The sequence below is a fragment of the Salminus brasiliensis genome, chromosome 10, assembly GCF_030463535.1.
Source record: "Salminus brasiliensis chromosome 10, fSalBra1.hap2, whole genome shotgun sequence".
Taxonomy (NCBI): domain Eukaryota; kingdom Metazoa; phylum Chordata; class Actinopteri; order Characiformes; family Bryconidae; genus Salminus; species Salminus brasiliensis.
The window spans coordinates 18,324,811-18,534,371 of record NC_132887.1 but is presented as its reverse complement, the minus strand read 5'-3'; the positions used below and the strand labels follow the sequence as shown (position 1 = coordinate 18,534,371).

Below are 209,561 nucleotides of genomic sequence, written 5' to 3'. Positions count from 1 at the left end.
AAAGTTGTTCTAAGTATTGTAAAGACAATTCTTAAAATATGTGTTTTTATTTTATTTTATCCCATTGGCACAACTCATCAAAGGTCATTGAGTTATCTTGTAAAGTTTGTTTTGGTTAACTTTCTTATAGTTTACAAGAATAACATTTACACGATTACAAGTAAAACTTTTTTTTTTTGCTACATTAATAAAATCAGAAAAATGTTAGTAATGAGAAACAAATGTGCATTATAAGCAGAACCGAATACTATGATAAATAGGAACCCAAAAATCTTAACTGATCTGCAGTGTATAATGATGACACTCAAATATTTATGGCTATGGTTTGTGGCTGTTTCGTGAGAATAACCCATTAGTTAGAGCCTATATCGACCCTCAAATGACCAACATCCTGCACTAAAGCTATCAGGTGATGCTGAGAGACTTTTAATAGTAAGGACAACTTTCCACACTATTCTCCTTTTTGTGATTGTTGTTAATTTGATGACATTTTCAGTATTTATGTTTTTTTCCCCTCTTGTCTCTTTAAAGAAATATGCAATGTGGTGTTATAAGCTTGCTTCCTACAAGGAAACTGTACCCTCAACAAAAAGTAAATCATAGCAAACCTTTCTGTTACATCTGGTAAACACTGTACTTTGAGTCGTAGCTATTCATGTTAGACACACTTTCCAAACAATAGCCTACAAGCCCAGGTTGCTCCAGAACAGCTTTATGCATTTGAACAGTGCAACTTGCTTTGGGCCACTACGTCAGCAAAATGACAAAAATGTAAATGTCAGTGGATATTGCACTTCTACTGAAATAGAAACAGCCCTGGGGGTTTAGAGGTTTTTTTTTCTTCCTTCAAAAACAAGACGGTTTGAAACTCCTAGTCAGAATGGAGCATGTCCAACTATGTTGCTGTATTTATTTGATTCATTGGCAGGAACTAAGTGACTTGTATTTGCTTCATTTTATTATAATAAAAGAGCTGATTCACCCTCAGTGGTCAGTATGCTCTTAGACTAGACAACTGACAGCTAGGCATTGTGGCTACAGTAATAGTACATGCACTACAGCTATGTAGGCTACAAAGCTTTTTATAGTTAAAGCCATGAATTACTCAATTACTAAGCTTGTTTTAAGCACTGTAGAATGGGACTAGTACAGTGGCTCTGTTTGGAGCCCAGAATGAAGGACCTGAAGCATTCTGCTTCCACTAAAACACAAAGACTATAGATATAGATTTCCTCTGTTATCTCTGTTGTCTGTTCCTCTGTTATGCCATGATATCTAATCCCTTCTATTTAAATGTAAAATAATATATATGTGTTATTGTTGTCTTTTCCTGTGGTTGGTTTAACTGCTTTTATACTTTTGTAGAAGGAAGAATCTTTCATTGACATTTAATTTATAAGCAAAAACAATATTTTCTTAAATATATTTGACATTTTCCAAACAACCTTTTCTTTGCCTGTTTTCTTTCGGGAGTTTCTCTATAGACACCTCAGCCTCAGTTTTGGTGTAGATGCCGTCTGTGTAAAACTGCTGTCTGCTTTACGACGTACTAACAACATTCAACATTCCCAAAGGGGTTTTTAAAACATTGTAACGTGCCCAGATACACTCTGGTTCAATGGATACCGGGTCATATTCTCATGTAAATGGTCATTTTAAACCTTAACAAAAAACGCCCTTTGTGCTGCATTTAAAAAAGAAAAAACTGAAAGCCAAAGAATATCAGCACCGGTTTGTAAAGAAGTCCCTGTAGTTACTGAGTAATACACCTCAGTGTGTAATAAGCCGAGCTGTGTTAAGGGGTAAAAGATGCTAAAGCAGGGATAGGCAACCAAGGGCCGGAGTCCAGCATAGATTGCTGACCTTCCTGCTCCAACACACCTGCTAACCCTGCTAATTAACAGGTGAGTTGAATCAGGTGTGCTTGAGCCGGAAACTCATGGTTTTTGTGCATTCTTCAGCCAAATTCTAACAAACTAATCTTGAAGTTTCAGATTTAATCAGTGATTTAGATTATGTTTGTAAAACGATCATCTGACCTTCAGTTTCCAGTATTTGGGTCATTTGGCCCATTCATAGAGATAATAACTGCCCCCAGTGGTGTTGCAAAGATGGCGACTGAGTGAACAGATTTTGGTCGTGGCCACAACTTAGTAAGGGGTGGGAACAAGATAACTATGTTGTGGCCACGACTTAATGATCTTGTTCCCACACCTTACTAAGTCGTGTCCACCAGCTGGGCTCCGTAGGTGGAAAACTTCACAGAAGGACTTACCGTAAAAATTAAGTATCTCATTTACATTTATGGCATTAAGCTGACGCTCTTATCCAGAGCGACTTACAAGGTTACTCGTATTACAGAGGTGGGTCAATGCAGTGTTAGGAGTCTTGCCCAAGGATTCTTATTGGTGTAGCACTGCAGGATTCGAACCCCAGTCTCCCACATGGTGTGGTAGCTCACTGGCAGGTAGTGGTGTTATCTGTTGCGCCACACCAACCACCCATCTCATCTCATTCTTAATGAACTTCAATTACTCAAGTTCTGCTAGTCAATCTCCCTTTTTACTGAACAAGCTATTTTAACTAATAAACTCAAATTGGCCCAACTAATTAGAACGTAGTTCACCATAATAAATCTAATTGGCAGAAGTAAGAAATGTATACTGGACTGAATTAGGCCAGCATTAAATTGCCTCTCTAATGCATCTTACCTGAAAAAAGGCTGAGAAATGTGTACTGCCTTAAACCCCTGAAAGAGACAGCAGGTTAGCTAGCATGCGACACAATTACCTAATATGTTGACAAGCTACAGATTATCTGCTTATTTCTGAGTACTGTTAAGAAATGCTTTTATTTAGGTATTGTTAATCTCAGAAAAACAACACCGCCTGGTCTAACAAGCAGCTCTCGGCCATGTATTTTTAAAAAGCCGTATTACTGAACATTTAAGAGTAAAGAGGGAATCTGCGTTTTTACAGTTCATCCTCTACAAGCTTGCTCTAGCTTGCCAGTGTTAGCTTGCTAGTTAGCAACTTGTTTAGATAGACATGCTGTGTTAGCAATATCTGTACATTACTAGCCACATGGTTACTTTACACTAATAAAATTATATTTATAAAAAAAATATGAAAGTGTCTTAAAGCAGCCTGTTCAAGATTAACTGCCCTCTGTTTATAAAGTGTATCTTCTGCTGGACTGGCTTAAACAAATGTGTTTCAAATGACCGATAAGGCCAATTTAACAAAATTGTGCTGTTATGTTTTGTAGAGTTTTCTTTCTAGTCTTATTCTAGCATGTATGGGAAAATGGTACTTGTATGAGGTACAGCATGTAAGGACAAGCCAAAACTATCAGTTTAATTTGGGGGTTAATTTTTTTTATGAGCTCCATTTCTTATGATTCTTGTGGAGCTGGTAATACATGAGATACAGCATGTAGGGACAAAACCCAAGCAGCAAAACCTGCCTAGAAAAAAAAATGTTTGTTTTTGACAATATTTGAGGCTCTTTTTGTCTAAATGCCTTAGTCTTAAGATTTAGCCCTCAAGAATCACTGGAGATGATTTGAACTGATCACAGCAGTTGCACTAGCACTGAGCAGAGACTATAGCTACGAGTCTCCCAACAACCGGACATCCAACAAGTCGGCCAAGGCCAGCAACAGCAGCTGATGACAGAAAAACAGTGAGAAGAAGATTTTTAAAAAGCAAGCTGAAATGAGTGAGAAGACTTTCTGGGAGACAGAGGGAGTTTGATTACAGCTGCTTATTTGTTCGTTTGTTTTGTTAGGTTTGGTTTACGTGCAGCTCAGCTCCCTGAGTAAATTCCTATTATTTAAAACGTTTATCTCCATTTTGGCTGTTTTCCACTTTTTTTGACATGATGTAAATCTGGCAGTTGGTTTTGACATTGTATCAGTATAAATAATTTCGTGTTGAATGGACTAATAGAAATGCTCCCCAGTTCGCGAGCATATCGGCCCGCTAGTTTGATGGCAAGTGACCCTCCCAGAAAACACTGAGCAAAGCGAGTGGCCCGCCAGCTGTGCCGTTAGTGGGCCAACAGTGGTCTGCTATTCTCTTGCAGTCCAAAATGACTTAAAATCGAATATTTGTACATTTACTGCTATTGAAAATTAAGGAGGTCTTTTCCTCCTCTCTCCAGCTGCTGTTTTGAAGATGAGGTTTTTGTAGGAGGATATGTAAATAATTAATTTGTTAAAAATAATTAGTTTTGTGTAGGAACTGTTTGTTTATATAATCTGTATATACATAGTCAAAGTGCAACTTCGTTAAAAATACAAATTTTATATGAACATTTAATATAATCAATTAAAAATGTCCAAAAATCGACATTCTGCACTGTCGATTTCTATATGCTATGCGTTTTGTAACACTGCGTGTTGGTGGTGAAGCATGTATCAACAAGTTTGTCAACATGTTACAGCACAAAGAGACGAAAAGAGTATTTAGTAGTCTGTATTTATATATGTACGTTTTTCTTTTGTGTTGCGCACCGTGCGTAAAAACGCGTAAATACGCACAAAACGCGTAAAAACGCAACTGATGCGTAAATACGCACGAGACGCGAAAAACGCGCGCCGTGCGTAAACACCCGGGAGAGAGTGCTCATACTAACTTCACAACAGCTGTAGACAAAATCAAGCAGGTGACGTCATCTCGGGTGTAGATTTATTACAGTATGAATCTGATTAAAGAATCTGGATCCTGTCACCCTGGTGATGCGGGTTCAGGGTGATGTGGGACTCTTTTTGCCACACATGAGAAAAGTCCACTAACACTGCTGATATTTTTTATTTAAAGAATCTTAATCTACAGATCTTGTAAGCGTAAAGAGCCTTCACCTGATGAAAAAGTTTTATACTAATTTAAAGGTTCTTCCTAGACACTGCAGTCACAATACTCACATCTAATATTCATTCCTTGCAACAAATAGGTTATTTGACTTATAATTATAGTGGAGTCTTTTTTTTTTTTAGAAGTTTTAAAAAGTTCCAGGTAGTGTACCGGTTGCTTTAGGATGTGCCAGTTGGCGTGCCAAATGATTTAATATGTGTTGGTGTGCCAGCTGCAGTGAAATGTGCCAGTTGGTGTGCTGGATGCTTTTAGGTTTGCCAGTTGGTGTAAGATGTGTAAAATATCTGGCTTTTTTAAAATGTATTGGTTGGTAGGCTGGCAGCTTCAGTATGTGCTGGTTGGTGTGCCGGCTACTTTAGGATGTGCTGGGTAGTGTGCTGACTGCATTAGGATGTGCCAGTTTGTGTGCCGGCTGGTGTGTCCTCTGCTTTAGGATGTGCTGGGATGTGTGCTGGCTGTTTTTTACGATGTGCTGCTGGTGTGCCGGTTGGTGTGCCAGCAACTTTAAGATGTACCGGTTGGTGTGCCGACTGCTGTAAGATGTGCTGGTTGGTATGCTGGCAACTTTACAATGGTGTGCTGGCTGCTTTAGGGTGTGCCGGTTTGTGTGCTGGGTGCTTTAGGGTGTGCCGGTTGGTGTGCTGGCTGCTTTAGGGTGTGCCGGTTTGTGTGCTGGGTGCTTTAAGATGTGCCGTGAGTATTGCCACCTGCTGTAAGATGTTGGTGTGCTGGATGTTGTAAGATGTTCCAGTTGATGTGGCAACTGCTTTAGGTTGTGCCAGGTGGTGTTTTGGCTGCTTTCGATGTGCAGAGGTATGTGTCATATGGTTTAACCTGTGCCAGTTGGTATGCAGGCAGCTTTAGCATGTGCTGGGTGCTGTGCCAGCTGCATTAAGATGTGCCAGATTGTGTGCCGGAAGCTACTGGAGGTTTTAGGAAGTGCCGGATAGTGTGCCAGCAGCTTCAAGATGTGCCAGTTGGTGTTAGATATGTAATATGTCCAGCTGCTTTAGGATGTGCTAGGTAGTGTGCCGGCTGCACTAGGATGTGCCGAGCAGTGTGCCGACTGCTTAGGATGTGCCAGTTGGTGTGCCAAATGGTTTAAGATGTGCCGGGAGGTGTGTTGACAGCATTAGGATGTGCAGAGTAGTGTGCCGAAAATTTTAAGATATGCTGGCTGGTGTGTCCTCTGCTTTAGGATGTGATGGGTTGTGTGCTGGCTGTTTTACGATGTACTGCTGGTGTGCCAGTTGGTGTGCCGGCTGCTGTTAGATATGCAATTTGGTGTGCCGGCTACTTTTAAGATGTGCCAGTTGGTGTGCCAACCACTGTAAAATGGTCTCTCTCTCTCTCTCTCTCTCTCTCTCTCTCTGTTTTGACTGCTGTAAGATGTGCAGAGGTATGTGTCACATGGTTTAACATGTGCCAGTTGGTGTGTCGGCTGCTTTAGAATGTGCTGGGTGGTGTGCCGGCTGCATGAGGATTTGCCAGTTGATGTGCCGGTTGGTGCTGTATGATGTGCCGGTTGGTGTCCGGCTGCTTTAGAATGTGCCAGTTGGTGAGCAGGCTGCTGTATGATGTGCCGGTTGGTGTCCGGCTGCTTTAGAATGTGCCAGTTGGTGAGCAGGCTGCTGTATGATGTGCCGGTTGGTGTCCGGCTGCTTTAGAATGTGCCAGTTGGTGAGCAGGCTGCTGTATGATGTGCCGGTTGGTGTCCGGCTGCTTTAGAATGTGCCAGTTGGTGAGCAGGCTGCTGTATGATGTGCCGGTTGGTGTCCGGCTGCTTTAGAATGTGCCAGTTGGTGAGCAGGCTGCTGTATGATGTGCCGGTTGGTGTCCGGCTGCTTTAGAATGTGCCGGTTGGTGTCCGGCTGTTTAAGAATGTATCAATGGGTCTGCCAGCGATTTGTGTGCTGGCTGCTGTAGGATGTACCAGTTGGTGTGCTAGCTGTTGTAAGATGTGCGGGTTGGCGTGTCGGCAGCTTTAAGATGTGCCGGGTTGGTGAGCTGCCAGCTTTAAGATTACTTCTTAAACTGTGTGTTTTTAAGGGTTTTAGTAATTATACATAATGTAATGTCTTAAAATATGGCATTCTAAAAACTTACCCACCTGCTTTTTTAGTGTGTTTCTGTCACTCTCTTTTATCCCTTCTCTCTCTCTCTCTCTCTCTCTCTCTCTCTCTCTCTCTTCCTGTTTGTCTCACTCTTTGTTTCTGCCTGTGTTTTTGCTCTCTCTCTCTCCCTCTCTCTCTCTCTCTCTCTCTCTCTCTCTCTCTCTCTCTCTCTATTAGAAAGTCACAGGTTGTTGAACTTTCTGCAGTACTGTCCTGCAGCAGCGTTTGTTGTGAGGGTGGGCTGCAGCAGGGCGAGCAGTGGCATTAACACACTCAGCGCACTTGTGGGTGGCTGGGTGTGTTGGGTGGGTGGGGGTTTTGGGGGGTGTATCGTTCTGAAGCGCGTATCTGCCATTTAAAGGCAGTGTCGCTGGACAGGAATGCGCGTCCTGTGCGCAGCAGCGAGGCAGCGCTCTCCGCGTCCGCTTTATTTTTAAACCCTCTGGGTGGGTCGAGCGGCGGCTCAACACGAGAATGAGCCGTTACGTGCCCAGAGGCTCCATGTTGCAGCAGCAGGTCCCCTCCCAGCCCCCTTCGCCACCACGACCCTGACCCGCACCCTAGCGACTCTCATGGGGCTCTAACGTTAATCAACGCAGAAATAACGGATTTCCCCCCCGAAACAGATCTACAGGACGAGGAGCCCAGCCCGCTGAAAGTTTTACAAACGGTGTTGGTGAGTGTTGATCTGGTGCACATTGATACTGACAAGTAGCTTTAACAAGCTTAAGTAATGAATAAGCTAATAAAGCTGAAGAGATGTGTTCGTCTATCTTTATCAATGTAAATGTTAATATTTATTAGAGTAGAGCTGATTTAATAATAATATCTAAAGTCATATATTTAGCCTTCGCTAAGCCACGTATTTAATGCTCAGTGGGTCTAACTGAAGGCATGTCTAACAACCTGTTGAGTGTTGCTCATTATGTGAGTGTACTTTTGCTCTGCACCCTTAAAAAGAGGCTCTTCGTGGGTTCCTTAGTAAAAGCACTGGTAAACTTAAAAAAACAAAACAACACTTGAAAAAATATTGTATTGCATATGTGTGGTTCCTTAAATAACATTTACAAATGGTTCTGTTCAGCACAATTATAATAAGTAAAATACACTTTCAGAACTCATAATAGTCTGAAAACATAATGGTCTGTGTGTGTTTGTGTTTGAGAGCATTTCTCTTCCAAGATAAGAGACAAACAAGAGCAGACAGGGGTTAATGTTTTCCCACTAAAGAAGCCCACACTTCATGACTGTCCCTATGTTGGAGATATTTGTGTAGTGTTAAGTGTTAAATGACCAGTTTAGAGAAAATCGATCAGACAAGACATGTTTGATATTGGACGTTTGCTTCTGTAGTTAAGAACGGGAGATGCTTGGCTAATGTTGCTAACAGACACTGGAATTGAACTGTCACCAAATCTTCATTTGTTTGCCTGGGAATTCCATTGAAAAGCTACATAATAATAAATACATAAAAAGTAAAAAAAAAAAAAACTACTCTATGTATATATAGATAGACATTATGTACATGTTTAATCTAAAATTCTAACAGGTGAAGTAGATAGATTTTGTTATTATAGATAATATATTTAATATTATAGTAAGTATATAATATAGCAAGCTAGATGGCTTGCTAGCTAACTAGCTAGATTGATAGATCGATGTATAGATCGGTAGATTCAGATTGTCATCACTCAGTGCAAGTACAGGGCAGTGAAATGCAGTTACCATTGGCCAGAAGTGCAAATAGTAGCGTGTAAGACAAAATATATAATAAATAAAGTAGGCTAATATGTTCTAATCTTGTCTGCGCAACACAGATAATGATCCAGATGTGTTTTGAGTTCACCGAGGGACATTTTACATTTACAGCAATGACATTGGTGACAGTCCAAGTTCAGTGTTTGTTAGCAGTGTTAGCCTAGCATCTCTTATAAATATCAAACATGTCTAGGCTGATCAACTGCATCTGAATTAAGTCATGAATAATGTTTCTTTGATTTTATACTGAACTATTCCTTTAAGATCAGTTTAACTCTTCGGTGATGCTCCCTTGACCCTTTAGGAATCATTGTTGTGCTTAGATGCCCACTTTAATGGTCTGAATGTGTAACTCGCTCCTGGAAGGACAGAAGGGCTCAAATAACAGGCAGTTCAATACCGCCTCCCATCACCGTGTCTCTCTCCCTGTCTGCTTCCCTCTCTCCCTTTCTCTCCCCATTAAATAAACAATGTGGCTTCACAATATCAGTGAAAAAAAACAGCTGTGTGCTGTCACCCAGCCTTTGAAACAACAGGGAAATTAGGTGGGCTGCCTAGGCCTCACCTTTTAAGGGAATTTGGCTGTACTTCTGCACACCGATGTTCACAACCTAAATCCGTGCTGAATTACAGTAAATATACTCCTGGAATAGTTTTCCATTGATCACTCCTCCTTTTCTGTTCTTTTGGCTTGGAACCTTCATGCGCTGTTAAATCCCCCTTCAGAAATAGCTGCAAGGCCAGGTTTTACAACAGCAGCAGCACAGGGTTTTGAATAACAGTGCAACACCCACTAAAACAATATGTACTCATTGCAGTCTCTGATAGTCACTTGCTGTTATTTTGGAAGTTTCGGATATTTAATTCAGGCTTTAACTCATCATGCTGTCTGAAAGCGTGTTAATCTGTGCATAAATAACATTGTCCAACCATTTCTGTACCAAGCTGTACCAATCTCTCAGTGCTATAGGGCCGGTTTTACAGTAGTACAGTCCACGATACACACCAAGTGTCAACAAGCCACACCTTTCTCCAGCCGCTCTTCTTTCATAGATGCCAAAAGTATCACTCAATGCTCTTCCACCTTCTAGATATTTTGTTAGCCAAAGGTTATGCTAAGCGTTTGTAACATCCATGCCCTCAAATGACACCTGTTTTGTGCTATGATCAGAACCTTAAGGAATTTGCAAATGCAAATTTATGTGAATTCAGACAAGATGCCAAAAGTATCCTCTCACTTTGCCCTCTGCTCTTGCACATTCTAGATATTATGGTAGCTGGAGGTTACAAAAAGCTGTTTTGCGCCATGATCAAACCCTACAGAAATTTGCAATCGCAAATTCATGCGAATTTTAAACAACTCTCACAATATTTGTGAGAGCTTGCAATTTTTTGATGTGTAAATCATTTAAGTGCTTTCACGAAAATGGTAAGCATTTATTACCTTGCCGTGCCATGTGCCATGAGGTGTGTTTTTTTTTCTTCTTTGCAGTGGGTTGTGATTTATTTAGGATGTGCCAATGGGAATTGCATACAACATCTGACATTTTCCATGTGCAAATCTGCTGATACCAAAACCACTACAGACACACACACACACACACACACAGTTATACGCCAGTTTTGAAGGATTGAAAGTGCAGAAAATGCAGAATGCAGAAAATTCAATTATTTTAGTGCAGTAATCCATATTTTGCAACATCTGCCAAATCTGAATATTGGTACCTTGCAGGACTGTGTGTATACATAACTACAGTTACTTTCTGACGTTTGGCATTGTTACTGTATATTGAAAAGGTTCCTCCCAATGCTCCTCCCATCTGCACAAAAAAGTGGATTAGGGCAGGTGTTGAAAGGACTTTGTTGGTAAAATATTGCTTTTTCTAACCTATGTTTTGCTTTGCTTTGTTTCGTTCAAAGAATCTGTGAGTTGAGTTGACTCAAATGAGTTCATTTGTTTGTTGTCATGTAAAGTACATTTTAGGTTAAACTGACAAACCACTTTTTACAGTGTAGTACACTTTTACAACCTCACGTGCCGTGTGTTGGAGCGCAAACGTATGTAGAGGCATAAAGACTGTGCTCTGTGCGTAATGATAAGGGAATTCCCGCCGAGGGAGGGCGCGTCATTCTCTGATAACATCCCTCCTGCAAGCTCCTGATACAGGACAGAGAAGAGAAGAAGCCGCACCAGGGCCTCTTCTCTGAACACAGAGTTTCTCTCTTTTGTCCATTCCTCCTTGTATTTCCCGGTAGCCACATGCTAATTGTAAAGGAGAGATCACTTGCAGATGACTGTGATCACCTGACTGTGTTCAACCCCTTAAACTACAGGTTTATTACTTGACTAAACTTCTAGAACTTCTATACATGATTCAGTAGCTACTATAAAACCACTATGTAGTTTTTTTTTATTAATTAGAGAATTAATAATGCAGAATTGAATGGACAGATCCTTCCAGTTAAAGCCAGTGCAGTTGGATTAGGCTACTGTTAGGACATATGAAGATTTGATGATTAACACCACTAGTTGTAGGTAGTAAGCTACGAATATTCACAGGACCTCTGGTGCATTAGTTCAGAAAGCATGAACGGGCCTGCTACTCATAACAACTGCAATATAGCTAATGTGGCCAGGAGGGTTCTAGGCACCAAAGTCATTTGAAAGCACTTGTTTCCCAGGCAGTCCTGATCTACACATGCCTGAATCACGGCTCAGTTCAAGGCTGTGTTTAAGCCCAAACCTTGCTGAATGACAACATGGGCCGACGTGTGTAAATTAGCTCTAAAGAACGTAGCATCTGACGAAGGTGCTTGTGGAGTTCTGCGTTATTTTACTCCGAGGGGTTGCCCAGCCCCTGTGTGGGGTGATAAGGCCAGTCAAAAGTGGCATGCCTCGCAAAGATATGAGCTATCTTAGCTGCTAACCTTCACCCGCCATTCCACAGAGGCACGCGCATACACACACACACCCTCATCCTAAGCCATTCAGGGGACATAGTATGCTGGAAATGGCGGCCTTTGCAATGTGACCGTTTAGTGCATGTGGTATTGCTTATGTGGTAGTCTGCCACGGAGGAGGCTGTGTTGTTGCTCAGTTTGCTACACCAATCGTAGAGACGTGGAGATGCCGTAATAGTATTGATGGGTATCTATATCAAGCCGATTTTGGCACATGCTGGATCAGATATCTGCGATCCTGTAGCAGATCTAGCCTGAAATAATACACCCTTACTTTGGGTGATGTGAAGATGTTAGCTGTGTGTTTCTGGCTGTGGCTCTGGTGGAGTGGTGGAGTATTTGAGTAGCTTGAGCATGATAGTATGCTTTAAATTGTCATCGTGTGCTTTAATTAAATAAAACTAATGAGCTGTCTCTACTTTAGCCATCTCTACTTGAACTATTTCTACTTTGGCCATTTCTACTTTGACCATCTTTACTTTTGCCATCTCTACTAGAGCTATCTCTACTTTGGCCATTTCTACTTTGGGCATCTCTACTTGAGCCGTCTCTACTTGAGCTATCTCTTCTTTGACCATCTCTATTTGAGCCATCTCTATTTGAACTATCTCTACTTTGGCCATCTCTGCTTGGGCTGTTTTTACTCCAAAATACCAAAGCATACTTGAGGCGCCAAACATGTCTTTGCCTATTGACTGCATTTGGGTAAAGGGGGAAATGGTGCAAGACTATTCCTTGAAGTGTCTAAAATTAGCATTGTTTGCTCATGTTCTAACAGCCTTGCAGTGAACAAAATGAACCCAACAAATGAGCAACATCTGTTCAGCAGATGAGTTGATTAAGAGTAAACAGTGTGTGCAGCATGACCTGCAACATACCAGAACTGCTCATGTTTGACTTGCTGAAAACAGTAGGTTTGGAGGCAGTGTTACCAACTGCTTTCAATGAAAAGTAGCTATAGGCTGCTTGAGAAGTTGCTAAATGCTGATAGATGATGCCAAGTGCAAATTAGCATTTTTGACATTATCATGTTGGTTGCTTATCTTCTACTCTCTGTGCTCACATATATTGTATTTTAATACAGCCGAATTTCCAATAAAGTCAGACAATGGGAGGAGTTTACCATAAGGCTACTCGTTAACCAGAAGTTGCTTTTACGCCAGTTCTAAGCTGCTGCTCTGCACGGCTAAAAATTCTGATTTAATGCATGCAATTTTGTCAGACAAAATCACTATACACAAAATTTAAAGACAATGGTTGTGCTGTGATTTTGGCTATATATTTACATATAGCAAAGATCCCTTTAGCAACATTTAAGGACACACCTCATAAAAAGAAAAGCTAACATGTCATGCTCTAAAATATACCCCCAAAAGTTGGTAACACTGGCAGACCTTTCTTGGCTGAGGGAATCTGACCTCAGCATCAAGATGCTTTGTGTTTTATGTCACTTGAAGGCCTATTTGAGGCTCCACATAAAAACAGGAAATAAATCACTGTCTCGTTTCTCCTCTCAGACCATCCCTTTGCCCCAGTTCAGCACCTCCTGAGGTCTCCTGGCCCTCTCTGCCTCCGGCAGTCATGACCTCCACTACCGACTTTGACAATGCTGACATCACTCAGCAATACAGCCGCATCAACACACGCTTCGAGTTGTCCGAAGAAGAGCTGGACAACGACAACAGCTCAGCCCGGCTGTTTGAGCGCTCACGCATCAAAGCTCTTGCCGGTAAGTTCTGAGTAACTTTTTTTCTTTTCGTGTAGAGGAACCTTGTCCTGTATGGTATTGTGAACAGTAACTGTAATATTCCTTCAGGAACTCATGTCATAATGAAATTCAGCGCTTCAAGGAATTCTCATCACACTTACATGCTACATGACTGCTCACTGCATTTCTGTTGAAGAGATTATTATGAAGAAATGACTATGAGAGAGCGGGATACAAAAACAAGGAGTGCACAAATGTTCACAATATTGTAGTACCTGGGGCAAATGGCTTGTGGGTGGGTCTAGACTGTTTCACTCTTAACTCCAGGTTGTTGTGGTATCTACAAACTGAAACACACGCAAGTGCATAAGTCTGGGCAACTGAACCCTTTAGCCCCCATTCTCTCTTCCTCCCCCTCCACTCACTGAGCTGACTGAAATCTCTGCTGCATGCCCAGCGTGCCTCAGTGTGATGGGGCTGGACAGCTGCCCTGCCTGTCCGCGCCCAGGGCTCAGTGCTGCGGGCACTGAGAGCCTGTCATTGCGGCCACACCTGTGGGGTGCTTGCTCTGAGACAGCGGCCTTAAAATAGCCCGATGTGAGGCTACAGACACATAGGTGTTATAGAAACCCAGCTACACTGACTGGGTTATCTCCAACAGAGACAAACGATACCTCTGGCTAAAATACTGTGGGTGTAATTGATCACAAAACCCACAATCCACACGTGAGATACACTAGGGCGGCAACTACCAGTTATTTCTGTAATGGATAGTAATTGATTTGTATAGTGATTCTCAATACTGGCGTACCACTGCCCCACACGTTTTAGAGTTTCCACTGAGCTCAATACAGATGATGCAACTATTGATCTCATTAACTAGCCCTTTCTGAGGTAAACTATATGTCCAAATATTTGTGGACACCCCTAATGAATTCCTTCAGCTTGTCTAGTCTCTGTAGAGAAGTATTGGCAATAGAATAGGACTCTCTGGAGTAGATAATATAAACCTATCGACACAGAGCCTAATGCAGGTGTGAGCTAAAGGGGGATAAAGCCCCCCAGCATTGCAACTATATTCTCTGGAATGATGATGCTCCAGCCAAAAGTTTTAGGATGAATTAGGGAGTTGGGGATGAGTTGGCGTGGTGATCACCCAACATCTTGACTCACTAATGCTCTTGTTGCTGAATGCATCAAATCCTAACAGAAATTATAAATAAATGGAACAAACTGTCAGTTTAGTTTTCCATTATATAAGACACCTATAATAACCCCAATACAATAGTAAAAAGGGGGTTCTTTAAGGTTAGGACAATTGTTCTGTACTGACCCATGACAGCTCAAAGAATCATTTGAATGATTAGTTGGTTCTTTGCCTGGTGAGATGGTTCTATATATAAAATAAAGCCTCTTGCAGATGGTTCTTTATGGAAACCTTTTCCTCCTGGGTGAATCTGTGTGATCTGTTTCTCCACACTATTACACCTTCTTCTGGCAATCTTTCACATTCATCTTCAAGCAATAGTTCAGTCAAAAAAAGTTACCCAAGGCCCAAATGTGTCTGCCAGTCAGAGTCGTTAGGCGCGTGAAATGTGTTTTACACTGGAGGCATGGGGCTAAAGTAAGTCTCACATAGACTCACTTATGTAATTTGTGGCACTATATGACACACTGTCATATGTATCTTTTTAAAGACACAAAAGGTACATGGAATAGCTCGAAACAATAATATTGGCCATTTCTTAGTCTGCATTTTGGATGTCTGTGACTTTAAGACAGGAACGTGATGCTGAGTGAGAGCTGGTGTTTGATGTGCTCTGTGAGTGCAGTGAGGTTTCTGTAATGCAATTAGAGCTTCCTGCCTGAGAAAAGCAGAACCTGAGTGAGGAAAAGGGCAAACATGGAGGGATTCTTTTGTGCTGGAAAATGGACAAACATCCTTCAGAGTACTATAAAAAAGACAGTACAGTTTTTTACATGCTGAAGACATGTACACATTCAGTGTCTTTGACTGTAGGCAAACATGTATGAGCATGTCCTTACACTGACACTTTTTTGATCACACACACGGTCAACACTCACAAACTGAGAAGAACAATTTCACACTTGGTTGTAAAGTGCATCAGTGAACCAGTCTAGAGGTGAAGATCCCACTGCATTGATTCCAAAATTCACCAAAACAGGGATACATGATGATATAGGAATCAAATTGGAATCAGTAGATTATTGCTTACAGGCCAACAATCTTCATCAGACAGATATTTAGTGGTGTGTTTTTAGTACTCTAGATGAACAGGATGTACAGCCTCCTTTTGCAGCCCCCTAGTGGACACTCCGAGCAGCAGAATAGAAATTTGGAAGTGGTTGGCTATGTTTTAATAGTCCGCTACCAAAGAAGTCACTCGACATACATGTTTACGTTGCATGTAGTAAAATGTAACTGCATGTAGAATCTGCATGAAGCGTTTTTATTGCTGTAAAAAATCTGCACAAGCCTTTCTTTGTTGTTACACTGTGTGAGATGCCTGTATGACTATTATTTATACAAACACAAAGATCAGATCAGTATCGGCTGATAATCCCGAAGTAAAATCCTTTACAAGCTATTTTATTGTCTATATTCCGTTACTGTGTGAATACAGTAAAAAGGCTTCAAGGGCTGTTTAGTAAAGGCATGACGAGACTTATTTGAGATTCTTTGCGTGGTTGAAACGTTGTTCAAATACAAGAAATATATTTGTACTACTTTTACTATATTTTTACCTTGAGTGTCAGTAGTTTTTGAATCAGATTTGCTTATTTGGTGTAATTGAATCAGTCATTCTGAATTTTTCCAAAAATTGTGGCAAGAATTAATCAAACCTGTTTCCTAATCAAATGTAGTAGAAGTGTTATGAGAGCAGAGCTTTACTACACTCATTAGTGGATCATGTTCTGAGCATACTGCCTCACACCTTGCAATTGGTGACATCACTGCTGTGTTTGTGTGGAGAGGAGGAAGCAAGCAGGGATATATTATATGCATGAGTGGGGCGCTGGAGAACCACTCTGTTCCTTGTGCTGCCTGGGAGAGGCAGAGGCGTGTCGCTCAGGAGCGAGAGAGAGAGAGAGAGAGAGAGAGAGGGAGAGGGAAAAGGAGGGAGGGAAAACATAGCAGGAGAGAGGGAGAAGCAGGAGAGGAAGGATCCGAGAGGGATCTGCGTCTGCCTAACTTTCTCGGATGAGGATGAGCAGCCCATGCCTGTGCCGCGCTGTACCGGTCAGCCAAAGTCGCCTGCGGGAAGTCAAGCTCAGCCTGAAGACCAGCAGAGAGGCCAGCACCATTCGGCCCAATGTGGTGGCCCGGGAAATCAGCACCCGGGCGTATTCTACCGGGAAAGAGGCGCCCGTCCGGGTCAGCCCGAACCCCAGCCGGAGCAGGAGCACCCCTCCGGTCTATAGAGCCCAGCGTCCCGACAGCAAGAAAGGTCCCAAGACAAACGGGCACAAACCCGAGCATCTGCCCGAGAGGAATGGAACCCTTCTGGACGTCCCGCCACCCGTAGCCCCCTTCACCTTATCTGCCTACTCCTCTTCCACCTCTTCATCCTCCTATACGCAGAGACTCACCCGACCTTCACCTTCACGCCCACCGCCTTCATCCTCGTCATCCTCTGCCTCGCAGGGCATGAGGCGCACCCGCTGGCTGAGCTACAGCACCTCAAATATCTGCTTCAACTCCATCCTAGATGGAAGGTTTAGACAACTTCAAGGTAGAGTTCTCCTGCTTTCTCTCCCTCCCTCTTTCTGTCCCTCCCTCAGTGGGCCAAAAGGCACGCCCCTCCTCCCTCTCTCCTGGGGATTGCGAGAGAGAGGAGGGAGGTTTACATGTTTTGAGTCTGCTGATGTGGTAACTGAAGATGGAGTAAATTGCTGTGCTTCCATGCTTGCAGCAGTTTTTAAAAATGTACTCCTCTCATTTATTTCATTCATTTCTGATGCTGAGCTTATGCCCCAATGGTTCACGGCCTTAGCTCTAAATATTTAATGACACAAATCTACAAATGTTGTTGAATAGCCTATATTTCTAATTAATCTGTAGTTCACAAAGCATTTTTAGAATGATAATTTTATTTGATTAGCTTTGACATGTGCCCACCTTTCGCCTCTCTCTAGATTAAGCTCATATCCCAGCCCGTAGTTCCGCTTACTCATGTTTATTTTTAGAGACAAGTTAAGAGACATCATTGTGCATTTGTGTAAGCCATTTCTGCTGTCTCTAGAGGCAGTAAGGCTTTAGTAAAGAGGGATGCACAAATTAAAGTATTTTAGTCTCGTTTCTACTGTTTTTTTAATAGTGCAAAAACTTCTCAGCATCGTCTCAGCATTTCCATGCTGGAAGAAAAAGATTGAGCAGCTGTCATTTTGGGGGCTGGTGTAAAGACGGGCCTTTTTTCCCCTGTTATGTTCATGAACTCTTTTCACCATTGCCAGCCATATTGAAATCTCACTCAGTCTTGGGCCCTGTCCTATAAGAGCCTAAGTCCAATGAAGGGGAATGATCTATTGAGATGTCAACAAGGTCTTTCAAGTGGTTTCATGTGAAACAGTTGATAGCAGAGAAACTACTATGATGGGATGATGGGAACCAGGGGATGCAGTGTCTACAACACAATGCCTACACACACACATTCTGAACTTTGTATGAAATATTAATGAAAACTCTGCATGACTGTATTTAAAAGCATGACTGTCTGAGGCCATAATGTGTGTGTTTGCTTTCTTTTGTAGAGGGAGCTTTTGGAGGCATTCATTAGTTTGGATGTCTGGTTCCTGTCCCCAGCACTGTGCATTTCCCATCGCTGTAGTTTCCCATCGCTGTATACACTTTTGTTAGACGAGCCCTCAACAATGCTGACTTGCTTTGTGAAACGCCACCCCTAATAATGCTGTTGAGACACACCCCCTACTGACAGATTTGAGACACACTTCAGCATGGTGAAGAGAGTATGTAAGCAGAGGCGGCCCAGTGAGGAGAAAGGTGCAGGGACTTTTTCAGAAAGGGCCTCAGTTGCAACGAATGGAACCGCAGCGAGTTGACTGTGGGAAAGGACAGAAGGCTTGCTTTGTACAGGGAAAGTCCATCAGTATGAATAATTCACAGGCCTGTCGCAAAAGCTTGAGAAGAGATCTGAGACCAGCCCAAGCCTTGTGAAGCTGAGGAGCGTTTAGTTTCCCGCTGATGCAGAGCAGATCTCACCTGATCTCAGCAGAGTTTACACTGCTTCCCACTCATGCTCAACCAGGTGAGAGCAACCATAGAGATCAGAGATACAGGAGCTGTAAGATGATAAAAAATGCAGCAGTCTTCTTGAACTGTGAGGGCTCTTTCCATGTTGTAGTAAATCTGTAGCATCATTGCCACTCAGAAAACATATGTGGCTTTACTTTCTATCCAGGAGCAAAATTAACATCTGGAGAGCAAAAGTTAGATTTGTAAAAAATTCAGTGAAAATCGGTCACACTGTTTTGCCCATAAAGGTGCCATAAATACTAATAAATAATAAGAAATGCACAAAAATACAAAAAAGTTATTATTTGACATAAATAGTATGTGACTCACTAGTTAGGGTGGAAAGTGTCATTTAACAAGCCTATTTAAAACCCTGTTATTTTGATGGGCTTGTGGGAAAAAAATAAAACAATAAGCTCTGCTTTAATTTTCTGGTTTACAGAACCAGCAAAGCTCACAGAACCAACATATTACAGCATAGATTCAACACTGTAACAAAAAACACTGTCATTATTCCCAAATCTAACCGGATAGTGTCGCTTTCTCCTTGTTGTGTCCTCTCAAAGCAATGTGATGTCAGCAAGCTGAGGAAATTATAGCCAGTTAGCTTTTACAAGCACTTGCTTCGCTGGGTTTGGCTTTTCAAGACCTTTTGGTAAGAAATGAACTGGTAATTTCTCCTCTGATGTGTGTTTACCTCCAGTTTGGTAATCAGTTGAGGTAGGCCAGTTTGTTTTTGAGGAAGCAGACATTGCCATCAGACTCCACAACCAGCACCACTCCCAGCAGATCACATACACACAAACTTAAACTACACACACATGTTCAGAGAACAGAGGTCCCTCAATGTAAAAATACAATGTGCAATACACACACATTTAAGAGTCAATTTGCAATTACCTGTAAATACTCTGTAAATAATATTGTTATTGCTTTTTTACTTCTATTATTTATATTGTGTATATATTGGTAATTTATCTATGTTTTGGCATCTGAGTGTCTTGCTATCCCTTTTCTGCTGTGACACTAATAATTTCTCCACTGTGGGAATAATAAAGGATTATCTTATCTTATCTTATCTTATCTTATCTTATCTTATTGGACAGAAGAGATAATAAAAGCCACTTGGTTAGTGTTAGCAGGTCCAAAGGCCTTGTTCACATAGGTCATATTCCCATAGCCAGTAGAGCCTGGAAGTCCTACTGTCCTACTCTCCAGTATCAACACCATATTCTCCTGAAGTCACTGTCATGTTTTGCTGTGTCTTCAGTTTTGACTAGGGCTTTTGCTAGTGGGATGGATTTATGTAAATGTTTAGGGACAAAAATATAAAAAGTCAAGTCTGTTAAGTTTTGGGGGTTTTGGAAATGGCCTGTTTTGGTTCTGTAGAATTTTCTTTTGACGGTGTTTAAGGTTCATGCATTCTAGGGCACCTTTAATCCAAATATAGTCAGTCAGCCAAGACATGTTCGGCATGCGATGTTTGCCTTAATAGTTCTATATGGAGCTAAGAGGCTAATGCTGCTAACAAGTAGTAGAAGCTTAATCTGCAGTCATGCTCCACTTAGCAACTGGCATCATGCAAACTGCATCACTGAAGCATCACACATTTATCTCAAACTGAGTAAGAGCATATCCCACCCGAGATCCAGCTCTGTTTACCACAGTTTACATTACATAGGACATGACTTAGCCTTTCTATTATGGAGCCAAAATTAACAGCCGGGCACATATTAGAAACTAGCCATGGTTAACAGTAACACCTGAGCCCATTCTTTTATAATCACTGGATCCAGGAGCAGGAGAGCAGTGATGTGAGTTGCTCTTATGCGTTCAGGCAGGACCAAGGATCTTAATGGAGCTCCAGCTCAAACCTCCTCAGCACACGAAGACATTTTCAAACATTATTTGCATGTTCTAATTGTCATGTCCTTTTCATGCATGGGTGGTACAGCGGGCTTAGCGTGCTGTAGTTTCCTTTCCTCTCTGTGGGAAAAGCAGAATTGAACATGATTTATTTAGAGGCCAGGACTTTCTTGTGGTGGTGTAAAAATCTGCTGTTTTTTCGGTGAAACCGGGCCATACATGACAGATATGGTCTGACTACACTCCTGCACTGTTTTCCTGTAGCTAAAGGTAAAAAGGGAGTAGGCTAATGCCTAGCTACTCTCAAGGGTCTCATGGAGCCAAGGCTTAAAAGCATGGGTCCTCAGTCTCTCTCTCAACATTTTAATGCTTTCCTTGCAAACAGTACCTTGCGATCTGCCCCCGCACTCTCTCTTTTCCTCTCACCATCGCATGAGGCCTGCATCATTTATAAAACACATCATAACGGATGCAATATTTTAAACTGTTGTTTGGAAAGAGGAGGAATAAGATTGGAAGAAAACTGATGCCCAGAAAGAAATCAGCACACGTATGAAAAACAGAAATGACTTTGCAATGTAAGGGTTTTTAATAAAACAATGGCAGTATGAAGCAATTTTTAAAAAGCTCTTTAAAGAAGCTTTTACATGATGTTTTGTGGTATAAAGTAAAACCAACTGACTGCACTATGAGGAACAAGACAGATCACCAGCTCTGAAACATCATCCAACTGATGCCTATGCTAGAGAGAGTAGCCAATTGTGCTCTTTTGGGCTCTGGCTGCTGATGGCAAAGCAGCTACTTTCACAGTTCTAAATAGAACCACTGCCATTACTTATAAACTCCTTGGACTCCAAGGGTCTAAGCATTGGCCTTAACATGGGTGGGAGTTCCAGAGAGCATAATTGGCTTCCAGTGATTTTGCAGTAGCAGCAGTCTGGAAAACTTCGATTGACTTGGATGGAGCACATACTAGCCTTCGTCCTGACAGCACTGGATGCATTGTATGATAAGAAAACCAAGAAAAAATACGGACAACATAGAAAAAGTCTTACAAGCTTAGATATGTATTTTGTGTGTGTATAATATAGTCTACAACATTGTGCGAGACTGAGATATTACATGGTCCTGGAGCATGCTACTATCCTTATGTTTAGCTGTTTATTTGTTTCATTCTGTTTGACATGCTGGGTTACACAAATCCTACTTCACCAAACCCACAGTCCCTTGTGTTGTGTATGCACAGCTTTAATTACAAGCTGTAGTTGCCTGCCCTGTTATGATGCTGCTCCCAAACTCATAAATCTATGTCACTAAATGAACATATGGACAAGGAAAAGCATCACATAAGCATATTTACTCCATATTAGTACAGCTTAACAGTTTCCCATCATTGTACCCACCAGATGAGCGAGAGGCTGTGCAAAAGAAGACCTTCACAAAATGGGTGAACTCCATCCTGGCCAGAGTCAGCTGCCGGATATCAGACCTCTATCTAGACTTGAGGGATGGGAGGATGCTCATCAAACTGCTGGAGGTTCTGTCAGGGGAGAGGCTGGTGAGTACCTGCTGTTTCAAGCATGCAGAAGTAAATAACAACCCAGTATTAACAATTTACAATTGGCCACTTGCCAAGCACCATCCTGTAGTCTCTTGTTTCATTTTCCAGCCCAAGCCCACCAAAGGCCGAATGAGGATTCACTGTCTGGAGAACGTAGACAAGGCGCTGCAGTTCCTGAAGGAGCAGAGGGTGCACTTGGAGAACATGGGATCACATGATATTGTAGACGGCAACCACCGCCTGATCCTGGGCCTCATCTGGACCATCATTCTTCGCTTCCAGGTATAACAATTGATTCACACATTCGATAATAGTAGCTCGACAGTTAATCCCTCACTGATGTTGTTTATGTTCAGCTCCAATTGCATGCTGTTACTAGTGAGAGATGGCATGTAGTACAATCCTCAAGACATCCACTCAGATGTCTGTTCCACCACTTACTGCAGTTTGTCCAGGCACCAGGCATCCTTATCTGGTGTTACAGTAAGACCTACAGCAGCGACAAGATTTGTGTTTTGTGTCGTCTGATGTTCGGCGTGGCTTGAATTTATTTTTAATCACTCGATTTGACAGCCGGTGTATTTTTAGCTTGGCTAGTTCAAACAATATGGTCTGCTGCATAATTCAGTCCCTCCGAAAGGGGAATGTGGAGGAGAGGAAAGCAAGTAGTTGACTATCCTTTCTTCTGCCCGTATCCCATACACAAACTAAAGAGAAAAAAGTGAGCATGTCTTTATTTAGCTTCCAATGTCTCTACATCTCCCACAGCTTAAGTATCACAGTCAATCAGACCTTCTAATTAATATGAAGCCGCGTGGGAAAATAACATTCTCAGTAAGGAGGAAGCCGTTGAATATTTTTTTAAAAAGCCGATCCGCACCAAGAGCCCTTCGAGCTTCAAGTACGGCTTGGCTCGACCCGCCATCCCTCAAAATCCACGGAAGACAAGCATCCAGGCTTTTTTCTGTCCTGGCACCAAAGTGGTGGAACGAGCTTCCCCTGGGTGTCCGAACGGCCGAGTCACTCGCTGTCTTCAAACGCAGACTCATAGACCCACCTCTTCCAAGAATACTTGGACGATTAGAGTACTTTGGTCACCTTATTGTCTTGTGTTTAGTAATGTCTAAAGCTTAGAGGTATCCTTTGAATTATTGGTCTATTCTAACTAGCTAAAGTTTTTCTTGGGTAAATAGCAAAGCACTTTGTAAGTCGCTCTGGATAAGAGCGTCTGCTAAATGCCGTAAATGTAAAATGTAAATTTCACCCTCAAAAGTCATTCTTGCAATCTTGGCCAGAGCTAAAGGCAGAATGGAGAATGATCAAACACTATGCTTGTATGGTGAAAACTCTACATTAGGAGTGTTTTATGATACAACATTTAAGTGTTGTTTGCTTGTTTTTTGGTTTTGACCTACAGATTCAAGACATTGTGGTCGAAACAGGAAAAGCGGACCAGACAGGAAAGCAGGAGACACGCTCAGCCAAAGACGCCCTGCTCCTTTGGTGCCAAATGAAGACTGCTGGGTAAATGTTGTTCTTCTACCCAGTACTACCTTCATTATTTGAAATATTGATGGTCAAAATAGTTTTGATGGTAATTGGTATTATTTTGTATTTTAGGTACCCAAATGTGAACATCACCAACTTCACCACAAGCTGGAAAGATGGCTTGGCTTTCAATGCTCTCATACACAAACACAGGTACTGGAAAACAACAAAACTGCTTTACAAAATGAAGTAGCAACTTCCTGTTCAGTACTCATAGAAAAATAAATAATTGGATTAATATTATATTTTTATTTCATTAGACCAGATCTGGTGGACTATGGCAACCTGCAGAGATCCAACCCAACCCACAATCTTCAGCAAGCTTTCAACGTGGCTGAACGACAGCTTGGAGTTACCAAGCTTCTGGACCCAGAAGGCAAGAAAAAGCTCACAAATCCATCAGAAACTCATGCAAAGTATACCTTTTTCAGTAGTTCCCTTTGAGATAACTGATACGTGTTTTGTTATTTGAAGATGTGTTTACCGAGAACCCAGATGAGAAGTCCATCATCACATATGTTGTTGCGTTCTACCACTACTTCTCCAAGATGAAAGCTCTGGCAGTCGAAGGCAAGCGAGTTGGGAAGGTAAGCAGAAGAAGATCGATTTTTGTAGATGTCTGTGTGTGTGTGAGAAAGAGAGATTCTTACAATTTAAACTTGTACTGACAAGACACCTCACTCTCCAGGTGCTGGACCATGCCATTGAGACAGAGAAGATGATTGATAAGTATGAGACCCTTTCTTCCGACCTGTTAACATGGATCGAACAGACCATCATAGTGCTAAACAACCGCAAACTTGCCAACTCCCTCACTGGGGTCCAGCAACAACTGCAAGCCTTCAACTCCTATCGTACTGTGGAGAAACCTCCCAAGTAAGAGCATCAACTTCCCACTTGTTGTATTTAATCTGAGCTTGACAACAATCTCTAATGACCCCACATGTTCAATGACTTCACATGTTTAATTTAAAGATTCCAGGAGAAGGGCAACCTGGAGGTTCTGCTGTTCACCATCCAGAGCAGGATGAGGGCCAACAATCAGAGGGTTTACACCCCTAAAGAAGGTGCTCTGGTATCAGACATCAACAGGGTGAGGTGCTATTGTGGAAGTAAAAAATGTCTGTAGCTTATGTCACAGCCCCTATGCTAACATTGGGGTTTCGAGTGGTCCAGCGGACTATTGCGCTGCCACTGTGACCTGAGGGCCCTGGGTCATGCCGCCTGCCATCAGCAGCTGGAGTCTGAGAGAGCACAATTGGCCTTGCTCTCGTCAGGGGGGTCTTCCCACATCACACATGATACTGGCTGGAATGGGCGCTTTCTTCAGACTGTGTTGGTTGCACTGACGGCAGTTCAAAAAGAGGCAGTAGCTGTTTGTGCATGTGGCAGTTGAGGCATGTGGCAGTCTTTACCCACTCAGTGTCGAGAGCATTACATGTGATAGTGGGAGAGTACTAACGAGTGGGTTAATCTAAAACTGAGGGTAAAAAATAAAAAGGTAACATTAGTCATACCTGTTATTGAGTGCATCATGTATCACTTGACCCAGGCATGGGAGAGACTGGAGCGCGCAGAGCATGACAGAGAGCGTGTACTGAGGGATGAGCTCATCAGACAGGAAAAGCTAGAGCAAATGGCTCGTCGCTTTGACAGAAAGGCCGCTATGAGAGAGACCTGGCTGCAGGAGAACCAGAGACTGGTAGCACAGGTAAGTCATGTGATCTCCTGCTAATTGTTTTAACTCCATAAATTAAAACTTAAGGACTTCAGGCAAATATTGCTGTGTGAATGTGAAGTGTATCAGCTGTATCAGGAGGCTGCAGTACACTGGCAAAATATGTTCATATGTCACAATCCAACGTTTTCTTTTGCAGGACAATTTTGGGTATGATCTGCCAGCAGTAGAAGCAGCAAAGAAGAAGCATGATGCCATAGAGACAGACATTGCTGCATATGAAGAACGTGTACGAGCTCTAGTGGCCTTATCTAAAGAGCTGGAGGCGGAGAAGTACCATGACGCTAAACGCATCGATGCAAGGAAAGACAACATACTGAGACTGTGGGACTACCTCCAGGAACTTTTGAGTGCTCGCAGGGGCCGCCTGGAGAAAAATCTCACCTTGCAGAGGATCTTCCAGGAGATGCTGTACATCATTAATTGGATGGACGAGATGAAGGTACACATACTAGAATGAAGGGAATAGATGAATGTTCTGCCAGGTTACTCTGGTAAAATCTTTTAGTGTCTCTGTTTTATTTGTGACTTAACTTCTACTTCTTTTCAGGCCCGTCTCCTGTCTCCTGACTTTGGGAAGCACTTGCTGGAGGTGGAGGACCTTCTGCAGAAGCATGCTTTAGTGGAGGCAGACATCGCTGTACAAGCTGAAAGAGTCCGCTCTGCAAATGCAGCTGCTCTGAAGTTTGCAAACGGAGACAGTGAGTAGAACAGACCTTTTAACTGCATTCTGTGAGTCTAGAATCACATGCTATTAGCATCAAAAAAGCTGTTGTACATGGAACTAAGTACTATGGTAGATATGTAGCTTGAGTATATTTTATTAGGATTATTAATATAGTGGCATAACTGTTCAATATTTACAAGCCATTCCATAATGTGTTCGACTAATTACTGCACCATGTCCCCTTAACCAGGCTACAAACCTTGTGACCCACAAGTGATTCGAGATAGGGTACAGCACTTGGAGCTTTGCTATGAAGAGCTGTGTGCGCTTGCCGCCCAGCGCAGGGCCCGCTTGGAGCAGTCCCGTCGTCTCTGGAACTTTTTCTGGGAGATTGCAGAACTGGAGAGCTGGATCCGGGAGAAGGAGCACATCTTTTCCTCCCTCGACTACGGCAAGGACCTGACCAGCGTGCTGGTGCTGCAGAGTAAGCACAGTGCCTTTGAAGATGAACTGGGGGCCCGTCGCGATAATCTAAAGCAAGTGATGGGTGAGGGTGAGAGTATGTTGAAGGCCAAACACTTTGGTGCCCCTAAGGTGCAGCAGCGCATGGATGACGTACAGAGACAATGGCAGCAGCTAGAGGAGCTGGCTGCTTTCCGCAAGCAGAACCTACAGGACACCCAACGTTTCTTCCAGTTTCAGGGTGATGCTGATGACCTTAAAGCCTGGTTGCTGGATGCTATGCGACAGATGAGCAGTGACGAGGTTGGGCATGACGAGTACACCACACAGAGGTTGCTGAAGAGACATCGTGCCCTCAGAGATGAGGCAGCTAAGAACGGGGCCACCATTGACGCTTTGAGCAAACAGGCCAATTCCCTGCCTGAGGAGCTGAAGAATACACCAGACATCCAGAGGCGTCTGAAGGACGTCAAGGATCTGTACATGGAGCTTCTGTCTCTCTCAGACCTACGACAGAAGAAGCTGGATGACACTATGGCGCTGTACACCATTTTCAGTGAGACAGATGCTTGCGAGCTCTGGATGGGTCAGAAAGAGACATGGTTGGTGGGGCTGGAGACACCAGAGAAGTTAGAAGATCTGGAAGTGGTTCAGAATAGGTATGTAGGTCTCCATGTTTAACATCCTAAACTCGAATTGGAGTGTGACAAGTATGCATTTGTGGGAGGGACATTTAACACTTCTTATTTTAAGAATATAGGATGTTGACGGTCATGCCATTCCACTGCAGATTCTAGTTAGCACATAGGATCATAGCCGAAGCTAAAATTATTTAATGATGCAGTTTCCTCACATGCATTTTTCTATTATGTTGTTAGGCTAAGCATTCTTGCTCAGGAAATGGGAAACATGCAAACAAGGGTAGACAATGTCAACAAAGCAGCCAAGCAACTAGAGGACAGTAGGCATCCACGATCAAAGGAGGTCAAGGACTGTCAGACTCGTCTCAATAAGCGGTAAGAACAATTTCCTAAGAATTGACTGTCAAGTATTGCTCAGTTTAGGTGCTCCTCAAACTAATTTTGATGCCCTATGTTCTCCACACAGGTGGGAAGCATTTAAGGCAATGGTAGAAGATAAAAAGCATAAGGTAGATTCAGCGCTCAGTCTGCACAACTATGGGCTTGAATGTGATGAGACCGGGGCATGGATCAAGGACAAGACACGAGTCATTGAATCCACACAAGACCTTGGAAATGACTTGGCCGCAGTGATGACTATCCAAAGGAAGCTTTTTGGAATGGAAAGAGACCTGGCTGCTATTCAGGATAAGCTAGACTTCTTGCGTGGTGAGGCCCAACAGCTTGTGAAGGATCATCCAGAGCATGCTGCCAGCATTCTGGCTCGACAAGCAGAGCTAGATACAGCTTGGGACACTTTGAAGCGAACCCTAAAAGACAGAGAGGACTCACTGGGTGAAGTCAGCAAGCTCCAAACCTTCTTGCAGGATATGGATGACTTTCAAGCATGGTTGTTCAAGACCCAGAAGGCCATTGCCTCTGAGGAGATGCCTACAAGTCTTCCAGAGGCAGAGGAGCTCCTGAGCCTCCATGACGCAGTAAAAGGAGACATGGATGGGCATGAAGAGGACTACCACCGTGTAAGAGACACTGGAGTAGCTGTAACTCAAGGCCAAGAAGACGATCCTCAGTACCAGCAGCTGGAGCAGAGGTTAAAGGGCCTGGACAAGGGCTGGGATGAGCTGCACAAAATATGGGACAGTCGTAAGAACTTTCTGGACCAGGGTCTAGGCTTCCAGCAATTCTCGAGAGATGCAAAGCAAGCAGAAACTATCCTAAACAACCAGGTAAAGAAATTGCCACCTTTTCCTTTACACAGCAAATGAAGTGTAGGTCAGAATGAGTCACAAACTCACCCACGTCTTACCTATGTTTACATTCACATTTATTAGGAGTACACTCTAGCCCACTTGGACCAGCCTGACACCTTGGATGGGGCAGAGAAGGCCTTGAAGAAGCATGAAGACTTTGTCACCACCATGGATGCTAATAAGGATAAGATACAGACTACACTAGAAGGAGGACAGAGGCTAGTGGACAGTGAAAACCTTTACTCAGGAAAGGTGAAGGACAGGATGAACTCCATCCAAGACAGGTCAGAACAGTTGAACTGTGCCCGCCAAGCATTACGCCAAACACTTGTGATACTTAAATGCATTCTATATGTAATAGGATTATTGTAATGTACATGAATATTTGTTGTGATGGGGATTCTAGAGACTAGAGACCATTGCAATGCTTTGGAAGTGTCTGGATCTTTCCTTCAGCCTCTATGGTCAGTGATATCACTTAGAGAATGCTGGCTCTGTTGACTGTTGCTGGGTCAGCACTGACACAGAAGCATTAAGCAGTAGAGGGAAAGCCTATATTTTCACTGTAAGTGGAAGGCGTCTGTAGTAAGAGATGGGCGCCTGCTCTGATGGCTATTGATCTAATAGTAAGAGTGCACCTCCGTGAGAGCAGATCCTTGCTCTGTAAACAGTGAAACCTCTCCACTGTTAGTCTGGAAGAGCATCTTAATCTCATGTCTATATGCCCTATTACATAAGATAAGAAAAAAAATCTCTGGTAAATAACCATCAACACATTTGTATGTGTGCATTTTTGCAGACATGAGAAGAACCAAGAAAAAGCAAAGGAAGTCTCTGGAAAACTCAAAGACAACAGAGACCTGCAGCACTTTCTTCAAAACACTCAGGATGTAGGTTAAAGCTTAGCTTTAGTTAAAAGTGTATGAATATTAATGTAAACAATCTATGCTTAATTTGTATATACTCTGTGCACCACTTCTAGCTTACTCTGTGGATAAATGAGAAGATGCTGACTGCTCAGGACACCTCCTATGATGAGGCTCGCAACCTCCATAGCAAGTGGCAGAAGCACCAGGCCTTTATGGCTGAGCTGGCCTCCAACAAGGACTGGCTCAACAAAATTGATCAGGTGTATAATTGAGCTTAATGTAAAATACCTTGCTACACAAACACAAATGCTACAAATCCCTTTCATTTCTTTTGCTATTCAAAGACAAAGAATGTCACTTCAGAAATTGACCTTTGACCTTGTCTACATGTTTAGGAGGGTGAAGATTTGATGGCTTCCAAGCCAGAATTTGAGCCCATTGTGAAGGAACGTCTGGCTAAACTTCACGAGTTGTGGGAGAAGCTGGAACAGACCACACAGGAGAAGGCCCGGCTCCTGTTTGATGCTAACCGCTCTGAGCTGTTTGATCAGAGCTTGGCTGATCTGAAGAAGTGGCTCGCTAACCTGCAGCAGCAGCTTCAGGGCGATGTGGATGAGGAGGTTAAAGATCTCACCAGTGCCAATATCTTGCTCAAAAAGCATCAGGTAGATATTTTTATGTTCTTTGAATCATTTACCTCATATTTATTTATTCCAGATTGGTGTCCGATGTTTTGATTGATTGTGGCAATAGGACTCTTACTGATATAGAAGTGGATGGAAAATCAGATTCTTGAGTTGTGTGTTATCCATTCATGTCAGAGCACTTCAACTCTGGCCCTTGAATCTAGTTGCCACCCTGGATTTTGTAACTGATTGTCCACTTGCTGATTTGTCCAGTCCTTGGCCAGTCTGCCATTTGTTTGTTTTACTTCACTCTCCTGACTCATGTTTCATGTCTGTCAATGTGACCTTGACTCATGACTTGTACTTGTGCAGATGACCGAGAATCAGGTGCGTGATCGGGCTCGCGAGCTGGAGGAGCTGCAGGAGGCCGTGGAGCAGCATGGGCCCCTCAGAGAAGACCAACCTGAGCTGGAGGCAGAGCAGCAGGCCCTCCAGAGTGACTTCCAGCAGCTTCTTACACCTTTGGCCCAACGCAAAGGCAAACTGGAGGCAGCCAAATCTGTGTACCAGTTCTACAGAGACCTGGCGGATGAAATAGTGAGTTAAAATTCACCTCCATGGCATCATCTGCTCATATGAATAGGCACTCGCCTAACCTTTTCTTTTGTTTTTCTACTTTTTAGCTTTGGGTTGAAGAGAGACTGCCAATGGCAATGTCACAGGAACATGGCAACAATCTTCAAACAGTCCAGCTTCTCCTGAAGAAAACCCAGGTGAACTACTACTTACGACTCTAACATTCAGTTTCAGTAGTTTCATTACAAAGATCTACATGAACAATCCTTGTCCCAGCGCAGACTCTCCAGAAGGAGATTGAAGGTCACCAGCCACGTATTGACGAGGTACTAGAGCGCGGCCGGCGTATGATGGCAGCTGCAGCGGGAAGTCCAGAAGAAGACCGCATGTCTGAAGAAATGAAAAAGTTGGAGGAAGTATGGGCACAGCTGCAGGATGAGATGGCAAAGCGACGGGATCGGCTCAATGGATCTAATGAAGCCCAGCAATACTACAATGATGCAGATGAAGCTGAAGCCTGGATTGGCGAGCAGGAACTGTACATGATTGCTGATGAGAAAGCAAAGGTAAGCCTTTTAAGGAAGCTCTCTGGTGGTTAGATCACAGTATATATGGCATTTTCTTGAACTTTTATTGAATTTATTGAAACGCTGTACAGTGGAGTGGTTGAGGCCAAACTCTTTAGAAATGGTTTTGTAACCTTTTTTCCAGCTTGGTGAGCTTTGATAACTTTTCTGAGGTCTTCAGGAATCCTCTTTATTCAGTCCATGACAGTCCATAAATATGTGTGGTGAATAGCAAACTTTATGCTCTTTAAACAAAAGATGGCCTTCTAAACTCATACTTGATTGTCATCCTCTTGGTTGAAACACCTGACCAGTCTAAGCTGATACTTATAGAGGCTCACATAGCTTTTCTGTAATATTCAAATCTGCATTGATTCAATTATTGTCAAATAAAATAACAAACATCATTAATATGACAAGTAGCTGCAGCTTATACCTCAAACATAATTTAAACTGTTTAGTTTCATTGTCACTGTGTGTAATCTCCTTTTCTCTGTAGGATGAGCAGAGTGCCATGATCATGCTAAAGCGGCACTTGATTCTAAAGCAAGCTGTGGATGACTACGCAGACTCCATCCAGAAACTGGCTGACCGTGCTCAGAAGATGCTGGCTGAGGAGCATCCAGAAGGGTATGCTGGGCTGATGGCAGTTTTAACTGTTAGCTGTTCCCTGACAAATCATTGTCTTGAGTTCTTGGTTCACATGGTTTCATGTCTTTCCCTACAGGGAGGCCATCATCCGGAGGCAGGGTCAGGTGGACAAGCAGTATGCAGGGCTGAAGGAGCTGGCAGAAGACCGCAGGAAGAAGCTCGACCACACCTTTCATCACTTCCTGCTAAGCCGGGAAGTGGAGGATCTGGAGCAGTGGATTGCTGAGCGTGATCTGGTGGCTTCATCACAGGAGATGGGCCAGGACCTTGACCATGTTACGGTACATGTCACTACTCACATAAATAGTGATCCAAGACCAAGACATACAGTAAATAGGAGATGAAGGAAACTGCTCAAGTTCATAAAAAATAAAGTTTATGAGGCAATATAAAATTATAAAATTATAATTATACTTTTATAAGTATTATAATTTATAATACTATACATTTATAATTTATTGACATTTTTGTTTGATGCTGAAAGTTATTAATGCTTAAAATAACTGCTTATTATTGATATGACAAACAGTTTCTATACTTTTAAACACCTACTGTCATTTTCTCATTTCTGCTTCATGTGACTGTTTGAATGTCCCTCAGATCCTGCGGGATAAATTCAGGGAGTTTGCCAGGGATACAGGAACTGTGGGACAGGAACGGGTGGATGCTGTGAATCAGACCATTGATGAGCTAATAGAGGCCGGCCACAGTGAATCAGTTACCATGGCTGAATGGAAGGATGGAGTCAACGAGAGCTGGGCAGATCTCCTTGAACTCATTGACACCCGCAACCAGCTCCTCACGTCTTCTTATGATCTTCTAAAGTGAGTTTTGGAAAAGCTGTGACTTACCTATGATTTCTGGCCTTTATCAGATCAAATAAACAGTGTGGTACATATGCATAGCCATTTTTGCCCAATGATCACACAGATAATAAAAGAATACTAACTATATATATATATATATATATATATATATATATATATATATATATATAAATAATAGAACACAGAACCTGTCTACTTGTTAAGGTACTTTTACGATGGGAAGGAGTTGGTGGCACAGATCAAAGAGAAACAGAATGAGCTTCCTGAAGATCTGGGAGAGGATTTCAGCAAGGCAGAGTCTTTCCATCGCATGCACGCTGCCTTTGAGAGAGACATCAGCACTCTGGGCAAACAGGTAGAGCCACAAGTCAATAATATATGGCACTTGGTTACTTTAGAATAGTGGTTGAATTGCATAAAAAGAAGAAATAATACAAATTATGAACTAGAGCACAGATACTTTATCTGTCTAACTGTGATTAGATTGTCTTATTGTCTTATTGACAGCAATAATGAGACTCTGGTAAATACTTTGGTATTAGATCCCATTGTAGGTTATCAGCTGCACGGCAGTTTGCTATAAATACATACAGATTGTGAGACTCTAACACTGATATTGCATGTTTCATAGAGATTGGGAAGCTTCATGAATCAAAAACAGTTTAATGTGTGAATCTCAATTAAATAAAATCAACAATGGACATATGAGGTGATAAAAGCATTTATTTAGGAGTAAGGATGACTAGGAAATAAGTATGGAAGAATAAGGGGTTTGGTTGCTTCATCTTCAGATTTAAAGGGACTTGTAGTGAGAAAATAGATGGATGAAAACACAAGAAGGACACAACCTGTGAATTCTAGCACATCCATGAGGTTGAGAGCTGCAGTTATGTAACATGACACATAACATATTCAGGACTAGTTTTAGTCCCGAATGCCTCTTTCAAAAGTGCAAAGACACATGCTGTGCTTGTGTAGAGTCTTCGTCTTTGGACAGCAACCAAAAATGCTCATCAAAAGGAGTAGTAAATGAAGTAGGGGTCATGTAGACTGAGCAGCTTCTTTTAGAGATTGGATATAAATCCTCTCTGACTATGTCTGTTAACTCCCCTAATAAATCTCTCTCTCTCTCTCTTCAGGTACAACAGTTCCAGGAGACAGCAGCTCGTCTGTTTGCCCAGTACGCTGGGGACCAGGCTGTTGCCATCCAGACAACAGAGAAGGACGTGGTAGATGCCTGGAAGGGTCTCCTTGCTGCCTGCGCGGGAAGACGACAACAGCTGGAGGAGACGGCCAGCAAGTTCCGCTTCTTCACCATGGTTAGGGACCTAATGGCCTGGATGGAGAGTATCATCCAGCAGATAGAAACCCAAGAGAAGCCCAGGTGAGAAGAGAGTTTGCAGGAGAGGAATAAAGTTACTAGGAGTTGTGTTATAAAGTGTCATCGGAATTCTTTCTAATTAAGCCTGTCCTGTGCACACCTCTAGGGATGTGTCATCAGTGGAGCTACTAATGAAGTATCATCAAGGGATCCGTGCAGAGATTGAGACACGTGAGCCAAAGTTCAGTGGTTGCGTGGAGCTGGGTCAAACCCTCCTGGTACGGAAACACAAGGACTCAGATGAGGTGAGAAGACAAAGAATAGCACAGGGTGTCCAGGCCTCATTTGCTAAATTTCTTCATTATGAGGATATGTCTCTTTAAGACATCATGTGCATTGTTCAAATATTTTCCTTCCCGTCCTTGAATAGATCAAAGAGAAGCTTTTGCAGCTGATAGAGAAGAGGAAAGAAATGATGCTGAAGTGGGATGACCGATGGGACTGGCTTAGACTATGTATGTGTTTATTGAGTGACTCACACATCCATCCTCATATACAGTAGTTTTACACTGCACTTGAGAAGCACACGAAGGTTCCACTAGTTACGGTTCTATACTGTCTCCCTCTAGTGTTGGAGGTGTGCCAGTTTGCTCGGGATGCGTCTGTGGCAGAGGCCTGGCTGATAGCTCAGGAGCCGTACGTGGCCAGCAAGGACCTGGGTCAGACTGTGGATGAGGTGGAGAAGCTCCTTAAGAGGCATGAGGCCTTTGAGAAGTCCACTGCCACCTGGGAAGAGCGCTTCTCTGCTCTGGAGCGCCTCACAACAGTAAGACAGCAGTGATACATGTACACTCGTGCTTTAGCTCTGCAAAACTGAAGACAGTACAACACTGGGAATAATGTGAATTATGTCCATGTTTTATGCCCTTGTTATGGTGTCAGCACTCTTGGCTCATAGTTAATATTGTTGAATATCAAGATAATAAGAGTAGATATTATGCAACAGATCATTTTTTTGTTAAGTGCAATGCACTTTGTGGTTTTACCTTTTATTAAAGTTTTATTAAACCTTTGCACAAGTCTAAGGCAAATCTATGGATAGTTGTGTGTGTATATATATATATATATATATATATATATATATATATATATATATATATATAAAAATCTAGAAATGACTGCACTTAATTACAGGCTACACTAATGGGCTATGGAAATAGAACATCAACTTCAATATTCAAACATACATTTTTGGTCTGGTAAAGAATACTGGAGATCATGCAAGTGAAACAAAGACTCCAGTACATGAGATCTACTCTCTGGATGAGAGTAAAATAGATATGCTTGTCCAGAGGAACAGTGCCAACGCGGCAGTTTCCAACCAAATACACATGCCATCTGTGCAGAATCCAGGTAGTCATTTTGTAGGACATAATTGTTAATAATTAATGAATAATTGTTAATAATATAGATGTAATTATAACAACAACTTTACATAGGTAATATTATTAAATATTCAGTTATACTAGGAGCTAGCCCATTTAGTAATCATATGGGGATTATGCTACCATTAGGGGAAAATACAAGCTATAGGATACTTTGTAACTCCGTTACACACCCCTGTATCGTTCATGATTATAATAATTTACACCCCATTTTACCAAATTTGTGGAGCGTGCATTACCATTTCTGCTAATATTTAAATTTGTGTTTTTAAATAATTATTTATGCCAAACCTACTTTAGGATCAATACATTTAATGAAATATCTCCAGAGTATTCATAAATAATATTAACCATGGTTCAGGAATGGTTCTTTTGTAACTTAAAAATTAACAGTACAAATTTCCATACTCAAATTTTCTTAGGAACACTTTGATGGGTTTGTGTGAGTGTCTGTACATGTAGTTACTGGCTGTTGTTTTGCTGTAGCTTGAGCTGCTTGAGATCAGAAAGCTGCAGCAAGAAATGCAGAAGTACACACAGCAAGAGGAGAAGGACAGCAGGTAAAAGAAAACACAGTACACACCTTCACAGTTCATGTGCCATGCCTCGCTTTTTTACCTCGCTGACTGCTTAATTCTGGCCCTCAGGAGGGAAGACACAGGCTTTGCCGAGGAGTCCTCACAGCTTTACACAATTGAGGAGCAGACTGTGGTGAGTGCATCTTTTTTGACCCAATTTCACACTATTATAATTGTAACTTCTGCATTTCCTCTGCACCTTTTCTCCCTTTGCTCTGTAATATATGTAATATATGTAATATGTAATACATGTAGTGACTTATAATGATTGATAAGAAAAACTTTCAATCTTATACATTTTTTCTATTATGACATATATAAAAAAAGTACTTATGGAAAATTCTGTAAAACAGCAGCAACACAGCTTGGCTGATGCAAGGGGTGAAATTATGCCCATATTTTAAGAAGCAATTTCAATTTTCCGTTGTAAAGTCAAGTTTCAATTTGATTTGATATATTTTATGCATCAAACATTCCACAGTTATAATTATTTACCAAACAGGTCATTTGGAACATAACTATAAACATTAACTATATGTATAAACATATTTACATAAACATCACTACTTAAACATGACTATAACATTTTTAAGTAACACATTGCAAATTAGCTTGTGCAAAGTAGCTATGCTGTGAACAACACCTTAAAAGAATAAAACAGTTTTAATAATTGATTGTTTACCCCAAAACATGGCAACTTTGAGATTGTAAGAAGAAACCAGGGGATAGTTTCAACTGTACAGTTTAAAATTCTGGACTATACACTAAGTCTAAGAATCATTGAGGAAATTAGGATTATAATTAGGATATTTACATCATTTTCCAGTAAAGTTACCATTTAAAAGACAAGATGTTTTCTAACAACAGTGCCATTATATTATAAACTGCTATCAGTTTACATTTAGTGGTAAGTGCATCTTTCTCAGGCTTTTTTTTTACTGTTCCTCTCTATTCCCTTTAATTTCTTTAGTCTGGCATGGCAGCAGTGGAGCCCAGCTCAGGTCATGGGGATGGCACTGCAGGGGATTCGACTGTTCCCATCATTTCTGAAATTCAGGACAGTGGCTCCATGGAACTGGATGCTTCAACGTCAGTCCAGGTCACCAAGGAAGCCGAGCGGGCTGCCACTCTCCCTGTGGAGCCTCCACGACCTCAGACAACCCTGCTGGAGGGAACGCTAGCCCGTAAACATGAGATGGAGGGACCTAACAAAAAGGCATCCAACAGGTGATGGATACCGGCATTAATCGCTGCTTCTCTAATCCTTTAACCTGACACCAATGTTGCTGGGTCATTGTTTGCATCCATTGTTTGTTATCTGGTGATTTTAATGAGGCACAAAGTTACATAAGTCAACTTAAAGAGCATTTTAATCATTAAAATGCAAACAAAGTCAATCTGATCTGATCTGGAACCATGTGCTGTAGAGATACATAATGAATCAGATTCCTTTACAATGGTGGTGATAGAAACCTGATGTCATGATGTCTCAAACACCCATTTATTATTCAAACCCAGTTTACTTTCTATCTAAAATGACCAGTGTAGCAGACGCTCTTATCCAGAGTGAATAACCAAGAATAACCTTAGCCAGTTTGAATAGACTAAAATTCAAAGATACCTCTAAGCCTAGACACTACTAAACACAAGTCAATATAGAGACCATAATACTCTACTTCGCCCAAGTATTCTTGGAAGAGGTAGGTTTTCAGTCTGCGTTTGAAGACAGCGAGCGGCTCTGCTGTTCGGACTCCCAGTGGAAGTTTGTTCCACCACTTCGGTGCCAGGACAGAAAAAAGCCTGGATGCTTGTCTTCCGTAGATTTTAAGGGATGGCGGGTCGAGCCGAGCCATACTTGAAGCTCGAAGGGCTCTAGGTGCAGATCGGCTTTTGACCATTGCCATCAAATACTGAGGGGCTGGTCCATTCTTGGCTTTGTAGTCCAGGGTCAAGGTTTTGCTTCAAACCTTAGCTTCAAAATGCTTCATACATATCATACATTAATAATGTGTCTCAGTAAGTTTCTCAAGAATGGCACATTTCACATGAAACCACTCTGAAGGACATAATTTACATCTTAACCACTAAATTTTGACAGTTGGAGAAATCAGCAGGATTTCTACAGTTTGTATTTGTCCTTCAGGTCAGTGCAGATTTTGTAACCTGTTCTTCCCTTGTTTTAGGTCCTGGAACAGCATCTTCTGCGTGTTAAAACCTGGGCAGCTCTGGGCCTACAAGGATGCCAAGAGCTTCGGTCACGGCGTCACATTCCATGGAGAAGACCCACTGTCGCTCAGCAACGCATCATGTGAGGCACTGACCAGTTACAAGAAGAAGAAACAGGTCTTTAAACTACGGTAAGGATCTCAATATCAGGATTATTTAAGGTGAAAGAATGCTAATCCCTGCGGTACTGTGGCCCTGTAGTCTGACCCCAGTATAAACTGACCATCTGCTGTTATCTGTGTTTCGCAGGCTTGGAGACGGCAGTGAGTACCTGTTCCAGTGTAAAGATGAGGTCAGTGTTTGTTCACCGAGCATGAAGTTACCAATTATCTTTCTGCTGCTTGAATGCAATTCACATTTACACATTTGTAATGTTCTCACCACAGGACGAGCTGCAGACGTGGACTCAGGCCATAGAGAAGGCAGGACAGCCTGAAGCAGAGGATCCAGTAGCAGGGCCTTCAGGGCCTCGAGCCCGGAGCCTACCCCCGCCATCCTCCTCCACCCTCCCAGAAGCCCCCTCAGCCAAGAAGGACAAGGAAAAGAGGTTCAGTTTATTCACCAAGAAGAAGTGAGGGGAGCCCCAAAAGTCCAGGACCTCACATAGGACACTCACACACACACACAAGACACAGAGGGCAGGTGGAGAAATTAGGAAATTTATATCACCATACTCCTTTTTGTTTTCTTTTTATACATTATATTCATTTGTAGGATTAAGAATGACACTCCTGCCTGTATGTAAGCCAGTGAACTGTTGCAAAGGTCCACCTGTTTTCTTTGTTTTTTACTTAATTTTTCCCTAAATTATAGCATATTCACAGTGTATCCAATAAAAGCCCCAGAAGGCTGTTTTCACACTTAACCAAAGATTGTAAATTTTTTGCCCCCCCCCCTTTACCTTTTTGTTTTCATGACTCTTCATGACTCTTCCTGGCATGCTTTCTTAATATTATGTAGCATATTTTAATCACAATGAGAAGCATTTTGTCAGTTTGCCTTACACTTCCCAATAATGGTTGCAGAATGTGATACTGTGCTCTTCGTGTTGGAACTTGTAGAGTTGACATAGACTTGGTTTAGTCATGAGGTTTGGTTTATACACTGTACACTACTGTGTAGAATTAGCACAAAGGCAGTAAGCACAGTGGTCAGCGTGCATTTTTGTTTTTTCAAGTCTAGTAATGGCTTTTTATCCATTATGGAATGAGTATCCAATTTCATTGGATTGAATTGGTGTAATGGAGTGGCATTAGGGATGCACTGATATGGGAATTATTATATTGGATATATGTTATGTACATATCTGCCAATGTTGATACGTAAGCAGTTAGAAACTGTTGAAAGTTGACTAAATACACCTCGATCAACGGAATATAGAGAACACTGATTTGTAGAGGCCTCCAAATGCAGTAAAATGAAGTAAAAGCAGGTACCGTAGTGCACTAGTCACCTAACCATCACCTGACCATTCTGCTGTTCTGCAGTTTAATAAAAAACATCATCAAATATCAGTTTATCAGAAATCTCTGTAATCTCTGTAAACATATGTCCCATGTCCCAGATTCCAATATTATCATGCATCCCTAAGTACAGAGGCACAGAGAGAGAAAAAATGTCCAAAAAGTGTACTGAACATTTCCCAAAAGCCTCCAATATGCCTAAACCTATGTTTTTCTATTGCATGAATGGATGTGTTTATTTAATATGGTGCTATGTTATTATTATACATACCATGTTTTACCCTCTTGAACCTCTCAGGCTCCTTGGTCTGTTCGGCCAGCATTCTCTAGAATTTAGAGCTGTTCGTTAGTTAGCTAGCATAGCACAAAACACATCTTAGCTAACATGTTAAGATGTGGAGCTAGCATGTTAGCTAGCATACTTTTTTTTTGTTTTGTTCGTTTTCATCGCAAACATAGTCATAATATATTATGGAAAGCCAAGTATAGCATTTGGTCTAGTGTCGGGCCGTTCATAGTACACACTTGTAGCCATTGAAGCATTCAGCAGTTACTCAGAATGTATCAGGAAAGAATGTGTGAAGTCAGTATGAATGTAACGTGAGAGGACGTGACGTCAGGATAGAATAAAGATGAACATAGCTAGCATATCTCTAGCTTAACCCACAACGAGAGTTCATCATTTTGTATAGATTACAGCTCATCACATAGATTGCAGTACATTACACACACATGTGCACACACATATATAAATAAATAGTGGGCAGAAATTTGTGAAGAAGGTATATAATTTTAAATCATGTATTATTAATACATGATCTGAGCTGGACTGGCTGAAACCTCTCTTCTTACATGCGTCTTTCAGGCAGCTCTCCTTTAGTTTACTCCATACCTGCTTGACACTCCATCACTCCCTCTAGGTCTGTCTAATGTAGCCGGCCCTGCCCAGTCAGTCACTCTTGATTTTTCTATCTTTCTAGAAAAGTTTCTATGGTATTACAACATGTTTTGTGAGTTACATGTCTGTAACACTCACTCGAGAGCTGACCTACCTTTTCTAGTATCTCCTCTCCTCTCCTGTCATATATGTGTACTCGCTGTAGAACCCATGTACAGTAAGCTGAAGGCCAACTAGGAAGAGGGGCAACATGCAAAATCAATAAAGTCTTTGTTTGCAGTTGAGCTTGTCATTTGTTTGGTGTTCAGGCATTCAGTTTACACCAACTGGCACATCTTAGGGCAGCCGGCACACCACCCGGCAAATCTTGCAGCAACTGGCACACCCTAAAACACTCGTCACACCATCTGGCACATCTTAGAGGAGCCGGCATGCCATTTGGCGCCTCATCTTAAGGTCATGTGTGTACTCACACAAGGTCGGGTGTGTAAGGTGTGTAATCACTACACTAATCACTAGTGTGTGTGTGTGTGTGTGTGTGTGTGGGTAAAATGTGGAGGCTGATCGGCTGCACATCCTAAAACAGCCGGCACTCCGACTGGCACATCTTAAAGCAGCTCACACCAACCAGTACAACTGAAAGCAGCCAGCACACCACCTGGTACTAGGTAGGAATGTCTAATAGAGTGGACAGCGAGTGGACACAGTGTTTAAAATCTCCAGCAATACTGCTGTGTTGTGCCAGGACAACATACACTAACACGCCACCACCAATTCAGTGTCCCTGCAGTGCTGAGAATGACCCACCGCCCAAATGTATAGTACCTATTTCAGCCTAAGCAGAATTAAATAAATATAAACAATAATACAATAATCTGCAACCAAACAAACACAGAACTGACTAGATGTGGGGCAGTGGTGGCTCAGCGGTTAGAGCGCCGGGATATCGATAACAGGGTTGTGGGTTTGATACTCGGGCTCAGCAAGCTGCCACTGTTGGGCCCTTGAGCAAGGCCCTTTACCCTCTCTGCTCCCCGGGCGCTGGAGTTGGCTGCCCACCGCTCTGGGTGTGTGTGTGTGTGTGTACTCACTGCCCCTAACACGTGTGTGTGTGAGTGTGTGTTCACTACCAGATGGGTTATATGCGGAGGACACATTTCGCTGTACAGTGACAAATACGTGCACCTTTACCTTATGTTGGTAAAATTTCACACTTAATTTATTCATTAAAAATACTGCCCCCCCTCCTCCTCTTCCTCTCCCCCCGCGACCTTTGGAGTCCCTTCATTGACTCGTTTATGACGTTCGAGGCTGATTGTGAGCGCGCTGTAAAGGAACTCGGGGGGGTTCGGTTCGGGACTCGGATCAGGAGGAAACCGTTCACACGTTAACCGGCCGCTCCTCCGTGAAGCTGCTTTCTCCTCATACGGAGACGAATTTGGTTTAGCTGACCGCCCCCAGGTGTGTGTCTCGAGCTGTGGCCAGGTGTGTCCATTTTCCAGGTGTGGCGGAAGGAAACAGAGAGTGTACAGGTGCGTAAACTCGCCTGAACCGATCTGTGAGGAGCCAATTTCTCCTAGTCCACCAAAGAAACATGACCAGAAACGCCAGAGGGCGCCGAGACCCGGTCCTTGAATAGACGCGAAGGGAGCTAAATTAATTAAACAGTTTATTAAATATATATTATATTTAGTTTTGCGCAACATTGTCTTTATTTTTGTAAAATTATCACATAAAAAATCATTGAGTGCCGATTGGCTGTTTGTGCTCCACTAGAGGAGCTGAAAATCGTTGTTGTTCTGAGAGCAGTTTTCTCTATTAAAATGATCACGCGCCTTTTAGCGCCTTAACAAAAAACAACCATAAAGATGCAGTAAACCTTTAATCCAGTACTCTTACTCTTCGGTCTTTCCAAGTGTCTGTTTTTTTACCTGACTGTATGTCCATCTTCCTGTCATTCTGCCTGTCTGTATTTCCATCTGCCATCTGTCTGCCATTATGCCTATCTGTCTGTCTTTCCATTTGTCTTTCTTTCTGCCTATCTGTCTTTTCTTCTCTTTGTCTTTCCACCTGACAGTCTTTCCAACTGTCTATCTTTGTGTCAGTCTATCTTTTTATCTGTCTATCTTTCCACCTGCCTGTCTTTCTATCGGTTTGTCTTTCCATCTGTTAGTCTTTCCACCTGACTTTCTTTCCATCTGTCTTTCTGTCTGCCTTTTCTGTCTTTCCATTTGTCAGTCTTTCTACCTGACTGTCTTTACCTCCTGACAGTCTTTCCACCTGTCTGGCGTTTCTTTCCACCTGCCTGTCTTTCTATCTGTCTGTATTTCCAAACTGTCTTTCCATCTGTATTTCTTTCTGCCTATATGACTGTCCATCTTTCTGTCTTTCCATCTGTCAGTCTTTCTACTTGACTGTCTTTTCCTCCTGACAGTATTTCCAAACTGTCATCTGTGTTTTCATCTTTCTGTCTTTCCATCTGACTGTCTTTCTGCCTGGCTGTGTTTCCATCTGTCTTTCCAAACTGTCTGTATTTTGGCCTGCCTATTTCTCCAGCTCCATCTGTTTTTCTGCCTGCCCGTGTTTCCAAATGTCTGTTATTTTGCCTGCCTGTACTCCTTACTGTCTTTTCATCTGTCTGTCTGTCCAAACAGTCTTTCCAGCTATCTGTTTCTGCACACCTGTTTTTCCAACTTTCTGCATATCTGTCTTTCCATCTTTCTGTCTTTATATCTGACTGTCTTTCTTTGTGCCAATTTTTTTTCTTTGTGCCTATTTTTTGCCTGCCTGTCCTGACTGTCTTTCCATCTGATTGTCTGTCTTTATATCTTCTTTTCTGCCTATCTGTGTTTCCATCTTTCTGTCTTTCTATCGGTCTGTCTTTGTTCCAAATCTTTCTTTTCGCCTGCCAGTTTTTCTACCTGCCTGTCTTTCTGTCTGTCTTTCACTTTCACTTGTCTTTGTGCTTTTCTTTCCTTCTGTTTGTCATTCCACCTGACTGTCTTTTAAACTGTCTTTCTGCCTGCCTGTCTTTCCATCTGACTGTCTTTCTGCCGGGCTGTGTTTCCATCTGTCTTTCCAAACTGTCTGTATTTTGGCCTGCCTATTTCTCCAGCTCCATCTGTTTTTCTGCCTGCCCATGTTTCCAAATGTCTGTCTCTTTGCCTGCCTGTACTCCTTACTGCCTTTTCATCTGTCTGTCTGTCCAAACAGTCTTTCCAGCTATCTGTTTCTGCATACCTGTTTTTCCAACTTTCTGTCTTTCTGCATATCTGTCTTTCCATCTTTCTGTCTTTATATCTGACTGTCTTTCCAACTGTCTTTTCATCTGTTTATCTGTCTGACTCTATTCTATCTCCATCTGTCAACCTGTCTGCTTTTCCATTTGTCTGTCTTTCCACCTGTCTTTCCACCTGTATTTCCACCTGTCTGCTTTTCCACCTGCCTGTCTTTCCATCTGTCTGTTTTTTCACCTGTCTTTCTGCCTGCCTGTCTTTCCACCTGACTGTCTTTCTGCCTGCCTACATTTCCATCTGTCTTTCCAAACTGTCTTTTCACCTGTCTTTCTATCTGCCTGTCTTTCCACCTGTCTGTATTTCTGCCTTCCTATTTTTCCATTTGTCTGCCTATGTTTCCAGCTTTCTGTCTGTCTTTCTGCCTGCCTGTTTTTCCAACTGTCTGTCTTTCAGCCTGCCTGTTTTTCCAACTGTCTGTCTTTCTGCCTGCCTCTCCACTTGCCAGTCCTTCTATCTGAATGTCTCTTTCCACCTGTCTTTTCATCTTCCTTTTCTCCCCTTTCTGTTTGTCTTTCCACCTGACTGTATTTTCATCTGTATTTCCAAACTGTCTTACCACCTGTCTGTATTTTTGCCTGCCTATTTTCCCAGCTATCTGCCGGCCTTTCTGCCTGTCTTTCCATCTGTCTGTCTTTCCAAACCGTCTTTCCACCTGTTTATTTTTTTTGCCTGCCTGTACTCCTGTCTGTCTTTCCATCTGTCTGTCTGTCCACCTGTATTTTCGGCTGCCAGTTTTTCTACATGCTTGTCTTTCCATCTGTTTGTCTTTCCACCTGACTGCTTTCCATCTGTTTATCTTTCCACTTGTCTTTCTGCTTTTCTGTCCGTCTGTCTGTCCTTCCTCCTGACTGTCCTTTAAACTGTCTTTCTGCCTGCCTGTCCTCCTTACGGTCTTTCCATCTGTTGTCTTCCTGCCTATCTGTCTTTCCATCTTTATGTCTTTCCACCTGCCAGTCCTTCTATTTGAATGTCTTTCCATCTGTCAGTCTATCCGCTTACTTGTCTTTCCACCTGATTGTCTTTTCAACTGTCTTTCTGTCTGCCTGTGTTTCTGTCTGCCTATCTTTCCATCTGTCAGTCTTTCCGCCTGACTGTCTTTACCTTTTGACAGTCTTTTCAACTGTCTGTCTTTCCATCTGTCCCTCTTTCCACCTGTCCTTCCGCCTGTCTGTCTTTCCACCTGTCTTTCTACCTGTCTTTTCATCCCCTTTCTGTTTGTCTTTCCACCTGACTGTATTTTCATCTGTATTTCCAAACTGTCTTACCACCTGTCTATATTTTTGCCTGCCTATTTTCCCAGCCATCTGCCGGCCTTCCTGCCTGTCTTTCCATCTGTCTGTCTTTCCAAACCGTCTTTCCACCTGTTTATTTTTTGCCTGCCTGTACTCCTGTCTGTTTTTCCATCTGTCTATCTGTCCACCTGTATTTTCGGCTGCCAGTTTTTCTACATGCTTGTCTTTCCATCTGTTTGTCTTTCCACCTGACTGCTTTCCATCTGTCTATCTTTCCAATTGTCTTTCTGCTTTTCTGTCCTTCTGTCTGTCCTTCCTCCTGACTGTCCTTTAAACTGTCTTTCTGCCTGCCTGTCCTCCGAACTGTCTTTCCATCTGTCTGTCTGTCCGAAAAGTCTTTCCTGCTGTCTTTCTGCATATCTTTCTTTCCTTTTGTCTGTCCTTCCATCTTTGTATCTTTCCTTCTGTCTGTCTTTCCACTTTATTGTCTTTTTAACTGTCTTTGTGTCTGCATGTGTTTTCACCTGACTGTTTTTCTGTCTGCCAGCTATCTTTCCATCTGTCTGTCTTTTTTATCTTTCTGTTTTTCCATCTGTCAGTCTTTCCGCCTGACTGTCTTTACCTTCTGACAGTCTTTCCAACTGTCTGTCTTTCCATCTGTTACTCTTTCCACCTGTCTGTCTTTCCACCTGTCTTTCCATCTTCCTTTCCTCCCCTTTCTATTTGTCTTTCCACCTGACTGTATTTTCATCTGTATTTCCAGACTGTCTTACCACCTGTCTGTATGTTTGCCTGTCTATTTTCCCAGCTATCTTGCTGGCCTTCCTGTCTGTCTTTCCATCTGTCTGTCTTTCTGCCTGCCTGTCCTCCTTACTGTCTTTCCAAACCATCTTTCCACCTGTTTATTTTTTGCCTGCCTGTACTCCTGTCTGTCTTTCCATCTGTCTGTCTGTCCACCTGTATTTTCGGCTGCCAGTTTTTCTACATGCTTGTCTTTCCATCTGTTTGTTTTTCCACCTGACTGCTTTCCATCTGTCTATCTTTCCAATTGTCTTTCTGCTTTTCTGTCCTCCTGTCTGTCCTTCCTCCTGACTGTCCTTTAAACTGTCTTTCTGCCTGCCTGTCCTCCTTACGGTCTTTCCATCTGTTGTCTTCCTGCCTATCTGTCTTTCCATCTTTATGTCTTTCCACCTGCCAGTCCTTCTATTTGAATGTCTTTCCATCTGTCAGTCTATCCGCTTACTTGTCTTTCCACCTGATTGTCTTTTCAACTGTCTTTCTGTCTGCCTGTGTTTCTGTCTGCCTATCTTTCCATCTGTCAGTCTTTCCGCCTGACTGTCTTTACCTTTTGACAGCCTCCGAACTGTCTTTCCATCTGTCTGTCTGTCCGAAAAGTCTTTCCTGCTGTCTTTCTGCATATCATAACATCTTTGTCTTTTTATCTGACTGTCTTTCCAACTGTCTTTTCATCTGTCTATATTTCAACTGTCTGCTTTTCCATTTGTCTGTCTTTTCACCTGTATTTCCATCTGTCAGTTTTTTCACCTGCCTGTCTTTTCCTCCTGACAGTCTTACTAACAGTCCTCTTACTACTTACCTGACAGTCTTTTCATGTCTATCTTTCCACCTGCCTGTCATTCAATTTGTGTGTTTTTTACCTGTCTTTCCACTTGTCTTTCTGCTTTTCTTTCCTTCTGTCTGACCTTCCAACTGGCTGTCTTTTTAAATGTCTTTCTGCCTGCCTATATTTCCATCTGTCTTTCCAAACTGTCTTTTTACCTGTCTGTATTTTTGCCTGCCTATTTCCCACCTGTCTGTATTTCTGCCTTCCTATTTTTCCATTTGTCTGCATATGTTTCCAGCTTTCTGTCTGTCTTTCTGCCTGCCTATTTTTCCAATTATCTGTCTTTCAGCCTGCCTGTTTTTCCAACTGTCTGTCTTTCAGCCTGCTCCTCCTCCTTACACCTCCTTAAAATTTCACACTTAATTTATTCATTAAAAATACTGCCCCCCCTCCTCCTCCTCTTCCTCTCCCCCCGCGACCTTTGGAGTCCCTTCATTGACTCGCTTATGACGTTCGAGGCTGATTGTGAGCGCGCTGTAAAGGAACTCGGGGGGGTTCGGTTCGGGACTCGGATCAGGAGGAAACCGTTCACACGTTAACCGGCCGCTCCTCCGTGAAGCTGCTTTCTCCTCATACGGAGACGAATTTGGTTTAGCTGACCGGCCCCAGGTGTGTGTCTCGAGCTGTGGCCAGGTGTGTCCATTTTCCAGGTGTGGCGGAAGGAAACAGAGAGTGTACAGGTGCGTAAACTCGTCTGAACCGATCTGTGAGGAGCCAATTTCTCCTAGTCCACCAAAGAAACATGACCAGAAACGCCAGAGGGCGCCGAGACCCGGTCCTTGAATAGACGCGAAGGGAGCTAAATTAATTAAACAGTTTATTAAATATATATTATATTTAGTTTTTGCGCAACATTGTCTTTATTTTTGTCAAATTATCACATAAAAAATCATTGAGTGCAGTAAACTTTTAATCCAGTACTCTTATCTGTAAGATTCAGAAATCTGTTTGTCTTTCTACCTGCCTGCCTGTCTTTTTGTGTGACTCTGTCTTTCCACCTGACTGTCTTTCCATCTGTCTGTCTTTCTGCCTGCCAATTATTCCATCTGTCTTTTCAACTGTGTCTTTCCAAACTCTCTTTCCATCTGTCTGTTTTTCTGCCCATCTGCTTTTCCATTTGCCTGTTTTTCTGAACTGTCTTTTCACCTGTCTGTATTTCCATCTCTCTGTCTTTCCAACATGTGTCTGTCTGTCTGCCTGTCTGGCCTTCGGTCTTTCCAAGTGTCTGTTTTTTTACCTGACTGTATGTCCATCTTCCTGTCATTCTTCCTGTCTGTATTTCCATCTGTCATCTGTCTGCCATTATGCCTATCTGTCTGTCTTTCCATTTGTCTTTCTTTCTGCCTATCTGTCTTTTCTTCTTTTTGTCTTTCCACCAGTCATTTCAGCTGTCTGTATTTTCAACTGACAGTCTTTCCAACTGTCTGTCTTTGTGTCAGTCTGTCTTTTTATCTGTCTATCTTTCCACCTCCCTGTCTTTCTATCGGTTTGTCTTTCAACCGGACTTTCTTTCCATTTGTCTTTCTGTCTGCCTTTCTGTCTTTCCATTTGTCAGTCTTTCCGCCTGACTGTCTTTACCTCCTGACATCCTTTCCAACTGTCAGTCTTTCCACCAGTCTTTCTGCCTGTCTGGCGTTTCTTTCTCCCTGCCTGTCTCTCTATTTGACTGTATTTCCATCTGTCTGTATTTCCAAACCGTCTTTCCAGCTGTCTTTTTTTTGTGCCAATCTGTCTTTCCATCGGTCTATCTTTCCAATCCGTTTTTCCACCTCTCTATTTTTTGCCTGCCTGTCCTCCTGACTGTCTTTCCATTTGACTGTCTGTCTTTTCATCTTCTTTTCTGCCTATCTGTGTTTCCATCTTTCTGTCGTTCTATCGGTCTGTCTTTGTGCCAATCTGTCTTTTCGCCTGCCAGTTTTTCTACCTGCCTGTCTTTCTGTCTGTCATTCCACCTGACTGTCTTTTCAACTGTCTTTGACCCTGTCTGTATTTTGGCCTGCCTATTTCTCCAGCTGTCTGTCTTTCTGCCTGCCCGTGTTTCCAAATGTCTGTCTCTTTGCCTGCCTGTACTCCTTACTGTCTTTTCATAGGTCTGTCTGTCCAAACAGTCTTTCCAGCTATCTGTTTCTGCATACCTGTCTTTCCATCTTTCTGTCTTTATATCTGACTGTCTTTCCAACTGTCTTTTCATCTGTCTATCTTTCAACCTGTCTGCTTTTCCATTTGTCTGTCTTTCCACCTGTATTTCCACCTGTCTGCTTTTCCATTTGTCTGTCTTTCCACCTGTATTTCCACCTGTCTATCTTTCCACCTGTCTGTCTTTCCATCTGTCTGTTTTTTTACCTGTCTTTCTATCTGCCTGTCTTTCTACCTGTCTGTATTTCTGCCTTCCTATTTTTTCCATTCGTAACTGCCTGTCTTTCTGCCAATCTGTCTTTTCTGTCTATTTTTTCACCTGTCTTTTTGTTTTTTTCTTCTGTCTGACTTTCCACCTGACTGCCTTTCTGCCTGCCTGTCTTTCCAACTGTCTATCTTTCTGCCTATATGTATTCCCATCTTTCTGTCTTTCCATCTGTCACTCTTTCCAGCTATCTTTCCGCCTGTCTGTCTTTCCACCTGTCTTTCTGCCGGTCTTTTCATCTTCCTTTCCTCCTCTTTCTGTTTGTCTTACCACCTGTCTGTATTTTGCCTGCCTATTTGCCTTCCTGCCTGTTTTTCCATCTGTCTTTCTGCCTGCCGGTTCTCCTTACTGTCTTCCCATCTGACTTTCTATCTGCCTGTCTTTCCATCTGTCTGTCTTTCTGCCTGCCTGTCCTTCTTACTGTCTTACCATCTGTCTGTCTTTCCAAACTGTCTTTCCCCCTGTTTATTTTTTGCCTGCCTGTACTCCTGTCTGTCTTTCCATCTGTTTGTCTTTCCGCCTGACTGCTTTCCATCTGTCTTTCCATCTGTCTGTCTTTCCACCTGACTGTCCTTTAAATTGTCTTTCTGCCTGCCTGTCCTCCGTACTGTGTTTCCATCTGTCTGTCTGTCTGAAATGTCTTTCCTGCTGTCTTTCAAACTGTCTGTCTTTTTGCCTATCTGTCTTTCCTTTTGTCTGTCTTTCCACTTGAGTGTCTTTCTGCCTGTCTGTCTTCCCATCTGACTGTCTTTCCCATTTGTTTGTATTTTCATTTGGCTTTTTTTTTGTGTGCATATTTTCTATATATCTTTCTGTCTTTTCCGTCTGACAATCCTTTCAACTGTCTGTGTTTGTGCCAATCTGTCTTTTCATCTGTCTATCTTTCAACCTGCCTGTTTTTCCATCTTTCTGACTTTATATTTTTTTATTTTTGCCTGCCTATTTTCCCAGCTCTATGTCTTTCTGCCTGCCTGTCTTTACATCTGTCTGTCTTTCCATCTGTCATTCTTTTCACTTGCCAGTTTTTCTAGCTGAATGTCTTTGCATCAGTCAGTCTTTCTGCCCGGCTGTCTTTTCCTCCTGGCAGTCTTAACAACGGCCAGTCTTTGTGCCAGTCTGTTTTCCCACCTTTATGTCTTTCTATCTGTCTTCCTATTTCTCAGTCTTTCCATCTGACAGTCTTTCCAACTGTCTGTGTTTGTGCCAATCTATCTCATGTCTATCTTTCAACCTGCCGTTTTTTCCATCTTTCAGACTTTATATTTGTCCATCTGTCTGTCTTTCCACCTGTATTTTTGTCTGTCCGTTTTTCCACCTTCTGGTCTTTCTATCTGACTGTCTTTCCATCTGTCAGTCTTTTCTTCCCGACAGTCTAACTAACTGCCTGTCTTTGTGCCAATCTGTCTTTTCTGTCTGACTTTCCACCTGACTGCCTTTCTGCCTGCCTGTCTTTCCACCTGACTGTCTTTCTGCTTGCCTGTATTTCCATCTGTCTTCCCAAACTGTCTTTTCACCTGTCTGTATTCTTGCCTGCCTATCTTGCTATTTATCCTATTTATCTTTCTGCCTGCCTGTAATTCCATCTGTCTTTCCAACCTATCTTTCCACCTGTCTGCCTATTTTCACAGCTATCTATCTTTCATCTGCCTCTCTTTCCATCTGCCTTTCTTTCCATCTGTCTGTCATTCCAAACCATCTTTCCACCTGTCTATTTTTTGACTGTCTTTCCAACTGTCTGTCTTTCTGCCTATATGTCTTTCCATCTGTCACTCTTTCCAGCTATCTTTCCGCCTGTTTGTCTTTCCACCTGTCTTTCTGCCGGTCTTTTCATCTTCCTTTCCTCCTCTTTCTGTTTGTCTTTCCATCTGACTGTATTTTCATCTGTATTTCCAAACTGTCTTACCACCTGTCTGTATTTTTGCCTGCCTATTTTCCCAGCTATCTGCCGGCCTTCCTGCCTGTTTTTCCATCTGTCTTTCTGCCTGCCTGTCTTTCCATCTGTCTGTCTTTCCACCTGTTTATTTTTTGCCTGCCTGGTCTGTCCAAAATGTCTTTCCTGCTGTCTTTCAAACTGTCTGTCTTTCCACCTGAGTGTCGTTCTGCCTGTCTGTCTTCCCACCTGACTGTCTTTCCCATTCGTTTGTATTTTCCTTTGGCTTTTTTTTCTATATATCTATGTCTTTCTATTTGTCAGTCTTTCTGTCTGACAGTCCTTCCAACTGTCTGTGTATGTGCCAATCTTTCTTTTCATCTGTCTATCTTTCAACCTGCCTGTTTTCCCATCTTTCTGACTTTATATTTCTTTATTTTTTCCTGCCTATCTTGCTTTCTGCCTGCCTGTCTTTCCAAATGTCTATCTTTCTGCCTGCCTGTCCTCCTTACTGTCTTTCCATCTGTCTGTTTCTGCCTGCCTGAGTTTCCATCTGTCTTTCCAAACTGTCTTTCCACCTGTCTGCCTATTTTCCCATTTATGTCTTTCTGCCTATATGTATTTCCATCTTTCTGTTTTTCCACCTTTCCACCTTGTCTTTCAACTGTCTTTCTCCCTGCCTGTTTTTCCACCTGACTATTTCCTTCTTTCTGTATTTTCACCTGCCTGTCTTTCCAAATGTCTATCTTTCTGCCTGCCTGTCCTCCTTACTGTCTTTCCATCTGTCTGTTTCTGCCTGCCTGAGTTTCCATCTGTCTTTCCAAACTGTCTTTCCACCTGTCTGCCTATTTTCCCATTTATGTCTTTCTGCCTATATGTATTTCCATCTTTCTGTTTTTCCACCTTTCCACCTTGTCTTTCAACTGTCTTTCCGCCTGCCTGTATTTCCACCTGACTGTCTTTCTGTCTGTTTTTCTTTCCACCTGTCGTTCTGGTTTCTTTCCTTCTGTCTGTCCTTCACCTGACTGTCTTTTTTGCCTGTCAGTCTTTCCAATGCTTTGTCTTTCTGCTTGCCTGTAATTCCATCTGTCTTTCCAAACTGTCTTTCCACATGTCTGCCTATTTTCCCATCTATCTGTCTTTCTGCCTGCTGTTCTTTCTGCCTGTCTGTCCTCCTTACTGTCTATCTGTCTGTCATTTCATCTGTCAGTCTTTCCACCTGAATGTCTTTACCTCCTGACAATCTTTCCAACTGTCCAACTTTTTACCTGTCTTTCTGCCTGTCTGGCGTATCTGACTGTATTTTCATCTGTCTGTATTTCCAAACCGTCTTTCCATCTGTATTTCTTTCCAAACCATCTTTCCACCTGTCTATTTTTTGCCTGCCTGTCCTCCTGCCTATCTGTATTTTCATTTTTATTTTCATGTCCTCCTTACTCTCTTTCCATCTGTCTGTCTGTCCAAACTGTATTTCTTGCTGTCTGTTTTTTGCCTGCCTGTCCTCCTGACTTTCTTTCCATCTGACTGTTCCCACTGTCTGTCTTTCCATCTTTCTTTCTTCCTATCTCTATTTCCATCTGTCTGTCTTTTTGCCAATCTGTCTTTCTAACTGTTTGTCTTTCCATCTAAATGCTTTCCCTCTGTCTTTCCATTTTCTGTCTTTCTATCTGTCAGTCTTTCTGTCTGACTGTCTTTTCCGTTTGACAATCCTTCCAACTGTCTGTGTTTGTGCCAATCTGTCATTTCATCTGTCTATCTTTTAACCTGCCTGTTTTTCCATCTTTCTGACTTTATAATTCTTTATTTTTGCCTGCCTATTTTCCCAGCTATCTTGCTTTCTGCCTGACTGTCTTTCCAAAGGTATCTGTCTTTCTGCCTGTCTGTCCTCCTTACTGTCTTTCTATTTGACTGTCTTTCCACCTGTCTGTATCTGCTTTTCTATTTTGCCATCTGTCTATCTGTCTTTCCAAACTGTATTTCCATCTGTCTGTCTTTCCAAACCGTCTTTCCACCAGTCTATTTTTGCCTGCCTGTACTCCTGTTTGTCTTTCCACCTGACTGCTTTCCATCTGTCTTTCCATCTGTCTGTCTTTCCACTTGTCTTTCTGATTTTCTGTCCTTCTGTCTGTCCTTCCACCTGACTGTCCTTTAAACTGTCTTTCTGCCTGCCTGTCCTCTGTACTGTCTTTCCATCTGTCTGTCTGTCCAAAATGTCTTTCCTGCTGTCTTTCAAACTGTCTTCCCACCTGACTGTCTTTTCCATTTGGCTTTTATTTGTTTTTTGGGGGGGTTTTTTTGTTTGTTTTTTTGCATATTTTCTTCCATCTTTCTATCTGTCAGTCTTTCTGTCTGACTGTCTTTTCCGTCTGACAGTCCTTCCAACTGTCTGTGTTTGTGCCAATCTTTCTTTCTCGCCTTTCCCCCCGCTTGTCTTTCTGTATGTATTTTTGCCTTCCTATTTTTCCAGCTGTCTTTCTGCCTACCTGTTTTTCCAACTGTCTGTCTTTCTGCCTGCCTATCCTCCTCACTGTCTTTCTGCCGCCTATCTTCTTCCTTCTGTTTGTCGTTCAATCTGATTGTCTTCTCAACTGTCTTTCTGCCTGCCTGTCTTTCCATCTGTCTATTTTTTGCCTGCCTGTCCTCCTGACTGTTTTTCCCATTGTCTGTCTTTCCATCTTCCTTTCTGCCTATCTGTATTTCCATCTTTCTGTCTTTCCATCTGTCTATCTGTCCACCTGTCTGTCTGCCTGCCAGTTTTTCTACCTGCTTGTCTTTCTGTCTGTTTTTCCATCTGTTTGTCTTTCCACCTGAATGCTTTCCATCTGTCTTTCCATTTGTGTATTCAATTTCTCTGTCTTTCCACTTGTCTTTCTGCTGCTTATCTTCTTACTGTCTTTCTGGCTGCCTATCCTCCTTACTGTCTTTCTGCCTGCCTATCTCGTCACTTCTGTTTGTCTTTCAACCCGAATGTCTTCTCAACTGTCTTTCCACCTGACTGTCTTTTCAACTGTCTTTCTGTCTGCCTGTACTTCCACCTGTGTATTTTTTTTGCCTGCCTGTCCACCTGACTGTCTTTCCATCTGACTGGTTTTCCATCTGTTTCTTTCTGCCTGTCTGCATTTTCATCTTTCTGTCTTTCAATCTGAAATCTTTCTGTATTTCTGCTTTCCTATTTTACCATCTGTCTGCCTATGTTTCCAGCTTTCTGCCTGCCTTTCCCCCTGCCTGTCTTTCTGCCTGAATGTGTTTCGATCTGTTTTTCCAATCTGTCTTGACCCTGTCTGTATTTTTGCCTTCCTATTTTTCCAGCTGTCTGTCTTTCTGCCTACCTGTTTTTCCAACTGTCTGTCTTTCTGCCTGCCTGTCCTCCTTACTGTCTTTCCATCTTTCCGTCTTCCCACTTTCCGGCCTTTCTATCTGAAAGCCTTTCCATCTGTTTGTTGTTCCAACCTCACTGCTTCTCATCTGTCTTTTCATATGTCTGTCTTTCCACCTGTCTGTTTTTCCACAGGTCTTTCTGCTTTTATTTTCTTATTTCCAAACCATCTTTCCATCTGTCTATTTTTTGCCTGCCTGTCCTCCTGACTGTCTTTCCAACTGTCTCTCCTTCTGCCTATATGTATTTTATTCCTTCTGTTTTACCATCTATCTCTCTTTCCTTCTGTTTGTCTTTCAACCTGAATGTCTTTTCAACTGTCTTGCTCCCTGACTGTCTTTCCATCATTTTTTTCTTCTGTCTGTCTTGCCACATGACTGTCTTTTCAACTGTCTTTCTGTCTGCCTGTATTTCCACCTGACTGCCTTTCTGTCTGTTTATCTCTCCAGCTGTCTGTTGTTCTGCTGCCTGTTGGAAATCTTTCTGTCCTTACACCTGACTGTCTTTTTAACTGTCTTTCTGCCTGTCAGTCTTTTCATTTTTTTGTATTTCTGCCTGCCTGTATTTCCATCTGTCTTTCCAAACTGCCTTACTGCCTATCTGTCATTCTGTGTATGTCTTTATGTATGCCTGGCTTTCTGTCTTTCTGTCATTCGATCTGTCTGTTTCTGCCTGCCTGTGTTTCCATCTGTCTTGACCCTGTCTGTATTCTTGCCTTCCTATTTTTCTTTGTCATCTGCCTGCCTGTCTTTCCAAAGGTATCTGTCTTTCTGCCTGCCTGTCCTCCTTACTGTCTTTCAGTCTTTTCACCTGTCTTTCTGCCTGCCTGGCGTATCTGACTGTGTTTGTGATTGGCACAAACTGTCTGTGTTTGTGCCAATCTGTCTTTTCATCTGTCTATCTTTCAACCTGCCTGTTTTTCCATCTTTATGACTTTATATTTCTTTATTTTTGCCTTCCTATTTCCCATCTATCTGGTTTTCTGCCTGCTTGTTTTTCCAAATGTCTATCTTTCTGCCTGCCTGTCCTCCTTACCTGTCTTTGCATCTATCTGTTTCTACCTGCCTGTTTCTTGACTCTGTCTGTATTTTTGCCTTCCTATTTTTCTCTGTCTTTCTGCCTGCCTGTCTTTCCAAAGGTATCTGTCTTTCAGTCTGCCTGTCCTCCTTACTGTCTTTCCACCTGCCTGTATTTCTGCCTTCCTGTAATTCCATCTGTCTTTCCATTTGTCTGTCTGTCCCAACTGTATTTCTTGCTGTCTGTTTTTTGCCTGCCTGTCCTCCTGACTTTCTTTCCATCTGACTGTTTCCCCACTGTCTGTCTTTCCATCTTCTCTTCTTCCTATCTGTATTTCCATCTGTCTGTCTTTGTGCCAATCTGTCTTTCCAAGTGTTTTTCCAGCAGTCTGTCTTTCCACTTGTCTTTCTGCTTTTCTGTCCTTCTGTCTGTCCTTCCACCTGACTGTCCTTTAAACTGTTTTCCTGCCTGCCTGTTCTCTGTACTGTCTTTCCATCTGTCTGTCCAAAATGTCTTTCCTGCTGTCTTTCCTTTTGTCTGTCTTTCTGCCTATCTGTCTTTCCTTTTGTCTGTCTTCCCACCTGACTGTCTTTCCCATTTGTTTGCATTTCCATTTGGCTTTTTTTTTTTTTTTTTGCATATTTTCTTCTTTCTTTCTTTCTATCTGTCAGTCTTTCTGTCTGACGGTTTTTTCTGTCTGACAATCCTTCTTACTGTCTGTGTTTGTGCCAATCTGTCTTTTCATCTGTCTATCTTTCAACCTGCCTGTTTTTCCATCTTTCTGACTATATTTCTTTATTTCTGCCTTCCTATTTCCCAGCTTTCTGGTCTTCTGCCTGCCTGTTTTTCCAAATGTCTATCTTTCTGCCTGCCTGTCCTCCTTACTGTCAGTCTTTTCACCTGTCTTTCTGCCTGTCTGGCATAGCTGACTGTATTTTTAAGGGTCTGTATTTCCAAACCGTCTTTCCATCTGTATTTCTTTTTTCTTATCTGTCTGTCCATCTTTGTCCTTCCAACTGTCTGTCTTTCTGCATGCCTGTCCTCCTTACTGTCTTTCCATCTGTCTTTCTTACCAAACCATCTTTCCACCTGTCTATTTTTTTGTATTTCCATCTGATGGGTTTTCCAACTGTCTGTCTTCCTTACTGCCTATCTGTATTTCCATCTTTCTGTCTTTCCAACTGTCTGTCTTTCCATCTTTCTGATTTTATATTTGTTTATTTTCTTGCCTGCCTATTTTCCCAGGTATCTGTCTTTCTGCCTGCCTGTCTTTCCAAATGTCTGTCTTTCTGCCTGCCTGTCCACCTGACTGTCTTTCCATCTGACTGGTTTTCCATCTGTTTCTTTCTGCCTGTCTGCATTTTCATCTTTCTGTCTTTCAATCTGAAATCTTTCTGTATTTCTGCTTTCCTATTTTACCATCTGTCTGCCTATGTTTCCAGCTTTCTGCCTGCCTTTCCCCCTGCCTGTCTTTCTGCCTGAATGTGTTTCGATCTGTTTTTCCAATCTGTCTTGACCCTGTCTGTATTTTTGCCTTCCTATTTTTCCAGCTGTCTGTCTTTCTGCCTGCCTGTTTTTCCAACTGTCCATCTTTCTGCCTGCCTGTCCTCCTTACTGTCTTTCCATCTTTCCGTCTTTCCACCTTCCGGTCTTTCTATCTGATATATCAGATAGAAAGCATAGCTGACTGTATTTTTAAGGGTCTGTATTTCCAAACCATCTTTCCATCTGTATTTCTTTTTTCTTATCTGTCTGTCCATCTTTGTCCTTCCAACTGTCTGTCTTTCTGCATGCCTGTCCTCCTTACTGTCTTTCCATCTGTCTTTCTTTCCAAACCATCTTTCCACCTGTCTATTTTTTTGTATTTCCATCTGATGGGTTTTCCAACTGTCTGTCTTCCTTACTGCCTATCTGTATTTCCATCTTTCTGTCTTTCCCACTGTCTGTCTTTCCATCTTCCTTTTCTTCCTATCTGTATTTCCATCTGTCTGCCTTTGTGCCAGTCTTTCCAAGTGTTTTTCCAGCAGTCTGTCTTTCCACTTGTCTTTCTGCTTTTCTGTCCTTCTGTCTGTCCTTCCATCTGACTGTCCTTTAAACTGTTTTCCTGCCTGCCTGTTCTCTGTACTGTCTTTCCATCTGTCTGTCCGAAATGTCTTTCCTGCTGTCTTTCAAACTGTCTTTCTGCTTATCTGTCTTTCCTTTTGTCTGTCTTCCCACCTGACTGTCTTTCCCATTTGTTTGTATTTTCATTTGGCTTTTTTTTTTTTTTTCCCCCGCATATTTTCTTCCTTCCTTCTTTCTTTCTTTCTTTCTATCTGTCCGTCTTTCTGTCTGACTGTCTTTTCCGTCTGACAGTCCTTCTAACTGTCTGTGTTTGTGCCAATCTGTCTTTTCATCTGTCTATCTTTCAACCTGCCTGTTTTTCCATCTTTCTGACTTCATATTTCTTTATTTCTGCCTTCCTATTTCCCAGCTATCTGGTCTTCTGCCTGCCTGTTTTTCCAAATGTCTATCTTTCTGCCTGCCTGTCCTCCTTACCTGTCTTTGCATCTATCTGTTTCTACCTGCCTGTGTTTCTTGACTCTGTCTGTATTTTTGCCTTCCTATTTTTCTCTGTCTTTCTGCCTGCCTGTCTTTCCAAAGGTATCTGTCTTTTAGTCTGCCTGTCCTCCTTAATGTCTTTCCACCTGTCTGTATTTCTGCCTACCTCTTTTGCCATCTGTCTGTCTTTCTGCCTTCCTGTAATTCCATCTGTCTTTCCAAACTGTCTTTCCATCTGTCAGTCTTTTCACCTGTCTTTCTGCCTGTCTGGCGTATCTGACTGTATTTTCATCTGTCTGTCTTTCCAAACTGTCTTTCCACCTGTCTATTTTTTGGCTGCCTGTACTCCTGTCGGTCTGTCCACCTGTATTTTTGTCAAGCAGTTTTTCTACCTGCTTGTCTTTCCATCTGTTTGTCTTTCCACCTGACTGTCCTTTAAACTGTCTTTCTGCCTGCCTGTCCTCCGTCTTTCCATCTGTCTGTCTGTCCGAAAAGTCTTTCCTGCTGTCTTTCAAACTGTCTGTCTTTCTGCCTATCTGTCTTTCCTTTTGTTTGTCTTCCCACCTGACTGCCTTTCCGATTTGTTTTTATTTCCATTTGGCCCTTACTGCCTATCTATATTTTCATCTTTCTGTCTTTCCAACGGTCTGTGTTTGTGCCAATCTGTCTTTTCATCTGTCTATTTTTCAACCTGCCTGTCTTTCCATCTTTCTGACTTTCCATCTGTCTTTCCAAACTGTCTTTTCACCTGTCTGTATTTTTTCTGCCTATTTCCGAAGCTATCTGTCTCTCTGCCTACCTGTCCTACTTACTGTCTTTCCATCCATCTGTCTGTCTAAACTGTCTGTCCAGCTGTCTGTCCAAACTGTCTGTCCACCCTGCCTGTCCTTCTTATTGTCTTTCCACCTGACTGTCTTTACATTTGACAGTTTTTTTTGCCCTTCTTGTCTTTCCACCTGACTGCCATTCTATCTGTGTGTCTCTCTGACTGTCTGCCTTTCCTCCTGTTTGTCTTTCTGCCTGCTTGTCTTTCTATCTGTCTGGTTTTAGAACTGTCTGTCTTTCCATCTGTCTTTCTTTCTGCCTATCTATATTTCCTTCTTTCTGTCTTTCCACCTATCTGCTTTTCCATCTGTCTTACCAACTGTCTTTTTTCTGTCTTTCCTTCTTTCTGTCTTTCCACCTGTCTTTTCGACTGTCTGCCTTTTCTCCTAAATGTCTTTGCATCTTTTTATCTTTCCACATGACTGTCTTTGTGTAAGCCTGCAGTCGCATCTTTCCATCTGTCTGTCTTTCTGCTTGCCGGTCTTCCCATCTGTCTTTCTTTCTGTTGTCCTTTTCATCTGTCTTTCCATCTTTATGTCTCTGTGTGCCTGTTTTTCCAAAATCTTAACTCTGTGTTTCTCTTTGTGCCGAGCTTAAACACTCTTCTGTCTGGGTGGATGGTGGTGTGAGATCATCGCTGACTGGGTGTTCCTGGTGCTGCTGCTGCTCTCCAGACTGACTTCACCATCATGGAGTTCCGTCTGAGCCAGAGAGAATCCCACCAGCAGCTCCGCTCATTCCCCTGACAGGACTGACCCCTCTATAGACTTATACTAAAAACACTATGAAGTTTCTTTCTATCCGGTGTCGACCAGAGGAGGATGGGTTCCTCTTTTGAGTCTTGGTTCCTCTCAAGGTTTCTTCCTTGTGACCTGAGGGAGTTTTTCCTTGCCACTGTCGCCATTGGCTTGCTCAAAAGAGGCTCGGACATGGATCACTGTAAAGCTGTTGTGTGAAAATGTTTGTGTTTTATAAATAAACTTGACTGACTATTCTCTTTACCCCTCACCTCCTCAACATCATTCTCTTCTCTCAACTCACTCAAACCTTACACTGTGATACTGTATTAAAGTTGTTATGAACAAACCCCAACATATCTAAAATGCAACAACAATGTAAACATATACATTGGCTTTTAAAAGGATTCATAGTAAAGTTAAAGCTTTTGTGCTTTAACAACAAAGAAAAGCTTAAAATCAAATCTAATAGAAGGCTACAAGAGCACAGACTAAACATTTTTTGGTATGTGTCAGCTGGAGCATTTTGAACAAGTTGCAGTAAGTCTTTTGGTTTTTAGTAATCTAAAAAGCACATCCTAAAGTAGCTGGCACATCCTAAAGCTGCCAGCACACAACTGTCACATCCTAAAGCAGCCAGCACACCAACCAGTACATCATAAAGCAGCTGGCACACCAACCAGTACATCATAAAGCAGCCGGCACACCAACGGCACATCCTAAAGCAGCCGGCACACCAACCAGTACATCATAAAGCAGCCGGCACACCAACGGCACATCCTAAAGCAGCTGGCACACCAACCAGTACATCATAAAACAGCCGGCACACCAACGGCACATCCTAAAGCAGCTGGCACACCAACCAGTACATCATAAAGCAGCCGGCACACCAACGGCACATCCTAAAGCAGCCGGCACACCAACCAGTACATCATAAAGCAGCCTGCACACCAACGGCACATCCTAAAGCAGCTGGCACACCAACCAGTACATCATAAAGCAGCCGGCACACCAACGGCACATCCTAAAGCAGCCGGCACACCAACCAGTACATCATAAAGCAGCCGGCACACCAACGGCACATCCTAAAGCAGCCGGCACACCAACCAGTACATCATAAAGCAGCCTGCACACCAACGGCACATCCTAAAGCAGCCGGCACACCAACCAGTACATCATAAAGCAGCCGGCACACCAACGGCACATCCTAAAGCAGCCGGCACACCAACCAGTACATCATAAAGCAGCCGGCACACCAACGGCACATCCTAAAGCAGCTGGCACACCAACTGACACATCCTAAAGCTGGCAGCATAACTGCTGGCACATCATAAAGCTGCATGGATATATATATATATATATATATATAATATGGTAAATAAAGAAAGGCGGCAAAAGGGGTTCTTCTATGCAATACTGTTCTTTACATGATAGGCTCTTATTGTTTATATTATTTTTGCATACATATACATTAATTTTAATGACTCTGTTCTTTCACTGTTGTTTTTGACTGTTTATTTATTTGCTACATAGATAGATATATACATACTTATATAACAGTTATAAAACAGAGGCCATTCTGAATTCTAAGGTGTGTTTCAGCAGAGCTGGACTCTATTTGAGTTCAGATTCAAAATCCTGATTCATATCGGTTGTTTGTTAAGAATACAGCTCAGTAACGTGCATCATTGACTGTTGCAGTCGAATGTTTTCTTTTCTGACATTTACAGGCATTAAACCCGAAATGAAAAATTTTCAAGGGAAGTCCTTTTGAAGCTTTCTATTACATTCATTGAAATGAATTGAAATTGTTGTTGAAAATGATGCAATGTAAGCAACCAGATTCATAGAAATTAAGGAACCTTGTGTAATCTGCATAAGTGTGTTTTTTTTTTTTAGATTTAGGACACTGTACTTTAAAATGCTGATTATGATCCGTAAACAAACAGCAGTCTTAGTGAGCTGTTTTCATATGTTCAGAAAAGGTTTCCACACTACTCTGAATTGCAGGTTGTCCTTTTTTGTTGTTGTTGTCCCGATCTATTAATCGGTTTCATATATTGTAATTAATATTCACCTGAGATGTAGTGTTCAACTGTTGTGATTTTAGTCTAAGCGCTGTCTGGAACGATTACGCACGAGGCGTGTTTTTACGCGTATTGTGCGTTTTTACGCATCTGGTGCGTAATTACGCGTATTGTGCGTTTTTACGCGTCTAGTTAATATTTACACGTATTTATACAGGGTGCGCAAAACAAGAAAAAAACTAAAGTACACTCTATTATAAATGATCTTTTCTTCTCTTTTCGTCTCTAGTCTCTTTCTAGTTCCTTCAAAGAGAATGCTCTTATTATAATATTTGTACTAGCAGAAGTGCCAGCTGCTTTAAGAGTTAAGTCCAGTTGGTATGCCGGCAGCTTTTAGATGTGCCGGCTGGTAAGCTGGCTGCCTCAAGATGTGTTGGTTGGTGTGCCAGCTGTTTTACGATACGCGGGCTGGTTAACTGGCTGCTGTACGATGAGCCAGCTGGTGTGCCGGCTGCTGTATGATGTGCCAGCTAGTGTGCCGGCTGCTGTATGATGTGCCAGCTGATGTGCCAGCTGCCTTAAGGTGTGCAGGCTGGTGTGCCCGCTGCTTTTGGTTGTACTGGTTGGGGTGCCAGCCGTTGTAAGGCGTGCCGGCATGTGCCATTTGGTTTGCCGGTTGGTTTAAGAAGTGGGGTTTGCTTTTGAAGAACGAGACAACAGTGGTTTACAGTGTGCCATTCATTTTAGGAAGCAGAATTTCATCTGGTAGCTAAAAAGGATCTATGGCTAATCCTAGGACTAGTTTTATATCAACTTAAATCTGCAATTAAATTAAGCTTTAATTTGAGCTTAGAAATGCCAAAGATATTAGGTATGTATTGGGCCATGGCGAGTAAAGGTGGGCAGGGGCAGTTTTGGGGTCACAACATGACTAAATGAGGCGTGGGTTACACCAGGCGTTCTTATGTGAAAGACTGAGTTTCCCCTCACTGTGATGAAAAAATGAGAATCTATAGAATACAGAATATAATAAATCAATTAAAAACTATAGCTATATGGTTACATTGTATTTGAACATTGACCATTGCCTCTTACTGTCCACAATTAGTCACTGGCCCCAGTCTGGCCCACCGGTTCAAGTGGTCTAGAGCCTCCACTGAAAGTGTGTAGAGTACAGTTAGAGTGGATAGGGCTAAAAAGCTCAGACATACACACGGTGGACTGTGTGGTGATTGACACGGTTGCGGTAGAGCAGAGATTAAACAGCAGAGGGCGCCGTCGAGCTAAAACGTCGTACAGGCTCAATGGTCCCCAATACAATGTGCTGTTAGTTACGTCATTTTGAATTACCCCCCGCTCCCAGGAGGCTCTCATTGGTTATTCACCCGCCCCCGTTAGGTGCAGGCTCGGCTCTGATTGGCTCCTGGGGATGTCATTGTGGCTCGCTATTCACGCCGAGCACAGGTTGAATGCTCGGTAACAAAGTAACGCCAGCCGAGCGTGTGGAGAGAGGGGAGAGGAGAGGAGCAGAGTCTGGGCTGGAGATGAACTTTAATCGTTCGCGGCCATAACTCTTTTTTTTCCTCAGCACTTTTTGATAGGTTTACCTTTACTTATTGACGTGGGACGTGAATCTGTGCGACCACCGCGTTTTACTCGCTCTCCGTGTCTCATTATTCACACGGCTGCTAGTTCTGTTTTCTGGTGTACTTTGTCCGGGACCCTCAGTAGGAAATGGTGCCGTAAAAGTTAGCTAACCACTGATCTCCTCACAGCGCCCCGCTCGAGTGGATGGAAAGTACGGTGGTTTTTGAGGTCTGCGTTGCACTTATTTTTTGGGAGTCGGCGTGTTTGTAAACGTGCGGGATTATTATGTTTGTTACTCTGAAGCTGGGTGATCAGCAGCAGCAGCAGCAGCAGCACAGCATTGTTCTGCCTCCAGCAGCAGCAGCAGCAGCAGCACTGGCAGTGTGGAGTCGGTAACGTCTGGGAATGTACAGCACTTCGTTTCTTGGGCGATAAGCTAAACTGTTCAAGCGCTTCTGGAGTTTCTTCACATCGATCAAAAATGGATATTACACTGTCTGAACTGATGTCGAACTTCATGGAGTCCCCGCTGGTGGTCTGGGTGAGTAACACTGGATTGAGGTGGAACATGGAGGGAACATGGAGACACCTGCTGTTTTGTGTGTTAAGTTGGAGGAACTAAGCGGAGTAAACGATGTGTTTACAAGTGCCAGCATTGATGGGGTGTGAGAGGCCATAGCAGTGCTGTGAGCAACAAAGACCAGCAAACGTAAACAGTTTAATCCACTGCATTTCTGCTTAATCCGGATTTTAATGGTGTTGGTGTGAACGGAGCAAATGAGGTCGTGCTATGAATTTGCCTTAAATTGGGACTATAGCTTATTTGTTTGGGTCCAGGAGAGGCAGGCTAGTTTTTGGAAGGTTAATATAAGATTAATAATAATAATAATAATAATAATAATAATATATGCATATCTATCTATTTATTACACAGCTAACATAAATTGGTGATGTAGCTAGGGGTGGACGATCTGGCATAAATATCACAATACTTTTAAGAAACTTTCATGGTACACGATATGTAACTATCTCTCTCTCTCTCACTCTCTCTCTCTCTCTCTATATATATATATATATATATATATATATATATATATATATATATATATATATATATATATATATATACCAACAAATCTAGTTCCTGTAAGGGGTAATAAAGCACCCCAGTACATGTGTGTGTGTGTGTGTGTGTGTATGTATGTATGTATGTATGTATATATATATATATATATATATATATATATATATATATATATATATATATATATACACACACACACACACACACACACACACACACACATATAAATTTTTCCCTCCCTGATATTACTACACTGCACTGAATCCAGTTCAGAACAACTGATTCTGATCTCTTCATTATAAAACCTGCCACTGACCAGACATCTAGAAGTACTGATGATATGCAAAATACACTCCAAAAAACTTTGTGACATACAGTACTAAGTTTATCATAATTACAATAAGTATTGTCGTCATACAGCCCACACCTCTCACAAACACCAGTCCAACTCATCCTAGAGGTCTTGGATGAAGTTCCACCTCTCCACAGAATGCAGTTGTACAGCTCCACAGCTCCGTGCTGGGGGCTTTATGAAGTTAACTCTAACTGCTGCTTGGCTTTTGGCTGCATTGGGCATTAAGGGTTGTGTGCGACTACTCCAGAGCACCCCATTCTATTAACAGGGCTCTTCTGCAGAGATTACACATACTGTATGTGTGTGCACATTTGAACATCTGTAATGGGTGCAATTTACAAAGAGTGTCATGGACATGTGTACCTTCTGAATGTGTATATTTTTAAAGCTTTTTTTACTGCACATGTCCCTCTTCATGAACATAAATAAGAAGTACATAGTATTTCAAACATCATATAATCAATATATTCACAAATGCCTATCCTTAAAATCTTACAGTAGTGAGTATTATAGTGTAGAGTATGCCCGTGTGCTTTGGGGGTGACTGTGATGGAGATTATTGAGTGAAACCTGCGGAACTTCCCATGACCCTTCACCCTGGCCCTGCGTCCTGTTTGGCTTGACCGCCCTACTGCTTTCTCTGGCCTTTGTGTTTCAGTGTAATAATTCACCTTCTCACAGAGCTGCACAGTGTCCCACATGAAAGACCTCGGGCCCAAACTAGAAGCTGGTGGTCTTTTAGTTTGTATAAATGTGAGGTTCAGACAACATAGACATTGAAAATCCCCTGAAGGTGTCTTATGACTAACCATTAGGTTCTTTTATAAAGTGCATTTCTCAACCACTCGGAGTGGCTTTGTTTACATTTTAACCATTTAACCATTTACTAATGGAGGGCTTTCTTATTAAATGCTCCTGGTCTAACCAAATTGCTCCCCCTCTCTATTACAGGTGAAGACCTTTGGGCCGCTGGCCTCCAACTTGGACGACAAGCTCTCCATGTTCATGGAGCTTGTGGATGGGGTCTTCCTGCATAAGATCATGACCCACATGTAAGTGGTCCCAACATTAGTGGATTTGTATGTGTGTGTGTGAAAGGGGGGGGGGCGGTCTTGCAGCTGTTGTATGTCTTGTTTTTCTGAAACCACATCCTATCCCTGCCTGCTTGGTATCAAACTGTGCAGAGACACCATCAGCGTCTTCACGCTTCATCAGACTGTCAGTCTTAGTTTTTAATGAGCTGTAAAGTTGTCTGTCTTTGTTTGATTGCTGAATCTCTGCAGAGTTGAACAAACATGTATGTGCTACCGTATGTGCTATGGGGAACAATGAGATGTGAGATGCTAAGAGAGACGCTGCACGGTTCTTTCATTTGGCGCCATTTCTCTGACTGAAAGCGACTCTTCGGAAGTTTCAGTTTGCTGTGCTGCAACCTCAGAAGCAACTAAAAAGAGAGACACAGGTGGCTTTCATGCAGCTTATGCCTCGCAAGTCATTAGACAAAGCGTTTGTGAAGTGAAGGCGAAACTTCTGATTGAGCTGCTTTGAAAGTGGCATTTCAGGGCAATTGCCTTTTAACAGGTAGTAGTAGGTAGTGTTATTTCCTGTTATTGCTGTACTTGTCAGCTATTTTACCCCCCCCCCCCCAATATTAACCAGTCTCTGATTGCCTGTGCTCACTTCTATATTATACGGTTTCTGAATTTTTGATGCTCATTAAAGTGCCCCTTACTAAAGCTGAAGTGTTTGCGGTAAGATGCCCTCCTCAAAGCTGTACAAAGCCTTAGATGAAAGAGCCTCTAGTGAGTAACGTAAAACACATTTTCAAGCTTAAACTGCTTATTTGGCAAGATTCTTTGGGAGCTGTGGCATCTAAAGCCCTGGCGTACAGACGCATAAAGCTCATGAGGCATCTACAAAGAGGCGTTAAAAAAAAGTAAGGCAGAAATCTAGTGTTTTGCCCTGGCTAAACTTGGCTACTTTAGTAAGACTGAAGCTGCGTCTAAACCATGCAGTTCAGTTCCACCTACTAGGCCTTTTAGTGGGTCAAGCTCACCTTTTTATTTATTTATTTATTTTTATTTATTTATTTTTTTTAAAGCTGCTTTCAGTTGCTCCAATTGCGGACACAGGTGTGCAAATGCACATGCGCACTCTCACACAGAGCTTGTCTAGTCCCTGTAGAGAAGTGTTGCCCATAGAATAGCACTTTCTGGCACAGGTATATGGATATAAGTAGAGGGGTACAAAGCTCTCCAGCATTGAGTGCTCCTCTGCTGATGGTGCTCCATCCCATACTTTTAAAATGAGTTGGAAATGCAGTGGGATGGTGATCGTCCACATCCTGACCTCACTAATTGTCTTGTTGCTCATTACAATCAGATTCCTCATAGCAGTGTTCGGAAATCTAGAAAAAAGCCTTCCCTGTACAGTAGAGAGGGTTACTCTAACAAAAGCAGGATAAAGTCATCATCATTGTTACAATTCACTTTAAATGTTAATTTCTGTAATTAATAAAATGCGTCATTAGGATTCCATTATTTTTCTTTTTAGCAAAAATAAATGGCTGAAAATGTGCCTTTTGTTAATGTGCTGATGTTTTCATTTTCAGTTTGTTGTAGCATTCAAGTTTATAGAAGTACCATATTTGGGGGATATGCTTTTTAATGGCCCAAAGTAATGTTCTAGTCACAAACTAACGTTAGCCCTAGCAGACGCTAACACATTAATCATGATACGATTCAATACAGTTCAATACAATATAATACATGTATATAATATGTTCTTTAAAGTTTGTTATTGCAGTTTCTTTTACTTAATGTCTCTTAACTTTAATAAGCTTTCATTTACTCTGCCCTAAATTCTGTTACTGAATTTTATTACTTCTCTGCATCACTTTGATCTGCTTCCGGCATCAAAAGTGCTCCATCAATAACAATTGCTGTTAATAATGCCACATTTGACATCATGCAACCCTCATATCCGACTCTTCACACAGTTGCCTCAAAGTTGCCGCGAAGTTGTCTACAAGTCTCAAAATCTCAATTGGACTCAATAGTTTTTAACACGGCCACGCAATTTACAAAATGGATGGTACAAAAGTATGGCCAGCTTCCATAATACTGGTGGAAAACTATGCAAAATACTGAAAGTCCTCATTGAGATCAATGAGATGAAACTATAAGAAACTGCTAAACGTCCTGCATTGATAGAGGTGTGAGCTGTTTATTTTTGTCACTGAGGTTAGATGTCTGCAGGTTTGTTAACTTGATAGCACTCCTTCACTTGGTCATGTGAGTTTTACTATCTCAGGCTTTATGTACCACTCTCTCACTCTGCATCTGTGTTTTTGTGTTCTTCCCAGCTGTGCTAACCATAGTGCCCCGGACTCCCCCTGCCCCCCACCCGGCTATGTCCTTCAACCCACTTTCTCACAAGCTGCCCACTCCTCTGCTCTATTAATGAGTAGGCTTAAATACTGTTCCTCTCTCAGACAAAGACAATATTGCCTTCAGAATGTGAGAGGACAGTGGGTCGGGTTGGCGGGGAGGGACTTCCCCTACACAAATTAGTGGATGACGTGTGTGTGTGTGTGTGTGTGTGTGTGTGTGTGTGTGTGTGTGTGTGTGTGTGTGTGTGTGTGTGTGTGTGTGTACGCTCTGTAACCTGTCCTGATTTCCTGTTCAAGATGTTATGTCAGTGACAGTATGGCTTGTTGTACAGTTTCATTCTTTGATCCACTGGGCCTCCATATGCTGGATTTTTACTGTATCCCACAGATGCATTTAATTCCAGCCACAGTAGTCAGGCTGTACCCACTCTCAGATCAACACCGCTTAAATAAAAGTATTTTATAATACATTTTTGGACACTTATCTCTGAGTAATTGTTCAAGAAATGTGAATATTCAACAGTTTTATATATATATATATATATATATATATATATATATATATAATTTTTTTTTTTTTTTTTTTTTTTTTTTTTTCTCTTCATTATGCTTACACAGCTTGGAAAGGATTGGTCACAGTTCCTGCTAAAAGGGAATTGTGGCTAATAGGGAGCTTTATAGCGGTACAGAGGGCTTGGTAAAGGTGGGTAGAGGGCACTTGTAAACATCCTTTAGAAAAGGGACACCTTGTGGTTCTCATGGGCACGCACAAATCAGGACTTGAGGACTGCAAGTGTGCCATTTGGGACTGGGGGCGAGAAGCCTTTACTGAGAGAAGTGAACTGACTATTCTAACATCCAGTTCCTGGATCAAATGAGCATAACAACCCAGAGTTCAGGGCTTATTGTATTTTTTAGAGATTGCTTGGATGGTGAGAAGCAGATTAAGCTTGAACTTTAGAGCAGCGCTATTATATTGAATTGTTGATGCCGGTCTAGTTTTCTATTAAATTCATAATTTGTATTTAATAGCTGTTTTGACTGGAAATGAGGCTAGTCTCTGACATTTTGCAAGGTACTATATGTATGTGCTTATATGTCTGTATGTGTTAGTTTCAGTTTTAGTCATTTTAGTTTAACGGACCAATGCAGTGTCTGTTGCACTTTTGATACCACCACTCTTCCTGTCTCTTGTGATCTTCTCGTGTGTTAAGTCTTTCTCACAGCGCACCATTAGGTGTTTGAGGTTTCCAACTATCTTTGCACAGCTTTTATACACAGTTATACACAGTTGTACACAGTTGCATGTAGTGGACTTTGCTATATATCTGTGTAATTTTTTGGTTAGTTTTATGTATGTAAAAACTAAGTCTCTCATGCTAACACATCCCATCTGGCAGATGGCCTTTATGTGCACCCTGTCCATTCTCCACACCATACACACCCTCTCCTCACATTCTCTCACTAAACAGCCTCTTGTTTTCCCCCATCCTCTCTGTCAATCACCGTATCTATGGCAGTAAAAGGGCTCTGAAGGTGAATCACATGGCAGTTGTCCTGGCCTGAAGACCTCACAAAACATTTGAAGGTGACGGCAGCAGTGAAAAACGGTCCCTGCTCTTAACTAGGTTTCTTTCACAAGCAAGTAGGAATTGTGAGCCAGGCTGGCAGGATTTGCATGCCAGGCTCACAAAGCAAATGTAAATGAGGGAGGACAAATAACGCCTGTGCGGGAGCTCCGGCGTGCGTGGTGGTGGAGATTGTCCACTGGGCATGCAGCACACATACACAATCCCAGGCAACTACAGGCCTGTCCACTTTTACTCAAATAGCATGGAATTAAAAAACTGTGGTTATGGCAAATTACTGTTTTCTTTTAAAGGCCCGAGCACACCGGCTTTGATTCTTGCAGTTTTTCCTTAGAAAAAAGGGCAAATGAATCTGAAGAGAGCATTCTTAATCAGTCAAACACGGGTGCGGCACATCAACCACAGCATTTCTGGTTTGTTGTCTGTTGGTGTTTGTTGGATCGGTGCGCTTTGGGCCGTTGAAAGTACTGTGACTAAACCTGGAAGGTGCAAAGCAAAACTGGACTTCCATACTATTTGAACTGTTTGTCCAAATGTTTCTGGGCACCTCTTCTAATGAATGCATTTAACTACTTCAAGTTACAGCCATTGCCGACACACATCTTATCATAGTCCCTGTAGAGAAGAACTGGCAAAAGAATAGGACTCTCTGGGGCAGATAAACATAAACCCATTGGCACCATGCCTAATGCCTTGCATGCAGTTGAGGAGTATGAAGCCACCCAGCATTGAGTGGAAACGTGTTCTCTGGAATAATGGTGTTCCATTCAGTGCTTTTGGGATGAGGCGGAGTGGCGTTCCATCTAACACATCCAACACTAATCTTTTTCTTTTTTTGTTTTTTCATAAAATAACCTTTTTGATTTTGGATAAAACAATGGATGAGCATGTGTCCCAAAACTTATGTCCATGTAATGTGTCTCCCTCAGCAATCCACTTGTTTTATACAGTTGTGTTGTGGTTTTCCAAAAGTGCCCACCACCTTCATGATACTCCATCAGAAAGTTTAAACAAGAGTTCCATATAGTCAGTTTTTTTATGGTTGGGTATTCCTTGGACATACACATGTGAAAAGTTGATGTCTCTATATCTATGTCTATATCTATATCTCTAAAATAATAGCTTTACAAGAGAAGGGGATAAAGTTAAAGGGACACTGACCACACTAGGACGGCCTCTTTCTAATGTATCATGAAGGGGGGGGGGGGTGGATTTTATGGTGGATTACTGAGGGATGTGTATGAAATGTGTAATGTTAGCAATCTGGCTTTCTTCAGCATGTTGCTAAGAAGAAGAAAAACCCACACAAGGCAGCACATGCTGTATGGCCCTCAAAATTCCCCTAAAATGTAGTTGTACTTCCTCTCATCAGCATACATCAAAAGGGGTTTACTTGGCATTACTTTATTAGCTGAGGTAAAGCTGATTGTGAGCACAAGTGTAGTAGAACCCAGAAAACACTGTTGCAGTTCCCTTTTCAAACCTGGAAAAACGGCAGATGAAATGGTTTCTGCTGTTTCCTGGCAGCAAAGTCAAAGATTCAAATTTCAAAACAATAAAATCTGATTTGTTGATCTTTTTGCCACTCCATGTGACTGCTGATACGACTTGATGATTTTTCTGTGGTAGCGATGCCAGTTATCAAGCTAAAGATTAACAATGTGACAAAACTGCATTACACTGAACTTTTAATAAAAGCTTGGCTATAAAACCTGGGAACGACTGCTTTTGACGTCTTAAGATTCAATATATAAAGTTTGCCTTATATGTTGCCGTATCATAAAGGTTAATGTTTTTGTATTTAATTTTTGGCTGATTTTAGTCTTTAGTTAGTTTTTGTTAGGTGTTTTAGGTCAGTCTTTTATTGAGGATTGTTTGTTTTCTAATTGAACTCCTTTTCCAACAGAGATCCAAATCCAACAAACCACCGGGTGAACAAACAGGTGAACAACGACGTCAACCTGAGGATCCAGAACCTCAACACTGTTACCAGACACATCAAAAACTACTACCAGGTATGATCTCTGCACCACTTCCTGCTGCAACAGCATATCGCTTCCTGCCCACTTTGAATAGTGTACTGTCTCTGCGCTTAGGGCCGGGTTACACCTCGCATGTTTGTGTGAGAGACAGTTTTAGTGTTTATTAAACCCTGTGAGGAGGACATGGAGCACATCTGTGCACCTTATTGTTCCAAAACAAGATCAAAACCATGTGTCTCTAAATAGTAGCTGTACAGGAGACTGGGGGACAAACATCCTTGACTTTTAATGGAAAGAAATGACAGAAATGGTGGTCCCAGGTTTTGCTCTGGCAGCATGAAAACTGCTCTATTACTGGAGTTGTGTTTATGGGTTGAAATCATTTGAAGGTCATGCTTCAGAAGGCTGGAAATAGAAGATGTAGGGCAGTTAAGGGTGGTCTCTGAATTTCTGAAAGTTTTACTAGACTTGTAATGATCTTAATGATAGGAGTCTGAGTGAGTCAGACTCAGAGTGGGTGGGATAAAAGTGAGGGAGTGCAGAGACTTTTTTTTTTCACGCTATCTTTAGAGCAAATGCAGCAGATTCATCATGGAGTGTAATGTATGGTTTCAGAGAAAGCATTTCTAGGAGGTGAGTGTAATTTTGTGGTGGGTTTTGTAAGCCAGCAGTCTTTTTTTTTTTTTTTGGTTCTGGGCAGTGCCTCAACCTCAAAGTAGCTGTTTGCCAAATCTGAAACCCAATGGCTGACCCTTCTCTTCCAGCATTCCTGGAAGATTTCTGTTTCTCAACCCAAATGCTACACTGTAGGCCTTCTAAATTTACCCTGCATGTTTGAAACTACTGATTAGGCACTCTCTTTTTGTCTATATGAACAAGTAAAATAAATACACAAGGTATACAGTATTTAGAGATGTATGGTGTTTTTCTGTGGCGCAATAGATAACCCCGCTACCTGCTAATGAGCTACCGCACCTTGTGGAAGACTGGGATTCGATTCCAGGTCTGGGTGACTATGCTGTGCTACACCAATAAGAGTCCATGGGCAAGATTACTAACACTACATTGGCCCACCTCTGTATGCCTTTGGGTTTAAAAATGGAATGCCATAAAGGCCCCCCTCCAATACTTTTGTTCACGTTGTGTGTGTGTATATATATATATATCAAATCAAGACACTTTTGTACAATATCATAATAATTGATGACTTTTGTAAATTGTGGCAGCACTAATATCCTTTTAAATATAAATACACTTTTAGTTTCTGTTTATTACTTTGCTCGGACCTGCTTTTCCCCCTCTATCTTTTTCTTCATCCAACCCTTAGTTCATATTAGTAAATGTGTCGTCTCACATTTTTTTTCTTTTATAAAACTGCCAAGGTTTTATTGTGACCATGGTGATGTGCCAGTCTTTCTTTGGCTCATGAGGCTTGTCTAAAAACGTATAAAGTGTCCAGTGTGACTCTTGAGCCATGGAGAGGGGGGGGGACCTTCAGAAAGGCAACATCTGGAGGTCTCGAGTGGGTCTCTGCACTCCTGATCAGGAACAGATGTGTTGTCTTAGCTTATGGTAATCACACCCCCATAGATCCTCGCTTGCACGTTCTGACTGGGGGGCCGGGGGTGGGTTGGCGTAATTTGATAAGCAAAGACTCCAGGGCCCCCTGAGGAGCTGTTTTGTGGATATCCGGACAGTGGTCAGCAGACTTGCTTACCACTTGTAATGCATTAGCTCGTTCACTTTAGATTACAGCCTGTTTTCATTTTCCTATCTGCTGTTCGACCCGGATTCCACTCTCCAGCCACTCTCCCTCCACTCTTATACCCTCTCCAGAAACACTGTGGCTCCACTTGTGCACAACCAAATATAATGCTGGCTAGCAATGGGGCTGGACAGTGTTATGGGAAAGAAAACCATGTTGCGATTCTGTGGCCTCCTAAAATAAGCAGTATTAAAATGACATGATCATCTAAAATGCCTGACCATGCTTTGGACTATCACACCACAAAACCTTTAGGGATTTCTTGGAGAACTTGTTTGCGTATTTTCCTAGGTTGAGCCTTCAGAACATCCAAAGTAGTTCATTCTGAAGCCCTGCTCATGAGCTTTATGAAAACATCTGTGATTGCAGCCCCCTTGTTCCCACAATGACTAAACAATTCCTATAGCACCTTCAGCATACTATGCTGGACATCGGATGTGGGAGCAAAGTGATAACCTCCACTGTAACAAGAATCCACAAACTATATGAACAAGAGGCTGCAATTATATAAGTGTAAAACACTGACTTTTCATTCAATGAAAATAATTTAATTGCAGTATTGAAAGTAACGAAGGGTGGGGGGGGGGGGCTTTCAGCTGTGATTTAATCATGATTATTTGACTTCACTGTCCTTAATATAAATTCATATATGTGCCAGATGGACTATGGAAGGTTAAGATCCTCTTCTTGTGTGTTATGGGATGTACACTGGGAAAAGTGTTGAATGTGTTGTTTTTGCTGTTAGTACTGAATTTGCGGTATCAGTACTGTATCAGCCACCCAGCCCTACCTCCAAAAATGTCAAAACTGATCAATTTGTTTATATTCTACTTTTGCGATGTTAGATTGACCTTGAAATCATACAAAATCAAAGTGATTGATCTGTTCCCAGTCCTCACACTCATGCACTGGTTTTCTGCTTCACCCAGTGGTTTTGTTGTGGAGTTTAAGTCTGTGCAATTTTCTGCCTAGTACATGGTTTCTAAATTTGTTTGCCGGGCCAGATTAGAACCCTTATCAGGCCAGTTCTGGCCAATGGGCCATAGAATTGCCACCCCTGATTTAGATAAATGCTCTTATGCCCACAGAGCCTCTCCTCATAGCCATAAACTATCCGGTTGCTGGGTGTTGCTATTGGCCCCTGAAAACATATTACAGAGCACCTATTAATTATTGTCATAGATCCAGGAGGCCTGGAAGATAAGCCGCGGGGTGGAGATGCCTCTTTCATGTGCATGATTGTGGCAGGAAAGACAATATGAGCAAGCCTAATGGTGCCATAAGTTCCTAATATGGTCCATAACCTGGAAAGCATGGTCACTGATCAAAGAGCTACATCACGAGAGTCATTCAGCTCCGGTTAAGTTCTGCGAGAGCTTCACTGCAGCAGAGTCAGCAGAGTGTGTGTGTGTGTGTGTGTAAGTGTCAGTCACGCAGGAAATGTATCTGATAAAGCATGATGGTGTAAGCTGAAAAGCACATCTCACCACTGAACTTGTACAAGACTGATTTGATTGCTTTGCTGTAGTTATGTAAATGCACATTCACACCCTGTATCATACATAGAAACAATTAGCCAGGTTGACTCATGAATCTTTAAATAAACAGTTGACATTTCAGCTTTGCATATTATTATTATTATTACAGTATTTTTAACAGCTTGCTAATATAGCCTAACGTAGAGGCAGAGGCTGCGTTCTGTGGTGGGAGATCTGCACTGTAGAGAGGATTTTTGTATTTCAGCAAGTTCCAGCCTCCGCCTCAAGGCCCACAGAGGCACACAGGCTGTCCTAAACTACGCATAAGAGGGACATTTAATATGCACATATTTTCAGGTTCTAATTTCAGGTCTGTTGCATTAGTTGCAGTTCAGAAAGATGTGGTGCACATGCTAGGACTGGACTAATCATGTAGTATTGCAATCAGTCTGATACCAATGCTAAATCTTATTAGTGTCGTCATGTCTTAAACCAAAACCTCAGATAAACATCTGGTCAAATAAACATAGCAAAACAACTGTCTGAACATATAGCCTAATATAAGTCTAGTCTTAAGCTCAAGACATGTTAGCTTTACATACAGACCTTAGCTAGAGTATGTGCTTGAGTGTTGTTGAAAGTGAAAGGTGGATACACATGGTGTATTAGGCGTGGTGGCATCTGGATTAATCCCAACTTCCAAACCTAATGCTGGAATAATTATTCTTCCAGCTTAGCCTGGATTCAGACTTAAACCTAAAGCTCATGGCACATTTGGGGCTTACTCTATGCAGACTAGTGTTGTCCTAGATTCATTGAGGAATGTCTGATTAGGACGATCCATGTGCTTCTGTTGTGCGATGCTGTTAGGCCCAGCCATGACAGCTCTGTTCATGGGCAGGGATCATCTGTCTGTCTACATTCTCCCCTTTAACCCTTCACCCCCCACAAAAAAATTAGATTAGCTCCCCAGTGGCTCCATGCTCAATCACCAGAAGCTGTCCCGTCAGAGAGATGGAGGTGCAGGCGGCAGGGACAATGGGCCTCCAGGGGGGAGGGGTGCCATGTTGGATCCTCCCAGTCTATTGTTTAGTGCAGAGCGAGTGTGTACGGAGCTGAGCCACTGTAAGCTGACTCCTCTCCAAGCTGGGCTATGAGAGATGTTGTCTTTCTGGGGGCCCTTGCTCAGAGCGTGGGTGTAATGAACCAGACCAGGCTAAAGCACCATTCTGCATCGTTATGACTTTGTCTGCACTCTTAGTGGGAGTATTACCACTGAGGTATTAGAACTGTCTTATTGCGCAGCTGTTGTCTGGCTGAAACATCTGAAGTGGTAGACTGCCTTTTCTCTCCTGTATACATGGAACACAATGAAGCGAACCGCTCCCTTACCTCTTTCAACCTCAAGATCTCAGTTCGATTGCGTTCTTTTGGAAATAATAGGACCTTTATGCTGAGATTCTGTAGTAATGGTGGTCATAAGCAACTCTTGTTACTAAACATTCTGATGAGTATCATGACCATGTTAACAAACAGGATTCGAATGGTCTAAACTGGTTTTTGAGGGTCAGGGTGGTTGAAAAGCTGGTAATCCAGGGGAAAACATACTCTGTGCTAGTAAGCATATTAGGCAAGCTATTAGTCAAGCGGGTTGACCAGCTTAGCTCTTCACCAGAGTAGTGTTTCAGTGTTTGATGGACTGGCTGCCCTGCTGAAAAAAAAATGCTGAAAAAAATAACCGTGATTACCGTGACCAAGCTTGTCGGTGAGCAAACATGACCAAAGTCAAATGCAACACACAGTATGCTGATTATGGACCGCTTAACCGGGTGGCTTACTAGTATGAGATGTTTGTGCCTGAATGACCAGCTATGCAACCATCTTTACCATTTAAAACCATCTGAAATCAACCACCAGCAAAAGCTGGTCTTGAGCTAGACTTTTCAGCTGGGTGATTTACCAGCTTGATGAAGTTGACTAAATTGGTAGTGGTCAAGATGGTCATACTGGTTGACCACAATGTGGTCATACTGGTGGACTAGTTTGGCCATTGGTTACTGTATAGGTATTCACAAATGTAGTTGAGATTTTATTTGGTTTTTAATTATTTTAGAATGAAAAAAACCTTCTTGAAGGTTCAGTGTATACCAAAATCACAACTTTTAGATAGAAATGTGCCAATGTGACTAAACAACTATATTGTGGGTTGGGTGAACCTGTAATGTTGTTATTTTTCTAATGTTATATCCTAGTAGAAATTATTTTTTATTTATTTAATTTAATATACTTTATTTGGCTGGTTAGCCTGTTAACTCAATTTCTTTTATTTGCTCATTGGCTGACATTGGATTTTTTGTTTTGGATTTCTTTTTCTTTTTTCTTTTTTTTTTTTTTTTTTGTAACTTCAAAATGACCTAGCTTTAAATCTTTAATGCTAGGTAATAAATAAATAAACAATGAAGTAAAAATGAAGTAATTCTACATAACTGACTTAATGGCAAAGCATGTACTGTTCTGATGGGCTATCTACGCTATACTGTTTTTGGCTACTGTTAACTTGTAAACGTGGCTTTGCTCTTGTAATTATTTTTTAACATCAGACAAAAAAGCATTTCTTTTTGGGGGGGGGCTGTTAATGTAAATAATTCTCTTTCTTTCTTTTGCTAGATAGCCTGCTAGCTACCTTTTGTTCATTTATTTGCTCATAGGCCAAGTAACATGTGGTGTTCCCAGAGGTGTACAGTTTCTCCACTGCTACCCACCCGTACAGCCCTAGAGACTGCAACCGGAGCCACTGGCACTCCTCAGCTGATTTCTTTCCTTCCTTTTTCCTACTTTTTCTTCTTCCCCATCTTCTCTTTCCCTCTCTTTTCCCCTGTTCTATCATTCAGATGTCTGATATGTCAACTATGTCTTTCTTTACCTGCCTCACATTCACTTGCAGCCTCACTCTGCCACTCTGATTACCTCAGGAAGGTACAGACAAATGTGCATTTTCCAGTCCAGAGCACTAGAAAGGCCCTCTTGAGACGTGCTGTCGTGGGAAAGCTTGAAACAAAGCCTTTGTAAGTGTGTGTGTGTTCAACCCTCATATTTCTCTCTCCTCTGTCCTCCCCAGCATATTTCCTCTACTGCATCCTTCTTTTCCTGCAGCTCCCATAACCTAACATAGCATTGCCTGCAGAGCTGATCTGAGTGCTCTGCAACTTAACCCATATAGACCTCAGGTCTGGCACAGCGTCAGAGTTTGGTTTAAGAAGCTCTGTAGCCGCTCAGTGAATGTAAGTGTGCAAGGAATAAACTTGATCAAATGAGTATCCCTATGCACAAGTATCTTGTAACTTGTAACTAAGCCAACTGCATGACGCAAGCCTGCCTCGCTCTTTGTGTAACATAATCTGTCGTAGCTAGAGCACCATCTTTTTCCACTTGCACACCAAAACTCAGACCTGCATGTTAGACTCGCTTGTGTTGAGTGCTAGTACTTTTGAAGTGAAGGTAAGGAAAACATACCAGCTTCACGAATAGCAGGGCTTTTTCTGAAATCTGGCGCTGTTCCAATGATGCCACAGCCCTCCGTGACATGGAGTCCTAGAGAAAACAATTGGCTTTGTGCTCTATGGGTAGCATGGCCCTCCATCTCCCCCATCACTGTGTTTGCTGACCTACACTATATGTCCAAATGTTTGTGTACACTCCTTCTAATAATGCATTAAGCTACCTTAATTTGCACTCATTGCTGACAGAGACAAATACACACAGGGCACAGAGAGTGCGAGACAGCTTGTCGAGCAGATCATGAATCTATTGGCACCTGGCTTTCCTTTTTTTACATTTTTGTAATTTTTCAAAAACTGAGGTCAGATCGAAGTCTTAAGATTTGGTTATTGTAAAAAAAAAAATATATATGACCTATGGAGAAGTTTGAATTTTTGGCTAAAAGTTTATGGACACATTTCTGTGCATCCCTGTGGGAGTGTTTTGGCCACAGAAGTTATTTTTGTATGCTTACTTATCCCAAAGCTGTATACACCGTCAATAGCTCAAATGGCTGCCAGAGTTAACAGGACAAAAATGTGTGGAAGAAGACCCAAGAAGAACAATACTGCAATTGCCTAGTGCAATCATGCTGATAATAAACTACATATTCTTGTGACTCAGGAGCACAAATCAACTGCTATTATTGCATATAGCAAGAAACTAGGTATATAAATTCAGATCAGTATGCATGTGCCTTCCTTCCAGGAACATTGCTAGTCTTTGAACATTCCTCCCCATAAATACTGGTACACATCTTATTCCCTGTGGAACTGACTATGAGCGTTAGCCGCTAAGTTGTGTTAGTAAGCAGAACTGGGTCAGTGTGGTATATTGTTTTTTGGGGAGGGGGGTGCTGTGTTGGTGTGGCCTCTATTGTGGAGCCGATGTCAGTCATTGTTTCTGTTCCAGATTGCTGCTGGGTGGAGGATCCTCGTTGTTTTAACTGCCATATGGAAGGATTGTAGTCTTTAGTGTGGTTTCTCTCGCTCCTTTGATGGACATCTGGTTCTTCTGAGCAGGGCATGTGTACCACACTTGTCCCATCCAAAGACCAACCGCTTTTTAAAAGTAAATGATTAAAGAAAATGAGTTAAACCTGAGATTTAGAGAGGCTCTGCTGGCTCAGTGTGTCTCTGTCTGGAGGCTTCTTTTACGGTGGACCTGGTAGATACGCTGCTGCTGCTTCTGATGGTGCTGGTGGTGGTGTGATCATAAAACTGCACACACACACACACACACACACACACACACACACACACACACACACTATGTAGTCTCTGAGTCTGACGAGCTTGTCTCCCCTCTTGGGGGGAGATCCTAGGACTGCATTTGTTTAATGGAGGCTGGGGTGGGAGTGCAGGGGGGAGAGAGAGGAGGGGTCAGCTACTCTGGGTCAATAGAAAGTGACCAGGGGGTTGCCACAGAGTCTGGAATGTCTTTCTTGTTCGTCACTCTCTCTGTCTTTCTGTCTCACTGCCCCCGGTCCTCTTTTTCCTTCTGTGTCTTGCTCTCTTTTCTTCATCCGCCTCCTCCGTCTACTTCTTCTTTTGCTCCTTCACTTTCTCCTTCTTCTTTCACCCCCACCCTTTCTTCACCAATTATCTCCTTTTTCTCCGTCTTATCTCTCTTTTTCTTCTCATTAGTCTTCTATCCATTACCTTTTTTTCCCTTCTTCTTCTCCTCCACCTTCTCCTCCCTTACTTTCTTGCTCTCCATCTTTCTTCTCCACTTCCTCCTCCTTCTTCTCTCTTTTCGCTCGCTCACTCACTAACCATTTGTTGCCCGAGTTGAGGTGCAGTGAAAGTTTGTGTGTCCACCTCAAAACACACAATGGTGGTGGTGGGAGGGTGCTTCCTGCTACCATGGCAGCTTCAATGGGCATTTTTACAATGCAGGATATCTCAGTAGTGCCAAAAAGTGAGGATTATACAAGGTATCGGCTTAAGTTATGCAGCTTATTGAGAAACCTTTTGTGAAACGGATGCACTGTAAAATTACTCTGGAAGTTGTTTTTGTTGGGTTTTCAGAGCACGACAACTCCTCCTTGCCCTCCTCCTCCATGTGCTACCCATGTTCATCTGTTTGATAAGTCTTGACATGACTTTACAGTGCTCTCCTGTCTGTATTTGTAGCACTTCGTAGGAAGATCACACAAGCATTATTGTCTCCTGAGAAGCCCATGTAGCAGGGAGTTGTGGCATGCCCGATGTGAGTTCACAGTCACGTGCCTTCAGCCCTCACCTGGCCTCATTGTGTGTTGTGATTCATCCTGACATTTGGCACTCTTATGTCAGACCAGTGGTGTTTCAGATTCTCCTCATGTTTCTGGACCCACCCCTGTCCCAAGTCCAGCTAGGGCTTCTATGGCATCTTTGAAAGGGCTTTGAGTCGAGCGGCGGGGCAGGGACTTTAAAGAATCAGCCGGTTGAAAAAAAGGGCTTGGAGAACAGGGCCAAAGCAGCCACAGGGATTTGTTAAATTTTTTTGGCCCTTTTCTACTCATTCAGGTCATTTGTAGCTATTGGGGGCAACATGGTGCTCTAGCTGAGACATTCGGACAGGAAAGACATGGATGCAATTATCGCAGAAATTGACTCACTCTTACAGTGTGTGTCAATGCTAATTGCTGTGAGTTGACCCCCTCGAGCAATGGACTGGTGGATTGAATATTGATTATGCAGGAGCGTTCCTATCACTGCTCGCTGAACGACAGCCCTCAGGCTGGGTCCCAATATAGGTCATTGTAGCAGGGAGGGTCTTTATCAGGGTGTCCTCCACTGACCATGTGTTACTTGTGTTGATGTTGGTGCAGGAACATTTGCCTTCACTTTCTGCCTGATTAGTTTGTACGAATACAGCATTCTTCTCTCCAGTTTCCTGTTTGCCCTCAAGGTGTTGAATGAATCTGGCTCCAAAAAAGTGGTTCATGTTGTTTGGAATTTGATTCTGCCTATGGGAGTCATGGATGATGTAAGAGCATATGCTGGCAACAGCTTCTCAACAAACCCACATTTGTAAAGGGAGCCAATGGAAAGTACATCCTGATCATATTCGATGCACTGAATCTCAGACAGGGGTTGGAAAATTCATGTTAATGCTTATCCCACATTTTTCTTGTATTTTTCAGTTATTTTTCCCCTGAGGTCCACTTATGAAATGTGTGTGAGTTTACCAAAAGCAGTCATGACTAATTTTTGCATGGCCATTTTCCAGCCTTTTCCAACAATTCAGTTTTCCACGCAGGCATGCAGGACATGGTGGTGGTCTACAGTATTATACAGTAATTTTGGGCACCTAAGACTAAATCATTGAAAATCTTGGCAATGCCAGTGTCTTTGTCAGTAAAAACACTATATAACAGTAGAATAAACACAAAAACAGTCAAATAAAATCTGTAATATTATGATGTTTCTTATGTATTTAAAGGTTTGGTTCCTGGCTTCTCATGGTTGCTCTCAGCCACTGTATGGATTTGTTCAGTTTTGACACCAGGAGCATCTGTTTATCAAAGCCAGGTGCTGTATAATATCTATGTGCGTACTGAGTGACCCTGGACTTCCTTAAGGAAAAGTTCGGCAATATTTAAATGAACTAATTTATCCATATTTGGGACAGGATTTGGGATTCAGTTTACATGGGGTCTTGTGGTAATGCTCTCTTATATATAATGTATTTGTTATTTATGTAGTTATTTTGATTATAGTCCCATCCAGATTCACATCTATTTGTTTATCCTGGCAGATGTCTCTTCATGTTGGAAACTGCATTTAGTGTTAGATCTGAGTATCAGAGGTTGTCATGTACATATTAACTTAGCTTTCCAAATTATGATATGAAACCTTTTTGAAACTAATGCTTTCCGAACTGTGTGTCTCTTCACACATTTAAATGCAACTGTTGTGAAGGTGTTTATAGGACCATGTTACGCAGACATTCTGGTACTAAACCACTTGTCCTGTGATGAGTCTGGATGTGAGAGGACAGGTAATTGCTGCTCCTAATAAACCAATCCAACATGAATAGGATTTTTGCGACATACTGTATTGCGTACTTCAGATTGAAATGTGGGAAGGCCTATATTCCAGAAGTCTGTACTGTACATAATAATCTTTGCCCATGTCAGTCGTTATATATTTGCATAGATGCCTACCTCCAGCCCTCACCCAGTGGCCATCTGGACTCAAATTATGTGTCAGATACCACTAAACATGATAAACCGCAGGTGTTTACAACACCTACAACTTGGATGCATATAAAAAGCAGTGGCGTGATCCTGCTGTTATTGTACGTTTGTACCTGCAGAAAGTAAACAAACACCAGTCAAGCGCTTATCATAGTGAGCAGGAAACCCCCGTACTGGAGGGTGTGTTTGCGTGTGAATTACTGTGTGCACTGCGGTGTCGGCAGTCGTTCTCGGTAGCGACCTTTGTCCTCTCTTCCTTTCCACACTGTCTGGAGTGCCGGAGTCTCAGAGTGGAACACAAAGTGGCCTTTTTATAGCAGAATGTTGTATTTATCCTAGTCTGGCTGTTTTTATTACACCCTCTTTGTGATAAAGCTGTGTCCATTTGCCCTGCATTCCATGTCTTTGCCCGGTATTCAACATATCTGCTCAGAATGGAAATCTGAGAGGAAGCAGTTGAAGGGGACCAAGCATGCTTTGAAAAGCTCACAATAGTTGTTAATACACAAGAAGTTTATTGTAGAGGGAGTTATGGAGGTTTGACCTCATTTTCCTTATCCTCTCTCCGTCTGTGCGCCAGTCTGGGATTCCGGTATGGAATTTGGAAGCACAAACAGGTCTGCGGGTTAGTTCCCATAGCCACGGCACAACGAGAGAGTTCGTTATTGCCCAACAGCTCAAGGGAGTTTAGTGATTGACAGTACTGTGTTGAGCCTCTGCTGTCTTATTGATTAGTGGAGGGTGGGGCAAGCACTGCTAGGGGAGGTTTTCTCTGATATCTCTCCTCCACAATCCCTCTCCTCCATCCCCTCCTTTCATCTTTGAAGTGCACTTTCCCTTTTTTCTTTTTCCACCCTTCACATTTTAAGGCCTTGCCTTTTCCTCTTTGGCTCCTAATGAATGTTATGGGTAAGGGTTTAATCGGCATGTGTTTTTCATAGCAGCTGATTCCAGGTCAGACAGGCTTTATTGAGCGTTGACAATAAACCTATTGAGCCTAATGAGAAAATCAGGCAACTGTTGTTTAGAGTTGCTATATAGCGTTGAGCTCTAGGTTTAAAATACTGTGTGGCCCAGCAGGGCCATCTTCTTGTAGCTAATTGAGAAGAAGTAGTCAGGTTGGAAATGACTGATTTACTGTTCACTTGCACAATGCCACTACAATTAATCAGCGGTGTGACCTAGAGGCAATCAGTTACTGATTCCAATTACTGATTGGAATTGGTACTGGGCTGATTCAAGCAGAAAATGCTGGGATGGATATTGGAGGGGGATCTAGTCAGGTTGGAAATAACAGATTTACCACTCTAGTACAACTAGTTTATTTGCAGAAAACTGCTACTTATCTAATCTAATCAAATCTAATTAACAGTGTGACCTAGTGATAGCATTTCAGTATTGATTGGGATTGGCATTGGGCTGATTCCAACAGAAAAGGCTGGATTAGTTATTGAAGGGCGGGGGAAGAACTAGTGAGATTAAATATGACAGATTTACCACTCGGTTGCAACTAAGTTAAATTGTGCAAAACTACTATATCTAATCTAAAGTGTGACCTAGTGATGGCATATCGGTATTGATGTGATTTGGCTTTGGGCTGATTTCAGCAGAAAAGGGGAAATCAGATGTCAGCAGAGGACAAAAAAAGGAATCCAATCCAATCCTAAAACAAAACGAGGGTAAAAGAATGGGCAGATGGTCCCAAAATCAGACAGAGGGCACAACTCTGTTCTAATTGCGATTTACTTTTTTTCTTTTCTTTTTTTTTCGTGAAAGCAAAGGAAATTGTCTCATGAAAGTTTTTGGCTGCCGAGGAAACTTTCCAATAAGGTCATGATATACAATGGCATAGCACAAATGAACTTTACTTCCATGCCATTTTTCCATGCTGCAGTTGCAGTCTGTCTGTAGGGATGGGGAGATCCGGGATTGATCTTCACTCCCTCCACTCTGTTTTCCTGAAATGAAAAGGGTAAATGTGGAAAATGTTGTTTAAAGAGCGCTCTGGTGTCACAGACTGAAGCTGTACAGGTGAAGCAGGGCAGCCAAACACAACATTCTACAAATTCTTATCATTAATCTCTTCTATAGGCTTTTGTGTCTGGTGTCACTGTATTTCCCTCACTGGAAACAATATTAGTGCTGCTTTTGATGTTTTCATAATGATACGACAGGAGTGTACTCCTTAAGTTTCGCTTACACCTCTCCTGCATTGAGAAATGGATCTTCACTCGTTAATAATTAAAATAGGTGTGTGTGTGTGTGTGTGTGTGTGTGTGTGTGTGTGTGTGTGTGTGTGTGTGTGTGTGTGTGTGTTCTTCTGGTTGGTAATGCTAGCTGTCTGATAACTGCAGCTTTAGGTCGTTCTCTTGCTGTCAGTATGTGCTTAGATGAGGGCCATCTGTTTGTCTACTGATATTAAATTTACAGTCGTTCTCTGTTTTAGACGGGTAGTAGGGTGTTGTATTACTCAGTGTATTACTTTTTTTTCCCATCCTATGACTGTTTCTTTCTTTTCTATCCATCTCTTGCTTTCTCTCTTAATCCATCTACCTGTCCGTTTATCTTTCTCTGTCCATCTGTCTCTCTCAGTCCATCTATCCAGCTTTCTTTCTCTCTTACTATATCCATTCATTCATCCGTCCATCTATCTTTTCCTGTCTCTCTCCACCCATCTCTCTCTATCCATCTATGCACTTATGTTATTTCTTTCTAGATACCATCTTTTTCTCTTCATCCATCCATTATACTTCTCTCCCTATCATTTTCTTTCTATTAATCTCTCCATCTCTATCTGTCTCACCCTATACATATGCATGCATGCATGCATTACTATATTCAATATATATGTATATATATATATATTAGGGGTGCAATAAAACCTAAAATACTTTATTACACATGTAATTAACAGTGACAAGCCTGCTGTTCAAGCAGTCCGACCAAATTTACTGTAGCAGCCCTGGTTAGCGGCCAGGTAGTGGAAGATGCAGGGCGATATCTGATCCTCCTCAGTCTTCTCTGTGCTCAGCTGTTAGCTGTAACTTGAAGCTAGCTCACACAAATGCCTCCTGGTCTGGCATATGATTCTCTGTCAGTAATGAGCCTGCTAAGGGGTTGGTAGAACTCATAATAATCGTCTCGAATAGCAGGAAGGTGTTGATGTCTTGCCTCTTCATAGTGATATTAGACAGCTCATAATGCTATGGCTGTCTTATCAAACAGGGTAATTCTGTTTTCTGTTGTCTCCTGCATTGGGACATGGAAGCGCTTAGTTGATTGTACCCTTGCTGGCTACTCAAGCAGCAGATGCTCCTGTGCTGTCAGATGAAGCCGCTGGTGTCTTATGTAAAAGCTCTCCTGAGTGCTGTGGTGCGTGGTCACCTAAGAAACGGTCTCGGGCCAGTGGTCCTGAACACAAACGAATGATGGGATTATGCCAGATCTAAAGCAATTAATGAAATGATGTCCATGAAGAAAGCTGTGGGGGAAATTGTTTGCGAGAGATTTTTTTAATTACCATTAGGGGTACGGGTAAAGTATTTCAGATTCTGTAGTAATACGTCTTAATAGACTGGTTGCATCAAATGTTCAAATCTTACACAAATTCTATTCTGACATTATTTGAAATACGGTCCTTCTGTCTATACTTTTAAAATACTGCATCCAGTGTATTTTCAGGAACACCTTTCAGCTACAAATGGCTCTGAAAAGGTACATTTGACCTTACCTCTCAATTTTTACAGATCTTTTTAATTCCATCTTTAAAGGCACTTGCATGTAAGATGATAATACATACAAGTTCTCTGTATAATCTCGCTATAGTATTCCCGCATGACAGAGCAGTGTGTGAAGAGATGACCCTAAACCTGAAAAAAATGAGATTCGTAATTTTCCTTTTCCTTAAAAACATCCCTTTACTCATGTGAACGACTGTGCTTAAAATGGCTTTACCAAAGTCCTCATAAAAGTAGCGGAATATATGAATAAAATGGTATATAAACAACGAGAGGCAAAACAACGAGGCAAAACAGGAGTTTCCATTGGACATTTTGACGCCAACTAATAGACTGATGCGGGAATCCACTGGTTTGACAGGGCAAGAAGCGTATGTTGACTCGTCTTCACAGCCTCATAACTCGGGATGTGACTCCCATTCAGTCTGGCAAGGAATTGTTTGAACTGTGTTTCTGCAATGAGTTGCTGATCAGACTTTATTTTTATGGAAATAAATAAATGGCCTCTTTAAACCAAGAAACACTGATTGTGAATGGGTAATCATGCAATTATGAGTTTACGAGACCCCAGATAAAGACATCCAAGCCACATCTGCTGTTCTGAAAACTGCTTTTCAGATTTTCTGTTTAAATTTTATGGAGCAGTGAAATGTGATGTGGATGTGTGCACTGATGAGAGTAATGAGAGGAGGTGATCTTGAGAAGTTTAGAGTATTTGTATTCGTGTGTGTGTGTGTGTGTGTGTTGGGAGCAAGGAAAGTTGAGCATATGACAGAAGGGACAAATGGAGCATTCAGAAGGCCCTACCTGACAAAGCCAGTGCTGGACTGGCCTGGGCCTCAGCTGAGGAGCCTCCATTGTAATCAGGGAGAGTAGCGGTCCCCATCCGCTACCACACACAAAGCCCTCCTGCGGGACTCGTTCCTCTCAGGGCCAGATTAAGCTGTCAGTTGGGGGTCTGCAGGGAGGCCAGAGATTTTAAGATGATGTCATAGGAACCACAGCACCAATCTCAGCAGCAGATTGGTTCTGTGTGATTATATGATTTATCCTGAATGCATGCGACACATTTTGTTTCCCAGATTTTTCTGTCGACACTCCATTGTGCATTCATACATGTACTAATATTTTTTGCTCTGTCTGTTTTTTGTAAGTCTATCTGTTGGTCTGTTTCTGTTTGTGTTCCCATAATCTTTCTATTTGTACTTTAACTGACTTTTGCACGTTAATGTACAGAGAGCCCAGAGATCCTGTTCGGGCTCCTCCCACAAATATTCTCCTTCACCACAGCTGTTGGGAAGTTAGACAGGCTTTACAGAATGTTGGCAAAATTCCTGTTCAAACTAATGGGGATTTGTACCATAGTTTGTTTACGCTCACTTCATAACGGTAAGTTTGGAATGCTATGCTGCCAAGCTGGACTTTCTCGTTGCACCAAATTTAGACAAAAGACAAAGGAAAGGAACAAATCAGACCTTCATGCTGACATTAACTCAATTACACAACATAAAACGACAGTCTGTCATAGATGGGTCAGTTGAGCACCGTGCGCTGTTTGGCCTAGTAATATTAACAAAAATATTGAGATTTGAGAAAACTATGACAGTAGTCTAGTAGTGAGTGTTGTTGCACTGAGACTTTAGCATCTTTAGGCTGCTGACCTAAAGTGGATCCGAGGCAGCTCTAATAGGGTGTGATTTTTTTCCATGTAGAGCTGTCAAGCTAATCCAGTTTTGCTGTAATGGATGACTAGCTACCTCAACCCCTAGTACCCGAGGGGGCTCTAATGCACCTTACTGAAGTGTAAATTAAGTGCTGCATCAGAGGCAGCTTAAATTGAGAAGAGATTAGTGAAATTTTAGTATTGTTTCCCAAACCTTTAGGGTTTAAACGGAGGGGAAAAAAGCAGTGCTAAACACGGTCAAATGTGTACTTTGTAAAAATTATATTTTAGCAGTGACCTGAGAGGGGGTTGGTGATTGTTGCTGGGTGTTTGCAAGATTTGGTGCTCAAACAATGCAATGTGTTCTCCACCATTGCATTGTCACATTTCCACAGTACCACAGCCATGATTTTACATTTACATTTTGATGCATTTTTGCACCCCTCTCTAACTCTTACTGATCTGTAATCTTGTTTTTTTCTGTGGGGAACATTTTCCACATCCTAACTTTAAGCTTCAGTGAATGCTTATTCTTTTCTGCTTTCCACCACACCCATGCACTGTGTACAGTGACCGGGCTCCTGTACTGCCTGAATCGTTGTATTGCCCATGTAACTGCCCCTATCTCTGTGTACGTATGTGCTGGAATGAGGGGTTAAGGTCATATGAGCCTGTTAGGTCTTGCCTATTGTGTAGACTGAGTGTTGCTTTCGGTTGCCACGGAGGCCATTGTCCCAGAGGTTAGGTCCACTGGGACACGTGTGTACATACATACACTGGCGCTCAGCTTTCTCCAGGAACGCTGCATTAGCATGCTAGAGGCTTAGGCTTCTTGTACATTCGTACTGTGTTACGGGCACTCGTTATTCCATCTTTGTGTTCTCTGTGAATGCAGCCCTGCCCATCCTGTTTCTATCACCCCAGGCTTGATTTGTTAGACTCTGTTGATCATGAAGAATTCCCATCCTCAAACAGGCCTGTTAATGCCTGCCATTTCCAGCAGGGTTTCCTGTCTGTCTGTCTGTATCTGAAGCTGATTTTTCGTTTCCCACCTTACTGCTGATCCTGCTTTATGACCTCAGCCTGTGTTTTTCATCGTGCTTCAGTCATCTCCCTTGCTGGCTGGAGCCTGCGTCAGGCCTGTCTAATCCTCTACACAGATCTGGTGCACTCATTCCACGCCAGTGGTGACTTCGTACCGCTGCCCTAGGAGGACCTCTGCTTGATAAAACCCATATTTCTTGGTTGAATGTGACTAAACACGTAACCCCTTTTTTGAGCTGTGTGTTATGGGTCTGAGTTAATGTCCCTTTTGTTTTTTTTTTGGCCATACAGGAGAATCTCCAGCAGCTGATTTTGATGACTTTACCCAATGTGCTGACCATTGCCAAGGACCCTTTGTCAGGTAATGAACAGTAATTTTTGTATTATTATATTGGCTTCTCTGTCAGTGATGGCTATTGCCTTTTTTTATTATTATTATTTTTTTTTATAAAGGAGTAGTAGTGAGAAATCAAATTGGCACATTTCCCCAAATATAGCCTCCATGCTCCAACACAAACAATATCTTGGCTATCGCAGTTAATAAAGAGTAATAGAAAATTATTAACTAAACTAAATTATTAGCCACACATGGTTTTTAGCTACAAATCCATCCATCGTCTTATCTGCTTCTTCCTGGGCAGTGTCATGGTGGGTCCAGAACATACCCTGAATCAGAGGGTGCAAGGTAGAAATCTCCCCTGGACAGGATGCCAGTCCATCTCAATTAGCTACAAATATTTTTGTCATGTATATGAGGGCAATTTATGATTCCATCCATCAGTATTTGATTGGATTGTGCAAAAAAGGCATTCCGAAATGACCATGGAGTCAACCACTGACCGATATCTGCACCTCGCACCTGTACTATAGGCAGGGGCCAACATCCTGGTAGTACCAGCAGATAGGCCATATTTATTTGAGCGTAAGAGAAGTTGGGAGCAGAAGTGATGCCCTGATGGTTTTCATGCTGGGATAATATTGGTAACCAAACACTTAATTTGGAAAAACCAGTCAAAGAGAAAGATAACAGAGAAACACGAGTGCTGTCTTGGATGTTAGGTCAGACACACTTGACTTTGTCTTAGTAGGACCAAGAACATGACCTGACAAGGTTCTGAAAGATCCATTTTGATTTCAGGTTGACTTTAAGCGTACTGTTGGCCGTGGTGGCTCATGGGAAAATGCAAACAAGCTGACTTGAGGTCAACAAATTTGGGCTAAAGGGGCTAAATTGTGTAAATTTGACTTTTGGCTGAACTACGGCTTTAGGACTGCACCGTAACTGAGGCTGAGGGTGTCTGATGCTTCTCTAAAAAGATAACGCAAGTTCCCAATTTCCTTTTTTCCAAGGTCAGTAAATTGGTGGACTAGCCTTCTTTCCTAACTGGCCTTCCAGCAGTCAAAAACAGGCTCTCATCTGCAGGCCTGGACACTGCTTCAGAGGGGGGAGGAAGCACATGTTTTAGGCCCATAATGGCAGGAGGAAGCAGGGAAGGCCTGGAGGAAGGAGGCTGCAAGGGCCTGGCTCAGGCTGAGTGCTGATTGCAGGCCCTGCTGTTGACAGACCTCTGGCTTGATCAGATAGCGACAGAGAGTGTCTTCTAAATTTTATCAGCAGCCGCTGACAACCTCATCAGTACAGTTTAGAGTGCTCAAAAATCTATATTTATAATATTCAACAAACTAATTTACTATAGCCATGTCTCAAAGTGAAGGACAGGAGAGGTTGGGAGTGCTGTGGGAGCTCAGTAATGTCAAAGCTTTAAAACTGGTAGGGAGGAAAACCAAGCCCACCATAGTTGTGAGTTTAGTGGAGTAATGAGTTCAATTAAATGGGAGAGCAAGCAAACCTGGATGAACATGTCTACTACCTGTGCCTGAAAACAGTCAAAAACACTCATAAGACCATTCACTTGACTTTTGTGCTCTCAGATATGAGGTATTATACTCTAAATGTGTGTGATTTGAACTGGAACATGGTCTGTGGTGTTATCTAAGCTACAAGTCCAAGCATTTTCCCTTTCTGTCACTCCCAACAACAGTCGCTCAACTTCAGCATTTGCACATCTGTGTCAGCAATGGGTAAAATAGCTGAATACATTCATTAGAAGAGGCGTCTTGAGACTCCAGTGACACTGGGACCCAAACATGGCTTTCCAGAACTCTCTGATTGATTGATTGAAATTTGACTAGAGTAAAAATTAGTATTTATTTATTTAATTATTTATTTACTTACCGCTACACTACAGTCTAGCCTGTTTGGTTTCGGTGCTCAATGTCAGCCATGTCTGTGACATTTCATGACCATCTCCCCTTATATGACCATTTGCAGCTGAACCTGATTCTTAAACCTTTAATTTTACCTGTTACTTTATTGCTGACCACTGTAAAAGCTAAAAACAGAAAGGGTTGGTGACACTCTGTTGTTGCAGGTTGTTGTGTTGAGATTCCGATAAGCAGGATGATGCTGGGGGTGGCGTGGCCCCTGGCTATGTTTGATCTGTTGTCTGTTTGGAGCTTCCTTGTGTTTGAGACTCTGACGCATGCTGGTTTTGCATGCAGGTTCCTGCAGGGGATCAAAATAGTCATCACGGGCACTCTTGCAGCTTCATTTGCTTCCTGCAATGGATTATCAAAAAGCATCTAAGATTTGCCAGATAGGCCTCTCTGGGGAGAGGGGAGTGGATGTGGGTGGAAGGCTGGTAGTCGTCAAACAGTGTATGAGTGTATACACATTTTCACCTTGCTTGTGGTCAACCCTTTTCTGCAAGGATCTGACAGTCTTATTGCCTAGTAGAACAGAGACATTGAAGCAGACTTTAGAAAGTTAGAGAGTTACTGACGTCTGTGAGTTCTTGGGTGAAGTCCTAGTTAGTGGGCAGTAATAGTCAAAGTGCTTCAGCTTTACAGCAGAGAGCTCCTCCTGTTCTCTGTATAATGGGGTACGCTGTGGGGCAGGGCAGGGCGCAGTCTCCATGACAACTCCCTCTTATACTCTCTAGAGTGTTGGTCCAAAGCACACTGGCAGGAAAACACCCAGCTCAACACATGCACATACACACTTTATTTGTATTTACGCTGTTTATTTTCTATACGTTCAATTTACATGGCATCATAAAAAAATTTCATAAGATTTGCATTTAAATTAGATTTGCTTTCCGTGTGAACAGGTTGGTGTCTGTCAATACGTCTATGAATGTTTTGCTATTCGCTTGAAAATCAAATCAAAGTTTGTCACATACATTGACATACACTGTACAACAATCAGAATGCTTTGATAGCAATAGGTAAAATGGTAAATATGGTAAATGTTATATTGTGTTGTGTTATTCAAAGACATTTTCACTATACATAATATTTATCCCGTTCTCCAAATGCTCTCCCATATAAAGTATGGTTGTTGAATTTGTTTCTGCTTAAAACAATTAAACAGGACTTGTTACACTCTCTGTAATGACCAATGTGCAGTTGGTCAGCATTATTTAAGTACTGACTGTCAACGATATACTCATATAAGCATATTGTTTATCACAATAACAAATTTTCCTACGTTGATCATCCCCTAATTTAAATATAGAATAAAATATTGAAAATATAATGATAAAGCAAAGATGTCAAATAACATAAAATAAGATATAAATATATATATACAGAAATAACGTGTGTGTGTGTGTGTGTGAGAGAATTGAATAGTAATATGTAAACTACATTTATATGATAGAAAATTTAACAGTAGTGTGCAGTGTAGGGATGAACTTTGTTGAGTGTAAAGTGCAAAAGTGCAAAAACAGAATTATGTACATCTGAGCAGGGGGTAAATATAATAATTATAAGTGAAATAATACTACTGATCAGTGCAAAAAGTATGGCAAGAAACTGTATAAGCAATAAGCTTTTATCAGATTTAATACATTTATTAAATAATGAAGAGCTCCTTTTCTTGCTATAAACCCAGATGTGGTTAATTCGATTCAGTCAGATTTTATCATCAGAATCTGCCCTTCTAATAGAATTTCTTCACACATCATAAGTGTCTCTTTTTATTTATTTATTTTGGATTTTCATTTCTCCACATGAGAAATGTGCAAACCTGCATTAAAAGTTTCAGTATTTTACTCTATTGTATTTATTCTCATTTCTATCTCCCATTATGGAGCAATAGAAGGGCATTCATTTTTGTTTGTTTATTTATTTTGTTGGTTTGTTTGCTTGTTTGTTTTGGGCATGTATCACTGAGAATCTCAAATAGTTGCTTAATTATGTACTTTAAAATACGAACATTTTGGTTATCCTACATCTCTAGACCAGGCTCCCAGTTTAAACTCTTCTGTAAAGCTCTTCTGAGACTCCGGTAGAACACTGTCCCTGGTTCTAGAGGGACTGTCAGCAATGAACTGTTAAGAATTGAAATTCATGGTGACCCCAAAAAGGAGAAAGCTGCAGTGTGAAAGAGTGAAGGCAGTGAACCATGGAACAGTAAGCAGACTGACCCAGTAATAATGGGTCAGGGCTGACTAATTGACATGGCACAGAGCTTGTGGCTGCAGGGCTGCTGTAATGCAGAGGGGCTTCAGAGAACTGTCATACGGCATTAACTGGTAGAACATAATCAGAATAAATCGGAAGCAGGATTAGAAGGCAGCTGGGTTTGTGGTGTGAGATTCACCACAATCTACATTTATGCACCGGAGTATTAACCTGTGTAACCTGTGAATTATGTTGCTGTTACTATTCTGATAGAATGCTTAGTTCCTATCCCATCTTATTCCAAACAATCCCAAACACAAATTGCACATCTGTGTCAGCAATGAGTGCAATTTAGAGTAGCTAAATGCATTCATTACAAGGGGTGTCCACAAACATTTGCACATATGGTGTATGTCCATACATTTCTAATGACTGTTGGAGAGGTCTCCATGGTAAAGCATTGCTAATGGTATCAGATGATCCCATTAGCAATGCTTTACCATAGGATCCAACAGTCATTAGAAATATGATATATAATTTTTCTTTTTTTACAACAGCAATGTGCTTTGAACTATATCTTAGCACAGTTATCACAGTTACTAAAGACTATGGTTTGGTCTGGACTGCTCTAGTATGATGGGTATGAGCTACATGCTGATGAACTGCTCTGTTCTGCAGGGAAGAGCATGGAGGAGATGAAGAGGCTGCTGCTGCTGCTCCTGGGCTGTGCTGTTCAGGTAAACTGAGCCTTTTACCACGTGCGTCCACACCCGCAATCAGGAAGCGGCACTAAAATCACCCTGCCTGAACATGCCTGCCCTTTTCCCTTTCCAAATCAAACACACACACACGCTGTTTTTCACGAATAGTGTTTCATAAATTAGTTCGCTTATAGCCTCCACACCTCAGCTGAGATTGTTTTGTGTGGAAGAGGCTGATTTCTGCTCTATGCAGGTCCCAGCTACTCTCAGCTCTGCCTGTATGCTGTAGCCTTATCTTTTTATCTCTCACGCCAAGCACAAAGTCGCCCCCCCCCCCCCCCCCCCCCAGCCCACCCCACCCTCAACTCCCCCTCTCTCCGCTCCTGCTCTGACTCCACAGGTTTTTCCTGTTCTCTCCATAGAGGGTAAACAGCATGGATAGACTGCAGCAATATTACACACTGGCATGCTTTTGAGGCTCTGTAGCATTTAGCTTTAATGCAGCTTTAAGACAGCAGAAGAAAGACCTTCTTGCAAGTTATCCTGAGAAAAGTCCTTAATGCAATGAAGACCAAAGCATCTGACTCCAGCTCTTTTATCTCCCCTAAAGTGTTCGTCTAGCTAATCATCATCACTTTCCTCAAATCCCAGCCAGGAATGCTTAGCTAACTCTTTCCCCGGTAAAATAGAGGCAAGCTTTAACCTCCACAAGAAAACACATGGCAGAACCAGACATGCCTTTTTTGGTGTAGCACTCATCCCTTTCTTTCTCTTTTCCTTTCCTTCTCTCTCTCTTTCTCCAGTGTGAGCGTAAAGAGGAGATCATTGAGAAGATTAAGCTGCTAGACATTGAAACGCAAGCAGCTATCGTGTCTCATATCCAAGAGGTTTGGGTTCTTTGAATTCACAGTTACAGTAATGATTAAATATATATGAGGTTTTTGGTAACTGGGGGTTTGAGCACCTCTGTTTCTCTCTGCAGGTCACCCACAACCAGGAGAATGTTCTGGACCTGCAGTGGCTGGAAGTGGGGGAGCTGCCAGCTGAGGAGCTGGACCCACTGTCTCGCACCATGGCATTTCACCTACGCAAACTCATTGACGAGCGGGATGAGTGCTCAGAGGTAACGGGAGTTCTCAGCTCATGCTTGGCTATGTGGCTCTGTGTCTTTGGGTAAACCAGTTGGTGTTCCTTGGACAATGAAGAGCACAATTTGAACAATGTCCTTTTCTGGTGGGACATTTTGTCTTGTGCCTTATTAGGGTTATGTTGATGCCAGACTACTGCAACTACCTAGGCTAACTTAATAATTGTTTTTTAGCTCCGCCCGGCGCTTCAGCTTACAGGTTGTTGAAGTTGTTATAGGAAGGGGAATTTTCCCAAATTTTAAGTTGTCTTGAGCCTACATTAGTCAAGTCAAGTGGGTTTATTGTCATTTCAACTACATACAGAGTACACAGTGAAACGAAACAACGTTCCTCCCGGACCATGGTGCAACATAGACAGTGCATACAAGACACAAGTGCAACACAAACAAACAAGTGCGGACAGACAACACAGTACAGACAGAGGATAATAAATAATGACTGTAGTGTGCAAGTTGTGCAATGTGCGATAAATAGAGTCCAGTGAGGTAGTAAAGTTATCAGTGCAAATGCTTGTGCAAAAAATGCTTCCCATGTTATCTGGGATAAATGGTTGGAAAGAGGGAGAGAGAGAGAGAGAGAGGGAGAGTGTAAGATATCAGGTCAGAAGTTGAGTTGAGTTGAGAAGTCTGATGGCTTGGGGGAAGAAGCTATTGCAGAGTCTGGTCGTGTTGGACCGGATGCTGCGGTACCTTCTTCCTGATGGCAGGAGGGAGAACAGACTGTGTGAAGGGTGGGTGGAGTCATCCACAATGCTGGTTGCTTTGTGGATGCAGCGGGTGGTGTAAATGTCCATGACGGAGGGGAGAGAGACTCCGATGATCTTCTCAGCTGTCCTCACAATGCGTTGGAGGGACTTGCGGTCAGAGGCTGTGCAGGTCCCAAACCAGGCAGTGATGCAGCTGCTTAGGATGCTCTCTATGGTTCCCCTATAGAAGAGGGTGAGGATGGGTGGAGGGAGACGGGCCTTTCTCAGCTTCCGGAGGAAGTAGAGACGCTGTTGGGCTTTCTTGGCTGTAGAGCTGGTGTTCAGGGACCAGGTGAGGTTCTCCGCTAGGTGGACACCAAGGAACTTGGTGCTCTTAACGATCTCCACAGAGGAGCCGTTGATGTTAAGCGGAGAGTGGAGAGTGGAGAGCGGAGAGTGGTCCGGTTATGTTGATGCCCCACTGCTACACAGTCATGTCAGAATATTATGACCAACTACCTAACCACTGTTACAAACTGTTCCACAGTGGTGTGTCGATTGCCCTGTACCACTTGCTCGAATTGATAAATTGTTAAAGCCAGAGGGGAACGGCGACTCCAGTGAGTGGTTCAGAGCAATCGAACCGCCAGCTTACTTCTATAATGAACAACTTCCGTAACCTAATACAAGTCATGCCACTTCGTCTCGCTAACTGTATATTTATGACTATGTATTTAGGTTTACTTATTGATTGATTTTTAGCTCTGCTGAAGCTTCACACACCAGGTTGGTGAGAAGGTTAAGAAGGTGATTTATGAAGGTTTCTTCCTTGTTTATTTTGGAATGCTGGACTACCTTGACATGTAGTAGTGGACCACTGACATAGGAAGGTGTCTCAAAGGACAGTAAAGGGTTTAGAACTGGCTATGACTGCATTCAAAGTCTCTCTGACTCTGTGTGTTGTCAGCTGGTCTTGGAGCTGACCCAGGAGAGGGATTACCTGCAGTCCCAACAGCCCCTCAGCTCTCTCAGCTACTCCAGTCCAGAGAGACCCTCACAGCTCACTGTGCTTTCAAAAGAAGACCGCCAGCACTTGGCAGTGGAGCTTGCGGACACCAAGGCCAAACTTCGGCGCTCTCGACAAGAACTGTGAGTATCAAGAGCACTTTGCCCTTCTGTTGACAGTATGAATGTCTGCTTTGCATAGCCACAACTAAGCATAAAAGTACAGAAACCTTGTCTCTGTATTTTTGCAGTTTGAATTTGACAGTTGTTATTTACATTGTCAGAATTCATGAAGAATGGACCAATAGGAATGCTTTGAAATTTCAAATAAAACAAAAAAAAAATACATTGACTTCCATTCCAAAGTTATTTTTTGGATATGCATTTCAGGGCCTTTAGAAGACTTCAGATTGTCTCCAAGGTCTCTTTAGGGACTGGATGATTTAAAGTCCATCTATAACTTCTCTTCTTTTCTATATAGAGAGGAGAAAACCGAGCAGCTGATGGACACCAAGAATGAACTGGAAAGACTGGATGCAGAGATGCAGAAACTGAAGCAAGAGGTTTGAGTGCCCATTTGCTCTGAATAGTTTAAAAGTATGCATGCAGTAATTCATTTATATGAATAAAAATTGATCATTGCTGAAGATATTGCATGTTTCTGTAGACTAGTGGTTATGCATGTGCATGAAGTATCTCAGCTGAACTCTGTTTACATTCAGAACACGCAGCTTCTGGCTGAGGCACGGTCAGTGCGAGCATATCGGGACGAAGTAGACGCTCTAAGGGAGCGAGCAGGGAGAGTGGACAGACTTGAAACAGAACTGGCCCGGTTCAAAGAGAAGCTGCACGATGTCCATTTCTACAAGGCCCGCGTGGAGGTAACCTTATTGTGCTTGAAATACTCATTTTCATTTTGGAGGGGTTAGCCAGACACTATATGCATAACAGTAGCTTGCTAGCTATTGAAAGCCCCTGCTGTCTGTGTTAGGCAGCCGTAAAGCATTAAGACTCTGCTGGACTCCACAGCTGTTGGTGACGGGCATCTGATTTGTGCCGTTGATCTGCGCCTTTACTCATCTCATGACCCATTTTAACATTTTACCCTTCCATATCGTTGCATATCTTTTCCCTGTCCCACTGCAGGAGCTGAGAGAGGACAATATGACTCTGCTCGAGACCAAGGCCATGCTGGAGGAGCAGCTGAGCACAGCTAGGGGGCGCTCTGATAAGTTGCATGAGCTGGAAAAGGAAAACCTGCACCTGCGCTCCAAACTGCACGACATGGAGATAGTGAGTACAGTTGTGGGGGAGTGTTTGTGTGGGTGTAAGACTGAATGGATGCTGATTGTGGCCTGTTCTCTGTGTGTTGTAGGATCGGGACAGCGATAAGAAGCGTCTGGAGGAGCTGCTGGAAGAGAACATGCTGCTGGAGATCTCGCAGAAGCAAAGCATGAATGAGTCTGCTCACCTGGGCTGGGAGCTGGAGCAGCTGGCGAAGAACAATGAGGTCAATGAAGGTCAGTCAGAGAGGCTCAGTTACATGCTTCAGTTCTTCACTTTTGGAAGGGGGTGCTCCCTTCTGTGCTCCCTTTGTGTCACACTTTTGACAAAAGCTTGCAATTCCAGGAACTGCCTGATTTCAGAGTGCCTCAATGTTGAGCATCATCCATTGCTTATTGGAACAAATACATATTAAGGTTCTGGGTTCTCATCTGCTGATTAATACTATAGTAAACTCATTTAATTTGTTGTGTGTGCATAGTGCCACCCCCTGAACCTATGCCTACGTCGGTAAAATATCTTCAGCTTAGTGGTGTTGCAAATATGCTCCAGTTTTAGTTTTTAATCAGTCATGACTCAGGAGTATAGAGTAGCTCCACACCCCATACCCCATCGTTTTGGTATCTTTTGTTAACATGGGAAACAAGTTTAATATCATTGTAATGGCACCTCAAACACAATGGTTTAAAAATACAGTGTTAAAAAAGAAGCAAAAGATCATGCTTACTTTAGAAGATACCGATCCATTCATATATGTCTGAATTGCTGATCTACTGGACACTGTAGCCTTAGTTCCCATTAAGTTGAGATGCAGAGTAACTGCTCTGAGAATCATGTATGTACCCGTATGTATCTGTGAATCTGATATGTAGACATACATGTGCACATACACTCATGTGGAAAATATTTTTTCACATTATTTTTAAATATCTTTAAACATAGACATTTGATCTTTATTTAAAGAATATTAAGAGATGGGGTAATATGACTAAACAAACAAAACTTAAGAAATCTTTTAAATGTAATTTGAAAAATGATAGAAATTGATAGAAATGTCATTTTATTGTACAGAAACATGACAAGCAGGTCTTTGCCTCATCTAGGATTTGTTCTTGTCAGTAAGATCCTCCCTCAATAACAAAAGATGCTGATCCTAGATCAGCAGCCTTATTGCTATGGGCCCTCTTCTGTAACAGTTACTTAAAATATGTGTGGTTTTATGGGAAGAAAACACACACAGGCACATTTCCAGCAAGACCTCTCCTCAGTATTATTATTTTTGTAAATGGTCCAGTATCATTCGTTAACATATCTGGGTCAAGTACATAGATGACCCGTTTGTACGATTTGTAACGGGTCTCTTAAAATGTTATCCTTATGCAAATGTTCTTAGAAATGTTCACTTCATCTTGCAAAGGCTTGTTATGCAAACCTATTCAAGCATGTACTTACAGTGCTGAGATTTCCCAGTCCTTAATGGCTCTTGGACTCGGTCCAGCTCTCTAAGCCATACTCATTAGCTGCTGCCATCGGCTGTCAAATATGACACTGAGCAAAAGTGTTTTGGTCTCATATCAGAACTTGGCATAATGTCTTGTACAAGAAATGAAAGGTGCTGACTGAAGTTTTTATTTTTTTTTTTGCAGCTCGCAAATCATTTGTATTTGAGCTGAATGAGTCGGCCTCCAGCCGGTTGTTGAAACTTGAAAAGGAGAATCAGAGCCTGCAGAGCACCATTCAAGAGCTGCGCGAGGCCTCGCTCAACCTGGAAGAGGGACAGCTCCATGCCATGGAACTGGAGAGGGAGAACCAAGGGCTCAGCAAGAAGGTACATTGGTTTTCCTGGCTCTTTAAAGGTGTGAAGGTTTCTTGTTGTCTGAACGCAAGTTGTCATGTGCTCTTAGCTTGAACGACTGCAGACCCAACTAGACCAGGAGAAGCAGACCACACAGGACATGGAGAGTTTGGGAGAGGAGCTGCTCAAGGAGAAACAGAGACTGGAGAAAACCCTGGAGACTGTGCAGGCGGAGAAGGACAAACAAGTGAGGCCCATTTTCTTTCTTTCATTGTAGGGGTGCTTAAACAATATTGCTGAAAGCTAAAAGAGCTAACCTTGGACACCAGATTTCCTGATCGAATATGTAGCTGAAGTGGGAAAATTGAAGTTGGAAGTCTTGCTTGTTCTCTAGTCATTGGGGTATAAGCTTCCTTTCATTGGTAGACTGGCATGAATTTCTTCGGTGTGCAAATAATGATTGTGTATTTGCATGTGTCAGATCTCGGAGCTGGAACAGGAAAAGGAGCACCTAAACCAGGCGGTCAGTGCCTTGCGGAAGCGTGCCCAGGCGGACAGCGAGGCCCGCGTTCGAGAGGTGGAAACAGAGAACCGTGTCCTGCACCAGACCATCTCAGAAACTGGTGGACGACTGGCAAGGCTTGAGGCCGAGAAGCGTCAAGCTACCAAGGAGCTAGAGGGTCTTCGGGAACGTGGCGAGCGCTGTGAGGAGCTAGAGCGGGAGGTGGTACGATTGGAGCGCGGCCGTGAGCAGCTACAGCGGGAACTGGCTTCGCTTAGGATCGGAAGCGAGCGCACTGAGGCCCTGGAACGTGAGAACGCCACTTTGGAACAGGACAACCGGCGGCTGAAGAAGCAGGCAGACGCAGCGCAGAATGCTACTGTGCGACTGGCCACTTTAGAGAAGGACCGCCGGCAACTGGAGGAAGAGAACCTAGAACAGCGGCGCGCCCTGGAGAGCCTCCGGCCGGCTGCCGCTCGCCTTCCTCAGCTACAGCTGGAGCACAGTGAGCTGGAGCGTGAGAGACAGGAGCTTCAGGGCACCGTGGAGGAGCTCCGGGCCCAGGCCAAGCGCTGCGAGAGGCTGGAGCTCAGCTGCAGCAGCATGGGTCAGGAGAACCAGAGGTTGCAGCAAAGCCTGGACAACAGTGTGGCTAAAATCCAGGATCTGGAGAGTCGGTTGCGGGAGGCAGAGTGCAAGAGCAAGGAGGTCCAAAAGGAGCTGGAGGAGATGAGGCAGGCTGGGAGTCGAGCAGAAGAGGCCGAGAGGGAGAGGCGAAGCATGGAGCAGGAGCTGGGCCAGGTAGAGAAGGAGAGGAAGCAACTGGAGAAGGAGGCACACAGGCTGAGGAGGCAGCTGGAGGCGAAGGAGGCTTCACTGGAGGAAAGCTCACTTAGGCTGAGCAGCATGGAGAAAGAGGGCACTGCTCAGAACAGGGAGCTTGGACGCCTGCGTGAAGCTGCCGGGAGAGTCAAGGAGCTAGAGAAGGATAACAAAGACCTGCATAAGCAGGTCACAATCGACAAGAGGACCCTGGCTACACTCCGAGAGGTACTACATGTACAACTTTTCTTTTAAAAATAATTTTTAGCAGCATCATGTATGTAAACGGGATGTACCCTTGATTTCAGAATAATTGATAAATAAGCAGGTGTCCCAATACTATTGTCTATGCAGTGCATGTTTAAAACAGCTTTTGACAGTAATGACGAGTGATTTCAAGTAAGCTCTGTTAACCCGAAGCTCTGACTGTGCTGCAGGAGCTGGTGAATGAGAAGCTGAGGGTGCAGCAGCAGTGTAATGAGCTTGAGAAGCTCAGTCACGAGCTGGAGAAGATCGGCCTGAACCGAGAGAAGCTGCTACAGGAAGAGCACAGCTGTGAGGACAAGTGAGTGACCAATCATAGCCATTTCTCTGAAGTATGGCAGAATGGTTTATGAGAACAAGACATTTTACTCTGGCACTGATTGGTTGTTTTGTTGTGATGCTGCCTTCCCTCTTCCAGATGGACCAGGTGAGTTAGCAGGGCTTGGCCAGCTGTGCAGTGACCGTTTCACTCTAGTTCTCTCTAGCTTCTCTCTGTTGTGTCGAGTGTTTAAGTTTAAATCTAGCCTGCACCCTCCTTATTCTTGCTTTTCTAACCTGCCTCTAAGTGTGTGTTTAGCTCAGTCTGCAGCTATAATGTGCTGTAGTGACCCAGACCAAAGTCTTCACTGAAGTGTGTGTGTGTGTGTGTGTGTGTGTGTGTGTGTGTGTGTGTGTGTGTGTGATCATTTTCTCATATAGAGGCCAGTATTAAGGTACATCTGTAATTACAGGGCAGACTGGTGCTGAATTTGCATTATTTTCTCTGGAATGTTCCCTGGAGAAATGTTTTGAGAGGGGGGAAGGGTTCTCTGCCTCCGTAGGCCAATTTGGTGTGCGTCACATTAACTGTAAGCACACTTCCAGGTGGATAACGTGGTTAGTGTGGCATGATGACAAAGATTTTGTATAAAATTTAAGAGCTATTTGAAAGTTGTTTACACAGATATTGTAATGACAGCATTTTAGCGATATTGGGAATAAATTATTTAATTATCAGATTTTATGTATCTTTAAATATTCCCATGTTTTTAAAATAGATAAACCTGGCGCTTTTACTTTCCCTCACTGGGTTCACCAGTTCTGCTACTTTTACAACAAAAGTTGGCTATTTCTGCCAGTTTAATGTGGTATCCATTTACCTGCATGTAAAAGATTGCACAGACATGCTGACTTTTACTGGGCTTTTTTTTTTATTTCTCAGATGGAGTGTACTGTTGTACACCTGAAAGTACTAGAACCCCTACAATGTCTGGCAAGAAACTGAGTAAAACAGTTTTGGTTCAGTCTCTTTCCTTATTTTTATTTCTTCACAAAATTCTCTGCTCTGCTGATGATCTACTACAACTTTTCCAACTAAAAGCACCACAAACCTGGAAGGTGTTTTTTTGTTGTTTGTTTGTTTGTTTGTTTGTTTGTTTTTTTTGTGCTGCCAATTAACCCACTCGTTCTATGTAGCTTAGGCAGCCCACACACTCTGAGGAAAGTGCCTGGTCCCCTGCTCCACTGCATCAGCCAATGCGGCCACTAATGGCAAAGCAGCATATGAGCCTAAGTTAGCCTATTGGGTTGCGTTCTTTCCCTCTCTCTCTCACCTGTGTAAGATTTCTCTATGAGAGTAGAATATTAGGACTTGACCAAAATAACTGACATGACGCATGATAAAGGAATAGACAATTCACCGATTGATAGATGAATTATAGTATCAGTCAGCAAGGTGACTGTATTATGTGAAGTCCCGCTCTTCAATAAATCAACTTTGAACACCCAAACTTCAATAGCAGATTGATGAGAAGGAAGATAATGACTAGTGCATTAGGCTATTTGCTTGCTGCTAAGGCTTTTTCATTATGCCTTAACCTGACAAAATACTATAATAATAAACATTGTGATAATAATAAACATTATTAATAAACATTGTGAATTAGGCTATGATTAATAATTTCCTGAAAAAGGTTAACAATGCTTGCAGTTTACTGTACAGCATTCTTCACTGTCAAAAACCTTCTGCTCCTTAAGCGATCCCGAACACACTGCCCCTGTGCTATGAATCAGTATCGGATGCATTTTTGAAGCCATAAGCGGCGTAATTTACTCCATTATGAACTTTAAGATATTATGAACTTTAACTTGATGCTTTCTCTCACACTCTCTCTCTCTTTCTCACTTGCTCGTCTTGTCTCCCATGTTGTTATTATATGAGTTGCTTAGCATTGTGTGTGTGTAATGTGTTGGAGAGTGTGATCAGAGAGGATTAACAGGCCTGGGTGGAAACGGTGACATTCCTCGACAGTTATTAGTGCTCAGTGAAACGCAAGCTGCTACTAATCACTTAACGTCAGAAGACATTTACTACTACCATTGCCATAATATATGGTGTATGTGTGTGTGTGTGTGTGTGTGTGTGTGTGTGTGTGTGTGTGTGTGTGTGTGTGTGTGTGTGTGTGTGCGCGCTCTTGCATGAATTCTTGAACATTTGAGTCATTCTTTGCCTGTAGCAGATTTGGGAACAGCATGATTTCTAACAGAAAAAATGAAAATAAGCTCAGTCTGTAGTCTCAGTTTTCATACCCTCACATAAGCTAGGTCATCTCCGTGTAAGCTCCTTACTCCATGCTAATGATAAAATACAATGTCTTGGCTGATTTTGCACAGCTGCAAGATCTCAACATTTTAACACACTGCTCAATGACCCCACAGTAAATACAAAATCCTGGAGACCAAGATTGAGTCAACACTAAAGAAGACTCTGGAGCTGAGGGAGGAGAAGATCCAGGGTCTGGAGTCTCGTCTGGAGGAGAGCAGCAGCTTGAACCAGCAGCTACGCACAGAGCTCACTACTGTATGAAGCCCAGTACACAACATTAATATACATAGACTGTACTACTCACAGGACCGAGACCTCCTCTTTGGTTACACTGATGCACTTCTTGGTTCACTTGTTTTCATGTTCAGGTGAAGAAGACTCTGGAGGCTCTGAGGCAGAGGCAGGAGGAGGAGGCTGCCCACTCGGAAATATCCCTGAAGGCCGTGGAGCTGGGCAGGTGTGGCTCCAGCCAGGAGAAATGGGAGACTGAGCAGAGAGAGGCCACTGCTGAGCTACTCAAACTTAAGGATAGACTGATTGATGTGGAGAAGAATGTGAGTTGTCCTCCTCTAGTGCATGAACACATAAACACCTCTCGTTGGTTGTGCTTGGAAGAAGGTTCAGCCCCACTTCTCTTAAGCGACAAGTCTGATAAAGTCAGATTTCCTCCTCCCTCTTATTTCAAATGTGGTTGATCAGCCTAGATAGCCTAGAATCTGGGGTACTTTTTTTTTTTTTTTTTTTTGTATTTATTTTTTTATTCTTCATCATCACTGGAAGTACAAGGCGACTGTAACTAATAAGTGATGAAAGCCAGAACCGCATTAGTTCTGTGTAATAGCCTCACAGCTCATGTGCAAGACTAATGAAGCAAAGTGTCTGTGCTAATCAGCAACATTGCGCTCATTTTTCACTGAACCGTTCCTTTGACCTCTGGTTCTCAGAATGCAGCGCTGCAGACGGAAAAACACCTCCTGAAGGAGCAGTTGAAGCAGCTGGACTCTCAGAACTCACAGCTAAACGCTCAGACGCTGGCTCTGCAAAAACAGGCCGCCACGCTGCAGGAGCAGAACACCACACTGCACAAAGAGACCGCCAAACTACAGGTACCAGAAACCAGCACTATTAATTGTTTGGTTTGCAGTCGGTGTGTGGGCTCTTACTTCCACAGATTATGTGTTTCCTTTCCATATCAAAGCATGCTTGTCTCCACACACAGGCAAATACAGATCTAAGTACAGATATAAATGTTTAGGGTAAAGCAGTGGGAATTGATGACTGGAATTAAATTAAAGAACCTGTTTGTGTTTCAATATAAGGCCTATATATAACCGCATGCATGTAAACATGATTTCTTGGCTGTGAAATTCGCGGTTTTGAATGATGCATATGGCATTTGTATGAATTCCTGCACAGTAGTAGCTCTGCGCTCCACCCCATGGATATAAACCAAATGCAACTAAGATAACATTACCAAAACATAAAAAAGGCACGTTTTGAAAGTGTTGAAGTAAGCTCATATTCTGGTTTCTTTATATAGTACCTTTCTGATCATATTATAGGTTGAAATTCAAGCCCTGCCTTGCACTATGATTGAGTCCATACAGCACAATTGATGGGTAGTTTTGTAGAATGGCCTCTAATTATAATAGATGCTTGGTATTTGGTAAATTATTCTACAGCAAATACTTCAGCGTTGAACCATCAAAATGCACCAGTATTTATTTATTTATATTTTAAAAGTATTTTTAGGTACATTTTCTTCTAAGAGCAATGCCACCAGACCCTGCTACTGCAGAGTGGTTTTTGGGCTCCTCTTAAGTTTTCCTGTCTGAACCTGTATTGATCTCCAAGATTTGGACCAACATATTTTATTACAGTGGGTGTGGACAGGAATACATGTGGGAGCAGGCACAGTAGCAGGCACAAAATTAACATCCATTCATTTATAGACAGCAGTTAAGAGCTCTTCTTTTGGAGTTGGTCAGCATGGCTCAGGGTTCAAGTAAGAATACAGCTCTGTGATGTTTAGGGTCATGTTTAGGGTAGGTAGCATAGGTGACAGTTGTGATGAAGTGATCAGAGAGGTGACACTGGAGCAGGCCTTTTTCGCCACCTTTCACCTCTGAACCCTGACTACCCTCACCCTGAACTAATAATTCTCTCTCTCTCTCTCTCTCTCTCTCTCTCTCTCTCTCTCTCTCTGTGTGTGTATGTGTGTGTGTCAAGGTCGAGAACTCCACGCTGAGCTCTCAGAACGCGTCTCTGCTCTCTCAGTATGGAGCTCTGCAGGCTCAGCTGCAGACCGTAGAGGGCGAGGCAGAGGTGCTGCAGAGGCAGAAGGAGGAGACGCGGGCAGCCCGGGACAGCATAACCCAGGATCACGAGCGCCTGCTGGGCGTTCACGAGAGACAGGCAACGGAGTATGAGCAGCTCATCTCCCAGCATGCCACGCTGAAGAGCAACCAGAGAGCACTGGAGCAAGAGCATAGAGTACTGGAGAACAAGTGAGTACATAGTGCCCAAAACTTTGACAGGTAGTGTGTGTAGGATCTTTTCTCCATTAGAAGATTACCTCCACTGACCTCTGCTCAGGCATGGGGTTGATGGTGTGGAAAGTGTTCTGTCTCCCCTTTAGCTGTGTATGTGCTGCAGGTGTGTAACATTAGAGTAATGAATCATGTCTCGTCTATACGGAGACGCCACCAAGGCCGAGCCATGAGGGTTGCTGACAGAACAATAGTGAAGATGTCATGATGGTCACTTAAAGCGGGCTAAAACAAAACCGTAAAGTCATGCCTGTGGGTAAATCTAACCCTGCTGCTGACAGACCCACGGCTGATCATTAGTCCAGCTACACAACTAATAAGACCATGCTGTTCACCATTCATCAAATCAAGGTTTGCTTCAGCTGATAAATCTACACATCTTGCTCTGCATTACGTATCTGCATCTGTAAAAGCAATAATGTTCCTCAGCTTTTTGTCCTCTGATTTGCAGATATAAGAATACATATGATTTATTGCTTACGATCATGCTTTACCAGACCTGCTACTGTATTATTCTACATTGTGTAGTAATTGTCTAATGAATGGACAAATAGAAATGCTCCAAAATTACTTTCTTTCTTTTTACATTAACTGCCATTGAAAGTTGCTGACACAGATGTGCACATGTACGTACGTACGTACGTACGTACGTACGTACGTACGTACGTACATACGTACGTACGTACGTACACACACACACACACACACACACACACACACACACACACAGCTTTTCTAGTCCCAATAGGACTCTCTGGAGTATGTAAACATGAGCCTATTGGCACCATGCCTAATGCCAGACGTGGGCTAGACAGGTATAAAGCCAAAGTATTGAGCTGTGTTCTCTGGAATGATGTTGCTCCACACAATATCTTTGGGCGTAGCTGAGAAGTTGGGGATGAGGTGGGGTGGTGATCATCCAACATCCTGACCTCACTAACGCTCTTGTTGCTGATTTGCAAATAATTCCTGACCGCGATAGACAGTTACTTCAACAAAAGCAGGATATACTCTATTTGTAATACTCCTGATTTCAGAAAAAACGTGTAACACATGAATGTATATGTATATTATTAAGATTAAATGATTCAGTGATCTGCTCTGTTTACTTATTAAGTGAAAATAAGAACACAGAGAACATACTTCTGCACATTTTAATGCGCAACCACAGTTTAATTGCACATTATTGTAAGCAGAGAATATTTACTACAGTCAGTAATAACTACAGTCTATAATAACTCCATCATTTTACTATTGATTACTAGCCAAACTATGAACTATAAACACTGTTGCAACAAAACATTGTATCTCTATTTTTGACGAATGGACCAATAGAAGTGCTTCTAAATGACCTGGAGATTTTTGTGCTACAGTGGTATTCTGTATATCGGACTCTGCTCAGTGGGAATGGCTATGTTTCAGTATGGGTCTCAGCTTGCAGTGGAAACTGTTGTGTGTTTCTTTCCTTATTTCCAACCCTGACCACATTACACATTACACATTTATAAGCACGTGCACGTAGCGTATACACACAAATGCAAACACATGTTCCTGTCATGGCACTTTTCCATGGTGTGCAGTGGAAATTTGTCCCTATTGTTTATGGAGGTGAGGTGAAAAACAGACCAGTGTTTGGTCAGGCCTGGACCTAGCGACCGTGCATGTGTGCCTGTTCAGCTTTCTCTCATGAATAATGCAGCAGTGTGCGTCTCTAGAGGCCTTGAGCTGGAAGATAAAGCAGGCGGCTGTCAGGGGCCCAATCAGCTGTCATTCCAGCCAGCCATAGGCGTCTGTTGGTTGATGGGATATCCTCCTGCATTCTACACACCACATGTCACCCATGCTCAATATTTCATGACTTTCTTTTTTCTTTATTTAATATGTATGCCACCCTGTTGATTAATGGTTCATCCAGCTGGGGGTGGAATCCAATTCTAGATCTATTTAAGTGTAGGATGGTGCGTGAACATATGGGAAGCTTATGTATTGTGCACTACAGAGAAAGCTAGTTTCATCATGTGTGTGTTTGTGTGTGTCTGTGTGTGCAGGTATGTGCTGCTGCTGAAGCAGAAGGATGCTATGGAGGCACTGGAAGCATCTCTGCAGAAAGAGAGGGACAGTTTGGGAGAGGAAATCCGCAAGAACACTCTGATCCTGGAGGAGAACCGCGGCCTGAGGGAGGAGGTGGACAGGTCAGATATACAAACTGGAATCACTGTGGCATAAAAGTTCAGACAGTAAAAAGCAGAGACAGCAACACGCTGAGAGTTGATCAAACGGCTGATGCCCTCTGCTGGTGGAAATGTATTACTGCAGTGAGTTGCAGGTGAATGGTAGCAGAAAACCAGGATTTCTGACAGTCTACAAAGATATTAGGGATTGAAGTTACTGTTGGAAGTTTACAGTCATTCTTTATGGACAAAAGGGTCACAGCAGTAGTGTACAACATACATCTTAAATAGAAAAAATATATACATACCCTGGGATTATTAATTCAGTGGTGCAGAAAGCTTTTAGCTTGCCATGGTCTCTTAACATCTTGTTAGTGATCATGATTGACTACAGCTCGCAACTTCCCTGTTCCCACATAAAAAGGGTTTGTCTGACTGCACTCATTGTATAGATTGACACAGGGGGAAATGGGGAAAGTCCAAGAAACTCTGAGAAGAACAGTTTACAGGAATGATAATCAGGAATGTCCTTGGAGCCAATTCTGAACAGCTGCAGATTTAATGATGAGCAGATGAACATATGTGCAAGTTTTTGGGACTATATGCAGTTAAAATAAATACAAATAAACAAATTCCATCATCAGAATGTGCTAGTTTTACGTAGCATAGCCTAAACATTATTTTGTTTGTGTGTTTGTGTGTGTGTGTGTGTTCTGTGACGTCCTCTCATTCCATCAACCTGTCATCCATCACTACTCAGGGTTTCGAAACTTATTAGCAGCTTAAGCCCTAATGTTAGCATTTAAAACCGTTAGCATAGAGATTGACCAATCAGTGAGTTTAGGGCCGATATCCATCGCTGATCAAGCTTGGTAATGCATCATTCTGCCTGGCTTCTGTAATGGTCCTGTGTTTTCTCTCAGCTAGAATGTACTGTACTTTTTTTGGAATCAGCCACATTTAAAACGGTGTGCAACTCCAAGCACCAACTGGAAGAGTCAGAGAATTCCTGTGCCGATTTGCACTGTGTGGTCTGCGCTGTTGGCTGTGTGGTTAGTGGAGTTTTTTAGCTCTGCTGTGCTCTGATGACTTTTAAAAGACATAATATGCATCCCCCTTGAGACATGTTTATATAATCTACAAATATTGGAGTATGAGTTTCAGACTGAGGAATAAATCGCACAGAGCACCTTCTTACCTTCCGTAAGAATTTATGCAAATTAACTTCTTTCAGATAATTTGTCTTCTTCGTCTTCTGTGTTGTCTTGAAATTAAATGTTATTACATTTACCTTCCTAAGTTTTCTAATTGTAAATGTATTTTTTATTACATTTACTAATAATTAATGTAAATACACTGTGTTTTTGAGGGCTGCCTATAAGACTTAACATGTCTTCAAAGGAAAAGCTGAAATTTTTCAATTCACACCCATTGTTCTGGCAGGTCATGTGTTTATCTGTGCACCTATATTCCTCTTTGTATGTTTCATGTATGATGACTGTGTTTGCAGACTGTCTCACACACATGTACAGCTGCGTCAGGAGTACGATGCACTGCAGCATCAGACCAAGGAGCTGAAGACCTCTCTGAATGAGTCACAGCTGGAACTGAACCGCCGGCAGGCACATTTCGACCAGCTGAAGGAGCAGCACCAGGGCCTGGACATCTCCATGACCAAACTGGACAACCACTGTGAGGTAAGTGAGGGAGTGACTCAACATCTCTGAAGTAGGCCTTTGTTTCGTTTGACACTTTTAAGTCCCAATGTTGAGTGTTTACTGTGGAGACTTGCGTTCCATGCTTCCTCTTGGTTCTGTGATTTGTGCTGTGGACAGGAAGCAGCGGTTGAGTGTGAAATAATTTGTGTATGCTTGCACAGCTGCTGACCCGGCTGAAGGGGAACCTGGAAGAGGAGAACCACCACCTCCTGAGCCAGATCCAGATGCTGAGCCAGCAGAACCAGACCTTGCTGGAGAGGACCATGGAGAGCAAGGAGCTCTACCATGAGGAGCAGAAACAGTACATGTGAGTGTGTGGATCAGTCACTGTTGGAGCTGCTGTTTGCAATGTGTGAGGTTCTTAACTTGCCTCTTTGTGTGCTGCAGTGATAAACTGAACTCGTTACGGAGGCAGAAGGAGAAGCTGGAAGAAAAGATCATGGATCAGTACAAGTTCTACGACCCGACTCCTAAAAAGTGAGCTCGTCCTCCACATCCTCAAGTCTACACTCACACCAGGGGTGGGGGACTCTAGGAATACCTTCTTAAACCTTGACAAGTCAGCAAATTAGTGGTTGTGTCCGTGTGGAGAAGTCAGCAAACCATGCTGGACTCCAACTCTTGGCTCCCCACCATGATTTAGTGCTCAGGGAAACATTCAGTGAGAAAATCATGAAATTACCATTAAGCCAAAATGCCCCCCCCCTCCCCCATTTCCCACCTCTCTTTTCTTCCTAATTTACTCATTTCTTATTCATAACCATTACATTATGCTACCAGCAATAGAAGACTGAAAGTTAGCATATGCTTCCTCAGAGTCCCAAGAAACCAGCCCAGCCATCTTTTCAAAATATTTGCTGTCATTGGACAGCTGAATATGCTTGATTTAGGGCGCTAACTGCTAATTTTGTTATGCCGGCTGACCGATACCCTTGCTTGCTAGCATTGTGCTGATTGACGAGAGGGAGAGGTAGGGCCATCTCAGAGAGAGTGGGGACAGTTATCCTCTCTTGGACTCCCCGCAGTCTCCTGATCATAGGGCCAACCTAGATCATTGTCTCCAAACTGTATTTCAACCAGAGATAAACTAGTGGTTATGAACAGTTTTAGATGACTGTGTGGAGTGTGTAAAACTAGGACAGGAACAGGATGTTTTTATTAAGGCCTAAACATGAATATTAAAATTAGCATATGGTAGAGGTGCACAAATCATGAATTGTTTATGACCAATTTAGATTTTTTATTTTTATATTTTTTACAGTGAAATTTGTGAGGGGGGGGTTGTTTTGTTAGCCAAAGTGGTAATATAAATGTGATTATTGCCCTTTTAAATAACATGAAATCAAATGAAGTTCTTCATCAAAAGTAAGAAGCAAATGGATACTTTTGAGCACAATGAGTAATACACATCCTGAGAAGCACCCTGCCTTCTCAGTACACTAAGCTAAGCTCCATTACTAAACACATCACTACATAACAGTACTGTATTTTCTTTTTTTATTGTACTTATTCATTTGTAAAAGTATATATTTTTGAAAATCATTGTTGTTCTGGGTATGTGCTCATCTTGCAGGAGGAGCCACTGGGCTGGAGCTAAAGCCATAGCCAAGCTGATCAAGCCTAAGAAGGATGCTTCCCGCGAGAGGCCGGACAGCTCCCGAGAGCGAATTCGCAGCGCACCAGACATTCCTCTGCCAGACATTCCTGTCCCCTTAGACTGCCCTAACAGCAGTCCTCCTCTTCCTCCCCCACCACTACCGCCCCGCCAGAACCGCCTCAGCCTGGACTCACCGGGCAACCACTCGGTGGAGGAAAACCACGTCCAGTCCCCAGTCTTCTCCCCACCACACAACAGTAGAGGTGAGTGCACTCGTCCAGCTATCCAGAGCACACAAACATGTTACTGAAAGGTACTGTTTTAATGTGTTGTGCTTAACTGGATTCAAGTTTAATTTGTGCTACTTTTAACACAGCCAAATGTGTTGTGAAGATTTCATTATTCATATTTGTCCTTATTACACAGTGTGTGCCAGAGATTCATTAATGCACTGCTTTATTCATTAATACTTTCATAAAATGGTGCAATAAACAAATTTCTTTTTCCTGCAACATTTTATTTTTACATGGACACGAACAGCTGAATGTAAATTTGTTTTAATAATTTGACAATAATTTGAAAATAAATTTCACTGATTTTTGCCACATTTTTGTGAAATTAGATATAACCAAAATCATTTAAAGTGATGTGAAACAGTCAATAAATAATTAACTTTACTATTGATGCAGTGATGATAGGACCTGAAGACTAATACACAAAAAAAAATACTGCCTAATACTTAAGACCGTTTTTTTTTTTTTTTTTACAATAGATTTAAAAGTGTCATTCAGCATTTCACATCAAATCATGCTGAATGATTTTATTATTATTATTATTATATCTCAACATTTTACAATTTTACAATAATATAACATTAAAAAATAATAATAAGAGTATAATAATAATATAATAAGAATAAGAATAAATTGTGTGCAAATTGTCGCTGTCCTGCAAAAACCACAAACCTGTTTTTTACCTTTGGACATTATCATGTCACGACGACTTCGTTATTGAAAGTTAAGGAGATTTTTCCCCTCATCCTGCAAAATTGGCATTTTAAAGATGCAAAGTTTTTGCCAGACAGCAACGATGTGTAGATTTTTACAACAGCTTTAAACATGGCTCACTCAGTCAGACTTCAGAACTATAACTGTTCACTTTTTAATGCATTATTGTGGACTGTGTAGGCACTCAAGTTTTCATTAAGCTCAAACGTTCACCAGCTCAGCCATTTAAATCCACAAGGGGGTGTGTTGAGTCTAGGCCATCTCCCTACATTTGAACTCCTCCAGATGCTGCTCTGCTAACACCTTCCTCTGGGTTTTAACTTTAGCTTCATTCATCATGTCTGTCATGATAAATGATCTATAAACTCTCATGATCTATAAACTCTTTGCATCAGTAATCTTAACCCATATGCACTGTTGCATGCAGTTCATCTAATCCTGATCTTCAGTTGTTTCTTCTGAAGACTTTCATGTAATCATAATTATTCATAATCAAACTGTTAACTTTCTGACTCCTCTCTTCTCTTCCACTGACCCCTCTCTCTCTCTGTCTCTCTCCCTCTGTGTTGCTGTGTGTACATTAATCCTTTCTCCCTCATATATATCACACACACACAAATACACAAAACTGCTCCTGCAGTAGTCAAGCGGTTCCGCTTTCTGAGGAGTAAAAGCCAGGAGAAAATGCGGGTACCGCGGTCCCCGCCCCCGCAAACCCCACCCTCGCGGCCGTCTCTGGCCAAACGGCTGCGCTTCTGGGCCTCTACCGACACCCTCATGCCCAACACCACCTGCGAGTCGCTCTTGCAGATAGGCCAATTCTAATCCCTCCATTATTGTTCATCACAGTCATTGTCATCACAATAAGCTCAGTCATAATTAGCCATTCTTCCAATTTTTCCCGTTATATACTTTTTTTTTCAACAAGTTTTTGTATTTATTTATTTAGATTTTTGATTGTTTCTATCAAATTGATGTAGTCTGTTGTTTTGTACGCACTAATAGATGACCGCCAAAGAAGAATTTCTCATTTCACAACTGTAATAACCTTCTTACAGTACACTACTTGGAGGCTTTAGCTCAGTCCACACACTAGGGAAACACATAAATACACACACACACACACACACACACACAGAGGCTGAACTCTCTATGAGTGCTTATATGGGGACCCCTGATGCCAGGCCTGTGGATTCTGAGTAGAAGTTTGCCGTAAGTAGCAGAGCTCTGAATGCATCTGGCTTTGCTGTCGCTTCATGACGTGTGTGTGTGTGCCACCTGCTTATGTGTGTATTTGTTTTTGTTCACTTTCAGATCAACATTGTGCTCACATTGTAAGAATAATGGGAAAAAAAAACAGGACTAACTAAAACAATAGTCATAAAGTGATTTTTAAAGGTGTTGCCTACAAATCATATAACCATGGCTGTGACTGAAATGGATCCCTATTTAGTGCTGCTGTTCAGAGTCTGAATTGTAAAGTGGAATTCCAGACTGATTTTGAGGCACAACAGCCAGACACAATCCACTCGTGATTTCTTCTGAACATCAGAGGTCACTACATCAGCTGGATGTAAATCAGAGTACACTGCAAGTCCCCCCCCAACCCCCCTCCCCCCACATACATAGGAGTTAACACGCATACACTCGCACTAGTGATTAGTGCAGTGTGAACGTACACACAGACTTGTGGGCAGCCACGGGGAGCAGGCATCTGTGGGTTCCGGTCCTGGAGAGCGAACCAGTGACCTTTCGGCCTGATCCATGTGCTGCCTGTTCTTGTGTATGGTCCATTTGTTAAAACTGAAAGGGGAGGGTGGGTCTGTAATGTATTTGAGGACAAGTTATAAAAAGACTTAACAAATGAATAAGCAATAATTATGAGAATCTAAAATTAGTATTTGCAAGATTTTATCTGGAACAATATATATTATTTATTAAGAGTAGTTTATAAATTGATAATGGATCAGTGCTATGTAAATACACACTTTTTATAGTGATTTTTATAACTGCAATTAGCAAGCCAAAGACAAGAAAAAAGTCCCTCAGAGCTGGAGGAAGAAACCTTATGAGGATCAGAACTATTTATACATTTTTGATAGAAGTCACTGTTCAGGGGTGCTGATATAATCATAATATAATATGGATAATATAGTCATAGTAGAGATGGTGTAATGAGATTAATGGTGGTTAATGGTGGTGGTAATGATGATAGTGGCAGATGGTCAATGCAAACTTTAACAGAGTTAGATAGCAGTGGCAGGAGGGTGGGCAGCTGGTCTGACACAGGTGGCAGGGGAGCCCGGTGGTCAGTCTGTTGGGTGGGCAGCTAAATGATGTTAAAGTGGTCCACACTCACCCTGTTTATAACTGTCATAATACATTATTAAATATTTGCGAGAAATATTCCCAAGAAAATAAATATATAAAAGCTGTAATTAAAAAAAACTGCATTCTATGAAAGCATAGGTGTAGCATGTCGGGTGTATTTTTCTTTTGAGAGTATCATTTAATATGTGATGTTCTTAACTTGCCTCTACCTTATAAGCTCTTTATAATGTAATGTAAACAATGACCATGTCTATAGTTTAAAATCCTTTAAATCAGTAGAAATCCATTTACTTCAGGAAAGATTGTCAGTATGGGTATTGTTTAAAAACAGACTCAGGTTGTTCATATAACCCTAATAATGAGATTTCTGTGTAACCCAGTGTCCTGACTTTGCATGAAAACCAGTGCCATGTCTGTGTGTGTGAGCATTGATGCTAGGCAAGGAGGAATAAGACGAATATGCTTCTGTGTGACAGCAGTGACTGGAGCCTGCGGGCCCTGTGTTAACGAGACCAGTCAATAGAAATCTAATTGAGTGTGTGGAGCGAGCAGGGTGCATGGGGGATAAGTTAATTACAGGCAGACTCGGCTTATGGGGACGACGCTGTGAGCGATTGAGGGATTTTACACACTGTGTGCTTTCCTGTGTGGTTTTTCAATAAAATCAATAAGTTTTGGGGGGTAAACAAAACAGGTTTCCTGGTAATTAATTAACATTTAATACTGTATCCATCCTTAATCTTAAAAAAAAAAAAAAAAAAAATGAAAGTTTGGGGATGGACAATGTGCATGTGGAGATGTGGCTTGGTGAGGGGTAGGGTAGAAAGTTGCCAGTCGGAGGCTTTTCTGCTTTGTGCATTGCAGCAGCAACCAGTGGTAATGTAAGCAATCAGAAGGTTGTTTGGAAGACTGTAGCCCAAGAGCAAGAAATGCCAATTCTTGTATAATGCTGCTTCAATGCTAAAAGCTAAGTTGTAGGCATTTTGCTCCAAATCAGGCCAGCAATTAATTAAAAATTTTAAACTGCCATCAGAAGGTTGTGAGTTTGAATCTCAGCAGTGCTGCGGCCAAACATCAATGACCATTGGTCCACCATAGCAGTAAATCCGCAAGTCATCAGCATTAGTCGATCTAATTGACCAACCAGTATATCTGTCAGGGCCTACTCTGCATCTCCTCCTTTCAGCCTATATTTGCATCATGTTGACAAATTGATTAAGCCTTCATACACGTCCATACTTTGCTTACACACACGCTGCTTGAAATTCTTTTCTCAATAGTTGTCGGTTGTTTTTGCCTTCATGGCGGTGTTACTGTCTGTGTATGGCTTTTGCCCATACATGTCTAATTAAGTGAAGACAAAATCCGCATAACCTGCATTTTCATTGCGTAGACTGTTTGTTTACACATGCACCAGCCTGACCTCTGTAGCATTACCGCTGTGCTCAGAGTGAGCAGTATTCTGCTGGATTTACTGCATAAAAAATAGGATTGTTTGAGTAATATGCTATTATTTAACAATATTTGCCAGTCCTGGTGCAGCTGGTTTAGACAGAGATATACTCTTGCCTGAGGGACAGCAGGTTGGCAGGGTGGTAACAGTTACAAATTAGACAAAAAAAAAGAGATTGATTTCTGCCTTAGCTGCTTCTGTGCTGTCCACTTTACTGCCCAGCGGTGTGCTAGATAGATAGAGTGGGGGGGTGTGGAGAGGTGTGTGGGGGTGGCTGGGGAAATAACAGATGTCGCCCAGGTAGATAGAAGGATAAATTGTCTTGGCACAGCTTTAAAAGGCACAGGAAAAAAGCCCACACCTGCACTTCCTGTCAGAGCGGTGTACTTCTTTTTGCTCAGGAAACTGTATGCAGACCCACTATCTGAGTGCAATGGCCAAATTACATGAAATTAAGTGTAAGATTAGTGTTTGCTAAGTGTCTAATGGTGTGTAATAAGAGTGTAAACCTTTATTTAAAGGCTACCTACATTGGTACTTCATGACACGTGTAAGAATCATACAACACATTAAAAATGCAGTATTTGAGAGTTTATGAATAGCTAATGCCAAAAATCATGATATATCAGACTTCACAAGAGCAAAGAATGAAAGCCTGAAGCCAGTAGCTGGTCCTGGGGTTTAAGTGGTTAGCGCCATGTTCCTTTACCTGGGAAAGAGGCTTTATAGCAGTGTTATCACTTTTTATGGCCCCATTGATCGGTGCAATGCCATTTACTTGCATCTAATGTGTATATTCTTTCATTTGTTACAAATACTTGAATTAACGTTTGCAGCAGCAATGTTGTGATTTTGGTGTCGGAGACTTACCTATGTAGATCACTATTACTGGGACCTTCCATCACCACCACCCCCCACCCCGCACAAACCACCAACCGCAAAAACAAACAAAATGAAATATGTAGCTTTGCAGCAAAATACTTGCAGCTCTTTCTTCTGTGGCTGTGATGTCTGGCTCAAGTCTTCGGTTTCCTGTAAAGGTCCTTTGATGTTTTCAGTTGTTTTGCCATTGCCTAAATGAAGGTGCACTGATCACCGGTTTCCTGCCATAGTGAGCAGTGTAGTAAGGTTATATATAAAACGCTCAATTCTTTGTAAATTCAGTGCTTATGCATATGTTATGAATACACATGTAGGTAGCCTTTAGATGTTACTCAGTTTTGATACAGTTTGAAAATAATTTATTGAAGAAAAATGCGTGTAATGAGTGGTCTTTTCAAACTCTGTAGACAGTATCCTGTAAAGCGATGCTAATAATCCATCCGTAATGGCAGTGAAGCGTTGGAAATCAGGGTGTTTAAGATATCTTGTGGTTATGCACAGAATGCTCTCTGGAGAAGAGTACATTTTTGTTAAATTTGCATCTGCTTGCCTCTGCTGGAGTAGCTCATAGCTTTTATCAATACGCTGAGATTGTTATAATGGCTCTTACAGGGTGTTGGAGACATACTGTAAATATGGTGAATTTGCATGTTGACCAGCTGACAGCCTGTAATCCTACCAGTGATTAAATCCTATCAGGATCCTGCATGCTGTGTGTGTGTGTAATGTCTAATGCTGTCCGTATTGATTATACATTACTAATTGAGCAATCTGCTGAATCTTTTTTTTTTTGGACTGTTGTGAACTGTTCGTAAACCATCAATAGACTTTCAGCATACATAGTAATAGAATGCCTATTAATGGCATGTTAATGAGATGGGTGTCCATCAGGTTGTTGCTTACTTTAGCATAGATCAGTAGAGAAATTTGAAACTGCATTGTGATCATATAAGTTGCTCATATAAATCAAATAATTGCTGATGCACCAGTACATTTCTTTATTATTGTTATTAATTAGTAATCCAATTTCAGTTATTGTGACAGCCCTAGCGATGTCTGTTGGCTACATGTGTTCTGTACTAACGCACAAGCACTTGCCCTAACATGCTCTCCCATGCAGCTGCCCGTCACATCCCCCGGAGCACAGCAGCAGTGTTTGTGTCGCAGTGTCGTCGCTGTGTCATGTGCTGGTCTGTAATATTCCATACAGCTCCTAACTCTGCCTCCTCTTCGTCCTCAGGACTGGCTGACAGCAGCAGCTCCAGAGGCAGAGAGATGTACCAGCCAGCAGGGGGCAGCAGTGAGAATGTGAATGGATATGAGGATCTGGCAGTCAGACGGAGGGCCATAGAGCCAGGAGCCTCCTGTTCAACCCCACTGAACCTCAGTTCCCACAGTGCACCAGGCTTCACACCACCCAGCTCACGGCCAGGGCGCAGGCCTAAAGGTAATTGTGGGTAGTCATCTGAAGTGCAGAGTTGTGTAAGTGGATCAGACACCGTAGTGCTGCAGGACTGTTAGTCCACCAACCAGACATATCCAGCCTACAGCGTCCTGTGACCACTGATGAGGGACTAGAGGGTGCCCAACACAAACTGTGCAGCAGCAGATGAGCTTCTGTCATTTTACATCTACATGGTAGACCAACTAGGTAGAGGTGTCTAATAGAGTGGGCACTCAATCACAGACACTGCTGTCTGACCCACTTGTACCAGTGAAAAACACACACACACACTACCACACAAAGGAAGCTGCTGCTGTACAAAAAGCATCGCCACCCATCTCAGGTTTAACAAGACAGGTAGTTTGAAGTGGATGAGACAAAAGTGAAACTTGTCTCACCAAGGCCTCATCCTCACTCTGAAGCATGGTGGAGGGAGCATCATGGTTTGGGGCTGGACGGCTTGCGGTCCTTAAGGAAACAATGAATTCAAAGTTGTATCAAAACATTTTACATGATAATGTAAGTGGGGCTGTCCATCCACTTCAGGCCAGCAACACAATGAACCAAAGCACACAAGTAACACAACTAAAGAATGATTGAAAAAGAGGAAAATGTTTGTTTTGGAATGGCCAAGTGAGAGATTTTGGAGTCCCAGAAATATTGATGATGTTAAAGGTTTGCTGTTAACAGACCCTTTGGAAAGACCTGGACAAGTAACAACTGGGCCTTTTCAGTGATTCAGTGATGCAGTGATTACTACATCACATCCACCAAACTTACTGCAGAGGTTTATACTAATGACTTTCCTGTTTTTGCCTTACTTTTAGGTGTTATTTGGTGTTGGCAGCAGCTTTTGTTGTCCTAAAACACCACAGAGACCTTTATTGGGACAAAAAAGTAGCTACGGCTTTTCCATTCCCACAAGAATGTTTTGACCATAACTTCAATATACAGAGGTTACAAAAAAAGGTGTTCCTTACTTTAATGTTTTCAGCCTAATGTATCACAAGATCAATTATTGTTCCATATCCTTAATAAAAGAGCAACAAACCCGTTCACATAATGCGTGCTTGTAATAGAAGCCAGTGGGCAGTTGTCTCAGCTGCAGTGCTCCTTTTATAATAGAGATCAGCAAACTCTTTGTGCAGATCTATACCTCTTTCTGCAGATATTACGATCAGAGGACAGACATTAGTGCTTCTAAATAAAGTTGGCTTTCAGTGTGTTGGGATGCTGAGGATGTATTAGTTTGGCTGGTCATTAAGGCATTTATTTCACTTTGCATGCACGTGCAGCTGCCAGAACATTAAATGCAATTGAACTTTGATCTGACTGTCATTGAAAAGAGTCATCTTACAGGGAGCTTTCCGTCAAGACTTCCACTTGACTACACTTGCTGTAATAACAGTGCTTTCAGTCTGAGTTAATGTTTATTTGACTTGCCTGGATGTTCTTCCATCTCCATCAACTTGCATAAGCAAGCAGGGATGCTTACCCAAACACATACAGGAAGACAGCTTTAGGCTGCAGTGTACTGTTGTTGTACTGTTGTTGTTGTGTTTTATTTGTTTTGTTTGTTTAAATATAAAACCTTAACTCTGCAAGGCTCCTTTTTGATGGGAAAAAACATATTTGTTTATAGGATGGTTAGGATTATAGGCTAGATAACAAAAAATGAGGTCTGAGAATCAAGCCTGAAAAAAATCCACAGTAAGAAGCTGTGTTATATGGAAAGAGGGGAAACGGACAATACAAAAGCACCATTTACTGTTGTGTAATTGTATTTTTTTAAATAAATAATAAATAAATAAATACTGATACTAATTGCTACTTGCATGCAGGCATGTTTTTGCCTTTGCAATTTTACAAAACAAGTTTCTATGAAAACTCCTTATGGTGATGCTGGTTTGTAACAAGCCAGTATTACTGCACACGTTGTACACATTCAGGAGTGAGAAGAGTCCTACTGTTTAAAGCATTTTTAGTAGGGGTGTAACAATACACAAAAGTCACAGTTCGGTTTGTGGGGGGGCAGGTTTCCTTTCTTTTTATTTTATTTGGACAATTGTGCAAGTCTACAGTTATCATAGCAATACTCCTGAACCACTGTAGTTTCCACAGTGCCATGCAAGTCCAACTGCTTATGGTGCTTTTTAAGTGCGTTAGGCGGCAAGTGAACCTTGTCCACCTGACTTTGTCTCAATCGTGTGGTTTGGTTAAAAAAAACAGCCTTGTTACAATGTAATGATATTATTAGAAGAATTAAAGTACACCTTCTACGTTATTATTTGTTGTAAATATAGATCAATTCTAAATATAGAAAATATTGAGAATTTCAATGTGTCCGACTTCAGAGGGTGTTCATGTGGTGCCTCAATGTGGAAACATTTACATTTACAGCTTAAGGTTTCTAGTGGCACACAAGCTTTGTGAAATCACTGTATTTTCCCTAATGGCGTTTACCATGTAATTTCTGTGCGACTGCATACACCGAACCGTGAACATCAGACCGTGGCAGTTCGGTACAAACGTGCTTACTGTTACACCCCTAATTTTTTTACAGACACTCTGTGAAGAGTAAAGTGCAGTTTGAGTTGTTGTGCATTTGTTTTGCAGTTGGTTAGACCATCTGATTGGTAAGAATATCTAATCTCTGTATGCTACATGCATGCTGAGAACATGGTCAGACACCTGTTTGGATACATCTCCATCAATCTCACAATGCTACTCTAGTGCTGCGTGGGCGGTAATGTGATTTGTTCGGTCAGCGCAGCCCTCATACTGTGATATCAATAAATACAAACTGTGTGAGAGCGTCTGCAAATCGCATCACAAGTGGCAGTCACTATTGTAGAGCCAATAGAGCATTAAGTAGCTGTGCTTTCACCTCGGTTTATAATAAATGTGGGCTCTAAAAAGAAGGACCCTTAATTTTAGTAGAACAAGCAACAGATTTTAGGTCAGAGTGGCTCAGTTGTGGGATATGTAACTGTTGTCGAACAAGTGGTTAAATAATGAATAGTTAAATAATCTGAATAATAATTCTACACCAGTTACCCCAGTATTCTTAGAGTGCACCATAATGCAGTTAATTTTTGTATCTCCCCAACACACCAACTTTTAACTCTGTAAGGACTTGTTAGTGAATTTATTAGTTGGATAAGGTGTGCTGGGAACAGGGAAAGCACTAAAATGTGCTCCACGACCAGGCTGGAGAAAACTGCTCTACAGGGTTTTTTTTCCTGACTGCTCATTTTTGGGGGTTTTCCTGTGTGCAGCCAGATGCAGAAAAATCAAAAAAATTGTGACTGATGAAAAAGACTTGGCTGAAAGAGAAGAACAGAAACTAGGCTGCTTTTGTATGCATGCGTCATTACGTCTGCATCATTGCTAAAAGTGGGATGAATCATCTTCTCTAGTTTTCTGTTCGCTAGTATTTCCTCTGAAATGACACTGATTGAGGAGGTAGATTGGTGTTGTATGCCTTCACTTCTCACCATTTCTGAGAGAGGATTTCATATCAAGAAATGAGTCACTGACCATCCAGTCACACTCACCACAGAGCTGCCACTCACTCTCACTTCCCTGTGCTCTGCAGGATTAATCTCAGAGGAGGACTTGCGTCTGCACTCCCTCGATGCTGGCTTTGGGTCTGGTGGTCATGGAAACGCAGGTAGGAGCCCTGTAGAGATCAATAAGTGTTGAGCCTCACTCGCTGCCTTTTTCTGGCATTCATTTACTCAGCTGGATGGACAAACAAATGTAAACCCACCTCTCCAACCCACCCCCCCCACCCCACTTCTCCATTTTTGTCTCTGTTTCTATTCTTCCCGCAGGCCACAGGCCCGGGTCCGCCGATTACAGCCGAAACACCTCTAGCAGCAGTTCTCCGGTCAACTCCAAAGGTATGTGAGATCCCCCTACAAAAGTCCTCTCTTACTATTGAACATGGTTCTCAAATAGCAGGCCAACATCACTGTATGGAGGAAATCACTTGGTCAGCTGCGACAGTTGATACAAATATAGTACTTGGAAAGCATTCATACATGTGAAGCTCAGCAATTACACACTCCTAAAAGGGACTCTTCAGCCAGATTAGCAAAAACCCCTTCTGATTATGTATTCTGAAGGTGGCTAGAGCTTCTGATCATGTATTTAGAATGGTTTTGATCACCATCTCTGAAACTTATCCCCAAAGCAAAACAAATTCTAAACATTCCCCTATCTTTTGGATAAGTCTTTTCCTAGTCTGACCAGAGTGCCTCTTTGCCAATTGTTCCAGGATCTTTGCCAAGATTGTTCCAATCTTGGTATTTAAGTAACTGTAAGAGTTCATTAATACTTGGTTAAGCATGAGGAAGGAAAAGAACAGTTCAAGAAACTGACTCAAGTTTACTTAAATTTGCCTCATGTTTGTATGTTGCTGCATGTAGTATGCTTTTAAACGTAAGGTTTTGGCTGTTCTTTGATGTGTAAATAGGAAGTGTGTGTGGTTGAGATGGAAAGATCCTCAGATGCAATCTCCCATGGTTTCCCTTTCGCAGACTTTCACACAACAGCAGCGCCTTGGTTGGCCTAGCATTGAGCTTTTATTCTTTTTAACCAGTATCTGGTTATTTTTAGTATCCATTGATTTTAGCCTATATAGGCTTTTAGTTCTAAATGGGCGGAGTGTGTACATTTTAATAAAACTTAATTTAAATTAAGACCCATTTGAGGTCAATTTGGTCAAACCTTTATTTGTTTCTTTGGTCTGATTTGGTAAGGAGGGTAAGGACTTAACACAGTAAGGAAGGAAGGAAAGGACTCCGATACACCACCTCTTTTCAAACTGCCGCCAATAGAGCACTGCTGGGCAGCCGACATGCAGGAAAGCACTCTGACGCACCAGTTAAGACACCTGTGCCAGCCAACATCGCTCAAGATAAGGGGTTGGGGGAAGAGAGTGCCATCTACCCACTCGGAGAGAGCATGGCCAATTGTGCTTTCTTGGACTTGGATTCTTGGACGCTGATGACAAAGTGGCATGGCTCGGGATTCTGACTCGCAAATCCCAGGTCATAGTGGTAGCACATTTGACCGTTGAGCCACTCAGAGCCCCTGAACACTCATTTTTAAACTATGCTCAAGTAAATGCAGTTTTTCTCTATTTTATGGCACCTTCAAGAAGCAAAAAACATTCAGTAGCACAACAGTTTGTCTGGGGTTTCAGGTCGGATGAACTAATGAGCTCACATGACTTCATCTTCTACATAAGATGTGATGGTTTCACAGAGGAAACTTATTTTCACTCTTTCTAAACCTGGCTAACATTAGCCAGTGTCGTTAACAGTCTTCTGTCATGTCCTTAACGATGTGCCCATGGCTGTGTGCTCGCATTAAGACACTTTTTTGTTTCAGAGCAGCAAAGTAGAGCTGGGCAGTATTCTGATATTTTATTGTATTGTGATGAATTTCGTTATTATGATAAACAGTATTATCTGTATGCTAAAAAAAAAAAAAATAGGGATATTGTTGTGTTTATTAAACACTGATCAGCTGCAGGTTTCATTACAAACATAAGTTCATTAATTAAACTGATTTAATTAGATAAAGTGCAGCAGATGTTGAATATAAATCACTCAGTTCAGTTCGGGGGAGTATCTGAACAGTAGTTTATAAGAATTTGTTGTTACTGATGAATTTAGTCTTTGATTCCATGTATTTTAATAAATATAGTATATCACAAAAAACTGTATTTAAATATTGCTATATAGTATTTTTACCATATCACCCAGCCCTACAGAGAAGTGTAACACAGTTTACCATTTTTGTTAAAATGGTAGATTTAAGGTCAGTCTGTCAGTCGGCAGTCTCGCTTTAGCTTAGTCCTGGGTTGCTTCTTCAGGTTGATGTCATTTCATACACAACAATTTTTGTTCAGTTTAGTTCTGTTGGAATTGAGGTTGTGCAAGCCATATGAGACACCTCTGATGATTCTTAATGGATCACGTTAGTCATAACAAAAAGACAAAGATAAAATCATTTTTGGAGAACAACCAGCACCGCATGGCAGACAGATAACATCTGTCAACCATATTTAACCATATATTTGTGTCTGAAGCATCAAATGCGCCTACATACAACATGGGGCACTGCCACAAACTCTTATCTCTCTCACACTCACTCACACACACGCACACGCGCACACACACACAGCCACTGGCAGTGAAAGTGAGCAGTTATTAATTCATGCCTTCTTTTGGAAGTGTAGTGCTGTTTTCCTTTATCAGTTTTGAGTGTGTTTGTTTCTTCACGAAAAAAAAGGAATTTGAATTTTACAGGATGGATTTTAGGCTAAAGAATAAGTGAAGGTTTATTGCCAATCTTTTACTAAACTGTCAATCAATGTATTTTCAATCTGAAATTGTCTGTTTGTTGCTTATGTTGTTGTTTTGTGTGTGTGTGTGTGTGTGTGTGTGTGTGTGTGTGTGTGTGTGTGTGTGTGTGTGTGTGCTGTAGACTCTCTGGAGCGTCTCCATGGCCGTTCAGCCAGTCTGTCCAGTGATGATGTGGTTGGACTCAGTCATGAAGGTTCCCGTCTCAGTCAGTCCTCCCTGCTGCCTCGGAGCTCCACCTTGCCCTGCGAGACTCCACCCACTCAGCGTTCCACCCTGCGCCCCGTCCGCATCCGCCCTGCCTCACCAGGCAGTGAGATGGTGACCCTGGAGGAGTTCCTGCAGGAAAGCAATGTCCTCTCACCCCCTACTGTAAGAACACACACTAGGACATAAGTGATTATTGTTAAGTGAAGTGGAAAAGTCTCTCTATCTCTCTTATTGTCTCTGTCTTAAGCATTAAGATGTAGACTTCTAGTAAATAATACCAATGGTACCCTAGTAATGCCAAAGAACACAATTGGCCACATTCTGGGTGGGTAGGATGATTATCTATCTCCTCCATTACTCTTCCTGATGCTAGTTAATGTGGTGTCTGTTAGCTGATGTAACAGGTCTGGAGTTAGCGCTCTCCTCAGAGACAATGGCTCACTGCATGTGATGAATCTTTACATAAGTGAAAGTACTGTGGTACTGTGTCTCTGGCCCTGTTTGTGTGTGCCCACTGGGTGTTCAAAGCTCTATGGTGTCCCTTTTTTGATTATTTTTTTTATTTCCTGCACCTCCTATGAGCATTTGCTACATCCCTCATGTAAGTCTGAATCAGATCGCACTATTGTGAAGACAGTTACCCATGTTTCACTGTGATCCTGTGATGTTCCTCACATATGTGCCGACCACTTATCCATTTAAGCTGTAGCACAAAGAAAAAAGCAGCACCTGTTAAACTCTGCATCGTGGCAACTGTGGCATTGTCACAGTTGACAATGCCACAATTGAAGAGACGTGAGTGAAGCCCGATTCTGTGATGCCTCGAACACATTCATTTTACACTGATATGAATTTACTTATGTTTTTAAAATTTCCTTTAAAACATCAATTGGAGTGAACGGGAATGGATTAGCAAAAGAGTTTGTACCCTAAAAGGTCCTTTTTTTTCCCCTGAGAAAGTATTTGTGTATTTTCCACTCTTGCCTTAGACTGCCTTAGACTAGCATCAGTTGCTAAGCACAACTGTTGTTGCCAGGACTTCATTGCCTGTAGAATGAAACGTCTGCACTTTATGGCGTCTTTAAGATGGCATTTCATTTACACAGTTAAGGGTCATTAGATGCCCTAGGGCTTAAGATGGTTCTGCCATAAATAATGATGTCTCTGCAGCAGCTTGTTATCTCTGCATTAACATTGCCCTGTCTCAGAGCTGCCTACTAGCAGATCTGCTGTGTGTGGGAAAGAAATTAGTGTGACTTAAGTGTCTTTAGTGGTTTTCAGAATTTTGAAGAATTTAAGAAGGTTTAAAATAACCTCCTCTTTCACACCCCACTATAAAACACAGACTTGACAGATTTAAAAATACACTGGTAGATGCTGTGGTTTTCAGAGCGGTGGCAGCATAGCAACAGGATCTTGAGACAAACTTTTGAAGTTGACTGAAAATCAATAGTGGCTACCTTTTTATGGCCTTTCAGATTGATTTTATCTGATATTTGATGTTTGTTTTGAGCTGCTCTGCGAGACTCTGGCTTAAAGTGCATTGACGTTTTTGTAATTGAAGCCCATTAAGCTAATGTCATTTAGTGCTGAAAAAAATTGTTTACAACCCACAGGCACATGCTCAGGCATCACTGTAGCAGCCGGCAGAGTGAAGTGCACATATCATCTGGCACCATCTCTCACAACATAGCTCTGCATGTGTCTCGCTCTTTCTGTTCTGCTTTCCCACATTTCAGTGTGAAATACTTAACAAGCTGCCTTCCCCGTGCTTTATTTATGTTTTTGAACTGAAGCACATGAAGGAGAATGTGTCTCTGGCTCTCTGTTTATTGTAATTGAGCAAGCGAATACTACAGCAGTGGTCCGAGGATGCGTATGAGACTACAGTTTAAACATTTATCTCTCCTTCTCTTAGGTGCAGACAGGCAGTCGGGAGGACCTAATGGCTGACTATTTCACCAGAGCGGGCCGGCCAGCACCTCTCAGGGACGGAGCCAAAACCCCTACTAGTTACGTCGTCCCCACCGTCAAAACAGATGGCCGGGCCTCCAAACCGGGACAAAGCGTCAAGCCCAGTGTCCGACCCATGGAGGCTTCCACGCCCCCTTCTCAGTCTCAGACACTCCCTAACCGTGGAACCGGGGGCCGTCCCTCACCCCTGCAGCACTCGGGATCGCGTGGAGGTACTGCTTTAAGCGGCGGCAGCAGCAGCTTGAGCCGCACTTTCAGCCTGGCTTCAGCTGACCTTCTCAACTCAAACGGTCCTGACAGCTACCGGGCTGAGGGGGGATCACCAGGTCAGGCCGAAGGTTTGGTGAGGCGGCCCCGGGACAGGCCGCACTCAGCTAGGCCCCTGAGCGGGGATCCCGCCCACCTGACTGTGGACCCCCGGCGCCTTTCCCTGGCTCCACCGAAAGATGAGCCCCTCCTGTCTGCCTCCCCACAAGCTGACTGGGGCTACGGGAACAATGTTGGGCGTCCAGGAGCAACAGCAAACCGCCCTGGGGCTTCCCAGGGCCGCTCAACCCACCAGCATCACCGTGGGGAGGTGGCCATGGTCACCCCGGTGCGGGCCGTCTCCGCCCTCAGGCTGGAGGAGGTGGAGGAGCACCGAGAACCCAGGCATGCTGACACTGGCCCGCTAAAGAAGGCAGACTGTGTCGTAGAGGAGCGGCCGATCAGCACTCCAGCCTCTCCAGACCCCAACAACGACCCGCAGACCGTGTGGTATGAGTATGGCTGCGTCTAAGTCCTGGAGCTCCTCATTAGCATGGCTTTTGCCCGAATGTAGAGGCTCGGATGAGGAATGAATGGAGGAATTCCTTCTTTAGGTGCCTGGACATGCAATGATGCAATTAGATCAATTAATCTGACATTACATGTTGGAAGGAAAAAGCAATTTGGTTTACTTGGGTTCTTAATCTGGGCTTTAGAGGGCGGGGACATTCATTAAAAGAGTTGGTAACGGTTGGGTTATTAGTGAAGTCAGTGCATTAGCACTCCCTCAGAACACTGCAGCCAACTCTGCCCAGAGTGTATTTTGGGCCAGTGATGGTTGTTGACTTTTGCCTGATAAAACTGCAAAGCAAATACATTTAAAAGCTCCCCACAAGCACCCACGAAACCTGTTCAACCAACAAAGCAGACCGCACTTGGCCACTCTCTGCAAGCCCTCCCAGTCCTGTGTTTAGGACTTGTACACAGCTTGGTGAAGGAATGTGTTTGGGAATGGACATGGCTTAAGAATGTATTCTCTTTTTTTTTTTTTTTTTTTTTTTTTTTTTTTCCCCCCCTCTCTCTCCTTCTCATCTCCTTCTCTATCGAACACCATTGATTTCCTGCAGCTCTCTGCGGACAGGCAGGGTCTGCCAGCTCGGGTTCTATTCTGAATGCGCAAATCAAACATTGGGCTTTTGCGTGAGGGACCGCTCCCTGGATAATCACAGAGTAATTACTGTATCCATCTTTAGGAGGCGGAGGGGACAGCACGAGTCCATCATTCAGGCGGCCGCGGCGGGATTGGTTACTGGAAATGGCTCCTTGCTCTCACTCCCTGCTGACAAACCTAGCGCTCAGACTCCTTCCCGCTGCCACGGGTTACCACCTATTTGCTGAGCGGCCATGCTTTTGGCTGTGGCTGTTGCTCTGGGGCATGCAAATGGAAGATAATGAGAGAAGATGATGGAGGGAGAGAGGGAGAGAGAGGGAGAGAGAGGGGGGGGGGCAAAAAGAGCAATGAGATGAAGTTTGGGGGAGTTGTTAAAATGTTGAAGTGATGAATGGTGATTGGGGGGGTGGGGGTGTTTTTGTCCCCCCACATTCGAGGCATTGTCCTCAAGGGCATTTACAGACATGGTGTGTCATCAGGCATTTAACTTTTTTTTTTTTTTTTTTAAACACTGTGGATTTTTTATATGTAAATACGTTGATCAAGCACTATGCCAGCAGGAGAAAGCAGAGTCTAAACTGAGGTCTAAACTGGAGTCTTAACACTGGACGTATTCTCCCCAGCTTTCTGCAGGAGATTGATCAAGAAGCAGTCTTCTATTTGTGTAGGTTTGAAATGATTTTAGTGTTGAGTTAGACTCTACTGTACCAGTAACCCTGCAAAACTGTTTAGAAGTTCTGATGTGCTGGTTTATTTATTGTGTCCCAAATTTAAGGCATTGTGAGCGCATGTCGGAATGAGCCCCTCACTGTTTTCTGTAGTCGTTGGAATGTATGCAGTCGTGACCATTCACTTACAGCACTGTATCATCAAAGCAAGGTTGCCCCAAGTGCACAATTTGCGCAATTTGTAGACTGTGGTGTTTGCAAATACTTAATATAACTCGATTGGTCCACTATTTCATCAGTGGTGCTCCTCATTAGCATAGCTTTTGCCATGATGTAAAGGCTCAAGTGGAAAAGAGATGAAGGAATCTCTCCCATAGGTGCTTAGACGTTGTGCAATTAGCTCAATTAGTCTGACCTTTCACGGGAAGAGGAAAAAGCCCTCTGGTGCACGTGGTGTTTGTCAGAGGTTTAAGAACCAGTCACCTCCACCAAAGGAGTTAGTTAAGGTGAGGTTATTAAGGAGTTCGATACGTTCGATACTCCTTCCTCAGCAGAACCATGTCAGTGCACTTATTTTAATGGGGGCTTTACCCAAAAACAGCTACCCAGTTACCCAATTTAATAACATGCCCCAGTTTCATACACTACTACACAAAGACCTTGATTGTTTCTTGTGAGGTGTGATATTTCTGACTAGTCGCTCAGTAAGGTGTGTGATGACTGTGATCGATTCGAGTGTTTCTGTCCATTTGTATAGAAGAAGCTGTTGTCCAAAAACTGAATTCTTTGTAATAAAGACTTTCTGAATTTACTGTCTGGTTTTTGGTTTTCACATCACACAGAACTTTAGGAGTAGCACAGATTCCTGACACTAGGTTCGCGTACAGCTGTAGGTCAGTCTGGATAAGAGCGTCTGCTCCATACCTAAATGTATTTAAGGGCAGTTGTAGTGGCATTTGGAAAAAGTGTGCAACACAATCATCAGCAAATAAAGGCAGAGCAGTAGTTTGCAGACAGTGATGCTGACTTTTGACCGGGTCCAGCACATAACTGCTTAACTTCACCCCTGGACCAATGAAAGCGGGATTAGAGACGCTAATGGGCCCAACTCCATCCCATCAGCTTCTATTCTACAATGGGTTCAACTAGAGGGTGGAGTTTAACTGTGGGTCTAGCAGAGGGCTTTATTCAAATAGCCAATCAGGTGGCAAACTTCATTAGAGTAGCCAATCACAAAAAAGGAATCAAGTAGTCTATGAAACGTGTGGGTTTCAGATGTCCAACCAGAAGACCGGATTAGAGGACCTCTATTTTAATGGTCAGGATTTAAGTAGCAAATCAAATTGGCATAGTTGTACAGATTATAGTTATCACCCAAAACCCTTGCATCCTCAAAATGACTTTCACAGCAGAGAAAAAAAATCATATCTTAACTTTTAATGAAAGTCAGTGTAGAAAGGTTTTAATCCAGGTCATTTCTAATAGTCCATTCATCAGCACATGTTTTTGAGTGACCGCAATGATAAGTGTGAATGCTACATCCTTCTCTCACATGTGCACTCCTTTGTTCATACACATTTCTTTATGATTATGTACTGATTAAGCTATAATTATATTCAGCCTCATACCAAAAAGATATATATATATATATATATATACATATATATATACATATATATACATACATATATATACACATATACACACATATATATATACACACACATATATATATATATGTGTATATATATGTATATATATATGTATATATATATGTGTGTATATATATATATGTGTGTATATATGTGTATATATGTGTATATATATGTGTATATATGTGTATATATATGTATATATATGTATATGTATATGTGTATGTATATGTATATATATGTATATGTATATATATATATATATATATATATATATATATATATATATGTATATGTATGTATATATATGTATGTATATATATATATATGTATGTGTGTGTGTGTGTGTGTGTGTGTGTGTGTGTGTGTGTGTGTGTGTATATATATATATACTCAGTTTTCTCGTATGAAAGCGTTCTGCTGGCGGAAATGAGGTTTCATCAAGCTCCCACTAAAGAGCTGTGAGTAATACTACAGCTCTCAGCTCTGACAGCGTGAGTGTGAGGAAGAGCTGTAGAGAGAAAGCCCTCACTGAACGAGTGACCTAAGACTGAGTGTTCTCCGCGCCTGTCCAGACACTTCTTCATCTCAGCCCACGTGTTGGAGGGAGACGTTAGCAGAGGAGGTGCTGAAACGCGCGCGCTTCAGCTCCAGCAGCCTGTCACAGCCGGTGGCTCAGCGCGCGCTTCTGGATTGATGGATTTACTGGCGGTTTTATTGCCTCCGCGCGCTTCCCGGAACCACCGCGAAACGTTATCTGTGCAGTGCTGAGCTGCGCGCGGACAGTTTGGCTGGAAGCTGAGAGAGAGGATGGCGATGAAGATGAGGATGAGGATGATGATGGTGACGAAGAAAGTGCGCTTCCTTTCACTTTGACGACTGTTGGACTAGCTGCAGTGCGCTCCTGCTAACATTACGAGACAAGACGAGCTGAAGAGAAACACAGAGAAGGTAAAAGCTCAGACAGAAAAGCTCCAGCTGCTTTATAGCGGAATCGACTTTTTACAGGTTGTTTAAACGTGCTCGCTGTTTCTGTATAATTTATAAATGATAAATATACTGAACAGGGAAATAATCAAAGCGGGGCTTCTGCCCCACCAGTAAGAAGGTCGCTGGTGGCACAGGTATCTCTACAGGTTTTAATTCTTATTGATTTCGGAGTTTTTACTAACTGGGTTTTAGAGACGCAGCCCGAGACGTTTCTTACGTAACTGCTGGACTAGTTCAGAGGCCGTTTATCAACATTTTGGGGGCCTTGAGGCGATATCCTACTGCCACCCCACCCATGCTACTTTGTGTTTAATATAGATTTTCTATATAATGAATTATTATATACAAAATTATTAATATTATTTCATCAATGTTGATACCAGAAAATATATAAAAACTATAAAGACAAAAAACTAAACATAAACTTAAACATATTAACATAAACATATTGTTTTAATGTAACAATTAAATTTCTCAAATATATTTTTTTTAAATAGGGGGTAAAAAAAAGTCAATAGCAGTGTTTTACATTTAGCTTTCCTGAATTTGTATTACAAGCTTATTCCTGGAGGACATATTCCTCAAAACTAAAGTTCACACTAAAGTTGGATGAGTCTTTGGCAGGCGATACATGTTAAAGAGTCTGCTTTCTCAGTATCATATATCTATCTATCTATCTATCTATCTATATATATATATATATATATATATATATATATATATATATATATATATAAGGTTTTTAATATTAAACAGTTGGGCTGGACTAATATGGGAATTTCTGGGGCTGATGGCCATATTTGAAATTTTTCCTGACATTGATAAATGGTAGAATTGGAGCATTAAGAATGTGTAAATGTATTCATACATTTATTTTTGTAGGGAATCATATGCATAACCCTATAAATACATCAAATATCATTCTGAAATATCAGTCAGTGTCTTATGTTGATCTTCTTTTATCTGCCCATACAGACATGACTCTGGCCATCAATGCGCATCCCTATTTAAACACTACTGAGATAAATACTATATCATCTTTTCTTAGGAAGTCATGTTGAAAGCATTGTCTGATTCTGGCATCTTCGAAATCTTTATTTTGAGCTTTCATTATTTTGAACTACTGAATCCCACGTCTATCAGTCTTCTGTGCTTTGAAGCTCACTATATTGTTCAGTGCTGTGAATCTGTGGCTGGCTATGTATGACATATTGCTGGAGAAGTGTAAGGAGTCTTTTGTAAGGAATTCGGGTCTCTTAAGGGAACTATTCCAACGTGCCTGTGCTTTCTTGTGGCTCTGCAGTGTGTGGTATTTTGGCTTGGCTGTGATCAGGCTGTTTGCCCTCAGGCCACAAAGCAGTCCGGTGCTCATGCCATTCACATTCTCTCGTGCCAGTGATCCCAAGTGCACAGTTAAGGATAGATGACTGTGGACCGCAGAATAACAAAAAGAGCCTTTTCCACCCCTCAATTACAGGTCCAATATAACATTTCCAGAAGGAGGAAATTATCTGGAACAGTTGGAGGCAGTTAGTGTCCAGAAGTTTGTAGACACCTGTTCATCCAGCATTTCATCTGAAATCATGGGTATAATTAGAGAGTTGGTCTCCACTTTGCTACAGCAACAGCCTCTACTCTACTAGAAAGGCTGTACACTAGAGGTCGGAACATCACCGACCTTTAAGCCACTGGTACTATGTCTGATAATCAGTTCTAGATCTCAAACACCACATCAGCTCATCCCAGAGGTGCCGAATGGCGCTACATGACTCCTCCAGTGCGGCTGCTCCAGAGTTTTCTGTGTAGATCATACAATACAGCTGGGCGTGTGTCCTTAATGTTGGTTTCCGTTGACCTTAAATAAAGAGTTGATGCTTTTTTTGCATACATCCTCTTGTGCTGTGCTGTGCTCTGCATGCTAAAACCTAAAACCTGGAGACAGCAGTGACATTTGTTTATCTGCAAGCACAAAAGAATAGGATACACTTAGTGGGCGTTGTGGTCATTGGCATTTTCTGTCAGCTCAGTGTTGTGTGGAAACGCCAATTTCAATCTCAATAAGCGAGATGGACTGTCGCATTGTTTGCCTATCTCTGCGACTGCTATTGTCTGCGTTAAGCATGAGTAGGTTTTTCATAGTCTGGACAAGGAAGTGATGCAATGGACTATGGAGTCCTTCATGTTTGATGTCAGCTCTGTTATGAGCTTTTGCTGCAAGCTTGATTAGGCTCTGCAGCCAAGGACACATTGCTGTTCTACTTGACAGCTTTTCATCACATAGGTTGGTAAGAGACTGTGTAGGTGTGACTGATTAGTGTTTTTCCATCAGGATGACAAATGCACAGCGTTACAGTGGACTGCTGCTTGCAAGCAAAATGCTTCTCTGTTTTTTTTTTTTTTAAAATGATCAGTCAGAGATCTGCATTATGACAACAGATGACAACAGATTTCACCATATGCTTTTCTGAAAATATGTTCCTTATTGTTGGACAGTGCTGCATGTTACATTGGTAATTAGTGTAATTAGTCCTATTTAATTGGATGAATTAGTCCTATTTAATTGGATGGAGAGGTAGAGCTTCTGGATAGCAGTAGATTTGTTTTTATCTTTTGTCTATGCGTCAAAATCAGACCAATGTCGAGTTTGGTTTCAGAGCTGCACCAAACCGTGATAAAGGTGGCAGCATAAGCAGCAGCTTTTGAGCACGCTGAGCATCTTCAGATGGTGGGGGAATTCACATCCTCTGCGCCTTTTTATAAATGGAGTTGATGCTTGCGGCCCACTTCAGGTCTCTAGTGAGAAGTTCACAGCTATGGGGTTAGACTAGAGTAGCAGGCATACTTCATAGGGAGACCCTGTGCACACCTGGTCACTTCATACTGTCCAAGGAAGGCTTTCAACTAGATGTTGGAACATTGCTTTGAGGATCTGATTGTATTCGGTGACAAATGTTAGTGAGGTCAGGATGTTTGATGGTTACCGGCCAACCTCATTCTCAACTCATCCCAAAAGTATTGGATGGAGCACCATCATTCCAGAGAACATACTTCCACTGCTCCACAGCTCAGTGCTGTTGGGCCTTACACCCCTCTAGCCCATGTCTGGCATTAGGCATGGTGCTAACATTTTCAGCAATGGGTGCAACGTAAAGTAGCTAAATGCATTCGTTACAAGGGGTGTCTACATACAGTCCACATTTGGACATACAGCATTTCGAAGTTTCTGCTTTACCACCCATACCAGTAGGCTACTGACCACACATAGCTAAAACACATGCGTCTGAGCTCTACTGTGTTATGCAAGATGTCAAAATGTACGGAACTGAAGGCCATCTACAAAGCACAGTCTGCGTAAAAGTCTATGAAGCTTATTTTCTGAACGCCGTCAGTACAGTGATATTTTGAGTGCTGCAGTTAATAAACATGAAAAACCTTTACTTTGCCCCCTCTAGATTTCATGGAGTGATATCTTAGAGACCACACACACAAAGTTGAGTGCATAAGGCTGCACTCAGCACTCCCTCTCTGTGGGCATGATCCACAGCCAGCAGTCTGTCAAGACAAACATGTCTGAGGAGATAATCAACTGCACCATCCAACACCAGATCCACCAGTACCTGTTCTTCAGCACATACATCCTGGTCCTGCTGGTGGGTCTCCCAGCTAACGCATACTCGCTCTACCACGCCTGGCTTCAGCTGAGAGCCCGCAACGAGCTGGGGGTCTACCTCATCAATCTGACAGTGTCTGACCTGCTGTACCTGGCCTCACTGCCCCTCTGGCTACAGTACATCTTCCAGGTAGGCTTGTTTAGAGTCCCTGCTGTTGGCATTTTGACTTTAAGTTGTTTAACCTACAAGAAAACATCATAAAAAAATTGCTCTTCTCTTAACTACTGAATTTTTTTACCAGGGTGACGACTGGCAGTACGGCGAGTGGGTGTGCCAGCTGTGTGGCTTTCTGCTTTACGAAAACATCTATGTCAGCATTGGCTTTCTCTGCTGCATCTCCATCGACCGCTACCTGGCTGTGGTCTACCCGCTGCGCTTCTCCTCCCTCCGCTCCATGAAGGCGGCGGCACTGGCTAGCACCATAGTGTGGCTCAAGGAGCTGGGTATGGGTGTGGTCTTCTTCCGTCACAAGGAACTTAGCAAAGACACATCAAACCATTCTGTGTGCTTCGAACACTATCCAATGCAGTTGTGGGAAAAGCCAGTCAACCATTACCGCTTCTTCGTGGGCTTCTTGTTCCCCTTAGGAATCTTGTCCTTGTCTTATTTCCGAGTGCTGCGGGCCGTGGGCAAGAGTGCTGGAACGCAGACGGCCCAGAAGACCCGCATCAAAAATCTGGTGACTAGCACCATTATCATCTTTCTGGTGTGCTTCTCGCCATACCATGTTTTCCTGCTGGTGCGGACAATCTTCGAGAAGGAGTGCACCTTCATTATTAAAATCTTCAACTACTACCACTTCTCGCTGCTGCTCACCAGCTTGAACTGTGTGGCCGACCCAATGCTCTATTGCTTTGTGAGTGAAAGTGCTCAGCGTGGCATTCAGCAGGCCCTGGAGGCCTGCACCCACATCTTCTGCTGTTGTAAATGCGAGGGCAGATACAGCCCAAACTCCAACGGAGCGACAGCACCCAACGACAACGGGGCAGGCACCACCGTGGTGACACTGCTGCCCCAGGCCAAAACTGAAATCTGAACACCTGTGGTTTCCAACAGGACTATTTTGTTGAACTCCAAGTCGAAAAGGGAAAGGTGCAGCAGAGGATGTTAGCATGGGTTTGCTGGTATGTTCTAGGCTCATCTTTGTTCTGAAACTGAGTGATTTGTGTGGTTATTTTGTGGTGTTTGTGTTGTACTCTCAGGGACTGCTGCCTTGACAATAACTGATGGTTGACATTTGAGGTTTAAGGGAGGAATTGGCCTTGCTGCCCAAGTCTCGTTTTTCAAAACATCAATTCTAAAAACATTTCCAAGACTGAAGCCATCACTAAGCTTAAAGGAAGAAATCTACGAGATGTATGTCTGTGATAGACACTTCAACAAAATACATCCCAATTATGTACAGAACTGACATGAACCTACAGAGACAACAAGAGCTAGCCCTGGAGGCCAGTTAAGTGCATTTCTGCAGCATACTGAGTGAAAGTTACAATGATGAACAGGTGTACAGGACTGGTATGAAAGGCCAGGTCAGTTAAAGGGGGATTTTTTTAAACTTTTTTTTTTATGTTAAAGGCATCATAATTAAATGTTTAAGATTAAATCAGAGCATTTGGATATGAAACGATGTGAGAAAATTGTCATGAGGACTGGTTTTAGACACACTGCTATATAGAACATTTGTGAAAAGGTTTTCTTAATTACTTCATGCATGAATTATTAAATAACTGAGGTGGAACAAACTGCACAAAACAGAACAGGCCAGACTATTATACATCATATGTAATGTGCACCCACAGTGTTTATATGGCAGTTGGATGGGAGTGCATAAATGATGCAGAAACAATAAAAAACAAACAGAATTAGGGTGTTTCTTCACAAATTTAATGGCTGTTCATGCATGATGATCAAGGAAGGAGCCCCAGATTTTAGTGAACTTTTGCTGAGCACCAATTTTACATGAAGGCAAGGCAGGGAAATAATAATAATAATAATAATAATAATAATAATAATAATAATAATTATTATTATAATGATCTAATTAAACTTATTAGAATAAGTTTTTAAAATATTCCTTTTGACTACCACCATGTCAAACATTAATGACAACTACAGAAAATATGATAAGGCTAGTGTGGCAGTACACCATAATGTATGGCGAGATCCTCGTGTCATTTTTATAACCATTTAACCATGCAAAGAAACATTAAGCCAGACAAAGAACCTTTTACCCAGAGAAAGAATCATTTAACCAGCCAAAGAATCATTTAACCAGGCAAAGAATCATTTAACCAGGCAAAAAAGATCATTTACCCAGGCAAAGAATCATTTAACCAGGCAAAGAATCATTTAACCAGGCAAAAAAGATCATTTACCCAGGCAAAGAATCATTTAACCAGGCAAAAAAGATAATTTACCCAGGCAAAGAATCATTTAACCAGGCAAAGAATCATTTAACAAATTCAAACGTTCTTCACCTTTCCTAAAGAACCATTGAAGAACACTGTTTTTAAGGGTGTATTCAACAGAATTGTTCATAGTGGTGATAACAGGAACTAACATAATCACCCATTGTGGGAACCATATGAACTTCAAAAGTGGTGAAGACAGAAAGAAGAAATCCTGGAAGTTCCATCTGCCAGAATGAGGTCCTTGAGGCACAATGCAGCTGTTGTGTCTAATTGTGTGTGTGTGTGTGAGTGTGAGTGTGATGTACGTTGTCCTTCAGCTCAGCAAGATTCACAGAATAAAGTCAACAAAATCACAGAGGGTCATTTTATCTCTGCTGTTTTCTCATTCATGGTATGTTTACACTAAATTATACAGTACATGTTCCTGCATGTCCTGAACTGTATTCATGGTGTTCAGAGTCAACAGTGTATTTTTATACATTCATATTCATATAATGTGACTGAAGGTCACAGTTCAGGTATACTGTGTTGTATGTTTATCAGTGTTTATTCATTGTGGTGCTCAAGCACTATTTAAAGAAAAAAATAACATGTTTATGTTAATCTATAAATTCGGACTTAAATTCAGTTTGTTGTTTGCTGATTCATCCTGTTTCATTCAGAACTGCTCAAACGTCCATGATTACAAACAGCAGTCCTGGCCTTGGATAAACCTGTAGAGTAGATATATACATTTTAAACAATACTAATAACAAACAGTGGTGAACCATGACTATTAGACCCAGAGCTTCAGTTTGGGCCATAAATCTCACAAAACGAGTAGAAGTGCAGAGGCTACATTTTGTTAGCTAGCTTCTCTAAGCTTTTACATGAAGGCAAGACAGGATAACAATAATAATAAGGATCTAATTAGCTAGCTAAGCTTATTAAAATAATAAGTATACCACCAAACACACAAACATTAAGGGCAAGGGCGGTGTTCTGTCGAGTTGTCAGACCTTATCGTGATGTCCTGCTGTAGAGCATATTAATAGACATAGCTGTAGACCTGTCCCACCACAGCGCGCCTTTACAGACAGACATAATTTGAACAGGTAGATGAGATTATATAATGCAGTTAAATCAAACATTTAACATTAAAAATACAATAAAACATTATAAATACCAAACTTTCTGACCGCAATGATGAAATGCAGAAAGTCCAGGTAGGATGAAATTATGGGCGGACCGCCAAGCACATGAATCATGGCGTAATACTGATGGGCCTTGGTGGGAGGGCTCGATGGCAGTAGCTACATTTTGTTAGCTTCGCTAAACTCAGTCAAATAGCCTTAGCGCTAAACTAACCACAATGCACAGTACATGTCTGGCTATTCCAGATTGAAACAAGATAGTTTGAAGCTTGACACGGCACACATTTTATTTTTAAGCTCGAAACATATTAACTTATATTTGACCTTGTTACCCAGTTTATCAGTGTCTCTTTCAGTGAAGAGCACTGGCACAGAGCTGAGGTCCATTTCCAGTCCACTGAGTGAACACCTGAATCGACCACAGCTCGTATTCACAGCCCGAGTGAAGTTTTCCCTCATGAAATGTTCAGTTAGTTGATAATTATGTTGGTGGTTAAGCTAAAACCCTCAGCGGTATCAGCTCTGGTTCTAGTTCTGCTTGTGAACGTCCGAACCAATGGGAGCGCTCGGCCAGCTGATTCTACCTAGAAACAACGCAAAACTGCATCCTGATTGGACAATTTCCTATTTGGCCGGGGTCCAAGTTTAACACTGTGGCCGAGCAAAACTTATGGTTGACATTGTTTTCATGTTATTAATAAATGAAGTGCAATGTAACACTGTCAGGCTAAGTCGGGCTATCAGGACATCTTTCTGATGTATTAAGCCTGAGGTTTTAAGAAGTGATGTAAGTAACGTCTATTAGACGCGTGAGACATACATCATCACTACAAAGCCAGACTTCTGTGGCCTTCTTTGCAGTGGGAGTTGAAAGCTGGCTAAGCTGATATGGTCTGATTATCTGGACAGTTGAGCAACTTTACCCTAAAAAAGAAAAAGAAAAAAACAAACAAACAGCTGTTTTATCATGTGCCACTACCTACGTGCCCTTGCTTGAAGTCTATGTTGAGACACTGCTGGTTAGAATCACAACAAAAGTATTGATTATTATTATTCCACAAGAAAGTAACACACACCATTACTAATCTTATTCAATGACTAGAAACCCATGGTACCTAATGCCCTAATTAAATGGAAAAAATAATATTTGTAGATAATACAGACTATATCAATGCAGACTTATTGCTTTATTTTAACAGATCTGTTGGTGCGGTTAGTTGGAGAGAATTAGGGCCTTTGATACCAAGTATTAAGATTGTTCTACATGCAACCACAAAATCTGACTAGTGGGAAGAAAGGACAGACAATATCAGCATGATTGAATTATGTCTGTTTAGATAACATTAAATACATCTTTGTTAAATAAAAAATGAATAATGAAAGGATATGGACTGCTCTTATTGTTTACTTTGGGAAGCTTAGTTGTTAAAACTAACCCCACCATGCGGAGGCTGTACTTTATTTTATATGTCTTAAAACATTTCCATTTCTTCATATTTTTTCTGTTTTTCACTTTTTGAAACGATTAGTCTCCGTTTTTTTCTTCACATCATATGATAAATTCATGATCAATGGACCAATAGAAATGCTCCAAACGTATTTGGAATAAAATAATATGTTTTTTTGTTTGACAGCAACTGAAATTCACTAATAATTAAAGATTCTTTATGGTGAATCTCTAAAAATAACTTAATGAAGAATAAACAGATGCAACAACACTTATGATGGAACAAGAAAGTGTCCAGAAGCATGATTTATTTATGATTTATCTGTTTAAATACATGAAACATCTGTTTAAATTGTATCTTACTCCGCCAAAGCCTACTGTGATGTACTGTTACCTGTCTCTTAAGGCAGCATGGTGATCTATGTAACACAAAAAAAATCACCAATACATTTTAATTCTCATCTTAACCTGTTCAGACAAAACAGAGGTGAGCAAACAGCATACAGTGAGTCCAAGAAGTATTTGATCCCTTGCTGATTTTCTTCGTTGGCCCACTAATAAAGACATGATCATTCTATACTTTTAATGGTAGATGTATTCTTACATGGAGAGACAGAATATTAAAAAGAAAATCCAGAAAATAAATCTAAGGAATATATATTAATTGATTTGTATTTCATGGAGTGAAATAAGTATTTGATCCCTTAGTATTCATTAGCAGTTCTGGCTTTTACAGACCAGTTAGACACTCCCAATCAACTTGTTACCTGACCTGAAGCCACCTGTTCTCACTAATCACTTGTGTGAAAAACACCTGTCCACAGAATCAGACAGATCACACAGATTTCAAGTCTCCAACATGGGTAAAACCAAAGAGCTGTCACAGGACCTCAGAGTCAGAATTGTTGACCTTCACAAAGCTGGAATGGGCTACAAAAAGATTAGTAAGGTGTTGGATGTGAAAGTAACAACTATTGGTGCAATTATCAGAAAGTTTAAAGAGTATAACATGACAATCAACAGACCTCGGCCCGGTGCTCCAAAGAAGATTTCGCCTCGTGGGGTGGCAATGATGCTGAGAACAGTCAGAAATCGTCCTGCAACCACTCGGCAGGAGTTAGCAAATGACCTGAAGGCAGCTGGGACCACAGTTTGCAAGGAAACAATTGGCAACACTTTGCGCAACAATGGATTCACATCCTGCAGTGCCCGAAAGGTACCCCTGCTGAAGAGAGCACATGTGGAGGCGCGCCTCAAGTATGCCAATGATCATTTGAAAGATGAACCAAGTTATTGGGAGAAGGTTTTGTGGTCAGACGAGACCAAAATTGAACTTTTTGGCCTCAACTCCACCCGCCATGTGTGGAGGAAGAAAAATGCTGCCTATGACCCCAAGAACACTGTGCCCACCGTCAAGCATGGAGGTGGAAGCATAATGTTTTGGGGGTGTTTCTCTGCCAAGGGTACAGGGCTACTTCACCGCATCACTGGGAAGATGGATGGAGCCATGTACCGCACAATCCTGAGGGACAACCTCCTCCCCTCTGCCAGGGATCTGAAAATGGGCCGTGGTTGGGTCTTCCAACATGATAACGACCCTAAACATACAGCAAAGGCAACAAAGGATTGGCTCAAGAAAAATCACATTAAGGTCATGGAGTGGCCCAGCCAGTCGCCAGACTTCAATCCGATCGAAAATCTATGGAGGGAGCTGAAGGTCAGAGTTGCCAAGCGACAGCCCACCAACCTTCATGATTTAGAGAGGATCTGCAAAGAAGAGTGGGCCAAAATTCCCCCTGGTGTGTGTGCTAAACTTGTGGTTAACTACAACAAACGTCTCACCGCTGTGCTTGCAAACAAAGGCTTTGCCACTAAGTATTGAGTGTGTTTGGCAAGAGGGATCAAATACTTATTTTCCTCATTGAAATACAAATTAATTAAAATATATTCTTTAAAATTATATTCTGGATTTTTGTCTTGATATTCTGTCTCTCCATGTTAGAATATATCTACCATTAAAAGTGCAGAAGGATAGTGTCTTTATTAGTGGGCAAACAAAGAAAATCAGCAAGGGATCAAATACTTCTTGGACTCACTGTATGCAGAAACCCTTATGCCTCAACTACACAACAGCTTAATTCAATTCTTGTGTGTAAATAGGTTCCTGTATCTTTAAATCTTTGAGCTTTTAGGAACAGAGTTATTTATTTTCTCTCAGTGCTTGTTAATTGTGTCCCAGAGAAATAGTTCCAGGTGTAACAAGAGCTGAATTAATGAAACAGTGAGTGTTTATTTTACTATGTGATTAAGGGTCTTCTTTGGTGTTGTTTTTGGTTGATCTTTGGTTGAACACTTTGCCCTGAAGGTCGAAGATAATATATACTCATTTTCAAAAGGCGTAATTAAATGATTGAATTATGTAACACCGCTATAAACTTACACCAACAACTGTGTGTCTACCACAGCTGATCTGGGCCTAAAAGAAATGTTAAAGAACTGAGATTGTGTTCAGCAGCTTTAGAGAACATCTGTATCTTTTATGATTTTGCAGTGTAGGTGTTTACTCTTGACTGGACTTTGGAGAAGTTCATTTGGACACAGAGCAACAAGAGGGTGGTCGTGTTTTATTTATCAGCAGAATTCAGTGTTTCCGGGGACCATTAATGTTCAAGATGGTTAAACGGTACATTGTTTACAGCAATCCAAGATGTGTTACTCTTTTGGTTCATAGCAAAATCATAATCTGGAGAGCATTTAGAGAGAAAGTTGTATTTCACAATCATCTTCTCCCACACACGGTTAAAAGCAAAGATGGTAGGGATTCAATGTGACAGGGGTTCAATGACGTGCAGCAGCTTACTGCATTGACGAGCTGTCAAAAGGGGAAGGTTGCGTTACAACTGTATTTCACGTGTAGGAAACACTCCTTCTTTCATGTGAGGAAGTAGGTCATGTGGGAGATGTAGAGAGTGGTGTCAGTTTGCTTGTTGCCTCCAGTGACTGACTCCACTGATGGTAGAGGAATCAGTAACACACTGGAGTGAAAACACACTGGAGTGAAAAAGAGTACTATTGACACCTCCTCTTGACACTAAAACTGCTGCTCTAATTCACTTCACTGTGGTTAGAGTTAATTTAGTTATATTCCCTATATGTTCCAAACACTCAGGCCGACACTGGCTCTTCTGGTTTCCTAAGCCATCTGGTTAGCAAACACACTTGCAGTAGAACATATAAACGACAGCAGATTTTAGAAAGATGATGCTTGCGGGCTGCTGTGATGACATCATTCATGAGGCACATTCTCCATGGTAAGTTTTCTCAGGCGCTGTATGATGTCAGAGTGGGTGGGGTGAAAGGTCAGGCCGTCAACTTCCAGCCCAAGGTTTGCTGTTTTTCCACTGCGCACCCCGTACTTCACCAGAATGTGGAGCATCTCCTCCTCCTGCTCTCACAGAAAAAAAAGCATGTGTGTTTTAGATGGTGATAGACCGTAGATTATATGTTCCATACAACACTACCTAATGTAGCATTTTTTTTTCTTGTGGCTTTTTAAATCAAACCAAGGCTGGCCAGTTTAATTCCTAGTGCCAGTGAAGCCTTTTAATCTGAGGCACATGTGGGCGTGGGAACAAAAAAAAGGAAAGACGTCACACCGTGACAAGTGCTGAAAAGAGACTGCAGAGGCAGAAAATGGGGAAGGATCAGGGTAAAAGGGAGAGGGAGAGAGAGAGAGAGAGAGAGAGAGAGAGAGAGAGAGAGAGAGAGAGAGAGAGAGAGAGAGAGAGAGAGATATGTGAATGGAGGGTTAACGTGGTAGTACTTTAAGGCTGAGCTCCAGTGGCTACAGTAATTATATCTCTGCCTGGAGCAGGTTCTGAAGTGGTCAGTGGCTGACCACAAACATAAAAATGGCCTTTGTGTTGACTAGCCTATCCTCTAATGACACAGAGCTATCCACAGTGAGAGTGAGAGAGAGCCAAAAGCCCTAGCTCTGTGCCCCAGAGCGTTTACTCAAGCATACACAAACACACACAGTCTTACATAACTAGATAGTAGCAAAGTTTAGTGACACATTCGGAAACATTCAGCTAGAAGCTGGTCATGTTGACTAAATGTGATAAGGTGTTTTCCCTGGTCTTTCAAATTCTCCAGACAAACACACAGAGCTTGACCGATCTGGAAATAACAAAACTCAGGTGAGTCTTGCTTCAGGGTAAGGTTAGTCACTTCAGGCACGACTGGGAGCATGCCTTTTCCTGTTTGAAAATGCAACAGTCTAAGTCAAACCTTGGGTATAGATGGCAGGTTAGCAGCCCAGAGGTTGCGCTCATCAGTGGTGGGAGTCATCCCTAGCCCCTTCTGCACATAGCGGCGATGGATGGCACACAGGTTGAGAACATACAAGGCACAGGCCACGCCATAGCCACCCCAGTTAGATACTCCTACAACAAAACAAGCAGAATTGCATTGGAATATGTGGGTATAGATGTGGGTCTAGCATATGAGCATTTCTTCAGGTTTCTGCATATACATAGTATGTACACAATGAAAGTATGGAAGAAAATACAAAGTCAAATGAAACAATTTATGCTGGCAAGAACATGCTAAAACTTGACAGATACATTTGGCAGCAACTGAACAGTCAGTCCTTGAAGCTTATGTGTTAAAAGCAGGAAAAGTAGGCCAGCATAGGAATCTGAGCCACTTTGACTAGGGCCACATTGTGATGTCTATATGACTGGGACCTAATTGTGGAGTTAATTTTATGGTTGATCCAAGTAGACTGCACACATATAGACTTAGCCCTGACTGACCACTGGACACAATGAAAAAAAAAAAGAATTTTTGAAAATTGCTACTAATGCAACCTTTTGATAAAGTCAGCTGCTCCCGACCTGATATTTTTAGTCCTGTTTGCATTTTCTTCCATCCTCTGAAATAAGTGACATTACAAAATAATAATTTTGGGAGAAGGAACATGCATGAAGCCCCTCCTCCCAACCTAACGTCCGATAAATTCCATCTCTACCTTGTTCACGTGTCTATGACAAAAGACAACACTGTCATATCTCTCACTCCTTTATTCCTACCACAAAGTAGAAGCCAACTGAACCCCCCCCCCTCTTACAGTCTCCAGCCAAATCATCAACCCAACTCTGCATTAGGATTTCAACATAAACAATAACATAAACAAGTCATTTGTATTATCCTGAAGGAACAGATTGAATGGAAATATTCCACATAATTGTAATCAGAATTGTGCATAATGGCAGTTTCTGGAACCTGGGGTCTGAGGCCTCTGAAAGCTAGGTCACAGAAAGCTGTTACAGAAAGAGTTTCCAGGTGCCTTTGTATGCTAATTTTAGAACTAGTTTATTTTTGTAACCTCTAGTTACATCTGTAAAATAGACGCAGTGTAAAGATAAACACCCTGCTACAAGCATTATATACATGTATGCTCAGTAGTTCATGTTCATACTTTTACATTGTAAGCACCTCATGACCTCTGTTTTCCATCAATAAACCTGCAATAAAGTACTTTCCTAAACCGTATAAAAACAAAAGAGCACTCAAGGTCTTGTGTTATCGTGAAATGACAGCATGGCCAGAACAAACTGTTTTACCATAACACACTCCTTCTGGTGTTGTACTGCTTTAGCATATTCTGGATACAGTGAAATCTGAGTAAGAAGTAAGAATGCTGCCTCTGTGTGTGTGTGTAACTTTATTTTGAGAACATTCACAAAACTGGGTGGTGTGGGTCAATCAGACAATGTAAGATAGAGGTAGCCACTAAAGCACATGCCATAGGTCAGTCGGAGTTTCTTCCTTCAGAAGCTGGGGTGACTAAACTCCCCCAGGGAAACCACTGCTCCTCCTTCTTCCTCTGTAGACAGGATGAGCTAACTGATGATGAGCCAACTCAATGCGCAAGAGCTCAACGTAGCGTCAACGTAGCCAATCAGCTATGTAGAGATTGTCGTTTCTGATATTGTGGCATAATGTTTTTTTACTGATTCTTGGAGATGATCACATGATGTCAGTTGTAGATCTATAACAAGTCTATATAATATATCAAGTCAAGTTTTCAAAAGGTAACGTTGGTCAATTTGAATATGACTATTATATAAACTATGAAATGTAATGAGTAATCTATTATAAATACAATGATATGAGATGGACTAAATACATATAGGTATCACTTGGATGTGTAGATGCCTCATAGATGCTTACCAGATGATTTAACTGAAAGCCTATAAAATGTAACTGAACTAAGTTGAATGTAAATGACTGTACATTGAATGCAACCCTACACCTAATCCAAACCTTAACCTTGAATGAACCCTAAACCCTAACCTGAACCTAAAACTAAAATCTAACCCTAAACCTAACCCTTAGGGTTACGTTAGGGTTAGGAGTAGGGTAACATTCAATTCACAATCATTTACATTCAACTCGGAGTTCAGTTGCATTTATTAGGCATTCAGCTGAATGTCAGTTGAATGGCAGGTGAGTCAGATATCCTGACTATAATTTAATATACTTCTAATAGTTAATTACAGTAATTGTTTCACTTACTACATTCTTGTTTGTCTATTTATTTAAAAATATTCAACACCGTACAATGTTGCAGACAATAAATTATATAACAAGCGACTCCAACCTTTGCTTTTGTGGTGAACTCACCTGCTGTGATGGCAAAATCAGCAGCCACGTCACAGGCAATGAGACTGCCATTAGGCATGTAAGCCTTCACTGCCTCCTTCACCTTCCCCATACCCAGTTCATTTCCACCATCTCCAATACCTACATACAAACACAAACATCAACAAACAGGAAATCAATGACCTATAACAACACCACCATGACAATGACAAAAAAAATGAGCTGTGGGCATAATTGGCTTTATTGACATTTTTTAGTGTGTAGCTGGAAATGAGATTCCCTGCTGGAAAGCATGGAGGGATTTTCCTCACATTTAAGTTCTATTCCAATCTATACTTAGATTCACACTTTCTCCTTTACTGACTTGCACTCGCATAACGTTGCGGTCATGCAGAAACCTCATATATGCAAAATGGCAATCATAGAACAGAAGCTAAACCCCTTCTTAACTTATAAAGGAAGATACAAAATTGAGACATTTCTATTGGACCATTTATGTTCAAATGTTGACACAATATAAATAACTGTCCGATGTAAGAATGCTAAAAAATAGCAAAAACAAAGCTGGACATCTGGAGAGGTTTTTGCATGTCAGCAATGATATATAGTCTATACAAAAAGCTAGAAAAATTAGAATATCTTCAGAGTAAAATCAATAAACATTAAACTTGGTTCTATAAAAAAATTAAGATGAAGCCTAAACATCTTAATAAACATGCAGTTACAAATTACAATAAAAACACAAATTTTGCTACAGTCATCATTTAACTGAACTTTCTCTAATACACTGGAGCATAATCTCAAAGTCATTGACGCACACTTTGGTTTCCTGCTGTTGTTTTCGTGTTCCATAATGGGCAGAAAGTAACCAAATGTGACATCATTAAATTCGCCGATTTACCAGATTAGGCAACACAGTAATCACTGCACTGCCACTTATTTTGTCTGTACTGTCTTTAACATATGCATAATAAAAAAAAAAGTATTATTTACATTCATGGCATTTAGCTGACGCTCTTATCCAGAGCGACTTACAAAGGGTACTCATTTTACAGAGGAGGGCCAGTGTAGTGTTAGGAGTCTTGCCCAAGGACTCTTATTGGTGTAGCGCAGCATAGTCACCCAGACTGAGAATCAAACCCCAGTCTCCCACATGGTGTGGTAGCTCACTGGCAGGTAGTGGTGTTACCTGTTGCGCCACACCAACCAACCAACACCATATTATGTTATCTATAAGTAAATCTATTCATTATCTATTAAATAAAGTCTATTCACTACCAGACCACACATTATTCATGGACAGCAAAGCTGAATAAAACAAATTAGGAATGACATGAACGTAAATCCAAATGAAAACATTAAAAACATTTCCACAAACTACACCTTTAAATAACTATTGCAATTCATCACCTACAGTTTCATCCATTTTATTACAGACATCTGTTGTTAAGCACATATCATGGTTATCAATTAATTTCCTTTGAGGTTTTAGAGCTCATTAATTAGGGATTAAAAGAAGTAGCCTAAGACGATAGATCATTAAAAGCTATCCAGTCCAGAACATGATGTTACAAAAAAGTGCATAAACAAGTCAAGTGAAGTGGCTTTTATTGTCATTGCCTCTGAGTACAAGTACACAAAGGAGCAAAATTACGCTCCTCTAGGACCATGGTGCAACACGGAACAGCAACAATACAGTACAAATACATTAAGGAACATTAGACACAGTAAACAGACAGGACAGTGCAATGCCAACACAGCACTCATAAGGTGCAGAGGCATGTAACGTGCCATAGCTATGTCAGCTTATTACATACGTAAACACAACATTTACTGAGGTAGAAGAAAACAGTTCTACTGGAATACAGTAATTAGCAGCATAATACAGTGATTTAGTCAAATCCAACCAGGTCTCGTACAGAGATCCAGAAAATGCTGATTCAGTGTTCAGTGGCTGTAGCGCTTACCTGTGGTGGTGATGCCAGGGATAGTACTGGCTGTGGTGAAGAGGTCATCTACGGGATCCACCAAGTGCTTGATGTTCATTCCTCTCATATTGTAGTAGTTTCCATCAGAGGCTCTCCCGCTGCGCTCTATCGCCACCAAGTGGTCATACCTGAATGGTGCATATCATAAATAGGTCAGGCTGGAGTGTGGGATTACCCTGTGACCCAGTGTGCAGATATAAACAGATAAAAAAAGACTAATATACTGCTCTTGGATTAATTAAGTTCCCAGTTAGGTGAATGATAGAGTAATGTCTGCCACATGGAATTAACTTGATTCCAAAGTCTAAGCTCAAATGTTCACATGTCTAAAAACTGCTACATACACACAACTATCGGCAAAAGTAAGTAAATTGAATGACAAAGCTGTGTTGATTTAATATTTTGTTTTTGTGGAAAGTATAAACACATTTGAATTAAATAAACCAATGTATCACTTATTACGTGTGTTCAGAGTTTCAGTGCCACTTTTGGGTGCATTGTACCTGGGCTTTGAGGGATCTCCACCATGGCAGAGAAAGTGCAGAGCTGAATCAGTTCCGCTGCCCTCAAAGGTTATTATTGACACTGCTCTTTTTATAACACCTGGAACCAAACACATACGCCCACACATTCATAAATAGAAAACAGGCCTCATTTGTCAAGTATGTGCTAGAAAACTGGCATATTAACAAACAATGGTACAACCTACACATTATGCATAAAAGCGTCTGTAAATGACAGCAAACAAAGTTCCTTTATAAGGCCCAGTAGCCTGATACTCTCCTATTCACTACTTTCAGCATTAACCACGCAAAAAGTTGAATTGAACAAGCAGATGTAAATTCATAGCTCATTTAAACACTAAGCACTTTCTAGGCTTATATTTACACCCTTAGGGTTAAGGGTTCTTTGGAAAGGCAATGGTTGCAAATACAATAACAACCTAAAGAGCCACTTAAATGCCTACATGGTTATTAGACTGGTTAAATAGTTCTTCCCTATGATGGAGGCTGGATGGCAGGTGACACGAATGGTGAAGGTCAAGTTGCTTGTGGGATTGCAAACCCCCGGTTTGACTGCAGAAGACCTTCAGGAAATTTAGCAGACTTTAGAGTGGTGGCGCACTGTTCTACTGCGCAGTGACACCTGCACAAATATGACCTTTATGAGAGAAAACATATCCTCACCACAAAATGCGTTAGTATCATAACATTTTTGATAAAATGGTTGAAAACAAGTGGGAGCTTATGTGTCTCAAATATATATATAATATGAAAATAAGAAATCTAACAATGAAACATGCACTGTTTACCTTCAGAATCTGTGCATCTTTACTACAGAAACAATGTCTTTATCCTCACAACAGCTACAGCAGCCCCACCTGCTGGTCGGACGAGAGTGCATGTATTCACCTCTGTCGACAGCATCCTGCATGATCCGCCTATTCATCTCAAGGGCTCGCTGGTCACTCACTATGACCACGTGTTTGTTGAGGGCTTGCAGCATAGCAGCCATAGCGATGGCTCCAGGGGGTCCATCAGTCTCTTCCGGAGGGTTGTGCATGTAGTGTGTGGGGAAGCCAGTGGAGATGAGCACAGAGGTGGAGTGAGACAGAGACAGGGAGGCCCTCAGCAACTCATCCTGCAGAAACAGCGCACGGATCCCCCTCTGACCTGCACACAATCACAGCGATACAAATGGTGCTTAGAAAAAGAGCTATATAAAGGACTATTATTATTATTATAAAGGAGTATTACTATTACTAAATATATATCTATTTTTTGTTATTTATTTCTGTTTGTTTTATGCACAGAACACATGGTACACTCCATGATCCAGAAAGATTTTATATATAGTACTGAAAACAGGCTCACTGATGATAGAACCATCAACAAAAGGTCTTCTACCAGAACAAAGACATTTTTATCCATCCAAGAACCATTAAGCATTCAAATGGTTCATAGAGTTGTCCTGATTCTATAGAAAGAATATGTCCTCTTAGACAACTTAGAAGATACTGTCGTTAACTTGACACTCCACTGGGACCTGATGGTCCTAAGATGCTACACTAAAGAGAAAGCAACATCTAATTCTACAATTTAAGAAGTATTCTCTTTACTGAAAGAGTGTAGGTCTCCTTGAATCATATGATGCTACCAACCCAATAGGGAGAAAGCTAGCACACACTTCCTCCAGGACATACACTACCAGCACTACCACATCACCTCAACAGCTCAACATGCTTGGAGGAGAATACTAATCATATGTGCTGGCTAGCTTTACGCTGAGTGATGGGAAAGAGAGCAAAGTTTTGTCTTGGACTCTCACCCACAGGTGGCTGTGACATTTCCAGGGATTAAACCAAACACAGGGTCAAAGTTTAGATGTCTAAGCCAATGAAGATTCCCATAACGACACAAATTAACTTAATTTAGTGCTTTACTTCAAAAACACTAAAGAATATTTAATTTTTTCAGCATACTGAAGTTTATACTGCACAGCTTGAGACACACCATAAGCATTTGAAAAAGTTTGGGCCTACCTGGGTCTTCTCCTATAAGCTGCTCAATTGCTCGAACTCGCTGAACTGCCGGCTTACTGGCCATACTGTAGTGCAGGGGATTTTGAGAAATGCAGAAGGTCAGAGGACACAATTCTGACTCTGAGGCCTGGACAGAAACAGGGGTCTCCTCTTGATCAGTGAGGAACATGCAGCCTGGAGAGTGTGTGAAGGCAAGAGCAGGTTCTGAATATACATGAGGAAAGAAGAGTTAAAAACACATTAAAAACACATTAAAAATACAAAAGAAAAGCATGTGTCTCAATACTCCACTTCTGTCAGGGAGGTGACTTGTGAATGCAGCTTTTATTTAAAGAACATTTTATCTGATGTTATTCACATATACACCCACGAGCCAAAACATTATGACACAGGATGAAGTAAATAATGACTGTGCATGTCAAGGTCTGGGATACATCAGAATGTAGCAAACAGTCGATTCTTTTAGTGTTTGACGCAGGAAGATCCGAGTGACCACATTGTCATGGCCAGATGACTGGGACAAAGCTTGCTGAAAAAGCAAGACTTGTGATATGCTTCCAGTGATTAGTGGGGAGTACCTATTGACAGTGGTCTAAGGAGGGACAAACCACACATCTGCAACAGAGTGCTGTTGCAGACCAGTCAGAGTTCCCATGCTAACCCCTGTCCACTGAAAAAGACAAGCCCTGTGGGCAATGTTATGCTGGGAAACCTTGGGAGGTGCATGACAGATTGACACATACCATCTACCTAATCATCACTGTGGACAAATTATACCCCTTCATGACAATCAAATGAAATCATACTTATTTGTATAGAGCTTTTTAAAACCAACAATGTCACAAAGCAGATTTACAGAAATCCAGTAATAACACAAAATATCAACAAAACATAAAAACATCATATTAAAAAAACCCAGTGAGCAAACTAAAAGGTGACGATTGCAAGAAAAAACTCCCTCAGGGCTGGAGGAAGAAACCTTGAAAGTAACCAAGACCCATTCTTCTCTGGTCAGAAATACTTATAAATAATTTATTCACTGTACCACCAAGGCTGTTCTACTGCTCAGGTGTGCAAAATAATAATATAATTTAATTAATAACAAATATAAATCATAGTAGAGATGGTAAGAATAATGATGAAAAGTAATGATGATGGTTAATAGTGGTAAGAACAGTAGTAGCAAATAGTTAATAGCCCATATAACTAACTGCTACTACTACTACTCTAATTATATTTCAAAATGACAGTGGCAAGATACAGCACCCTACCACTCGGCACACATTGTTTAGGCATGGTTTGAATGGGTTGAAATTCCCAGGCCTATCTATGGTGGCTTCATCTTGCAACTTATAGTAGGTCAGATTTGTTTTGGCAGCACCCGAAGGATAACAGAATATTAGGCTGTAATAATGTTTTGCTTCATCAGTGTATATGAAACATATGAAATATATAGTATATATAGTATAACTACCACACAAAGCTTTGTAAATACATCTTCCTAGGGTCTTCATGTGGACTTAAATAATGTTAAATATTATAGATCTAAATGGGAAAGATAATCTACTATAATAATCGATTTACAATCATTGCATAGAAAATTACTTGCCATTGGATTTGTTTGTTACAGATTTCTACTGTGTAAAAGATCTACTTAGTGTGGATCTTAATAATTTCCTATATTTATCAACTATTTTCTTTTATATAAGCACTGATTCCAAACTTTACAATGTCACTTTAACTCCATCAATCCATTTTATAAAGTCAGGAATTCATGCTCTTACTCGTGCTCTGGACAGCCTCTGCTCCAGTAACCCCACAGGCCCAGAACACTGGCACATCCTCAGGGTGGAGATCTACGGAGTCACCATAGTCAGGCCGAGAAAGGTCTTTAATACCCAGCAAAGCTGCGGAACACAAAGGTATTTGACTTGACTCAGATGATTCATGGTAAAATGTCTGGCTTGACTTACTCAGGCTGCTCTTATCTTCTCTGGTTAATTTAAAAGAAAATAACACACTGTCACAGTAAAATGTACTACATAAACTGGGATGGCTTGAACCCTTTACTGAGCCAGTGCTCACACACACACACGCACACACACATTCATATTCTTGAAATGTACATGTTGTTTAAATGCAGTAATTAAAAGCATACCCTGGTGTCCTATGTGAACTGGGCCTCCGTGAGCCTGGGGAATCTGATGTGTGCACTGAGCAGCAGCATCCAGCTTGTCTTCTGGGACTGGACGCATGGATACCACCATGGGGCAGTGAAACGGCCCAGCTCTGACACAAGGCACAGATGTCTACAAGGAAAGGAAAGGTCAGAGAGAGTCAATACTTATCAGGGGTTAAACACACCACAACTAAGTCCACCATTGTCCCTGTTCCAAGGACCGCCAGCATTACCTGCTTAAATGACTGGATAGTGGACTTAAGTAAGCAGGAGAAAGTACACACCCCTATCTCCATCAATGGGAGCACTGTGGAGTGGGTCAGCAGCTTTAAGTTCCTTGATGATCATATGGTCAAACCACACAACAGGGCTTCTTTTACCTCGGCGGCTGAAGTAGTTTGGTATGAATTCCTGTATCTTCAGGACGTTCAACAACAACTGCACAGTGAAACTGACAGGCTGTATCACCACCTGGTACGGAAACTGCACTGCTCTTGAGTGGAAAGCTCAGCAAATCACAGAGTAGCTTCCAAACCTTCTGGATTTATACACCAGCTGCTGTCTGTGGAAGTCCAGGAGGATTATTAAGCTGGTTTCTACTGTTCTATTGTTAAACAGTTTCTACCACCAGGCCATCAGGCTGCGGTAGTACAGTGTATATATGGATGAGCTAGGCAATATGATGCTATTTTATCATATCGTGATAAATTTTGCTATTGTGATAAGAATATGCTTTTCTAAGCATATTACTGTTAGTGTTTAATAAATAAAACAGTGATCAGCTGCAGGTTTCATTACATACAGTGTAATTAGACTGGTGTAATTAGATGAGTAGCATATATAATACACATACATTATATATAGTTTAAACATACATACACACACACACACAAACACACACACACACACACATATATACATATATATACATACACATATATATACAGTGGGGGAAAAAAGTATTTAGTCAGTCCCCAATTGTGCAAGTTCTCCCACTTAAAGAAATGAGAGAGGCCTGTAATTGACATCATACCTCAACTATGAGAAACAAAATGAGAAAAACAAATCTGAAAATCACATTGTCTGATTTTTAAAGAATTTATTTGCAAATAATGGTGGAAAATAAGTATTTGGTCACCTAACCAAACAAGCAAGATTTCTGGCTGTCACAGACCTGTAACTTCTTCTTTAAGAGTCTCTGTCCTCCACTCATTACCTGTATTAATGGCACCTGTTTGAACTCGTTAACACACCAAACTCCACTATGGTGAAGACCAAAGAGCTGTCGAAGGACACCAGAAACAAAATTGTAGACCTGCACCAGGCTGGGAAGACTGAATCTGCAACAGGCAAGCAGCTTGGTGTGAAGAAATCTACTGTGGGAGCAATAATCAGAAAATGGGAGACCTACAGGACCACTGCTAATCTCCCTCGATCAGGGGTTCCATGCAAGATCTCAGCCCGTGGGGTCAAAATGATCACAAGAATGGTGAGCAAAAATCCCAGAAACACACAGGGGGACCTAGTGAATGACCTGCAGAAAGCTGGGACCAACGTTACAAAGGCTACCGTCAGTAACACACTACGCCGCCAGAGACGTGTTCCCCTGCTTAAGCCAGTACATATCCGGACACATCTGAAGTTTGCTAGAGAGCATTTAGATGTTCTGGAAGAGTATTGGGAGAATGTCTTATGGTCAGATGAAACCAAAGTAGAACTGTTTGGTACAAACACAACTCGTGTTTGGAGGAGAGTGAATGCTGAGTTGCATCCAAAGAACACTATACTAACTGTGAAGCATGGAGGTGGCAACATCATGCTTTGGGGCTGTTTCTCTGCAAAGGGACTAGGACGACTGGTCCGTGTACATGAAAGACTGAATGGGGCCATGTATTGTGAGATTTTGAGTGCACACCTCCTTCCATCAGCAAGGGCTTTGAAGATGAAACGTGGCTGGGTCTTTCAGCATGACAATGATCTGAAGCACACTGCCAGGGCAACAAAAGAGTGGCTTCGTAAGAAGCTTTTTAGCCAGTCTCCAGATCTCAACCCCATAGAAAACCTTTGGAGGGAGTTGAAAGTCTGTGTTGCCCGCCGACAGCCCCAAAACCTCACTGCTCTAGAGGAGATCTGCATGGAGGAATGGGCCAACATACCAGCATGTATGTTGGTTTTCTCATTTTGTCTCTCATAGTTAAGGTCTACCTATGATGTCAATTACAGGCCTCTCTCATCTCTTTAAGTGGGAGAACTTGCACAATCGGTGACTGACAAATTCTTTCCCCCCACAGTGTGTGTGTGTGTGTGTATATATATATATATATATATATATATATATATATATATATATATATATATATATATATAATCATGTATGTATAGTGCTAATGTTAATATGTATATCGTCTCTATTTCTTACTTTTTATAAATTGTGTTTTTACTACTGTAAGGTACTATGCACCTAAATGTTCCACTCACCTTTCCACCTGTGTTAATGTGATGTGACAATAAGCATTTCATTTTTTCTCCCACTCACCCTAAACATGCTGACATTTCGGCCCTGCTGTACGTTCCGCACCGGCACACCGGCTTTCTCCAGAGCTTGCTCGAAGCTGAAGCTGCAGCCCAGGTAGAACGTTACCATGTCCTGCAGCTGAGTGGTGTAAGGGGCTAAACTGGCCACTTTTCTCACCAGCACCCCTTTCTCAAACACACAGTACTGTGGGCAATCCTCTCTGAACAGAAAACAGAAAACAACCTACTTTAGAGCCACAGATCCACTGGAAAGATGTATCGTGAAGACAAATAAAATGAGACACACAACACTGGGAAATGATGATTTCTAATTTAAAGTAGCTAAATGCATTTATTGGCAGGGGTGTTCACAAACATTCAGACATATAGTGTATCTGTTCCGAGTGTCTGCCAATACACACATATTAAAGATGAAGTGATTTCACTGCAGCATTAGAAGTGCTAAATAATCAGAGAGGTCAGTAAGATTACAATATATTAAACATATATATCATTTACATAAATATGTATTAAACACACACACATACAGTTCTTATTAAAAAATCCTGGCAGCACACTGCCTACATTATGTGTCTGTATTATGTATATTAAAAAAACTATGTCACTAACTATGCAATCTTGTGGAGGTCTAGAACCTTGGGTCTGAATAACTTTCAACCTTTGTCCAGATACAACGATACACAACTCGAAATGGAGCATTCCCTGTGAAAATGATTAATCATTGACATCAGCTCTCCACACAAGTGAGTCAGGGGTTGTTGTGTCAGAAAACTTTGGACAGGCTTTAAACGGCTTGCAATGGATCACAGCAAAATAAGCCATTCAGTGCCGTGTGTTTTACTGCTACTAAATTCGCATTAGCAGAGATCAATACTAAAACTACAATGCATGGCTAGGTCTATCGCACAACTAATCTTGCTGACAGTACCTGATATCTGCTTGTGCAGCGAGGGGGGGGCAGCCCCATTCTCCGGGCTTGCTCCTGTACAGCAGAGGCAGGGGGCTGCGATTGGCATGGCAGAACGCCTCAAAGTCATCTGCAAGGTCCTTGTGCAGGATAACCACATTAGCTTGTAGATATCCTAGAACATTAGAGGAGATTTGTGAGTGCATTTGGTTAAGAAAGCACTAAAGCAAAGATTTTGTTCTGCGTATTATATTTGACACCCAGTTCCAAAACGTGTTTTAAAACAAAGCATTCAAAAAGGCTTATCTCCTAAACATCAGACTCCAAAGTCCAGGAAGTGTATAATCTGTGTATAATCTGTACAGTTTTGTGTATAATCCAAGTTAAGACCTTCCTACCTGCTGCAACGCCAGACGTGTTCTCAATAACCTGCGTCTGTTCACGAATTATGCTGCGCAGAGCGCTCGGGCTCAAACTAGAAAGTGGCATGTCTTAGACTAAAACGCTCTGGATTAGTCTTGCCATTTTAACAGTGTGCCAGGTTAATGTTTCCTTAAGAGCAGTGGTCATGTAATCTGGCAGAACTACCAGACACATGAAATTGAAACTCCCTCCCTTTCACTTTTTATATAGAGTCATAAGGTAACAGGAGACTTTTAAGAATGGTAAATGATGGATTACAAGCTAAATCAAAACTCGCCCAAAATGTATGTATTACATACTGGACTACAAGTAGAAGTGAGCATTAATATGATATTTTATTAAATCTTGATAAACTGTATTATCATGGTACACAGTATGCTTATCGTTAATATCATCAGTACTTAAAGAACACTGACCGACTGTAAGTTATTCTTACAGTCAGTTATTATTCAGTTATTCACTGACCGACTTGCAATTATTCTCTTTAATCCTTAAATTATTTTGCAACTGTAAAATATGGACACTGAACCGTTAGCTTACCTATATATATTTTATATAAAAAATATTTAATCTTTAACTTTATGCCTTTTGCATGCCACTGTGTACACAGAGTGTATAGAAATATTTTAGAACTGACTAGGATACCCCATCATCCATATGGGCCTCCTTTTTTTGTGTGTGATCATCTTTTCAGCCTTTGTTTAATCTGAAACTGATTTCATGTCATCACCATCATCGTATAAAACTAATGTCAAATATCATTTCTCACAGAGACTAAGCCCTGCGGATCTCACCTGATTCCATGTTTGATCTGAAGCCTCTGAAACATTTCAGCGCTGCCGTTATTTTAGCAGATTGGAGAAGAAACCTCTTCATAATGATGTCCTGTGGAAACACTAAATCCCAGAGAGAAAATTGAACCATGCTTAACAAAATACTCTCTTATTTAGAGCACAGCAAACAGTTTATTTGTATAGCACCTTCCATACCAGCCAGCCATTCAGAGTGCTTTACATAAACAAGGGGGGGAAACGACATAAAAACAGTAAAATCAAAAAATAAAACGCATGTAAAAAGCTTAACAAATACAATATAATAAAATTGTGATAATGATATGGAATATATATACAGTGGGGAGAACAAGTATTTGATACACTGCTGATTTTTCAGGTTTTCCCACTTGCAAAGCATGTAGAAGACTGTAATTTTTATCATAGGTACTCTTCAACTGTGAGTGATGGAATCTAAAACAAAAATCCAGAAAAATACATTGTATGATTTTTAAATAATTAATTTCCATTTTATTGTGGGAAATAAGTATTTGATACACCAGAAAAAGAAACTTCATATTTGGTACAGAAACCTTTGTTTGCAATTACAGAGATGAGACGTTTCCTGTAGTTCTTGACAAGGTTTGCACACACTGCAGCAGGGATTTTGGCCCACTCCTCCATACAGATCTCCTCCAGAGCCTTCAGGTTTCGTGGCTGTCGCTGGGCCACACGGACTTTAAGCTCCCTCCAAAGATTTTCTATTGGATTCAGGTCTGGAGACTGGCTAGGCCACTCCAGGACCTTAAGATGTTTCCTACGGAGCCACTCTTTAGTTGCCCTGGCTGTGTGTTTTGGGTCGTTATCATGCTGGAAGACCCAGCCACGACCCATCTTCAGTGCTCTTACTGAGGGAAGGAGGTTGTTGGCCAAAATCTCACGATACATGGCCCCATCCATCCTTCCCACAATACGGTGCAGTCGTCCTGTCCCCTTTGCAGAAAAGCATCCCCAAAGAATGATGTTTCCACCGCCATGCTTCACGGTTGGGATGGTGTTCTTGGGGTTGTACTCATCATTCTTCTTCCTCCAAACATGACGAGTGGAGTTTAAACCAAAAAGTTCTATTTTTGTCCCATCAGACCACATGACCTTCTCCCATTCCTCCTCTGGATCATTCAGATGGTCATTTGCAAACTTCAGACGGGCTTTGACATGCGTTGGCTTGAGGAAGGGCACCTTGCGTGCACTGCAGGATTTTAATCCTTGACGGCGTAGAGTGTTACTGATTGTTTTCTTTGAGACTGTGGTCCCAGCTCTATTCAGGTCATTGACCAGGTCCTGCCGTGTAATTCTGGGCTCATTCCTCACCTTCCTCAAGATCATTGATGCTCCACGAGGTGAGATCTTGCATGGCGCCCCAGACCGAGGGAGATTATCCGTTATTTTGCATTTCTTCCATTTTCTAATAATTGCACCAACAGTTGTTGCCTTCTCACCAAGCTGCTTGCCTATTGTCCTGTAGCCCATCCCAGGCTTGTGCAGGTCTACAATTTTATCCCTGATGTCCTTACAAAGCTCTCTGGTCTTGGGCATTGTGGAGATGCTGGAGTCTGACTGATTGAGTGTGTGGACAGGTGTCTTTTATACAGGTAACGAGTTCAAACAGGTGCAGTTAATACAGGTAATGAGTGGAGAACAGGAGGGCTTCTTAAAGAAGAAGTAACATGTCTGTGAGAGCCAAAATTCTTACTGGTTGATAGATGATCAAATACTTATTTCCCACAATAAAATGGAAATTAATTATTTAAAAATCATACAATGTATTTTTCTGGATTTTTGTTTTAGATTCCATCACTCACAGTTGAAGAGTACCTATGATAAAAATTACAGTCTTCTACATGCTTTGCAAGTGGGAAAACCTGAAAAATCAGCAGTGTATCAAATACTTGTTCTCCCCACTGTGTATATATATATATATATATATATATATATATATATGACAGAAAATTAAACATAAGTGTGAGAAAGTGCCACCTGCTACTGAACACTCGTATCTGCAGGCAGCAATGGGTGCAGCCTACAGCAGCTAAATTCACCAATTACCAGGGGTGTCTAGACACGTTCAGACATTTGAACAATCAAGGGATCAATTAAAAATAAATTTCACCTTTACTTAATAAGAATTGTGCACAACTGCAGTTATTTAGACAATCTTTTTAGCTACAAACTTTTTTTTTTTGGCACAGCTTCACAATAACACCCTCTAATACTGATATAATAGGTTAATAGCTTGCTAGATGTTAGAGCCTCAGGTGTGAAGTATCCAGCTACCTCACATATTATATATATATATATATATATATATATATATATATATATATATATATATATATATATATTTATTTATTTTTTTTTTTTTTTTTTTTTTTTTTTCTTAAAATCGTTGAAATCCTTCTTTAAAAAAGTTAGCTAGCCAACATAAAGTTGACTTGCTACTTATCACCTCGCTTCAATACGCGGCGCCACCTTAAATGTTGCTGTTATCTTGAACCCCATAGAGGACTTCATTCCACCTTAAATTGCACAACATTTATATAGGACACCCTAAAGGTTTATTCCACCTTAAAGAGTACAACGGTTTTATTGAACCCCTAAAGCCACCTTAAATGCAGCAGTCATTAAACTAGTAAAAGCTTAATTCCACATTACGGTGCAACAGTTAGCTACATTAGACCCCAAAATGTTCTGTTCCACCTTAAATAGTTCATCAAATACACTGAACACCACATTAAATATTGATAGAGTTAGATATATAGAACCCCTACGTGTTTAATTCCACCTTAAACTGTACAACATGTTATATATATACACACACACACACACAAGAACCCCTTAAAGATTTATTCCACCTTAAACGGCCCAGCAGGTACACTGCACTTCTAAATGTTCTGTTCCACCTTAAATAGTTCAGCAGTTAAACTGAACACTACCATGTTTCCCTCCACCTCGAATGGTGCAGCAGGTCCACTAGACCCCTTGCTAAATGTTGTGTTCCACCTTAAACTGTACAGCTGGGATTGTTGAACGCCTGTATCTGCTGCAGCATTTAAGGTGGACCGACACGTTTAAACAGTTTGGCGAGTCCGGAGCTAACTTCTGTAGCTGCAGCGCTTCTAGCTAATCTGTTTCCACTGAGGCTGGAGCAGAACAGTGAAAGCTGAACGAGGGGTGCTCGTGATGTCATCTTCCACTAACAGCCCGTAAAATGTTGGTGTTCGAGTAGAGGATCACAGAGTCTGCTGCACACGTTATATAAACCTCCTCTAGTTCTGAGCTATCTGGCTCTCTAAGCTTTGGGGGCAGAAACACACCAGCAGTGAAACACAGGGAACTCACACACATATCCGGGTCAGAACAGCGTGGTCTGAAGCGTCCGAACTTCAGCCCAGCTCCCCAAGGACATCCGCGGTAGATCAGTCTCTAGGAATCACATTCGAGCCCAGTCCTCCACCTCTCTACATCCTGTGTTGACGGTGAAAATAATCCTCATGCAGAAATGATGAAATACAGCCTCCGAGACTTGGAGGACCAGGGCAGGAAACGTTAGCTTACATTACAGCAGCATCAAGATGAAATCCTCTAGCGATTGCTCGCTATTACACTGCAAGGGATTCTTGGATCATCCCTATTTTGTCGTTTCTGACCCGATCATACTTTTGTCGACCGTAAAATCCGATATTTTAGCTTGACGTTTCAGGTAACCTTGAAAAATACGGCCCACAATGGCTCAAGATGCGCCACCACAGGAAACCACTGGGGGGCGATAAAGTAACACACTGCAAACCATACACCGCTTATAAACTGTAGAATTTAATTTGTGGCTCTCCATACAATTTTCTAATGATTCAAATATTAATGTACATATTTTTTTTCTTCAGATTATTGCTTTACAGTAAAATGCATTGGTTGGATACATCCATTGATAGCAAGACAAATACATTCAAGTTAAACACCAATGTCACATGTTGAAGTTCTTTATATCTCTATCCTTTAACAGCGGCTTGGAAGAAGGATCCCACATACCATTCCTCTCACAGTGCAGCAGGTCACAGTCACTCTGAAAGCAGGTGTATGTGTGTCTGTGTGAACATGTTTTTGTACTGAACCAGGAAATAAAGTGAATGGATGTGTATGTACTGCATACAGTGGCAAGAAACAGTAAGTGAACCCTTCAGAGTTACCTGGATTTCCTGCATTGATTACAATCTTGTCTAATTATCATTTAAGACAAATTAACTAAACTTAAAACACACAGTTGTATTGCTTTATTAAGCACAGTAAACATCCACAGTGCAGGCTAGAAAAAGTAAGTGAACTTCAGTGTTAATAATTTAATCTAGAGCTAATTGGAAACAGATTTCCAGTCCAATTTCAGTTCAGTTCAGTTTCAGAGGTGCTTTGCCTATTAAATAAAGGCACATAAAGTCGTTACTCACAAATCCATTCTTCCTTAGATAGACTGGTAAATGTTAACCATGCCTTGATGTAAACAGCTTCCAGTAGGCCCCAGAAAGCAAGTACCTCATCACAACTGTGAAGCATGATGGTGGGAGCATTGTGGTTTAAGGCTGATTTGCTGCTTCTGGGCCTGAACAGTAAAAGTGGCATGACCTGAAGGGCACTGTGCATGCAAACCATTCCAGAAGTGTTGTTGATATGTAACACATCTGCAGAGAGAAAATGATCCAGATGATCCTCTTCAAAGTTGAGCTAAAAGGGGATCTACATTTCATTCATTTTCAAGGGCTCACTTACTTTTTCTAGCCTGCACTGTAGATGCTTAATTAGTGTGCCCAGTAAAAGACATGAGCAGTACAACGTTTTTTGTGTTATTAGTTTAGTTAGATTAGGTTTGTCTATAATTGTGACTTAGATAACAATCAGACCATTATATTAGCAACCAGTGCCGGAATCCTTTTCATTGCCGCTGTATGCCTGTGTGTATACATTTTGTGCATGTGTGTGTCTTCATGCATGGACACAGAGTGCAGTCAAGTTTAAAGCATCTTCCTTCAACTTAAAGTGTCTCTTCTGAAGAGGTATATAGTGGGTTTTTTTGTTCTGTGCATAACAAAGACTTCTGTTCATGTCAGAGTGCTATTACCACTGGCGACAAAGACGCCGCCTCCTAAGTGGCACTTTTCCCCCGAAAGGAATAAAACAATAACGTGGTCACTTAGGAGGCAGTACAGTTTATAAAACAGTGAGTCAAAAATACTCATCTCTCCTTTTAAATATAAGAATAATAACCATTACAATAAACAGGCAATGGCACAGGACTGACTGACTCCTGAATAGAGTAAGGAGCAACGCAAACAGCCTATCTACAGTGATTTGGTATAATTTGTATATATGTACTGTTAGATATGAATTGGAGCCTGCTCTCTGTTTCTATCATATAAGCATATTATTTGGCTAAATTACAAAATTAAGAAGAAAACATAGTGCATAACAGGAAAGCAAGTTTTAAGCATTTATGTGCGTAACAGAATTGCAATTTAGAACTCAAAAAAAAAAAATAAATCCAAAAATTAAATGAAAAAAGAAACTTTATACTTAAAAAATGGTGCTTTGAATTTGCATGATTAAATAAAAGGCAAGTGTTTGCATGTAAATAAAGTTATATCAGCACAATTCTTGATTAAAACTGCAAACAAACATAAGGACAGTGTTTTTCTTGTATGTTGCCACTAGGGGTATAACGGTTCGTATGTTCATACCCAATTGTCATGATACAGTCGTCACGGCTTGGACGCAGCGTGGTAAGTAGTGGTGTTAAGGATCAAAAAATGTATGGTTCAGATTGTATCACAGTTTTTGAGTTATGGATCGGATCACTCTTTAGATCAGCAAAAAAGGAAATAGGGAGATGCTTTTTAGGTTTCAGCTTTTTGTTAGAGACTTTTCATTTTGACAGTCTGTTCGTTTGTACCAGAAACTTTTATTTTTGACACAGGCTGTTTGTATGGACTAGAGACTTTTATTTTGACAAAGGCTGTTAATTTCTATTTGTGACTTATTTTGACAGTCTGTTTGTCTTAGTGACTTTTAGTCTGACATGGTCTGTTTGTTGTCGCTGCAGATGTGTTGCCTTTTGGCTCTCGTGGTTTTTATTCACACTCGCCGTTCTCGTGACAGACAGCTGTTCAGTCTGTGTGTTTTCACGGCAGCTCTGAGTCCAGATGGAAGGAATTATTACTGTAAAAAGTAACAGCAGCAGTACAACTGTATTCCTCACTGTTATGGTTAACTTTGGCAATGAAGCCGACTCACCCGAGCTCAGTTTCTCAATAGCTCAATTGTATTAAGATCATCCTAAATGTTGGAATAAGAGTTTTATGTGGTGCTCGCTCTAGCATTGAACACCAATCTTTATTTTTGTGCTGAAGGAGAAACCCAGTCATGTAGTTGACAATATCCAGTAGATCAGAACAAGTTTACAGGTCTGATTATTACTGATCTGTACTGATGTGTTCACACTGAGGATTAGAGCTGACCGAATAACATCTACATACAGAACAAAAACTGGTTATTCTATTATTATTTTATGTATTTGGTGTTTGGTTGCATTTCTCCCCTCATGCCGAACTCGCACCAAACCGAGACGTCCAAACCGCGGTGTGATTCGAACCGTGACTTTTCTGTTCTGTTACACCCCTAGCGCCCACTTGTCTCATCTTAATCTTGCAAACTCAAAGCAAACACCATTTCCAGTGCACTTTCCACTCCTCCTAAACGTGGTTACAGCAAACGGACATGAGTCCAAGCCTCCGGGAACATTCATTTGGCCTTCGGACTTGTGAAACCTACTTCAACGCGTTTCATTCAGAGATCGTAGCCCGTCTGAACTCACTCACGCACATACACACATGCCAACTACCACAGACCAAAGACACCACCACTACCACCAGCATTCTACACAGCACACAGCCATGGGATAGACGTTCCGTTCCTCGTAGCACTACTAATAATGTAAGGGGAACAGATGGCTGAGTATTTGCATGCGCTTGGAACATTATTCAACGGGCAACTTCAGCAGCTTCCACTAAAAAGGGCCCCTTCTATGTAAATACACCCAGCCCTGCTCGGTTGTATCGCGATTGCATATGTCGTTTTATATATATATATATCTTTATACTAATATTTATATACTGCACACATCAAAAATACGGCAGAAAAGACTTGCCTTTCCACATAGACGACAGTGACGGCACCTCTTAGCATTTAGCACTGAACCACAAACACCTGACGTTTCCACAAGTCGACGTTTCACATGGACATAAACAGCTCAGCCCTCGGCACGGGTTCTGGACTCCTGAGCCTTGTGGGTTTTTTTTTGTTTGTTTTGGGGTTTTTCTTGGCGGAGGGTGTAGAGGACTGGTAGCTGCCATTTATATTGGGGGGTTGACAGTGATCGTCTGCCCTGCTAGTCAAAATGGCTTGTTTTCTTGTTTAAAAATCATGCATCACAGACTAACAAATACAGAGAGAGACCCAGATGACGGAGCTGGAGCAGATCACCAAAAACAAACAAAAAAAAAAAAAGAAAAAGAAAAAGAGTGACCGTGTCGGGTCACAGGTTGGGTCCCCTGCCCCACCACCTGGAAGGAAGCACTGGTTCAAATTGGAGGATCTCTGACGTCATATTTACATATAAACATTTGTTAAAAAAAAAAAAAAAGATCCCTGCTTGCGGTCTGGTCGGTGTGGTCAGTCGTAGACACATATTCCGCACCACAAAGGACAAAGGGGCAGTGAAGAGCTCTCCAGAAGTGTCTGTCCAGTCTGTGCTGAGGATTCTTTGAGTTATCACAGTAGGTAAGATCGAAAAAAAAAAAAACTCTGATTGTGGAGGAGATTCATGTTCCTGTTAACAGAATAACAGAATTCAATGAAAACACAAAGGCAGACTTGAGAGCTTCACTTCAACCCCATTTTAGTCAACTGAAGTGGTGCCCTCCTAGATTTTGACAGAAGCTGTGAGCGTACAGAAAACCTTCACCATTCCAGAACTGGGAACAGGATCTGCTGTGGCACTGCATGTAACATCTCTGTGCAGTAGGCTATTAGTAAAGTCATACTGTAATGCACTGTCGCTTTCACAAAAGGTCTTATGTGCCTCATGCTTCAGAGCAAAAAGCATCTCTCACTTAGACAATGAATCCTTTTTCTTGTTGTCAAACGTTGCTTTTATCTTTATTGCTCCTTATTGCACCAGAAACAGGAAAAGAGCCAGTGCCTTTCCCCACTGCAATCACTGTGCAACCTAGAGATTTCACCCTATTATCTAAAGTGCAACAGGTTCGCTTTCGCTTTTTAGATTCATTCTCAAGGGAAGACAAATCAGGAGAGAATGTAAGTACAATGCATTCGTATTTGATTCAGTGGGCGGCATTCCTCTTCTTCATACAGGTTTACAGGTATTTGTGCGGTCACAGTTCAGCAAAGAAGACATGCCATGCTGCTGGGTGTGAGAAAGTGTGATCACGGTTGTCCAGGATTCAGTTATGGAGGGCTGCCCAGTCAGAAGGAGAGCTGCCAATAAGAGGGGTGTCTAATGCCCAGGGAACTGCTGGAGAAGACAGTGGTGAATGACCTCCTCCTCGGGCACAAGGCAGCTCAGGGATGTCTGAGAACTGTAGTTCCCATTAGCTCTTTCACAACAGAGGGAGGAAATGCTGTAGGAGACAGTAAAACTCAGTGGAATACAAAGGTGGTGTGCATCTGAAGGATTTTTCTGTTGTTTTGTATAGGTAGGTCTGGTCTGAAGGTGGTTTGGTTGCAGGTTGGACGATTCAGGGCCTACATGCCCTCCTGACACATGGGCAGGTTGACGAAGGTAAAGACATTGTACTCAATCAGGATGGAGAAGCAGAGGAAGACTCCGTACAGCATGAGCACATACACACCCAGCCTGAAGTCCAACTTCCACCTGTTCACATGGATTCCCAGGACCTGTGCCAGAGAGATGCAGGCATGAACAATGATTCTGTTGCATACATACATATATATATATAGGATAATACGTCATATTCTAATATTTGTAGTGTTAAACTGGGCCAGAATGACCCAGAACAGAACTACCAGTCATTTCAGTTTATAGACCATATTGCTTTTCGCTGCATTCTCAGCAAAAAATAAAGGGCCAATCAAGTTTTATCTTTGACCGACAAAATTGTTTTATATTGTCCTTAAGCACTTGAAATCAAGTTGATTTAAACCTTGTAGCTTCGCTATCTATCTATGCTACTATACAGAAGTTCAGAAGTGGAATTGTTTTCATAACCTCAAACAGTCAATAATCCTTTTAGTTCTTTTGATAATAACAGATCAGTGGATGAAGACTGGGGCCAATCCGGAAATATTGTCATGGACTGCGTATTAGCCATTTTAAGACTGATCAACATCTAATAATTTTACAGCTGCTTTATGCACAACCTGCAGATGCGAGGAGCACACTGTCACTATAAAATAATTATTTCACATAAATTGCCCACAAAACAATGTGTGTATACCATTTTGCCAGATTTTACTGCAGCATTTCAAATGTAAGTGTAACTGTAAGACAAGTGATCAAGGAGGTTAAAATATTCAGCATAATAATTTGGTCATTTTAATAAAATAGGTTAAAATTGTAGTAAGGTTTATTTTAGTATATTGTTAGTATAGCATATTTTACTCATATCGTGTGGCTGTAATAACTTTAAAAAAACACAAATCAGATCAGATGCATTAAGGTACACTATATGGAATATATATATATATATATATATATATATAAATAAATAAACAAACAGTATATAGGATAGCACATGTCAAACATGTCAAAACTCGCGCCAAAATTCCAGTTTAACCTGTCTCTAGTGCATGTTACTCTGATTACTGTTAACTTACAGTTAAAGCCACTGAGCCCAGGAGCAGGACTACAGAGTACACCAGTCCTCTGCTGTTGATTATCACCTGAGAAAAGAGTACAGAGTAGTTAAAAAGTATTCATCAGTGTTTTTCAACTGTGCTTCAACAGCCCTTCTTGGTGATTGTGCGTAGGTGTGTGTATAGTTGATGGGGAGAGAGAGCGACAGATACCACAGAGCCATAGTTGACAGCCATCGTCTGGATGCCCCAGGGAACACCGAGCCCAACCAGGATATCAAAGACATTACTGCCAATTGTGTTGGAGACAGCCATGTCCCCCAGGCCTGTGTATACACACACATACACATACACATACACACACACACACACACACACACACACACACACACACACATAGTAGAAATCGACTCAAACAGTACAGAACATCAAAGAAGGAGAAGAAAGCTAGGTGTACAACATTTCTTACCTTGTCGAGCAACTATGAGGCTGGCTATACAGTCAGGAACACTGGTGCCGGCTGCTAGAAAAGTGATGCCCATTATAACGTCAGGTATTCCCAGTGTGTAGCCGATAATTGTTACCTGCACATAATGACAGAAATACACTGTTGCTAATACAAGCAATCTATAGTATATTAGTAACATTATTCAAAGCAATACAATGTAAAAAGCACATGCAACTGATAAATGAAACTAAAGCCACAAAGCGACAAAAAGGGTCCAAGTACCACTTACCATCCAAACCATGAAGTAGGAGAAGACGGCTATCCACAGTGTGGAGAGGAAAAAGGACATCATGAAGAACCTCTCCCACCGTGGCTTGGCACAGTCTGGCACAGTGAAGTACAGCAATACCAGGATAGGCCAGGAGATGATGAACTTCAGTCTGTTCATAGCACCCCCTGCAGGTACAACAAGACAGTACAGCCCCTCGTTTGCTGTGAATTCACACCATCAGGTTGATTAAGATATACAGATAAATGAACCAATAGTGAACATTTATAAACTTTAGCCGAATCGCCTTTGTTCACTAAGGTAATCTAGCTAGCTTTCTAATCATAGTGCCATCTAAGCTAGTCACAGTAACTTCACACAGTAACTCTTCAAAAATGTATTCAAAGGGTTCTCCAAGAGTAAGGTATAGCTTTGCTAAAGCATGAGTAGACTGATAAATCTCTGTACTGGCCAGCGATACTGAGCTCTTTTGAGGGATGCCTGGACCTAACAGTCTCTTCAAAAGTGGATCTGTTAACAACTGAGCAGCTTAGCATGTTTCATGGCATGATCTTACATAGATGTCACTAGATGCAAACCACATAAATTATATGGACAAAAGAATTTGGACACTTGCTCATTTACTGTTTCTTCTCAAATCAAGGGTAACTGTCTCTACTGTCTAGGAGCCCAAACGTAGCATTAGACATGGTACCAAAATGTTTCTGCTTATCTGCTCCACTCCTATTCTACTGGCAGTACTTCTGTACAGGGACTAGACAAGCTGTGTAGTAGCTGGATGCATTTATTAAAAGGGGTGTCCACAAACATTTGGCCACCATTTGGCCACCTGGTACCTGGCCACTTTATAGGCAAATTTGCCAGACTGTTACTTAAATATGCTACATTTTTTTGCCAAGCTCAAGGGTTAGTCTTGCTTGGGGGACTGCGGGAGCATCAGTAGACTGAAGCAGGTGATGCGAGCCATAAAAATTATTAAACTACAAAACACCATTCAATGAAGGACAACTATTTCAGAAACACATCAATAGAAGAATTCCATGATGAAAAATGCCAATGAAGAAAATTATAAAAGTTTTTCCCATGAGCCTGTGAGCAGGGCAAAGGCTTTGATGACTGTTTAGCTCCTAAGCAAACATACATCAAACGTCCTTGTGGTGCACAAAACAGCAGGCACCTCCTAACAAAGTCAATGAATGTTAAGCCGATAATCTTGAAACAATACATGCTGGGATCCTTTTCTTCAGGGAATTTCTTATGTTGCTGCTCAGCAATGCATGTGCTACCCATGAACTTCACTGATAATTATACGAGGGAGTACGACATCAAGACATGCAAAAGCTAATTAGAGAAGATGATCAATGGTGTGACAGCAGGTAATCCAGGTGTGAATTTGAGAACTTCGTGTAGTGACAACGCTAAGATGTGTACATGTATGTGTGAGACCCCCCTCACCAGGTATGCTAAAGGGAGATGACAGCTCATTGTCCTCGTCCTCTGTCAGCTTGTCCTCTGTCACGATGCCGTTCTCCAGGGCGTCTGCTTTCCCATCAGCCACCAGTGTTCCATCCATCCCATTGGATGCCTGCATCAGCCGCTGTTGCTGAACGGAAAAACAACTGCTATAAAATTCAAAAGCTACATATGACTCTAGATTGCAGTTGTTTTGATGCTCAGTGTATAATGGGGTCATTTTGAAAGTTATCATCTTAATAATGTAATAGCTTACTTATGTTAATCTGTAGTTACTCATCAGTGTACGAATACTCCACAAGGAGTATAACAATGCTCTGATAATAAATTGATTTTCATTTGATTCTGAATTTGAGTGGTACTGTTGTGTGTAGTGGACATTTTATGATCACAGTGGTTCTGTGTTACCATTTTTAAGTAGTCATAAAGTCACAAGGCGCTGCAATTCCTTATTCAACCGCTAGATGACAATACAGCCCTCACTCACAGCTGTGGAAACCCACTAAAGCCTACTAAACTCACTTTGTTTTAAATCAACAAGTGTTTAATGTCACCAGTCTGACAGTTACAGTGTCTGACTCATATCATATATAAATCATATATTTATAGAATGTAGAAAGCTAATATGTCTTGTGGGGGATGCTGAGTAAAGACTTTTGACACTATCCACCAACTGGATAACCCTCTCCCTCACTCAGCCCAGTACAGTGAGCAGCAGAATACAGCAAAGCTAGAAAAGATGGCTAACAACACCCTGAGCTCCACAGTGCAGACTTCACATACACTTGGAGCTGGAGTTTGGAGTTCGAAAGCATTTTAAATATGGTTGTGTGGTTGTGGTTTTAAATATGGCATCCAGCCCCGCTCTCAACCGGCATCGCCAATCTGCCTTTTAAACAGAAAGATGTCCAGTGATCGGTATCAGCCTAAAAAACACTGTTTATCTCTATGTATGACATATTTCCAAATGTGAAACATGATATTATGGAGGGTTTCTGAGCTAGAGGAGCTTGAGTTGAACATTTTTCTCTTCTCTAATAAAGTTAATGACATTTATTATTATTATTATTATTTTTATTATTATTATTAACAGCAATATCAAAGTTTCCAAATGTGTATTTTTGAATATTTATATTCTATTACACTGGTTTTGCTGCACTACTTAACACAGAACGGTTCCTGAGGTTGATCTATAATTTATGCATGTTTGCTTTATGGGTAGCTCAAACTGTCTGCAATATTTATTGCTGTGGGTAGAGAATGATTTCTTTAGCAGAGAATTACCAAACTGTGCACGGAATTCATATAGCTACGCTCCCTGCTGCTGCACAGCCCCAGTGATTTAATGTAAGCTAACACTGAAACAAAAACTTTAATGACACAAATATGTCAAATGCAGGACTCTCATTCTGTAGTAAACTGCTCATGAGAATAATAAGGAAATAGTGAAATGCATCAAAGCACTCAACCATTGAACCATACTTCCCATACAGGAATGGAAAAACCCTCTTTATCCTCTGCTTTCAGTCTTACAGACTTACACCTCTGAATCAACCTTACATTCCATTCTTTGAACGGCAGCAAGGGTATAATTATAGTAACGAGTTAAATCCCTTGACGCTTATGCTCGGGACACTTGCTGGGAAAGCTTGGAAAATCCTTGACAAAGAAGTGCTGAGTCTACTGGTCTCAAGGGTTGTGCATTCTGACTAATTCTGATGTTTAAGTATCTGTAAGATTTCTGTTCACAGTGGGAAAGGAAAAACTATATAGTAACGTATCATGAATCATTTTCCACTGCAATTTAACTTTCCAGTCACTGGCATTCATCACAAGATTGCGAGTTCCCCATTGATGCCCCAGCCACCCTTGATTGGCCTCCCTCACCCCCATCACTCAGTGTGATGCTAGCCAACATTGCCTATTCGCTCGCATAACAGAATTGCCAGTTAGTGTTCTCCTTCAAGTATGCTTGCTGTCCAATGATTAATATTGCTTTAGCAGCAGCGGATGCAGTGATGCTTCACTGTCCTTAGCAGCACTGTCCTTCACCCTTTCAGGTTGATAACATCAAGTGTGATAGGAGAAGACCTATCCCTGAGTGGAAATTCATGGAAACCTAGCACCGCCCATACCGGTTACTAGAAGAGGCGTTTAGACTGGAGTTTACCTCATTGATGATGAGTCGGCTGGCCATGCGCAGGCGGGTCTTAGGGCCGAAGTGGTTGGTAATCATGACCCTGAGGCCGGCTTCAGGGAAACGGTAGTTTGGAGGACTGGAGTTCATCATTTCATCCACCATGACCACTGATCCACGAGTGTACATCTTATTGGGCTTTACTATAAACACACAGAAGGACGATGAGCCGCGTACAGATATTTTAGCATTATACACTCACAGTCAAACTGAATAGCTCTGTAGAGCGTTCTGCTCTACTGAGTAAGTTCTCAGTGGTGTTTACATCTGGTGACTGTGTTGCACCATCATTCCAGAGAACACAGTTTCGCTGCTCTATAGAGCAATGCTGGGGGGCTTTACACCCCTTTAGCCCACACCTCAATGTGACTAATTTACTGCCTCCTACATTCTGGCTGTAGGGTTGTTTGTAGAACAGAGTGATTGTTATTTCACAAGCAGTACATCTGGAGAAGTCAATGTTTTATACAGTCTAATGTATAAATTGGGTGGTCATTTTATGTAGGCTAGTGCCCAATGGTTTACCCAGCCCTCCACTGACTTGACTGAACCACTGAACTGAGCTTGCAGGGAATGATGATGCAACTGGAAGCACATGAGGGCTTTCATATGTGAAATATGTGTTTGGTCTGAGCTTTTTAAATCATTTATTAAACCAGAAGGAGAATACACAAGCACACGCGCATTCACACACACACACACACTTTTGAAGCAGTACACCATCCCTCCCTCAGGCCATCTTACACATCTTCAACACTCAACACACCGTCACACATGAATTTCAGAATTAAATTGATCAGCACTGATTCGTTGAAAAAATTTCCTTCTAACTTAAAATGAGTTGCTTAGTTTTGTGCTAGAGGCTAATGTATGTAATATATATAGTGATGTAAGCATTTAACCACTAGGTTATGCAATCTAAATAGGGGTGGACAATATGGCATAAATATATGATGGTACTTCAAATACCTTTTTTATGATATATGATATAGTATGTCTATTTTTCTGATAACACTCAATGAATAAGTGGAAACACATTAAAAAACACCAGTAAAAACCTGTACTGTGACACATTAATAACAGTAATGATAAATATTGTCACCCAGCTGTGCCCAGCTGTGTGTCTAAGGGTGTTTTTACACTAGGGTTTTTTTCCGGACGAAGGAGCTCTTGCTCTAAAAGTTTGGTACATTTGGTCAAGTGTAAAAGCTGTTTTTGAGCCGGTAGCGGCCCAGAGAACCAATCTCTGGTCCTCCTGGAATCTGTGGTCTGTGATTCACTTCAAGTGGTGTGGTCTGCTGCATGTGTGAAAGCAGTTTGCTCCTGGCGCTACGTGTGAGGTTGTGTGATTGGTTTAGTTTGTCACATGACTGCATCGGCTTATCGCCTGCATGGATGAAAACCTTCTCCTAAGAGAACAGCTCCTTGTTTGCAGCACCATAGTCCTGCACGGTGAAATGCCATGACTCCAGAAAGCAGTGTTCTTTGCTGCTTGAGTGTTTGTATCCAAGGAAAATAAGGAAAGGAAATAAACGGATGAATCTAGACTTTATGATATTGCAAAAATGTGCATGGAAAAGTGTAATTTGGAATTCTTTTGTGTGAAAGCAAACCGTTGATAATGAGCCCCTCCGCCTCCGAATCGGCCCTGGGTGTAAAATGCTCTGAATTGTTATACATTTGCCAAAAATATGTTGCAACAAGCCTTGCTCTTTCTGGGTGCATAGGATAGCCCTCCCTCTCTCCCCTCATTTAGTGTGATGCTAGCCAAAGTGAGAGTCTTTTAGCAAATGTAACATAATTGGTACTAAGTGTTCTCTCCTCTGAGCGTGTTGAACTGTATAACGGTGTTTTGGCAAATATATGCTAGGAAAGACCTAACTTGTGGGTGGGAATTGATAGTAGGTTAATTATGTTTAAAGGATAACACAATAATGTTGTGTTAGCAGCAGTTTGAAAAGATGGAGGAACCATGTGCTAGGAAAGACCTAACTTGTAAGTGGGAAATGACAGTAGTTTAATTTTTTTAACCCCAACTACTACCTTCTGGAGAGAGAGAGAATTGTGTAAAATGAATCGTCCCTTTAACACCATTTAATACACAGGAGACCACTATAAGCAATAGCTTTTCAGTCTTTCAGCATTTTTAGCTTAATCTCTATGTGTTGCATCTGTATTAAACTGCTGATAAACACTATAATAACCCTGATACATTTCCCTGTATATAGAAAAGAATGATCAATGAAACGGGTTTGGAGGCACCAGCTTTTCTGTGCTTTTCACGGTCTGTTATTCGACAGTATGCCACAGATCTTACAGATAAATAAAAATACTGCAGTATTCCTTTCGTATTTTGCATTTTCACCTTTACACTCTTTCACCAACCTAAACACACACAAGTTTTCACATAAAGCATGCACACTGCACATACATACACATTATAAAAGATGCATGTTGCCTCTTCTTCCACATCCACACTCACACTACAGCATTCCACAAAACAGACACGCACACACACCTCCACGAACACTTCACCTTTAAACACACCTACTGCAACATTACATAAACATTTTAAAAGCATGTGGGAAGATGAATCATACAGCAAAAACTGAATCACACACACTCACACACAGCTCTGCAGTGGAAGGCAGGATCCGGGGTGGGTTTAGTAAGGCTAAACAGACAGGCTTCAGCGGCACAGCTGCTTAAGGAGCACGCAGGTTACAGCTGCACTACAGCACACAACCTAAAACACAGAGCTATCCAGCAAGCAAGCAGCGGCTCACTCACTACTGCCACATTACACAATATCAGCTTTGCCATGAACTGAGGGGTGCATGATATATTAGAAAACATTCCTTGTTGTTATGGGTCTGATAATGAAATTACGGACGATATTTACAACCGATAATTAAGAGCTATTCTGTGCTCTTCGTGTTCACTAGGGCTCTTTTGTTCCTCTCAGCTTATTCAAATTGATAGTATAGTGGATAGCAAGCAGACGATTAAAGGTTCAATGACCAGTTCAGGCAGAAATGTAACAGCTGTGCTTTCTAACCCAGTCCTTAGGTTAGAAAGAAAAGGCTTGGGAAGGAAAAAATACAGAGACAGTATTCTTACTAAAATACCTTTTAAACATATGACAAATGGATACTGTATTAAAACCTTAAGGTAATTGTACAGATTTAGCTTTAATGCACATGATAATCATGCGCTAAATGACAAAGCCTAGTGTGCTTGACTTGCCCTAACCATTTTCAGAATATTTAAATCCACTGAACTGCAAACCAGTCACAAATAGAGATGTGAGCATAAATAGACAGATGTGTGATACAATTAAAGGAATGGTTCAGTCAAATTTAAAAAGTTAACAGTGAATGAAAGCGAAAAGTCACTGAATAGCACAACTAGCTTCCCTTCATTGTTAGCAACATTGGTGTGCATGGCTGAACTATTCTTTTAAGCAGTTGACATTCTATCATGCTCAGTGACATGTATAAAATGCTGAACAGGGCCAGCTGACCTCAACCTTTGAATCATGATGGTAAGAACAAAAGAATTATGTGATTTTGAAAGATTCGGATAGAAAGAGCTTCAGTCAAAAGACTGCTCACCTGACTAGTGTTTCAATAGGAACAGAGACTGAAGTGACTTCTGTATTTAGATTAATGGGTAAGACACAGGTATAAACAGGTTTGGAAATTGTGTGAGAAAGTGAACATTCAATGACTATAGGGCATACAGAAGAGCAGCTGCAGTGAGCTGGCAACACTTAATTTGGTATGACTAGTTAGATTACTAACCAGTGACCGAAGTACTAATCCTTGCAGAAAGGCAAATTAGTATAGTTTTAATATATAATGACACAAAATGGTTTTTGAGCTCTAAACTGGTGACCTAAAGTCTAAATGAAGAACATACAATATGTTTTCCTTTTGAAAATGATACTGAGTAAAACTACTTTTACTTAGTATTTGTTTGAAATGATTCTTACGGAAAGTATGAAGCCTCCAAAATAACACTTAGATGACAATCAATCATCAATCGATCATCAATGAGTAATTAATTATTTTCCACCCCTAGTTACATTCATCATTATTCTAAGTGGTTCTGAATAAGCTAAATCGTGTCAAATATTTATATTATATATTGCACGTTTACAGTAACGGTCATGTCTGTATCAAGGAAACAAACCAAAGAAGTGACTGTGGGTGAATAATGTGGCCTTTTTACCGCAAACTCTTATGCATTATGAGAATAAGCCCAGCTGTCAGCCAGTGTCAGATATAGATCACATTAAAAAAGTTAGTGTGAACAGCCTTGATTTGGTGAGGAAATCGGATTTAGCCACTTTATCTGCTGTGTGAATGTCATCATTATAGTTTATAGAACAACTGTCAGTTACTGATAAGAGTATAGACAATAACGAGATCTTAATTATCGGTTGTAATTTTCAACCCAGAACTTCATCAGTGCATCCCTACTTAAATACAGCCAGTGTGTGCACAGTTAGGCAGAAGTGGCTCAAACTGGCTAGAAAGAGACAGAGGTGTGGTGTTAGTCTCAAGAGTAATCATCAAGGATTTTTCTGCTGCTATTTCGTTGATTGGAGTAGAGTGAAAGCAGAAGGGGTGAGCTGAGGTTTCGGGCGCAGAGAGAAGCCTGTCTAGTTACCCTTACCTGCGCTGAGTAACGGCCATGTAGGATCATCCCAAAACTGCTCATAACATGCATTACCGTCCTCCAGCTCGCTGATCACTGCGTTACCATTGGCAACACCCTTATCGTCCTTCCCCGAAAAGTAGTTCTGCATGCTGGTGTTAAACCTGAGGCAAATACAAAACTCCAGCTGAAGCCTGAGCCTTATAATAAATCTGCATAGACATAAAGATTATTTTAGTTGTGTCCTTTGTATCTGTACTGTTTTCTATGTATTATAGGCAACTTTGTGCTTACTTTCTGCTTGGTATGTGTTCGGAGAACACGGACAATTCAACCTAAAAATGTACTTGGTGTTGTAACAGGCATTTTAGCTGGTTTAATTCTTAAAATGAAAGGAAGGAAAGCAATGCTTAATCATATTTCATATAAACATCTTTCTCATTACACACATCCATCTGATAGAGCCTTATTGCATATTTTGCTGTATTAAGTATGGTGTGGGTGAACTCACTTCATAATGACGATGTAACCAACATACATGACCATCAGCACCAGACTCTCCCACCTGCAGGGACACAGGATTGGACAACAGGTTACATTTCTACTAAACCAAACCTATAACAATAAACTGCTTTAATAGTGTGGGCAGCACCTACCACACAATCTGCCCATCATAGATGAACTGAAAAAACAAGAGAGACAAAAATGATTTTATCTGTCTGTTTACTTTCATATCTCAACAATAAGTTCAGATGGAAAGACCAGATAAAGACCTCAGTAATCTCACACGTGTCTCTTCTTGAGTTTTAGTACAGATCTAAACTAAATGCTCAAAATGAGATCACCCATTCCTCATTCAGGACTACGATATGTTCTGATGCTGTAAAATACTATTTTATTTGGACCATTTTATTCACTGTAATAGCTGCACATCTAACAAATACACAATTTCACATTCTGTTTGACTAAAGCAGTGATTCAGCTGTGTCCTTGATGCTTGATCAAATAAATAATCTCTCACTGGATTCCCGGATAACCAAACTGAAGCTCTCCTATTTTTGAACACATTTTTTTGGCACAATATTGTTTTGATTTAAATGATAGTTAATGCTCCACTCTACTCTTGTTCCTGGAAAAAAGATTAGATTTGTTTGTGTTGAAATATTGCTTATTTAATTGGTTTCTTTTTTTTGTCATGGTCTTGAAATTGATATTGACATAGAATTTAAGTGGTATTTGTACTGAGTAATATATTTCTGGTATTGTCATTAAACGGAATGTGTTCAATTATGGTTGAGCTCAAAAATGTTTCCTCCTGTACTTCTGAATGATTCTGCAGCATTTGTATTGCTTTACTGAGTAATTCCTGCTTATTCTGAAAGAAAGTCTTGAAAGAGATTAAAACAAGACAAGACACATCTCATTTTTGTCTAATGCCTTTTCTCCTAAGCAATTTTAGGAGAAACATTCGTGTGACGAAGCTGATCTCAAAATAAAGCATCAAAGATCAACATTTGGCCAATAAAATGTTCCTCTGGCACTGTATAATTAATTCATTTTATAATTAACTTAAGCGAATTGCAATAGACATATTGCAATGACACTCACCACAATAAGAGCAACCACAGACAGTGTGTAGTAGAAGGAGTCCCGAAACACAGCAAACTTAGTAAGATACACAACCTTCAGGAGAGAGAAGAGGAGAGGTTTAAATTCAGATACTGCATTTAGGTTACACATTTAGCACAACCATTTTGGCAGAGTGAATGCACAAAATATAATAGATACATATAATAACAGTAGTTATCAATCTTATAAACAAGCAAATCAAATGGATAGATAGTGGGCTCAGATTGGTAAGAATCCCTCTGTGCATAGTGGGGTACTGAGATATTGAGCATCAAAGGTTTCAGCTGCAATAATAGCAAAACTATTATGCAGCATAATTCATTTTCATGTCCTGACAATGTCTTTGCCTTGGGACACGTTTGGCCATGTTAAATTCCTATGATGTTTGGAAATAGATGGAACCTTTTAATTCCGAGAAACTCATTCTGAGACTGCACTAAATTGTAAGGTTGTATCTGTGAGCACTGTCACACTGGAACAGAAACTCCACTAGAACACTTCAGACACAAACTCTGCCATCATAAATACTTTAAATCAGCTAAATTCAGTATGAGGCAATTTATTCAAGTGAAGTGTTTGCATTGGTTTTATCAGGATATCAGAGTCCTCAGCGTATTCATTAAAAATATATTGGGATGAGAAGTATAAAGAAATTAGCATCTCAAACTCACAAAAATGTTTTTCTTAATGTCTACTATAACACATCAGCATTAGGAAACTTCCATTAAAGATTAAAGTAGTTCAATTTCCTTCCGTTATAGAGAAATGAAGCCAAAATTGTCCCCCATGTTGTCAAATTTGCGAGTCAACCAGAGACCAGAGGCAGAGCCAAGCTTGCCTACTCATTTGGTAAAAATCTATAAAATCTATAAAATCTAAAAAAAGGTTAGCTAAGCAGGGATCCATATAACTAAACCTTCAGCTCAGCTTTTAGTTTCCTAGCTAGATAAATAATTCTGTTCTGTAGGGATGATGATTCTGCCAGCTGGCTAAGTTGTTGAATAGTAGGCTGATTACCTACTATCTGATTAGCATTGAGTGCCACTAGCTACATAAATTTTAACTTTAAATACAGCCAGATGTTTTAAGCTGATCATTTGGCAGTACTGCCTCAACATACTTGCTTTTTGTACCAGTTTATTTTTGGTACAAAAGATATGTCCATTTTAAAGCCTCAGGGAACTTAAATGCGTGTTGTTCTTTTAATTAGGTTAATCTTGCACTTGTGGGGACACAATACACATATATGCCCCATTAATAATGTTTACATAACACATATATTAGCAATATATTGTACCTCACTGTGTAAAATGCTGCAGTAAGAATATCATTACAGCGGAATATGATGTGCATTCACACATACACACACCTGTCCAGCAAAAATTCCACACACGCCGATGATGCAGAGAATGTTGAAAACAGCTGAGCCCACAATAGTTCCCACCCCGACGTCTCCATGCGTGATGAACACGCCTGCAAAATACACAACAATTAGAATCCACAGCAGCACACACGAGCTCATGGATGTGTGTGATGGTGTCTCACCTATGATAGAAGCAAAAAGTTCTGGGGCAGAGCTTCCAGCTGCCATGAATGTAGCTCCAGCTACGTCTTCACTCAAATGCAGTTTCTGGAGGACAAAAGCAGACAAATGCTCACAAAGCATGTTTACAGAAGAAGAGTGCAGAGAGTGAGTGACCAAAGCACATTGAGTAGATCTGTATGTCAGGGTGCAGGTGAGGACTTTATGACTGTAGTGACTATTAGTGGGTTCGGGTGGGCCTTCAGAAGATATGCTATTGGTGTAATGATAAATGATGTCACAGCTTGTTTGGATGTTTTGTGGGTATGGTCAATACTTAATTAATACCGACAAGCTGCACCGACAGCTGCCTATGGTTTCACCCCATTGTTGAGAAATCTCAATCTGAAGTGCGCCCAGAGCATAACTGACAGAAGAAAGTCAGATTTCATTTTTTGTTGTAACTGTTGCAGACTAAAATGCTTAATTTGCAGCACTATTACAACAATATTTGCAGTAATATATATATATATATAATTGTTTTTTTTTAATTAATTTATTTATTTTAAGTAGATTTTTGTAGATATGTTGAGTATGATTACTTTTTTTATTAATTTTTTTTACATGTAACTTCCAGTGAAAAACAAATTGGTAATTAAGCCATTGCGATGCAATAATCTCAATGTTTAAACATTTTATAACACCATTTAAAAGTCTGAAAAGTGTTTATTTTTCATGTGTTCTGTCTGTCCTGTATTGTACCTCATTCAAAAAGCAAGTTGGGCTGAAACACCCCTTTAACCTCAGTGTAAATTAGAGGGGCTAAACTGCTGTAGACACCAAAAAATTCAAAACATGCTGTTTTGCATAGAGGTTTTTTATACATGGGCAATATTAGATGTGGAGTGAATGCTACATGTGCATCATGAAAGTGTATTCAAGTGTCATGATATATATTTTTGCTGCATTAAACATCCCTCACCTCACAGATCTTCTCCAGTGAAGTCACAAAGTAGTCATCACACACAATCGCCAGAGCCAGAAACATGTAGGTGGCCTAAAGCAAAAAAGAAAAGAAAGAACTGAAAACATGATCACATGATAACAGATAAGAACTGCCTTTCATACACTGGAGTGGTTTTACAAAAAAATAAATAAATAAAAACAGGCATGAGGATAGCTGAGCACAAACAAACTAAAAAGCTTCAACATAAGTAAATGCCTCCAGCTGAAATAGACAATAACACATTTTTAAAAACTTTTCTTATTTAAATGTTATGTTATTGTCTTTCACAACATAAAAAAAATCATGTGGCTTATGTAAAAGTTTGGGCAATCGAAGCGATGCAAAGATTTTCTCATATCTTGAATTGCAAATCAGGACTGAGGCATATCAGTAATTGTATTTAGGAACTGTCATCTGAATTTCCAAGCTTTATAAATGCTCTTCTAACCTTGCACTAACACTCAGCAACCATGGACTCCTCAAAGCAACAGTAATCCATGCCCACAAATCATGACAAGGCTATAAGATGTCAAGCATTTTCAGCTGGCAGTTTCTACTGTGTTGAATGTTATTAAGAACACAGTTCAGGGAAACTCTGGAGGTAAAGATGAGATCTTGAAGACTTTGAAAGAACTGCTTGTGTGCTGGCAAGAATCAAAAGGATGATGCACAGTTCCAATCTTCATGAAAGTGTCAGAAGAAAGAAATCTAACTTGCAACCTTCTCAGAAAGCTCAACGTTTAATGTATTCTACAGAACATCAAGAAAAATACAGAGGTGTTTTGGAAAGTTTGATGTGGACCGATGAAACAAACAAAAAAAACCCTCACAATCAATAAAGACACATTTGGAGAAAAAACATGGGGGTGGACCAACACTGTTTGGGGTTGTGTTGCTGCTAGTGGCTTTGTGAAATATTGCACAAGAATGGAATGGACAAAATCTGTTAAGACTGAAGTTGAAAAGATGTTTTTTTTTCTTTTGCACCACCCTAATGATTTACAAACAAACCTCTAAACCACCATGTACTACCAGAAGAGAAACCTTTGGAACTGCCCCAAAACCTGTAAATAGACTTTTAAAAAGTTGTACATGGAAGGTGGCTCCATAATAAGGCCTTCCACAAAGAAGAGTGGGAAAACTGTAAAGTGCCAAAACATTTGCACAGGCCACACTGATGATCAAAAATAAAAATCATTTAAAAAATAAAAGACAAAATGTGACATTTTGCCAAGGGTGCCCAAACTTTTGCATAAGACTGCAATGTGCTTAAGGGACAGATAGAGTCAATGCATGCTTGTTTGTGTTTTATTCAGCTTGCAGTTGATGACAGTGTTAGCCAAAGGGCTTGTTTTCAGTAAAATAAGATGACCAGTCACACGGCATGACAAGGAGCTGACAAACTATTTATAATCATCATAAAAATGTCTGAGATGCACCATTTACTCTGGATGAAGGGGTCAAACATGGAGTCAGGCTAGACTTTGACAGCACAAACACACACACTGAGTTCTCCTACCGCGAATATGTGTAGAAGGACAGCTCCTCGTGTGCGCTCTCGGTTGGTAAAAATGTCCTCAGGGAACTCATGGACGGCTGAAATGAGAATAAAAAAATAAATAAATACAGTGCAGTGTGTAAGTAATCAGAATGACACATTTCTGTATTTTTGCTTTATACTGTAACATGTTCAGTTCCAGGGACAGTGTACTGGTTTAATAATAAATAATAAATACAGACACAAAATTATTATTATTACATTATTGCTGTATTTACATCCATATTAGTTGAACCAAATAAGAATCTCAACAGTTCCCTGGTTTTAAGGGAACAATGAGTAAACAGACAAATTACCATAATCTAAAATAACACTTTTAGTGCTTGGTGGCAAATCCTTTGAAACTGAGGACTGTCTGAAGGGTATCTTTTCCAGTGATGCTCTGCCAGGTCTCAAATGCAGCCATTTTTAGCTGCTTGTTTGAGGTGCTTCAGTGTTGTCAGTGAAATGGATGCTCAGTTGGGTTTAATTCAGGTGACTGACTTTACTAGTAAAAAACATTCCACTTTTTGTCTCTCAAAAACTCTACTGTAGGTTTATCAGTGAGTTTTGAGTCGCTGTGTCCTCAAACTCACTACTCAGTGAGTCTGAGAGCATTGGGCTGAATGTGTATTCTCTTCAGAATTCATTCTGCTGTTATTGTTGGCATTCAGATTGTCTATGAAGTGTTGGGTGTTAAGCAAAACCCTTCCCTCTCGTCAGGCCTACCAGTGGCTTGCATCTTGTGTTAAATCCACTGGTCAGATTTTTAAAACTCAGTGGTAATGTATATTGACAAACAATGCTCAGCAGTGCCTGTTTGGGTTTTATAGGGGACATAATGGACATGCCATGTCAACCAAAACCAAAAATATCAGAACCACTAATAACTAATTAAAGACATCCCCAACAGACTCCTACTATTACTATCATACCTAACATAACGAAATCCAAAAAAGCCCCAAAGCCTATGTCTAAATATGCCTAAAAATGGCTGTAACTTCTACATAGTTCACCCAGCATAGACATACAAGCACCAAATCTGACTAAAGCTGACAGCCTGAACTTAGCTTCACAGCCATAATTTAATTTCTAATCCAATCTGCTTAAGCACAAAGGCAAAACAACACATATCATGTCACTGCCCAATTACAGATGGACTGCACTGCACAGACTATAAATAGTCCATCTCAAATCTGTTAAAATTTCTGTAAAGAAGAACAGCCTACATAAAAGCGAAGTAAAGAGAAGAAACACTCATTGTGCAGTGGGAGTGGATCCTTTGGGAACAATGCTGTAGGCTGTAGTGCAGGGCTAAAGGAACAATTGACGCGAGAGAGGGAAAGCGAATGAAAATCAGAATCCAGACAAAGTGTTCTGGTTCAAAGGCTAGGAAATATAGACTGAGCGCAGAGTAATAAAATTAGGTGCAATTCACAGGCAAAGCACACAAGCTCTGAAGACAATCCACACACATAGTTTTAGGTTAACCCCATTAATTGCGAGGCCAGGTATGTGGGCCTACATAGCTTCATAGTAAATACTGAATATAAATACTAATAATATAACTATAAATACTAAATAAAAACATTTTCAAGGGGCTGTCAAGTCCGTTGCATATAATAGGCCAATTACCTTACCCTAATCAATTACCCACATTGAAACCGACTTAAAAGTTAGAAGCTGAGCCCACTCAGGAATGTGTTGGCATTTCAGGTTGTCTAGTGCATTAATTGTGGTGTTGCTATAGTTGCAAAAATAAGTCCACAACAGCAGGCCGTGTGCTGGGATGAATAATGGAAGATTCTGTACAGATTCTGATTTTGAAGACGGAAATGCAGAGGCCAGAACAGAAGTAATTCTGGTCAAGAAGTGACTGAAATGAATATAAGGAATACTTTGGCTACAGCAGCTGGTGCTATAGCAGAGTAATTAAAGAGGAATTATGGAGTCAAATAGTTGCATGCTCAAGTTTTAAATCCACTTACGTTTACATTAGTAGCACAGTGATTTACCTTTTGCTCATGTTAACAAGTAGGATTCTTTTTGGTGTAGTATGATGTGCCTGGCCAGTGAATCAGACCCTACTCTGCAATGGGAAGGGCAAGACAACCAACCACTGTCCAGAAAAATGGACTGCAACTTTCTGCTGTCTAGTATTAGAGAATTCTGAGCTCTTTTACTCCAGATGCTACATTGATCCAGATGCTATTAGTCCAACATTTCCAGGAGTTGAACAAAAACAGCGTGGGACACTGGATTCCTACCGGATTCTTATGTTCCACAAATCACAAGCTTAGCACCGCAAATGGTATAGCCTCCTACTGCAAAAAAAAATTGGTACTTTACGAAGAAATTTACACCACTCCATATCAGTGATTCTTGGGAGTTGAGTGATTCATCTGCTTGACACAGAACCACTGACGTAATTGTTCAATTTTTCGGCCAAAAATTTTTAATAGTTTGAATTACAAAGACTGCATTTTCTCTAGGCTCTACAATAAGGGAACAGTCTCCAGAGTTGCAAAACTAGCCAAAAGTGTGACTTAAAATTAAGATTAAAATTGAGATTAAAAGGTAAACGGCCTGCCAATTGCCTGAAAGTAGGGCTGGGCTATGGTAAAAATACTATATCACGATATGTAAAGACTTTTTTTTCCCCGCAATATACGATATTTATCACAATACATGTAATCACAGACTAAATACATCGGTAGCAACAGATTCTTATAAACTAACTATCAGATATTCTCCCGTACTGAATAGAGTGATTTTTTTATTCAATACCTGCTGCAATTCATCTAATTTAACGAGTCTAATTACAATGTTAATAATGAAACCTGCAGCTGATCAGTGTTTATTAAGCACTAACAGTATTCTCAATAGGCTTAGGAAAGCATATTATCACGATAACAAAATTATCACAATACGATTAAATATCGTCATATTGCCCAGCTCTAGCTGAAAGTGTTATCACAAACTTCTATTACCAAATAATATAATAAAGGATAAAGGATAAAGGATAAAGGTGCACGTATTCGTCACTGTACAGTGTGGACTGTACAGCGAAATGTGTCCTCCGCATTTAACCCATCTGGTAGTGAACACACTCACACACACACACGTGTTAGGGGCAGTGAGTACACACACACACCCAGAGCGGTGGGCAGCCAACTCCAGCGCCCGGGGAGCAGAGAGGGTAAAGGGCCTTGCTCAAGGGCCCAACAGTGGCAGCTTGCCGAGCCCGGGAATCGAACCCACAACCCTGTTATCGATATCCCGGCGCTCTAACCGCTGAGCCACCACTGCCCCTGCAATGCTTAATGCTTAGCTAAATAGACCTTAGTCAGTATGTCACACGACTTCACAAAAATCCCCTCATTGTGACAGCCAAAGAGACACAACTTCAACTTCTTTCAAAGCCGAAAGGATCACTCAGATGAAATGAAATGGTTTTATCTGACAGTAGGATATTTATGCAGTGAACTGTAGCTAACAGTGTTGACAGCCCCTTTAAACACATACAGTGTTAGACACACAAACACACCTGCAGCAAGCTTCTGATTTTTGAGATAATGTGCTGGACTAGATGGCATCGACCTAATACAGTCTCAGGGGAGATGTTTTTCAGGAGTGGCCCCAGCCTGGGTTTGTCCCCTGGCATATTTGCGTCTCTGCAGGCCCCACAGGGCTGAGCTGGCCTGAACCGGACTTGGACGCCTCCTCTGTCCATCTGTCGCCCACGGCTCTGGCCCACTGTGCCTCGGACCCCCAGAGAGACAGGGGCCCATGTGTCACGGCTCCCATCCACATCATCCCGTCCTGCCAAAGGCAGCCCCGCTGCTGCTGGCCCAGGCAGCCCGAAGGGGTTCCCTGTTTGAGGTTGACGCATGGAGCACATAAACACTACTGCTTCCCACATCCCACTGGAATGGATGTAATTCATATTACCATCTGTCACTCAACAGACAATTGGAGTCGGTTCAGTGCGGCCTGTGTGCGCTGTGTGATGCGGAGAGAGCAATTTTCTTCATTTGCTAGCAAAATGTAGTAGCGTGCTTCAAAGTCCATATTGACACAACTCATTTTAATACCGGGACGTGTTCTTTAAAGTGCTTGTGCCATTAATAACGTTTGCCATTAAGGAACGATGAGTCCTAGAACAGGCCTCGAGATAGCAGCATGATGTTTTCAGCCTTTTCATCATCATCATCTTCATCCTCCTCCTCCTCAGTGCTGGCAGCAACAGGGATAAGCAGCAGAGGCTCCATCAATCAAGCAGTGGAGAGTCATTGGTGCCCTGATCACATTTCCCTACTTACAGACAGCCCCACCCCCAGCACACATACAGGACATGAGAGGAGGAAAAGAGAACAGCAACGGGGGAGAGAGGAGGAGAGAAGACAAGAGGACAGCCCCAAGGTCATCTCCTGGGAAAGAAGACCTCATGCCAATACCAGTTACACACATATACCTATACACACCTACACACATTCTGTACACAAACTAGCACACAGTCATATATGCTGGACCACATATAACAGCTATCCACTGCTTTCAGTGACTCTCAACTAGGACTGTCTCTGGTGTGTTGTGATGCTGTTTAATTAGTTAATCACATGATTAGTATTTTATTTCTTTTGGAAAACATCATTTCTTTTTGTTAACCACAATGATAACATAGGCTTATGGGGACTGAACCCAGCAAGATTCTGTTCTATATTCTGCATGTCATGTCAATGATATCATGTTACTGTGTGGGTAAATTAACCTTGGGGGGGGGGGGGGGGGGGGAGGGGGATAAAGGAATATAAAGTCAAACCGGAGGGTCTGCACGCCCCCTTTCACCTTGTCCATATTTTATTACCTTACAGACTTATTCTACAATAGATTGAGAACATTTTTTGTCACAAAATGTTACACAAAACAGCCCACAATAACAAAGTGTAAGCCGTTTTTTAGACATTTGTGCTAATTTATTAAAAATCAAAATGTAGACTATCCTATGTATACAAGTGTGCATGTCTTCTCTGCAAACCTCAGAAACAGGATTGTGTCAAGGCTCAGATCTGGAAAAGGGTTCAGAAAAATTGCTGCAGCTTTACATGTCCTTAAAAGTACAGTGGCCACCATCATTCGTAAATGGAAGATTGGAAGCACCTAGAATCTTCAGAGACCAGGCCGCCCAGCCAAACTGAACAATCAGGTAAGACAGGCCTTGGCCAGTGAGGTGACCAGGAACCCGAGAGTCACTTTGACAGAGCTCCAGCGTATCCTTGTGATGATGGGAGAACCTTTCAAGAGATTTACCATCCAGGCTATAGCATTCCAACTAGGGTTAGGTCCTTATTCCAACCAATATTCTAAACTGGTCACGATCATCCGGTGCTGTACTACCTTTGTAAGGACAGTTACAGTAAGTAAAATGGAAAATATTTTGAGTGCTGTGCTTTTTTGTCCAGATTTCCAGATACGAAACACATGTAATTGCAAGGTGTAAATGATCTTACAGTTTATAGCTGCTTGTTTTTGTAACATAAACTGTGCTTTAAAATTGTAATGCAGCAGTTATTTGTATTTTAATTTTGCACAACAGTAGTATTTTTGTAACATCCTACAGCTTTTGCGAACATTTTATGTCTATATTATGCTGCCCTAATGTGAAAGTAAGCTTAGACTGTTTAATAACCTCCAGGCAAGGGTTCATAGCAACAGTTCATTGTAACCATACTTTCACATCTCTTCTACAAGTCCTTCACAATTGCACTGATCAGAGCATGCAGTATTTTCTATGAATTATAGCTGAGCAGGTGGTTCGCATAAAGCATCTGTAGGTTGAACCTTCTCTCACCATGACCAGGAGCCCCTGGATTCACCTCTCTGTCTGTTAAACTGCAGGAGCTGCTTTTCTCCATGTTTAATGTACTTCAGTCTCTGGCAGGTGATCCTTTAAAAGTGCATGCTGGATCAATAATTAATACCACTACCATTACAGACTCCCACTGTCTCCCTGCTCCTTTTCTAGTGTAACAGGGCTATCATGTATAGGCCTCCCAAAAGAAGTGGAACTAAAACAATATGGGTGCAAAGTGCCCACAAATCTTTCAATGTGAACAAGAGAGATTATTCCATGCATTCTGATTTAAGTGGTGACCTTATCAATTAAGGTCTGGCCTCCTTAGCTGTAAATGCGGGCAGCATTGATCTTGCTCTCTTTAGGCTGGTAGGTTGGTCCTCCCCCTCAGCATCAGCATGATGAGTACAGTTGAATGCTAGCTGATGTGCAGAAATGGACAGTTAACATTGTCCTCCAAGCACGATCAGCTGTCCAGTGATGTTTACATTAGTAGCAGTACGAAAAGAAGCAGTTGGCTGGCTTCACATACCTTGGAGAAAACAAGTGCAAGCCTTCAACCTCACATTGTTGGTGGAATTTTGTGATGGAGGAGTCTTAGCAAGTTCTTTAGGTTCTACTGGAGACATAATGCTAATGTAGCTATCTAGTAATGGAATGTCCCAACAGTCTGGTACCAGAAGATCCTTTAAGTACTGTAAGTTGTTGTCATCAATGAACCTTCGGTGCCCATCACCCTGTCATCGATTCACACGAGGTTCCTTTCTTGGAGCACTTTGGTAGGTACTATCCACTGCACACCAGGAACACCAGACCACAATATGTAAATGTGACCTCTGTCAAAGCTGCTCACATCCTTACACCTGACCATTTTTCCTGCTTTTAACACACCACCTTCAGGAACTGGACTGTTTACTTGCTGCCTAAATTATCCCACCCCTTAACAGATGTCTGTTTTTCACTTCACCTGTATGGTGTAATAGACAATTAGTGTCACATTTAACTTCATATGAAACTATTTGTACAATGGTATTTTTTTTAACATTTCACATAATGCACAGCACTAATGCTGTTTAAACATTATTAATTGTGAGCTCTTCATACACCTGAAGTTAGACATATTTGTATTGCTATTATGATAACAATACAAACTACATTCAATATACCTGTTTTTCCAATTTCCCTTTCTTTTCAGTCAGACACAGGACCAAAATCCTCCTCTAATGCATGAGCACAGGCTCCCCAAAATAACCCTTCGATTTTGTCTGCAGACACTCAGAGTTTCTTGCTTATTCAGGTTACAATCAGCAAGATGGCCTCTAGACCACACTCTAAATCAGATGCCCACATCTCCATACCAACAAATACATCAGCTCTTTTCTTCACTTTCCTTTTTGTCTCTCACTCTTTCTCTCTTTCTTTAGACATAATGGCATTCTAGAGGTAGCAGTTCTTACTCTGTCAGGGAATCACTGGACGAAAAAATCTGATTAACATGAAATATCAATTTCCCTACATTCCTCATAGTCAGTCATATGTTTGGTATCTGAATTTTGATACTCTGGTTTAGAACAGAAGTTGCTAGGCTAACATTGCTATAAAAAAAATATATATATATATATACTGTCACCAATCTCACCTCTTCGTACACACCCAGAAATGTCTCCACACTTCTGAATGGTGGTTACAATTTAAGTTGAAATGTTTAATCATTTTCTACATCCTTTTCTACAGGCTTTATTATCTTACTGTAGCAAAGCATTTATAACCTTTGGTTTGATTGGATATAATTTGAAGTGTGAACAGTTTCTTTCTTTAAGAGTCACCAGAAGGTTAATATTTTTAAATATGCATAACCCACAGGCAACATAGTTTTTGTAGATTTATCAAGAAAGACAATCGAGTAATTGAATTTAATTACTTGTTTTGATTAAACCACTTGCTGCTAGTCAGTTGTTTCTGTGGCACTTCACATTTCAAATGGTGATAAAGTGTGAGGTCTCAGTTTTCTCTGCTGTACACTCACACCCTCACGCTGGTTACTGCATCGTGCCCTCCACACTAGCTGTGACATAACTGTGATAATTAGTGCTGCCCTCTTCTACTGTCATCTATGAGGGAGCCTTAGAGGCATTTTGGCAGTTGTGTCTGCGCTTAGATGGAAGTGGAAGAGTCAGCCTTCCAGTATGATCAAAAATAAAAACTTTTCATTTAAAAAGAGCATTTTCTGTTATTTGACTAAATAAATTGTTCAGGAAGAATCTTTCGACACAATAACAGTCATGTAAGAGCTACAATGGATACCATATCTTACATAACTCATCACAGCACTAAGCAATTCTTTAAGCTAAAGAAAGCAGTTCCTGCAAGGGTGCAGATAAGCAGAGTGTGTATCCAATGCTATACTAATTCCAGTATCATGAAATTATCATTAACTTCTATCAGTCACCAGCATGTACCAGTGTGGTAACCAAAATATACTATAAACCACTACAAAAGCTTCCTTGGGAACATATAACAGTGATGTTTACAGCAAAACACATCAGTTCCCCATCCTGCAACAGAAACTTTTGGTTCCCTAAAGCAATGGTTTTCAACATGTGAACCATAGTCTTGGATCATGAGGAAGCTGCATCAATGCATATATTTCTTCTCCATGAGAGCAGAGAGAAGTGAGTTACGTTTGAGACTTGAAGTGGTAACCATTCTGTTGATACCCGCCAGGCGCTCCTGTGCTAGTATGCCTTTTATAGCGCTTGCTCACAGAAAGTACTGTCACACATGTTCAAAGTGCTGTCATTGAGGGTCACACTAATGACGATGGTAGGGCAGTATGGTTGTCACACTCAGAGCTTTAAGTATACAGCAGTACGAGAACAGTCAGGCCCCTTGAAGGTGATGTGTTGGAAGCAGGAAAAATGGGCCAAACTGTGATGGCTAGATGGGTCAGAGCATCTCCAACACATCAGGCCGGTCTTGTGGGTCGTAGTACGCAGTCATTAGTACTTACAAAAGTGCTCCAACCAAAGAGAACTGGTGAACTGGCTACAGGGTCATGGGCACCTATGGCCTCACTGATTTGATCCCTGGGGGCCCCACCATACAAACTTGCAGAACTTGAAGTATATTGCTGCTGTCCAATAAGAAACATGTATCTCCATGTATGTTCTTTTTAGTTTTCTCCATCAATTGAAACCTGCAACTGCCCTGAACACTGTGTAAATAATTCTGGAAGAATAGAAAGACCAATAGAAATGCCCTAAATTACTTGATATAAGCTCTTATTTTACATTAACCTTCATTAAAAGTCAAGAACATTTTTACCTTCTCCTGTAAAGTCACCATTTAAGAGATACAATTGGATACATTGGACAGCCACGAAATGCTGCTAACGTCTTGGTGCCAGATTCCACAGGACACCTTCAGAGGTCTTGTGGAGCCCATGCCTTGACAGGTCAGAGATGTAGGGCCACCTACACAATATTAATGAAGTTTTGATGTGCGTATAAAGATCAGAGCAAATTTAAAGACATGTTTATTAGGTCTAGGAGAAAAGTGATCTAGCTTTTCCAAGATTCTACGTTCATGCAACTTTATGTTCCAAAAATGGTCATAAATCCTATTTACATGACAATTTTCCAACCTCCCTTTACCTCTTTTACCTCTTAGACAGTCGGATTCTGCCACTTCACGTTTAAGACTTATGTGTAATATGTAAATGAGCTCTGTTTTGACTGGCTGTCCTGTTTTGTGCCTCATTGAAAAAGCACTCAGTAAAGTAGATTAGTCTTCTCAAGTTCTCCATCAGTTTTGTTTCCCAACAGGCCTATTATCATCTTCGAATTACTTGTCAATCATCACTAAAATTTGATTCCAACACCCAGGCCTAGAGCTGCTAATTAGGAATGCATTACTTCTTTTACTGTGTGTTTGTGTTTCAGGGAGCCTCTGTCTGTGTTACCTTCTGGCTCTCTCCTTTTAGTTAGGCTGACCTGCTGGAGCTGCTAGCTGCTAGCTGCACTCTAATAAGCTGTTCACATCCTCTGTACTCCATAAATCTAAACAGAACTAATTCCATTTCTTTACCTTTTCTGAGCTAATGTCTGCCCATCTGTTTAGCCTGACACTGATGGAATTGATGACTGTTGAGCTCTCTCTGCTGATGTGCGAGAACATTCACAGAATTGAAAGTTTTAAACCAATTTTCCTAATAGATGAATACCAGCAACCATTTAAAAAAACTCCTTTTATAAGAGTGAACCAGCAGTATTCAGTCTTCACAGTTCAGCAGGAAGGCAGCTCAGGAACTACTGCGTTCTCCAAACAGAACCAGCCAGCCCTATGAGCCATAAGATGACAAAGGAGCTCTCTGATGACAGTCTGGAAACATGTCAATGTTTTAAAGCAGAAAGAAAAAGAGTTTCTGTTGAACAACCAGTTTTGAAAGAGGTGCTAGTTACTGTGGGAGATGAAACATTAACTGTGTTGTCATACATGCTAAAGGCAAAACCTTGTAAGCCTGCTGAACACCACCACCCAGCAAGCCCTGCATTAATAATACCATCATTCATCTATTCATGATAGTTTCAAACATAGCGAGTCACTGTGCCGATGTGTCTCACGCTAGCTAAAACAGTTTCTTACAGCACACGTGGGTTAGCAGCTCAATATACCCACACAGGCCCGGAGCACAGGTCACAGCTTAACACCTACACTAATGTGCAATGTGTGGTGTAGGAGTGTAAAGAAATGAACATATTGCTCTTAGATGATTCTCCTTTCAGGCTGTTCAAACCATTGCTTCTACAGACCCCAAAAGTGAAGATAACAGTTATTTTGGGGCATCTGAGTGATGTTTACCCGATCAGAATTCTGCACACATACACAGACATTTCTCAGTTGTGGCAAGAAAAATGACCTCTGCTTAGCCTTTAGCACAGCAGCCTGCTGATGGGGATGGACAGTTCTCATCTTTTTTTCGCTCTCCCTCTCGACCTGTCTTTCACATGCTGTCTTGTGGCAGCCAAGATCCCAGAACACACACACACACACACACACACACACACACACAGACACACACACACACACACACACACACACATTTACAAACATATTGTGGTGTAAATCTTTGACCTCACAACTGGATTTGATTGTTTGAATGCATTGTGATTAGATTATGATTGGATCACTCCAACCACATTCAGAATAGAGCTGGGCGATATGGTAACAATGTTATATCACGATATTTAAAGACATTTTTTTACAATATACAATATTAATCTATAAAAATGTATGTAGATAAAATGCACCATCAGCATAGAATAAAAAAAAACCCTACAATCCAAATACTCTCCCATGCTGAATACTGTGATTTTTACTGAAAATAGGATGCACTCTGTTCAGTTAAATAGGACTGATTACACTTTTTGTAATGAAATGTGAAGTTAGTCAGTGTTCTTTAAGTACTGATGATATCCACAATATACTCCGAAAAGCATTTTGTGTACCACAATAACAAAATTGATCACAATCCGATTAACTGTCATATTGTCCAGCCCTAAATCAGAGGTGATCAAAGGCGAACCTCATCCACCTTTAATACAAGTGTAAACTAAATGTTTTTTATGTGATTTTGGCTTCTCTCTTCTTTTTGCTCGATCTCTCTTGTGTGTATGTGTGTGTGTGTGTGTGCGCCCTCACACTTATTTACCGGTAGATGAGAGCAGTATTACAGAGTTTAATCCCTTGAAGTTTAAATAGTCTGTCACATGATCTGTTACAGGAATGTAAGAACCATCTATTGTTCCACCGCATTTTGAAACTGGAGTATTGCTGTTAGAATTTGATTGTGTTCAGCGATAAGATCATTAGTGAGGTAAAGATCACCCCATCTGATCCCCAACTTCCCAGCTCATCCTAAAAGTACTCCCACACACTGGAGAACACACCACTGATCCACAGCTCAATGGTGGGAGGCGTTATACCCTTCTTGCCCACGCCTGGCATTAGACATGGTGCCAATAGGTTTATGTTTATCTGCTCCAGAGGGTCAATACTTCTATACAGGGACTACACAAAGCTGCATGTGTGATTTTGCACATTTATGTCAGTGACAAGTGCAACTTAAAATAGCTGAATGCCCTCAGCGGAAGCGGTATCCACAAACATTTGAAACGTTTGTTTAACCGGCAAAATACATTCATGGGAACCATGTAAGCAAAGCGAGTGCTTCATTTTTAGATAGTAGCGCTTGTTGGTGTCTCAAGCTATGCCTATTCTCAGGCACATCTTGCAGACTGGGTCATTCAGGTTAGCTTGCTCACTTTGTCTTAACTCGCAACTACCGCAGGCCCATTTTTCCCCTTCCTGTTTAAAGTGTACATCAACAGTACATCAACTGCTGTTGCTGCATTTGGATATGTACAGCAGATGATCTAACAAAGCTAAACAATAAATTCATAGCTTTTTCTGTCTCATAAACTATATATTCAATCAAGCAGATAAATAATTCAATAGAATAATTACATATCTGAGTTCATCATCATTCTGATTAAACAGAATAATATCAAGCGCTCACCAATTCATTGCTCAGCAATCAGAAAGCTACAGTTTGTCTGTGGCTAGGTCTATGTGCACGAGTAAAGTGCTCCTCTGAGAATCGATCGACGGTGATACGCTTGGTTCAATAGGGCTAATTTCTAAGTGCTTAATCAGTTACTAAGTAATAAATAACGCTTAATGGACAACTGACCACTCCTTAAGTAGTGGGTAATTAATTATGTATTAACATAATTGATAATGCATTACAACCTTAATTTAAAGTGGTGACAGACTTATTTGTAACATGCATGGACCACATAAATGTGACTGTAACTATTTACACAGAAGTGGACAATTTGGGCATCTTTTATTGCATATTATTTCAAATATTTATGATCTATTCAAAAATTGATAATGTTGAATGATCATTTTGTGATGCATTGCGCCTGATACATTTGTTCACACACACACACACACACACACACACACACACAAACACACACACTCACACACAAACACATCCCCTCACAGTCTCAATCTTGCTGGGAGCAGTAAGTGTAGGATCTATACACTCAGATGTTGACAGGCATGTGAGGCACACTGCTGAGCCAGTGAGCCTGACAGTCGAGCGGCTGCCCCGTGCAGCATCACACACATGCTCATTATGGGCACATACAGCAAAAAAAGCAAAGGGCAGACTCTATCAAGCTACGCTGACAACTGTGCCTGCTGCACTTGACTCAAGCTGAAATGCAACCCTGCAAAACGCTCACCATTTAACCATTACAACAGGTCAGAGAAAGAAGAGCCACAGCTCTTCACAAAGACTGCCTGATACGAACTGTGTATTAAAAAGAATACTATTATAATACTGTCTTGTACGATATTTGCAATATGTCTTGCAACACATTAAAAAACACTGGTGCACTGGCCTGCATTCCAAATAGCACTGTGATTGGTTAATGATCTTATTTGTATACTGAAACCATTTGCCATAACAGTACAGTCCTCAGGCGCAGCATAGTTTTGCAGTCTATGGGAAAAATAAATCCCTAAAATGTTTTTCTTTTTTTTAATTGTCTCATTACCCCATGCAGATCTCAAGACCCCATTTTCCCCAAATGTAATTTGGTCCTCTGAATTATGAGGTCACTAAATTGTAGCATGGCTTGTTCTATGTAACGTTATTAAATGTAATAATCTCAATAAATATCGAAACTTTTATTATGCATAATGAAAATAATGATTGCATAATGAAAATAACTCATCACTGTCATGCAAAAATTTTAACTTTACAAGAGAAGCAACTATAAAACAGATACGTCCGGTAGAATCTGACTGGCTGAGCTGCATTAGAACCTGTTGTAAAATTTACTATAAATACATACCTTTGACCACCTCACAACAAATAAATTTAATTTTAAAGCGTTACTGTTTACAACCCAGTCTGTTAGCTGCAGCATATTACAAATCTTTTAAAGAAAAAAGTTTTTTTTAAGATAACACTACTGAAGAATAATTTACTGTAAATATTTTTTATAAATAAGTAAATGTATGAATTGAACTATGCTGTACACTTTCATATTTTATGTTGACCGGCATTTTTTACAGCAATAAACCACGCAAAACTGTGCGTTACTGTGATTTTATAACGGAGAGGAAAGTTTTAGGCAATCCACTTTGCATTATACTAATAACATCCTTCCCCATGATAAAATTGCAGTAACCCACAGCCTTGTGGCTTATTAACTTTAAATGTAAGTCAATGTAAAAAGAATAGACTTCTATTGGTCCATTTAACACTACATTTTGGAATAATATAAAGAACTGCCAACTTATGTCAAAAAGTGGAGATACAAGGGTTTTTAGTAAGATCATTTAAAATAGTAATGGCCGTATATTTTGGGGATTGCTACACATTTTAACACATTAGTCTTCATCCTGTTTTTCTGACAGTCTTAATGGGCATTGTGTACTCATATACTCATGTACGCAAAGTGTCCGATACAGATGTGCACTAAGCTGTCAACTTCTCTCTGGGTTTGTCATTTTTGTTGACCAGTTTTCATCAGTCTGACAGGAAACAAACATTGGCCAGCACCAGCAGCAAGCAGTTGCCTTGTCTTCAGGGTGACAATAATTAGCTTTCCAGATCCAGATCACCCTCACTGGATTAAAATAAGTTCACAATGTATAACGCTTTGTATTCGTTTCTTGTAGTACTGTTTTAATCCAGTGTGCATCCCAGTTTTGTCACTCCATACATAGACTTAAGTCTACTACACTATTATATAACAACACCAGCTATTCATGTTTTGAAATGCTACTGCAAATGACACTGGGCCTGACAAAAGCTGTTATTTTGACATCTTATGATGTTAATTAAATGAATAGGAGTGTTACAGAATACAGTGGGCAGTGTTCCAATTTCAACTACTTACATTCATTTGAAAAGAAACATACACAGGAAAAAATGTACAGACACTGGAGTTGGTTTACCACAGAGTATAATCATGACAGCAAACCAGCATCCATCATTCTCATAACAAACACAGCAAACACACTGGGCTCATCTAGTACTAATGGCCAACCACAAAACCATCCTCTGAGATCTACTGCAAAGGCCAGTCGAATAACGGTTGAGAAATGCAGTCCTAACCCTCACACAACAGAGCTGAGAGCAGTAATACAGAAGCATCAGCAGTCTCTGACTGCACAACACACTGCACTGTATCCTATTGCACAGTCTAACCCCCCCCCTTCTCAAACACCTTATATGCCCGTGCCATGAGTCTTCTTCTAACCCCCAGCCGCCAAGCTCCCATTTTTCTTCCTTTTTGATGAGTAAGAGAGAAACAACATCATTTGATACTGTTGGGGTCATAGCGGTGTTGGAGAAAAAGGCAGCCTAAAAATAGCTTTCCCCCGCCCCCCCCTTCCAATTATACTCTGCACGAGGCAGCTCCTGCTCCAGCAGATTTCTTTCCCCCCCATGATCGCAAATCTTCGCTCATAATCGCATTCACCCAGCACACTGACTCTCCAGCGGCGTGGGGAATAACCGCTAGAGCCAGACTGAGGCAGGGGAACGGCTCCATTTGCCGTTTGAGCGGTTTTAGAGGAAAGGGAGCAATTCACACGAAATTTAGTTGATTTAAAAGATGCTAACATCAAAGGCTCTGTTCAACCACCAACATACAGTATGTCTTTGCAGAGATCCATTTCCCAAGTAGGTGCAAAATTGAATTGATAAAACATAGGGGTCGGGTTCTAAAATCTGATTGGCTGAGCCATGATAAAAGTCAAAATGCTCCAAGTATGCCTATGCCTATGTTAATGCACCACGTTCGTAGATGCCACTGTAGTGTTAATGGATTTTTGGCCATTTTGGGAACTATTTTTATTACTATTAATAATGAAAGAAATGATTGTAATTATTAACGTTGTTGTATCAAATGTATATTGTTGCCGTTTGATTAAAATAGAGAGCAACAAAAGGCTTTGTGCTACAGTGCCTTAACCACAATTGGGTGGTTTACTCCATTTTTCGTCATGCAACGAAAACCTCTTTTGCAGGGTGCTTTAACATCCTATTAACATTCATAAACATCAACATTCTAAAGGTCGTCCACATCAACACACTGTGTCCAAATCCCAGCTACGCCGTGCAGAATGTGTGAAATTTGTTATACATTTAATTGAATGAAACTTTTAACATCATTAAGTGAATCTTTCACATTTAAATGTCACATTTACACCTCTGCAATTTACCTAAAATGTACAATACAGTGTTGTTGCTTGGAGAGCAGCACATCATCTCCAATCTCTGCTAGGGAGCATCGGTTGCATGCAACTTTTGTCGGTGCCAGTGTCCACAGAAGGGGAGCTCAGAAGTGGTGCACAACAAAGCAAAATTTGTGGAAGCGAACTGGTATCTGTGCAAGGCAAAACCTAATGCTAGCCTAGTGGCTTTCTTCTCTTCAACAGCTACTCCTTCGATAAAGCACACTGGATTACCTCAGCTGACTTCCAAACTGTAACCAAACATACACCACACCTAGGCAAGAGAGAGCATATGGGGTTAAAAGTTATCCCCGCTCCAATCTTTTAAGCTAACTAACTAATGCACAGTGTGCTGAGGGGACACAGAGAGAACATAGAGAGAACTACCTGGTCAGACTTAGAAATGATTACCTAAAAAAATTGTAATTCGCTGTAGTGCTGTAAACCACAAGCCCTCCGTAAACTGAAAAACACCATGTTTTATTCTGAGCTTTTTTCACCCAAACGTGAAATACTGAGAAACTGAAAAGTGCTAAAGTTACAGAGAACTACAGCACACCAATGAGTAAGTCATATGAGTCTGGATGTACCAGCAAGTATATATGAAATAAAGTGCTGAGTCAGTGCACATACAGAGGTTGCTGTGGAATGAATCACATGTTGTGTGGGGGCTACTTAGTCTGTGTTAGAAAAGAGATTGTGTGCATGAGCAGAATTACCAGGCTCAGAGCAATTCTTCTCAACAGTCTCATTGTCGTCCTCGATGGCCATCAGTCTTCGGCTTAGACGATCTATCGGCTGTGCCGAGCTTCCATGACCTGAAACAGCCACACATACGTCCATATAAATACATTCCAAAGCATTCATGTAATGAATATTTTTTATTTTATATTGTACATGTACAACTGTTTCATGAGGAACATATTCTTCGAGTTTAGCACGTGATTAATGTTTTATACAGAGCAGCTTCTTGGCACAACGGCCATAAAAGCTTAGGCTTTCCATTACTCATTAAGAACGACCCAAAGTACTGGACAGATGACCAATCCGATGACCGCAAATCAAAGACATTCATTCATTCATCTAAATCCACAATCCTCTAAAAGGCTTAGGCTAATATACTAATATTAAATGAAACAATGGCTCCAAAGGCTTATGTTATTATAAATTTCATTCCATAGTTTAGGTGCATGAAATCAAGTGGCTAATTCTGAATGTTTGCAGTAAGTACGTCCAAAGAACTCCTGTTTGTGAGTACATAGCTGGGGTTTCTAAAGCTCAGCAAGGCTGGAATGTATGATGGCGATTTTTGCTAATCTTTTAGACACTGCATTTATCCTCACATAGAGGTGAGCATGAAAACTAAAACTGTAAGCTATAATAAAGTGTTCTATATTATGATATAAAGCATCTTCTGGTCTGGAGTTAAAACAGCCACTGTCCATGTTTGTGGAAGTTAAATAATGGGTAAAAAAATTGCAGACATTTAGTCCACATTCCATGAATTATTTATCTGAAAGAAACCCAGCAGCAAGAACACGAAACAACGTATTTTAGCTCATTAAAGTTAATAAAAAAAATCTCATCAATGCACAAATTAAATAGTTTGCTTTTTCTGTTCTACATTAATAGACATATTCAATTATTAACATTTTGTAAGCTTTGAAATGGAATGGCTCTTGAGAGTCACAATAGTAATATAATGTGATAAATGGTTCCAACAAAATTTCATTACTGACCCCAGGCCATTTCTTATAGTCATTCCAATGGAGCCATTAATTTATTCATTGCTTTTACCTTTTCATCCTGATTAAATTGCGCCACCTTACATTTTGAAAAACGCAAACCTGGTATACATACATTATATGTCCAAATGTTTGTGGACACCCTTTCTAATGAATGCATTCAGCTAGTTTAAGCAGCCCCCCATGTTGACACAGATGTGCAAACACAAACACACAGCTTGTCTAGTGCTTACAGAGAAGTACTGCCAGTAGAATAGGACTCTCTGGAGCAGATAAACATGAACCTATTAACACCATGCATAATGCCAGGCGCTGGCTAGAGGCTATACCCCCCCCCCCCCCCCCCCCCAGCATTGAGCTGTGGAACTGTTCACTGAAATAATGGTGCTTCATTCAATACTTTTGGACTAAGTGGGGGAGTTATGGAGGAAATGACCTCCTGACCTCATTAATGCAATCAGATTCTCACAGCAAAGCTTCAAAATCCAGTAGAATGCCTCCCTTGAACAGCAGACAGCTACTCCAACAAAAGCAGGATAAACTCTTTTTAATACCCTTCAATTCAGATGAAACAATAAATGAGCAGGTGTCCCAATACTTTTGTCCATATAGTGTACCAACTGTAGTCACTTTCAGATGCTTGTAGCTGGAAAGATCCTTCGACAACAGGACAAAGACAAAGCATAGTGAATCTATAGATCATTTGTCAATGCAGAAGCTATGCTACCTTTTGTAGGTTTCATAAATTACCTTTATTTATAGTTATTTCGGTCAGTGTTTTCCGGCTTTATTAAGCAAACCATAAAGTTTCTGTATCGTCCTCAGCTTTTTTAAAACCAGGCTTCAACGTTGGCCCGCTGGAACGTCACTGACAGAACTACTGGTGTGCAATTTTGAGGTTTGAGTCAGCTGTTCTGAAAATGTCAACTCTTTCTGAGGTTTGACGGAAACCTGTAAACATTCAGCCCTCACTCCTTCACTGCAGAGACCCGGGCAGAATCCTGATAAGCATGACCATCATGCTGACTTATCAAGCTATGCTGTGAACATAACTGCATAACTCAGCAGGCAGATTCATCATTCTGGTCACGCTGATACCACACTCATTCAATCCTTTAAGCCTCAATTACCGATTAACAGGATACCAAAAAGCCACATCAACACCTACTGATTCTCAAAACAGAGTACAGATGTTGACATCTGCTTTCTTCACTGGAACTAGAAAATTGAGTCTCCAGTTCTTCCTATACTGTCTATAATGGAGTCTGCGTCTTTAAAATAGACTTACAGAAAATCAATTTCAAGGGCAATTCAGCAAAAAAAAAAGTATGTGTAACCTGCATGACACTCAATCAAAAATGAAAATCAATATGGATAGATGGTCTATACAGTATATGCATATGACCTTCTATTGTCAATATCTCTTTGCTAGCAGCACCCAGTGACTAAGCCATGTGTTTAAAGAAGTAGTATTTGAGAATACGTGATGCGCCAAGATTTTGAGGTAAGAGAAATGCCATTTAAAGAGCATACAGTACAATGTCCTCTTTCCAACAGGTCTGAAAGGATCCTGGGATGGAGTGGTAATGGGTAAAGGGGGTCAAAATATTGACAACCAAATAGCTCATCATATAATTTGTTTACTTACTCATTTAATATTTAAATTAGGCATCATTTATTAATTATTAATCACTATCATCATCTTGTTAAAATTGTCTGAAATCTACCTGGACAGACAGTGTGTGGAAAACACAGCATCACCCTTATATTTCAATTATTTTACCTCACTGGCCAATGAATAGAGCTGGGCAATTCATCGAAAATGACCCAAAACCAACATTCAGAACCTCTAATCGAGATTAAAAAACATATTACCATATGTGTATTCACGTGACTCCGTCCTGTCCAACATGTAGGAGAACTCAAACAACACGCCAACTGAGCAACTTGAGCAGTTTTTATAATGGTTCATTAATCGTAATCGAGGTAAAATGTTCAAATATGACACTGGTTTGAGGTCATATCGGCCAGCACTACCAATGTGGTATATTTACAGTTGTGATGTGATGTGTTTACATACACTGATTATGGACATAAATGGCATTGCAACATAGGGCTTTCAATTTTTACAATTTTTTTCAAATTTATTTTTTTTTGGGACAGATGGGACAGATTAGTGTGTTTCACATACATCTTCAATAGAGAAAAACTTCATAGTCTACATTTTTTGAAGGTTTTCTGAATACCAGTTGTACATATATGGGGACAACTATACACACAGCTCACCTACTATCTGCTTAAATGTCCCTGTGGTTAAATGTGACCAGATGTTCTTACTGACAGAATTCTGGTTGGATATTTGATTGCTCTTATTGGCAGAATTCAGGTAAAATACATTTTAAACACAGTCCCCATTTTCAACAGGGTTAAGGTCAGGACTTCAGGAAGGTCATTCAACACCAGTAAAGCAACATTGCAGTGACTCTTTACATTTCAACCGTCTAGCTGATGAAGAATTCTGAGATTCCCCTTCTTCATAATTCCATCCAGTTTGTGTGATGTACCAGTTCTGCCAAAGTCCTATAGCATGTCACTACTAACAGTTGGTACAATGTTCCAGAGGATAAAGGCCTTTTCTTTACTCCTCCAATGATCTCTGGTTATGGTGGTCAAACAAATCTTTGTATCATCTGACCATCAAATATTTCTCCAAAAGATTTGTTTTTCTCTGTTCATGTGGTCAGTTGCAGTTCATGGCAGACCTGTGGTTATCCCAACTATTTTCCTCTTAGCTGAGGATGACAGTTTGGGTCTGAGCACTGAGCTTCTTGGACTTTCCTATTGTACTGTGTGTTGGTCAATCCAATGAGGGCTGTCAAACTAAGCCTTTTTGGGAATACAGATAAGCTACCTGCTATATAAATCATGATCACCTTGGTAAGTTAAAAGACATTATTATCACTGAATAATCTAAGTGGGTGTATGTATATTTTTGACCTTGCATTTGTACATTTAAAGGAAGTTATTGTACAATGTATGGACTGGACCTTAATAATTTTTGCTTATCTTGATTTTGCCAATTGTGTTGAATGTATTTTAGCCAGTCATGGTATTCTGTTCTTTTGCCCACTCAAGCCCAAGTCTGTGAGAAGACAGCAACATCTATCGAGTAGGAAAGAGTGCAGTAAGCGCAGTGACCAATACATCAATACTGGTGCCTCCATACACACAGAGTGGACTGTGACTGTGCTGATCCAAAAAATGATCAGATCCGTGATCCATCCATGCGGCTTTTGTGATCTATTACACACCAGCATCAGGTAAAGACATGTTACTCAAAGCTAACAGCGGTTTGTCCCCACAGACTGCACAATTCCAGCCAGAAAGTCTAGAAAAGTAAGTCAACATGGACTTGGTGTCAAAGTCGCATTGTAACAGCTCCGGTGTGGGAGCTTCCAAGTTTTGGCTTTAAACAGAATGAGTGAACAAAGCCCATTAACGTGAACCAGCCGGTTGTGCACTTTGTTTATAAACAGTGGTTTAATTTTATTCAGGTTTTTTTATTCACAATATTTAAATATTTTTAGAACATTTCCAATGTATTATTGTATGTTGTATGTATTCTATTTAAATATTCTTAATAATGAAAAGTTCACTGCTTTTTAAAAGGATGTACTTGCTATGATGTAATTATTATATGACTGGCATAAAATGGTCATAAAATCACAAAAATATTGTTTATCACAATTATTTCTGGAACAATATATCGTCCAAGAAAAAAGGTTATCGTGAGAAGCCTAGCAGATCTTATGGGCACACCCTAATAGAAGTGATATATTACAGATGACAGGTTCTTTGACATGATATTGTAACCCTTTTGCTACCATTTGGACACTGACTGCATGTTTTATTAACTGCTTTTAGTTCAGCACAGTGTGTGAAATAGAATTTTTTCATTTTTGATAGAACTGTTTTTAATGCTCATACAAAAACATATTTTTGCGTCTATTACAATGTATCAAAAAAACATGACATAATGTATAGTCAAAATATCTTGCATATCCAAAGCATCATGACATTATTTTTCTCCCATATCGCCACCCCTACATACAGGTCCAAGTCTACGCGCACTGTAGCCCATCTGTTGTCATGCACAATTGCACAGTTTGTCAGCCTCACTGGCCTGTTCCTGACCACAGGACCAGATGCTGTTTGGGTAGTAGACCATTCTTAGTTCAGTCAGTGTGATTACGAAGTAAAAAAAATGGTCTACCATCAAAAAAATATCCAGCCAAGAGTGATTCTGTGGCCAGGAACAAGGCCAGAGAGGTTGTGAACTGCAATCTCTGTACCCTAGCAATGCAGCATTGGATATACAACAGATTAGCTCCATCATAGCTGGAACTTCACAGTTCAGCAATATACACGATATGGACAAAAGTATTGGGACACATGCTCATTTATTGCTTCTTCTGAAATCAAGGGTATTAAAAGAGATTACTATTGCTGGAGTAGCTGTTTCTACAAGAGCGTTAGCGAGATCAGGTTGTTGGGTAATTACCACCCCACCTCATCCCCAACTCATCCCAACATTTTCCAGTCCACCTTAAATAGTGCCGCAGGTTACATTCTGGCGCCAGAATAGAACTGCTCCCTGCACCCTTTAAGGTGGAACGGGACCTATTAAAAAAGGAGCCAACTTCAGCCTCGTAATCCACCCCACCTGCTCCATCTAAGTGCTCCCTTCAGAAGTGTTTGATTAGCTGATTTAAGTGTGTTAGGTTTTAGGATGGAGGTTGCTGCCGGAAGATAGACCTCCAGCAGGCCACTTCAGTGAACGCATGTACAAACAGTAGGAGCCTAAAAGCGGACGAACAGGGGAAGCTGTGAGTGTACAGTACACTATTTACAATACGGGTCCTAAACGATCTGCAGTGTATCATTAACGCCATTTTCACACTGCGCCACGGCTCAGACTGCCTCTGCGAGGACGCGAGAGGCGAGAGGGACCGGTATGTGTCCGGGCCTGAAGGAGGAAGAAGAGGAGGAGGAGGATGAGGGCCGGACTGCAGGCATCCAGCGTTGTCCTCTCAGCTCCAACATCTTGTGTAATCATTTGCACTAAATCCCGCTCACTCGCGCGTGGACCCCCCACCCCCACCCCCGCAGTTCATTCAGTCTACACGGCTGCAGAGCGCACTAATGTAAGAGGAGCTGAAGTGCGTTTAAAATCTTCACCTCAGCTTCAGCACACTGGAGATCAGCCTGTGCTCCTTCCACCCCACCCCTAATTCACACTCACCTGCTGGGCTGATCGCCGACATGCACCACGCCGCCAGCAGGATGCTGCACACGAAGCACACCTGCACGAAGAGCATCTCGCGCCGCTTGCGCGCTCTGAAGAGGCGGGCCAGCGCGCTCTTCTTCCCCACAGAGCTGCTCTGCTCTGGCTCCATGGTGCCGCCGCGCCGCTGGATTAGCTCAGCGGTTTCCCTCCAAAAACAGAGAAAAAATAAAATACAAAGACAAGGGAGATTCGTTCAGAGCCTGGCCGAGGCTGAGGAGAGGACTGAGGGGAGGACTGCCGGCATGGAGCGCTCTGTCCCGCTTCTGCTTCGGATACGAGGAACTGAAAGGTAGCTAATCACTCCAGCTAATCAGGTTTCTAACCGCTGCTTTCGCTGATGGATAAAACGGTCGTGCTTTAACTAGTTGTAGCTAACTGCTGAAAGCCGGTTCCCCTCGGGGCTCCTCTCACTACACCCTACCGCTCACCAGACTGCCTCAAAACACTGCCAGCTAAACCAAATCCAGTCATTGTGTTTCAGGCTTTCCCTGTCCTTCACTAGCCGCTCTCCCTCCGTAAACACAGCGGAGCATCTTCCAGCCTCGGCGCAGTTCCCCCCAAGAGCTCTACACTACTCTCTCTCTCTCTCTCTCTCTCTCGCTCTCTCCTTACACATGCGCCTGGGACTCCTCCATGTGAGAGTGTGTTACGCTCCAACACGTGATAGTGGACGCCCCCCACTGAGCAGACTCGCGCTGCTCTCCTCGCGCATCCAAACGCCGTACTCAGACACACGCTAACGAGCTGCGTCCCGCGGCTCTCTCTGAATGACGTGTTGCCCCCCAGCGCAGTATATTGACTGCTGTACTGTGGGCGGGGTCTGGGGTTGCACATCCACTGTATTTAATTCAATGTACACCTAAAGGGGGCGGGGCTGACCGGCAAGGCAACATATATTACAGCAAGTCAATAGCAATAAATAGAGGTTTTAGAAAAGCATTTGTTCCAGCAATAACAACAGGACAAATATCACACTGGAACAAATACAAATAAATATATTAATACAGTCAAACCAGAAGAAAGTAGTTGATACGTATTTGGTGAGCTAGTCAGAACAAAGCCTGGTTCCAGATTTCTCCTGGATGCTTCCAGCCAGTGTGTGGATTTGTTCAACTCCATCACCAGCTCACCTGATTTAGCGTCACCTGATTCACCAAACCAGGTGTTGGGTGATAAATATAAATAACACTAGACTTCTGAATGGGGAGCTTTAATGAACACAATGATGTAGAATCACTACTTTCTGTATTAATTGTATTGATATTGGTATTAACTTAGAGGTATCTTTGAATTTTTAGCTTATTCAAACTAGCTAATAGAGATTATTCTTGGGTAAATAGCAAAGCACTTTTGTAAGTCGCTCTGGAGAAGATGTATGTAAATGTATTTATTAGTGTTTTACTGAGCAAATAGCAAATAAACACTTGCTGTCCAAATAAGTACCTGATAGTCCTTCTTCTATATTTTCACTGGTACCTTCAATTTGCATATATATACATCAGCAAATTGGTGTTTGCAGGTGTTGGAGGTCTCACTTATGATGTTGTCATGTTGTGTGTTTCTTATATGTATATATATATATCTCTGTTAAACCTAGATTAGGTGGACTGGTCACCCCTCCACCTCCATGCTATAGGATATGTTTATACTGTAATATATTAGACTAGTAAAAATAAATATTAGACTAGTACCTCCAACACCTGCAAACACTAATTTGCAGATGTTTACAGAATTATTAGGTTTTTAGGTTTTAGGCTGGGGTTTCATGGTTCATGGTCCTAATCTAAACTTGATTACAGAAAATTCCATGATGTTATTGATTAATCTTAATTCCTATTCCTTAAATCCTATTCTTCGATTAGGATCATTCAGTTTCTTAATACACACATTAATCATTTTGCTATGCACTCTTCCAGAACTGTAATTTCTCTCGTCGTGTATTTTGTCTTTTTTTGCTGTCCAGTTTTAACCAGAAGAGGATGAGCTCCCCTTTCGAGTCTTGGTTCCTCTTGTTGTTTTATTCGCCTGAACCTGGTTTCAGTAAAGCTGCGGCTTTGTGTCAATGACAGTTGTAAAGATACATTTAAATTAAATACGACGTTGGTGTTTAACCCTGGTCGTAAGGCAGCACTGCATATTTTAGTGTGTTCCCTGCTCCCAGCAAACTGGCTTTAACTAATCAGCTCATTAACAAGCTCTTAGTGGACCTGATGAGCAAGGCCAAATAAAATATGCAAGACCAGGACTGGGAAGCGCTGATTTACAGCAGCTCCCTAACAACCTTACAACTATTAAAAGAACAGTACAACTGCACAGTTCATTCATTAAGTTCTGTTTCAGTGCTGTGCATGTTTTTCTGTCTTCTAACAAGGTTAAAGGTTAGGTAAGACTTTAAGAGTTCCTAGC

The 209,561-nt window shown here is 41.4% G+C and overlaps 5 protein-coding genes across 10 annotated transcripts; 3 read left to right on the top strand and 2 right to left on the bottom strand.

The window, feature by feature from the left end:
• Positions 1–7,388: 7,388 nt before the first annotated feature.
• sptb (spectrin, beta, erythrocytic) lies at positions 7,389–40,753 on the top strand. 4 transcript variants are annotated; one of them, XM_072689576.1, is made up of 37 exons: positions 7,389–7,666; positions 13,227–13,438; positions 21,965–22,116; positions 22,228–22,401; positions 23,537–23,643; positions 23,740–23,820; positions 23,928–24,043; positions 24,142–24,254; positions 24,356–24,543; positions 24,643–24,760; positions 25,220–25,378; positions 25,545–25,847; positions 25,956–26,106; positions 26,323–27,193; positions 27,413–27,550; positions 27,642–28,401; positions 28,507–28,709; positions 29,225–29,315; positions 29,408–29,554; positions 29,690–29,959; positions 30,293–30,517; positions 30,604–30,693; positions 30,778–31,062; positions 31,562–31,692; positions 31,790–31,994; positions 32,314–32,537; positions 32,745–32,895; positions 33,680–33,924; positions 34,028–34,166; positions 34,292–34,376; positions 34,491–34,687; positions 35,793–35,866; positions 35,954–36,017; positions 36,855–37,111; positions 38,068–38,241; positions 38,360–38,402; positions 38,497–40,753. In XM_072689576.1, the coding sequence occupies exons 2-37, from the start codon at positions 13,291–13,293 to the stop codon at positions 38,683–38,685; spliced, it is 7,068 nt and encodes a 2,355-aa protein (XP_072545677.1). In that variant the 5' UTR covers positions 7,389–7,666; positions 13,227–13,290; the 3' UTR covers positions 38,686–40,753. The 4 variants fall into 4 exon arrangements, with proteins under 4 accessions (XP_072545677.1, XP_072545678.1, XP_072545676.1 ...); XM_072689577.1 differs by lacking the exon at positions 7,389–7,666 and having other exon boundaries at positions 13,349–13,438; positions 22,208–22,401; XM_072689575.1 differs by lacking the exons at positions 7,389–7,666; positions 13,227–13,438 and adding an exon at positions 16,590–17,172.
• Positions 40,754–62,926: 22,173 nt separating this feature from the next.
• ccdc88c (coiled-coil domain containing 88C) lies at positions 62,927–129,514 on the top strand. Its single transcript, XM_072689574.1, has 30 exons — positions 62,927–63,545; positions 65,395–65,495; positions 71,330–71,438; positions 89,107–89,176; positions 93,961–94,019; positions 94,787–94,870; positions 94,966–95,106; positions 96,784–96,965; positions 97,303–97,384; positions 97,544–97,702; positions 97,968–98,114; positions 98,197–98,341; positions 99,752–99,933; positions 100,010–100,147; positions 100,382–101,452; positions 101,662–101,789; positions 104,186–104,327; positions 104,441–104,626; positions 105,017–105,178; positions 106,302–106,579; positions 108,670–108,813; positions 110,303–110,489; positions 110,672–110,817; positions 110,898–110,987; positions 112,084–112,370; positions 119,021–119,227; positions 122,823–122,897; positions 123,061–123,129; positions 125,726–125,973; positions 127,730–129,514. Exons 1-30 carry the CDS (start codon positions 63,486–63,488, stop codon positions 128,561–128,563), a joined length of 5,913 nt encoding a protein of 1,970 aa, XP_072545675.1. The 5' UTR covers positions 62,927–63,485; the 3' UTR covers positions 128,564–129,514.
• Positions 129,515–132,397: 2,883 nt separating this feature from the next.
• gpr68 (G protein-coupled receptor 68) lies at positions 132,398–138,154 on the top strand. Its single transcript, XM_072690448.1, has 3 exons — positions 132,398–132,473; positions 135,965–136,312; positions 136,425–138,154. The coding sequence occupies exons 2-3, from the start codon at positions 136,046–136,048 to the stop codon at positions 137,217–137,219; spliced, it is 1,062 nt and encodes a 353-aa protein (XP_072546549.1). The 5' UTR covers positions 132,398–132,473; positions 135,965–136,045; the 3' UTR covers positions 137,220–138,154.
• A 5,098-nt stretch (positions 138,155–143,252) lies between these two features.
• On the bottom strand, positions 143,253–162,983 carry dglucy (D-glutamate cyclase). Its single transcript, XM_072689569.1, has 13 exons — positions 162,587–162,983; positions 159,212–159,313; positions 158,016–158,169; positions 157,089–157,287; positions 154,532–154,682; positions 154,158–154,280; positions 152,374–152,577; positions 151,244–151,504; positions 150,335–150,434; positions 149,811–149,959; positions 147,865–147,984; positions 145,465–145,619; positions 143,253–144,619 (listed from the first exon to the last, which is right to left on the bottom strand). The coding sequence occupies exons 2-13, from the start codon at positions 159,291–159,293 to the stop codon at positions 144,461–144,463; spliced, it is 1,857 nt and encodes a 618-aa protein (XP_072545670.1). The 5' UTR covers positions 159,294–159,313; positions 162,587–162,983; the 3' UTR covers positions 143,253–144,460.
• A 61-nt stretch (positions 162,984–163,044) lies between these two features.
• On the bottom strand, positions 163,045–207,870 carry slc24a4a (solute carrier family 24 member 4a). 3 transcript variants are annotated; one of them, XM_072689571.1, is made up of 17 exons: positions 207,111–207,870; positions 200,783–200,881; positions 183,869–183,945; positions 182,326–182,400; positions 181,367–181,451; positions 181,191–181,294; positions 179,801–179,875; positions 178,849–178,874; positions 178,704–178,757; positions 178,211–178,356; positions 173,504–173,673; positions 171,316–171,463; positions 169,861–170,027; positions 169,593–169,707; positions 169,337–169,449; positions 169,145–169,210; positions 163,045–168,205 (listed from the first exon to the last, which is right to left on the bottom strand). In XM_072689571.1, exons 1-17 carry the CDS (start codon positions 207,262–207,264, stop codon positions 168,053–168,055), a joined length of 1,827 nt encoding a protein of 608 aa, XP_072545672.1. In that variant the 5' UTR covers positions 207,265–207,870; the 3' UTR covers positions 163,045–168,052. The 3 variants fall into 3 exon arrangements, with proteins under 3 accessions (XP_072545672.1, XP_072545673.1, XP_072545674.1); XM_072689572.1 differs by having other exon boundaries at positions 171,316–171,457; XM_072689573.1 differs by having other exon boundaries at positions 178,268–178,356.
• Between the last annotated feature and the right edge of the window lie 1,691 nt (positions 207,871–209,561).

Coding starts and splice junctions, on each gene's coding strand:
- sptb (XM_072689575.1), top strand. CDS start 16,641: ATGAGGATGAGCAGCCCATGCCTGTGCCGCGCTGTACCGGTCAGCCAA. Junction 24,761..25,219: donor TGGTATCAGACATCAACAGG/GTGAGGTGCTAT, acceptor CACTTGACCCAG/GCATGGGAGAGACTGGAGCG. Junction 28,402..28,506: donor AAACTATCCTAAACAACCAG/GTAAAGAAATTG, acceptor CACATTTATTAG/GAGTACACTCTAGCCCACTT.
- ccdc88c (XM_072689574.1), top strand. CDS start 63,486: ATGGATATTACACTGTCTGAACTGATGTCGAACTTCATGGAGTCCCCG. Junction 94,871..94,965: donor TCGTGTCTCATATCCAAGAG/GTTTGGGTTCTT, acceptor TTCTCTCTGCAG/GTCACCCACAACCAGGAGAA. Junction 106,580..108,669: donor CATAGAGTACTGGAGAACAA/GTGAGTACATAG, acceptor CTGTGTGTGCAG/GTATGTGCTGCTGCTGAAGC.
- gpr68 (XM_072690448.1), top strand. CDS start 136,046: ATGATCCACAGCCAGCAGTCTGTCAAGACAAACATGTCTGAGGAGATA. Junction 136,313..136,424: donor GGCTACAGTACATCTTCCAG/GTAGGCTTGTTT, acceptor TTTTTTTACCAG/GGTGACGACTGGCAGTACGG.
- dglucy (XM_072689569.1), bottom strand. CDS start 159,293: ATGAAGAGGTTTCTTCTCCAATCTGCTAAAATAACGGCAGCGCTGAAA. Junction 150,435..151,243: donor GCAGGATGCTGTCGACAGAG/GTGAATACATGC, acceptor GTTTGGTTCCAG/GTGTTATAAAAAGAGCAGTG. Junction 145,620..147,864: donor TGATTTTGCCATCACAGCAG/GTGAGTTCACCA, acceptor GTTTTGTTGTAG/GAGTATCTAACTGGGGTGGC.
- slc24a4a (XM_072689571.1), bottom strand. CDS start 207,264: ATGGAGCCAGAGCAGAGCAGCTCTGTGGGGAAGAAGAGCGCGCTGGCC. Junction 169,708..169,860: donor CCTACTTCATGGTTTGGATG/GTAAGTGGTACT, acceptor CATTATGTGCAG/GTAACAATTATCGGCTACAC. Junction 169,211..169,336: donor CTGTCAACTATGGCTCTGTG/GTATCTGTCGCT, acceptor CTCTTTTCTCAG/GTGATAATCAACAGCAGAGG.